This window comes from Delphinapterus leucas, chromosome X (assembly GCF_059928025.1).
Source record: "Delphinapterus leucas isolate spDelLeu-1000000601 "Yukka" chromosome X, BTC_Dleu_Yukka2, whole genome shotgun sequence".
Taxonomy (NCBI): domain Eukaryota; kingdom Metazoa; phylum Chordata; class Mammalia; order Artiodactyla; family Monodontidae; genus Delphinapterus; species Delphinapterus leucas.
In genome coordinates, this window is record NC_143150.1 from 68071605 (window position 1) to 68359962 (window position 288358).

The 288358-nt window shown below is 37.7% G+C and overlaps 1 protein-coding gene and 3 pseudogenes across 7 annotated transcripts; 3 read left to right on the plus strand and 1 right to left on the minus strand.

The window, feature by feature from the left end:
• Positions 1–16537: 16537 nt before the first annotated feature.
• ABCB7 (ATP binding cassette subfamily B member 7) lies at positions 16538–148253 on the plus strand. Of its 7 annotated transcripts, XM_089904350.1 has the most exons (17): positions 16539–16743; positions 58694–58849; positions 64132–64209; positions 66222–66308; positions 75194–75313; positions 106042–106174; positions 107040–107308; positions 107859–107947; positions 108040–108127; positions 109006–109180; positions 110086–110243; positions 110805–110968; positions 111127–111256; positions 129219–129390; positions 132104–132207; positions 140665–140772; positions 147494–148253. In XM_089904350.1, exons 1-17 carry the CDS (start codon positions 16576–16578, stop codon positions 147707–147709), a joined length of 2415 nt encoding a protein of 804 aa, XP_089760476.1. In that variant the 5' UTR covers positions 16539–16575; the 3' UTR covers positions 147710–148253. The 7 variants fall into 7 exon arrangements, with proteins under 7 accessions (XP_089760477.1, XP_089760480.1, XP_089760481.1 ...); XM_089904351.1 differs by lacking the exon at positions 75194–75313 and having other exon boundaries at positions 16538–16743; XM_022580873.3 differs by lacking the exon at positions 58694–58849 and having other exon boundaries at positions 16541–16743.
• A 986-nt stretch (positions 148254–149239) lies between these two features.
• Positions 149240–152994, plus strand: LOC111178290 (tropomyosin-like; annotated as a pseudogene).
• LOC111178289 (regulator of microtubule dynamics protein 1 pseudogene) lies at positions 150165–151397 on the plus strand (annotated as a pseudogene).
• A 58917-nt stretch (positions 152995–211911) lies between the features above and the next one.
• On the minus strand, positions 211912–212678 carry LOC111178221 (ferritin light chain pseudogene; annotated as a pseudogene).
• Positions 212679–288358: the final 75680 nt, after the last annotated feature.

The following is a 288358-nucleotide window of genomic DNA, read 5'->3' on the forward strand; positions in this document are numbered from 1 at the left end:
TATAATCTTACCTGTCCTACTTCTATAACTTCATCTGCTACTACATTCCTCTAACTATATTGTAATACATAGTGTATACCCTCACTTGTGTTGGTTCATTAACCCAAAATACTCTCACCTCCACCTTTGCTTCTACTGAAATTCTATCCTTCAAAACTCAGTTCAAATGCTTTTTATTGTGAGACATTTTCTCCGGTCCATGCCCCTTCTCAGTCAAAATTATTTTTTCCCTTTTTCACCAACATAATTTTCCTCGTGCTTCTATTTGGTGATTCTACTTTGCATTTGTTACTTGTTTACATTTCAATGTCCTTTGCTAGATTATGAGCTCCTTCAATTAAAGGCCAAAGACCCATTTTTGTGGCATTCAACTTTTCACCAATTCCAATGCTTTTATAATGCCACTGTGCTTTGTTATAGAAATGTTGAGTGAATTAAAGAACACATAATGTGCATTAAGGAAAAAAATGAGTATTTAGATTTCCCTGTTCTTTTCCTGTTGGAGCTGTATGCTGTCTCATAATATCAGATGTTTAGAAAACCACTATATGACACCGTCAGCCAACCTCCAAGAAGAGTGTATTGCATAATTGCTAGGTATCAAGGTCACACACACAAAAAAAGAGTCTGGTATGGAAGGTCAAGGGGAAAAAGTAAAGAATAGCAAGGCTAACTTTGTTGCTGTATTAGTAAACAGAAGGAGGTAGGGAGGAAATGTGTGAAATATAGAGAAGGGAGTTGAAAGACAGAGTTTTAAAAAGTCATATTAATTTTAATTATAGCACATCATGAGTACAAAAGAGAAAAAAAAAGATAAGAGCCTCATTCTGGGCAAAATGATTTTAAGGCTAAACTAGAGTGACTAACTATCCCACTTTGCCCAGGGCTGGCCTGGCTTTAGTATTGAAAGTCCCACAGCTTAGGCAACTGTTAGTTTTGTTCAAACCAGGAGGTTGATCACCTTAGCACATCTATCGTTTTAATATCATAGTTAATATCAACATGAGCCCTTTATTGATTTGTTAGACTTATGTAGTTCTTGATGGAAATGACATTTTATTTCAGCTGTGGTTTACGTATTGTTTCTTCTTGTCCTTTCAGTTAAGGACCTAATCTTTACAGACCCAAAGCCATTGTGCACCTGAAGATTTAGACAATTCCTCTTTCAATGCTAGTGGAAACAATCTGTTGCATAGTAATATTTGAAAACTATCTTTGAAATTATAATATTAAATGTATATGCAAAGTTGAGCATAGCATTTAAAAACTATGCAGAAGTCAATTTATCATATTTTTTAACTATTTAACTAAAATATTACTTGAACCCCTATGATAGGTGAAATAGAGAGACATATATGGTCCAGGCCATGAATCTATTAAAGAGCAATTATAAAGTTGAATGCTAAAAGCTCTTCATATAATTTTAGGAGATTCAGTGTGGGAGAAGTTTTTGTAAAACATATAACCAATAAAGAACTTACAGCAGAATACCTAAACATGCTTACAAATAAAAGAATACATTAAAATGAGCAGGGGTCTTGAACAAACATTTCACAAAGGAGGGCATCCCAATTGCTGATAAAAATGAAAAAACACTCAACTTCATTGTCACAGGGAAAATGAAAATTACATAAAGAAAATATAAATCAAATTTATAATGATATCACTACACATCAACAGAATGTCTAAAATGAAGATGTACAATATTAAGTATTAGTGAAGATACATGACTCAGCAATTCTGCTTCTCAGTATATTCACAGCAGAAATACAAGTAAATATACACCAAAGGACATACATAAGAATGTTTATAGCAGCATTACTCATAATGACCCCAAACTGGAAACAGTCCAAATACCCATCAACAAGAGAGTAGATGAACACATTGTGGCATATTCATAGAAGGGAATACTATGCACTAATAAAAATAAATTATACAGCTACATGCAACATAAATGTATCTTGCAAACAAAATGTTAAGTAAAAATACCAATTGCAGAAAATTACTATGTGATGCCATTAAATAAAATTGAAAACTACCTAAAGTAAGGATTTATTAGTTTTCTTTTGAGGGGAAGGGAAGGTTTGTGATTGGGGGCTTCTAGGAATTTGGCAATGTTCTATTTCTTCACCTGAGTGGTAGCTACTTCCACTTTTAAAGGTATTCACCTTTAAAAGAATTCACAGAACTAGTCATTTACCTTTTGTACATTTTTATTTAAATTATTATTTTTTATAAAAAAGAAAAAAATAGAACTGGAAAGAGGGCTATTTGGTGAGTAGAGAATCTGAGCAGAGGAATTTGAATGGCCTTAAGGAATACAAACATCAGGATATCATAATCTCCCCAAATAAGGCTTCCGTGTTGGTGTAGTGGTTAAGAATCCACCTGCCAATGCAAGAGACATGGGTATGGGCCCTGGTCCTGGAAGCTCCCACATCCGTGGAGCAACTAAGCCTGTGTGCCACAACTACTGAGCCTGTGCTCTGGAGCCCACGAGCCACAACTACTGAGGCTAAGTGCCACAACTACTGAAGCCCGCGTGCCTAGAGCCCATGCTCCACAGCAAGAGAAGCCACCACAATGAGAAGCCTGTGCACCACAATGAAGAGTAGTCCCCACTCACCGCAACTAGAGAAAGCCCGCATGCAGCAACGAAGACCCAACACAGCCAAAAATAAAATAAATAAATAAATAAATAATTTTAAAACATTAAAAAAAAGATATCATAATCTCCCCAAGTAAACAACCTAACTCTATGCCTTAAGGAATTAGAAAAAGAAGAACAAATGGAGCCCAAATTTAGCAGAAGGAAGGAAATAATAAAGAAGAGAGCAGAAATAATGAAATAGAGAACAGAAAAGCAGTAGAAAAGCTTAACTTAAACTAAGAGTTTTTCTTCGAAGAGATGAAAAAATTTACAAACCCTTAGCTATACTAACCAAGGAAAAAAGAGAGAGGACCCAAATCAACGAAATTATAAATGAAAAAGAAGACATTAGAACTGATACCACAGAAATCCAAGGGCTCATAAAAGGCTACTATGAACAATTGTATGCCAACAAACTGTACAATTTAGAAGAAATGGAAAAATTCTTTACAGCATACAATCTACCAAGACTGAAAAAGGAAGAAATAGAAAGTCAGAATAAACCAATTACTAGTAAGTAGGTTGAACCAGTAATCAAAACTCTCTCAATGAAGTAAAGCCCATGAACAGATGGCTTCACTGGTGAATTTTACCAAATATTTAAACAATTAATACCAATATTTCTCAAACTATTCCAGAAAAGTCAAAGAGGAAGGAACAATCCAGAACTCACTTTACAAGGCCAGCATTATCCTGATCCCAAAGCCAGAGAAGGACACTACTAGAAAAGAAAACTACAGACCAATATCCCTGATGAATATAGATGAAAAAGTTCTCAACAAAATTCAGCAGCACATTAAAAGGATCATTCATTATTATCAAGTGGGATTTATCTCTGGGATGCAAGGATGCAAAGATGCAAGGATGGTTCAACATACACAAATCAATCAATGTGATATATCACATTAATAACATGAAAGTAAAGAATCATATGATCACCTCAATAGGTTCAGCAAAACTATGTGACAAAATTCAACATCTGTTCATGATAAAAACACTTAACAAATTACACATAAAAGGAATGGATCGCAACATAATAAAGACCATATATGACAAGCCCACAGCTAACATCATACTCACTGGCAAAAGGTTGAAAACTTTCCTGCTAAGATCAGGAACAATTCAAGGATGCCCACTCTCACCACTCCTATTCAACATAACACTGGAACTCCTAGCTAGAGCAATCAGACAAGAAAAAGAAATAAAAAGCATAAGAATTGGAATGGAAGAAGAAAAATTGTTTCTATTTGCAGATGACATAATTTTATATATAGAAAATCCTAAAGACCCAAACAAAAAACTGTTAGAATTAATCAACAAATTCAATAAAGTTGCAGGATACAAAACTAACATACAAAAATCATCAGTGTTGAGCAGAAGCAAGAACAACAATCCTGCAGCCTGTGGAACAACAGTGACATTCAGAGAAAGATAGACAGGATGAAAATGTAGAAGGCTATGTACCAGATGAAGGAACAACATAAAACCCCAGAAAAAAAACTACATGAAGTGGAGACAGGCAACCTTCCAGAAAAAAAATTCAGAATAATGATAGTGAAGATGATCCAGGACCTCGGAAAAAGAATGGAGACAAAGATTGAGAAGATGCAAAAAGTGTTTAACAAAGACCTAGAAGAATTAAAGAACAAATAAACAGAGATGAACAATACAATAACTAAAATAAACCAGAAGGAATCAATAGCAGAATAATTGAGGCAGAAGAACGGATAAGTGACCTGGAAGACTGAATGGCGGAATTCACTGCTGCAGAACAGAATAAAGAAAAAAGAATGAAAAGAAATGAAGACAACCTAAGAGACCTCTGGGACGACATTAAATGCAACAACATTCTCATCAGAGGGGTCCCAGAAGGAGAAGAGAGAGAGAAAGGACCCGAGAAAATATTTGAAGAGATTATAGTCGAAAACTTCCCTAACATGGGAAAGGAAATAGCCACCCAAGTCCAGGGGTCGTGGGTTTGTGCCCCGGTCTGGGAGGATCCTGCGTGCCATGGAGCGGCTGGGCCCATGAGCCATGGCTGCTGGGCCTGTGCATCTGGAGCCTGTGCTCCACAGTGGGAGAGGCCACAGCGGTGAGAGGCCCGCATACCACAAAAAAAAAAAAAAATCTTCCAGCAAACAAAAGTCCAGGACCAGATGGCTTCACAGGTGAATTCTATCAAACCTTTAGAGAAGAGCTAACACCCATCATTCTCAAACTCTTCCAAAAATTTGCAGAGGAAGGAACACTCCCAAACTCATTCTATGAGGCCATCATCACCCTGATACCAAAACCAGACAAAGATACTACAAAAAAAGAAAATTACAGACTAATAAAGAAAAAAAATCATTAGTGTTTCTATACACTAGCAATGAATTTTCTGAAAAAGAAATGAAAGAGATTCAATTTACAATAGCATGAAAAACAATAAAATACTTAGGAATAAATTTAACCAAAGAGGTGAAAGATGTCTACTCTCAAAACTACAAGACATTAATGAAAGAAATCCAAGAAGACGTAAATAAATGGAAAAGTATACCAAGCTCAAGGATTAGAAGAATTAATATTGTTAAAATGTCAATACTACCAGAAGCCATCTGTAGATTCAATGCAATCCCTATCAAGTGTCCAGTGGCATTTTTTACAGAAATAGAAAAACTTTCCAAGAATTTATATGGAACCATAAAGGACCCCAGGTAGCCAAAGAAATGCTGAGAAAGAAGACCAAAGCAGGAGGCATCACACTTCTGATTTCAGGCTATCCTATGAAGCTATAGTAAATAAAACAGTATGGTAATGGCATAAAAACTAGACATATAGACCAATGGAACAGAACCAAGGACCCAAAACCTGAAGCCATGAAACTCCTAGAAGAAATCATAGGAAAAATTTCTCCTTGGCATGAGTCCATCCATGTTGCTACAAATGGCATTATTTCATTCATTTTTATGTTTGAGTAATATTCCATTGTACATATGTACCATATCTTCTTTATCCATTCCTCTGTCGATGGACATTTAGGTTGCTTCCATGTCTTGGCTATTGTAAATAGTGCTGCAATGAACACTGTGGTGCATGTATCTTTTCAAATTATGATTTTCTCCAGATATATACCTGGAGTGGGATTGCTGGATCATATGGCAGTTCAATTTTTTAGGTTTTTAAGGAACCTCCATAGTATTCTGCATAGTGGTTGTACCAATTTACATTCCTACCAGCAGTGTAAGAGGGAAGGAAACAACTTTAAAACTTTAGTTTTCCCCTTTAAATACGCAGGCTTCTTAGAATTTGCTTCTATAAATCACTACATTTTGTGATGGCTTCACATGCACAAGATTTGACTGTGTATTGACTTAGAATTTGTCAGTTGACAGCATTGACTTAGAATTTGAAAAAGGAAGAGCTATCTTTCATTTCTTAGCCAGTTGAGTCTGTTTCTCTATGCATTGCTCAGAAACATTACATGATATATACTTGACAATGGAAGTATTGATAATTAGAACAATTTTTTCTTTCTAAGTCATTATAGCAAATGGAATCTGTATTGAAAGTTCAACTGATTGGAACTGAGACCTTGGAAGGGGAGTAGGGAAACAGAAATAAGGTTAAGGTAGGGCCAGTTAAAGAAATACTATGAGTGTCATTTTGAATAATTTGAATTTAGTAGTGAGCAATACTGTGAGCTACTCATCAGGAAAATAAGGTTTAAAAAGTAAGATTAATCCATCAGTAATGTACAGGAACCATTAAATGGAGGGAAGTAATCATGGAAGGAATTTTTGAGACTAAGAAACTGTTTCTGAACCAAACTTGGATTTGCTTATCAGACATCAGCAAAGCCAATGTACTAACACCAGGTTGTGGTGAAGGAAAGTACAGCATTTATTGCAAGGTGCCCAATGTTGGGCCAAGCAAGGAAAATGGGCAGCTCATGCTCAGAAGACCCATGCTCAGAACTCCCCAATGGATTTCAGGGAAGGGTTTTTAAAGACAGTGTGAGGGAGAGGGTTATGGGGTGCATGATCAGCTCATGTACATCCTTCTGATTGTTTGGTGGTGAGTTAACAGGGTGGTGTTTTGGGAGTTAACATCATCAACCTTCCAATTCTATCCAGTCTGGGGTCTATGTACTTGTGGTCAGCATGCAGTTAACTTCTTCCACCTGGTGGGGGTTTTAGTGTCTGCAAAACAATTCAAGATTATGGCTCAGGATATTATCTACAGCCCTTGAGGAGGAACTAAAGGTCCTTGACTGTGCTTCATGGCTAAACTATTATTATTTTGTCTTGCTTGACTCTTCTCCTTTGTTTCTGCATTTTCTCACTTCTCTAATTAAATTTGCTCCTTGGAACTTGAGGAAAGCCTAGGAGGCTAAAGCTTTTCTTCAAACAAGAGGCAGGGGACACAGGGTGGGGGCTGGTGTTGGGAGCAGGCTCTGTCCCTGGGAATGCCCTGCAGAGTCCTGCTCAGTTTCAAAACCACTGATATTACCCTAACCTGAAATTAGAGGCAGCATGCAGGAAGAACTGGCATAATTTCATGATTTACTACACTGAGATGAGTAAGGTTGGGAATTGGGGAATGGGGGATAGTTTTTTCTCTTATTAAAATTTCCCCAGCCTCTAAATAGGACATCATGTTATCTTAAAACTTCTCATTAATATATACTTAATTATCTAGAGTTGCCATGCGTATTAATAGGCATAAAAATTATTGGTATTAGTTCTAATGGAAAGCAAGAATGAATCTACTGGGTATAATTAATGTACCAGACTACAAATGACCTGAGACTAGTGAAATGCATTCAGTACCTTAGTTTGAATTCCACAAACTGCTGAAATTCTGATTCCTCTTCCCAGTTCCCTTTGGCTTCATTGACCTTTACTATTATTTCCTTAATGAATTTCCTGAATTTGACTCACCATTTACTCAAAATAGATTTGTAAATTAGAGCACTTGGGTGCAAGTTCTGCAGCAGCTGTGTTTGGGCAAGTCAGCTCATCTATGAGCTCAAATTCTTCTTAGTTGTTGTGAAGGTAAAATAAACTCAGGTGGACATATTCTGTAAATATGTCCATTTAGTATTTTTCATTTTTAATCATAGCAGCAGAAGCTTATAATTTTATTATTTTTAAATAATCATAGATATATAAGTTGTTTAATTTTGTTATGGTAGCAGACGATAATAATATTATTATTTTTAAATAATCATGGGCAAGGCAAAAATTCAGATTCCTCAGGTAAGTTAAGACTTGGTAAGTTCTCTGTAATGATTTATGATACTTTCTTAAACCTTGTATTTGGTGTCACAAGTGACGAGACATTAGGATAATGATTTGAAAGTTCTCTTTTCATATGATCTTTCAAAATTTCTAAGAAAATCTCATTATGCTTGCCCTCCCTGCACCATTTTTATGAATATGCCTCATGTCCACTGGGAATGCAGTTGAAGTTTAGATGACTTTACAGTGTGATTTGTATCCTGTTTAAATGCTAAATTTAACATGTCTTTTATTGGTTATGGGCTCAGTTGATAATTTTTCACTTTGATCTCACTAATAATCTGTCTCCAGAATCACACTATAGAATGACTTATATTTTAGGAACTCTCCATGATATGAGGATACTTCCTTATTTTACATTATATTTATTATTTTAAAGCAGAAAACAACATTAGAAAACTTAAAAAAATTTGACTAATCAAAAAATTGACCAACTAGCCATTTCCACTTTTCAACTCTTCTCTATATGAATATACTACATCTACTATTTTTTAAAATTTAGCCTTTCCCTTTAGCATTATACTGCAAGCATTTTAACATGTCATTGACATGCCTGTCAACTTTACCCTCTGTGATTTCATCTGCTACTTCAAGCCAGAGAATTGTAATCTCTGGATTCATCTTAGTTTCAACCAAATAAAGTGTTGCCTCCAGTCCCTGTTCTCTTATCCTTTCCATGACGTTTGCTTTAAACATCATTTGTTGTAGATAGACCTCAAGGCAGATCTTACCTTTAAGCCTGCAGCCCTTATTTATCTCCTACATATAAAAGGATCAGAAGAGGGGCAATGTTATTTTAATTTGTGAGGATTCATGAGTAAATGTTAAAGAAATTGTGCCTATTTAGCTTTGAAACTGAATTAGCTTACTGGTACGGGTGAGAAGATTGAGGAATTTTAAATAAAAGACTTCAAGTAGATGAAAGGAGAGATAGTATTGAGCAACTGTTCTCCATTACTGTTAAGAGTAAAAGGAAATGTACATACCAGGGCAAGAAGGATTTAGCTCTGGAAATATAGAATTGAGACCCAGCTATAAGGATTATTATATTGAGTGCTATTATGAAGACAGACAGAAAAAAGAATTAACTTGATTTGCCTTGATTGCAGAGTTACAGACTACATAATAATGATTTTTAAAAATTGTATAGCACTTTGCAAATTACAAAACAATTCCCCATAATTATATCATTTGATCCTCACAGCAACCTTGTAAAGTAAGTGTTACATCCACTGAAGGATGAGAAAACTGGGTTTAAATTCCTGAATTTCAAAGAAGTTATCAAGTAGTACAACTTGATCTTTTATTAACAGATTTATTGAGATATAATTCAAATACCATCTAATTCACCTTTATCAGTAATATAATTCAATAGCTTTTAGTTTATTCATAGAGTTGTGCAACCATCACCACAATCAATTTTAGAACATTTTATCATCCCAGAACAAAAAACCCATACCCATTGGAAGCCACTCCAGCACTTACCCCTAAACCCCATAGACTTAGGCAACCACTAGTCTACATTCTGTCTCTGTAGATGTGCTTATTCTGGGAATGTCATATAAATAGAGCCATACAATATGTGGTGTTTTGAATTTTTTCAATTAGCATAATATTTTCAAGGTCTATCCATGTTGTAACATATCAATACTTCATTCCTTTGTATTGTCAAATAATATTCCATTGTGTGGATATATCACACTTTGTTTATCCAGTCACTAGTTGATGAGCAGTTGAGTTGTTTTCAGTTTTTGGCTATTATGAGTAATGTTGCTATGAACATTCATCTATATGTTTTTGTGCGGACATATGTATTCATTTACAACTTGATCTTGAACCTCAGCTTTTCATCATAGGCAAAGTTTAAAGATGGCCCCCAAGATTCTTGCCCCTAGTGTACATGTCCTGTATAACCCCTTCCCATTGAGTATGGGAAGAATTGGTGAATATGATGGGCTATCACTCTCTTGATTTGGTTATGTTATATGGCAAAGGTGAAGGAATTTGCAGATGTAGTTAAGGTCCCTAATCAGTTGACTTTAAGTTAATTAAAAGGGAGATTATTCAGACTGGGCCTCACATAATCAGGCAAGTCCTTTAAAAGGGGATTCAGGTCTTTCCTGAAAGAAAGAGTCAAAGTAAAATGGTGGCCAAATGGTACAAATTTCCAGTTATAAGATAAATTAGTCCTGGGGATGTAATATACAGCATGGTGACTATAGCTAACTATACAGTGTTGGATATTTATTTGAAAGTTACTAAAAGAGTAGATCTTTTTTTTTTTACATCCTTATTGGAGTATAATTGCTTTACAATGGTGTGTTAGTTTCTGCTTTATAACAAAGTGAATCAGTTATACATATACATATATCCCCATATCTCTTCCCTCTTGCATCTCCCTCCCTCCCACCCTCCCTATCTCACCCCTCTAGGTGGTCACAAAGCACCGAGCTGATCTCCCTGTGCTATGTGGCTGCTTCCCACTAGCTATCTATTTCACGTTTGGTAGTATATATATGTCCATGCCACTCTCTCGCTTTGTCCCAGCTTACCCTTCCACCTCCCCATGTCCTCAAGTCCATTCTCTAGTAGGTCTGTGTCTTTATTCCTGTCCTGCCCCTAGGTTCTTCATGACCATTTTTTTTCTTAGATTCCATACATATGGGTTAGCATATGGTATTTGTTTTTCTCTTTCTGACTTACTTCAGTCTGTATGACAGACTCTAGGTCCATCCACCTCACTACAAATAACTCAATTTCATTTCTTTTTATAGCTGAGTAATATTCCATTGTATATATGTGCCACATCTTCTGTATCCATTCACCTGTTGATGGACACTGATGTTGCTTCCATGTCCTGACTATTGTAAATAGAGCTGCAATGAACATTGTGGTACATGACTCTTTTTGAATTATGGTTTTCTCAGGGTATATGCCCAGTAGTGGGATTGCTGGGTAGTATGGTAGTTCTATTTTTAGTTTTAAAGGAACCTCCATACTGTTTGCCATAGTGGCTATATCAATTTACATTCCCACCAACAGTGCAGGAGGGTTCCATTTTCTCCACACCCTCTCCAGCATTTATTATTTGTAGTTTTTTTGATAATGGCCATTCTGACCAGTGTGAGATGATATCTCATTGTAGTATTGATTTGCAATTCTCTAATGATTAATGATGTTGAGCATTCTTTCATGTGTTTGTTGGCAATCACTGATAAACATAGATGTGAAAATCCTCAACAAAATACTGGCAAACAGAATCCAACAGCACATTAAAAGGATCATACACCATGATCAAGTGGGGTTTATTCCAGGAATGCAAGGATTCTTCAATATACGCAAATCTATCAATGTGATAAACCATATTAACAAATTGAAGGAGAAAAACCATATGATCATCTCAATAGATGTAGAGAAAGCTTTTGAGAAAATTCAACACCCATTGATGATAAAAACCCTCCAGAAAGTAGGCATAGAGGGAACTTACATCAACATAATAAAGGCCATATACAACAAACCCACAGCAAACATCGTTCTCAATGGTGAAAAACTGAAACCATTTCCACTAAGATCAGGAACAAGACAAGGTTCCCCACTTTCACCAGTATTATTCAACATAGTTTTGGAAGTTTTAGTCACAGCAATAAGAGAAGAAAAAGAAATAAAAGGAATCCAAATCAGAAAAGAAGTAAAGCTGTCACTGTTTGCAGATGACATGATACTATATATAGAGAATCCTAAAGATGCTACCAGAAAACTACTAGAGCTAATCAATGAATTTGGTAAAGTAGAAGGATACAAAATTAATGCACAGAAATCTCTGGCATTCCTATACACTAATGATGAAAAATCTGAAAGTGAAATTAAGAGAACACTCCCATTTACCACTGCAACAAAAAGAATAAAATATCTAGGAATAAATCTACCTAAGGAGACAAAAGACCTGTATGCAGAAAATTATAAGACACTGATGAAAGAAATTAAAGATGATACAAATAGATGGAGAGATATACCATGTTCTTGGATTGGAACAATCAACATTGTGAAAATGACTCTACTACCCAAAGCAATCTACAGATTCGATGCAATCCCTATCAAACTACCAATGGCATTTTTCACAGAACTAGAACAAAAAAATCTCACAATTTGTATGGAAACACGAAAGACCCCAAATAGCCAAAGCAATATTGAGAAAGGAAACGGAGCTGGAGGAATCAGGCTCCCTGACTTCAGACTATACTACAAAGCTACAGTAATCAAGACAGTATGGTACTGGCACAAAAACATAAATATAGATCAATGGAACAGGATAGAAAGCCCAGAGATAAACCCTCGCACATATGGTCATCTTATCTTTGATAAAGGAGGCAAGAATATACAGTGGAGAAAAGAGAGTAGATCTTAAAAGTTCTCATCACAGAAAAGAATTAGTAACTATGTTGGGTGATGGATGCTAAGTAAACTTAGTGTGGTAATCATTTTCAATATTTATGTATATAAGATCATTTTGTTGTACACCTAAAACTAATACAATGTTATACACCAATTTTATCTCAATTAAACATAAGCTAAAGAGATTCTCTTGCTGGCCCTGAAGAAGCAACCAAGTTCATTGCCCATCAAGGGGTCACCTGGAAAGAACCTGAGGATGCTTCTAGAAGCTGAGAGCAGTTCCCAGCCAACATCCAGCAATAAAACAATGAATTCTGTCTGACAACTGCAAGGAAGTGAGTTTTGCCAACAACCAGGGAGCTGGGAAGAGGTATCCCACACCTCAGGTGAGATTGCCGACCTGACTGACTCCTTGATTTTATCTTGGTAATGCTCTGAGCAGAAGATGCAGCTGATTTGTAGCAAGAATCCTGACCCACAGAAATTGTGAAATAATAAATGTATGTTGTTTTAAGCTGCCAAGTTTGTGCTAATTTGTTATGTAACAACAGGAAGTGAATACAATGTCATATAGACCCTTTTTTTATCATACCATCCAGTACTGCCTCCATGTACCTGTGTTCCCTTCCTTCTCCATGATTATTAATACTCTGTAATAATTATTGCAGTTGCCTAGATAATAATAGATCTTTCTAAAAATCCGATTTTGCTAGAAAGCCTCACTCAAAATAAGGAAAGCAATGATTTTCTGCTTAGTAAGAAATCACATAGTCATGGGTTTTTATAGCCAGAGGAATCTTAAAGATGTTACGTCAGTAGTCTGAAAAGAATCTTCATCAGGCTCAACCTAAAGATTGATGTCATACTCAAGCCTATTAACCCCTTTGTAACCTGCCTCATTAAAATAATTTCCCAGATAACCCTCTCTGATCTTTCTGTTCTCATTTTCTCACTCCACTCTGCTGGCCTTTGGATCATCTTGTTGAAAGCACCACTCTCTTTTAAGGGACAGTTTAAGGTGAAAACTGAAGTGAGCTCTGAAAGATTAAAAACATCATGCTGCATACAGCTTCATCATGGACCTACATGGCACACAGATGAGAAGACATATTTTCACAGTTCACTGGCTCCTTCACATCAGAGTAAAACCATGGATCTATGAAACAGCAAGCTAATTAGATTTTCAAGGAGCTTGAAATCATGGTATATCTAGCAACATTTCTAAGAGATCCACTTGATTACTTTCTGAGCAATGGTATGCATAGTTCTCAGAAAGAGAATGATTCTTATTGTGCCATCTGCATGGAGTCCCACAGTCACAGGAAAATTTCCACAATATCATTCTTTGCCAAGAAAAGCTTGGTTGCTGCTTTACAACACACAGGATTGCCCACAGTATTAGGGAGTGAAAACAGCTTTGCTATGCTCCTTAAACTCTATGGGCTTTGTTGAGAAATACATGAGGAGGCAGTACAGTTTAGGTTGACAGCACAGACTTTAGGGTCAGGGCTTAGGTTTGAGTTCTGGCTCTGCTGCTTAATAGGTAAGTACCCTTGGGCAAGTATAGATACAATTATTGCATAAACAAAGTGTTGTCATGTGATCTGTGTCTGCAATAGCTATTTATAGCGGCTTTTATGTGTGCTCCTCTGTCTCTCTAACTTATTTCCAACACTTATGTGTCAAGTTGCTGCAGGCCAATTTGGCCTGTTGCTTCAGTTCTCCCCCAGTACACAACTCTCATTATGCTTCATGTTGTATTTCTGGGTGCACTGGAAATTTTCTTTGGCTTATTTGGCTCATGTTCGACTCATTTTAGCTCATCATAGAGTAACTACTTTGTTATTCCAACGTTATTCACATTTCTTAATCAGAGGAGTTGACTTACAACGAGACTACTTTGGTAAAAATGCTTTGATTCCCGTCAAAGACCTCACAACTGCTGTTCCATGCCAGTAATGCCTGTAGGTGATTCTAATGAAACTTTCCAAAACTCCTGAGAAATCATCTGTAGGGTCAGATGTTTCAGAATTCTGAGATCTTGCCTTATTTAAAATCTTATAATTCTATATGGCTGGTACAGACTTTCAATTAAATCTTGTATTTGAGTGCGGGTAACATCTTTAGTGTAAAGAACAGTGGAATAGCAGCCAGAATACCATGGTTCTAGTTCTGACTCTGTCACCACATGGCCCTGATCTTCTTTATCTACTAGGAACAAGGAATACACCCAAAACGCTGTGATTAAGATCCAGCAAGATAATGTGTGTGAGTGTTTCCGAAAGTATAAAAATTTAAGATATTATTTTGTCACATTATATCTGACAGTCTCTCACAAAATATATATTGTATAGGTTCCTACATTAAAAAAAATTTTTTTGTCTGCCCTGCCCAGCATTTGGGATCTTAATTCCCCGACCAGGGATTGAACCCGTGCCCCCTGAAGTGGAAGCACGGAGCCCTAACCACTAGACTGCCAGGGAACTCCCAGGTGCCTACGTTAAAAACAAATTAGAGCATTACTGGACAATACTTTACCTGGGTAGAAAGATTCAGTGGCAATACTCAGCCCTAATAGAAATCATTGGTAGAGTCTAGGGTTTCTCTAGTGTAAAGTGTTGATAACGCAGAATAGATGCTGAGTAAATATTTACTGATGATGATATAGGTAGGCATTAATGAAAGAGGCCAGTATTGATTTGTCAACTAGACAATAATAAGCCAGAAACATCCAATCAATCACTAAGTTCTGTCAGTCCTATCTCCATAATATCTCTGGAATTGATCTACTGCCATTGCTACTGCCAGGCTCAGGCCTTTATTTTATGACTATGGCATTAAATTCATGACTCCAATCTGAACTCCCTCCAGTCCAACCTTACTACTTAAGCCAGAGTGGTTTAATGAACATACAGATCTGATCATGTTACTTTCCTGATTAAAACCATTCACTTGGTACAGAATCAAGCATTAACTTCTTAAAATGAAATACAAGCCCCTTCACCATCAGGCCTCTGCTCACCCAGGCTCATCTCTTCTCTGCCATACACTCCCTAGACTCCTGAACCTGGAAATGTTTTCTTTCGACTTCTTGCTGTTAAAAATGCCATTTCCTTCACATGGAATTCCCTTCAACTGGAAACTTTATTCTTCTGTAAATAATTCCTTTCAAGCATCCTCTTACCCTGGAAACCTGGGGTGTAATATGAATCCTGAAACAAAGTAAAGCTACCTGCATGGGCCATGCATATCCTTTGTCTTTATCAGACTTATCATTAGTCCATGGTGCCTCTACATAAGGAGTTAATAATTATTTGCCTGTCTTGTGTGAAAGTTTGAGAACGCAGCAATGAATAGAAAGTGCAAACGCATTACTGTCGCCAGGGCTTCAGGTTACATTTATACTTGGAAATGTAGTTTCCTAGATAACTGTAAACATATTTCAACATTATTTTGTTGGATGATAGTGGTGACAAAAGAATATAAACCTGTCTTTAAACATGGACTTCTCTGCATACATTTTCATTTTACCGTCCTTCAGCTAATCCAGCTGTTTTGCAATAATCAGATGTTGCAGAAACCAAAGGGAAGAGGTAGAGAGGCAAATTAGCAGAGTAAAGGTGTGTGTGTGTGTGTTTAAAACTCTTCCAAGAGCAAAAGACCAAGGAAAACTGCTCCAAAGTTTGTGCGAAAAAGAACAATCAGCCAAATGAAAGCACTTACAGCACAGCAAGTGACTCTCACAGGCAGTGAATCTCACAGATGAAGCCTTCTTCCCGGGGAAATCAATATCTGTAGTTTAATCTGCCCTAAGCGTTAGTACACAGGAGAGTGATAAGAATATTCAAAGGGAAAATGGAGAGAGTGGATTTTGGCACTGAGTTGGAGGCGGCAGAAGAGAGAAATGATTGACAAGATAGGGTTGCCAGATTTAGCAAATGCAATATTTGGGACATAATTATACTAAGAAATGATTCATTGTTTATCTGAAATTCAAATTTAACTGCGCATCCTGTGTTTTACCTGACAAATCTAGGAAAAGAGAGAAAGAATGTTACTTCGTTACTCCCTGCTGTGTAAAAAAAACACTCAAAGACCGGCCCTAGAAGAAAAAAAGCGGTTGCGCTAAAGCACCCGAATCTTCAGAGAGAAGTTGTTTCCGCTCTCCTCCAGGGAGGGGGGCGGGGTGAGTAGTTTGGACCGCCAGCGTCCCACAATCCTCTGCTCTCGGGTCCTCTTTCCTCGCTCAAGATGGCGCTGCTCGCGATACCTTCTTGGGGCTGGGCAGCTGCGGCGGCTGCTTTCGAAAAGCGTCGCCACGCCGTGATACAGATCCGGCCCCTAGTCTCTGTCTGGGGCCCAGGTCCGCAATGGAGGTCACGTCAGCTCGGCGGCTCGGGAACTGCTGGAATCTCCCAGGTGAGATGCTGTTCACTTGGAAGTGTAGGGTGAAGGACAAGGGGACCTATAGGGAAAAGGTTGCCCTTGTGTCTTCAGGTCAGAGCCAGTACAAAGAAGAAAGGTTGTCAGGGCTAACTTGGAGCAGCAGTAAGTGAAGGAAGTTAGGGTTGGAAATTTGAGGAAGGGGTGAAGAAAATCTTTGGGGTACAGTAAATGGGAACAGGACGGAAGGTTCCAGGCAGAGGGCACCTGGAGCGCTGGTGACTCTCGCAGGATTTACAGTTTTTTCTCTTAGTTTATAAGAGGCAGGGTAGACACCATTCCCATACTGTTTACTTTTCTAAATGCAAGGAGAACTGGGCTACTTTCCAAAGTTAGTAATGGAATTTGGAACCAGTTTGCCAATGGTTAAGATTTTACTCAGTCGGAAGTAGCAATTTGGAGGGCATTGGAAGATAACAAGCGGCAAATTGAGTTAGCACCAGTTAGCTTCCTTGCTGACAGGGCTCCTTGATAGGCCCAAACCGTAATTATCTATGTCTCCAAAACACAGACCGCCCTAAATTCATATGTAAACACGATTATCCTTTGATCTGAAAAACAGTGTTCTTTTGTGTACACAGGTCGCTTTGGAAGCCATAAGGCTACTTGTCTTTAATGAATGTAGCTATGGGTACAGTGCATCTTAATATTTGTGTTCATTATTATCTCTCACTTAAGAATAGTGTTTTATTGTTATTTGTATTCGTACTTCACTGTATCTTTTTATTGCCTATAATTGACAAAAAGCTTAATTGGCACCCCTTGTTCATCTGTATAGCTAAAGTGTTGTCAGCTTCATATGAGAAACAACCTCTCACATTTTGATTCTTTGTCAACAAATGTTTAATGTCTGCTATGTACGTAGTGCTATGCTAGGTAATGGAGTACCAAGAGAAACACAGTAATATCTTCAAGCTGGACAATTTAGTTAATGAGATTGGACCTATGCATTACAAGAATAACTAAAAAACAACGTAGTAGATTAAATATCAAATGAATAGTATGAATAATAAGGGCTGTAGGCATCCAGAGGAAATAGTGATAATTAAGAACTAGATTATAGAGAGGATCTCATGCTGGTGATAGAACTGGGGAGAACATTCCAAGCAGGGAGTATGACACTAGGCATGAGGAATGCTGAAGGAATTATATCCATATGTTCATTCAGTAATTATTGAACATCTTTACATCAGTGAACAGTACAAGATATACACCCTGTCCTTAAAGGGTTTAAAATCTAGTAGGGGTAATAGATAAGTAAACAGGCAGTTAATACAGTAGTGCAATGATGGGGAAGGTACAAAGTACTAGAAGAATATACATGAGAGGCATCAAGACTAATCTTGAGGTGGAGAAAATTGACTTGAGTAACTGATATCTAAACCAAGACCTGAAAAATTAGAAGTTAGCTAAAGAGGGAATAGCATATACAAAGGCCCACAGGTAAGAGAGAGCATGAAACTTTTGTAGAACTGCTTATAGTTTAGACTAGTGAGGATTTCATGATAGGAGATGGCAGATTAAGGTAGAGAAGCAAATCCAGATCCTTTTATTAAGGTTTTTTAAAAGCACTTTGTAGTTGAAATTTGTAACATGTGATCTCTTGGGAACCAGTCTTATTCTCTAGTCCTCTAATAAGCCAGATGAAGTTAAAATAAAATTTGAAGGAAATCCAAAAAAGAGGGGATATATGTATAGCTGATTCACTTTGCTGTACAGTAGAAACTAAAACAACATTGTAAAGCAACTATACTCCAGTAAAAATTAATTTAAAAAAAGATAAAATTTGTAGGACTTTCAGGCTCGAAGAATGAGGGGGAAGGAGACGTCATTAGGAGATTCAGAGGAGGTGATGACAATAAAAAGTTAGCTTTCTCTCTTTACATGAACACTATCCCCACAATTTCCTTCACTCTCTCCTATATATCCTGCCATTTCTTTGGTTACCATTTATGAAGTATGAAAAACAAGGAAAAGATGTTACCTTTGTTTTCTACTTCTTAAAGACATGCAACTCTTGCCTCTTTTTAAAAAATGTTGATTTAACAGGGAGATTAAGGAATGATTATAAGGCTTTTAAAGTAAAACCTGGTACAACCTGAGGCAAATTTTCAGATTAATTAGTCACTTGTGGTTAAGATTACAAAATAAATATTGAATGCATACTTTCAGGACAATCATTAGTATTTATAGCATATTTTAGAGCTGAAAGGAACCTTAGTGCAGTGTTATGAAATCACGTTAGTGGGTTGGATCAGCACTTTGTTTTAGATGAAATTTAGTAGAATAGGAAAGAAAATATCAATGCTTTATATGTATTAAGGGAAGTATTGTTTTACAAATACATATATATACATTACCATGTGTATGTGGTTACTGGAATGCATTGTGAAATGTGTTTTTCACACAGGATTTTGCCCTAGAGCTATGCTGTGCAATGTGGTAGTCACTAGCTTCCTGTGACTGTTTAAATTTACATTAAATTAAAAATTTAATTCCTCAGTTGCATTAGTCACATTTTAAGGGCTGAATAGCCATATAGATGTGGAACATTTCCATCATTGCAGAAATTTCTACTGAACACTACTACTTTAGAAAAGATCAAGGACTTCCCTGGTGGCACAGTGGTTAAGAATCCACCTGCCAATGCTGGGGACACGGATTCCATTCCTGGTCCAGGAAGACCCCACATGCCACGGAGCAACTAAGCCCGTGTGCCACAACTACTGAGCCTGCACTCTAGAGCCCGCGAGCCACAACTACTGAAGCCTGCATGCCACAACTACTGAAGCCCGCCCGCCTAGAGCCCATGCTCCGCAACAAGAGAAGCCACCGCAGTGAGAAGCTCGCACACTGCAACGAAGGGTAGGCCCCACTCGCCGCAACTAGAGAAAGCCCATGTGCAGAAAGAAAGATCCAAAGCAGCCAAATATAAAAAAATAATAATAATAAATTAAAAAAAATAAAGTACTCCACAAAGTATTTTTTTTAAAAAAAAGAAAAGATCATATCCAGCTCTTCTAATTTTGCAGATGAGGAGACTAGGTTCTAGTATAGATAAATGACAGCCATTAAGGCCTTTCATTTGTATTTGTTTATTGCCTTCTGTGTGTTAGATATTTATATAAGGGTAATTAAGACTGTGACAGACCCTAATCACACAGTGAATGTTTGTTGAATTCTAAAGATACTTATCTAATAATTACTAGACCACTATTCATAGAGGGAAACACCTAAAACAGTTTTTTCTTAAAATGGGAAGATTTCATGTGATAAGACATAAATTGTAATGATTATTATATAATTGCCTCTCTACTGCACTAATTAATATTGAAAGGACTTATGAATTTTGAATGATAGAATTTTGGATTTATTTCATTAATATTGATACAGTAGAAACTGAGGCATCATATACTTAATCCATAGTGCCTTTTTTATCTATGTTTAACAAGTCCTTGCCTCTTGATTCTGACACTGATCATATATTTTCATTTTCTTAAATTAATTTTTATTGGAGTATAGTTGATTTACAATGTTATGTTAGTTTCTGCTATGTTAGTTTCTGCTGTACAGCAAAGTGAGTCAGTTATACATATACATATACATATATCCACTCTTTTTTAGATTCTGTTCCCATATAGGTCATTACAGAGTATTGAGTAGAGTTCCCTGTGCTATACAGTAGGTTCTTATTAGTTACCTATTTTATATATAGTAGTGTGTATTGTTAATCCCAATCTCCTAATTGATCCCTTTCCCCCCCTTTCCCCTTTGGTAACCATAAGTTTGTTTTCTATGTCTGTGGGTCTATTTCTATTTTGTAAATAGGTTCATTTGTACCATTTTTTTAGATTCCACATATAAGCAATATCATATGATATTTGTCTTTCAGTGTCTGACTTACTTCACTCAGTATGACAATCTCTAGGTCCACCCATGTTGCTGCAAATGGCATTATTTTGTTCTTTTCTTTGGCTGAGTAATATTCCATTGTATATATGTACCACATCCTCTTTATCCATTTCTCCGTTGATGGACATTTAGGTTGCTTCCATGTCCTGGCTATTGTAAATAGTGCCACAGTGAACATTGGGGTGCATGGATCCTTTTGAATTATGGTTTTCTCCAGATATATTCCCAGGAGTGGGATTGCTGGATCATATGGTAATTCTATTTTTAGTTTTTTAAGAAACCTCCATACTGTTCTCCATAGTGGCTATACCAATTTACATTCCCACCAACAGTGTAGGAGGGTCTCCATTTCTCTACACCCTCTCCAGCATTTATTGTTTGCAGATTTTTTGACGATGGCCATTCTGACTGGGGTGAGGTGATGCTGTGTAGTTTTGATTTGCATTTCTCTAATAATTAGTGATGTTGAGCATCTTTTCATGTGCCTCTTGGCTATCTGTATGTCTTCTTTGGAGAAATGTCTATTTGGATCTTCCACCCATTTTTTGATTGGGTTGTTAGGTTTTTTGATATTGAGCTGTATGAGCTGTTTGTATATTTTGGAGATTAATCCTTTATCATTCACATTGTTGGCAAATGTTTTCTACCATTTTCTGGGTTGTCTTTTTGTCTTGTTTATGGTTTCCTTTGCTGTGCAAAAGCTTTTGTGTTTAATTAGGTCCCATTTGTTTTTGTTTTTATTTTCATTACTCTTGGAGGTGGATCACAAAAGATCTTGCTGCGATTTATGTCAGATAGTGTTCTGCCTATGTTTTCCTCTAAGAGTTTTATAGTATCTGGTCTTACATTTAGGTCTTTAATCCATTTTGAGTTTATTATTATTAATTTGAGTTTATTAAGAAAAATAGTTTTTCCTTTAAATGGGAGGATTTCATATGATAAGACCTAAATTGTAATGATTATTATACAATTGCCTCTCTACTACACTAATTAATATTAAAAGGACTTAATGAATTTTGAATGATAGAATTTTGGATTTATTTCATCAATATTTATATGGTAGAAACTGAGGCATCATATACTTGTTCCATAGTGCCTTTTTATATATGTTTAGCAAGTCCTCGACTCTTGATCGTGACACTGATCATATACTTTTTCATTTGTTTTTTTTTAAACATCTTTATTGAGATTAATTCACATATCATACAGTCACCCACTTAAAGTGTGGATTTAGTATATTCAATGGATTTTAGTATATTCAGTGGTATATACCACCATCACCATAGTCAATTTTACATTTTCATTACCTCAAAAAGAAACCTGCTACCCTTTTGGCTGTCACCCTCCTTCCCCCTCCTGCACCAGGCCTTTGCAACCACTAATCTATGTTCAGTCTCTGTAGATTTGTCCATTCTGGACATTTCACATAAATGGAATCATAAAATATTTGGTCTTGAAACTGGCTTCTTTCACTTAGCATTATGTTTTCAAGGTTCATGCATGTTATGGCATGCATTAAATACCTCATTCCTTTTTATGGCTGAATAATATTCGATGATATGGATGTAAAAGATTATCTTTATATGTTCATCAGTTGATAGACATTCAGTTATTTCCATCTTTTGGCTATTATGAATAATGCTGCTATAAACATTCATGTACAAGTTTTATATGAACATAAGTTTTCATTTCTCTTGGGTGTATACCTAAGAGTAGAATTGTTGTGTCATATGGTAATTCTGTTTAGTTCTTTAAGGAACTGCCAGACTGGTTTTCAGAGTGACTACAACATTTTACATTAGTATTAGAAGTGTACAGGGTTCCAGTTTCTCCATATCCTAGCTAATTGGTGTTATCTGACTTTTTTTAGTCTAGCCATCTTGGTGGGTGTGAAGTCATGTATCCTTGTGGTTTTGATTTGTATTTCCTTGATGACTAAAGATGTTGAGCATCTATCCATGTGCTTATTGCCCATTTGTATATATTCTTTGGAGAAATGTCAGTTCAGGTCCTTTGCCCAATTTTTAATTAGATTATTGGTCTTTTTATTTTTGAGATATGAGTCTTTATTCTAGATTCAAGTCCCTTATCAGATATATGATTTGCAAATATTTTCTCCCATTCTGTGGGTTGTCTTTTTCTTTCTTGATAGTGTCCTTTGAAGCACAAAAATTTTTCATTTTGTTGAAGTCAAATTTACTTATTTTTTTTCTTTTGTTGGTCATACTTTTGGTGTTATAGCTAAAAATCCATTGCCATATCTGAGGTCATGAAGATTTACCCTTATGTTTTCTTCTAAGAATTTTATAACTTAATTCTAGTGAGATATAGGAACATTACTTTTGCATAGTTCTAGTTCCTTACCCTGCTTTGTTGTTTTACTTTTATAGATATTACATCTATAAATGTTAAAATCCTAACAATACATTGTCATAATTATGACTTTATATAATTTTATGACTTTTAAAGAAGCTGAGAGAAGAAAGGAGGGTAAGTAAATATTTATGGCTTTTTTTATAATAACCTTCATATTTATCATTTCTGGTTCTCTTCATTTGTGCTCTTGTGTTTGAGTTACCATCTGGAGTCATTTCCTTATCCCAATATAGCTGTGCTCCCATCCATCTCCTTTGTGCTGTTATTGGCAAGTATACTGCATCTCTATAGGTTATAGGCTTAATCATACATTATATAAATATTATTTTATACAATTGCTTTTTTTTTTTTTTTTTTTGCGGTACACGGGCCTCTCACTGTTGTGGCCTCTCCCGTTGCGGATCACAGGCTCCGGACACGCAGGCTCAGCGGCCATGGCTCATGGGCCTAGCCGCTCCGCAGCATGTGGGATCTTCCCGGACCGGGGCACGAACCCGTGTCCCCTGCATCGGCAGGCAGACTCTCAACCACTGCGCCACCAGGGAAGCCCTATACAATTGCTTTTGAAATTGGTACAAAGAAGAAAGTAGAACAGTATGCATTTATACAGTCTTTTATAATAACACAATTACCTTTTCCTGTGCTCTTGTTTTTGTGTGTGTGTGGATTTGAATTACAGTCTGAGATTACTTGCTTTCAGGCTAAAGAACTTACATTAGTATTTCTTGTAAGGTAGTTCGGCTAGTAACAGATTCTCTCAATGTTTGTTTGTCTGGGAATGTCTTTATTTTGCCTTTATTTTTGAACAACAGCTTTCCTGGATATAGGATTCTTCCTTGGCAGTTTTTTCTTTGAGCCCTTTGAATATGGTATCCTGCTGCCTTACAGCCTATACTTGTTTCTGCTAAGGAATTAGCTGTTAGTTTTATTGAGGATCTCTTATTAGTGAGGAGTCTTTTTTCTCTTGTTACTTTCAAGATTTTCCCCTTGTTTTTGGCTTTCAGTATTTTTACTATAATGTGTCTGTGGATCTCTTTGCATGTTTCCTATTTGGAATTTGTTGAGCTTCCTGGATGGGTAAATTTTTGTTCTTTTTAATAAGCTTTGGAGGCTTTCAGCCATTATTTCATTGAGTAGGTTTTCTTCCCCTTTATCTCTCTCCTTTCTTTCTGGTACAGTCATTATACATATATAGGTGCACTTAATAATGTCCTACATTTCTCTGAGAATCTGTTTATTTTTTTTCACTGTTTTTAAATCTCTGTTCTTCATATTGCATGATTTCTATTGCTCATCATTTTTTTTTTTTTGTGGTACGCGGGCCTCTCACTGTTGTGGCCTCTACCGTTGCAGAGAACAGGCTCCGGACGCGCAGGTTCAGTGGCCATGGCTCACGGGCCCAGCTGCTCCTTGGCATGTGGGATCCTCCCGGACCGGGGCACAAACCCGTGTCCCCTGCATCAGCAGGCGGACTCTCAACCACTGCGCCACCAGGGAAGCCCTCTATTGCTCATCTATGAGTTCATTAATTCTTTGTTCTGTCAGTTCACATCTACTGTTGAGCACCTCTACTTAATTTTTCATTTCAGTTATTGTAATTTTCAACTCTAGGATTTCCATTTGGTTCTTTTTTTAATAATTCCTCTACATATCAATACATTCCTATTGATACTATACCTGTGATGTGACATTGTCATCACACCTTCCTTTATTTCTTTTTTTTTTGTTGAATTTTTTTTTCTTTGCTCTTTTGGTACGTGGGCCTCTCACTGTTGTGGCCTCTCCCGTTGCAGAGCACAGGCTCCGGACGTGCAGGCTCAGCGGCCATGGCTCATGAGCCTAGCCACTCTGTGGCATGTGGGATCTTCCCAGACTGGGGCATGAACCCGTGTCCCTTGCATCGGCTTGCAGACTCTCAACCACTGCGCCACCAGGGAAGCCCTTGTTGAATTTTTGAGTTTTATTTTTTTATACAGCAGGTTCTTATTAGTCATCCATTTTATGCACATCAGTGTATACATGTCAATCCCAATTTCCCAGTTCATCACACCACGACCCCTGCCCACCACTGCTTTCCCCTCTTGGTGTCCATATGTTTGTTTTCTACATCTGTGTCTCAATTTCTGCCCTGCAGACTGGTTCATCTGTACCATTTCTCTAGGTTCCACATATATGCATTAATATGCAATATTTGTTTTTCTTTTTCTGACTTACTTCACTCTGAATGAGAGTCTCTAGATTCATCCATGTCTCTACAAATGACCCAATTTCGTTCCTTTTTATGGCTGAGTAATATTCCATTGTATATATGTACCACATCTTCTTTATCCATTCGTCTGTCAATGGGCATTTAGGTTGCTTCCACGGCCTGGCTATTGTAAATAGTGCTGCAGTGAACATTGGGGTGCATGTGCATTTTTGAATTATGGTTTTCTCTGGGTATATGCCCAGTAGTGTGATTACTGGGTCATATGGTAATTCTATTTTTAGATTTTTAAGGAACCTCCATACTGTTCATCATAGTGGCTGTATCAATTTACATTGTCACCAGTAGTGCAAGAGGGTTCCCTTTTCTCCACACTCTCTCAAGCATTTGTTGTTTGTAATTTTCTGATGATGTCCATTCTAACTGGTGTGAGGTGATACCTCATTGTAGTTTAGATTTGCATTTCTCCAATAATTAGGGATGTTGAGCAGCTTTTCATGTGCTTCTTGGCCATCTGTATGTTCTCTTTGGAGAAATGTATATTTAGGTCTTCTGCCCATTTATTGATTGGGTTGTTTGTTTTTTTAATGTTGAGCTGCATGAGCTGTTTATACATTTTGGAGATTAATCCTTTGTCCGCTGATTTGTTTGCAAATGTTTTTTCCCATTCTGAGGGTTGTCTTTTCGTCTTGTTTGTAGTTTCCTTTGCTTTGCAAAAGCTTTTAAGGTTCATTAGGTCCCATGTGTTTATTTTTGTTTTTATTTCCATTACTCTAGGATGTGGATCAAAAAAGATCTTGCTGTGATTAATGTCAAAGAGTGTTCTTCCTATGTTTTCCTCTAAGAGTTTTATAGTGTCCAGTCTTACATTTAGGTCTCTAATCCATTTTGAGTGTATTTTTCTGTGTGGTATTAGGGAGTGTTCTAATTTCATTCTTTTGCATGTAGCTGTCCAGCTTTCCCAGCACCACTTATTGAAGAGAATGTCTTTTCTCCATTGTATATCCTTGCCTCCTTTGTCATAGTTTAGTTGACCATAGGTGCGTGGGTTTATCTCTGGGCTTTCTAGCGTGTTCCATTGATCTGTATTTCTGGTTTTGTGCCAGTACCATATTGTCTTGATTACTGTAGCTTTGTAGTATAGTCTGAAGTCAGGGAGTCTGATTCCTCCAGCTCCGTTTTTTTCCCTCAAAACTTCTTTGGCTGTTTGGTGTCTTTTGTGTCTCCATTACAAATTTTAAGATTTTTTGTTCTAGTTCTGTAAAAATGCCATTGGAAATTTGATAGGGATTGCATTGAATCTGTAGATTGCTTTGGGTATTATAGTCATTTTCACAGTATTGATTCTTCAAATCCAAGAACATGGTGTATCTTTCTGTCGTTATCATCTTTAATTTCTTTCATCAGTGTCTTATAGTTTTCTGCATACAGGTCTTTTGTCTCCCTAGGTAGGTTTATTCCTAGGTACTTTATTCTTTTGTTGCAATGGTAAATGGGAATGTTTCCTTAATTTCTCTTTCAGATTTTTCATCATTAGTGTATAGGAATGCAAGAGATTTCTGTGCATTAATTTTGTATCCTGCAACTTTACCAAATTCATTGATTAGCTCTAGTAGTTTTCTGGTGGCGTCTTTAGGATTCTCTATGTATAGTATCGTGTCATCTGCAAACAGTGACAGCTTTACTTTTTCTTTTCCAATTTGTATTCCTTTTATTTCTTTTTCTTCTCTGATTGACATGGCTAGGACTTTCAAAACTGTTTTGAATAATAGTGGAGAGAGTGGACATCCTTGTCTCGTTCCTGATGTTAGAGGAAATGCTTTCAGTTTTTCACCATTGAGAATGGTGTTTGCTGTGGGTTTGTCGTATATGGCCTTTATTATGTTGAGGTAGGTTCCCTTAATGCCCACTTTCTGGAGAGTTTTTATCATAAATGGGTGTTGAATTTTGTCAAAAGCTTTTTCTGCATCTATTGAGATGATCATATGATTTTTATTCTTCAGTTTTTTAATAGGGTGTATCACATTGATTGATTTGCATATACTGAATAATCCTTGCCTCCCTGGGATAAATCCCACTTGATCATGGTGTATGATCCTTTTAATATGTTGTTGGATTCTGTTTGCTACTATTTTGTTGAGGATTTTTGCATCTGTAATCATCTGTGATATTGGTCTGTAATTTTCGTTTTTTTTGGTATCTTTGGTTTTGGTATCAGGGTGATGGTGGCATCATAGAATGAGTTTGGGAGTGTTCTTTCCTCTGCAGTTTTTTGGAAGAGTTTGAGAAGGATGGATGTTAGCTCTTGTCTAAATGTTTGATAGAATTCACCTGTGAAGCCATCTGGTCCTGGAGTTTTGTTTGTTGGAAGATTTTTAATAACAGTTTCAATTTCATTACTTGTGATTGGTCTGTTCATATTTTCTGTTTCTTCCTGGTTCAGTCTGGAAGGTTATACCTTTCTAAGAATTTGTCCATTTCTTCCAGGTTGTCCATTTTATTGCCATAGAGTTGCTTGTAGTTGTCTCTTAGGATGCTTTGTATTTCTGTGGTGTCTCTTGTGACTTCTCCTTTTTCATTTCTAATTTTATTGATTTGAGTCCTCTCCCTCTTTTTCTTGATGAGTCTGGCTAATGGTTTATCAATTTTGTTTACCTTCTCAAAGAACCAGCTTTTAGTTTTATTGATCTTTGCTTTTGTTTTCTTTGTTTCTATTTCATTTGTTTCTGCTCTGATCTTTATGATTTCTTTCTTTCTGCTAACTTTGTGTTTTGTTTGTTCTTCTTTCTATAGTTCCTTTAGGTGTAAGGTTAGATTGTTTATTTGAGATTTTTCTTGTTTCTTGAGGTAGGCTTGTATAGTTATAAACTTCCCTGATGAAATTGCTTTTGCTGCATCCGATAGGTTTTGGTTCGTCGTGTTTTCATCATCATTTATCTCTAGGTATTTTTTGATTTCCTCTCTGTTTTCTTCAGTGATCTCTTGGTTATTTAGTAACGTTTGGCCTCCATGTGTTTGTGTTTTTTACTTTTTTTCCCCCTGTAATTGATTTCTAATCTCATAACGTTGTGGTCAGAAAACATGCTTGATGTGATTTCAATTTTCTTAAATTTACTGAGGCTTGATTTGTGACCCAAGATGTGATCTATCCTGGAGAATGTTCCGTGCACACTTGAAAAGAAAGTGTAGTCTTCTGTTTTTGGATGGAATGTCCTATAAGTATCAATTAAATTTATCTGGCCTGTTGTGTCATTTAAAGCTTGTATTTCCTTATTAATTTTCTGTTTGGATGATCTGTCCATTGGTGTATGTGAGGTGTTAAAGTCACCCACTATTATTGTGTTACTGTCAATTTCCTCTTTTATAGCTGTTAGCAGTTGCCTTATGTATTGAGGTGCTGCTATGTTGTGTGCATATATGTTTATAATTGTTATATCTTCTTGGATTGATCCCTTGATCATTATGTAGTGTCCTTCCTTGTCTCTTGTAACATTTTTTATTTTAAAGTCTCTTTTATCTGATATGAGTATTGCTACTCCAGCTTTCTTTTGATTTCCATTTGCCTGGAATATCTTTTTCCATCCCCTCACTTTCAGTCTGTATGTGTCCCTAGGTCTGAAGCATGTCTGTTGTAGACAGCATATATATGGGTCTTGTTTTTGTATCCATTCAGCAAGCCTGTGTCTTTTGGTTGGAGCATTTAATCCATTCACGTTTAAGGTAATTATTGATATATATGTTCCTTTTACAATTTTCTTAACTGTTTTGGGTTTGTTTTTGTAGGTCCTTTTCTTCTCTTGTGTTTCCCACTTAGAGAAGTCGCTTTAGCATTTGTTGTAGAGCTGGTTTGGTGGTGCTGAATTGTGTTATCTTTTGCTTGTCTGTAAAGCTTTTGATTTCTCCATGGAATCTGAATGAGATCCTTGCACGGTAGAGTAATCTTGGTTGTGAGTTCTTCCCTTTCATCACTTTAAGTATATCATGCCACTCCCTTCTGGCTTGTAGAGTTTCTGCTGAGAAATCAGCTGTTAACCTTATGGGAGTTCCCTTGTCCGTTATTTGTCATTTTTCCTTTGCTGTTTTCAATAATTTTTCTTGTCTTTAATTTTTGCCAGTTAATTACTATATGTCTCGGTGTGTTTCTCTTTGGGTTTATCCTGTTGGGACTCTGCACTTCCTGGACTTGGGTGGCTATTTCCTTTCCCATGTTAGGGAAGTTTTTGACTATAATCTCTTCAAATATTTTCTCAGGTCCGTTCTCTCTCTTCTCCTTCTGGGACCCGTATAATGCGAATGTTGTTGCATTTAATGTTGTCCCAGTGGTCTCTTAGGCTGTCTTCATTTCTTTTCATTCTTTTTTCTTTATTCTGTTCCACAGCAGTGAATTCCACCATTCTATCTTCCAGATCACTTATCTGTTCTTCTGCCTCAATTATTCTGCTATTGATTCCTTCTAGTGCATTTTTCATTTCTGTTATTGTATTGTTCATCTCTGTTTGTCTGTTCTTTAATTCTTCTAGATCTTTGTTAAACATTTCTTGCATCTTCTCGATCTTTGCTTCCATTCTTTTTCCGAGGTGCTGGATCATCCTCACTATCATTATTCTGAATTCTTTTTCTGGAAGGTTGCTTATCTCTACTTCATTTCGTTGCTTTTCTGGGGTTTTATCTTGTTCCTTTATCTGGTACATAGCCATCTGCCTTTTCATCTTGTCTATCTTTCTGTGAATGTGGTTTTTGTTCCACAGGCTGCAGGATTGTAGTTCTTCTTGCTTCTACTCTCTGCCCTCTGTTGGATGAGGTTATCTAAGAGGCTTGTGCAAGTTTCCTGATGGAAGGGACTGGTGGTGGATTGAGCTGGCTGTTGCACTGGTGGGCAGAGCTCAGTAAAACTTCAGTCTGCTTGACTGCTGATGGGTGGGGCTGGGTTCCCTCTCTGTTGGTTTTTTGGCCTGAGGCGACCCAGCACTGGAGCCTGCCCGGGCTCTTTGGTGGGGCCAGTGGCGGACTCTGGGAGGGCTCACGCCAAGGAATACTTCCCAGAACTTCTGCTGCCAGTGTCCTTGTCGTCACAGTGAGCCACAGCCACCCCCCACCTCTGCAGGAGACCCTCCAACACCAGCAGGTCGGTCTGGTTCAGTCTCCTGTGGGGTCACTGCTCCTTACCCTGGGTCCCAATGCACACACTACTTTGTGTGTGCCCTCCAAGAGTGGAGTTTGTTTCCCCCAGTCCTGTTAAAGTCCTGCAATCAAATCCTGCTAGCCTTCAAAGTCTTATTCTCTAGGAATTCCTCCTCCCGTTGCTGGACTCCCAGTTTGGGAAGCCTCATGTGCGGCTCAGAACGTTTACACCAGTGGGGTGACTTCTGTAGTTTAATGTTTTCCAGTTTGTGAGTCACCCACCCAGCAGTTATGCGATTTTATTTTATTGTGATTGTGCCCCTTCTACTGCCTCATTGTGTCTTCTCCTTTGTCTTTGGATGTGGGGTATCTGTTCTGGTGAGTTTCAGTGTCTTCCTGTCGATGATTGTTTCAGCAGTTAGTTGTGATTCTGGTGTTCTTGCAAGAGGGAGTGAGAGCACGTCCTTCTCTGCCATCTTGAACCAATCTTCTTTTATTTCTTTAACAGGGTTTCCTTTAGTCTTTGAACATATTTATAATGACAGCTTTGAAGGTTTTTTCTCTTCAGTCTGACATCTGGTTAAAACTGTAGGCAGTTTCTTTTGCCTGCTTTTTTCCTCAGTGTATAGGTTGTAGTTTCATGTTTCTTTGTGTATCTTGCAAGTTTTTGGAAACTGGACATTTTAGATAATGTAGTAACTCTTGGTACTGGTTCCCTCCCTCCCAGGGCTTATTAGTGTTATTTACTTGTTTGTATGTTTATTTAGGAACTGGCTGGATTTTAGTGCTGTCTCTCTCCACCCTCCCCTTGCTCCCCACTTCACAGTGTTAGTGCCTCTAATGTTGCCTCTTAAGCAACATAGCCTTACCAGCATAGCCTGGCATATGCCCACAGTCACCCTGAGAGGGCAGTTGTTTTGCTGAGGCTCTCTCTGTCTCTTTTCCAGTTATGCTCCAATTGTTGCTGGGAGATCAGCACTGTTTTTTCCAACAGTGCCCCGGGGCAGAAATTGTTTCACCGACTAAAGCCATCAGATTGGGGTTCCTTTGAAGGGAAGGTTGTTGAGGTCAGTGTTTGAGGTTTTTTCCGACCCTAGGCAGTCTCCTCCTGTACATTTCCCTCCTTGGTTTTCTGGTTCTCTGGGGCAAACCAGCTGAACTACAGTTCAGCCTCTATGTCCAGTGATTCCACTAGTCTCCTCCTACTTGCCTTTCACCTCAACCTCTACTATATTTGAGAGTAGCTTTGGGCTTAACTAATCCACGTCTAGTTGTATGAAGTCACTTCCTCTGGGAAGAGATTAGGAGCTATCCGCTTCAGGGCCTTCTCTCTCCAGGCAAAATCTCCCAGCCACAGCTCTGGAGCTGGGCGTAGGGGACAATGGCGGCTTCTCTCTGAGTGATATCCCCACTTTAGGAGTTGAGCACTAGATGGAGTTTGGGGAGCAGTAGCCTCAGGTGTTTTTGCCTTGCCTCTCTTGGTATGCAACTACCCTCTTATGAGTCAGGGCTAGGGTGACTGGGGCTTCAATATTCTTAGTGGCATCACACCCAAGGTAGAGCCTCTGTCCCTCTAGTGGGGGTGTGTGGAAGAAGGGAGACCCTACCCCTTGGCCATGTTAGCCCAGAACTTAGCTTCAGCAACAGGTTGTTGGGGGGGAAGGATGAGAAATGCTGATGTCCTGCCTTTCCCAGGAAGATAGTCTTTTGACTAGGAGCTCGGCGGGCAGAGGGAGCACTGTGCTCCTGGCTGCACCAAACTCAAGTGGAGTTTCCATATGGCTGAACTGGGAGTCGGGAGGCAGGGAGTGTGTCCTGGTTCAAACACCACAGACTCTTGCCATTCTTACTGAGCTCTAATAGATTTTCTTGAGTAAATGATATTTCATTTGCTATATGCCTCCAGGACCATTTCTAGGGACTTTAAATGGTAATACTTTATAAATTTCACCAGTTTTGTTGGAGAGTGAGTCTAAGGAGCTCCTTATGTTGTCATGTTAGAAGTGGAACTCTTTTCATTTGTTTTTGACAGGTTCATGTTCTTTGGCTTATCGCATGCAGCAAAGCGGTCTGTCCTTTCCCTTTGGTTTGTAGGAGATATTACCAGTGAGGTACTTACCTTGTATGTTCCATTTAGTAGTTCTTTTGGATAGGTACTGTTTTGTTTTCATTTGTTGGCTCTGACATCATGGACAAAGGATGGGAACTTTAATTTCTTCCAGTAGTGTGTAAGTTCCTTCTTCCTGCCCTCCCACTGGTGACTAGCTGCTGATAATTAACAAAGTAGATAAAAGTTAAGAGACTTCTGGCCTTCATAACTGAAGTGGGAATATAATAACACTAGGGAAATAATCCTCCTACTCTGCTTTTTAGAGATGCTAAAGTTTTAAAATTTAAGTTTCATAACATAAGATGCATGTCAAGAAATTACAGTGAATACTGAGAAGACACAAAATGTAATAAGAAAATGAAAAACAACAGGAAAAAATTAAGGATGTTTTCAAGTGGATTATTTTGCATGGAACTGAAGAGGGTGAGGTGATTCAGTTACGTTTAAAGTGTCTGAAGGATAATTATTTTTAAAAAAATTAAAAGTTGTCCTTCTAATAGCTCAGTGATACCTGACCGTACCTGGAATATTAGTTTATAATACAGAAATATAGACTTCAGTTGAAGGAAGAGGGATTTCATGTGCATGTTAGAAAAAATTTCTTAAATTAATAATCCTATTATTGGGATAACAAAACAACTTTTTAAATGATGTTCTAAGAGGCAGAATAAATAACCATTAATCGTAACTTAAATAGATACCTTCTTAAAGATAGAACTGACTTAAATTTATATTCTTCAGGATCACAACTCACTTTATTTTTTTTAACATTTTATTTATTTATTTATGTATTTATTTATTTTGGCTGTGCCAGGCCTTAGTTGCAGTGTGTAGGATCTTCATTGCGGCATGTGGACTCTTAGTTGCGGCATGCAAACTCTTTAGTTGTGGCATGCATGTGGGATGTAGTTCCCCGACCAGGGATCGAACCCGGGCCCCCTTCATTGGGAACGTGGAGTCTTACCACTGGACCACCAGGCAAGTCCCCACAGCTCACTTTAAAGAGTATAATCTAGCAGAAAGAAACCAACAATCAGAAGAGTTGGATTCTAGTTTTGGCTTTTGTGTTAGAAGACACTAGAACAAATCATTAGGCAATAATTTGCTATCATTAGAAGAATATAAGCTATTAGGAAGCAGTCAGCTTGGTTTTGAGAAGAATAAGACATACCAAAACAATTCAGTTCTTCATATAAGAGAGTGACAGTGTACTCAGAAGTACAGTTGATCTTGATTTCATTGAGGCTCAATTCCTGTCCCCTGTATCATTCTCTCTCAACAAGCCAGGAAGGAATGGTATTGCATATATTAAGGAGTCTTGAGGTAATAGTAAGTATAGCTTACTGGAGAAAATACAGACAATTTGAAGTATTTTGATTTCTAAATATTGAAGAGAATAAACAACTGGTGTACAAAGGACAACATATGGTGCAGTGGAATGAACGTTGGACCAGGACACCTGACCACTTGAGCTCTGTTTCTACTCTAATTATCTTGGACAGATCACTTGTTCCTTTGGACCTCAGTTTCTGTAAAATAAGATTCAGCTACTTGATCTTTAAGGTTTCTTCCACTTCTGTAGTTTCCTGACTTTGATCTGTTGGGACTAGCCCTTTGAATATATACTATTGGGTTGGCCAAAAAGTTCATTTGGGATTTTCCAGATGTTTCAAAAATGCTGAGCGAACATTTTGGCCAACCCAATACCTCTAGTTTGAGAGCCTAGTTTATTACTGGTAGCAGTTTTCCAGGAGCAACATAGGGTACATTTCAGTTCACATGAATTTTTAAAAAAGTATTTATTTATTTATTTGGCTACACCAGGTCCCAGTTGCAACATGCGGGATCTTCAGTTGTAGCATGCAGGATCTTTAGTTGTAGCATGCAGGCTCCTAGCTGCAGCATGCAGGATCCAGTTCGCTGACCAGGGATCGAACCCAGGCCCCCTGCATTGGGAGCACAGAGTCTCAACCACTGGACCACCAGTGAAGTCCCCACATGAATTTTTAATGGAGCGTATTTGTATTGTTGTCTTTTATACTACTTACTGATCTTAGTGTAGGAGTAGAAGAACTGAGATTGATGGTGAGTTTAGTATTTGCTAGTGTTGGGGAGATGGAATTAGAGTGGAGGGAATGTAAGCTAGATTCTAAAATCATCTAGGAAGGTAGAAAAGATTCTAAGGAGGTGGTGGAGAGTAGCGGCATTACTATAAAAATTTTTATAAATTAAAGATGAAGCTTACATGGGCTATAAATGATAAGGAATGGAAATAAAAAGGTCTTAGAAACTTTTTACGTCTAAAGGTCTTCTGCCACTTGCAGAAGTGGCACTGGGGATTGAGAAGAGGAATTCAGAGGACCCCTCATTCTGAAATGGTTGAATAAATAACATTCTTTAAACCATTGACATTGATTTGAGTTGGTTATTAAGATTAATAGGAGGGGGAGAAAAGTTCATAATAGTGGTTCTAAACTTTCATTTCATTTAGAACAATAGGCCCTTTGAGAATCTGTTAAAAGCTATGAACTTTCCCCCTAGAAAAACACATATGCTTCATTTTGCATGCAATATCAGGGGTATCAGAGAACCCCCGATAAATATTGCAGGCTGGTGGGATTTTAATGTAGTTTCTAAGTAGCCAGTGGCAGAGTAAAGGGCCCTTGTCACCGGGCAGTGGGGGTAATGGAATGGAAACCTGTTTTGCTCATATCAAACTTTTTATTAAATGCAAAATGCAGTAATACATCAATATTCAATGTTGTGATCTTAAAGTTGTTGTTTTTTCAAAGGAGTGTGTACTTTCCATGTTGTAAAATATACAGTAGAGGTGAAATTGCCTGTTCTGTGTGTGATTCTTATAGTTTTCCTTTTTTATTTTATTTATACATTTCTCTTTAATTGTATAAAATCACATCTAATAAACATGAGAAAAATACCCACAATCTCACCTCTTAAATAATTTTCCATTTTCCCCCTGAATTTCAGTTCTTATATGTACATAATTTTTATGTTGCTGAGATAATTTTAAATCCTGTTTCTTTTTACTTATAAGCATTCTTTTACTTAGTACACAGTCTTTACCAAAATTAGATCTTTTAATTATTTAATATTTTAGTAAATTTAATAGATATATATTTAGCTGCCTGCAAAAGGACATTTTTGTTGTTTTGATTTTTCCTTTCCGTTTTTAAAATCTCTCTCCCTAAAGTCCTCATTTGTACTCTTGACACTCTTGTAAAATTTGTCACTAGTGAGTAAATAAACTTTTCAGATCTTTTATTATGTTGTTTGATCTTTGCAGTAGCCCTGTGAGGTAGGTGAACATTTCATTGTAGTAGCAATGGCCTATTTTGTCCTTTTCAGTCCCTCAACTTCTGCACTAGTTTTAGGCCCTTGTAACTTTACGCATGACTTTTCTCACTGCCTCAGGCATTCACCCTTCCAACCCATCCCACACAAAACATCCAGATTATTCTTCCTAAAGCATAACTCTGATAAGTATGACTTTCCTGCTTGTGGACTTCAGTGGTCTCTACACCTTAGCCTGCTGTTCAAGACCCTAAAGGGTTTTCACTTAACTAGCTTGCTAGCCATATTATTAACTATTTCTCTATAAATACCCTGCCCCTTCAGCCACCCTGGATTGCTCCCTGTTCCTTGGGCATTGTGCTTTTTCGTTTTTGTTTCTTCATTTATACCATACACTCTGTCTGAAATGTCCTCTCTCTAACTCCTTTCTGTTTTTCAAATCTTAGCTTAAGGGCCAATCTATGTCACAGAACTATTCCTTATAAGCTTATAAGACACTGATTTCTTCCTCCTCTGAATTCCTATAATACCTTTTTCTACAAGTACAGTTATCATGTGTCTTGTGGAGGAGGTAAGATTTTATGCACCTAAAAGGCAGATACATTCCAGTCATCTTTTTTATCTTCCACATAGCTGGGCATAATATCTCACATGTAGCAGACACTCAGAAAATATTTATAAAATGAGTGATTAAACCCTATAATCAAATCAAAACAAAGTCTAACATAAGAGTAAATAATGTTTGCTTTGGTACTATACATTTGCAATAGAAGGCTCACTTTCTCCGTAAAGTGTATATTTCAGCAAAATCATAATCAGATTGTGGAATTATTAAACTTGAGGGTAACCTCTTAAGTTTGTCCATTGCATTTCTGTCACTCGGTGGTACTGTGGTGGGGTAGTGTCACTGAATGTCAGTTTTTGCTCAATAACCAAAGCATATATGCTTTTAAAATTTTTGAGTTACTTTATTAGTAGGCATCCTTTGCTTAAAATATGACTTATAAGATGGAGTTCTTTGAGGAATAAGATGTATAAAATTTTAGTCCTTGTAGCAATTTTAACTGCAGGCTGTGTTTTGGCTTATTTATTAGTTCTCTGATTAAGTTTTCTTTACCATATCCAGAGGTGAAAGAGATGTTAGAATGGAGAAACTATATCCTAAGAGTGTAGTTTCTCAGATACTGATGTTTTAGGAGAGTAGGCTTTTAAACTGTTAACTTATCATGCTTTTCAAAGCATACTAGAAAAGAGAAGTTGAGGCTTCTATTTTGGTTTACTTATCAGATTATTTTTACTGATCTTGAGTAACTTTTATTGACTTGTCATTGTAATATATTCATATTTTTAAGTGTGTGAATATTTGCCAAGTGTGAACTCTTTCTTCAACCGTTCTTAACTATGGTTACTTAACAGCTGTTTGTATGTGTGTGTGTGTATTAGTTTGCTAGGGCTGCCATAACAAAGTACCATAGACTGGGTGGCTTAAACAACAGAAATTTATTTTCTTACAGTTCTGGAGGCTAGAAGTCTGAGATAAGGTGTTGGCAGGGTTGATTTCTTCTGAGACCTCTCTCCTTGGCTTGCAGGTAGCTGTCTTCTCTGTCCTCACAAGGTCTTTTCTCTGTGCAAGTTTGTGTCTTAATCTCTTCTTATAAGTATACCAGTCATATTAGATAAGTCCCACCCTGATAACCTCACTTAACCGTAATAAACATCTTTAAAGGCCTTATCTCCATATACAGTCACATTTGAGACACTGGGGGTTAGGACTTCAACATGAATTTGGAGGAGACACAATTCAGTCCATGACAGTGTGTATGTATGTAAACACATAGAAAACTGGAAGCATATACTGCAAACACGCCTCTGGAGAGGGGATGGGTTGGGAGGCCAGAGGACAGTAAAAATGAACTTTCACTTGTCATTCTAGTTTGGCCATTGTTTGATATACTTGTTTTTATAATGACAGAATTTCATATTTAAGCTTTTCAGTTGGTGGTCTGATCTTTTTGAATAGGTTGTATTAATATGTTCATTTATTGAACTCTGGTTTGTTTTGTCTACTAGTAATGCATTTTAGCATTCTTGCATATGACTTAATGATTATTTTTTGTAACGTAAAACAGTCTTTAACATGTTTAAGAAGCTTTCCTGGAAGTATTCTGCAGCTTTTAGGTTTAGCCAGTTTTGGTTATCATTTTACTGGGGAATTGGGGGATTTTTTGAAGGTTGAGTCCCAGTATTTCCTCTTTATTTCAGTGGGTTTCTTCAGTTTCTATGTAACATAGGTACTCTGCATATTTGATGCTGCCTAATGAAGATCTATACTCATGTTTCTTTTTTCAAAATCAAGTTCTTGTATTTACAAAAAATTTACCAAAACAGTACATACCAGCTACTGAAAGATTAGAAAACACTGAAAAGGAGAAAAGAACAAAAAGCAGTTATGCTCTAAAACTTTTTGTCTAATAAGTAAGTATAACCTATTTATTTATTCATTGGTTTTCAACAGGATCATAAAAAATGAATAAATAAAGGCTTCCTATTGCTTAGAGCTATACTTTCAAGTACAGTAGACATTAGCCACATGTGGCTATTTAAATTTCAATTAAAATTAAATAAAATTTGAAACTTAGTAGCTTAGTCACACTAGACATATTTTAAGTGCTCAATAGCCACATGTGTCTAAGTGGCTATTGTATTTGACCACACAGATACAGAACATTTTCATAATCATAGAAAGTTCTACTGGACATGGCTGGCCTAGAATATAATTTTTAAGTAGGGATAATATTATCAAATTTGTTTTAGTAATATGATTCTGCCTGCAGTTTGAAGGATAGATTGGAAATAGGCAGGGATTGGAGATAGGGACATCAGTTAGGAGAATATTGAAGTAATATAGAAGAGAAGTGTGATAAGGGCCTGCACTTCCTGTCATGAGGAAGTGTTATCAGGATTTGTCACCATGCAGTCTAATATCATGAAAAGATTTTGAAAGGTTTTGAAGCAGGAGAGTATTACTTTGTTTTAGCTACTTTATCTTAATCTCAGTGTTTTTAGGCTATAAAATGGACATTTGAATAAGACCTATCTTCCACTATTCTGGGGAGGATCAAGACAATGACAGATATGAAAGCAGTTTGTGAATTGTAAAGTGCTTTAACTTTTGCCATTGCAATTTTGGTGTATGGTTCTGTAGTAAAACACCATTTTTGGTAATGGATTTTGTGGGATTTGCCGTGGAGCTCATGTGGTTAGGCTACTATCGTTGTTTCTGTTTTGAATACTTCTCAAGCAGTCCAGTTACATCCTAGCTAATCAGTGACAGAACTGACACTACACCCCAGGTCCTTTCACTCATCTCTTTGCCCTTCATCTTGCTAGCTCTACTTTTCACAACTCTGATGAATTTTACTTCTTATTTAGGATCTTCTGTGCAACTACAATCTATTGCTTTGATGAATAGCTAGAGGAAATCTATTTAAATAAACCTATTGTAAAATTATCTTTTAAATGGATTCTTTTATATTACTAGCTTAGAATATTATCATAGATACAAAAGTAGCAAAATCATACTATACTTGTCTTTCTAGAGTTTACCACTGCCTGTCACAACTTTACATTTACAAAAAGAACATGCCCCCATCTTCAGCCAGTCTTTTAACAAACATTTATCAGTTACCTGCCATTTGCCAGACATTGTACTAGGTACTGGGGCCACAACCATGAACAAGGCATAGCCTTTGCCCTCCAGGAAATCATGATTTAGAGGAGAAAACAGGTAACCAACTACTCAAAATAAGGTGTGGTAAGTGCTTTAGTAGATATGTGTGCAGGGTTTTTGAGGGGAACCACCCTCAGTCTAGAGAGGTCATGGAAAACTTTCCAAACAAAGAATTTATAGATGAGTATTGAAGGATGTGTAGGTAGACACTGGTCTGGTGGATGAATGAGAAAAGGGCATTTTAGGGCAGAAGATATTAAATAACATGTGTTCTTTGGAAAAGCTGTAGTTTGGAGGGTGGATTGAAAGTGGACAAGATTGGAGGTAGGGAGACATTTAGTTTGGATGGAACATCAGAGAGTTTAATGGTAATATTGGTAAGAAGGGATGACAATCTCAACTAAGACTATGACACTGATTATAGAGATATTTAGGAGGTAAAGTTGATAGGAGTTACTGAGTGGTTTGATAGAGGGTAAAGAAAAAATAAAGAGTGTAGTTCCTGGGTGTCTGGCTTAGGCAGCTGGGTGGATAGTGATGCTATTTAACTAAGATGGGGAGGAACAAATTTGAGGAGTTGGAGAAGTTGGAGAAAATGGTGAGTTCAGCTTGGGATATGTGGAGTTTAAGCTATCTATGAGACATCATGATGAAAATGTCTAATGAACAGTTGTATGTATGGGGTAAGGTACTCGAGAAAGAGATCTGGACTTGAGGTAAAGTTTGAGAATCATCGTGGAAGTAATTTTTTTTATAGTGACCATGGATACCTTCTGGAGACTATTTAGAATGAGAAAAAAATAGAGGGCTAAGGAAGACACTCCTGAGACTGCCAAAATTTAAATGAAAGAATAGTCCAAGAAGGAGAATATGTAGGGGCCAGAGAGGTTCAAGGAATAGGGATAGATAGATATCCTAGAAGCCAAGAGAGGAGAGGGTTTTAGAAAGGAAGGAATGGTTAATAATATTATGCGACAGAGAGGGTATGTAAGATGAATACGCAAGGTGTTATTGAATTTAGCAATTAGTTGCTCATTTAGTATTCCTGATAAAAAAACAGAGTGGTGATATGGTGGTAGAAGCCGTATTACAGTGTCTTAAGCAGTAAAACATTAAGCTGTGTCCTTTTCAGTGCATCATATCAGGGGGTACATAATGTTGATATGTCTTATTACTGGTGGTGTTAACCTCCATTGAATGGTTAAGGTGGTATCTACTGGGTTTCTCCAGTGAAAAATACTATTTTCTCCTTTGTAATTAAAAAACACCTTGAGGGAGATTCTTTGAGAATATGCAAATATCATATTTCTCCTTAAACTTTCACCAGCTAATATTAGCATATCTACAACAGTTATTACTGTGGTGTTTGCCTAAATACGTTTTTTTGTTTCCCTCATTTTGCATTTGTAATGGGACTTCTGTAAAGAAGAGCTGTTGCCTTCTCCCTCATTTATATTTTTACTTACTTATTTATATCAGGCTGAACTCATAGATGTTAATAAACTATATTCTATGGACTATCATCTAATACTCTCAATTTTTATTTTCTTCTTCTAGTTGTCCTAGCTCTGGGCTACTGGAAGCTCCTTTAGATTGGCTCTTGTGTCCTTTGGACATGCCCCCATCCTTTTTCAGTACTTCCTTTCTTTCTGGCACCACACAGCGTTCCAGGTTCCTCTTATATTTTCCCTGACCTCGCCTTGAAATCATCCCTTTCTACAAGGAACCCTGTGCCTTTTATTGGAAAATGGTATGTAGACATGAAGATCTAGATGCTAGATGACTGTACATTTTTAAAACATAATCAGTTCTAAGTTCTGGGGATTGCCAGTATCCACAAATAGATGTATTTACTGGCTTTGCTAAGAAAATTTAATAAGCTTTCATCTAGGAATGCTAATTTCACATAAGACCAGCGAGGCCATTTAATTGTGATTATTATTTTATTTGATAAACTGTATTTTCAGAAATGTGTGTCCAACTTTTCATTTGTTACTTCTGATTAAATGCCCTTGATATAATTCTGTAATAGATTACTTATTAAAAATTACTAGGTGAAATTTGTATAATATGAAAATAATAGTTTTAATATGAAAATAATAGTTTTAAAGTCAACAGTTCATTGGCATTTAATATATTCACAATGTAGTGCAGCCATCATTCCAAAGCATTTCCATTGCTCCAAAGTGAAACTCCTTATCTGTTAAGCAGTTTCTCCCCATTCCTACCTTCCCCCAGCCCCCATCAGTTTGCATCCTGTCTCTGTGGATTTATCTGTTCTAGATATTTCATATAAATGGGGTCATACAACACGTGACCTTTTGTGTCTGGCTTCTTTCACTTAGCATAATCTTTCCGAGGTTCATCTACATTGTAGAATATATCAGTACTTCATCCCTTTAATGGTTGGATATTATTTCTTTGTATTTGCATGTATATACCACAATATTTAATCCATTCATCTGTTGAAGACCTTTGGGTTGTTTCTGCCTATTGGCTATTGTGAATCTTGCTGTTAGAAACAAGCACGTACATGTAATATACTTGTTTGAGTACCTGTTTTCAATTTTTTTTTCTTTTTTTCCAGTTTTATTGAGATATGATTGACATATAACGTATTAATTTAAGGTGTACAACATAATTATTTGATATATGTGTATATTGTGAAATGATTACCACAATTAGTTAACATCCATCACCTCACATAGTTACAGTGTTTTGTGATGAGAACTTTCAAAATTACTCTCTAAGCAACTTTCAAATGTACACTTGACCCTTGAACAATGTGGGGGCTGGGGGTGCCAACTCTCTGCACAGTTCAAAATCTGCATATAACTTATAGTTGGCCTTCTCTATAGGCAGTTCCTCCATACCCACAGTTTGGCATCTGTGGATTCAACCAACTGCAGATTGTGTAGTACTGTAGTATTTACTGTTGAAAAAAATTCTCATATAAGTGGACCCTAACAATTCAAACCCTTGTTGTTCAAGTTAATACTGTAAAATACAGTATTATTATCTATAGTCACCATAGTGTAATTTTTGTTTCTTCCTGATCAGTCTTGGTAGATCTTATGTTTCTAGGAATTTATCCATTATTCTAGGTTGTCCAATTTGTTAGTCTCCTATGATCTTTTGTATTTCTGTGATATAAGTTGTAATGTCTCTTCTTTCATTTCTGATTTTATTTATTTGAGGCCTCTCTTTTTCTTGGCTAGTCTAGCTAAAGGTTTATCACTTCTGTTTTGTCTTTTCAAAGAACCAACTTTTGGTTTTGTTAATCTTTCCTGTTCTCTTGCTCTCTGTTTTTCCTCTAATCTGTATTATTTCCTTCCTTCTGCTAACTTTGGGCTTTGTTTTTATTTTTTTAGTTCCTTGAGGTGTAAAGTCAGGTTGTTTATTTCAAGTGTTTCTTTTTCCTCAATGTGTATTACTATAAACTTCCCTCTTAGAACTACTTTTGCTGCAGCCCATAAGTTCTAGTATGTTGTGTTTTCACTTTTGTCTCAAGGTATTTTTTAATTTCCCTTTTAATTTTTTTCTTTTGATCCATTGGTTGTTCAGGAATATTTTGTTTAATTTCCATGTATTTGTGAATTTTCCAGTTGTCCTCTTGTTATTATTTCTGGTTTCATACCATTGTGGTGTGAGAAGATACTTGGTATGATTTCAGTCTTCTTAAATCTGCTAACACTAATTTTGTGGCCTAACATATGATCTATCCTAGAAAATGTTCTCTGTGCACTTGAGAAGAATGTCTATTCTGCTGCTGTTAGATGGAGTGTTCTATTTATGTCTTTTAGGTCCATTGGGCCTATAGTGTTGTTCACATCTGCTATTTCCTTATTGATTCTCTGTCTGGATGATCTACCTGTTATCAGGAGTAGGTATTAAAGTCCCCAACTATTGTTGTATTACTGTTTTATTTCTCCTTTTAGTTCTGTTAGTATTTGCTCTATATATTGAGGTGGTCCTGTTTTCAATTCTTTTGATTATATATCTAGGAGTGGAATTACAGGATCATATGGTAATTCTGTGTTTAACTTTTTGAGGATGTGCAAGACTGTTTTCCACAGCAGTGTTTTGTATTCCTACTAGCAGTGTATGAAGGTTCCAGTTTCTTCATATCCCTTCTAACGTGTCTTATTTTCTGGTCTTTTTTTGGGGGGAGGGCATTTTTAATATAGCCATCCTAGTGAATGTGAAGTGGTACCATATTGTGGTTTTTATTTGCTTTTCCTTAATGGCTAATGAGATTGAGAAACTTTTCATTTGTTTGTTGGCCACTAGTATATCTATTGCCAAATCTGAGGTAATGAGGATTTCCCTCTATGTTTTCTTCTAAGAGTTTTATGGTTTTAGCTCTTCTTTTTATATACGATTTGAGGTAGGGGTCCAGGATCATTCTTTTGAATATGGATATCCAGTTGTTACTGTATCATTTGTTGAAGAGACTTTTTTCCCCCATGGAATGGACTTGGCACCCTTGTCAAAAATCAGCTGCCAGGCTTCCCTGGTGGCGCAGTGGTTGAGAGTCTGCCTGCCGATGCAGGGGACGTGGGTTCGTGCCCCGGTCCGGGAAGATCCCACATGCCGCAGAGTGGCTGGGCCCATGAGCCATGTCCGCTGAGCCTGCGCGTCCGGAGCCTGTGCTCCGCAACGGGAGAGGCCACAACAGTGAGAGGCCCGCGTACCGCAAAAAAAAAAAAAAAAAAAATCAGTTGCCGTCACTGTATGGGTTTATTTCTGGACTATGAATTCTATTCCATTAGTCTTTATGTCTATCCTTATGTCAGTACTGCACTTTCAATTATTGTAGCTTTGCAGGTGACATTGAAATCAGTAAGTATGTGTCCTCTAACTTCCCTCCTCCCCAACCACCTTTTTCTTTCCTAATTGCTCTGTTTGGAACTTCCAGTACAGTATTGATTAGCAGTAGTTAAAAGCTGTTGTCCATGTCTTAAGGGGAAGACGTTCAGTTTTTTACCACTGAATATTATGTTAGCTGTGGTTTTTACGTGGTTTATCATGTTGAAGAAGTTTCCTTCTATTCCCAGTTCTCTGAGGGTTTTTATCACAAAATGGTGTTGGGTTTGTCAAGTGCTTTTTCTGTATCAATTGAGATGATCAAGTGGGTTTTTTTCCCCTTTATTCTATTACTGTTGCGTATTATATTAACTGATTTTCTTATGTTGAACCGCTGTGGCTTTCCTGGGGTAAATCCCACCTGATCATGGTACATAATCCTTTTAACATACTTCTTGATTCAGTTTGCTAGTATTTTGTTGAGAGTATTTACATCTATGTTCATAAGGGATTTTGGTATTTAGTTTTCTTCTAATGTCTTTATCTTTGGTATCTGAGTAATGCTAGCCTTATAGAATGAGATAGGAAGTGTTCTTTCCCTTTCAATTTTTGGGGAAGAGTTTGAGAAGGATTTAAATTATTTCTTTTCAAAATGCTTGGTAGAAATCACCAGTGAAGCCATATAGTCTAGGACTTTGTTGGGAAGTTTTGTATTACTGATTCAATGTCTTTATTTGTTGTGGGTCTGTTCAGATTTTCTGTGTCTTCTTGAAATAACCTACGTTTGGTAATTTTTATTATAATAAGAATTTGTCCTTATTATCTAGGTCATCTAATTTATTGCCATACAATTGTTTATCCTTGTTATTTCTGTAAGGCCTGTAGCAATGTTTCTCCTTTCATTTCTGATTTTAGTTATTTGTGTCTTTCTTTGTCATTCTAACTAAAAGTTTGTCAATTTTGTTGGTGTTTTCAAAGAACCAACTTTTGCTTTTGTTGATTGCCGCTATTGTTCTTTTCTTCTCTATTTCATTTATCTCCACTCGAATTGTTATTATTTCCTTCTTTCTGGTATCTTTAAGTTTAGTGTACTGTTCCTGTTATAGTTACTTAAGATGTAAAGTTAGGTTATTTATTTGAGATCTTTGTTCATTTTTAATGTGGGTATTTAGTGCTGTAACTTTCTGAGCACTGTTTTCACTGCATCCTATACATTCTGTTTTTTTAGATTTGGTTCTTTTTATTGTAGTTAAACATATGTAACATAAAATTTACCACTGTAACCATATTGAAGTGTACAGTTCTGTTGCATTAAGTATATTCACATTGTCGTGCAGTGATTACCACCATCCATCTCCAGAACTTTTTCATCTTCCCCAACTGATACTCTGTACCCACTAACTACAAACTAATTTCCCTGTTAGTTTGTAGTTTGTAGAATAGAGAATATCCCTATTCCCCCGCTTTTCCTACCTCTGGCAACTACCATTCTACAGGCATACCTTGAAGATATTGCAGGTTTGGTTCCAGACCACCACAATAAAGCAAGTATCACAAAGCTAGTCACATGAATGTTTTGGTTTCTCAGTGCATATAAAAGTTATATTTACACTATACAGTAGTCTGTTAAGTGTGCAATAGCATTATGTGTAAAAAACATATATGCCTTAATTTAAAAAATACTTTATGGCTCAAAAATCCTAACCATCATCTGAGCCTTCAGTGAGTCATAATCTTTTTGCTGGTGGAGAGTTTGAAATATTGTGAGAATTACCAAAATGTGACACAGAGAAACGAAGTGAGCAAATGCTGTTGGAAAAATGGTGCTGATAGAGTTGCTCAATGCAGGATTGCCACAAACCTTCAGTTTGTTAAAAAACAAAGCAAAACAAAAACTCTTCTCTGAAGCTCAATAAAATGACGTGTCTGTGCTTTCTGTCTCTGAATTTGACTACTCTAGGTACCTCATATAAGTAGAATCATACAATACTTATATTGTCTTCTCGTGACTGGTATTTTTCACTTAGTATAATGTCTTTATGGTTTATCCATGTTGTAGCATGTGTCAGAATTTCCTTCCTTTTTAAGGCTGAATAACACTCCATTTTATGCATATACTACATTTTGTTTAACCATTCATCTGTTAGTGGACACTTGGGTTGCTTCCACCATTTGGCTATTGTGAATAATGCTGCTGTAAACATGGATGTACAAACGCCTGAGTCCCTGCTTTGAATTGTTTTAGTTATACACCCAAAAGTGGAACAGCTGGATTACATAGTAACCCTGTTCTTAGTTTTTTGAGGAACTGCCATAGCATTTTCTACAGTGACTGCACCATTTGACACTCTCACCAACAATGCACAAGGATTCCAATTTCTCATTATCCTTCCAACTCTGGTTATTTTCTGTTTTGTTTGTTTTTTGATGATAGCCACCCTAAGAGGTGTGAGGTGTTATCTCATTTTGATTTTCATTTACATTCCTCTCATATTTCATGATGTTGAGCGTCTATTCATATGCTTATTGCCCATTATATATCTTCTTTGAAGAAATGTCTGTTGAAATCTTTTACTTAGTTTTTGATTGAGTTGTTTGGTTTTGTTGTTGTTGCTAAGTTGTAGGAGTTCTTCATTCAGGATATTAATCCTTATCAGACATATGATTTACAAGTATTTTCTCAGTTTGCTGATTTTTTTCCTATTGTTTTTATTTTTATTTATTTATTTGGCCACACTGTGTGGCTGTGGTATCTTAGTTCCCCAACCAGGGATTGAACCCAGGTCCCTGGCAGTGAGAGCACCAAGTCCTAACCACTGGACCACCAGGGAATTCCCTCTATTGTTTTTATATTCTCTATTTGATTTATTTCTGCTCTAGTCTTTATTATTTCTTTCCTTCTGCTATTTTTGGGTTTAGTTTGTTCTTTGTCTACCCTTGAGGTGAAAGTAAGGTTGTTTATTTGAGATTGTGTAAGTTCAGGCTGCTCCAATAAAATACTGTAGATTGGTGGCTTATAAACAACAGATACTTATTTTTCACACTTCTGAAGGCTGGGAAGTCTAAGATCAAGGTGCCAGGAAATTCAGTGTCTGTTGAGGACCCACTTCCTGATTCATGGACAGCTGTCTTCTCACTGTATCCTTATATGGTGGATAGGCTGAGGGATTCCTCTGGGGTCTTTTTCATAAGGATACTAATTCTATTAATGAGCACCTGTATCTGAGCAATCACCATATCCGTGTTTATTTATCCCTTCATATTAACTTTCATACTTTAATATTTTAAGTTGGCACATACGATAGAAAAACTGAAGAGCAAGTGATTTTTTTTTAGAGCTGGTGTGGTTTTTAAGTGAGTATTCAGAGCACATACTATCTTAATATACTTAATTTCATTACGTGGTCTAAAAACATGTATTATTATGTAATGTAGTTGTCTTTTAATAAGTTTACTTTCAATTTTGATTTATTACTGTTTGAAATTGCGTAAGAACTTCGTGTGAGATTTTTCACTTTATAAAATTTCTGTGAATCAAAGATTTCACTCATAGTCATATGGGAAGGCCAGATATTGTATTCTATCCAAATTTCATTTAAGTAAACTTTATTTACTTTTGGATGACATTTCAAATGGCTGTTAGCTAATGTTTTAATTGCCAGCAAAGGCAGTTGCTTTTTTAAGTACATGAAGTGATTACACATGAATCATAGATTCATCGGATGTTAGCATTCAAATAGCCTTTAGGGGGTAATCTTCTCCATTTTGCGAATCTTACAAAGAGAAACTGAAGAATCATATGCCTGGTAGCATAAAGAGATAATGAATGAATCAGACTTAAAACCAAAATCTCTTAATTTCTAGAATAATGTTTGTCTCACTACATCTTATGTGTTTAACACTTGCTCACCTCTTTCAGGGATTCTGATGTAAGGACTCCTGAGAGAGGAAAATCAAGAGAGAGAAACACAGGGATAGATAAAGCTGTCATTTTCTCTTTTTTCCTGGGCTTCTCTGTCATCAGGACATTCAAAACCAGCTGAAGTATTTTTTTAATTGAAGTATAATTGGCATACAATATTATATTAGTTTCAGATCTACATCATAGTGATTTGATTTATATACATTTTGAAATGGTCATCATGATAAATCTAGTTATCGCTCACCATACAGTTGTTACACTATCATGGACTGTATTCCCTGTGCTGTGTATTACATCCCCGTAACTTATTTATTTTATAACTGGAAGTTTATACCTCTTAATAATCCTGTTCAAATATTTTGCCCACCACCCAACCCCACTTTCCCCTGGCAAACACCAGTTTGTTTTTATGAGTCTATGAGTATGTTTTTATTTTGTTCATTCACTTGTTTGTTTTTTAGATTTCAAATATAAGTGAAATCATATGGTAGTTGTCTATCTCTGACTTATTTCACTTAGCATAATTCTGTCTAAGTCCAATCCATGTTGTCACAAATGGCAAGATTTCATTCTTCTTTTGTGGCTGAATAATATTGCATTGTGTATATATATAAAACACATTTTCTTTATTCGTTCTTCTATTGATGGATACTTAGGTTGTTTCCATATCTTGGCTATTGAAAATAATACTGCAATTAACATAGGGGTACGTATATCTTTTCTAAGTAGTGTTTTCTTTGGATAAATACCCAGGAGTGGAATTGCTGGATCATATGATAGTTCTCTGGTCTTTCTATCCTGTTTCATTGATCTATATTTCTGTCTCTGTGCCAGTACCATACTGTGTTGATTACTGTAGCTTTGTAGTATAGTCTGAAGTCACAGAGCCTGATTCCTCCAGCTCCGTTTTTCTTTCTCAAGATTGCTTTGGCTATTCGGGATCTTTTGTGTTTCCATACAAATTGTGAAATTTTTTGCTCTAGTTTTGTGAAAAATGCCAGTGGCAGTTTCATAGGGATTGCATTGAATCTGTACATTGCCTTGCGTAGTAGAGTCATTTTCACAATGTTGATTCTTCCAATCCAAGAACATGGTATGGTATATCTCTCCATCTATTTGTATCATCTTAAATTTCTTTCATCAGTGTCTTATAATTTTCCGCATACAGGTCTTTTGTCTCCTCAGGTAGGTTTATCCCTAGATATTTTATTCTTTTTGTTGCAGTGGTAAATGGGAGTATTTTCTTAATTTCACTTTCAGATTTATCATCAATAGTGTATAGGAATGCAAGAGATTTCTGTGCATTAATTTTGTATCCTGCTACTTTACCAAATTCATTGATTAGCTCTAGTAGTTTTGTGGTAGCATCTTTAGGATTCTCTTTGTATAGTATCATGTCATCTGCAAACAGTGACAGATTTACTTCTTTTCCAATTTGGATTCCTTTTATTTCTTTTTCATCTCTGATTGCTGTGGCTAAAACTTCCAAAACTATGTTGAATAAGAGTGGTGAGAGTGGGCAACCTTGTCTTGTTCCTGATCTTAGTGGAAATGGTTTCTGTTTTTCACCATTGAGGACGATGTTGGCTGTGGGCTTGTCATATATGGCCTTTAATATGTTGAGGCAGTTTCCCTCTGTGCCTACTTTCTGGAGGGTTTTTATCATAAATGGGTGTTGACTTTTGTCGAAAGCTTTCTCTGCATCTATTGAGATGATCATATGGTTTTTCTCCTTCAGTTTGTTAATATGGTGTATCACGTTGATTGATTTGCGTATATTGAAGAATCCTTGCATTCCTGGGATAAACCCCACTTGATCATGGTGTATGATCCTTTTAATGTGCTGTTGGATTCTGTTTGCTAGTATTTCGCTGAGGATATTTGCATCTGTGTTCATCAGTGATATTGGCCTGTAGTTTTCTTTCTTTGTGACATCTTTGTCTGGTTTTGGTATCAGGGTAATGGTGGCCTCGTGGAATAAGTTTGGGAGTGATCCTCCCTCTGCTATAATTTGGAACAGAAGGATAGGTGTTAGCTCTTCTCTAAATGTTTGATAGAATTCGCCTGTGAAGCCATCTGGCCCTGGGCTTTTGTTTGTTGGAAGATTTTTAATCACAGTTTCAGTTTAGTGCTTGCGATTGGTCTATTCATATTTTCTATTTCTTCCTGGTTCAGTTTTGGAAGGTTGTGCATTTCTAAGAATTTGTCCATTTCTCCCAGGTTGTCCAATTTATTGACATATAGTTGCTTGTAGTAATCTCTCATGATCCTTTGTATTTGTGCAGTGTCAGTTGTTACTTCTCCTTTTACATTTCTAATTCTATTGGTTTGAGTCTTCTTCCTTTTTTTCTTGATGAGTCTGGCTAATGGTTTATCAATTTTGTTTATATTCTCAAAGAACCACAGATTTTAGTTTTATTGATCTTTGGTACCGTTTCCTTCATTTCTTTTGCATTTCTTTCTGATCTGATCTTTATGACATCTTTCCTTCTTCTAACTTTGGGATATTATTGTTCTTCTTTCTCTAATTGCTTCTGGTGTAAAGTTACATTGTTTATTTGAGATGTTTCTTGTTTCGTAAGGTAGGATTGTATTGCTATAAACTTCCCTCTTAGAACTGCTTTTGCTGCATCCCATAGGTTTTGGGTCATCGTGGTTTCATTGTCATTTGTTTCTAGGTGATTTTTGATTTCCTCTTTGATTTCTTCAGTGATCTTTTGGTTATTAAGTAGTGTGTTGTTTAGCCTCCATGTGCTTGTATTTCTTACAGATTTTTTCTTGTAATTGATATCTAGTCTCATAGTGTTGTGGTTGGAAAAGGTACTTGATACGATTTCAATTTTCTTAAATTTACCAAGGCTTGATTTGTGATCCAGGATATGATCTGTACTGTAGACTGTTCCATGAGCACTTGAGAAGAAAGTGTGTTCTGTTGTTTTTGGATGGAATGTCCTATAAATATCAGTTAAGTCCATCTTGTTTAATGTATCATTTAAAGCTTGTGTTTCCTTTTTGATTTTCATTTTGGATGATCTGTCCATTGGTGAAAGTGGGGTATTAAAGTCCCATACTATGATTGTGTTACTGTTGATTTCCCCTTTTATGGCTGTTCGTATTTGCCTTTTGTATTGAGGCGCTCCTGTGTTGGGTGCTAAATATTTACAATTGTTATATCTTCTTCTTGAATTGATCCCTTGATCATTGTATAGTGTTCTTCTTTGTTTCTTGTATTAGTCTTTGTTTTAAAGTCTATTTTGTCTGATATGAGAATTGCTACTTCACCTTTCTTTTGATTTCCATTTGCATGGGATATCTTTTTTCATCCCCTCACTTGCAGTCTGTATGTGTCACTAGGTCTGAAGTGGTCTCTTGTAGATAGCATATATATGGGTCTTGTTTTTGTATCCATTCAGCCAGTCTATGTGTTTTGGTTGGAGCATTTAATCCATTTACATTTGAGATAATTATCGCTATGTATGTTCCTATTCCCATTTTCTTAATTGTTTTGGGTTCTTTATTGTAGGTCTTTTCCTTGTCTTGTGTTTCCTGCTTAGAGAAGTTCCTTTAGCATTTGTTGTAAAGATGGTTTGGTGGTGCTGAATTCTCTTAGCAGTTGCTTGTCTGTAAAGGTTTAAATTTCTCTGTGAAATCTGAATGAGATCCTTGCTGGGTAGAGTCATCTTGGTTGTAGATTTTTCTCCTTCATCACTTTAAATATGTCCTGCCAGTCCCTTCTGGCTTGCAGAGTTTCTGCTGAAAGATCAACTGTTTACCTTATGGGGATTCCCTTGTGTGTTATTTGTTGTTTTTCCCTTACTGCTTTTAATGTTTGTTCTTTGTATTTAATTTTTGATTATTTGATTAATATGTGTCTTGGCGTGTTTCTCCTTGGATTTATCCTGTATGGGACTCTCTGTGCTTCCTGGATTTGATTAACAATTTCTTTTCCCATATTAAGGAAGTTTCAACTATAATCTCTTCAAATATTTTCTCAGTCCCTTTCTTTTTCTCTTCTTCTCCTGGGACCCCTGTAATTCGAATGTTGGTGCGTTTAATGTTGTCCCAGAGGTCTCTGAGACTGTCCTCAATTCTTTTCATTCTTTTTTCTTTATTCTGCTCTGCAGTAGTTATTTCCACTACTTTTTCTTTCAGGTCACTTATCCGTTCTTCTGCCTCAGTTATTCTGCTATTGATCCCTTCTAGATAATTTTAAATTTCATTTATTGTGTTGTTCATCATTGTTTGTTTGCTGTTTAGTTCTTCTAGGTCCTTGTTAAACGTTTCTAGTTTTTTCTCCATACTATTTCCAAGATTTTGGATCATATTTCCTATCATTATTCTGAATTGTTTTTCAGGTAGCCTGCCTATTTCCTCTTCATTTGTTAGGTCTGGTGGGTTTTTGCCTTTCTCCATCATCTGCTCTGTGTGTTTTTGTCTTCCCATTTTGCTTAACTTACTGTGTCTGGGGTCTCCTTTGCGCAGGCTGCAGGTTTGTAGTTCCCATTGTTTTTGGTGTCTGTCCTCAGTAGCTACGGCTGGTTCACTGTGTTGTGTAGGCTTCCTGGTGGAGGGGTCTACTGCCTGTGTTCTGGTGGATGAGGCTGGATCTTATCTTTCTGGTGGGCAGGTCCACGACAGGTGGTGTGTTTTGGGGTTTCTGTTGCCTTATTATGATTTTAGGCAGCCTCTGTGCTAATGGATGGGGTTGTGTTCCTGTCTTGCTAGTTGTTTGGCATAGGGTGTCCAGCATTGTAGCTTGCTGGTCGTTGAGTGGAGCTGGGTCTTGGCATTGAGATGGAGATCTCTGGGAGATTTTCACTGTTTGACATTATGTGGAGGTGGGCGGTGTCTTGTAGACCAGTGTCCTCATGTTGGCTCTCCCACCTCAGAGTCACAGCCCTGACGCCTGGCTGGAGCACCAAGAACTGGTCCTCCACACAACACAGAATAAAAGGGAAGAAAAAAAGAAAGAAAGAAAGAAGAAAATAAAATAAAATAAAGTAAAATAAAATAAAGTTATTAAAATAAAAAAGTAATTATTAAGAAAAAAAATTTTTAGGTAAAAAAAAAAGGACAGACAGAACCCTAGAACAAATGGTAAAAGCAAAGCTATACAGACAAAATGACACACAGAAGCATACACATACACACTCACAAAAAGAGAAAAAGGGAGAAATATATATATATCGTTGCTCCCAAAGTCCACCTCCTTAATTTGGGATGATTTGTTGTCTGTTCCAGTATTCAGCAGATGCAGGGTACATCAAGTTGATTGTGGAGTTTTAATCCGCTGCTCCTGATGCTGCTGGGAGAGATTTCCTTTTGTCTTCTATGTTCACACAGCTCCTGGGGTTCAGTTTTGGATTTGGACCCGCCTCTGTGTGTAGGTCGCCTGAGGGCGTCTGTTCTTCCCTCAGGCAGGATGGGGTTAAAGGAGCAGGTGATTCGTGGGCTCTGGCTCCCTCACGCCAGGGGGAGGGAGGGGTACGGATGCGGGGCGAGCCTGCAGCGGCAGAGGCCGGCAGGGCGTTGCACCAGCCTGAGGCGCACCGTGCGTTCTTCCGGGGAATTTGTCTTTGGATCCCAGGACCCTGGCAGGGGCGGACTGCACAGGCTCCCAGGAGGGGAGGTGTGGATAGTGACCTGTGCTTGCACACAGGCTTGTTGGTTTCTGCAGCAGCAGCCGTAGCGTCTCATGCCTGTCTCTGGGGTCCGCGCTGATAGCCGCGGCTCCCACCTGTCTCTGGAGCTCCTTTAAGCAGTGCTCTTAATCCCCTCTCCTCGTGCACCAGGAAACAAAGAGGCAAGAAAAAGTCTCTTGTCTCTTACGCAGCTCCAGATTTTTTCCTGGACTCCCTCTCGGCTAGCTGTGGCGCACTAGCCTCCTTCAGGGTGTGTTCACACAATCAACCCCAGTCCTCTCCCTGCGATCCGACCGAAGCCCGAGCCTCAGCTCCCAGCCCCCACCGCCCCGGTGGGTAAGCAGACAAGCCTTTCGGGCTGGTGAGTGCTGGTTGGCACTGATCCTCTGCAGGAATCTCTCTGCTTTGCCCTCCGTACCCCTGTTGCTCCCCTCTCCTCCATGGCTCCAAAGCCTTCCCCCCTCCGCCACCTGCAGTCTCTGCCCACGAAGGGGCTTCCTAGTGTGTGGAAACCTTTCCTCCTTCACAGCTCCCTCCCACTGGTGCAGATCCCATCCCTATTCTTTTGTCTCTGTGTTTTCTTTTTTCTTTTGCCCTACCCAGGTACTTGGGGTGTTTCTTGCCGTTTGGGAGGTCTGAGGTCTTCTGCCAGCATTCAATAGGTGTTCTGTAGGAGTTGTTCCACATGTAGATGTATTTCTGATGTATTTGTGGGGAGGAAGGTGATCTCTGCGTCTTACTCTTCTGCCAACTTGAAGCTCCTCCCTGATTCTTTTTGCTTTATGTTATTTGGGTTTTTTTGGATTCATTTAGAATATGTCCTTTTAGTTTGATATTCCTAAGTTTGACAGTGAATATGCCTAGATGGTAGTTTTTAATTTTTCCTTTTGGCACTCTGTGTACTCTTGTAATATGAGATCTTTCATCTTTAATCTTGGTGTATTTAACCTCTTATTTCTGTAAATATTTTTTTCTCAACATCTTTTTTCTTAGCATTATATTAAATAGATGTTAATATACTTTTGTGTTTATCTTTTGTTGCTTTAAAAATATAATGTTGCTACTCTTTTTAAAATCCTTATTCTACCATGTACCTCCTGCCCCAGACTCTTTCTTCCTAGACTTTTATTCTTTTTTTAATATCTTTATAGAAGTATAATTGCTTTACAATGGTGTGTTAGTTTCTACTGTATAACAAAGTAAATCAGCTATACATACACATTTAATCCCATTTCTCCTCCCTCTTGCATCTTCCTCCTACCCTCCCTATCCCACCCCTCTAGGTGGACACAAAGCACTGAGCTGATCTCCCTGTGCCACACGGCTGTTTCCCACTAGCCATCTGTTTTACATTTGGTAGTGTATATATGTCCATGCCACTGTCTCACTTCGTCCCAGCTTACCCTTCTCCCTCCCTGTGTCTGCAAGTCCATTCTCTACATCTGCGTCTTTATTCCTGTCCTGCCCCTAGGTTCTTCAGAACCTTTTTTTTTTTAGATTCCATATGTGTGTGTTAGCATACAGTATTTGTTTTTCTCTTTCTGACTTGCTTCACTCTGTATGACAGTCTCTAGATCCATCCACCTCACTGCTGATAACTCAATTTCATGTCTTCTTATGGCTGAGTAATATTCCATTGTATATATGTGCCACATCTTCTTTATCCATTTATCAGTCGATGGACACTTAGGTTGCTTCCATATCCTGGCTATTACAAATAGTGCTGCAATGAGCATTGTGGTACATGACTCTTTTTGAATTATGGTTTTCTCAGTGTATATGCCCAGTAGTGGGATTGCTGGGTCATATGGTAGTTCTATTTTTAGTTTCTTAAGGAAGCTTCATACTGTTAGACTTTTATTCTGTCTCCTGCTTGCCCTATTAGCTGTTGCTCCAGGCATGTGCAGGTAGTGTATATACTTTATATACTTTATGTAGTTTATATACTTCCAACAAACAACACTGAACACAGCTCCAGCCTGAAGAGAGTTCTGAAACGTGCAAAACAAGGTAAGCCCCTGAGCCAGGTGTTCAGGAAGCTGCCAGACCAGTCAGAAGACATAATCAAAATTCTTTGAGAACAAGGCTTACATTTACCCTTCTGGTAGCAGCCAGCCATACCAGGAATGAGAGATACCATCCATCCCCATAGCTACCTCTGATCTGGGGAATGGGATATGAGAGGTGAGTATGCACAAATGTCATAATGCTCTCTGCTGAAATTTAGCAATTTCTTTCCTCTTTATGTACTCCCTGGTTGTTATATGGTTTTTTTTTATTAGATTCCAGAGTTCTAAAAATTGTTTTTGTCAGTTTTTGACAACTTAATCATTGTTTTAGCGGAGGTACACTTTTTTACTCTGCTGCTTTTGGTGATGTCACTCTTTGTATTTAACATCACAATTGCATTGATACTTTTACCAAAAAATCCCAAACAACACCACATCTTCCTTGTTAATAACAGAAAAATTAACCTAGACATTTCAAGGTTATCAATCAGGAAGAGTAAAATCACTAGGTCCAGTGACATTGTTGGTATTATTAGTATTGATAATGTTAGAAATGTCCATCTCCATTCCACTATTTACTAGCTGTATGAACTTGAGCAAGGCAGCCTCTCTGAGCCTCAGTATCTAGTTTGTAAAATGGGAATAATAATAATAGTAGATATGTTGTAGGATTGTAGTGAGAATGAAATAAGATAATATAGTGTTGGGCAGAAGGCCAGCCAAATAATGATTGCTTAGTGAACGGTAACTGCTGTGGTTCTTACTAAAAATGATTATAGTATAGCTGCTTCTAATCCATGTTGCATCATAATGCAAAAATACCTTAGCAAACTAAGATCCAAATTAAAATATGAAAAGTGGATAAAATATTGATTCTAAACTACCCTGACCTTCAGTGAATCAGCTGTTCTGTTCTGGGCTAAGCATCTCCAGGGATGAGCTAAAATTGAATGGTATTTTTGGGTGGATGATGGTAGGAAGGCCGTCAAGATATATCTTACCTTTGCATTTGCCTTGCTGTGATATTTATGCCTGCATCTGTTAGCTTTAGACTATAAACTCCTAAAACTTGAGGAACACATTTAAATTTTTGTTGTGTGCACTATGTAAGTTAAAAACCTTTTTATATTGCAACAGTGTATCCAATTTAGGAAGGTTGATATGGCAGTTTATAGCAAGGTTTGTTTACTCTTGGAACATTCTTAGAGTGACTTTAAGGCTCTAGGTGCTTCTTTTGAAGGCATTTAGAAAAATATACTGCTCATAAAGTGCTTCTAAGAGAGCTGTCAAGTTTCTTCCCAGCATTATTTGAAAACAACTGTTCTAGTCATTGTATGAATTATGGTCACCTTATGAATTTCAAAGTGCAATTGAAAAGAAGAATGGATATTTTTAGAAAAAACCCTTGACAGGTTTTCAGGGCTCATATAGATAAATGAGAGGTAGCAAAATTAAGACATTTTTGTGTATATATTTTTGAAGGGGTGCGATATCTTTTGAAAAGGTTCCTTTTGTTTTCATTTGAGAAACTAAGTCAATTGTTTTGGACAATAATTGTGTTACCAGAAATATACATTTGTGTTCCATATCTTGTCTCTGTTCAATAAGACCATGAGGAGATAATGAAGTAGAGGTTAGCAGCCTTCTCAGGTTTGAGTGCCATTAGCAGTACTAAACTAACAAAAAAAAAGGCAGAAGAGAAAGAGAAATCTACGAACACATAAGAGAGCAAAGGTAGCAAAGAGATAAAGAGTAGTTACCCATGTTGAGGGGAGTGGCACATTGCTATCAGCCTGAAATGTGCGTATTTACCTACCTCTGCAGCAGAAATTAACTTTTAGCATGCTAGAAAGAGACTATGGATAAGCCAAAAGGAATTTAAAATGCACAAAACCAAGTACCTTCTTCAAAATACCTTTTCCATCTAGTGCTCAGCAGGAACTCATTAGGTATCATTTGTAAGCCCTGGAGTTGAGTTTATATCAGTACTTTCAGTATGTACCTGTGTTAATAAGCAAAAATTATGTCACATATTTCCTACCAAAGGACTGCCTGTTATTAGATTTTCTTGGAGTGCATATAAAGAAAGCTAAAGTATTTTGGATATGACTTGCATAGGTGAGCCTTGCAGAATGACCCAAGTAAATGAAAATCCTATCTTGTATGAGTTTAGGGTAATTTTCCAGGTAATTTGGTCATCAGTGGCAATCTGATACATCTGTAAAAGGCAACAAACATAAATGAGAGCTTTTACAGAAAAGTATAACTAAACAAAGTGGCAGGTCTGCTACTGATTCAAATGGTCCAGCTATGGAACTGAAAGTTAAGAAATGTGCTTGAGAGTTTTCTTCCGCCTCCATATTAGTAAACATAAAGACTGAAAGTTGAAACTGTAAAGTAGCAAAAATATAGGTCCAATTCTACTTTCTCAACTTCTTTCGCATTATCTCAGCATTCCAGCTGCAGTGTGAAATGTATGGTAATGTCTCCATTCTGTGCACAAACACAATAGGGCTAGGAATCTTAGAAGCACTGAGAGATTCATACCAATTTCCTAAAGTTCTAATAAACGAGCCCAGTGAAATAATTCACTATTAAATGTGTCTAAAATATGCCCTTGGTGAATTACTTTTAGTGTGATAAGGTTCTCTTTATGCGTTTTCCCTCCCCTAATTTCATGATTTAAAATGAATTGGTTCCGAAGGTTTTTGTGTTTTTTTTTTTTTTTTTTTTTTTTGCCGTACGCGGGCTTCTCACTGTTGTGGCCTCTCCCGTTGCAGAGCACAGGCTCCGGACGCACAGGCTCAGCGGCCATGGCTCACGGGCCCAGCCGCTCTGCGGCATGTGGGATCTTCCCGGACCAGGGCACGAACCCATGTCCCCTGCATCGGCAGGCGGACTCTCAACCACTGCGCCGCCAGGAAAACCCTCTGAAGGTTTTTGTTGTTGTTTTTCTTTTTTTTCTACGTCTTTATTGGAGTATAATTGCTTTACAATGGTGTGTTAGTTTCCGCTTTATAACACAGTGAATCAGTTATACATATACATATGTTCCCATATCTCTTCCCTCTTGCGTCTCCCTCCCTCCCATCCTCCCTATCCCACCCCTCTAGGTGGTCACAAAGCACCGAGCTGATCTCCCTGTGCTATGCGGCTGCTTCCCACTAGCTATCTATTTTACGTTTGGTAGTGTACATATGTCCATGCCACTCTCTCACTCTGTCACAGCCTACCCCTCCCCATATCCCCAAGTCCACTCTCCAGTAGGTCTGTGTCTTTATTCCCGTCCTACCCCTAGGTTCTTCATGACATTTTTTTTCTTAAATTCCATATATATGTGTTAGCATACGGTATTTGTCTTTCTCTTTCTGACTTCACTCTGTATGACAGACTCTAGGTCCATCCACCTCCTTTCTTTTTTAATACTTTTTAACATTGTCATTAGTTTTTATTGCCCTGAATTTGGCAAATGCCTTGTAACTCTTTGTTACTTTATTAGTAAACAGCATGGAATTTCACACCGCTTAGATGAAACATATGAAGCAGAGCACAGGTTTCATGATGACAAAAATGTGATGATAAATGAGTTTCTTATATGAATGGGGAACAAGGTCTAAACTTTCTTCACAGAAGTTGCCTAAACAAACATAAAAACTATGAAGAGTTTTTGCACAAACTGCTAAATAGGCCTTGCTGCTGGTGTTATGCCCTCAGAGATGTAAAAATTTGGTAGATAAAAGGAAAACTGGTTTAGGAGGAGGGGACTTCTGTGGATAATTTTTGTTCATGAGTTGATTTTCTGTGATGGTGGTGGTGGTGATTTTTTTGTGGAGGTGTTTTCTTTTGTTTTGCTATGGCGTTCTCAGAATCCTTAGAGGCTGCAGGGATTTTAGAAATCATCCAGAGCAGGAGGTGGCTGTAGGGAATTTTAGAAATCATCTAGAGCAGGAATCAGCAATCTATGGCCATTGAGCCAAATTCAGTATGCCACCTATGTTTGCAAGGCCTCTGTGCTAAGAATTTTTTTTACATTTGTTAATGGTTGGGAAAACAATCAAAAGAAGAATAATTTTTTTGTGACAGATGACAATATGGAATTCAAATTTCAGTGTCTGTAAAATAAGTTTTTTTTGTTTTGTTTTTTTTGTTTGTTTGTTTTTTGCGGTACGTGGGCCTCTCACTGTTGTGGCCTCTCCCGTTGCGGAGCACAGGCTCCGGACGCGCAGGCTCAGCGGCCATGGCTCACAGGCCTAGCCACTCCAGGGCATGTGGGATCTTCCCGGACCGGGGCACGAACCCGTGTCCCCTGCATCGGCAGGCGGACGCTCAACCACTGCGCCACCAGGGAAGCTCTGTAAATAAAGTTTTATTTGAGCACAGCCACACTCATTCATTTGTGTGGCACAAAAACAGCTGTGGCTGTTTTTGTGCCACAGTGACAGAGTTGAGTAGTTGTGACACAGATTATGTGCCTGCAAACTCTAAAATATTTGCTTTCTGGCCCTTTAGAGAAAAAAAATAGCCAATCCCTGTTCTGGAGGCATCAAATTTTTTAGCAATATAGTTCAACCTGATGGTTTTGTGGTTTAATGAATGAATACTTAGGTGATGCGAGCTGCCCAAGATCTTTAAGCTATTTGTTCATTTATTCATTCATTCAACACACATTTATTGAATATCTAACACAATGAAGGAAATCCTTTTATCCTTCAACTTACAGTTGAGAAATATAATTACAAAATCTAAGAAGTCAGTCTAACATTTTCTCTCCTCTCCCTCTCCCCCTCTTACCCCTGAGGTCCCCCCCACACCTCGCCCATTACTTCCTCTTCTTTTCTCCATACCCCTCCCCCTACAGCTAGTTTATAAGAAGTTGGGAAGAAAACCAAGTTTAAATAACATTTATTTCAGACTTTTAAACTTTTAAAGTAAGTTAAATGTAATTTTAAATTATAAGTTTCTCTTTAAAAATGTATCAAGAGCTTAATTTTAAATGTTTTAGGTTTATAATGATCAGATGATAACAATATTCATGCATGACTGTTTGATACTGTTAAGCATTACATGCAACATGGATGGATAATTGTAAACTTAGTTCTGATTCCAAAGCCTCAGGAATGCAGAATATATAATTGACTCCAAAATCCCTGATGGGTTGACAATTTATAAATTGCTCTTTAATCTCTGTTTATTATTAGGTAATTCTTCAAGTGTTATAAACACTGAACATAACTTGTATTATGAAAGCTAACTATTCTAAAAAAGGATGCAATCATATTTAATAATCACTAAAGAGTTATTTAATAGGATTATTTTTAGTAAAATTGAATTTTTACCTTAAAGGAAAAATGCAACTGTAATGGAATAGGTTTTGATTTTATTAGCCTCCGATGCTTGAATCTTAGTCTCATTTACGTGGAGGTAGTTCTGTCTGCTAGATTGATGGTTTTAGTGCTGATAAAATTTTTGTAAATAATAATTGAATGTTTACACAGAGCAAGATATTGTACCTATGCAGTTGTCTATCGAGGATTAATATTTTTATTAATTAGTGGACAGATAGTTCTGTTCTAGATAAGAGCATATACATTATTATGCCTGGATGCCACAGATGACTTTTAGGTTCTTCCAGAATTTCTTCTTTTTTTAGGTAAAATAAAATGACTCTCTTACGTTTGTTAGTGTAAGGTAGATAGCTAGTGGGAAGCAGCCGCATGGCACAGGGATATCGGCTCGGTGCTTTGTGACCGCCTGGAGGGGTGGGATAGGGAGGGTGGGAGGGAGGGAGACACAAGAGGGAAGAGATATGGGAACATATGTATATGTATAACTGATTCACTTTGTTATAAAGCAGAAATAAACACACCATTGTAAAGCAATTATACCCCAATAAAGATGTTAAAAAATAAAATAAATAAATAAATAAATAAAATGACTCTCCAGTGTTTTAACTTACATGCCTTTTCAAATGGACTGGCAGATTGTCATTTTCAGAATACTGCATTTGTATGGTATCTGAACAGTAGTCATGTCTGTTATTTTCAGTAATATATGTTTTATTTCTGTGTGCGTCTTTGGAGGGATGGTGTTATAAATAAATTCAGAGGCTAGATTTATTGAAGAAATAAACACAAGCTTCTCAATTAAGATTTTTAAAATCCAATTAATAACTGCAGCATTTTCATTTCATTCCATAAAAATCACAGAATTTTAGAGTTGAAAGGGACCTTAGAGAGCATCTAGGCCAACCCTCTAATTTTCAAATCAAGTTTCAAAGAATTAATCATCTTGTTTTCCATTGTTGCCCTCCTCCATTTAAGTTTTTGTTGTTGTTGTTGTTGTTTTTGCTATAAACCCCTTCCTTCAGAGTTTTAAAAAGTAGAGTTAATCCCTAACTTACAAATATATGGTGTTTCAGAAGTGTTTGTAAGTCTGTTGTTTAGAAGTCAGAACATTTTTTTTCCATAGAAACAATATTTTAATTAGTGGTGGGACTAGCCCTCAAAAGGAATTAACACATTATGTGACTGTTGTTTTTGTTTTTGCTTTTGCAATGAAAGATGTTTTAAATAATCAATGTTGATTTTCTCTGGGGAACAGGAAGGAGATGGCATTGTAGAGGAGCATGTCAGGGGCTTTCTTTTTATCTGTTATTTCTTAGGTGGGGTAGCGAATACATATTGTGTTCATTATATTGTTTCCTGAACTTTTTATATGCTTGATATAGTTCATAATTTTACAATGCTATCTTAGTAATAGAAGTTCAGTTTGAATGTGAACATTTAAAAATTATTTACCTTGAATCCTGATGCATAAGGGAAACATGGTTTGATTAGAGAAGGATAAAGAGATAGCTAGAAATTTTGAAGGGGTTTTATGGGTACTTTCAAGGGCTTAGATTTTTTGATAAATTACCTTTATTTTGACCAATATCATTTTAGAAAGTATGTTTTTGCTGTTAATTTAAGTGTGTCACCAACATTTATCTTTTACCTATTGGCCATATATAGGCAACGTTTCGAGAGAGAATAAAGCAGGTGGATAGTCATTGTGAGATAACTGGGTAAATTTTGAAAGGCAAAGAAGATTAAATTGCATATGCATGTGCAGACATATGCGAGATCTTGCTTGAAATATAGTTACTTGAACTGGGGGCTTATGAAAAATAGGAAAATGAGGGAGTAAAGCTTGTATGAGGTCTGAATAGGGTGAAAGGCAGTGAGGGAAACAATTGAGTTAAGCACCAGAAAGGTATCATTGACAGTAGAATGCTTATAGAGGTTTGAGGGTACATGGCATGTTGTAGGAGGTTGGGTTTGGCAAGACAGTGTGCAAATAGCTATTAGTATTTTTGAAATTTTTATAATTGAGGAATGCCTTATGTATTTACAAGTATACGTAAACAGAAACCGCTACCATTCATTACATTCTAGAAAACAACTGAGTTAATTTTCTCAGTAATTTGGTTAGCTTTTTTGTGTGTATGGAGGTTGTTTTTTGGTTGATTTAATTTTTGCTCTTTTGCAGTATACAACATTGACTTTTATATAATGACATTAATCCATTTGTACAACTCATGTATAGCTTAGCAAAAACCTAAGTATTACCTGCCTTTTGAGAGATTCTTGACCTAAGAAGCAAATTTTTCTTCACTAAATTGATGGTGCATTTTAGAAGGATGTGTGTCCATTCTACAGATGTCTATTTTTTATTCTGCTTTCTTTCAAATCCACTTCTGGAATATTACCAAGACAAAAAATTGGCCCAAGAATCCATCACCTGGTTATAAACCTTGGCAAAAGTGATCTTGTGACCAGTGTCTAAATTTAGCATTCACATTAAGACTAAAGAGGGAGCACACACAAGGTAGAACATAATAAAATACAGTAAAGAGAGGAGTGTTTGAAAAGTGCATAGAAGCCATTTAAGAAAGCAGTGGGGTTAAAAACTTCATAGGAGGCCTTCAAAAACAGAGAGAAACCTAGAGAGAAAGAGGGCAGAAAGAAAGTACAATTTGACACTTTTAATGGGTAATATAATTTACTTTATATCTGGACCACACATTTAATTTTTACCTTTTTAGGTATGTATTAGAAACATAACCATCTTTCTAATATTGGCTATGGTTTTACTTTTATGTATGTTTATGGACAATAAATCTATGAACATTAACTGTCCACTCTGAAACTTCTTCCCTCTTTTTTCTTCTCTTCTGCAGATCTCAGAGTCATTAAGACATACCACATGGCAGAGACTAGGAAAAGGCAATTCAAGACAGTTATTAGACGCTACAAGGGTAAGATGAAGCAGACACTTCTACATATAGCTAGGAAAAAGGTGTAAGCCCTTGGAGCATTTTCCAGTTTATACTACATATTTTATATTTTCCAAATAATTTCCCTTTTTGTTTTTTTTCTAAGTACTGGCAAGATGAATAAGAAGATATGTTTTTGCTACTGGAAATGGAGAAAGAAATCTTGATATTTTTCTACTCCTGAAGAAATCTGTCTGAATCTCTTGAGATCAATGCCAACTAGAGTAATGTTTTTAGAAAGCTTTTATAAATGTAATGGCAGCTTGTTTACGCTTAAATTTATCCTGGTAATTTGTATGTGATATATGGAGTGCTGTACATTTTTCAAGTGATTAAAGTTTCTTTACCTTAGAAGATGTTCAAATATCAGAATATCAAGGGACTGTAAGCTTATTAGAGCCTGTGGGGTAAAGTTATATGAGTTTACATGTTGATGAGGGTTATTTTTCATTGCTAATGTAAGTGAAAGACGCCTTTAAAAATTCTCAGTGCTTTAAAATGAGACAAATAAATCTCCAAGATAGAAAGACTAGAAAATTAGAAGACAGTCTAAGTCCTGAGTACTTCCTTTATTTTTTCTTTTTGATTAACAATTATTTGCCATTAAGGTACAAAGCATTGTTCTAATTTACGCAGAAGCTGTAGAAATGAATTAGATTTTCCATTATTTAAAATTTTAAGTTAAGGTGTTCCATCTTCTCATTGTTTATAACACCACTGTATATTTATATTTTAATCTTTTGCTGTTTTGAAGACCTCATTATCTTGTGTGTTATTTACTAGACCCCTTGATGTAACATTGCTCAGTCTTTTAGAGGGAAAAAAAGTCACAAAGTGACATTGTCACACTAAATATTACCTTTCGATGTTTTCCCTTTCAACATGCTTTAAGATTGTTGATCCAAAAATCAGTAACCCATTTATGGCAGTTATGTTTTTGGGTCTCAACTGGTGAGAACAAGAAGGCACTTTTGCTTTCTGTAATTCCATTTTCATAGCTTGGTCCAGAGCTGATAACACTTAGGATTCAGTATTGATACACGTTTGTGTTTGTAAAAAACTATGCCCTTGTTCATTAATTATGGATTATTATGGCTACTGAAGAAGCATTATTATATCCATGTAGTTAAGTAATTTTTTGAGGAAACACTTTAAAATTAGTAAGCCTAAATTTTAAGCCTAATCTTTGCTATCTTTTCAACTATTATATTTTCTCAAATGATTTACTTTTTATATTTTTCTAACCTGAGCAGTAATCTAGGGCCTTTAAAAAATTATAATAGGCAAGATATTTGAATATTTTCAAGACTAGTTGGGAAATTTATAGATAGCTTTGTTTTATAAGCTAATTCAACAAGCCCATGTACAAGACACTGTGGTATGGGCCATGGGAGATACAAGGATAAAAGAGACTGTCCCTAATCTTAAGAATTTACCATATAGTAGTAAAGACAAAACATGTATGCAGATTACTCTAGCATAAGATAGACTGTGAAGAAGTAAATTGTACTTTGTTTCTAAATATATATATTTGTAAGCCAGAATAATAAGAAAAAGAATCAGTTATGTAAGATCAACTATATTAAATTGTAAAGCAAAAATGTTATACACATGGAAAGCAGGTGGGATAGAATTAATTAACTGTATTATATACTTGCCAATGATAGAGTTACGGGCTACACAGTACCTTAGTAGCAAATGACGGTAAGAAAGCTGGTATAAGTCAAATAGAAGTATATTACAAGTTAAATCTTTTAAACATTAATTTCAAAAACTATTTAGAGAAAGTAACTTCTGTATGAGTAATTTGTTATATCTCAATATTCTTTGTATAAATGTATCTGTAAGTTTATTATGAAGGTGTTTTACTTAGCTATGCTAGGCTCAAAGGTGTGCCTCTGAATTTGTTGGGGGGGGACATACATTAGATCAGATTTTTAAAGATCTGAAATTCTTGAATAGCTAATGGATGGCTTGGTATCATCTTCAACTAGGTTCTTCAGGTATGGCCACTGATAGAAAAGAGGACATGTTGGCATGGTCACGCAGGAGGAGGACTCCACACAGACCCGAAAGAAGGGGTAAGAGACAACAAGTACCTGGAAATTCTTATAGCTGATTGGAAGATAGATATATTAAAGATTGTTATATTACAGAATATTTTGATTGACTCATGTAACTGCAGGTTTTCTAATACAAAACCATATGAATTGACCATGGTTATATAGATGAGATTTTCACAAGCTTAAGACAAAAAATATCGTGATTGACTAAAAAAGAAGAAAAGTTAGTTACCAACCTAAATATTTTAGTTCTTTATTTTAAATAGCATTGGTTGTGGTTATTTGTTATATAATCTAGCATTATATATAGATAAATTACATTTAGCTCTTACAAGTAATGTGTATGTGTTAAGGTTAATGTTTTCCCTTCTATACTCTTGGTTTAAAAAGATTCTAGAATGTCCCCTAGCTTCATGGTAAATCCTCCATTTACCTGATCCATTTATTTAATTATCCATATTCTTTATCATTATCATTATACAGACAAGCTAAACAGTAGGGCCACTGAAATCAAAAGATTTAATTGCACTACACTTTTTCTAAGTGAGTGAAACTGTCATTGGAATACTGTTATACAATTCTCCATCTGGTCCTCTTTCTCTAAGCTTGCCTTTATTATCTTCCTCTAACTTCACCCAACCAGTATATGCATGGTATCTCTAAGTAGAAATGATATTTTCAGGTTTATTGGCAAGTGAACAAATTTTATGTAAAAGTGCTCTCTAAATTGTAGAGAGATAAATAAATTTTATTTTATTGGTGCGAGGTGATTGGTAAGAAAACCTTTCCAGTGCTTTTCTCCCTGTTTCTTTAATCCCCCATGTAGCTTCTTTCACAGAACTCAAAACACATCACATTCATGTTTCTATCCCATTTTTACATATTAACATTTGTCCTGGTTGTCTTTAGAAACAACAAAGTATTATAAAATAGAATTTTTAAAAATTAATACAAATACTGAAATTTGTTTATCCATATATTATGGATATATGGATATGGCATAATATATCGTTAGCATGATATTTGTCAGCTTTCAAGATTGTCACGAAGGCCTCTTAAGGATAGTTTATAAGTAATGCTCTAAATAGACCAAAAATATGTTGACTAATACAGGAAAAGCAGTCTTAGACTCAAGCAATATAAACTTCAAGTTAGATTCTTTATTCTCCAGTAAAATAAAAACAAAGCAAAAATCATTGTAAATCTTTATATTTGATCTCTTCTTTATCGTTTGTTCCCTGCCATCTTTGTGTTACTTTAGCCTCATTAGCTAAAAAGAATCATAGGATAATAGAGCATGAAGGCTACACCAGAAAAGAGGCAATATGGAGTTGAAGTTAAAAGCCTGAGCTCTGGAGCCAGACTGCCTAGATTTGAATCTTGGCTCCATCATTTCCTACTGGAATGACCATGAGCAAGATACTTAATCTCTGTATGTATCAGTTTCTTCATCTTTAAAATGGGGCTGATAATCATAGCAAAGGGGATTTGAATGAGTTAACTCCTCACACCATGCAAAGCTCTTGAATAGTGCCTGTCACACAGTAGGCAGTAAATATTAGCTGCTGTTACTGTAATGTGAGATTGTTAAGTCCTATACTCTGCTGTTGTCCATTCATTTTAAAAGTATGTATTATTGAATACCTGCGTTGTGCGTAACTCTATGTTAAGTAAATGGAGATACAGTAATGAGCAAGACACAGTCCCTGCTGTTGAGAAACTTAACAGTTTAGATGGCAGAATATCTAAACTACCATGTAGAAGTTTTATCACTGACAAGTTATAGATTTTACCTTATAACCAACTGAAACTTTTACCACTTCACTTTCTATGCATTTCTACTTGTATGTTCTTAAGCATTAATAATGCTACTCAGAAGGTATTTAAATCATTTGTTTATCCAATGTGGCTATAGTAAAGGGGTTGTGAAAAAAGAGTGGCGGTTTCAATATTTGGAAGCTCCTGTTGTTAAAATAGATGAATTAAAGTCTTACTTGTTTTATAATAGAATCTTCAGATTTTTAAAGGATTTTGGAACTTTGCTCCTGCATTTAAACTTTATTATGTGCCTCTTTGGGAGAAGCATCTGTTATCCTGTGCTCATAATAAAAACACGAATAATGCAGAGCTTAATATAAGGACTGCTTCCTGGACTTTGCTTGACATGTTCTTTTTTTAATGTTAGAAACATATCCTTATTGATTAGATATATTGCCAGAAGCTAGTAGTATTGAAAGAGAGGTTAGCATTTACTAGAGCAATCAGAGGCTTTGATATAAATATTGATATAATCAAAGAAGTGAAACAGCAACTTAGCGTATTAAAAAATGGAGGATTGGAGAGAAAATGGAATAATAAGCCTCCAGGCTTGTTAAAATGAGTGGACACACAGACCAGTGGACAAGAATACCTGTGTGACATGGAGAGGCCATTTTTCAGCTCTGATTACATCCATCATCAAGCAGCCTTATGATCTTTATTTGATTTCTCAAATTGACTTCCCTTTGAGATAGAGAATTCACTTAGTGGCCAATGCAAATATCAGTCAACTTGGTAGTTTTTTAAATTATAAATTATTAAATTGACTGTTGGGTTCAAATCCATCTCATATATAGAATAAGCCATTTTTTTCCTAGGGCCTTTTCGCTGCCAGATAAGCTCTTCATTGCAGTTTCAGACCAACAGAGCTTAGAAAACAAACTTCGAGGTATAGAGAAAGCAACAATAATTGCAAAGCTTTTCCTGACAATTAATATATCTTTCCTCTCCCACCCATAAACTCATATGCTTATATACCCAATAATGTGGGAAAAGTTTTTCTCTTACTTTCTAGATTTTTCCATTAGATATCTACTCAGATTTCTTATCTTTTGACCTAGCTTTTATCAAGCCACTGTTATCCCTAACAGTATTGAAGTAGTGGTTAAAATTATTCCTTTAATTGCAGTTAGTTATCTTTAGCTTGGATTGAAGAGACAGTTCTTTGGATGGCTTGCATATCCTTGAAATTGTGGGCATTTCCAAAGTCTCTGCTAAATTAGTTCTTTAGAGAGAAAACATTCAGCCTATAGCCCACATTTATACAAAACAAATAGCATCCAAAATTTTTTGGTATATTTATTTTCTTCCTCTCCATAAGTTTTGCCCCCAAGTAGTTTCCTTCTAAACCAATCCCTTGATTCTGTGAGTTAGAACATTTCTTGCTAGTGAAATTTAGAATGTCTCTAAAACCAGAATTCTTATATAAATTCACCTTGCCAGAAAAGGTGATTCTGCTACCTTTATCAAAAATCTGTTTTTTTTCTTACTCTTTCATTTTCCTATCGAAGCCCAGTGGGCTCCACTCCCTTGAAATGAGTGGACTTTTGGTAGAAAAAATTGTTCTTGCTTCAGTGCTAAACAGCCTTTTCTGGTGAGAAATATGAAATCACTGACTTGAGAAGCAAAATGTATTCAGTTTATCAATATACAGTTATCTGTAATATCTGAGAATTCTACCAGGTGAGCTGCTCCAGGTGTGTTTTAATTTTTTACTTGTCCTTTTTGTGCCCTGTCCACATGGTTATTAGCTATAGGTATTCACTTAGAGTACTTATGACTATGAGCAACTGCATCTTTCCCTCAGGTCATGCTGTTAAATTGAGCAGTGCTGCATATAAGCAGTACAGTTTGTGGCTTTCCAGTTATACACTATTGGGTCAGGTACTTCCAGTGTTACTTTCATGTTTGTTTTTGGCCTACTGTGCTGTTTCAGCTCCCTGTGTACAAGTAGATATTCCTTTCATTATTTTTTCTTACCTGCCCAGCCTCATAAAGCTTATTAAGCTATATATTAATACCAAATAAATAAATATTTAAAAATCCATGAAAAGTTGTGATGACTTAATAAATCGAGCATTTAGGTGTTCCTCCTGGAACTTGTCCTCATGTGCTTAAGAATAGTTAATTCATTAATTGAATAAATATTTATTGAGCATTGTTTCTAGTATCAAGCAAGTTTCTTCTCTGGTACCTGCTGTTTTCTTTTTGTCCAGCTTGTTTTCACTTACTTTCATCTCTTCTTTGATAGCTCTCTGATGTCTCCAAACCTTTTCTTCCAAACTCATTTCTAGGGGGAAAAAAATTCAGTACAATTTTGTTATCATTCAAAGATCTTAGTGAGCCAATTTGAATTCCTTCTTTTGTTACTCTTGTGTTTTTATTATGAATCTAATTGCTTTCCTTTATTATGGCTAGCTAATTCCAGTATATAGTTGAGACCTTTCTAAAAACTTTTATTCCTCATACTAACGTAGTAGTAGTTTTACAGTGTAATGGGGCTTAAAATATCAGTTTCATGTTTTGAACTTGAGGCTATCTAGCTACAGCAAGAAGGCCACATTGTATATGATAGCAGAGGAGGAAAGTAGATTGACTCCTACTTTTACAGGCTTTTTAATATTTCTATAGTGTTCATTTTAGAGAACTTTTATTATCATGATGTAGTAATCACAGTTATGTTTTTAAAACAACTTCTAAATTTTATGTACTGTGAAAATTATAAAAGTTAAAGAATTTCATAAAATTTCATATTTTCTGTTTATGTGTAAGCAAGGCTTAAAGAAAAACTACTATAATATCAACCGTTGATTACTTCAGGGATTTTGACCCTTGAGAAAGAACTTTCTTTTCTTAAATCATTGGGTTTTTTTCCCCCTATACTATAATATAATTACTCCTTACATAGTGTGTTTTCAAATAATTCAATTTCTTGTCATCCTCCTTGATCATTTCCTACGTTTCTCACCTTTTCTTTAAGAATGTGATTTTAAAATGGTGTATATGCTATTTGTATTGCTCAGCCTGAAATGGAAAGATGAGTTGATGTGAAGATGATATCTGATTCAGCCTTAAGCTGCGACTGGTCTCTTTTCAGCTTTAGATAAGTCTTTTGTCTTTCAGGATTACCATTGGGTGTCCAGTATGAATTAACTGTGGTGATTTTGAAAGGGGGTATATTATCTTTCAGGATCTGTATTGAGGCCTTCAATTTTATTTTACTCTTGTGCAGCAAGAATAAGTTGGTTTAAAATACTTTAAAAATGTGCCTCAGCCTCTGAAATGCCTCTTGATTTGGCCTGATCTTTAAAAAAGACGTTATTTTTCAAACTTTGTAGTTTATCCAAACTATAACTGAAAGACATGTACTTTACAGCCTAATGGACTCATAATGCACGATTACACAACTTTAGAACCCATTTTGTTAAATGAGGTGGTGACATTTTATGCGCTCTTAAGCCAACTAGAATAATTTTTTTGCTCTTAGCCATAACTTCTCTGTGTCCTTATTGAAGAAATTTTGGGGTGTGTTGTAGAAGGTTTTTGACAAGAGAGAGTGTTTCTAAAGATATGTGGAAACAGGGCCTTTTTGCTATTATTCCCTCAAGAAAAATAAGACAGACGAAACTTGTGAAATGGGGAAGTAGTTGAAATGTCGCAGTTTGTGTTATAACACATCAAATTATATTTGTTTAGTATTAGTTCAATTGGAAAAGTGAATTTTAAAATTACAGCTTTATTCCCTTTTTAAAAATACCCTACCAGTTATGAGAGCTCATATGTGTGAGTGTATGTGTGTATAAAAGAAAGCATTAAGAGCTATACTTTCAGCATTTCATGTTTTTGCAATCCAGTGTATTTAAAGCAGCTCAAGAAGGTAGTCCTGTTTTCAGTACAATATGAACAGTTTTATTTCTGTTACTGTTTACTCAATAAACTGAATAAAAGAGACTAGAAAATAGTTTGCTGAGTCTTGGATGAAATAACTATAATATAAAGCTACCCTGTATAATATAATGTGTTGTCCTGGATTTCTTATATGTTGACAGTTTCCCCCCATTCTTTGCTGTGCAAATCTACTTGAAATTGTCTAACTTTCCCCCCAAAATGAATTAAATTTTCTTCTTATTATATGTGAACTACAGAAAACAAGAAAGCAAAAAGAATATAAAAAATCATCAATGATTCCATCTATTCACAGCTACTGATGTTAACACTTTGGGGGTATTGCTTTCCAGATCCATTTGTATGCATGTGTAAACTCATACACACAACATTTTTTTCCACAAAAAATGTTTTGTACTCTGCTTTTTTCACTTAACATGTTTCTGTGTCACTGCATATATTTCTGAGTGGCTATATTTTGCTGTATGCATTCACTGTAACTTGTTTACATGATTCTCCACTGTTGATCATTTAGCCTAAACCCAATTTTTCCCTTATTAAAACAGCATGGGAATGAACATCCTTATGGCTAAATTTTTCATCCCTTTATTCAATAAATATTCGTTATTCGTTGAGTACCTTTACTGTGTGTCAGCCATTGTGTTTAATATTGGGTTACAACAGTGAGCACAAAACACAAAGTTACTACTCATGTGGAATTTAAATTCTAGCAGGAGAGCAGTTGTTAATCAGATAATCACATTGTTGAATATGTAGTTTATAACTGAAATGGATTCTCTGAAAGAAAAGGAATACTGTTCTGTGAGAGAATATAGCCAAGGATCCTGACTGGGGTTAGGGAAGACCTCATTGAGGAAGTGCTGCTTGAGCTGGCAGTTAACTAATTGGAAGAAGTTGAGGGCAGGTTGGTGTTTCAGAGAGAGAGATTATTCCAGACAAAGTGAAAGGTATTGTGCAAAGGCCTTGTGGCAGGAGGGATTATAGTCTGTTTGAGGAGCTGAAAGAAAGGCGTGAACACTGAAAGCAGTAGTATAAGACATGACTAGAGAGGAAGCTAGAGGCCAGGGCAAGCAGAGCCTCATAAGCCATGGTATGGACTTTGATCTTTATCCTAGGAGTGATAGGATGCCACTGAAGGGTTTTTCTGTTTGTTTGTTTACTTCAATTTATATTTTTTATTAATTAAAATTTTATTAATTTTTTTAAAAGGTAACACATTCACATGGTTCAAAATTCAAAAGGAACAAAAGGATACAGAATTTTAAAAAAATCTTCCCCCTACCCTGTTCCCCCTCCCAGAGGCAAACATTATTACCAATTTCTTTGGTATCTTTCCAGAGATGATCTTTGAATATAAAAACAAATATTTAGGAGTGCCCATCTCTTAAAAATTTCACCAAAACAAAGTATTATCTTTGCTAATCTGATCAGATAAAAAATATATCAGAGTTGTTTTAATTTGCACTTTTTATTTGTATGAGTAAAGTTGAGCATCCTTTTATATTTAGGGCCGTGTGTGTGTGTGTGTATATATATATATATATATATATATATATATATATATATATATTTAGCAATGCTTTATTTTTGAATTTTATTTAATTTTTTTATACAACAGGTTCTTATTAGTTATCTATTTTATGTATATTATATGCATTGAAGGATTTTAAACTGAGTAATATCTGATTGCAGGCTGAACTAATCGGACCAGGAGCAGAGCGGATGCAAGGAGATCAGTTAGGAGATTGTTGCAGTGGTTTATGTGAGAAAGATGATAGCTTGGATTACGTTTGTGGTGGAAACAGAAAGAAGTAGACAAATTCAAGAGATTTTTAGGAAGTAAAATTGATTCAACTTGGAGAATATTCATATATTTTTTTAAAGCATTAAGTTCCCAGAAGTGGAATTCTCAACGCAAAGGGCAGAATTATTTTAAAAGCTTATGGCAGATATCACATTGCTTTCCAGAAAGATTATTTCAGTGCACTCTCCCATTAGCAGTGTATTAGAGTACCTATTTCCATATACCTTCACCAACAATGAGCATTAACTTTCTTCTTATTTTTTAATACCTTTTACAGAAATTGATTAGATACTTCAATTTTTAAAATACATTTATTTATTTATTTTTGGCTGCACTGGGTCTTCGTTGCTGCACGCGGGCTTTTCTCTAGTTGCAGTGAGCGGGGGCTACTCTTCGTTGTGATGCGTGGGCTTATTGCTGTGGCTTCTCTTGTTACAGAGCATGGGCTCTAGGCACATGGCTTCAGCAGTTGTGGCTTGAGGGCTCTAGAGTGCAGGCTCAGTAGTTGTGGCACACGGGCTTAGTTGCTCTGTGGCATCTGGGATCTTCCCGGACAGGGCTCGAACCCGTGTCTCCTGCATAGGCAGGCGGACTCTCAACCACTGCACCACCAGGGAAGCCCAGATACTTCAATTTTTAAAATGGGGATTATTTCACCAACTAAAATAATATAGTAGTTTGGGAATGTGTGTACATATTTTGGCTTTGGAAAGTGTAGGTTTCATTCTTAATATTCTGTTTCTAAAAGCTGAAACTAAAACAAAAAGATTTAATGGGAATGTTGCCTCGGGAACTTGGGAAAAAGAAAAATGTACGGTAGATTTAAGTCAGATTAAGTATGACTGGAAAGTTATGTTTTTGTTGAAATTTTTAATAACCCAGCTTCTGTTCTATATAGTCAATGCCAAGACTCATACTTTCCTAAACACTGTATTGTAACTGTGCTCTGTCATGAGGATGGACGTAGGGTTCCAAAATATCTTACATAAACATACTGATAAAGAGGCCAACGTATGTAAAGATTTTGACCACAAAGATGGAAATATGGAAATATTTCTTAAATTTTATGTAATATTTTGATAGCTTAATAGATAAGAAATAAATGTATAGGTAACTTCAAATAAATGTATGGATAACTTTTTGACAATATGAGGATGGCTATAGCTGAAAGTAAGAAATTTAGAGAAATAAGTAGCTTTTAAAAAACTATTGAAATAGTTTGAGTTTAAAAGATATTGACCTTAGATTCAGAATAAAAGTTATGTTTGTAATGTTTTCGTATTTTCCTCAAATATTTACATAATTCTACACTATTGAACTATATTTATTTTTGAAATGACATGTTACTCACTGCTTTTGTTCTCTCTTTCAACAGTTAAAAGATGTTGATACTCAGAAAATCATAAAAGCAATGCTCTCTTATGTGTGGCCCAGAGACAGGCCAGATCTACGAGCTAGGGTTGCCATTTCCTTGGGATTTTTGGGTGGAGCAAAGGTAAGAATAAGAGAAATTATGTATTGTTTGTTGCTATAACTAGGAAATACTATGACATTTTCTAGTAAAGAAACTTAGGCTGATATAAGTCACTTTGGGGAGTATTGTCAACATTTAGGGCCCTCGTTTATGTAACTCTTCTATTCAGTCAGCAGAAATTATATGATAATGCCTGATTTATCTATGTATCAGACTTATAACAGCCTCAACCTAATGGAATTCTTCCTGAAACCAGTGTAAGATACAGGATCGTGGGTTGTAACAAAGCATAAGGAACTTGTAAAAGAAGCTCCTCAGAGTCCTGCTGGCTTTTATTTAATACATATTTCTGGTAAGCTTAGTTTTCAGTTCCTAGTAAATTGAAAAGAGGATGAAGACATTTTAGTTACATTAATAGTAAACAGCAGTGTGACATGAAGGGAAAAATAAAACAGAAAAACTTAAAAAAACCCAAAAGCCAAAAAGCTGGGCATTTTGGTACATTCAGTATAGGGACCCTCTACATCTTAGCAGCCTCCTCAGTTCATCACTATACTGTAACACATTTTAATAAGGCAAAGTTATGATAATGATTCTGGGCTTTCAAGAAGAACTCCTTTCAATTTATTCAGATTTTAAAGTCAGTGAATTCTGTTATCTTTAGGTACAGTATATAGTCATAGTACATATTATAGTCTCAAGTCAGGCTTCCTGGGCTCTGCCTCTTACTAACCTTGTAACCTTGGGTAAATTGCTTACTGTCCATTCCTTGGTTTCCCAATTTGTAAAATAAGGTAAAATAGGGTTGTCATAAGAATTAAATAAATTAACATATAAAAGACTTAGAACAGTACCTGGCACATTGTAAAACATTATATACGTGTTAAAATAAAAATAGATTTGGATTTCCATCAGAAATATGGTACAAAAAAATGTCTGCTCAAAAGTATAAATGAGATTTGGCTATAATTTGGTTATCATTCTATGTATAAGGGTTAATACATTGTTTTAGAACCTAGTTCTTATCACTTACTTCTTCTCTGTGTCCTGTGTGTTCCCTTTTATTTATTCATTCTTTACCCTATCCTAAAAATATTTGCTGAGAACTTGTCATACAAGTATGGTTCTTGGCCCTGCAGGGTATTCAAATATGAGTAAAGCACATTTTTTCTCAAATTATAAGGATAAGACAAGTTTTACTTATTGTCATAATACAACATAGGCCACAAATGATTGAAAATAAGTACCATTCAAGTATTGGAGGGCTTCAAAGGAAAGAACCACCAATATGGGGAGTCAGGAAAGGTTTCACAGAGGAGGTGATGTCTGAGATAGGCCTGGATTGATGAGTAGGATTGTTACAGGTATAGGAATAACATGGACAAGATGAGAGAGATCATATAGTGTGAGTGGAGAAGTGAGTAGTCCAGTTTTGCTCTAATGAAGAGATAATGTTTCAGAGGAATTAGAAGTAATCTTGGAAAGATAAATAGAATTCCTACTGTGAAATACCTTAACTGTAAAACTGTAAAATTTATTTAATCATGTTGGAAGTAGGAACCTCTATTTTGAGTAGAAGAGTAATAAGGTTAGAGCTGTACTTTAGGGAATTAATTTGACTGTTGTATAAGATGAATTAGGGTGGTGAGAGACCTAAAGTAGGGATACCATTCATTCATTTTCATTTCATGCATTCATTCAGCAAACACTTACCAGCCAGTTAGGAGGCTAATGTAATAGCCTAGATGAGAAGTAATAGTAGTTTGTACTGGAGCGGATGATAAAGATGGTAATATGGAGAGAAGAGATGCCAGGGATATTGTGAATTAAGGAAGGTAGAATCAACAAGACTTAGCAATGGATGAGATATTAAAAGTAAAAAACAGAATAGGATTCAAAGATGATGCCAAGGATGAGAGAATGGTAATGCCTTTAACAGAAGTAGGTAGTAAGTCGGGAAGTCTTGTTTGGGAAGATGAAAATTTTGGTTTCGGGCATGTTAAGTTTGAGGTGCCAGTGGAACATCAAGTGGCTCATAATACAAAATGCAAGACAAGCTCAGGAAGGAGCCCAGGGCTAGAGATATTGAGGTGATAGTTGAAACAATGCAAATTAATGAGTTCATCAAAGAAAAGAACAAATAGACAACAACTGCAGACGTCACTTGTGATAAATGTGTTCCTGTAGGGAAGTAAATAATAGTGGAAAAAGGGAAGGCATGATTAGAGAGTAAAACCAAAATAATTCAGTCAGACTCCATCTATTTTCTTGTCTCCTTTCTCATCTATGGGCTCTGGTGAGTACTCTCCCAGCGAACTTCCCTGGGAGAGAATTTAAATGAAGATTCTGAGCAACAAACCAAGAATCCATACTTTATTCTCTTTGTCAAGCCGAAAAGAGAGAACTGTATTACAAATCTAATTTTGTTAGCTAATGTTGAAAAATTTTAACTCATATTCATTTTTAGAACAGTATTGGTTGCTGAATTGTCTTTTACCTACAAATTACTGAAGGATAAGGATTCTTCTGAGCTCCTGTGCAAGGCAGTATTAGCAAATTGCTCTTTATTCCTTCATGTGATTGTAAGTACCTTGCCGACAAGTTAAAGGCAGATTGTTTTCTGGACTTTATTTTGAATTGAAGAGAGCAGATTAGAAGATGACCAAGCTAGTCAAAGGGAGGAGTCCTAAGTACTGACATTTGTGTTAGAGTTTGTTTTTAGAGTGAATTTCAGTCCTTCAAAATGTAAATTTTTGTTGTTTGGTGACAGGTCGATATCAGGTATAAAATGCAGACCAAGTTAACATCCATAAGGACTGAAGTATTTTCAGAAGGCTAATATTTGATTCTTCCGTCAACAAACACTGAGCACCCATAGAATGGAAAGTGCTGTACTAATCTCATATAAACTGATTACAAGTAAACAAATTAATATAGAGAAATAAGTTTTCCAAATGTATGTTTGATTTCTTTTGGATCAGGAAAAGGAGGAAATTACCAGGTGTTATGATGCATGCTGGTACTTTCAGAGCATATATATTAAAAGTTTTCTTTCACTAGGTAGGAACTACACCACAGAGCAACTTTAGGAATGTAGAGCATAGTAGTAGCATTTAACCATTCCTAATATCATTTGTTCAGCTTCTATACTGTCCTCAGTTTAAAAATAATCACTCTACCAAATCTTTAAAACCTAGTCATTATTTATTTATTTATTTAACACCTTTATTGGAGTATAATTGCTTTACAGTGTTGTGTTAGTTACTGCTGTATGACAAAGTGCATCAGCTATATGTATACATATATCCCCATATCCCCTCCCTCTTGTGTCTCCCTCCCACCCTCCCTATCCCACCCCTCTAGATGGATACAAAGCAGCTAGCTGATCTTGCTTTGCTATGTGGCTGCTTCCTACTAACTAGCTGTTTTACATTTGGTAGTGTATATATGTCCATGCCACTCTCGCACTTCGACCCAGTTTACCCTTCCCCCTCCCCATGTCCTCAAGTCCATTCTCTACGTCTGCGTCTTCATTCCTGTCCTACGCCTAGGTTCTTCACAACGTTTTTTTTTCTTTAGATTCCATATATATGTGTTAGCATATGGTATTTGTTTTTCTCTTTCTGACTTACTTCACTCTGTATGACAGTCTCTAGGTCCATTCACCTCACTACAAATAACTCAATTTCGTTTCTTTTTATGGCTGAGTAATATTCCATTGTATATATGTGCCACTTCTTCTTTATCCATTCATCTGTCGATGGACACTTAGGTTGCTTCCATGTCCTGGCTATTGTAAATAGAGCTTCAATGAACATTGTGGTACATGACTCTTTTTGAATTATGGTTTTCTCAGGGTATATGCCCAGTAGTGGGATTGCTGGGTCGTATGGTAGTTCTATTGTCAGTTTCTTCAAGAACCTCCATACTGTTCTCCATAGGGGCTGTATCAATTTACATTCCCACCAGCAGTGCAGTAGGGTTCCCTTTTCTCCACACCCTCTCCAGCATTAATTGTTTGTAGATTTTTTGATGATGGCCGTTCTAACTGGTATGAGGTGATACCTCATTGTAGTTTTGATTTGCATTTCTCTAATGATTAACAATGTTGAACATCCTTTCATGTGTTTGTTGGCCATTTGTATATCTTCTTTGGAGAAATGTCAGTTTAGGTCTTCTACCCATTTTTGGATTGGGTTGTTTGTGTTTTTGATATTGAGCTGCATGAGCTGCTTGTATATTTTGGAGATTAATCCTCTGTCAGTTGCTTTGTTTGCAAATTTTTTCTGCCTTTCTGGGGGTTCTCTTTTCCTCTTGCTTATGGTTTCCATTGCTGTGCAAAAGCTTTTAGATTTGATTAGGTTTATTTTTGTTTTTATTTCCCTTTCTCTAGGAGATGGGTCAAAAAGGATCTTGCTGTGATTTATGTCATAGAGTGTTCTGCCTGTATTTTTCTCTAAGAGTTTGATAGTGTCTGGCCTTACATTTAGGTCGTTAATCCATTTTGAGTTTATTTTTGTGTATGGTGTTAGGGAGTGTTCTATTTTCATTCCTTTACACGTAGCTATGCAGTTTTCCCAGCACCACTTGTCAAAGAGGCTGTCTTTTCTCCATTGTATATTCTTGCCTCCTTTCTCAAAGATAAGGGGACCATATGTGCATGGGTTTATCTTTGGCCTTTCTATCCTGTTCCATTGATCTGTATTTCTGTTTTTGTTCCAGTACCATACTGCCTTGATTACTGTAGCTTTATAGTATAGTCTGAAGACAGGGAGCCTGATTCCTCCAGCTCCGTTTATCTTCCTCAAGATTGCTTTGGCTATTCAGGGTCCTTTGTGTTTCCATACAAATTGTGAAATTTTTTGTTCTAGGTCTGTAAAACCTGCCATTGGTAGTTTGATAGGTATTGCTTTGAATCTGTAGATTGCTTTGTGTAGTATATTCATTTCCACAGTGTTTCTTCTTCCAATCCAAGAACATGGTATATCTCTCCATCTATTTGTATCATCTTTAATTTCTTTCTCAGTGTCTTATAGTTTTCTGCATACAGGTCTTTTGTCTCCTTGGGTAGGTTTATTCCTACGTATTTTATTCTTTTTGTTGCACTGGTAAATGGGAGTGTTTCCTTAATTTCTCTTTCAGATTTTTCATCATTAGTGTATAGGAATTCAAGAGATTTCTGTGCATTAACTTTGTATCCTGCTACTTTACCAAATTCATTGATTAGCTCTAGTAGTTTTCTGGTAGCATCTTTAGCATTCTCTATGTACAGTATCATGTCATCTACAAACAGTGACAGTTTTACTACTTCTTTTCCGATTTGGATTCCTTTTATTTCTTTTTCTTGTCTGATTGCTGTGGCTAAGGCTTCCAAAGCTATGTTGAGTAATAGTGGTGAGAGTGGGCAACCTTGTCTCGTTCCTGATCTTAGTGGAAATGGTTTCAGTTTTTCACCATTGAGAACAATGCTAGCTGTGGGTTTGTCATATATGGCCCTTATTATGTTGAGATAAGTTCCCTCTATGCCTACTTTCTGGCACGTTTTTATCATAAACAGATGTTGAATTTTATCAAAAGCTTTTTCTGCATCTGTTGAGATTATCATACGGTTTTTATCCTTCAGTTTGTTAATATGGTTTATCACATTGACTAATTTGCATATATTGAAGAATCCTTGCATTCCTGGGATCAACCCCACTTGATCATGGTGTATGATCCTTTTAATGTGCTGTTGGATTCTGTTTCCTAGTATTTTGTTGAGGATTTTTGCATCTATGTTCGTCAGTGATATTGACCTGTAGTTTTCTTTTTCTTGTGACATCTTTGCTGCTTTTGGTATCAGGGTGATGGTGGCCTCATAGAATGAGTTTGGGAGTGTTTTTCCCTCTGCTATATTTTGGAAGGATTTGAGAAGAATAGATGTTAGCTCTTCTCTAAATGTTTGATAGAATTCACCTGTGAAGCCATCTGGTCCTGGGCTTTCTTTGTTGGAAGATTTTTAATCACAGTTTCAATTTCAGTGCTTGTAATTGGTCTGTTCATATTTTCTCTTTCTTCCTGGTTCAGTCTCGGAAGGTTGTGCTTTTCTAAGAATTTGTCCATTCCTTCCAGGTTGTCCATTTTATTGGTGTAGAGTTGCTTGTAGTAATCTCTCATGATCCTTTGTATTTCTGCAGTGTCAGTTGTTACTTCTCCTTTTTCATTTCTAATTCAAGTGATTTGAGTCTTCTCCCTTTTTTTCTTGATGAGTCTGGCTAATGGTTTATCAGTTTTGCTTATCTTCTCAAAGAACCAGCTTTTAGTTTTATTGATCTTTGCTATCGTTTCCTTCATTTCTTTTTCATTTATTTCTGATCTGATCTTTATGATTTCTTTCCTTCTGCTGACTTTGGGGTTTTTTTGTTCTTCTTTCTCTGATTGCTTTAGGTATAAGGTTAGGTTGTTTATTTGAGATGTTTCTTATTTCTTGAGGTAGGATTGTGTTGCTATAAACTTCCCTCTTAGAGCTGCTTTTGCTGCATCCCATAGGTTTTGTGTCATCATGTTTTCATTATCATTTGTTTCTAGGTATTTTTTGATTTCCTGTTTGATTTCTTCAGTGATCTCTTGGTTATTTAGTAGTGTATTGTTTAGCCTCCATGTGTTTGTATTTTTTACACACTTTTTCCTGTAATTGATATCTAGTTCCATATTGTTGTGGTCAGAAAGATGCTCAATACAATTTCAATTTTATTAAATTTACCAAGACTTGATTTGTGACCCAAGATATGATCTATCCTGGACAATGTTCCATGAGCACTTAAGAAGAAAGTGTATTCTGCTGTTTTTGGATGGAATGTCCTGTAAATATCAGTTAAGTCCATCTTGTTTAATGTATCATTTAAAGCTTGTGTTTCCTTATTGATTTTCATTTTGGATGGTCTGTCCATTGGTGAAAGTGAGGTGTTAAAGTCCCCTACTATGAATGTGTTACTGTCGATTTCCCCTTTTATGGCTGTTAACATTTGCCTTATGTATTGAGGTGCTCCTGTGTTGGGTGCATAGACATTTACAATTGTTATATCTTCTTCCTGGCTCAATCCCTTGATCGTTATGTAGTGTCCTTCTTTGTCTCTTGTAATAATCTTTATTTTAAAGTCCTATATTGTCTGATATGAGAATTGCTACTCCAGCTTTCTTTTGATTTTCATTTGCATGGAATATCTTTTCCCATCCCCTCCCTTTCAGTCTGTATGTGTCCCTAGGTCTGAAGTGGGTCTCTTGTACACAGCATATATACAGGAATTGTTTTTGTATCCATTCAACCAGTGTATATCTTTTGGTTGGAGCATTTAATCCATTTACTTCTAAGGTTGTTATCAATATGTATGTTTCTATTACCATTTTCTTAATTGTTCTGAGTTTGTTATTGAAGGTCTTTTCCTCCTGTTGTGTTTCCTGCCTAGAGAAGTTCTCTTAGCATTTGTTGTAAAGCTGGTTTGGTGGTGCTAAATTCTCTTAGCTTTTGCTTGTCTGTAAAGGTTTTAATTTCTCCATCGAATCTGAATGAGATCCTTGCTGGGTAGAGTAATCTTGGTTGTAGGTTTTTCCCTTTCATCACTTAAAATGTGTCCTGCCACTCCCTTCTTGCTTACAGAGTTTCTGCTGAAAAGTCAGCTGTTAACCTTATTGGAGGTTCCCTTGTGTTTGTTGCTTTTCCCTTGGTGCTTTTAATATTTTTTTCTTGTATTTAATTTTTGATAGTTGGATTAATATATGTGTCTTAGCATGTTTCTCCTTGATTTTTTCCTGTATGAGATTCTCTGTACTTCCTGGACTTCATTGACTATTTCCTTTCCCGTATTAGGGATGTTTTCAACTATAATCTCTTCAAATATTTTCTCAGTCCCTTTTTTTTCTCTTCTTCTTCTGGTACCCCTATAATTTGAATGTTGGTGCATTTGATCTTGTTCCAGAGGTCTCTGAGAGTGTCTTCAATTCGTTTCATTCTTTTTTCTTTATTCTGCTCTGCAGTAGTTATTTCCACTATTTTATCTTCCAGGTCACTTATCCATTCTTCTGCCTCAGTTTTTCTGCTATTGATTCCTTCTAGAGAATTTTTTATTTCATTTATTGTGATGTTCATCATTGTTTGTTTGCTCTTTAGTTCTTCTAGGACCTTGTTAAACGTTTCTTGTATTTTCTGCCTTGTATTTTCAGGATTTTGGATCATCTTTACTATCATTGCTCTGAAATCTTTTTCATGTAGACTGTCTATTTCCTCTTCTTTTGTCTGGTCTGGTGGATTTTTACCTTGCTCCTTCATCTGCTGTGTGTTTGTTAGTCTTCTCATTTTGCTTAACTTACTGTGTTTGGGGTCTCCTTTTCGCAGGCTGTAGATTTTCAGTTCCCGTTGTTTTTGGTGTCTGCCCCCAGTGGGTAAGTTTGGTTCAGTGGGTTGTGTAGGCTTCCTGCTGGAGGGGACTAGTGCCTGTGTTCTGGTGGATGCAGCTGGATCTTGTCTTCCTTGTGGGCAGGACTGCATCTGGTCGTGTGGTTTGGGGTGTCTGTGAATTTACTATGATTTTACACAGCCTCTCTCCTGATGGGTGGGTTTGTGTTCCTGTCTTGGTAGTTGTTTTGCATAGTGTGTCCAGCACTGGTCCTTGCTGGTCTTTGAGTGGAGCTGGGTGTTAGCATTGAGATGGAGATCTCTGGGAGATCTTTCACCATTTGGTAATTCGTGCAGCCGGGAAGTCTCTCATGGATCAGTGTCCTGAAGTCGGCTCTCCCACGTCAGAGGGTCAGGCCTGACACCTGGCTGGAGCACCAAGACCCTGTCAGCCACACGGCTGAGAAGAAAAGGGAAAGGAAGGAAGGGAGGGAGGGAGGCAGGGAGCGAGGGAGGAAGGAAGGAGGGAAACAATAGAGTTATTAAAATTTTTAAAAATTATTAAAAATAAAAAAGTGCTATAAAAACAGAAAGAAGAGAGAAACCAAACCAAAAAACAAATGCACCAATGTTAACAAGTGCTAAAAACTATAGAAAAAAAATGGACAGACAGAACTCTAGGACAGATTGTAAAAGCAAAGCTATTCAGACAAAATCACATAAAGAAGCATACACATGCACACTCACAAAAAGAGAAAAAGGAAAAATACATATATACGTTTAACAAAAAAGGGAAGAGAGCAAGCAAATCAATAAACAAATCTACCAATAATAATAAGCTCTAAATACTAAACTAAAATAAGCATAAAACCAGAAACAGATGCAGAAAGCAAACCCCAAGTCTACAGTTGCTCCGAAGTCCACCGTCTTAATTTTGGGATGATTCGTTGTCCGTTCAGGTGTTCCACAGATGCAGGGTACATCAAGTTGATTGTGGAGATTTAATCTGCTGCTTCTGAGGCTTCTCGGAGAAATTTCCATTTCTCTTCTTTGTTAGCACAGCTCCTGGGGCTACGCTTTGGAATTGGCCCTACTTCTGCATGTAGGTCACCTGAGGGCATCTGTTTCCCGCCCAGACAGGACGGGGTTAAAGTAGCAGCATATTTGGGGGCTGTGGCTCACTCATGATGGCGGGAGGGAGTGGTATGCAATGAGGGGTGAGTCTGCGGCAGCAGAGGCCAGTGTGATGTTGCACCAGCCTGAGGCGCGCCGTGCGTTCTCTGGGGAAGTTGTCCCTGGATCACCGGACCCTGGCAGTGGTGGGCTGCAGAAGCTCCCGGGAGGGGCGGTGTGGATAGTGACCTGTGCTGGCACACAGGCTTCTTGGTGGCTGCAGCAGCAGCCTTAGCGTTTCATGCCCGCCTCTGGTGTCTATGCTGGTATCCGCGGCTCGCACCCATCTCTGGAGCTCGTTTAGGCATTGCTCTGAATCCCCCCTCCTCATGCACCCTGAAACAATTGTCTCTTGCCTCTTAGGCAGGTCCAGACTTTTTCCCGGACTCCCTACTGGCTAGCTGTGGCATACTACCCCCGTTCAGGCTGTGTTCACGCAGCCAACCCCAGTCCTCTCCTTGGGATCTGACCTTGAACGCTGAAGCCTTAGCTCCCAGCCCCCGCCCACCCCGGCAGCTGAGCAGACAGGCCTCTCAGACTGGTGAGTGCTGGTCAGCACCCATCCTCTGTGCGGGAGTCTCTCTGCTTTGCCCTCCGCACCCCTGTTGCTGCGCTCTCCACCGTGGCTCCGAAGCTTCCCCCCTCCGCCACCTGCACTCTCCACCAGTGAAGGGACTTGCTAGTGTGTGGAAACCTTTCCTCCTTCTCAGCTCCCTCCTGCTGGTGCAGGTCCCATCCCTATTCTTTTGTCTCTGTTTTTTCTCTTTTCTTTTGCCCTACCCAGGTACCTGGGGGAGTTTCTTGCCTTTTGGGAAGTTTGAGGTCTTCTGCCAGCATTCAGTAGGTGTTTTGTAGGAGTTGTTCCACATGTAGATGTATTTTTGATGTATCTGTTGGGAGGAAGGTGTTCACGTCTTACTCCTTAGCCATCATGAATTGCGAGTCCCTTATTTATTTTTGAGTAGTACTGCAGGTGTGATTTATCATTTGTGTGCATTAGCTGCATTGTTAGCCCTTTCGTTCCTTGGCTTCCCATTTTTTTCCTCAACCTGATTACATGCTTTGGCATATAAGCACTTTGGACCAATCTATGCCCCTTTATACTCAGATCTTCCCTATCTCCTCCACACACTTCTTGGAATTTTAGGGCAGGGTTCAGGAACCTTTTCAGCTCTAATTGAATACCACCCAGCCATCTGAGCAGTGTGTGGTGGTTTCATAACAAGGCCTAAGGCATCCATGAAGGGTAAGGAAGACAGAAAGAGAGAAATGTTTAGTGAGTAGAAGGAAAAGGGAGGCTTTCATGGTTAACATATGGGACCACAGCATACCATCTGCTTGCTTATTTGCTTTTTAATGCTCTTTTGATTCTGAGATTCTTAATGCTGTCATTGCCTCCAACAAAGATTTTTAAGATAAACTGTATTATATAGAGATGTTTTGCAGCCCAGAGGAGGCCAAGAGGATGGATTGGTATTTCTTCTATCCAAGTTACAGCAATTCTCTTTTAGTACTGTAGAGTTCTGTATGAGGTATAGTTTAGTGGTTCTATTGCCACAAGAGACACAGAGATAGAGACAGAGAGAATACTCTTTGCCTTCATTCCTTAAATCCCTACAAATTTTATGCAGTACCTTTTCTTATCATCCACATCATAGGAGTATCACATCATCATTAATCTCTTCTAAGGATTTTAAAAATTTCAGTCTTTCTATTAGTATGTTACACTTAATATGTAATATAAGGATTTAAGGAAAATATAAAACACATTTATTGAAATCATCTGATTTATTGAAATCATCTGATTTATTGAAATCATCTGATTTCAATAAATGTTTTAATATTGTAAAAAGTTTACTCATATTCTCTAACCACTACCATCTTGGAAACCACTTAGTTGACAGAGAAATTGGGGTCACAAAAAATTAAATATCAAGTACAAAAAGATATTCTCACTAATCTGTTAGAAATGAAAATAAGCTATTTTAAAATTATAAAATAATTTCAGGGGAGAGTGTGATTTATAAAAATATTATCAATACCTCATTTCTTCAAGAATGCGTCTATTATATAGAGTAATGGATAATATATGTGTCAGTCCATCTGGGCTGCTATAACAAAATGCCATAAACTGGGTGGTTCATAGATCGCTGTCTTTTTTTGTAACCTCACATGATGTAAAGGGCAAGAAGGGTCTCTGCGCACTCTTCTAAGGGCACTAATCTCATTCATGAGGGTTCTGCCCTCATGACCTACTCACTTCCTAAAGGCCCTGCCTCCAAATACCATCATCCTGGGGGTTAGAATTCAACATATGAATTTGGTAGGGGGAAACAAACATTCAGACCATAGTAATATGTACTAAATAAACACTTGTTGACTGACTATTAGGTATAAGGTACTGTGCTTAGGCAGCTGGGAATACAAAAATGAATAAAATGTGGGCCTTGCCCTCCTGGAGTTGCTGTGTACTGAAGGAGAAGAATATACAAATAATGATAAAATATATACAACATAAACACCCAAAGGGAGTCACAAATGAAGCTATAGGGGAGTTCCAAGAATTAGGCATTTAGGGAAGGCTTCATGGAGGAGCTAGAGTTTTCCAGTAACTACTGTCTTCAAAAGATTAATGCACTTTTTGCTTAACTTTGATACTTTAAAATTTTCTGAAAAACATTTTTAAAAGTAAAACAATGCTAACAATGCTACCTGAAGCCTTTACTTAAGTTGAGAAGTGTGATTTATACCCTGGAGTATTTCTTTAATTAAAAGACTTTATATTTTAGAGAATTTTTAGGCTTACAGAAAAATTGAGCTGTAAGTATAGAGAGTTCCCTCCTTCCAAAAGCCCCCCCACTAAATTTCTTCTATTACTAACATCTTGCATTAGTGTAGTACATTTGTTACAATTGATGAACCAATTATAAAAAAATACATTATTCTTATTAACTAAGTTCATAGTGTACATTAGGATTCCATTCTTTGTGTTTTAGTTATATGGTTTTGGGGAAATGCATAATGTGAGATACCACCACTAAAGTATCATACAGAATAGTTTTACTGCCCTGAAAATCCGAGGCATTCCACCTATTTATCTCTCTCTCTATCCTCCTGCATCCCTGATAACCACTGATCATTTTGCTGTCTGTAGTTTTACCTTCTCCAGAATGTTATACAGTTGGAATTATATAGTATGTAGCCCTTTCAGACTGGTTTCTTTTACTTAGGAATATGCATTTCTGGGTCATTTGTGTCTTTCTTTTTATTTGATAGTTCATTTCTTTTTATTGCTGAAAAATATTTCACTGTATGGAGGTACCATAGTGTGTTTATCCATCTCTCTTTGAAAGATATCTTGGTTGCTTCTAAATTTTGGCAGTTATAAACAAAGCTGCAATAAACATTTGTGTACAGGATTTTGTGTGACATAAGTTTTCAGTTCATTTGGGTAGTTACCAAGGATTGCAATTGCTAGATTGTATAGTATGTTTAATTTTTAATTAAAACTATGTTTAATTTTGTGAGAAACTGCCATACTGTCTTCCAAAGTGGCTGTACCATTCTGCATTCCCACTAGCAATGAAGTTTCTGTTCTTCCATATCCTTGTCAACCATTTTAATAGGTGCATAATGGTATCTCATTTTTCTTCTGATTTGAAATTGCCTAGTGACACATGGCATTTTGCATCTTTTCATGTGCTTATTGGCATCTGTATATCCTTCTTGGTGAAATGTCTGTCAGGTCTTTTGCTGATTTTTTATTTGGGTTGTTGAATTTTAAGAGTTCTCTGCATATTTTGAATACCAGTTCTTTATCAGATAGATGTTTTACAGATATTTTTACTCGATCTGTGGCTTGTATTTTCCTTCTCTTTACAGTGTCTTTCACAGAACAGAAGTTATAAATTTTAATGAAGTCCAACTTATCAGTGTTCATGGATTGTGCCTTTAATGTTGTTATCTCATGTCACTGGCAAACCAAAGGTCACCTAGATTTTCCTTTATGTTATCTTCTAGAAGTTTTATAGTTTTTTGCTTTACATTTAGGTCTGTAATCAATTTGGAGTTAATTTTTGCAGAAGGTGTAAGTAAGGTCACTGTCTAGATTCTTTCTTCTTTTCTTTTCTTCCCTTCCTTCCTCCCTCCCTCCCTCTCCTCTCTCTCTCTCTTTCTTTCTCTCTCTCTCTTTCTCTCTCTCTCTCTCACATTCAGTTATTTCAGCACCATTTTTTGAAAAGACTATCCTTTCCCCACTGGGCTGCCTTTGCTCCTTTGTCAAAGATCAGTTAACTATATTTGTGTGTATTTGTCTATTTCTGGACTCTCTGTTCTATTCCATGGATCTATTTGTCCATTCTTTTCCCAATACCACAGTGTTTTGATTAACTTTATGGTAAGTCTTGATGTCAAATAGTATCAGCCCGTCAGCATTGTTTTTGTCTTCAATATTGTGTTGGATATTCTGGATCTTTTGTTTTTCTATATAAAATTTAGAATCACTTTGCCCCTATCTACCAAATTACTAGCTAGGATTTTGATTGGGACTGAATTGAATATATAGATCAAGTTTGACATCTTGACAATATTGAGTCATCCTATCCATGAACATGGACTATCTCTCTGTTCATTTAGTTCTTTGATTTCTTTTATCAAAGTTCTATAGTTTTCCTCATGTAGATCTTGTACATGTTTTGTTATATGTATACATAATTTTTTGGTACTGATTTCAATGGTGTTATATGTTTAATTTCAAATTGCATATTGTTCATTGGAGGTATATAGGAAAGTGATTGACTTTTGTATATTAGCTATGTACCTTGCAACCATGTAACATGCAACCTTGCTAGAGTTGCTTATTAGTTTCAGGAGGTTTTTTATTATTGATTCTTTTGGATTTTCTACATGGATAATCATATCATCTGCAAAGATGGTTTTATTTCTTCCTTCCCAACATGTATACCTTTTATTTCCTTTTCTTGTCTTATTGCATTAGCTAAGGACTTCCAGTACCATGTTGAACAGGAGCAGTAAGATAGGGCGTCCTTGCCTTGTTCCCAGTCTTAGGGGTAAAAGCATCTAATTTCTCATCATTAAGTATGTTGTTAGCTATAGGTTTTCTTGTAGATGTTTTAATCAAGTTGAGGGAGTTCCCCTCTATTCCTAGTTTGCTTACAGTTTTTTTTTTTATAATGAATAGATGTTGGATTTTTCAGGTGCTTTTTTTGCATCTATTGATAAAATATCCTATTTTTTCTTTAGCCTGTTGATGTGGTCAATTACATTAATTGGTTTTTCAATGTTGGACCAGCCATGCATACCTGGAATAAATCCCACTTTGTCATATTGTATAATTATTTTTATACATTATTAGATTCGATTTGCTAATATTTTGGTGAGAATTTTTGGTCTGTTCATGAGAGACAGTGGTCTATAGTTTTCCTTTCTTGTGGTGTCTTTATCTGGCTTTGGTACTAAGGTAATGCTGGGCTCATAGAATGAGTTAGGAAATGTTCCCTCTATCTCTGTTTTCTGTAAGAGATGGTCTTTACCAATTGTATAAGTACTTTATCCAGTTTTCTATTCTCCTTGTTTTGCCTTGCTAATCAGATCTCCCTTTAGTGCTCTTGTTCTTTCTTTCTCTCCTTCTGATCTTTTAGGGACCAGAGAGGTAATTAAACAAAGAAACAAAATTCCCTTTTACCTCTTCACATATATTAGACCCTTCTGAGCAGCACTAGTTACAGAGCCCTTAATAAAAGAGATTAATTATTGAGAACTTTAGATATTAAAAGTTCTGAAAGAATTGGGTTCCTCAGATGAGATAGATAATACTTTTATGACCAGGAAGGGAAAAGTCATTTTAAAATCCGGAATTTGAGACCCTCAGCAAACTGACCATGTTTTGGCATCATATAGATACAGCATACTTTTGACTGTTCTTTATGGTGATTTTACTTTTTCCTTAACTCTGTTCTTCAATCAGTGTCCCAAATTGTACATTTGCCTGTTAAAATTAAATGAATTCAATTTCCTAATGATATACCAGTTTCTGTGAAAATTAAAGAGTTTAGCAGATTATTTATATATGTGATTTAAACTTTTTCATCTGTGAAAGAAAAAGGTTTTGTGAGAATAAGTCCCTTTATTTCTTTTGTACTTAAATTAATGGGTACAATGCAGTTATAGATGAAACATACCATTTGTCATATGGTTATAATCTAGTAAAAATAACCAGTTTCTCAATTTAGAAAGGAAAGGGGGTATGAAACTTCATATTGAGTCACTTTTTATTGAAATACACTATCATCAAGCTTTATTTTTAGACATTTCCAGCCACTAGGGGAGGTAGATGGGATGAGACCTGTGATACTGGCTTTATTTTTAATATACATGCAATAAAATGTACTTTTTTGATATACAGTTCTATAATTTTTAACACATGTGTATATTTGTAAAATTACTGTCACAGTCAGGATGACACAGAAAAGTGCTATTGCCCCAGAAATCTCCTTTGCGTAACCCATTTGTAGATATACCCTCTCCAAGCCCCTAACTGCTAGGTATCATTCATTTGTCCTCTATCACTATAGCTTTGTCATTTTGAGAATACCATATAAATGGAGTCATATCATATATAAACTTTTGAGCTGGCTTCTCTAATTCAACATAATGCCTTTGTCATTCATCCAAGTCATTGACTCTATCAGTTATTCTTTTTTATTAATGAGCAGTATTCCATAGTATGGATGTACTAGAGTTTGTTTATCCATTTACGCACGTATGGACGTGTGGTTTCTTTCCACCCTTTGACAGTTATAACTAGAGTTGCTATAAACACACGAGTATAGGTTTTTGTGTGAATCTGAGTTTTCATTTCTCTAGGATAAATACCTAGGAGTGGAATTGCTGGGTCACAGTAAGTGTATTTTTAACTCTATAAGAAACTGCCAAATTATTTTCCAAAGTGGCTGTTTTTGTCTGCCACCACCAATATATGAGAGTTTCAGTTACTTCATTTCTTTTACTACACTTGGTATCATCAGGCATATAGTGGTATCTTGTGGTTTTAATATACTTTGCATGTGCTTTGTTGCCATCCATACATCCACTTTGGTGAAGTTTCTGTTCAAGTGTTTTGTCCATTTTTTATTTGGGCTGTTGTTTCTACTGTTGAGTTTAGTGAGTTATTTATATATTCTGTATGAGACCTTTCTCAGATATATAATTTGCAAATATTTTCTCCCAGTCTGTAGCTTGTTTTTCTTTATCTAATTTTTTTTGGGGTGGAGGCACTGCGTCAGGTCTTAGTTGCAGCACACAGGCTCTTCGTTGCAGCACGTGGGCTTCTTTCTAGTTGTGGTACATGGGCTCCAGAACACGTGGGCTCTGTAGTTTGTGGCACGCAGGCTCAATAGTTGTGGCATGTGGGCTTAGTTGCTCCGCGACATGTGGGATAGTAGTTCCCTGACCAGGGATCAAACCCACTTCCCCTGAATTGGAAGGCAAATTCTTAACCACTGGACCACCAGGGAAGTCCTTGTAGCTTGTTTTTTAATTCCCTTAATAGTGTCTTATATAGAATAAAAGTTTTAAATTTTGATATGTTTCAGTTCATTTTTTTTCTTTATGGATTATGCTTTATTATGTCTAAGAACTATTTGCCTAACTCAAGGTCATCAAGATTTTCTCCTATGTTTTCTTCTAAAAGTTATTTTTTTTACCTTTTACATTTAGATCCATGCTCCATTTTGTATTAATTCTTGTATCCAGTTTAAATGAAGGTTCATTGTTTTGTCCAGTTGTTCCTACATGAAGGCTCTCCTCTCCTCATTGAATTTTCTTTGTTTCCTATTGCTGCTGTAACAACTTATAAATTTAATAGCTTAGACAACACAAATTTATTATCTTATATTTCTGAAGGTCAGACGTCCAAAATTAGGTTTCACTGGATCAAAATAAAGGCATTTAGCAGGACTGTGCTGCCTCCAGAGGCTCTTGGGAGAGGATCAATTTCCTTGCCTTTTCCAGCTTTTTCTAGAAGTCACCTGCATTTTTGGCTCAAGGCCCCTTCCTCCATCTTAAAGCCAGCAGCATCTTCAATCTTATTAATTTTGACTTTGGGCTTCTGTAGTCATATCTTTTTTCTTTACTTTGACCCTCCTACTTCCCTCTTATAAGGACTCTTTTGATTATATTCAGCCCACCCAGATAATCCAGGATACTCTCCCCAGCTCACATTCTTCAGTTTAATCACATCTGCAAAGTCCATTTTGCCATGTAAAGTATCATCTTCACAGGTTCTGGATATTAGTACATGGAGATGTTTAGGGAGCCATGATTCTCAGATAGATAGATTAGTGGAATGTCATCCTTTTCTGGACTCTGCTGTGTTTCATTGATCTATTTGTCTCTCCATTCATCACCACCACACTGTCTTCATTATTGTAGCTTTATAGTAAGTCTTAAAGACAGGTAGTGTGATTCTTCCAATTTCTTTTTCCAAAATTGTTTGGCTATTCTAGTTTCTTTGCTTTTCCATAGAGTTTTAGAATAATCTTGTCTGTAGCTACAAAGAAGCCAGATGGGATTTTTAAATGGATTTTTATTAAATCTCTAGACCAGTTTGGGGAGAATCGGTGTCCCTATTATGTTGATTCTTGTAGTTGATGAACACAGTATATCTCTCCATTTATTTAGATCTTCTGTGATTTATTTCATATGCATTTGTAGCTTTCAGACACTGTACATCTTTGATTAGATCAGTGGTTCCCAATCGGGGGATTTTGCCCTTTAAGGGGACATTTGGCAGTAACTAGAGGCATTTTTATTGGTCACAATTGTGTGGGGCTGGGGAGTGCTACTAGCTTGTGGTCGGTAGAGGTTAGGGACACTACTAAACATCCTAAAGTACACAGAACAGCCCCTCCCATAAGAAAGAATTATCTAAACCAAAATGTCAGTAGTGCTGAAGGTTGAGAAACCCTGGGTTAGATTTAACTTAAGGATTTATTTTTGTGGGGAGGGATGTTGTAAATTTTTTTTAATTTTGGTTTCCAGTTGTTTATTGCTTGTATATTGATACATTAATAATTGTTCATTTGTATTGCTCATTATAATATATTGATAATTGTATTGATAATTATTGATATATTTGGAGTTTGGTATACCATTTTATTATCTGCTAGTTGCCTCTTTATTTTGTTGCATTGTTTCACTTTTCCTGCTATCTTTTGCATTATTTGAACAGGTTTTACTATCCCATTTTAATTTATCATGCCTTTTGGTCGATCTCTTTGTATAATTTTTTAGTAGTTGCTCTAGGAATTACAATATTCATACTTAACTTTTTACAGTCTACTTAGAATCAATAGTTTATCACTTCAAGTAGAATGTAAAAACCTTCCTGCCCTCTAAGTCCCTTTACCTTCCCTCTTTATGTTTACAAGTCATCTTACGTATTACATATACATACATTGAAAACCCCATCAGTCAGTGTTTTAAATTTTGCTTTTAACCATCAAACATATTTTAAAGAACTTAAGAGAAGAATATGCTACTATATTTGCATAGATATTTACTATTTCTGTTGCTTTTCCTTCATTGCTAATATTCCAGGATTCATTCTGCTTCTATTTCCCAAGTGTATGAAGAATTTCCTTTAGCAGTTCTTTTAGAGCAGGTCTGCTGGTGATTAATTCTTATTAGTTTTCTTTAATCTGAGAATGTCTTGATATTCCTTTCATTTCTGAAGGCTAATTTTGCTGGTTATAGGATTCTAGATTAACAGTTCTTTTCTTTTACCACTTGAAAAATGTTGTGCCACTTCCTGCTAGCTTCCCTGGAAATCTACTGTCTTCAAATTGTTTTTCCCTTATACTTAATATATTATTTGTATCTAGCTCTTTTAAGATTTTTTTCTTTGTCTTTAGCTTTCAGAAATTTAATCATGATGTGTCTTGGTGTGGATTTCTTTGAGTTTATCCCTATTTGGCGTTGCTCAGCTTCTTGAATTCTTGGGTTTGTCTTTGCCAAAATAGAGGATTTTTAAATTTCTTTGAATACTTTTTCAAGTTTCACACTTCCATTCTTCTGGCACTCTGAAGAGGAATACTGGATCTTTTGTTATGGTCCCATAGGTTCCTGAGTCTTGTTTACTGTTTTTTTTTTTAAGTCTGTTTTCTCTCTGTTGTTCATATTGAGTGCTTTCTATTGTTCTGTCTTCAAGTTTACTGATTCTTTCCTTTGTCCTCCCCATTCTGCCATGGATCCCATCCATTCAAGGTTTTTCTTTAACTTCAGCTATATTTTTCAGTTTCAGATTTTTCATTTGTTTCTTCTTTTATGTCCTCTATTTATTTGCTGAGACATCCTATTTTTGTTGATTTAAGCATGTTCATAAATGCTCCTTGAAGCACTTTTATGATAGCTACTCTGAAATTCTTGTCAGATAGTTCTAACGTTTGTGTCTATTTATTGTATTTTCTTATTCAAGTTGATATCTTAGTCATTCTTGGGATGATGAGTGATTTTTGATTGAAACCTGGACATTTGGGGTATTATGTTATGAGACTCTGGATCTTATTTAAATCTTCTGTTTAGCAGGCCTCTTGTGGCACTGCTCCAGTGGGGATGCCTCATTACTGCAAGTGCGGGTGAAAGTCCAGGTTCTTACCTTGGCCTCCATTTGTTCCTAGGGAAAGGGACTCCTTACAACTGCTAGGTGGGGTAGGAGTTCAGGCACCTCAGAAGATAAAAGACAAGCGATGGACTAGGAGAAAATATTTGCAAATCATATAACCAACAAAGGCCTATATCTAGAATATCTATAAAGAATTCCTAAAACTCAACAGCAAAAAACCAATCCAAATGTAAAATGTACAAAAGACACAAACAGGTATTTCATCAGAGAGCACATGAAAAGATGTTCAACATCATTTCTGTTATGGAAACACAAATTAAAACCACAATGAAATATCATTATACACCTATTATTAAAATAGTTTCAAAATTTTTAAAAATAGTGATGATACCAAATGTTGGTGAGGATGCAGAGGAACTGGATCATTCATACTTTACTGGTGGGACTATAAAGTGGTACGGCCACTCTGAAAGAGTATAGCAGTTTATTAAAAAGTTCAGTGTAGACTTACCATATGACTTAGCAGTTACACTCTTGGGCATTTATCCCAGAGAAATGAAAACTTATGACCACCTGTATGAAAATGTTCATAAAATCTTCATTTATAATAGCCCCAAACTAGAAACAACCAAAATATCCTTCAGGGATGAGTGGTTGAATAAATTCTGTTACATCTATGGAATACTACTGAGCAATAAAAAGAGTTGAGCTATTGATATATGCATCATCCTTGATGACGGAATATAAAGAGGTAGCACAAGGAAGTTCTTTTGTGGTGAGGGGATAGTTCTGTATCTTGATTGTGGTGATGGTTACATGGATCTGAACATGGGATAAAATTGCATGGAACCACAGAGATGACACATAAAACCACACACACACACTAATACACATTTAAAAATGATGAAAACTGAATGAGTTCTGTAGCCTAGTTAACAGTAATGTGCCAATGTACATTTTTGTTTTTGATATGGAACTACAGCTATATAAGATGTCATCATTAGGAGATGCTGGGTGAAGAGTTATGAGTCTCTGTACTACTGCTGCAACTTCCTGTCAGCTTATAATTATTTCAAAATAAAAAGTTTTTAAAAATTCACAGTTGTCTGAGGTGATTTAAGTCTAGTTTTGCTGAAAGCAGAATATTAGGGAAAACCAATATTTGCCACCCCCCATCCCCAAAATATCACAACATCAATGGAACCCACATGTATATACTAATAAAAACATCTGTATATCCTTTCCATTTCTTTGGTGTTTTTCCTTTTCTTTAAAAAATTACTTTTATGGGAAAACTGACAGTAATCAACAATTATCATTACAGGTAGTGCTGTGTTCCTAGTGCTATGCTAACTGCCCTTTTCCTGCCAGTGAAAACACAGGCAGATGACATTCACATTCTTTATATACTTACAAGGATGCTCCCAAATTTGACCAAATGCAAACACATTTTCAAAAAAAAAATTGCACAATTTTCCTGGTGATACATGAGTTTCAGTCAGACTCACTCTGTGGCAAAGATATAATGGGCTGTGTGTTGTGAGAATTGCGTGCTAGCTATAACTATCACTTTTTCTCCCACTCAAGAAAGTGTATTGGAATGCAAGTGAGGGGATTTGGCCTTATATGGAGAACCTGGAATCTCTTCAAAGTTATTTAAATTACTTATGCCATACTTTTCAACTGTAACTGGTTTAAGCATTGCATTTGAGAGTATCCATTTTAGGCTGCAAAAGTAATAAAATAATGTTGTCCCTGCCTTATTAAGCTGCTGATGTGGCTATGGTATACAGGAAAAAATTCTGAATTTCAGGACAGACCTGGATTTTAATCCTAGCTCTGCTGCTTACTGAACAAGTCATTAAACCTCACAGAACCTGAGTTTTCTCAATTATAGGGATAATACCCATTTCATAGACTTATTTCATTCAGCTCTTACCTTTGTGAAAGGTACCTAGCACCATATCTGACTCATATAGCTGTTCACAAAATGTTTGTTTGCTGCAAAAGGTTTCACTCATGAAGGTGTCTTCATGCACCTGAAGACAAAGTGAATGATAAATATATAATAAAAATTATAAATACTGTGGTTTAAACTATAAAAATGAGGGGTTGGAAAATGGAAAGTGCCAAAAGTGCTGCAGGTTTTAGAGAAGGCATCATGATGGGAATGAGATTCAAAGTGGGTTTTGAAGAACAGAGAAGTGGAGGGGTAAATTGGTAGGGAGACCATTTCAAGTAGAAGCGGAAGACTGAGGACATATGATCACATGGGAATCAAAACTGAGAAATTTATACTACTTGAAACCTGCTATTCTATTAGATTATATTTGGGAACTTATAAATCTTAAAGTTTCACGCAATTTTTTCCATAGTGTTACATTTTAAAAGTATTCCAACATTTGCTGTCTATTTTAATGATATTGAATATTAGAGTACCTGCTTGGTTGCTAAGACACTTGTATACCTTACTTTGAAATCTTGATTGGTAAGGTTTACATAGCTCCTGTCAGTTGTAGCTAAACTTAGGCTTGTTGATGATAAATTCTTTCTGTTTAATAAAGATGAATGATATAATAATGGAATATTAACGAGAGCTGGGATTTCAGTATTTTTTTAAGTCTTACAAAATTGTTTTCACATGATATTAATGTATATGAATTTAATTTCTTCAAAGAAAGCTTTGCCAGTCTTACCAACTTGCTATTCCTAAATGATGCTTGGTGTTTGTAATAGTATAACTTTGTAGAAAATGTGAAATGTGAGTGTTTGACTAACTTGTCTTGAATATATGAAAGCATTATACCCTTTCTTTCTTTCTTTCTTTCTTTCTTTTGGTGTATTCTCATGGAGAAATAGGTTGGTTTTTGAAAGCATAGTTTGATATTCATTGAGTTTTTTTTCTTAATGCTTTATTGGAGTATAATTGCTTTACAATGGTGTGTTAGTTTCTGCTTTATAACAAAGTGAATCAGTTATACTTATACATATATTCCCATATCTCTTCCCTCTGGCGTCTCGTTCCCTCCCACCCTCCCTGTCCCCCCCCCGCAGGTGGTCACAAACCACGGACCTGATTCCCCTGTGTTATGCGGCTGCTTCCCACTAGCTATTTTACATTTGGTAGTGTATATATGTCCATGCCACTCTCTCACTTTGTCACAGCTTACCCTTCCCCCTCCCCATATCCTCAAGTCCATTTCTAGTAGGCCTGTGTCTTTATTCCTGTCTTACCCCTCAGTAATTCATGACTTTTTTTTCCCTTAGATTCCATATATATGTTTTAGCATATGGTATTTGTTTTTCTCTTTCTGACTTACTTCACTCTGTATGACAGACTCTAGGTCCATCCACCTCACTGCAAATATCTCAATTTCGTTTCTTTTTATGGCTGAGTAATATTCCATTTGTATATATGTGCCACATCTTCCTTATCCATCATCTGATGATGGACACTTAGGTTGCTTCCATGTCCTGGCTATTGTAAATAGAGCTGCAATGAACATTTTGGTACATGCCACTTTTGGAATTATGGCTTTCTCAGGGTATATGCCTAGTAGTGGGATTGCTGGGTCGTATGGTAGTTCTATTTTTAGTTTTTTAAGGAACCTCCATACTGTTCTCCATAGTGGCTGTATCAATTTACATTCCCAGCAACAGTGCAAGAGTGTTCCCTTTTCTCCACACCCTCTCCAGCATTTATTGTTTGTAGATTTTTTGATGATGGCCATTCTGACCAGTGTGAGATGATATCTCATTGCAGTTTTGATTTGCATTTCTCTAATGATTAATGGTGTTGAGCATTCTTTGAGGTGATTTTTGGCAATCTGTATATCTTCTTTGGAGAAATATCTGTTTAGGTCATCTGCCCATTTTTGGATTGGGTTGTTTGTGTTTTTGATACTGAGCTGCATGAGCTGCTTGTAAATTTTGGAGATTAATCCTTTGTCAGTTGTTTCATTTGCAACTATTTTCTCCCGCTCTGAGGGTTGTGTTTTGCTCTTGTTTATGGTTTCCTTTGCTGTGCAAAAGCTTTGAAGTTTCATTAGGTCCCATTTGTTTATTTTTGTTTTTATTTCCATTTCTCTAGGAGGTGGGTCAAAAAGGATCTTGCTGTGGTTTATATCATAGAGTGTACTGCCTATGTTTTCCTCTAAGAGTTTGATAGTATCTGGCCTTATATTTAGGTCTTTAATCCATATTGAGTTTATTTTTGTGTATGATGTTAGGGAGTGTTCTAATTTCATACTTTTACATGTACCTGTCCAGCTTTCCAAGCATCACTTATTGAAGAGGCTGTCTTTTCTCAACTGTATATTCTTGCCTCCTTTATCAAAGATAAGGTGCCCATATGTGTGTGGGTTTATCTCTGGGTTTCTATCCTGTTCCATTGATCTATATTTCCGTTTTTGTGCCAGTACCATAGTGTCTGGATTACTGTAGCTTTGTAGTATAGTCTGAAGTCAGGGAGCCTGATTCCTCCAGCTCCATTTTTCGTTCTCAGGATTGCTTTAGCTATTCGGGGTCTTTTGTGTTTCCGTACAAATTGTGAAATTTTTTGTTCTAGTTCTGTGAAAAATGCCAGTGGTAGTTTGATAGGGATTGCATTGAATATGTAGATTGCTTTGGGTAGTAGAGTCATTTTCAGAATATTGATTCTTCGAATCCAACAGCATGGTATATCTCTCCATCTATTTGTATCATCTTTAATTTCTTTCATCAGTGTCTTATAATTTTCTGCATACAGGTCTTTTGTCTCCTGAGGTAGGTTTATTCCTAGATATTTTATTCTTTTTGTTGCAGTGGGAGTGTTTTCTTAATTTCACTTTCAGATTTTTCATCATTAGTGTATACGAATGCCAGAGATTTCTGTGCATGAATTTTGTATCCTTCTACTTTACCAAATTCATTGATTAGCTATAGTAGTTTTCTGGTAGCATCTTTAGGATTCTCTATGTATAGTATCATGTCATCTGCAAACAGTGACAGCTTTACTTCTTCTTTTCCGATTTGGATTCCTTTTATTTCTTATTCTTGTCTGATTGCTGTGGCTAAAACTTTCAAAACTATGTTAAATAATAGTGGTGCGAGTGGGCAACCTAGTCTTGTTCCTGATCTTAGTGGAAATGCTTTCAGTTTTTCACCATTGAGGCGGATGTTGGCTGTGGGTTTGTCATATCTGGCCTATATTAATGTTGGGGAAAGTTCCCTCTATGCCTACTTTCTGGAGGGTTTTTATCATAAATGGGTGTTGAATTTTGTCAAAAGCTTTCTCTGTATCTGTTGAGATGACTGTATGGTTTTTCTCCTTCAATTTGTTATTATGGTGTATCACGTTGACTGATTTGTGTACATTGAAAAATCCTTGCATTCCTGTAATAAACCCCACTTGATCATGGTGTATGATCCTTTTAATGTGCTTTTGGATTCTGTTTGGTAGTCTCTTGTTGAGGATTTTTGCATCTATGTTCATCAGTGATATTGGGCTGTAGTTTTCTTTCTTTGTGACATCTTTGTCTGGTTTTGGTATCAGGGTGATCGTGGCCTTGTAGAATGAGTATTGGAGTGTTCCTCCCTCTGCTGTATTTTGGAAGAGTTTGAAAAGGATAGGTGTTAGCTCTTCTCTAAATGTTTGATAGAATTCACCTGTGAAGCCATCTGGTCCTGGGCATTTGTTTGCTGGAAGATTTTTAATCACAGTTTCAATTTCAGTGCTTGTGATTGGTCTGTTCATATTTTCTGTTTCTTCCTGGTTCAGTCTCGGCAGGTTGTGCATTTCTAAGAATTTGTCCATTTCTTCCAGGTCCATTTTATTGGCATAGAGTTGCTTGTAGTAATCTCTCATGATCTTTTGTATTTCTGCAGTGTCAGTTGTTACTTCTTTTTCATTTCTAATTCTATTGATTTGAGTCTTCTCCCTTTTTTTCTTGATGACTCTGGCTAATGGTTTATCAATTTTGTGTATCTTCTCAAAGAACCATCTTTTAGTTTTATTGATCTTTGCTATCGTTTCCTTCATTTATTTTTCATTTATTTCTGATCTGATCTTTATGATTTCTTTGCTTCTGCTAACTTTGAGGTGGTTTTGTTCTTTTTTCTCTAATTGCTTTAGGTGCAAGGTTAGGTTGTTTATTTGAGATGTTTCGTTTTTCTTAAGGTAGGATGGTATTGCTCTAAACTTCCGTCTTAGAACTGCTTTTGCTGCACCCCATAAATTTTGGGTCGTCGTGGTTTCATTGTCATTTGTTTCTAGGTACTTTTTGATGTCCACTTTGATTACTTCAGTGATCTCTTGGTTATTAAGTAATGTATTGTTTAGCCTCCATGTGTTTGTATTTTTTACAGATCTTTTCCTGTAATTCATATCTAGTCTCATAATGCTGTGCTTGGAAAAGGTACTTGATACAATTTCAATTTTCTTAAATTTACCAAGGCTTGATTTGTGACCCAAGATATGATCTATCCTGGAGAATGTTCCATGAGCACTTCAGAAAAATGTGTATTCTATTGTTTTTGGATAGAATGTCTTATAAATATCAATTAAGTCCATATTGTTTAATGTATCATTTAATGCTTGTGTTTCCTTATATATTTTCATTTTGGATGATCTGTCCATTGGTGAAAGTGGGGTGTTAAAGTCCACTACTATGATTGCGTTATTGTCGATTTCCCCTTTTATGGCTGTTAGTATTTGCCTTATGTATTTAGGTGCTCCCATGTTGGGTGCATAAATATTTACAATTGTTATATCTTCTTCTTGGATCGATCCCTTGATCATTATGTAGTGTCCTTCTTTGTCTCTTGTAATAATCTTTATTTTAAAGTCTGTTTTGTCTGATATGAGAATTGCTACTCCAGCTTTCTTTTGATTTCCATTTGCATGGAATATCTTTCTCCATCCCCTCACTTTCAGTCTGTATGTGTCCCTAGGTCTGAAGTGGGTCTTTTTTAGACATCATATATATGGGTCTTGTTTCTGTATCCATTCAGCCAGCTTGTGTCTTTTGGTGGGAGCATTTAATCCATTTACATTTAAGCTAATTATCGATATGTATGTTCCTATTCCCATTTTCTTAATTGTTTTGGGTTTGTTATTGTAGGTCTTTTCCTTCTCTTGTGTTTCTTGCCTAGAGAAATTCCTTGAGCATTTGTTTTAAAGCTGGTTTGGTGGTGGTGAACTCTCTCAGCTTTTGCTTGCTGTAAAGGTTTTAATTTCTCCATCAAATCTGAATGAGATCCTTGCTGGGTAGAGTAATCCTGGTTGTAGGTTTTTCTCCTTCATCACTTTAAATATGTCCTGCCAGTCCCTTCTGGCTTGCAGAGTTTCTGCTGAAAGATCAGCTGTTAAGCTTATGGGGATTCCCTTGTGTGTTATTTGTTGTTTTTCCCTTGCTGCTTTTAATATGATTTCTTTGTATTTAATTTTTGTTAGTTTGATAAATATGTGTCTTGGTGTGTTTCTCCTTGTATTTATCCTGTATGGGGCTCTCTGTGCTTCCTGGACCTGATTAGCTATTTCCTTTCCCATATAGGGAAGTTTTCAACTATAATCTCTTCAAATATTTTCTCAGTCCCTTTCTTTTGCTCTTCTTCTGCTGGGACCACTGTAATTTGAATGTTGGTGCATTTAATGTTGTCCCAGAGGTCTCTCAGACTGTCCTCAGTTCTTTGCATTGTTTTTTCTTTATTCTGCCCTGCAGTAGTTATTTCCACTATTTTGTCTTCCAGGTCACTTATCTGTTCTTCTGCCTCAGTTATTCTGCTATTGATCCCTTCTAGAGTATTTTTAATTTCATTTATTGTGTTGTTCATCGGTGCTTGTTTCCTCTTTAGTTCTTCTACGTCCTTGTTAAATGTTTCTTGAATTTTCTGTATTCTATTTCCAAGATTTTGGATCATCTTTACTATCATTATTCTGAATTCTTTTTCAGGTAGACTGCCTATTTCCTCTTCATTTGTTATGTCTGGTGGGTTTTTACCTTGCTTCTGCATCTGCTGTGTGTTTTTCTGTCTTCTCATTTTGCTTATCTTACCGTGTTTGGGGTCTCCTTTTTGCAGGCTGCATGTTCATAGTTCCCATTGTTTTTGGTGTCTGTCGCCAGTGACTAAGGTTGGTTCAGTGCGTTGTGTAGGTTTCCTGGTGGAGAGGACTAGTGCCTGTGTTCTGGTGGATGAGGCTGGATCTTGTCTTTCTGGTCGGCACGTCCACATCTGTTGGTGTGTCTTGGGGTGTCTGTGCCCTTATTATGATTTTAGGCAGCCTCTCTGCTAATGGGTGGGGTTGTGTTCCTGTTTTGCATAGGGTGTCCAGCACTGTAGCTTGCTGGTCGTTGAGTGAAGATGGGTCTTGGTATTGAGATGGAGATCTCTGGGAGATTTTCGCCATTTGATATTACGTGGAGCTGGGAGGTCTCTTGTGGAGCAGTGTCCTGAAGTTGGCTCTCCCACCTTAGAGGCACAGCACTGACTCCTCGCTGGAGCACCAAGAGCCTTTCATCCACACGGCTCAGAATAAAAGGGAGAAAAAAATAGAAAGAGGATAAAATAAAATAAAGTAAGATGAAAGAAAATAATTAAAATAAAAAATAATTATTAGGGAAAATAAGATTTTTTAAGTAAAAAATAAAAAATAACGGGCGGACAAACCCTAAGACAAATGGTGAAAGCAAAGCTATGCAGACAAAATCTCACAGAGAAGCATACACATACACACTCACAAAAAGCGGAAAAGGGAAAAAAGGAATCTATCTTGCTCCCAAAGTCCACCTCCTCCTTTTGGGATGATTCATTGTCTATTCAGGTATTCCGCAGATGCAGGGTACATCAAGTTGATCGTGGAGGAATAATCCGCTGTTCCTGAGGTTGTTGGGAGGGATTTCCCTTTCTCTTCTTTGTTTGCACAGCTCCTGGGTTTCACCTTTGGATTTGGCCCCACCTCTGCGTGTAGGTCGCCTGAGGGCGTCTGTTCTTTGCTCAGACAGGACGGGGTTAAAGGAGCAGCTGATTCGGGGGCTCTGGCTCACTCAGGCCTAGGGGAGGGTGGGGTTTGGATGTGGGGTAAGCCTGCGGTGGCAGAGGCCGGCGTGACGTTGCACCCGCCTGAGGCGCACCGTGTGTTCTCCCAGGGAAGTTGTCCCTGGATCACGGGACCCTGGCAGTGGCGGGCTGCACAGGCTCCTGGGAGGGGTGGTGTGGAGAGTGACCTGTGCCTGCACACAGGCTTCTTGGTGGCGGCAGCAACAGCCTTAGCGTCTCATGCCCGTCTCTGGAGTCAGCCCTGAAAGCCGCAGCTTGCGCCAGTCTCTGGAGCTCCTTTAAGCAGTGCTCTTAATCCCCTCTCCTCGCGCACCAGGAAACAAAGAGGGCAGAAAAAGTCTCTTGCCTCTTGGGCAGGTCCAGGCTTTTCCCCCGGACTCCCTCCTGGCTAGCCGTGGTGCACTAACCCCTTCAGGCTGTGTTCACGCCACCAGTCCTCTCGCTGCGCTCTGAACAAAGCCCGAGCCTCAGCTCTCAGCCCCCGCCTGCCCCGGTGGGTGAGCAGACAAGCCTCTCGGGCTGGTGAGTTCTGGTCAGCACCGATCCTCTGTATGGGAATCTCTCCACTTTGCCCTCCGCACCCCTGTTGCTGCGCTCTCCACCATGGCTCCAAAGCTTCCCCCCTCCGCCACCTGCACTCTCCACCAGTGAAGGGACTTCCTAGTGTGTGGAAACCTTTCCTCCTTCTCAGCTCCCTCCTGCTGGTGCAGGTCCCATCCCTATTCTTTTGTCTCTGCTTTTTCTTTTTCCTTTTGCCCTACCCAGGTACATGGGGAGTTTCTTGCCTTTTGGGAGGTCTGAGGTCTTCTGCCAGTGTTCAGTGGGTGTTTTATAGGAGCAGTTCCACGTGTAGATGTATTTCTTATGTATCTGTGGGGAGGAAGGTGATCTCCACGTCTTAGTCTTCTGCCATCTTCCTCAACCTCCTGGGTTTTCTTTTATATGGTGTTGGAGCAAAGGGATTTTTTTCTGGGGCAAATAGATCTATCAGTGTTGGTTTTTTTTTTCCCCCTGAATGGTGAATCAGCTACAGATACTTGTAATTTATCTGCTTTTGAGATCCTTTTTTGCTGTATAATTTCAGTTTTACCATTATTTTGGTGAATAAATAATTTTACATATATTTATTGAATACCTGCTATATACAAAGCATTGTACTTATATACACAAATAACTACAGTATAAGGCAGTTTGCTGTAAGTGTTATGAGCTCTGTAGGATTTTAGATAATGGAGAAAGCATTTTTGAGTGGATGATCAGGGGCGATTTCATGGAGGCAGGAGCATTTGACTAATGCACGTAGCTTATAAATGAATATTAACATGGCAGTCAGTGTGAGTTAGGAGTCCTGAAATGACAGCTCTCCCACTGCCAAAGATTTTATCTTTATAAACTGGGAAAATCATTCCAGTACTAGTAAATGGTTAATATCTAAACATTCCCATAAATACTAATTTAAGGTAAATAGTTGTACTTTTATGAATACATAATTTGCATATGATTGATAATTGCTGCTTTTGTTTTTAGGCTATGAATATTGTGGTTCCCTTCATGTTTAAATATGCTGTAGACACCCTCAACCAGATGTCGGGAAACATGCTGAACCTGAGTGATGCACCAAATACAGTTGCAACCATGGCAACGGCAGTTCTCATTGGCTGTATGTTTGGTTCTTTAATCTGTCTACAGGTGTTGACTTTCTTCAAGAGGGTTTCATCATATTTGAGCATATGACCTTTTCACCACAAACACAACTTAGCATTTTAGATGTTTGTTTTATGTGAGATTTTTTGTTTGATGTGTGGTTTTTAAAAAATTCTTTGTATGATATACTTTCCAAAAATTCTGTAATAAAACTCTCATTTTCTAAGTTCTAGAAAACAATAACATGAAGTAAGACATTAAATTCATAACAACCGCTTCTAATAGTTAGGCTCCTTATAAGATATTTTTTAGTAAGGCTAGTTATTTTCTTGCTGTTGTTGTTAGCCGTTGAATAGGAAATTGCTACATAATGATATACCTGTATTAATGTGTTATTAAATTATATTCAATAGCCATGACACAAATCTACAATTTGTAAAGAATAGAATATAGTGCTTTGTGTCCCCATGCAGTAGAAAGGATACTTTATGAAACTCAGACCTGAGTTGGGGCATGCTTAGTCAAAGCACTTGGATTTTTCAGGATCTCGATTTTATCACTTGTTATTTGGGGGAATTGAATTAGATCACAAAACCTCAACAGATACTGTACATTTATCCATAATAAGGCCTTATGGGCTGCTGTTACTTGGAAAAATCTTTCAACATTTGGAATCTTATGGGGAAAAATAACAATGAAAAGTTTTCATGGTGGTGGAAAGATTGATACTCAGTGGGCTAGATGTTTTCTAGGTTTCTTTTAGTGTAAGTATTCTGTGATATATTCATTCATTGTACAAACATTTTCTGAGCCCTTGACGTTTTTATACTCCAACGATTCTAATATTTTTACCCCCCACTTTTTCTTGATTGTATTGCTAGATGGTGTATCAAGAGCTGGAGCTGCCTTTTTTAATGAAGTTCGAAATGCAGTATTTGGCAAGGTAGCACAAAATTCAATCCGAAGAATAGCCAAAAATGTCTTTCTCCATCTTCACAACCTGGATCTCGCTTTCCACCTGAACAGACAGACAGGAGCTTTGTCAAAGGCTATTGACAGAGGGACAAGGGGTATCAGTTTTGTCCTGAGTGCTTTAGTATTTAATCTTCTTCCCATCATGTTTGAGGTGACCCTTGTCAGTGGTGTTTTGGTAAGTAAAACATTTTTCATGACAAGCTTTTATCTTACATTCTTGTTAGTAGCTATTTAGTACTTGAAGCTTTTGTACTATTGCATGCTTATGATTTGAAAGCAAAATCCCATGGTGCCAGAAGGGTTATACAGTTTGTTTAATTATTTTTCCACAAGCTTCAAGGGACTGTGTCCAAAGTCTTTATCATGTTATTATTGTAAAGAGCTGTTCAGTTCTACACATAGGTCAGTCATTTAGCTAGTGGTTGCAGTTTTTTTGTTAACAGACATTATGGTATATGGCTTTGGACTGGTATGCTCAGATTATCTAGGTTTCTTTCTATTCACCATTTGTAGCATTTTAGGCAATTTCATATTTTATAATTAAAAGTATGCATATAACTTAAAGTTGATTTTCTAAGGTATTTGTTTCCTCACTCAGTTTTTCATATATACAACTTTATACCAACATATTTTTTAATTAAAACCTTTGCGATTTGCTAATGTATATTATAAACTATTTGGCAAGAGCAATGACTGTTTCTCATTTCTTCTTTTGCCTTCTCCAGTATTATAGATGTGGTGCCCAGTTTGCACTGGTGACCCTTGGGACACTTGGTGCATACACAGCATTCACAGTTGCTGTCACACGGTGGAGGTAAGGTATCCCCCAGAGGTTGGTCAAGGTTCAGAAATTAGTTATGCTTCTGTAGCAAACATTCTATGCCTATGCAAATCTTTGTCTTACAGAACTAGATTTAGAATAGAGATGAACAAAGCAGATAATGATGCAGGTAACGCTGCCATAGACTCGCTGCTGAATTATGAAACTGTGAAGGTAATATATTTAATTTTACTTTCCTCTTCCTTTCACACCACACTAAGGTTTGTTCTGCCATTTAATTGAATAGGTGCTGTAAGTTAGAGCTGCAGATTAGTATAGGATCTCTAGGTATGATGAAATAATAGTACTTTATTGTTTTTCTTTTGTTTAGAAATTGCCCTTTCTACCACATTTTTTGTGTGGCACCATCAGAATTTTACCTTCTGAATTAATTTATAAGTAGTGACAGTATGGTTAGCATCTTGATTCAGAATGCACACTAAGTTCTTGACTCTCTATCCCTCATACTGCCTAGCATAGTGCTTTTCACTAATTCATTTCATAATTCATTCATAATTCATTTCACTAATTCATTTATCTGTTCATTTTTCCATTTAACAAATATTACTGAATGCCTCTTGTGTGCAAAGCGCTATGCTAAGTCCTGTAATGGGGGAGGGTGGTAAAAACAATGATTACTGTTTGATCCTTGCCTTCCCAGAATTTGCTAAGCACTGGGAGAGTTAAAGTAAAGTATGCAAGTGGCTACATGAGAAAGGTGTAATGTGGTGGGGGGCAATGAGAATTGTCAATTCAGAGTCCCAGAGGATCAAGGCAAGGCTTTGTGAAGGAAGTGCCATTGACAGCTTTTTTAGATCTGGGTTTAAATTAACTAGGCATTCAGTAAATGTTTGGGGGATGAATTTTATGGACTTTTCAAATACTGTCCATTGTGGAAAACTGCAGGAGTACCATAGTCCAATATATGGAAAGTCAGTTTTTAAAATGGTGTATGCAGTACAAAATTGTATCCATGAAAAGGATTCTAATCACTTAAGAGATTAAATTCCAATTATAGTTGTATGTAGTTACTATTTTTATGTATTTTGTAGTATTTTAATAATGAAAATTATGAAGCACAAAGATATGATGGATTTTTGAAGACATATGAGACTGCTTCATTGAAAAGTACCTCTACTCTGGCTATGCTGAACTTTGGTCAAAGTGCTATTTTCAGTGTTGGTTTAACAGCCATAATGGTGCTCGCCAGTCAGGGAATTGTGGCAGGTAATGGATATGTGGTTTTCACGTTAGTCTATGTTTTACTTAACCTTTATAAAGATTAATGAAATAAATGTGTATATTAGACTCATAAAGCATATTCAATAAGGTGCTATAACATCCTTGGAGTACTTTCATTTTTGTATCAGAATATGTTTTCTTGATTACATGATGATGTTTTTTTTACTTCCCTTTGTTTAACACTACAAGTTTAGCACTGGTTCTCTCATTGATTGGGATTACTGTTTGTGGGGCTACAACCTGATTCTTTAAGGAGTAACTTTCTTTTTAGCATCTGATATTTCTAATTTCTCTTGTAGACCTGGAAAGAAATGTAATTAATTTAGTATTTAGTCCAAAGGACTAAAATGCAAGCAGTCATATAAAAATTACTAGTAACCTTTTAGTTTTTCTATTAGTTGTTCATTGCAAAACATTGCAAAAGTAAATAATATCTGTGCCTATTTTCTGTAACCTGCTTGCTTAGTTAGGATTTATTCGTTCACTGAGACCTTAATACATGGTTTATCAATTCCCAATCATGATATCCATTTGCTCCAATTTTTTAATTTATACTTTAAAAAACTTCTATTTTACATTACAAGGAACTTTCTTAGGAAGAAAGGAGAGATTTTCAGCCTTCCATTTCTTTCTTCACTTAAGCCATTCTCTTTTACTTATATATTATGTGTAGTGTATGGGTGGGCTTTTGCCATTCCAGTTAGCATATATCTAGTTCCCTATTTTCCTAAATCATGGATTAAAATGCTTTGGAATTTGAGTAGGCCTAAGAGTTGCTGATCATGTACATTTTGAACTGTATTCCACAGTAGTAAACTGTAAACTTTTCTATCTTAAACTGGAAAGTTCATAACATCTAAATTTTTTTTTTCTACCAACTGCATATTAAGGTACCCTTACTGTTGGAGATTTAGTAATGGTGAATGGACTGCTTTTTCAGCTTTCATTGCCCCTTAACTTTCTGGGAACTGTATACAGAGAAACTAGACAAGCACTTATAGATATGAACACCTTGTTTACTCTACTCAAGGTAGACACCCGAATTAAAGTAAGTAATCTATTTAGTACCTTTTTAAAAGCATATAAGCATCATCTCATTAATGGTATTATTCCGGGGGAATATTTTTACATTACCATATTAGCAAACTAATTTCTCTTTTGCAGGAATTGGGACTATCATGTGTATTAAAAGGCTGTTACAGCTTTTACTTCTGTGTTTAGAAACCTTACATTATTAGCAAAGAATATTATACCTAGAAGCTAAATTTTGTTAACTTCTATATTTGTACTTGCACCTGATTTACTTTTGCTAATAATGATATAAAATGTGATTGCCTCTCCTCACATTGTCAACCTCCTTTCTCCCCTGCCCACCATCCCTCTTTACCCCCAAAACAAATTTATCAGAAATCAAAGCATTCAGGATTTTTACCCTTAACAGTGAGGAGTGAAAAAACATTTTTAAAAGCATGCTTAGAAGTGGTGTAACTCCACTTATAAACCTCCTCCTTTCCCTTTATTTTCCTTTTTCTCTCTGTGAATTAGAAAATTGCATAGCTGTACTCTAGGAGGTGTGTAAAGTGGCTTTTTCTTTTCTCTTCCCTGCTAGGACAAAGCGATGGCATCTCCCCTTCAGATCACACCACAGACAGCTACGGTGGCCTTTGATAATGTGCATTTTGAATACATTGAGGGGCAGAAAGTCCTTAGTGGAATATCTTTTGAAGTTCCTGCAGGAAAGAAAGTGGCCATTGTAGGAGGTAGTGGGTCAGGGTAGGTAATTTAGTTCTTTATAAAATTCTGCATTGTTGATTGCTGACTCCCATTGTAATATTTTTTATGTGTCATAATAAAATGATGACTGTGGTTTAAAATAGGGGTTCCCTAATGCCAGTTGGAGCTGCATAACCTTTCATTGTCTCCTATTTCAGGAAAAGCACAATAGTGAGGCTGTTGTTTCGCTTCTATGAGCCTCAAAAGGGTAACATTTACCTTGCTGGTCAAAATATACAAGATGTGAGCCTGGAAAGCCTTCGGAGGGCAGTGGGAGTGGTACCTCAGGTATTTAAAAAAAGAAAAAACTTATTTGGGGGAAGGTATATTGGGTTGGTGGATCTTTTACTAGAATCATTTGAATCCAAAGAGTCAGTATATGCTAATTAAGTTGGAAGTGTTAGGCCCTACAGGCCATATTCTGTTACCAAAAAGACAAAAAAACATGAATTTAAAAATCTTCATGATGGGAAGATTTTTTTAAGCCTTAGGAAGATAGCATAACATAGAGGAAAGAGCCCAGACTGGAGTCAAATAGAACAGAATTGTAAGCCCAGCTCTAACCCATATACATTGTATGGCCTTGGGCCTCAGTTTCCTCATCTGTAAAATAAGGATACCATTTTCTTGTAGGACAGAATTATTATGGAGTAGAGATAATATGTGTAAAGTACCAAGTACAATGTCCATCACATAATTGTTCAGTAAATGAAAACTATTATTTTAATTTTGAGCAGTTTTTGGCAGAGTAAATTTATGAAAATTACAAAGCAGTCTGGCTGCCAACTTCAAGTTGGTATGCCTTGTTCCCACAGTACCAAGCACAGTGCCCGACCCATAGTGAGCATTTAACAAGTATTTGCTGAGTGACTTTAGGGGAAAACATAAGTTCAGAGTAAGATCTGAGAAGGTAGGAAGGAGGTAGCCTTACAGGATGTGAGTTTTTCTTATACTGAAAGCCAATAGAGAGACCTGGGAATTAGTTGCAGCCTAGAATCAGAACCAAATCCCTGGGAGAACTGTAAGAAAAGGATCAGACAGTTCCTTTTATGTAGCTTGTAAAAGGTCATCAAGTGATCTAACACATGCCACTCTGCCCTGTCCTCTCTTTCACTGAGAATCCCAAATTTAGTGTTCATGAGTCACTTAGGGAGATTATCGAAATTCCAACTCTCTTTCACACACCTTGGTTCTGGTTTAGGAGGGCAGTGGGGGCCCCAGAAACCTGCATTTTTGAATATGCCTTCTAGGTGATTTAGGTGATTCATAGACTATATGTTGAAAAACACTGACCTAAACCATATGTGAAGTGAACTGAATTCTGGGCTGTTCCTGCTTAGGGCTCAGTGTCCTCATCCATTCTCTTGGGCTGTATAATAATTACCCTCATCGTTTTGAAAAATAAAATGTTTTATTCACTAAGGAAAAATATACATGGTCAATAAATGAAAGAAAAGATACTCATCCTCATTAGAAGTCTTAGTAATTAAATCAACAATGGGATACCATTTATCACCTATTAAACTGCTGATGATTTTAAAACTTGTAGTATTTAGTTTGGGCAAGGCTGTGTGAAATGGCTAGCCTGTTTTGCTGGAGGAAGCATGCAACTTTCCTGATGAACAAATTGGCAGTATGTAGCAAGAGTCTGAAAAATATTTATATCCTTTATTACAGTAATTCTGCCTCTAGGAAGTTTTAGTAAGGAAATAAACAGGGAAGTGAACAGATTTTTCTATGCTAAACAGTTCATTATAGTGTTATTTATACCAGCACAAGTTGGAAACACTATAAAATCCAGTATTAAGTAGATGGTTAAATTATCATCATAGGATCAAATGTCATACAGTCATTTTTAAATATCATGTTTGTAAAGAGTATTGAGTGTCATAGATAAATGCTCAGATACAAAGTTTGTTGAAAAAGAAGTTTCCAAACAAAATGTAATATTTCAGTTTTATAATATTAAATGAATACATTGTAACAGAAAAAGTATTGGAGAAAATACAGCAACATGTTAATAGTAGTTATTGCTGGATGGCGGGATTATGGATTATTTACTTAATTTTTGTTTTACCTTATATTTTCTATTTCCCTTTTTTTAATATCTTTATTGGAGTATAATTGCTTTACAATGGTGTGTGTGTTTCTGCTGTATCAAAAAGTGAATCAGCTACACATATACATATATCACCATATTTCCTTCCTCTTGCGTCTCTCTTGCACCCTCCCTATCCCACCACTCTAGGTGGACACAAACCACCGAGCATATCTCCCTGTGCTATGTGGCTGCTTCCCACTAGCTATCTATTTTACGGTTGGTAGTGTGTATATGTCCATGCCACTGTCTCACTTCGTCCCAGCTTACGCTTCCCCCTCCCTGTGTCCTCAAGTCCATTCTCAATGTCTGCGTCTTTATTCCTGTCCTGCACCTAGGTTCTTCACAACCTTTTTTTTCTTTTAGAGTCCATATATATGTGTTAGCATATGGTATTTGTTTTTCTCTTTCTGACATACTTCACTCTGTATGAACACACTCTAGGTCCATTCAGCTCACTACAAATAACTCAATTTCGTTTCCTTTTATGGCTGAGTAATATTCCATTGTATATATGTGCCACATTTTCTTTGTCCATTCATCTGTCGATGGACACTTACGTTGTTTCCATCTCCTCGCTATTATAAATAGAGCTGCAATGAATATTGTGTTCCATGACTCTTTTTGAATTATGGTTTTCTCAGGGTATATGCCCAGTAGGGGGATTGCTGGCTCGTATGGTAGTTCTATTTTTAGTTTCTTAAGGAACCTCCTTACTGTTCTCCATAGTGGCTGTATCAATTTACATTCCCACCAACAGTGCAAGAAGGTTCCCTTTTCTCCACACCGTCTCCAGCATTAATTGTTTGTAGATTTTTTGATGATGGCCATTCTGACTGGTGTGAGGTGATACCTCATTGTAGTTCTGATTTGCATTTCTCTACTGATTAGTGATGTTGAGCATCCTTTCATATGTTTGTTGGCAATCTGTATATCTTCTTTGGAGAGATGTCTGTTTAGGTATTCTGCCCATTTTTGGGTTGGGTTGTTTATTTATTTTATTTTTTTGATATTGATGTGCATGAGCAGCTTGTATATTCTGGAGATTAATCCTTTGTCCCTTGATTCATTTGCTAATATTTCTCCCATTCTGAGGGTTTTCTTTTCATCTTGTTTATGGTTTCCTTTACTGTGCAAAAGCTTTTAAGTTTCATTAGGTCCCATTTGTTTATTTTTGTTTTTAATTCCCTTTCTCTAGGAAGGGGGTCAAAAAGGGTCGTGCTGTGATTTATGTCAAGAGTGTTCTGCCTATGTTTTCCTCTAAGAGTTTTATACTATCTGGTCTTACATTTAGGTCTTTATCCATTTTGAGTTTATCTTTGTGTGCGGTGTTAGGGAGTGTTCTAATTTCATTCTTTTACATGTAGCTGTCCAGTTTTCATAGCTCCACTTATTGACAAGACTGTCTTTTCTACATTGTATATTCTTGCCTCCTTTATCAAAGATAAGGTGACCATATGTGTGTGGGTTTATCTGTGGACTTTCTATCCTGTTCCATTGATCTATATTTCTGGTTTTGTGCCAGTACCATTCTGTCTTGATTATTGTAGCTTTGTAGTATAGTCTGAAGTCAGGGAACCTGGTTCATCCACCTACGTTTTTCTTCCTCAAGATTGCTTTGGCTATACGGGGTCTTTTGTGTTTCCATGCAAATTGTGAAATTTTTTGATCTAGTTTTGTGAAAAATGCCATTGGTAGATTGTTACGGATTGCACTGAATCTCTAGATTGCTTTTGGTAGTATAGTCATTTTCACAATAATGATTCTTCCAATCCAAGAACATGGTATATCTCTCCATCTGTTTGTATCATCTTTAATTTCTTTCATCAGGGTCTTACAGTTTCCTGCATACAGGTCTTTTGTCTCATTACATAGGTTTATTCCTAGGAATTTTATTTGTTTTGTTGCAATGGTAAATGGGAGTGCTTCCTTAATTTCTCTTTCAGATTTTTCATAATTAGTGTATAGGAATGCTAGAGATTTCTGTGCATTAATTTTGTATCCTGCTACTTTACCAAATTCGTTGATTAGCTCTAGTAGTTTTCTGCTAGCATCTTTAGGATTCTCTGTGTATAGTCTGCAAGTAGTGACAGTTTTACTTGTTTTCCGATTTGGATTCCTTTTCTTTCTTTTTCTTGTCTGATTGCTGTGCCTAAGACTTCCAGACATATGTTGAATAATAGTGGTGAGAATGGGGAACCCTGTCTTGTTTCTGATCTTAGTGGAAATGGTTTCTGTTTTTCACCATTGTGAACAATGTTATCTGTGGGTTTGTCATATATGGCCTTTCTTATGTTTAGGTACGTTCCTTCTCTGCCTGCTTTCTGGAGGATTTTTATCATAAATGGTTATTGAACTTTGTAGAAAGCTTTTTCTGCATCTATTGAGATGATGATATGGTTTTTCTCCTTCAATTTGTTAATATGGTATATCACGTTGATGGATTTGCGTATATTGAAGAATCCTTGCATTCCTGAGATAAATCCCACTTGATCATGGTGTATGATCCTTTTAATGTGCTGTTGGATTCTATTTGCTAGTATTTTGTTGAGGATTTTTGCATCTATGTTGATCAGTGATATTGTCCTGTAGTTTTCCTTTTTTGTGACATCTTTATCTGGTTTTGGTATCAGGGTATTCGCGGCCTCGTAGAATGAGTTTGGGAGTGTTCGTCCCTCTGCTGTATTTTGGAAAACTCTGAGAAGTATAGGTGTTAGCTCTTCTCTAAATGTTTGGTAGAATTCACCTGTGAAGCCATCTGGTCCTGGGCTTTTGTTTGTTAGAAGGTTTTTAATCACAGTTTCAACTTAGTGCTTGTGATTGGTCTGTGTATATTTTCTATTCCTTCCTGGCTCAGTTTCAGAAAGTTGTGTTTTTCTACGAATTTGTCCATTTCTTCCAGGTTGTCCATTTTATTGGCATATAGTTGATTGTATTAGTCTCTCATGATCCTTTGTGTTTCTGCAGTGTCAGTGGTTACTTCTCCTTTTTCATTTCTAATTCTATTGATTTGAGTCTTCTCCTTTTTTTCTTGATGAATCTGGCTAATGGCTTATCAATTTTGTTTATCTTCTGAAAGAACCAGTTTTTAGTTTTATTGATCTTTGCTATTGTTTCCTTCATTTCTTTTTCATTTATTTCTGATCTGATCTTTATGATTTCTTTCCTTCTGCTAACTTTGAGGGGTTTTTGTTCTTCTTTCTTTAATTGCTTTAGGTGTAAGGTTAGGTTGTTGATTTGAGATGTTTCTTGTTTCTGGAGGTAGGACTGTGTTGCTATAAACTTCCCTCTTAGAACTGCTTTTGCTGCATCCCAGAGGTTTTGGGTCGTCATGTCTCCATTGTCATTTGTTTCTAGGTAGTTTTTGATTTTGTCTTTGATTTCTTCAGTGATCACTTCGTTATTAAGTAGTGTATTGCTTAGCCTCCATGTGTTTGTATTTTTTACAGATCTTTTCCTGTAATTGATATCTAGTCTCATAGTGTTGTGGTCGGAAAAGATAGTTGATACAATTTCAATTTTCTTAAATTTACCAAGGCTTGATTTGTGACCCCAGATATGATCTATCCTGGAGAATGTTCCATGAGCACTTGAGAAGAAAGTGTATTGTGTTGTTTTTGGATGGAATATCCTACAAATATCAATTAAGTCCATTTGTTTAATGTGTCATTTAAACTTGTGTTTCCTTATTTATTTTCATTTTGGTCGATCTGTCCCTTAGTGGAAGTGTGGTGTTGAAGTCCACTACTATTATTGTGTTACTACTGATTTCCCCTTTTATGGCTGTTAGCATTTGCCTTATGTATTGAGGTGCTCCTATGTTGGGTGCATAGGTATTTGCAATTGTTATATCGTCTTCTTGGATTGATCCCTTGATCATTATGTAGTGTCCTTCTTTGTCTCTTGTAATAGTCTTTATTTTAAAGTCTATTTTGAGAAGACCTTCAGGATGGTGGAAGAGTAAGACGTGGAGATTACCTTACTCCCCACAGGTACATAAGAAATAAATCTACATGTGGAACAACTACTACAGAACACCTTCTGAATGCTGTCAGAAGACCTCACACCTCCCAAAAGGTAAGAAACTCCCCGAGCACCTGGGTAGGGCAAAAGGCAAAAGAAAAAACAGAGAGAAAAGAATACGGACGGGACCTGCACCAGTGGGAGAGAGTTGTGAAGGACTAAAAGCTTCCACACACTATAAAGCCCCTTCACTGGCGGAAATGGGGGTAGGCCGGGGGGGAGCTTCGGAGCCACGGAGGAGAGCATAGCCACAGGCATGGAGAGGGCAAAGCAGAGAGATTCCCACACAGAGGCTCAGTGCTGACCAGCACTCACCAGCCCAAGAGGTTTGTCTGCTCATCCACCAGGGCTGGTGGGGACTGGGATCTGAGGCTTGGGCTTCGGAGGTCAGATCTCAGGGAGAGGACAGGGGTTGGCTGTGTGAACACAGTCTGAAGGAGACTAGTTCACCACAGCTAGCTTGGACGGAGTCGGGCAATAGTCTGGAACTGCCAAAGAGGCAAAAAACTTTTCCTTGCCTTTTTGTTCTGCGGTACGTGAGGAGAAGGGATTAAGAGCACTGCCTAAATGAGCTCCAGAGATGGGTGCAAGCTGAGGCTCTCAGCATGGACCCCAGAGATGGGCATGGGATGCTAAGGCTGCTGCTGCAGTCACCGAGTAGCCTGTGTGCATGCACAGGTTACTGTCCATACCTCCCTTCCCGGGAACCTGTGCAGCCCGCCACTGCCAGAGTCCTGTGATCCAGGGACAACTTTCCCGGGAGAACACACGGCATGCCTCAGCCGGTTGCAATGTCATGCTGGCCTCTGCCGCTGCAGGCTCGCCCCACCTTCGGTACCGCTCTCTCCCCCCAGCCTGAGTGAGCCAGAGCCCCATAAACAGCTGCTACTTTGACCCCGTACTGTCTGAGTGAAGAACAGACGCCCTCAGGCGACCTACACATAAAGGCAGGGGCAAATCCAAAGCTGAACCCCAGTAGCTGTGTGAACAAAGAAGAGAAAGGGAAATTTCTCCCAGCAGCCTCAGGAGCAGTGGATTAACTCTCCACAGTCAACTTGACGTACCCTGCATCTGTGGAATACCTGAATAGACAACAAATCATTACAAATTGTGGTAGTGGACGTTGGGAGCAACGATATATATATTTTTTCATTTTTCTCTTTTTGTGAGTGTTTATGTGTATGCTTCTGTGTGTAATTTTGTCTCTATAACTGCTTTTACCATTTGTCCTAGCGTTCTGTCTGCCCGTTTTTTTTTTTTTAACTATAGTTTTTAATTTTTCTTATTATTGGTGGATTTGTTTTTTGTTTTGGTTGCTGTCTTGTGCCTTTCTTTGTTTCCTTTTTGAATTACTTTTTAATTTTTTGACTTATTTATTTATTTTTTTTTGCGGTACGCAGGCCTCTCACTGTTGTGGCCTCTCCCATTGTGGAGCACAGGCTCCAGACACGCAGGCTCAGCGGCCATGGCTCATGGGCCTAGCCGCTCCACAGCTTGTGGCATCTTCCCGCATCTTCCCGGACCGGGGCATGAACCCATGTCCACTGCATCGGCAGGCTGACTCTCAACCACTGCGCCACAAGGAAGGCCCCGAATTTTTTTATTTTTAATAACTATTTTTTATTTTAATAACTATTTTATTTTATTATTTCTTTTTCTTTCTTTCTTTCATTTTTTCTCCTTTTTATTCTGAGCTGTGTGGATGCCAGGATCTTGGTGCTCCAGTAAGGTGTCAGGCCTGTGCTTATGAGGTGGGAGAGCCGAGTTCAGGACATTGGTCCACCAGAGTCCTCCCAGCTCCACATAATATCAAACAACGAAAGCTCTCCCAGAGATCTCCATCTCAGTGCCAGTACCCAGCTACACTCAATGACCAGCAAGCTACATGCTGGATGCACTATGCCAAACAACTAGCAAGACAGGAACACAAGCCCACCCATTAACAGAGGTGCTGCGTAAAATCATAATAAGGTCACAGACACCCCAAAACACACCACCAGATGCAGACCTCCCCACCAGAAAGACAAAATCCAGCCTCATCCACCAGAACACAGGCACAAGTCCCCTCCACCAGGAAGCCTACACAACCCACTGAACCAACCTTAGCCACTAGGGGCAGATAGCAGAAAAACTGGGCACTACAGACTTGTAGCCTGCAAAAAGGAGACCCCAAACACAGTAAGTTAAGCAAAATGAGAAGACAAGCAAACGCACAGCAGATGGAGTGAGGTAAAAACCCACCAGACCTAACAAATGAAGAGGAAATAGGCAGTCTACCTGAAAAAGAATTCAGAGTAATGATAGTAAAGATGATCCAAAATCTTGGAAATAGAATGGAGGAAGTACCAGAACATTTAACAAGGACCTAGAAGAACTAAAGAGCAAACAACAATGATGAACAGCATAATAAATAAAATAAAAAATTCTCTAGAAGGAATCAATAGCAGGATAACTAAGGCAGAAGAACGGATAAGTGACCCGGAAGATAAAATAATGGAACTAACTACTGCAGAAGAAAATAAAGGTAAAGAATGAAAGGAATTGAGGACAGTCTCAGAGACCTCTTGGACAACATTAAATGCACTAACATTCGAATTATAGAGGTCCTAGAAGAAGAAGAGAAAAAGAAAGGGAGTGAGAAAATATTTGAAGAGATTATAGTTGAAAACTTCCATAATATGGGAAAGGAAATAGTTAATCAAGTCCAGGAAGTGCAGAGACTACCATACAGGATAAATCCAAGGAGAAACACCAAGACACATATTAATCAAGCTATCAAAAATTAAATACAAAGAAAAAAATATTAAAAGCAGCAAGGGATTAGCAATATATAACATACAAGGGAATCTTATATAGGTTAACAACTGATATTTCAGCAAAAGGTCTGCAAGCCAGAAGGGAGTGGCGGGACATATTTAAAGTGATGAAAGCGAAAAACCTACACCCAAGATTACTCTATCCAGGAAGAATCTCATTCAGATTCGACAGAGAAATTTAAACCTTTACAAGCAAGCAAAAGCTAAGAGAATTCAGGGCTTCCCTTGTGGCGCAGTGGTTGAGAGTCTCGTGCTGATGCAGGGGACACGGGTTCATGTCCCAGTCTGGGAAGATCCCACATGCCGCGGAGCAGCTAGTCCCGTGAGCCATGGCCGCTGAGCCTGCGCGTCCGGAGCCTGTGCTCCACAACGGGAGAGGCCACAACAGTGAGAGGTCCGTGTACCGCAAAAAAAAAAAAAAAAAAAGCTAAGAGAATTCACCACCACCAAACCAGCTTTACAACAAATGCTAAAGGAACTTCTCTAGGCAGGAAACACAAGAGAAGGAAAAGATCTACAATAACAAACCCGAAACACTTAAGAAAATGGTAATAGGAACATACATATCGATAATTACCTTAAATGTAAGTGGATTAAATGCTCGAACCAACACACATAGACTGGCTGAATGGATACCAAAACAAGACCCATACATATGCTGTATACAAAAGGCCCACTTCAGACATAGGGACACCTAACAGACTGAAAGTGAGGACATGGAAAAAGATGTTCCATGGAAAAGGAAATCAAAAAAAAATCTGGAGTAGCAATTCTCATATCAGACAAAAGAGGCTTTAAGATAAACACTATTACAAGAGACAAAGAAGGACCCTACATAATGATCAAGGGATCCATCCAAGAAGAAGATATAACAATTGTAAATATTTATGCACCCAACATAGGAGCACCTCAATACATAAGGCAAATGCTAACAGCCATAAAAGGGGAAATCAACAGTAACACACTCATAGTAGGGGACTTTAACACCACAGTTTCACCAATGGACAGATCATCCAAAATGAAAATATATAAGGAAACACAAGCTTTAAATGACACATTAAACAACATGGACTTAATTGATATTTATAGGACATTCCATCCATAAAAAACACAATACACTTTCTTCTCAAGTGCTCATGGAACATTCTCCAGGATAGATCATATATTGGGTGACAAATCAAGCCTTGGTAAATTTCAGATATTTGAAATAGTATCAAGTGTCTTTTCCAACCACAGTTCTGTGAGACTATATATCAATTACAGGAAAAAATCTATAAAACATACAAACACATGGAGGCTAAGCAACATACCACTTAATAACCAAGAGATCACTGAAGAGATCAAACAGGAAATCAAAAAATACCTAGAATCAAATGACAGTGAAAACACAGTGACCCAAAATCTGTGGGATACAGCAAAAGCACTTCTAAGAGAGAAGTTTATAGCAATGCAGTACTACCTTAAGAAACAAGAAACATCTGAAATAAACAACCTAACCTTACACGTAAAGCAATTAGAGAAAGAAAAGCAAAATAACCCAAAGGTAACAGAAGGAAGGAAATCATAAAGATCATATCAGAAATAAATGAAAAAGAAATGAAGAAAACAGTATCAAAGATCAATAAAACAGAAAGCTCTCTCTTTGAGAAGATAAACAAATTGATAAACCATTAACCAGACTGATCAAGAAAAAAAGGGGAAGACTCAAATCAATAGAATTAGACATGAAAAAGAAGTAACCACTGACACTGCAGAAACACAAAGGATCATGAGAGATTACTACAAGCAACTATATGCCAATAAAATGGACAATCTGCAAGAAATGGACAAATTCTTAGAAAAGCACAACCTTCCTATACTGAACCAGGAGGGAATAGAAAATAGACCAATCACAAGCACTGAAATTGAAGCTGTGATTTAAAAATCTTACAACAAACGAAAGTCCAGGACCAGATGGCTTCACAGGCGAATTGTATCAAACATTTAGAGAAGAGCTAACACCTATCCTCTAACTGTTCCAAAGTATAGCAGAGGGAGGAACACTCCGAAACCCATTCTATGAGGCCACCATCACCCTGATACCAAAACCAGACAAGGATGTCACAAAGAAAGAAAACTACAGGCCAATATCACTGATGAACATAAATGCAAAAATCCTCAGCAGAATACTAGGAACATAATCCAACAGCACATTAAAAGGATCACACACCATGATCAAGTGGGGTTTTTTCCAGGAATGCAAGGATTCTTCAATATACGCAAATCAATCAATGTGATACATCATATTAATAAAGTGAAGAATAAAAACCATATGATCATGTCAATAGATGCAGAAAAAGCTTTTGACAAAATTCAGCACCCATTTATGATAAAAACCCTCCAGAAAGTAGGCATAGGGGGAACTTTTCTCAACTTAATAAAGGCCATATATGACAAACCCACAGGCAACATCGTCCACAATGGTGAAAAACTGAAACCATTTCCACTAAGATCAGGAACAAGACAAGGTTGCCCGACCTCACCACTATTATTGAACATTTTTTTGGAAGTTTTAGCCACAGAAATCAGAGAAGAAAATGAAATACAAGGAATCCAAATCGGAAAAGAAGAAGTAAAGCTGTCACTGTTTGCAGATCACAAGATACTATGCAGAGAAGCCTAAAGATGCTACCAGAAAACTACTAGTCCTAATCAATGAATTTGGTAAAGTATCAGGATACAAAATTAATGCATTCCTATACACTAATGATGAAAAATCTGAAAGAGAAATTAAGGAAGCACTGCCATTTATCATTGCAACAAAAAGGATGAAATACCTAGGAATAAACCTACCTAATGAGACGAAAGATCTGTACGCAGAAAATTATAAGACCCTGATGAAAGAAATTAAAGATGATACAAACAGTTGGAGAGATATACCATGTTCTTGGATTGGAAGAATCAACATTGTGAACATGACTGTACTCCCCAAAACAATCTATGTATTCGAATGCAATCCTAGTCAAACTGCCACTGGCGTTTTTCACAGAACTAGAACAAAAAATTTCACAATTTTTATGGAAACACTAAAGACCCCGAATAGCCAAAACATTCTTGAAAAAGAACAAAAGAGCTGGAGGAATCAGGCTCCCAGACGTCAGACTATACTACAAAGCTACAGTAATCAAGACAGTATGGTACTCGCATAGAAACAGAAATATAAATCAATGGAACAGGATAGAAAGCCCAGAGATAAACCCACGCACATATGGTCACCTTATCTTTGATAAAGGAGGCAAGAATATGCAGTGGAGAAAAAGCCTCTTCAGTAAGTGGTGCTGGGAAAACTGGAGAGCTACATGTAAAAGAATGAAATTATAACACTCCCTAACACCGTACACAAAACTGAACTCAAAATGAATTAAAGACCTAGATGTGAGGCCAGACACTATAAAACTCTTAGAGGAAAACATAGGCAGAACACTCTATGACATAAATCACAGCAAGATCCTTTTTCACCCACCTCCTAGAGAAATGGACATAAAAACAAAAATAAACAAATGGGACCTAATGAAACTTCAAAGCTTTTGCACAGCAAAGGAAACCATAAATAAGACCAAAAGACAACCCTCAGAATGGGAGAAAATATTTGCAAATGAAGCAACTCACAAAGGATTAATCTCCAAAATTTACAAGTAGCTCATGCAGTTCAATATCAAAAAAACAAACAACCCAATCCAAAAATGGGCAGAAGACCTAAGTAGACATTGCACCATAGAAGATGCACAGATTGCCTACAGATATATGAAAGGGTGCTCAACATCACTAATCATTAGCGAAATGTAAATGAAAACTACAATGAGGTATCACCTCACACCAGTCAGAATGGCCATCATCAAAAAATCTACAAACAATTAATGCTGGAGAGGGTGTGGAGAAAAGGGAACCCTCTTGTGCTGTTGGTGGGAATGTAAATTGATACAGCCAGTATGGAGAACAGTATGGAGTTTCATTAAAAAACTAAAAATAGAATTACCATATGACCCAGCAATCCCATTACGGGCATATACCGTGAGAAAACCATAATTGCAAAAGAGTCATGTACCACAATGTTTATTAGTGCTCTATTTACAATAGGCAGGACCTGGAAGCAACCCAAGTGTCCATTGACAGATGAATGAATAAAGAAGATGTGGCACATATATACAATGGCATATTACTCAACCATGAAAAGAAATGAAATTGAGTTATTTTTAGTGAGGTGAATGGTCCTATAGCCTGCAACACAGTGAAGTAAGTTAGAAAGAGAAAAACAAATATCATATGCTAATACCCATATATGGAATCTTGAAAAAATGGGTGTGAAGAACATAGGGACAGGATGGGAATAAATACGCAGACCTACTAGAGAATGGACTTGAGGGCACGGGGATGGGGAAGGCTAAGCTCGGAGAAAGTGAGAGAGTGGCATGGATATATATACACTACCAAATTTAAAATTAATAGGTAGTGGAAAGCAGCCACACAGCACAGGGAGAGGGACTCGGTGCTCTGTGACCACCTAGAGGGGTGGGGTAGGGAGGGTGGGAGGGAGGGAGATGCAAAAGGGAAGAGATATGGGAATATATATATATATATATATATATATATATATATATATATACACATAGCTGTTTTACTTTGTTATAAAGAAGAAACTAACACCATTGTAAAGCAATTATACTCCAATAAAGATATTTTTAAAAAATTAAAATATAAAATCCATTTTGTCTGATACGACAGTTGCTACTCCAGCTTTCTTTTGATTTCCATTTACGTGGAATATCTTTTTCCATCCCCTCACTTTCAGTCTATGTGTCTGTATGTCTGAAGTGGTTCCCTTGTAGACAGCATATATACTGGTCTTGTTTTTGTATTTATTTAGTCAGTCTGTGTCTTTTGGTTGGTGCATCTAATCCATTTACATTTAAGGTAGTTATCGATATATATGTTCCTATTACCATTTTCTTAATTGTTTCGGGTTTGTTTTTGTAGGTCTTTTTCTTCTCTTGTGTTTCCTGCCTGGAGAAGTTCCTTTAGCATTTGTTTTAAAGCTGGTTTGGTGGTTCTGCATTCTCTTAGCTTTTGCTTCTGTGAATGTTGTAATTTCTCCTTCGAATCTGAATGAGATCCTTGCTGGGTAGAGTAATCTTGGTTGTAGGTTTTTCCCTTTCATGACTTTTAAATATGTCCCACCACTCCTTTCTGACTTGCAGAGTTTCTGCTGAAAGGTCAGCTACTAACCTTATGTGGATTCCCTTGTATGTTATTTGTTGCTTTTCCCTTGTTGCTTTTAATAGTTTTTCTTTGTATTTAATTTTTGATAGTGTGATTAATATGTGTCTTGGCGTGTTTCTCCTTGGATTTATGCTGTGTGGGACTCTGCAATTCCTGGACTTGATTGACTACTTCCTTTCCCATATTTCGGAAGTTTTCAACTGTAATCTTTTCAAATATTTTCTCAGTCCCTATTTTTTTCTCTTCTTCTTCTGGGATCCATATAATTCTAATGTTCGTGCATTCAATGTTGTCCCAGAGGTCTCTGAGACTGTCCTTAATTCTTTTCATTCTTTTTTCTTTATTCTGCTCTGTGATAGTTATTTCCACTATTTTATCTTCCAGGTCACTTATCTGTTCTTCTGCCTCAGTTATTCTGCTACTGATTCCTTCTGGAGAATTTTTTATTTCATTTATTGTGTTGTTCACCATTGTTTTTTGCTCTTTAGTTCTTTTAGGTACTTGTTAAACGTTCCTTGTATTTTCTCCATTCTATTTCCAAGTTTTTTGATTATCTTTACCATTATTACTCTGAATTATTTTTCAGATAGAGAGCCTATTTCCTATTCATTTGTTTGGCCTCTTGGGTTTTTACCTTGCTCCTTCATCTGCTGTGTATTTCTCTGTCTTCTCATTTCCTTAACTTACTGTGTTTGGCGTCTCCTTTTTGCAGGCTGCAGGTTTGTAGTTCCCGTTGTTTTTGTTGTCTGCCCCCATTGGTTGGTTCAGTGGGTTGTGTAGGCTTCCTGGTGGAAGGGACTGTTGCCTGTGTTCTGGTGGATGAGGCTGTATCTTTCTGGTGGGAAGGACGGCATCCAGTGGTGTGTTTTGGGGGTCTTTAAACTTATTTTGATTTTAGGAAGCCTCTGTGCTAATGGATGGGGTTGTGTTCCTGTCTTGCTAGTTGATTGGCCTAGGGTGTCCAGCACTGTAGCTTGCTGCTCGTTGAATGGAGCTGGGTCTTAGAGTTGAGATGGAGATCTCTGTGAGAGCTTTTGTGGTTTGATAGTACGTGGAGCTGGGAGGTCTCTGGTGGACCAATGTCCTGAACTTGGCTCCCCCACCTCAGAGGGTCAGGCCTGACACCCAGCTGGAGCATGAAGACCCTGTCAGCTACACAGCTCAGAAGAAAAGGGAGGGGAAAAAAAGAAACAAAAATAAAATAAAATAAACTTATTAAAATAAAAAATTTCATAAAGTATTAAAAATAAAGAAATAAAAAAGTAATAAAAAGAAAGAAAGAAGGGAGCAACGAAACCAAAAAACAAATCCACCAGTGATAACAAGTGCTAAAAACTATACTAAAAACAAAACAAAACAAGAAAAACGGACAGGCAGAACCCTAGAACAAATTGTAAAAGGCAAGCTGTCCAGACCAAATCACACAAAGAAGCATACACATACACAGCCATAAAAAGAGAAAAAGGAAAAAAAAAATATATATATATATATTTTAAAAAGGAAGACAGCAACCGAATCAATAAACTCTACCAATGATAGTAAGCTCTAAAAACTAAACTAAGATAAAGATAAAACCAGATAGAAATTAGATGCAGAAAGCAAACCCCAGTCTACAGTTGCGCTCAACGTTCACCACTTCAGTTTTGGGATGATTCATTATTTAGGTATTCCACAGATGCAGTGTACATCAAGTTGATTGTGGAGATTTAATCTGCTACTCCTGAGGCTGCTGGTAGAAATTTCCCTGTCTCTTCTTTGTTCGCACAGCTCCTGGCACTCATCTTTGGATTTGACCCTTCCTGTGCATGTAGGTCGCCTGAGGGCATCTGTTCCCCGCCCAGACAAGATGGGGTTAAAGTAGTAGCATGATAGGGGGTTCTGGCTCACTCAGGCTGGGGCGAGGGAGGGGTACGCCATGAGTGGTGATTCTGCAGCGGCAGAGGCCAGCGTGTCATTGCAACAGCCTGAGGCGTGCCGTGTGTTCTCCTGGGTAAATTGTCCCTGGATCTCGGGACCCTGGCAGTGGTGGGCTGCGCGAGCTCCTGGGAAGTGTGGATAGTGACCTGTGCTTGCACACAGGCTTCTTGGTGGCTGCAGCAGCAACCTTAGCATCTCATGCCCGTCTCTGGGGTCTGTGCTGATAGCCAAGGCTCGTGCCCATCTCTGGAGCTTGTTTAGGCGGTGCTCTGAATCCCCTCTCCTCACGCACCCTGAAACAATGGTCTCTTGCCTCTTAGGCAGTTCCAGACTTTTTCCCGGACTCCCTCCTGGCTAGCTATGGCACACTAGCCCCCTTCAGGCTGTGTTCACACAGCCAACCCCAGTCCTCTCCCTGGGATCTGACCTCCGAAGCCCAAGCCTCAGCTCCCAGCCCCCACCGCTCCGGTGGGTGAGCAGACAAGCCTCTCAGGCTGGTGAGTGCTGGTTGACACCGATCCTCTGTGCCGGAATCTCTCCGCTTTGCCCTCTGCATTCCAGTTGATGCGCTCTCCTCCATGGCTCCAAAGCTTCCCTCCCCCTCCCACCCCCTGTCTCTGCCAGTGAAGGGGTTTCCTAGTGTGTGGAAACATTTCCTCCTTCACCTTTCCCTCCCAGAGGTGCAGGTCCCATCCCTATTCTTTTGTCTCTGTTTTTTTCTTTTTCCCTACCCAGGTACGTGGGGAGTTTCTTGCCTTTTGGGAAGTGTGAGATCTTCTGCCTGCGTTCAGTACATGTTGTGTAGGAGTTGTTCCACATGTAGATGTATTTTTGATGTATTTGTGGGGCGAAGGTGATCTCCACATCTCATTCCTCTGCTGTCTTCTCAATGCCCCATATTTTGTATTGTCAACATTTCCAGTTAGCATTTGTTTGTTAACTTCTTTTCTAAATGTAAAATATTTTAAAATAAGTATTTTCTGAAGTTCTACTTAAAGTTTAAGTAGAACTTTAAACTCATTAGTTTTAACTACCATCTCAGTACAAGAAAATTTTATATTAGTAATAGTTATAAAAATTATTAAAGTGATTTGAAATAGTATCTGTAACTCTGGGTCTGATTATGATGTTAAAGAAGATCTTAATTAATTGAGGGTACTGGTTAATGTTAATGAATGGAATCATTTTATTTCATCTTACTGTTACCTTCCAACTGTTGGATACTGAAAGAAAAGTAGGAGGTGGATGCTCATTTTAAATAATTTAGCTTTAGTGTGCCATGTCAGAATAAGTTGAAATATCAAATGAATGCTTGCAGTGAACTTTCTCAAAAATCTATAGCGATAAATTCTTTGTTTTCTGTGTTTTAAGTCCAATTTAAAAGCTTCTGAGAAACATATAAAAACATATTCAGCTTCATTAGTAATTAGGGAAATACTAATTTAAACAAAAAGCACATTTTACCCTTAAAAGTAGCAACAACTAAAACTTATTAATATCCAGCGTTGTTGAGGATATGGAGACCTGGCACCCTGATACACTGTTGGTTGGTGTATATGCTGTTGGAGCGTTTTTGGAAGACAGTTGGGCAATTTCTATCAAAGGATAAACATATGCTTACCTTTTAACTCATCAGTGTGCTTCTAGGAATCCTTCTTACAGAAATGCATGGGTTTACATAAGTCACATATACAATGATATTTTATTTCAACATTGTTTATAGTAGCAAAAGTTTTAATATCCATCAGTAGAGGAATGGATAAGATAAATATGATATATTCTTAGTATCACACAACTGTTGAAAATAATGAGGTAGGTTTCTGTTACTGACATGAACAATCTCCAGGTTGTGTTAAGTGAAAAAAGCAACTTACAAACGAATATGTATAGCGTGGCCCCACTTCTGTTGGAAAAAAAAAAGTGTTTGTTTAGGCACATAAATGCGTCAGAAAAAGTCTAGGATAATAACACAACAAATTGTTCATGGTGATTAGCTCTGGGAAAGGAAATGGAGCAGGCATGAGGGGGTGATAAGAGGAGTTACAATGTTTTACTTTTTATGCCTTTATGTCTTTACTATTCTTTGAATTGTTAAATATGAACATGCATGTCTATGTGTGTATATATAAATCTGCTCCAGGATGCTGTCCTCTTCCATAATACCATTTACTACAACCTCTTATATGGAAACATCAATGCTTCACCAGAGGAAGTGTATGCAGTGGCAAAATTAGCTGGACTACATGATGCAATTCTTCGAATGCCACATGGATATGACACCCAAGTAGGGGAACGAGGACTCAAGCTTTCAGGTAATCAAAGATTTTAGACCTGGCCCCCACTTATATATTCCCTTCACACTTTAATTTGTCAGGGCCATTTACTAGAAAATGTAATGACAGAGTACAAACATAGTGCTCATCCAGTCTCTTTTGACAAATTCCCGTTTCCTGCCTGTCACTGTAAACAGTTCAGCTTGCTAGAAGTAACTGTTCTCAAATCATGCAAGTCTCTTTCTTTCACTTGAAGCTGCAAACACTGTAAGTGCTTAATAGTAAGTTACTGATACATGTTGAGATCAGTGTTAACTTATTATCCGTAATCTTAATATTAAAAGCCAAGGTCATTATTCACATGGGAAAGAAGTAAGAATAGGGACAAGAAATTTGATAGTAAATAGTGTATCTCCTCATAATTTCCTAGATCATTATGGGATGTTTTCAATACTTTAGACCCCTTATACTTATACTTCCTTAGAGCCAACTTCATTTTCATGTCTTTGTTGGTTCAGTGGCCAAGTAAATTTTAGGGCTTGCACATTTTAACTTAAGTGTTTAATTATGAGATGATTACTATGTTTAATAATGGATCATCCTAAAATGACTGAATTTTTTTGAGGATCCATAAAAATGTTTCTTTGCCCTAAATTATTTGAATTCTAAAAGTATAATGATATCTAATGCCTGAAAGTATTAATGTAACTCATAAACATACTGCATCCTTTACATTTACTCTTCATTCTAGTTTAGTTTGGGTACGAAATGTCTAGATTAGGGATGAGGGTAAGGAAAAAGAGAATGAAGAATACTCCACATGAATTTTAATGAATCCCTGTTCCTCTTCATTATAAGCTGGCTTCAGTTATTCACAACATTGATTAGGTACAAGCTGTGTGCAAGCAGCTGTGCTAAATGATTTGAGAGTTAAAAAGATGAAGCATCAAGGGACCTACTCTCAAGGAATTTACAGTCTATTAGAAAGTTTTGATCTAGGTTTAGAAAATACTAAGCAAAGATTATTTTCAGGTTTAGGTGGTTTGTAGTAGCTATTTAGTCATTACCTGATAGTATAAGATGCCTGCTTCATTCCAGTCCACCTTTATACTTTACCATTGCTCTTCATAGGACTTTGCAATTAACTAGCCCGCACCCCAGATTATTTATCTGTTGGGCTAATTCTAGAGATACCCAATTTGTCACGTAATAGACTAGCCCTCTCAAACATGACTTTGCTTCAGTTAGCTATGCTGCATCCCATTTTTCAATCATTTTGTTCCTCTCTGCATGCCTTTGGGGGTAAGAATGTTTAACAAAATTTTATTCTTATCTAATACCCATTGCCTTACAACCAGGCCTCTCAAAATGAGCAATATATTATTTAGCACCTATGCAAATAATTTTGGTAGAGAACAAACAAATGTTTCTTTTCCAAATTCTATTGAATAGAATTGAAACTGGGTTGGTTTCCACTTGAAATTTGGGAAACATGTGTAAACTAGTTCTTCCTCTGAGTATCTAGTTCTTTTAGGAGCTTTCTGCTGCTGAGTTGCTAGGTGGGTAAGCAGATTGTTCTGGCATACTGCCTGTCTTGACAGGAGAATTTTGAACTTACAAAATGAGGAAGAGTGTGGATCGTATGAATATAAACATATTCACTAATATTAGACATAAGGAGCCCCTCTTACAGGTTGAAGATAATAATTGAAGAACAGATAAAAGTGAAATAATACTTGTGTACCAGATAATCAACAGGTAGAGCTTGTTTTCTGAAGAGGTTACTGATGCTAAAAAGTACAGGTTTTTTCAGACATTGATAAATTAATGGATAATGAACAAGAAAAGAAGCCAAAAGGGACATATTCAGCAAAGCACCATCTTTTGTACTTCCAACCATAGTTTTATGTAAGATTGATGGCCTTAGACTTGCAGGAGTCCCAGTGGAGAAAGAAAGATTCCTTTCTTTTCTCTAGAATAAATTTAAGAGTAATTATGGGTTTGTACATTATGAAAGGAAGAGCATTGGACTGGGAATAGTCAGGGGTAATTAGTCGGTTCTAGCAGATTTTGCTAGAACTTGCCTGTGACTTTGAGCAAATTACTTAACCTTTCTGGGCTTCTGTTTCCTTTCTGTTTTAAAATTCTGCTGTGCTAGAGTCCTATAGCAAATAACTAAGGTGAAATAAGAGGTCCTAGTTTGTAGCCTTAACTTTGAAGAGTGCTGTGAAAATAATAGCTTTCTGTCAAAAAAAAAAAGTCTTTAAGAATACTGGCTGAATGGTACTTTTTTATGTTAAGAAATAAATTTAGATATTCATAGTTTCATGTCTTCAAGTTTTCAGGCTTCAGATATTGAATTTGGTTTTGGCTTTGTTGATTCTCTAATATTGAAATTTTTCTATCTGAGGTTGCTCTTCATTGGGAAGTAATATAAAGTATATATAAAGTAACATGTCATGAGCATATTTCTGGTGAGGGAGGTTAATTCTGGAATCAAAGTTGTCACCTCCCCTCCTTGTTCTTTTCGCCTGCCATGAAGTCAGAATTCAGAATCACATTTATGTTCCAGGGAATGTAGTTTGTCAAAGGATATTATATATGAACATAAACTCTTATAGCTGAGTAAAATGATCAGTAATCAGTAAAGATAAATGTTGAAGGTATTATTTGGTAGTTGTAATTAATGGAAATACTAGAAATATAAAATATGTATGTTATGCTCTCTTAAACTAAAAATTTTCTTTACTAGGAGGAGAAAAGCAAAGAGTAGCAATTGCAAGAGCCATTTTGAAGGACCCCCCAGTCATTCTCTATGATGAAGCTACTTCATCATTGGATTCAATTACTGAAGAGGTAAATGATCGTGAAAGCATAAAACTCTTTAATTCAAATTGCTTTTTTCCTTAGAAGTTTCAGTAAAATAGCTACATTCTTTCATATTTTGAATGAGCTTCAATAGAAGGTTCTGTAGAGCCAAATACCTAGCCCTTTTCCCCAATGTAGGAAGTGTTGATAGTAAGAATGCCAGGTTGCATTATATTATCACACTGTTAAGTCCATTTGCAAATATATCTCTTTTTGAAACTGTGTGTGACACGTTATGTTCTTGTTGTATTACCTTTTCATCTTGCAAAGCTGTGCGAATCAACTAACCTGCTGACAAAGGAAGGTTTTAGTCTTTCTGCTTTTTGCCACTTAACATTCATTAAAATAGGTCTTATAAATGATTGTGACACGGTACTCACCAGAAAGCCTTTCACTTATCATGGAGCAACTCACTAAGATGCAAATTAGGCACACACAGCCTGCGATTCTGGTATCAGTGTATATTCATTTCATAACAAGTATTGTGAAGCACCAAGATGTTGTGACACTGACGTCATGGTACTACCCAGCAACTACATTAAACATCATAACATCTTTGTATTAAATACCAAACTCTTAACAGCAATCATAATTTCATGAATGAATCCCCTCAATCTAAAACTGAAGATAGACTGATGTAATTTGTCAGTTGCCTCCGTTCACCTATGTTTTACTTGAATATATAGTAAAACCCTATTGTTGAAGGATAGGCCTCAGCTTTAGAGCATATATGACATATATTTGCATATGGAGTTAAGTTTCAGGGCACATTACTTGATCTGCCATATGTTTAAAACAGCTTAATTTCTAAGTCAGTTGTTTAGCATGAGGATTTGTTATATTTATTTAGAAAATTTTTATTTTATTTATTTTTCATGAAAAGGCATTTTACTTTAAATATAGCACTGTGTACATGTCAATCCCAAACTCCCAATCTATCCCTCCCCCCACCCTGCCCCCATGATAACCATAAGTTCATTCTCTAAGTCTGTGAGTCCATTTCTGTCTTGTAAACAAGTTCATTTGCATCATTTTTTTATATTCCACATATAAGCAATATCATATATTTGTCTTTTTCTGTCTGACTTAACTTCACTTAGTATGAAGTATAATCTCCAAGTCCATCCATGCTGCTGCAAATGGCATTATTTCAATCTTTTTAATGGCTGAGTAATATTGCATTGGATATATATACCACATCTTCTTTATCTATTCATCTGTTGATGGACACTTAGGTTGCTTTCATGTTTTGGCTATTGTAAACAGTACAGCAGTGAACAGTGAGGTGCATGTATCATTTCAAATTATGGTTTTCTCCAGATATATGCCCAAGAGTGGGATTGCTGAATCATAGGGTAGCTCTATTTTTAGTATTTTAAGGAACCTCCATACTGTTCTCCATAGTGGCCATACTATTTTACATTCCCACCAACAGTGTAAGAGGGTTCCCTTTTCTCCACACCCTATCTAGCATTTATTGTTTGCAGATTTTTTGATGATGGCCATTCTGACTGGTATGAGGTGATATCTCATTGTAGTTTTGATTTGCACTTCTCTAATAATTAGCGATGTTGAGCATCTTTTCATGGGCCTCCTGGCCATCTGTATGTCTTTGGAGAAATGTCTCTTTAGGTCCTCTGCCCATTTTTTGATTAAGTTGTTTGTTTTTTCAATATTGAGCTGCATGAGCTGTTTGTAAAGTTTGGAGACTAATACCTTGTTTGCAAATATTTTCTCCCAGTCTGTGGGTTGTCTTTTCAGTTTGTTTATGGTTTCCTTTGCTGTGCAAAAGCTTTTGAGTTTTATTAGGTCCTACTTGTTTATTTTTGTTTTTATTTCCATTACCCTGTGAGACAGATTGAAAAAGATATTGCTGTGATTTTTGTCAAAGGGTGTTCTGCCTATGTTTTCCTCTAAGCGTTTTGTAGTATCCGGTCTTACATTTAGGTCTTTAATCCATTTTGAGTTTATTTTTGTGCATGGTATTAAAGAATATTCTAATTTCAGTTTTTTACATGTAGCTGTCCAGTTTTCCTAGCACTATTTATTAAAGAGACTGTCTTTCCTCCATTTTATAGTCTTGCCTCCTTTGTGGTAGATTAATTGGCCATAGGTGCATGGGTTTATTTCTGGGCTTTCTATCCTTTTGATCTATATTTCTGTTTTTGTGCCAGTACCATACTGTTTTGATGAGTGTAGCTTTGTAGTATAGTCTGAAGTCAGGGTGCCTTGATTCCTCTAGCTCCATTTTTCTTTCTTAAGTTTGCTGTAGATATTTAGGGTCTTTTGTGGCACTGTACAAATTTTAAGATTTTTTTGTTGTAGTTCTGTGAAAATGCCATTGATAATTAGATAGGCATTGTATCAAAGCTGTAGATTACCTTGGGTAATATAGTCATTTTGACAATATTGATTCTTCCAATCCAAGAACATGGTAGATCGTTTTTTTAAAAAATATTTATTTATTTAGGCTGCACCAGGACTTAGTTGCAGCAAGTGGGACCTTCGTTACAGCATGTGGGATCTTTAGTTGTGGCATGCGGACTTCTTAGGTGCAGCATGCAGACTCTTAGTTATGGCATGCAGGATCTAGTTCCCGACCACGGATTGAGCCTAGGCCCCCTGCATTGGGAGCATGGAGTGTTACCCACTGGACCACCAGAGAAGTCCCAACATGGTAGATCTTTCCATCTGTGTCATCTTTGATGTCTTTCACTAGCATCTTATAGTTTTCAGAGTACAGGTCTTTTGCCTCCTTAGGTAGGTATATCCCTAGGTATTTTATTATTGTTGATGTGATGGTAAATGGAATTGTTTCTTTAATTTCTCTTTCTGATCTTTCATTGTTGGTGTATAGAAATGCAACAGATTTCTGTGTATTAATTTTGTATCCTGCAACTTTACCAAATTCATTGATGAGCTCTAGTTGTTTTCTGGTAGCATCTTTAGGATTTTCTACATATAGTATCATGTCATCTGCAAACACTGACAGTTTTACTTCTTCTTTTCCAATTTGGATTCCTTTTATTCCTTTTTCTTCTCTGATTGCTGTGGCTAGGACTTGCGAAACTATGTTGAATAAAAGTGGCGAGAGTGGGCATCCTTACCTTGTTCCAGATCTTAAAGGAAATGCTTTCAGCTTTTTGCCATTGAGTATGATGTTAGCTGTAGTTTTGTCATATATGGCCTTTATTATGTTGAGGTAGGTTCCCTCTGTGCCCACTTTCTGGAGAGTTTTTACCATAAATGGGTGCTAAGTTTTGTCAAAAACTTTTTCTGTGTCTATTGAGATGATCATTTGGTTTTTATTCTTCAATTTGTTGATGTGGTGTATCACACTGATTGATTTGCAGATATTGAAAAACCCTTGCATCCCTGGGATAAATCCCACTTGATCATGGTGTATGATACTTTTAATGTATTGTTGGATTCGGTTTGATAGTATTTTGTTGAGGATTTTTGCGTCTCTGTTCATTAGTGATATTGGCCTGTAATTTTCTTTTTTCGTGGTATGTCTGTCTGGTTTTTGTATAATGGTGATGGTGGCCACATAGAATGCATTTGGGAGTGTTCCTTCCTCTGCTGTTTTTTGGAATAGTTTCAGAAGAATTGTTGTTAACTCTTCTAAATGTTTGATAGCATTTGCCTGTGAAGACATCAGGTCCTGGACTTCTGTTTGTTGGGAGTTTTTTAATCACATTTTCAATTTCAGTACTTGTGATTCGTCTGTTTATAGTTTCTATTTCTTCCTTGTTCAGTCTTGGGAGATTGTACCTTTCTAAGAATTGTCCATTTCTTCCAAGTTGTACATTTTATTGGCATATAGTTGATTGTAGTAGTCTCTTATGGTCCTTTGGATTTCTGTGGTGTCCATTATAACTTCTCCTTTTTCATTTCTAATTTTATTGATTTCAGCCCTCTCCCTTTTTTTCATGATGAGCCTGGCTAAAGGTTTGTCAATTTTGTTTATCTTTTCAAAGAACCAGCTTTTAGTTTCATTGATCTTTTCTGTTGTTTCCTTCATTTCTATTTCATTTATTTTTGCTCTTATCTTTATGATTTCTTTCTTTTGCTAACTTTGGGTTTTGTTTGTTCTCCTTTCTCTAGTTGCTTTAGGTGTACATTTAGGTTGTTTATTTGTGATTTTTCTTGTTTCCTGAGGTAAGATTGTATTGTTATAAACTTCCTTCTTCGAACTGGTTTTACTGTGTCCCATAAGTTTGGGATCTTTGGACTTTTGTTTTCATTTGTTTCTAGGTATTTTTTGATTTCTTCAGTGATCCATTGGTTGTTTAGTAGCATATTTTTTAGCCTCCACATGTTTATATTTTTTACTTATTTTTCTTGTAGTTGATTTCTAATCTCATAGCGTGTAGTCAGAAAAGACACTTGATATGATTTCAGTTTTCTTAAATTTACCGAGGCTCACTTTGTGGCCCAGCTTGTGATCAATCCTGGAAAATGTTCCATGTGCACATGACAAAAACGTGTATTCTGCTGCTTTTGGATGGAATTCTCTATAAGTATCAATTAAGTCCATCTGGTCTAATGTGTCATTTAAGACCTGTGTCTCCTTGTTGATTTTCTGTCTGGATGATCTGTCCACTGATGAAAATGGTGTGTTAAAGTCCCCCATTATTGTGTTACTATCGATTTCTCCCTTCATGGCTGTTAGTATTTGCCTTATATATTGAGGTGCTCCTATGTTGGGTGCATATATATTTACAATTGTTATATCGTCTTCTTGGATTAATCCCTTGATCATTATGTAGTGTCCTTCCCTGTCTCTTGTAACAGTCTTCACTTTAAAGTCTACTTTGTCTGATATGAGTATTGCTACTACAGCGTTCTTTTGATTTCCATTTGTATGGAATACCTTTTTCCATCCCATCACTTTCAGTCTGTATGTGTCCCTAGATCTGAAATGGGTCTCTTATACACAGCATATATAGGGGTCTTGTTTTTGTATCCATTCAGCCAGTCTGTCTTTTGGTTGGAGCACTTAATCCATTTATGTTTAAGGTAATTATCGATATGTATGTTCTTATTACCCTTTTGTTAATTGTTTTGGATTTGTTTCTTTAGGTCTTTTTTCTCCCCTTCCTCTTTTGTTCTCTTGTTAATTGATGACTAACTTTAGTGTTGTATTTGGATTCCTTTTTCTTTTTTGTGTGTGTATCTATTGTATATTTGTGACTTGCAGTTACCATAAGGTTTTGATATGGTAGTCTGTATATAAGCAAGGTTGTTTTAAGTTGCTGGTCTTTTAATTTCAAATGCATTTTCAATACCCTGCATTTGTTCTCTCCTCACTAATTGCTGATTTTGATATCATATTTGTGTACAGATGATTTCCTTGCTTTACTCTATGTTTGCCTTTACCAGTGAGCTTTTCCATTCATAGTTTTCCTGTTTCTAGTTGTGGCCTTTTCTTTTCCACTTAGAGAACAATCTTCAGCATTTGTTTTAAGGCTGGTCTGGTAGTGCTGAATTCTCTTAGCCTTTACTTGTCTGTAAAGCTTTAGATTCTCCGTCAAATCTGAATGTGAGCCTTGCTGGGTAGACTATTCTTGTTTGTAGATTTTTCCCTTTCATTGCTTTAAATATATTGTACCACTCACTTCTGGCCTACAGAGTTTCTGTTGAGAAATCAGCTGATCACCTTATGGGATATGGGAGTTCCTGTGTATGTTTTTGTTGCTTTTCCCTTGTTGCTTTAATAATTTTTCTTTATCTTTAATTTTGTCAAGTTGAGTACTATTTTGTCTTGGTGTGTTCCTCCTTGGGTTTATCCTACCTGGGGGTCTGCACGTCCTGGGCTTGAGTGACTGTTTCCTTTCCCATGTTAGGGAAGTTTTCAGCTAGTATCTCTTCAAATACTTTCTCAGGTCCTTTCTCTCTTCTCCTTCTGGGACCCCTATAATATGAATGTTGGTGCTTTTAATGTTGTCCCAGAGGTCTCTAAGACTGTCTTCTTTTCATTCTTTTTTCTTTATTATTTTCCATGGCAGTGATTTCCAACAGTCTGTCTTCCAGGTCAGTTATCCATTCTTCTGCCTCAGTTATTATGCTATTGATTCCTTCTTGTGTATTTTTCATTTTCAGTTATTGTATTGTTCATCTCTGTTTGTTTGTTCTTTAGTTCTTCTAGGTCTTTGTTATACATTTCTTGCATTCTCAATCCTTGCCTCCATTCTTGTTCCAAGGTCTTGAATCATCTTCACTATCGTTATTCTGAATTCTTTTTCTGGTAGATTGCCTATCTCCACTTAATTTAGTTGTTCTTCTGGGGTTTTATCTTTTTCCTTCATCTGGGACATATTCCTCTGCCATCTCATTTTGTCTAATTTTCTGTGTTTTCAGTTTACATTCCGTAGGCTGCTGGATTGTAGTTCTTGCTTCTGCTGTCTGTCCTCTAGTGGATGAGGCTGTCTAAGGGGCTTGTGCATGCTTCCTGATGGGAGGGGCTGGTCCCTGCCTACTGGGTGGAGCTGGGTCTTGTTCCTCTGGTAGGCAGGGCTGTGCTCAGGAAGATTTTTAGCAGCTTGTCTGCTGATGGGTGAAGCTGTGTTCCCACCCTGTTGGTTGCATGGCCTGAGGTGTTCCAGCACTGGTGCCTACAGGCTGTAGGGTGGGGCTAATGGCAGCCTCCGGGAGGGCTCACACCAATGAGTACTCCACAGATCTCCTGCTGCCAGTGTCCTTATCCCCACAGTGAGCCACTGCCACCCCACACCTCTGCAGGAGACCCTCCATTACTAACACGTAGTTTGGGCCCCGTCTCTTATGAGGTCACTGCTTTTTTCCCCTGGGTTCTGGTGCACACACGATCTTGTGTCAGCCCTCCAAGAGTGGAGTTTCTGCTTTTCCCAGCCCTGTGGAATTCCTGTGATCAAACCCTGCTGGCCTTCAAAGCCAGATTCTCTGGGGCTCCTCCTCCTGTTGCTGGACCTCCAGGCTGGGAAGCCTGACGTGGGGCTCAGGACTTTCACTCCTGTAGGAGAACTTCTGTGGTGTAACTGTTTTCCAGCTTGTGGGTCAAGCACCCAGCAGGTATGGAATTTGATTTTATTGTGATTGTGCCCCTCCTACTGTCTTGTTATTTCTTCTTTGCCTTTGGATGTAGGGTATCTTTTTTGGTAGGTTTCAGTGTTTTTTTGTCAGTGGTTGTTTACCCGTTGATTGTGATTTTGATGTTTACATAAGAAGGGGTGAGGTCACGTCCTTCTACACCATCATGAGCTAATCTGAGGATTTGTTATTGATATATTTAAAGGGAACCTTAAGCTGCACCAGACTCCATTCATATGCATAGTAGGAATCTGCTTACAAGAACTTTGTACCTAAAAATGTGTTATCCACATTTATCACAATTTCAGAGTCCTAACAACAGTCATTATTTGAGTCACGTATCTTTATTAGCTCACAGAGCATAACCCATTAATTGCTAGCAGAGAACACTCCCCCTTGAGGGAATGAGTTACCGGAAGATTTGGTAAATTTTAATCAACCTTTTAAAAAGGTCCAGAACATCAGTAGGATGTGAGAGTTTAAGTTCTGGAGGGTAGGAAAGAGGAGTCCTCCCCAGACATCACAATTTTTCTTAGAATTGACCCTGTGCTTGATTTTCAGTCTGCCATAGTAAAATATAAGGTCTTCTTTTCCTGGGTAGCCATCTATTCATGATAATTTTATTTCTTTAATAAATACAGTGATTAGAGGTACCTTTAGGAAGCCATTGGGAATATCACCATCCCCCACACTGCTATTTCCATCTAGCTAGCTGTACTTAGACCCAGGTTTCCAAGTATAGGTGAATATGTATACAGCTGCCTTACATTTTACAGGCAGTAGACAAAAATGTATTTTCCAGAATGCCTTAAGAAGTCAGACTGCTTTTGAAAAAGAAGTTTCTCAAGTTAAACATGCATCATTGTCCTTGTCACCCTTTCCATCCTCTGTGTTTGAACTGAGGAAAAGCAACTGCTCCTGTACCCTTTGAGTTTCCTATCTTGATTTTTTTTGTACTTCTCCACATCCTATCACTTGAGTCCCTCCTCATTTTGTTTTTGCTCTCATTATCCAGATAAACATATCTGGCTATTATGCTCCTGATATCAGTGGATTCATCATTGTTATTGTTTGTTTTTATGTATAGAAAATATCTACCTTCTCCCAAACTTTATAATTTAAAGAAATATTGCCTATCTTAAAGCTAATTTTTTCCATAACAATATGTTCATATTCACCTTCCCTCTTTGATTTTATTCTCTTCTTAGTAGTTATTAGATTAGGTAAAATATTTGGTAGTGGTATAAAGTTTATATAATACCAAATTAACTAGCATTTTATATATTCTTTTCAGAAATACATGAGTATTTTAATATACATTTGCCTAATAGATCTTTTTTTCCCCTCCTACGGTTCTTGTTGTCAAACTTGCAGACTATTCTTGGTGCCATGAGGGATGCAGTCAAACACAGAACTTCTATTTTCATTGCACACAGATTGTCAACAGTTGTTGATGCAGATGAGATCATTGTCTTGGACCAGGTAAGAGGTTGAACTTTAAAGTTTAGTGTTTGAAGAACATTAGAAATTGTTACAAACACAAGCAACTTAAATATTGTTTCTAAAGAAAGTTGTAGAATTTTGTGTTATTTGAGTAAGACTGAATCCTGATAGGATTCCATTTTTACCTCCTTTTGATAGGAAATAATGCATGCCACTTCCAAAAATGAATAAACTGTATTAACTCACTCTATTAAAGTTTTAAAAGCAAAGTTAGATGAGGAAGGCATTAAATCCTAATATGGTAGAGGCAGTTTTAAAGGGTATGTATTTAAAATAGTTTTTCTTTATTCATTTTTGCTCTGTACAGAATCTTTGCTCATTGTCTTCACTGTATTTTATATTTTCATTTTTCTAATACCTGCACATACCCTTGATGTCTAAAAGAAAATTACCATAAAATAAAGTCATTTTCATGCATGGCCATTTTTATTTTATCTTTTTCCTCATGAGGAAAGTAAGAAAAAGGACAGCCTGCTTTATTTCTCTGAGGGAATTACTATAAGAGTATACTGTCTAAATGTTCTGAACAAATCAGAGTGCCACTATTGCGATTGGTAGATTTGAAAATTGTAATAGTTTTTCTTTTCTCCTCTCTGTAGGGATATCTTATTCCCACCCCCCTTTGTACTTGATTATTTCTAACAGTGTTTTCTATGCTTATTTCTCCATTCTAATACATAAGCCTTCAATTTTTTATCATTTTGAAAGCCTGAGTACTGGGAGTTAAGAGAGAAGAAGCATTCTCTTGTACTGTCTATATTGAGAGAGAATTTTTCATGCCACTAAAATTTCTTATGGGATATTCAGTTCTGTGATACATATGTTATTTCTTTTATGTGTTACCTGTGCACTTTCTACCCTAGGTCTTTTTGTTCATTTGTTCAAAAATGCTAACATTCACTAAAATATAAACTGATTTTCTTCAGTATGCTTGTTCCAGCGTGTCTTAAATGGGAAATTTTGTAAATATACTTTATTATCTCATTGATGTTCAGGTATCTGAAATAAAATCTGCTCTTTTGTGCTTTTTACTAAACTTTCCAATTGTATGCAGTCATGTATATAGAGCCTTTTCTTGTAAATATAAAATGTTAAAAGTACTTTAACAAGCATGTGCTTACCTACCTCATGCCAGGAGGTTCACAGTATCTATACAGTTATATCATAACATTGCCACTTGGGGTTTGGATTATAATTGGAACTAACTATTGATCATACCATTTGTATCTAAAATCTCTTTATGTTGAATTTGATGGTTCTATAATTGCTTGATTATGAAGATCAGAGATTTTCATTTTCTAGTGAAACTAATGTGACCTCATGTGTTCCGTCAGCAGTCTCTGGTAGTATTAAGTCTGCATAACAGAGTTCCCAAGGCCCTTCCTCTTGCAGCCTGGTGATTACCCGTTCCCAGCCTTGGCAAGAGACTGGAGGTTTACTTGTCAGGAAATAGAGTCAGAGAGGCTCTGGACACAAGAAAATTACCAAGAACATTAACAAAGACGGGCGAGATTAACTGGAAATCAAAACATACCGAAGAATAAGACCACAGACCCTCCTGTGCCACTGGCTCCAAGAACCTTGCCAACCAATTATTTATTTCTACTGTCACCACTTCCTCCCTCACCAGCAGATAATTAGAGGATTCTTCTCTAGAGAAACAAAAGTAGCCCCATGAAAAACATGTTCATATTTGGGGACCCCCACAAAATGACCAGATACCCATATGATCATCCTACAATGAAACCCAACAGCTGAGAAGTCCACTCCCATGCACATAGAGCTTCCAGTCAGCTTTTTTTAATACTGTATTTTTAAGTGTCAGTGGATAATAAAGGAAGGCCTCCAAAGCAAGCAGAAAAAAATTCAGTAGAAAATATAGACAATGCAGAGAGCATAAGAAAACTTAAAAATATAATTAATATCATCAGAGGTCATGGAAAATATAGCATTTTAAAATAAGGACAAATGCTGTTAAGGAAAAAAGTAAAGAAGACTTAATATTGCATGAGTTCCAGGATACAGTGTTAAGTGACAGTAAGAAAGCTGCAAAAGAGTATATAGTATGCTACCTTTTGCAAGGAGGATGTGGGGGAAACATATGTATATTTACTTGTTTCTGCAAAAAGAAACCCTGGGAGAATAAACTAGAAACTAAAGACATTGTTTACCTGCAGGATGGAGACAAAAAGGGGTAGAAGACAAAGGGGAGGGAGTAAGACTTTGCTGATTATACTTTTTTGTATTATTTTTACTTTTGAACCATGCTAATGTTTTTATATATTTAAAAATCAACAAGGATGGGCAGAAACAGGAATTGAATACAAACAGAAAGAAGTAAAACTAGGTACATAATGAATTAATAACATAACTATGTAGAAGAAAAATAGCATGCAGAATTAACCCAAATAACTTTTGAACACATTACTCTGATTATTTAGCCTTAGTGGAATATATTATAAGGATAAAAATAACTCAGACTTGAAAAAAAATAACTCAGACTTGAATTTAGTAAGTTTGTTTTTGGTAGTAGCATGAGAGTAGCTGTTTTGAAACTATTTTGTGTATCCTGTAAGACTGAGCATGTGAGTAAATATATTGATGTTGAGAAATAGAGGTCTTACTTGGGAGAAGAAATATACAGATATGGAATGGGAAAAAAAGAAGAGCCTTGTGATGTTATATTGGAACAGAATTGTCAATATCAGTTCATGATGAAAAAAAATGTTCCTAACTCTGTTCAGTGAAAAGGCCTAGAAACAATGAAATTCCAGTAGTAATGAGTGTAACTAGCACCTAGATCTTGGACACTAAATACTGTTCCTCACTAAAAGGAACCAAGACTCCTTGGAGAAATGACTGATTCCATATTTGGAGCAGGGAAATTAATGAAGGCATATCACAAGGGCACAGGAACCATTTTGAATGGGTTCCCACTGGCCAAGTGTGGGATGATTTGAATGTCAAAAATAAATAAATAATGATACTAATGAATTACAACACATTGAATAAAAAACTAATCTATAATTCCATAATTGTACTTAGAGAAAGCTCTTTTTTAAAAATGAAATCTTGCCATTTAGAGCAATGTTAATGGACCTGGAGGGTATTATGCTAAGTGAAATAAGTCAGAGAAAAACAAATACTGTACGATTTTACTTATATGTGAAATCTAGAAAACAGCAAATGAACAAACAAAACAGAAACAGACTCATAAATACAGAGAACATACTGGTGGTTGCCAGAGGCGGCAGGGGGGACGGATGAAATAGGTGAAGGGTACTAAGAAGTACAAACTAAGTCATGGGGATGTAATGTACACATAGGGAATATAGTGAATAATATTTTCATAACTTTGTATGGTGACAGATGGTAACTGGACTTAACTGAGGTAATCATTTCATAATATATAAGAATACTGAATCACTGTTGTACACCTGAAACTAATGTAATGTTGTACACCTGAAACTATCGTAATGTTGTATGTTAATTATAACTCGGAGAAAAAAATGCTAACACATTCAAGGAATGATAAGTTTATAGAATCATATTTTGCAACCACCATTGTAATAATGATTCACATAAGGATATCATTGTTTGCTAAAACCATATGGTGAAAAACTATTGGGGAATAGAATATTCACACAGTTTGAAAGCATAACCCATTGATTAATTATTGATTACAAAGAGAAAAAGTACCTTTAAAATAGAGAAATCTGATAGACACTACCTTAACCAGTTATCAAACTGAAATCATTAATTGTGGAGCAAAATGACATCATGTACCTCCTAATATGATACACTGAGGACATATCACCTATATTGTATTGCAACAAAAATGTTTAGCCTGGATCTAAGAATCAGGAACAACTAGACAAATACAACGTGAAGGGCATTCTTTAAAAAACAAGCCTGGGGCTTCCCTGGTGGCGCAGTGGTTGAGAGTCTGCCTGCCGATGCAGGGGACACGGGTTCATACCCCGGTCTGGGAAGATCCCACATGCCGCGGAGCGGCTAGGCCCATGAGCCATGGCCGCTGAGCCTGCACATCTGGAGCCTGTGCTCCGCAATGGGAGAGGCCACAACAGTGAGAGGCCCGCGTACTGCCAAAAAAAAAAACAAGCCTGGACATTTTAGAAATGTCATTGTTACACTCACACAGAGTAGGAAACTTATAAATTCAATGTGTTGATCCTGATTGGATCCTGGATGGAAAAAATATATATAAAGGATATTGGGATAATTGGTAAAATCTAAATATGAACTATATATTAGATAAATTTCTTGGGTGTGATATTGTTGTATTTTAGTCATGTAGGAGAATGTCCTTGTTTTCAGGAGATACATGCTAATGAAATATTTAGGGGAGAAATGTAATGATGTCCAATACTCATTCTTAAGTGATTTAGCAAAAAGTAGTGTAAATTTAGAGCTAGGATGAAGTGAGAGGAAGCAAATGTGGAAAAATGAACAGTTGCTAACCTAGGAGAAGCATATATAGGCATTCATTTTTACCATTCTTGCAACATTTCAAATTTAAAATGGGGATAGTAAATAAATGAACAACTAGAGAACGAGAGATTTTGAAAATGAAAATAGTCATTTCTGAAATAAAGTCAAGAAACTCTCTAAAGAGTAGAGCAAAAAAAGAGAAAATAGAGGAAAGATAAGAAACCAAGAGAATTAGTCTAAGAGGTCCAACATTTGACTAATGGTTGTTCTAGAAAGAGGGGATAGGAAAAAGGGAAGGAAATAACTAAAGAATAATACCCCCAAAATGTTCAGAACTGCAGAGCATGAGTTTCCAGATTGAAAGGGCCTACCAAGAACCCACCACAATAAACGGAGGAAAGAAAAATAAAAGTCAAATTATCATAAAATTTCAGAATTGAGCATAAAGAAAAGAACTTAAAAGCTGTGAGAGAAATATCTCTGGGCAGGGTGGGGACTGAATAATAGATTACCTAATATAGTTGATTATGAGAAAAATACTGTTCAGACAGGCTTAAAGTTTAGAGAGAATTACCAATAGTGACATAGAAAACTAAGCAAACGAATAAACAAGGCAGTTACTATGTCCAGGAAGAATAAAATATTATGAGAAAATATATATAAAATCCTAGTACTTCACTTGGCTCAACAGATAATACATAGTCATAATAAAGTACATACTGTGTATTAAATAACATTTATGACATAACCAATGTTATTAGGAGAGTGAAGAGTGAGGCACTGGGAATGTGAAATAGTTAAAAGTGCTGAATCTCATTAATATGTATATGTGTGTAAATGCCAGAAGAAATAGGTACAGATTTGGAGATGAGATATTCAAGGGTGGAGAAGGAGGAGACAAAAGACTGTACTTTCTGTTATAAACTTTGTAATTATTAGCTGACTTTTTAAGCTGTGTACATTTATGCTTTAATACAAATAAAAATAATTTAAAACATAATATATACATTTTTATAGCAGGATAAATTTTTTGTAATTTATTTCATTGGTTTTCTGCAAAAATAGTTCCATTATTTCTAATACTTTTTGATGCAGTTTTCATTGAGGATTTTTTTAATTGAAGTGTAGTTAATGTACAATATTGTGTCAGTGACTCAGTTTTTTTTTTCAGATTATATTCAATTATAGGTTATTACAGAAGATTGAATACAGTTCCCTGTGCTATACAGTAAATCCTTTTTGTTTATCCATTTTATATATAGTAGTTTGTATCTGTTAATCCCATACTCCTAATTTGTTCTTCCCTCCTCCCCATCCCCTTTGGTAACCATAAATGTGTTTTTTATGTCTGTGCAGTGAGATTTTTATTTTTTTTTACAGTGGTAAATAAAAAAATATAAAATACGTAACCATGGGGACTTCTGTGCCAGTGAAGTGGTCCACAGATACCAAAGTTGAGGACTACATTCAGGATCCAGAGTTCATATAGCTGAGCAAAATAGTTCCTAGACTGTCCAGCCAGCAATCAAGGAGAAGCCTTAAATTTAACCACTCAGAAGTGGGCACACACAAATTTCAGTTATTTTGCTTAAGGGTATATTTGTAAAGGTCCTCTCACCAGGAGTACCAGTAAAAGTGAAAAAATTACTTTTGTCTCCCAACATGTTTAGCAGTAGCTGTCCAGAGACAAATTAATTGTAGATAAGAGTTAGAAATCAATACCAATTCTATGCAATGTTAAGTTTAATAGCCAGTGTTAAGAAAAATAGTTACTGGAAGAAATAAACTTTTCACGGAGAAATATTTTTTATTTCAAAGTACACATAGGATTTTGGGATATTTTTTTAAAATCCTTTAAATCTCTGTATAAATAACAGTGCTTTTGATGTAAATTTAATTTAAATTTGATTTACTGATTACAGAAAATACCACCTTTAGAAAATCTTCACCTTCCTTTTCTGCTCTTCAAAATGAAAAATGAAACATTCAAATTTTATTTCCTTTAAGTGAAATGGTATATGATGTATGGAATTTCATAGCTTTTTGTTTGTTCACTGGACTGATAGCTCAACAGTAAAGAAGGCATTCCTACCTCAGTTTTTCCTATTTGTACTATAATGAAGAATTGGGAAAGGTATTTTAATGAATGCAAATCTTTCAAAATTCTTGCTTAGAAAGTATTATGTATTTTCAATTATTATGCTAGTTATATGACTTTCTCTACGTTTCTCTTGTTTTTGCTTATTAGGGTAAGGTGGCTGAACGTGGTACCCACCATGGTTTGCTTGGTAACCCAGGCAGTATCTATTCAGAAATGTGGCATACACAGAGCAGCCATGTGCAGAACCATGGTAATCCCAAATGGGATGCAAAGAAAGAAAATGTGTCCAAAGAGGAAGAAAGGATGAAACTACAAGAAGAAATTGTCAACAGTGTGAAAGGCTGTGGAAACTGTTCCTGCTAAGTCACATGAAACCTTTTCTTTTCTTTTCTTTTTTCTTTTCTTCTCTTTTCTTTTTTCTCCCTCCTTCCCTCCCTCCCTCCCTCCCTTCCTTCCTTCCTTTCTCTCCTCTTTCTTCCTTCCTCCCTTCTTCCTTTCTTTTTTTTCCTTGACTACACATTTGCACTAAAGCAGAATTGTTTTATTAAAAAAAATCATACATTCCCATTTTCTATAATCCTTCTTTTAGATAAGATTTATTTGGAAAGGGAATTGAGTTTTACATCTTTCATAATCTATTTAATGTGATATTTATATTTATCCCCAAATTATTTTCTTGTTACTGCCTTAGTTGTGGTCAAAGCATAATTTTTGTTACTATTTGACTTTACCCCATTTCCATCGTTGAGGCCTGATAGCCATTTGCTATCCATAACCAGATGAATCGGATTGGTTTCCAAATTTTTTATAGTTTTTCAGACCTCCTTTATGCTGACAATTTAGATGGAAAGTGTCTGTTTCTTAAAATTTTTTTAAAAATAAAGAGTGTAGGTTCATTGTTTCTCCTCCCCTGCCCCCATTGAAATACTTCAATGATAGTTAACTATACTTACATTTTAAAAATTATTTGCCACTATATACCTTTAAGAGGAAAAACCTTGACTCTCATGTTGGTATGTAGAATGTTCTTCATCGTTAACCAGCATTGTAACTGTCATCTAGCGATGGGAATTTTATTTTTCCACCAAATGAGGTGTTGCTTTTGTTTTGGACCAAAATTTATACATTTCTTTTTAAAGACTCATAAACCCTGATGTAATTTGAGAGTTACCATACTGGGAGTGATCTAAAAAGCTTAGGAAGTTAATTGCCTTTTCTATTTCCATCTTAAATGCACTGCTTTTGCTATCTGAAGTTATACAAAGAAACAACCAAATGGGATGTATGCACGCATGCATGTGTGTACATGTGTATAAAGCAACATCTACTTAAAAATTATTAATGACTTTTAGGCAAATAGGAGAGGATTTCACATATATTTAGATGATCAGGACTCTAATCTGTGTTGACACTTCAGAATTACTTTATTACTAGGTCTTCCCTTCCTTTTTCAGTAGTTTAATGAGTTCCTTTAAGCTTGAAATAACAAGGAGGAGCCCAAACAAGATAATCAAGAAATAATTAATAAAATGTTGGTATATATTCACTTAGAAAGCTCCTCTCCCTTTCCAACTTGAATTTGCTTTAATTTGTTGATAGTAATCGTTCAGCTTGAAAAACTTGTGTATCATGAACAGCCACATAACTATATAATGAGGCTTTATTTCTCAGAAAAGGTCTTAAAGTATTTATTTGTCTATGGTTTTATTGTCTTTTAAGTGATAATTTGGTATGGGTGAGATTAATTTTTTTTCTGATTTGTATTGTCACTAGTAGGTAGATATCTAAACTTATCTAAACTTATTGGGTCTGCTGTTTTGTTATATAAAGGTGATTTGATAAGTAGCTTGAAGCCAGTATTTTATGGTTAGTCTTTGAAAGCACAGTAAGTGGTGCAGGATCTTGCTTTTGGAATTGGAGTTAACGCTGAGATGCGTAATCAGCTTCAAAATGGGGGGTTTTGGACATTTCTTACTCTGAAGCCATAGACGTGATTGCTTTTCTGAGGAACAACAACAACAAAAAGTCCTTTGAATAACCCAGCTGCATTACTAGAAATGTGGTTAGATAGAAATTTTGTTTCTGTTAATTCCTTCTATACATTTCCAATGTTGCTGATGGAAAATATTTAGCTTAGTTGCATAATCAAACAGGTAAGATTGAAGTAATCATTAGTAATATTCATTTTGAATGAATAGTGGTATTCAAAGTAAGTGATTTTGTGATATGGGAAACGTATAGTCAAAGGATAGGACCTGGTGTAGGCAAAGGGTTGGGGGCTGGGGCGCAGCTTCTGCAGCTCTTGCTGGAGCTGAGACGAGCGCCCACCACTGCCCGCTGCCCACCACCCGCTGCATGCGCCTCCGCACCATGGCTGGCCGCAACTCCCTGGAGGCAGTGAAACACAAGAATCAGGCCCTGCAGCAGCAGGTGGACGAGGCGGAGCACCGCGCACAGGGCCTGCAGTGTGGGAGCTGGATGGCGAGCGTGAGTGGTGAGAGAAAGCTGAAGGTGATGTGGCAGCTCTCAGTTGACACATCCAGCTCATTGAAGAGGAGTTGGGCAGGGCTCGGGAACGACTGGCCACAGCCCTGTGCAAACTGGAGGAGGCAGAAAAGGTTGCAAATGAGAGCAAAAGAGGAATGAAGGTGATAGAAAACTGGGCAACGAAGATGAGAAGATGGAGGTTCAGGAGATGCAGCTCAAAGAGACCAAGGACATTGCTGAGGGGGCTGACCACAAATACGAGGAGGTAACTCGTAAGTTGGTCATCCTGGAGGGTGAGCTGGAGACGGTGGAGGAGCGTGCGAAGGTGTCTGAACTAAAATGTGGTGACCTGAAGCTGTGGAGAGGAAGAAGAGCGGGGCCGGAAGCCGGCAGACGCTGCTCTCTGTGGAAAGACTGGGGCACCTTTCACTCCGCCCCGCTTCTTAGCAGCCAAAGGGGTGAGGGGTCAGGCCTGCAAGCTGCAGATCATGGCACTAGATTTGCGACTCTGGTGCCTCCTTCCTTTGGGACATAGCACTGCCCTGGGACCTCGGCTTCCGACGGGTGCTGCTGGAAGCTGCGAGCAGTGCGTTCTTTGGCGACTCCGTGGCACTGAGGTGATGGGAAACCCAGGAGCTTTCAAAAGAAGTCTTTTATTCTCTGCCTTGTCTTATTTGAGTTTTGAAACTTATCAAGTCATTTCCCAGGCTGCTGTGGTTCATGCTGCAGCCAAAGTCTTCAGAGTTGAAGAAATCCTTGAACAGGCAGACTATATGAAAGTGGAGAAACAGAAAAACTTTACCAGTTGCTATCCCAGTACAAGGAAAGTGAAGAAGCAGAGTTACTCTGGCGTTTGGCATGGGCATCACGTGTTATAGCTCAACTCAGTGGAACCTCAGAAAAGGAGAAAAAGCTCTTGGTGTATGAAGCCCTAGAGTATGCAAAAAGGGCACTAGAGAAAAATGAATCAAGTTTTGCAGCTCATAAGTGGTATGCAATCTGTATTAGCAATGTTGGAGATTATGAAGGAATCAAGGCTAAAATTGCAAATGCCTACATGATCAAGGAGCATTTTGAGAAAGCAGTTGAACTCAACCCTAAAGATGCTACCTCAATTCACCTTATAGGTATTTGGTGTTACACATTTGCTGAAATGCCTTGGTATCAAAGAAGAATTGCTAAAATGCTGTTTGAAACTCCTCCTAGTTCCACCTATGAGGAGGCCTTAGGCTACTTTCACAGGGCAGAGCAAGTGGATCCAAACTTCTACAGCAAAAACTTGCTGCTTCTAGGAAAGACATATTTGAAGCTACACAACAAACAGCTTGCTGCTTTCTGGCTAACAAACGCCAAGGACTATCCAGCGCACACAGAGGAGGATAAACAGATACACACAGAAGCTGCTCAGTTGCTTACAGGTTTCAGTGACAAGAGCTGAGAATTTTTCAATGAAATATCTAAGAAGCAGTGCCTTTTCATCAAATTATAAAGATAATAAATACATTAACCATTTAAATAAATAAAATGTGGTAACCTGGAAGAAGAACTCAATGTCACTAACAACTTGAAGTTGCCAGAGGCTGCGTCTGAAAAGGAGTATGAACATGAAGAAGAAATTAAACTTCTATCTGACAAACTGAAAGAGGCTGAGACCCGTGCCGAATTTGCAGAGAGAACAGTTGCAAAACTGGAAAAGACAATTGATGAGCTGGAAGAAAAATTTGCCCAGGCCAAAGAAGAGAACGTGGGCTTACATCAGGCACTGGATCAGACACTAAATGAACTAAGCTGTATAGAACCAAAACAGAAGAGTTTTGTTCCAACAAAAACTCCAGAGCTCCGTGTCTTTCTCTTCTCTTGTAAGAAGTTTCTTTTGTTATTGTCTCTTTGCTTTGCTGGAAATGTCAAGCAAATTATGAATACATGACTAAATATTTTGTATCAGAGAAGCTTTGAGCACCAGTTAAATCTCTTCCTTCCTTTTTTCAAATAGCATCAGGTTTTTCAGCTCTATTTTTATCCTTAAATTGCATTTATTCCTGAGGTAGGCAGGGTATTTCATATTTAGCATACTCTCAAGACTGAGGGCATTTGGCTCCTGGTAGAATAGACAACCCCACACTTAAAATACAGATTCCGATGTCTAGTCATGGGTCAGTTTAAAAGGTTGAAGAATATCCACCATTGGTCACACTATAGGAGACCAGGGACCATCACATTAAAATGGGTGGGGATTTTCCATCCAGAGCAAAAAAGGGGGGTGGGGTTACTATGGGAAGTCATAAACCACACAGAGGTTAACCTAATCATCCTGGCTCTTTCCCACACTCCACCATGCAGAACAAACATCCTCTGAGCAGTCAGCATGAGAATGCTTGGAAAAGAGTCATAATAATTACCCAAATGTTTTCTGGATAGATCCTTGATATGCTCTTCTCTATGCTTCTTTCACTCTAAAGTTGTTCTCTGAGGAGCTGATGTCTTATTCCAAGATGTCTTATTCCAATAATGACCCATGCTTATCTGCTCTGATATGAGGCCATCCACTCAGCAGGAATGAATGTTGTAGAATTCAGTCCTATTCAGAGAAGCCATATCAAAAAGACTGCTAGCCATCAATAGTTGAGTAAGACTTTCTGTAAACAAATATTGGACAGAATAGCCCTGACAGCAAAGTAAGGGTGAAAAAGTAATTGGCCTAACTTCACCTCCTCTATCCTCCAGGGACTGGCAAACTGGAGATTTACTTATCTGGAATTTTAATTCCTTCTTCAGGACCAAGTTAATAAAAGACCAGGAAACTCCTGATTAAACTGGATATGGAGTATTTTGTAGACAGGGCTGCACAGTTTGGCTTTGTTAGATTTCTGCTTTCTCAGTTAACATCTCAGAGCTGGAATATTCCACATTCCCCAGCAGTGTGGGGGCCAACTCAAGTTTACAATTCTGACTAAAAATCACCCTGCTTCTAGTTTATCCAAAACCTCTGCCCCTCACTCCTATTTATTAAGCATCACACTACCCAGGAGATACACTAGCAAATTGTGTAATTGAATAAAACCCACACTTTTCATTTAGATTCTTGCAACTGTATCATATGTAATAGTATCACTTTTCTACATTTTGGTCAAATAAATTTTTACATAAACTAAAAAAAAAAAGATAGGAATGTTTTTAGGGTGGAGAAATTTCCCCACTAAGAAATTTGAAGCTGTTTTCATATGATTGGAGGTGGTCTCTGGTGGTCTCTACACCATTGGGTCATTGTGGTTATTAACCAGTATTTTCAACTAATAAAAAATTACCTGAAAAACTCAGTTATTATAGGGGCCACAACTAAGTCAAATATTTTTCTCTTAACTCCATCTTTGAAAGGTGGTTCTATACAGTGACATAATAGACAAAAGCTTCCTAAAATGATTCATTCAGAGGAAATGCCAAGAAAGGGGACATTTATTATAATGTACTAATTTTACATTACAGTATTACATACACAAAAGTACAAATTTCTAAATCAGTGTTGCAACATAATGTTTTCTTAATGTCTTGGGATAGATAAGCTACAATTTTGGAATATGACCTCTGAAAATGGAGCAAGGGATAGGGTTTTGTTTCTTAATATCCCTTTGTTTTTAAGATTGAAAATTTTACTTTCTTCCCAAGGGAATCCCAGTTTACAAAAATTAAATTGAAACCAAGGTAATTTGGGATCGTGAAAACTGGGCCACATGCCTTCCTGCAGGTTTTTAACATAGAAATATCTTGGTGAGCAGATGGGCTCATTTGGAAATTTTTGAACAGCTCAAGTCTGAGGGTCACTTGTGAGAATCAGAAAGAGGCCTTAGCATTTGGATAAACTCAAAATATGCATTTACTTCTCCTGTGCAAGGATTTGCACCTTTTCTATACCTTTAGTTAAATATTTTGCCTTTTCCCTTAGATGCTGACAAAGCTCAGTTTGTGAAGATGGCTAGTTTAAAAATATGTTTTGCTTTTAAAGGCAAGATATTTAAAGATTATATGTTTCCTTATTTCTGGATCACTTTGTGCACACTGCCATCTTGCTCCTATCCTTCCTTATTGCTGGATGTCTCAGGGAGTAGCAACATTTGCCAATGTATATTCATAATTCTCTTACCTTGTAGGTTTATCATAGGATATTCTGTTGTGGATTAGTAGTTGAAAGCATTTAAATATGTTTGCAATGGCAGCTTTCTTAAATTATAGAAAGGTCCCTTCTCTCCCTGCATTGAGTATATAGATTTTGAATGTAAACTGTATAATAAATGACAATATAAAGTCAAATAAGCTGGTTAAAACTGATTAGTTAAGACAAAATGACTCTGAGGGAGGTTCTTTACCAGATTTATTGTTACAACAATCTGTGCAGATAATCAGTACTAAATAAATAATATGTCTTTGTGACTAGAAATGGGTTTCCCATTGAAGCAACTCTTCTGCAATGCATAGGGAGAATTAGTATTTTGCCATTCACATACTCCAAATAAGTACAGATAATTTAATAGACACTCTGGGAGTACGGCCTTATAGCCTTATGCAAAAGGTGAAAGCTTGAAATTGTCTCAGAGGAAGTAATTGTTTGCACTGCTCATAATATGGGTAAAATGGTAGCAAACTGTAGTGCTTTCACTTAGCATTAAGATGTCATAGTTTTAATGACCAATCAGTGAAAGGCAACTTTTTGTTGCCCCCAGTTTCTCAGTTCTGATGATTAGGATGGAAACCTTTAAGGTGGAAAAATGTCTTGACTGCAAACCACACATTAAACTAGTATCTTGATTAGCTAGGTAGAGTTGGAAATGAAGTACATGCTCTAATTAGAAATAGGTTGGAACATTTTGGGTTAAAAAAAAGGCAGTGGATTGTTTACATACTTCCTGTTCTCACACAGCTACAGTAGAATATTTTTCACTGGTGACTTCCTGTTCCATTTCTGTTTCATAAAGTCATTGGACTTTAGAGTTGGAAGGAATGTAGAGGTCCTCTAATACAATTTCTTCAATTCTATAAATGAGGAAACTGTACTTCAGGAGAAGTCACTGAGCTTACGGTTAGCCAAGTTGGGATGAAAATTTTGGGTCCTGACACCCAATCCATTTCTCTTTTTGCTGGGGATGAAAATTTTGGGTCCTGACACCCAATCCATTTCTCTTTTTGCTGAACATTTCCACTCAGAAGTTATGTTCAAAAATATATTGACACATCAAAAAAAATCTACAAACAAATACTGGAGAGAGTGTGGAGAAAAGGGAACCCTCTTGCACTGTTGGTGGGAATATAAATTGATACAGCCACTATGGAGAACAGTATGGAGGTTCCTTAAAAAACTGACAATAGAACTACCATACGACCCAGCAATCCCACTACTGGGCATATACCTGGAGAAAACCATAATTCAAAAAGAGTCATGTACCAAAATGTTCATTGCAGCTCTATTTACAATAGCCAGGACATGGAAGCAACGTAAGTGTCCGTCGACAGATGAATGGACAAAGAAGATGTGGCACATATACACAATGGAATATTACTCGGCCATGAAAAGAAACGAAATTGAGTTATTTGTAGTGAGGTGGATGGACCTAGAGTCTGTTATACAGAGCGAAGTAAGAAAGAGAAAAACATACTGTATGCTAACACATATATACGGAATCTTAAAAAAGAATGGTTGTGAAGAACCTAGGGGCAGGACACGGATGTAGAAAATGGACTTGAGGACACAGGGAGGGGGAAGGGCAAGCTGGGACGAAGTGAGAGAGTGGCATGAACTTACATATACTACCAAATGTAAAATAGCTAGCGGGAAGCAGCTGCATAGCATGGAGATCAACTCAGTGCTTTGTGACCACCTAGAGGGGTGGGATAGGGAGGGTAGGAGGGAGATGCGAGAGTGAGGAGATATGGGGATATATGTATATATATAGCTGATTCACTTTGTTATACAGCAGAAGCTAACACACCACTATAAAGCAATTATATTCCAATAAAGATGTTAAACATATATATAGAGAGAGAGAGACAGGTGAGACATCCAGAATGATAAAGTAAGGGGTTCAGTAGACCCTCTCTAACAAAACAACAACTTAACTGGTAAAAGTTATTTTTAAAAAAATCATTTCAAGTATCTAGAAATTGTTCAAATGGCATAAAGCAAATGGAGAAACATTCATTTGAGAGATTAAGTCTCTGTAAGGACAGCAGGAGTCTGTGGCATTTGAGGAATTACCCACATACTCTCCACCTCACCATGTCTTTGTTACAGACGCTCTACCCTTAGTGCTCTATTCTCTTCAGGTGTGGTGAAGATGTTAGGGAAAGGTAGGGCTCCCTCTCTCCCCAGCTCCTCTGGGGCTACAGTTTCACCCTGGCAAGGTAGCTGCCTACATTTCCCATCTCCCCAACACTGTGTTGTAAAAACCATTCCAAGTAGGCACAACCAAGAGTACTGGAGATCCCTTCCACCAGCCAGCCCCACTCTTAGGGTGGAAGCACTACTCCATGCACAAGCTGAGTATACTGGGGCCCTGATTTTTTCCACCTCAGCTAACTCAAAGGTTAGAGGTTTCACTCAGAGAAAAACCAAGAGTACCAGGGACTGCTACCATGCCCTGGTGCCCACTCAGAGTGGTGGTTTCACTCTGGGTCCCCCTGCCCCTAGCTCTGGTTCAGTGATGCAGAGGTTTTTTCCAAAGGGAAAGGCACTCAGGACATAAAGTTCCACAGGTCTGCCTCAGAACACTGACTTCATTGAAACAGAGCATGGAGAACTCCATCCCTAAAGGAATTGTTAAAAACAATGGAGATCTTGGAGAGCAATTTGGAGGAGCTGTTGCAAGCAAAGCAGCAGAGGAGCCAGAAGTTTAATAGAAACCAGAGGGAGCCCAGAGGAGTCCTCCTGCGAGTACAGTCAACTCGGGATTGAGAAGACTGTGCATGTGCTGGGCTGCACCCACTCAGGACAATCAGAGAAGAACGTGGGACAGACTCAAAAGCATTTCCCAATACATGCAGACCCATCAACACAAGGCAAAAGCTTGATTGGCACAAGGAACTTGACCAAATACTGACTGAACAAAAAGTTGCTCTGACCCTAGGAGCACAGGCTTAAAAATAAAATCACATTCATTCCTGGCAATCTGGAAGACTGTATGTCCAAGGCTGTGCCCTCTCAGAACAGAGAAGGTACCCCCAAGCTATACTAGTCCCTGGCTGAACATGGGTCAAAAGTAAACTTTCTGAACTATGATAGCATCCTCCAAGCACACACATATGCAGTGGTAAAGGGTAAAAATCTTACTGACCAGTAATTGCTTTATGCCAAGCCAGTGGCAACCCTTAGGTAGCTAAACTAAAAGATAGAGAAAGGTGATATCAGACTGCATACTGCAGGGGAAATAAACAACCAAGCAAGTAAGAATCCCCCAGAGGAAGAGGATCATTATCCAGAGATGATATAAGATACTACATAAAATGTCCAGTTTATAACATTTATAAAACATGCAAAGAAACAAAGTTACCCAGATGCACAGGGGTTGGGGGGAGCAGGCAATAAACATTGCCTTAGAAAGGCCCCAGATGATGGATGTATCAGAAAAAGATTTGTCAATAAAGAAATAGAATTAAAAAAATAAAAAGAACCAAATGGAAATTCTGAAGTTGAGACATACAATAAATGAGAAATTTACTAGAGGAGCTCAATAGTATAGTTGAGCTGACTGAAGAATCAGTGAACTTGAAGATAAATCAATAGAGATTATGCAATCTGAAGACCAAAGAGAAAAAGTAATGAAGAAAAATAACTTCAGAGAAATGTGGAACACCATGAAGCATACCAATGGGAATATGCATAATGGGAGTACTAGAGGAGAGGAAAGGAGCAGAAAAGCGATATTAAAGAGATGGATGGAAATGTCTAAATTTGATGGAAAACATTAATCTACACATCAAAGAAGCCCAACAAACACCAAGTAGGATTAATGCAGAGATCCCACACTCAGACACATGATAGTCAAATATTGAAAGCTAAAGATGAGAAAACTCATAAGAGCAGCAAAAGAAAAATGACATCACATACAAGGAAACTCCAACGTGATTAACAGGTTAAGTTTCATTAGAAACAGTGAAAGCCAGAAGACAGAAGGATTACATGTTCAAATTGCTGAAAGTAAAAAATTATCAACCAAGAATATTATATTCAAAACTATCATTCAAAAATAAAGGTGGAATAAAGATGCTACCAGATAAATAAAAAGAAAGTCCATTGCTAGTAGACCTATATTACAAGAAACAAAGGGAAGTATTCAGGCAAAAAGCAAGTGACACCAGGCAGTAATTCAAATCCACATGAAAAAACAAAGCACCAATAAAGGCACTCATATAGGTACTTACAAAAGAGAGTATAGGTGCATGTTTTTCCTTTCTTAAGAGACTTAAAAACTTCTTTTGACTTAGAAAGCAACCACATGAAATAATATGTGTATCATTCTTCTGTTGGGGGTGGAAACAAAGCTGTCTTGGAGTAAGGAAATGATAGCAAATGATACCGAGAATCTACAAGAACAAATGAAGAGAGCCAGAAATGATATATAATATGGTCAATATGACAACTATGAATATACACCTGCACTCCTCTTAGCTGTCTTAAAAGATATAAGATCATATAAAGTAATAATTATAGCTATATATTTAGTTTGTAACATATATAGATGTAATATATATAATAATAGTACAAAAAGGTTGGTATGGAAAGGAGCTATATAGGAGTAAAGTTTCTATATTTCACTGGAATTAATCACTGTAAATGAAGTAAATTCTGGTAAGTTAGAATGTATATTGTAAGCCCTAGAACTACCACCAGGAAAATAACTCTTAAAAATACACTTAAAATATTAAAGGGATCAAAATATTACACTGAAACATATCCACTTAATACAAAAGAAGATAACTGAGGAACAGAAAAAAAGACATGAGGCATATAGAAGAAAGTTAAAATGGAAGACGTATACCCAGCCATATCAATAACATTAAATATGAATTAATTAAATCAAAAGGCAGAGATTGCAGATTGAATTTAAAAAATCAAGATCCAACTTGATCCAACAGATATGCTGTCTATGGGAAAAGCACTCCATAGTCAAAGATACAAGTAAGTTGAAAGTAAAAGGATAGAACTATATATATATATATATATATATATATATATATATATATACCATGCAAGCACCAACCATAAAATTGTTGGAGTAACTATACTAATATCAGATGAAATTCACCTTAAAACAAATAAATGTTACTAAAGATAAAAAGGGACATTTCACAATGATTAAAGATTCAATCTGTCAGGAAGATATAACAATTTAAAACATACATGCACCTAAGAACCTATCAAAATAGATGAAACAAAAACTTGACAGAATTAAAGGGATAGACAATTCAACAATGATAGTGTGAGATTTCAAGGCCCCACTTAATAATGGATAGAACAATCAGGCAGAAGATCAACAAGGGAATAGAACGGAAATACACAATTTGCTCAAGTGTGCTGGAACATTCTTCATAGACCATATGCTGGGCCATAAAACAAGCTTCAATAAGTTTAAAAAGATTGAAATCATACAAAGAATGTTCTCTGACCACAATATATTAGAAATCAGTAATAAAGGAGAAAAACTTGGGGACTTCAGAAGGAAATTATACACTTTAAATATGGGTCAAAACTTACAAGGGAAATTAGAAAATACTTTGAGATGAATGAAAATGGAAGCACAACAAAAACATATGGGATGAAGGTAAAATTGTCATTGGAGAGCAGTTTATAGCTGTAAATATCTATATTTAAAAAGAAGGAACATCTCAAAACAATAACCTAAACTTCTGCCTTAATCTAGAAAAAGAAGACAAAACTGAACCCAAAGCAGGCAGAAGAAAAGAAATAACAAAGATTAGGGCATAAATTAGTGAAGTAGAGAATATAAAGTTAATAGGGAAAATTAACAAAATCACAAGTTGGTTCTTTGGAAAGATCAACATTTTTAACTCTTAACTAGCCTCACCAGTAACAAAATAGTGAAGACCCAAATTAGTAAAAGAATGAAAGAGGATATCATTACTGATCTTACAGAAATAAAAAGACTGTAAAAGACTGAACAGTTGTGTGCCAACAAAGCAGATAACCTAGAGGAAATGGACAAATTCTTAGAACGATACAACCTACCAAAACTGACTTAAGAAGAAATAGCCAAGCCGAATAGGTCTATAAGAAGTAAAGAAGGGGGACCTTGAAGATGGTGGAAGAGTAAGACGCGGAGATCGCCTTCCTCCCCACGGATACACCAGAAATACATCTACACGTGGAACAACTCCTACAGAACACCTACTGAAGGCTGGCAGAAGACCTCAGACCTCCCAAAAGGCAAGAAACTCCCCACGTACCTGGGTAGGGCAAAAGAAAAAAAGAAAAAACAGAGACAAAAGAATAAGGACGGAACCTGCACCAACGGGAGGGAGCTGTGAAGGAGGAAAAGTTTCCACACACTAGGAAGCCCCTCCGCGGGCGGAGACTGCGGGAGGCGGAGGGGGGAGCTTCGGGACCGCGGAGTAGTGCACAGCGACGGGTGCGGAGGACAAAGCGGGGAGATTCCCGCACAGAGGATCAGTGCCGACCGGCACTCACCAGCCCGAGAGGCTTGTCTGCTCACCCGCCGGGGCGGGCGGGGCTGCGAGCTGAGGCTCGGGTTTCGGTTTTGGACGGAGCGCAGGGAGAGGACTGGGGTTGGCGGCTTGAACATAGCCTGACGGGGTTAGTGCACCACGACTAGCCGGGAGGGAGTTCGGGGAAAAGCCTGCACCTGCCGAAGAGGCAAGAGACTTTTTCTTCCCTCTTTGTTTCCTGGTGCGCGAAGAGAGGGGTTTAAGAGCGCTGCTTAAAGGAACTCCAGAGACGGGCGCGAGCCGCAGCTAAAAGCGCGAACCCCAGAGACGGGCGCGAGCCGCGGCTAAAAACGCGGACCCCAGAGACGGGCGGGAGACGCTAAGGCTGCTACTGCCGCCACCAAGGGGCCTGTGTGCGAGCACAGGTCACTCTCCACACCCCTCTTCCGCGGAGCCTGTGCAGCCCGCCACTGCCAGGTTACCGGGAACCAGGGACAACTTCCCCGGGAGAACGCACGGCGGGCCTCAGGCTGGTGCAACGTCACGCCAGCCTCTGCCGCAACGTCACGCCGCCTCTGACGCCGCAGGCCCGCCCCGCACGCAGTGCCCCTCCTTCCCCCCCCCACCCCCGGCCTGAGTGAGCCAGAGCCCCCGAATCAGCGGCTCCTTTAACCCTGTCCTGTCTGAGCAAAAAACAGACGCCCTCCAGCGACCTACACGCAGAGGCAGGGCCAAATCCAAAGCTGAGCTCCTGTGAGCTGTGAGAACAAAGAAGAGAAAGGGAAATCTCTCCCAGCAGCCTCAGAAGCAGCGGATTAAAGCTCCACAATCAACTTGATATACCCTGCATCTGTGGAATACCTGAATAGACAAGGAATGATCCCAAATTGAAGAGGTGGAATTTAGGAGCGAGATCTATGATTTTTTTCCCTTTTCCTCTTTTTGTGAATGTGTACGTGTATGCTTCTGTGTGAGATCTTGTCTGTATACTCTTGCTTCCACCATTTGTCCTAGGGCTCTATCCGTCCATGGTTTTTTAAAAAAAAATTTTTTCTCAATAATTAATTGTAATAACTTTATTATACTTTACCTTTGTTCTTTCTTTCTTTCTTTCCTTCCTTCCTTCCCTCCTTTAGACAACGAATCACCCCAAATTGAGGAGGTGGTCTCTGAGAGCAAGATTTATGATTTTTCCCCCTTTACCTCTTTTTGTGAAAGTGTATCTGTATGCTTCTGTGTAAGATTTTCTCTGTATAGCTTTGCTTCCAACATTTATCCTAAGGTTCTATCCGTCCCTTTTTTTTTTTCTAAATATTTTTTAATTCAATAACTATATTATACTTTATCTTATTTTTACTGTATCTTCTTTCTTTCTGTCTTTTTTCCTTCTTTCCCTCCTTCCTTCCTTCCTTCCTCCCTCCCTCCCTCCCTCCTTTCTTTCCTTCTTTGCTTCTTTCTTCCTTCCTTCCTTTCCTCCTTTCCTTCTTTCTTTCCTCATACTTTTACTAATTCTCTCTACTTTTTCTCCCTTTTATTCTGAGCCGTGTGGATGAAAGGCTCTTGGTGCTCCAGCCAGGAGTCAGGGCTCTGCCTCTGAGGTAGGAGAGCCAACTTCAGGACACTGGTCAACAAGAGACCTCCCAGCTCCACATAATATTAAATGGCGGAAATCTCCCAGAGACCTCCATCTTAACACCAGCACCCAGCTTCACTCAACGACCAGCAAGCCACAGTGCTAGACAACCTATGCCAAACAACTAGCAAAACAGGAACACAACCCCACCCATTAGCAGAGAGGCTGCCTAAAATCATAATAAGGCCACAGACACCCCAAAACACACCACCAGACGTGAACCTGCCCACTAGAGAGACAAGATCCAGCCTCATCCACCACAACACAGGCACTAGTCCCCTCCACCAGGAAGCCTACACAACCCACTGAAACAACCTTAGCCACTGGAGACAGACATCAAAAACAACGGGAACTACGAACGTGCAGCCTGCAAAAAGGAGACCCCAAACACAGTAAGATAAGCAAAATGAGAAGACAGAAAAACACACAGCAGATGAAGGAGCAAGATAAAAATGCACCAGACGTAACAAATGAAGAGGAAATAGGCAGTCTACCTGAAAAAGAATTCAGAATAATGATAGTAAGGATGATCCGAAATCTTGGAAGTAGAATGGACAAAATGCAAGAAACAGTTAACAAGGACCTAGAAGAAATAAAGATGAAACAAGCAATGATGAACAACGCAATAAATGAAATTAAAAGTACTCTAGATGGGATCAATAGCAGAATAACTGAGGCAGAAGAACGGATAAGTGACCTGGAAGATAAAATAGTGGAAATAACTACTGCAGAGCAGAATAAAGAAAAAAGAATGAAAAGAACTGAGGACAGTCTCAGAGACCTCTGGGACAACATTAAACGCACCAACATTCGAATTATAGGGGTTCCAGAAGAAGAAGAGAAAAAGAAAGGGACTGAGAAAATATTTGAAGAGATTATAGTTGAAGAAAACTTCCCTAATATGGGAAAGGAAATAGTTAATCAAGTCCAGGAAGCACAGAGAGTCCCATACAGGATAAATACAAGGAGAAATACGCCAAGACACATATTAATCAAACTGTCAAAAATTAAATACAAAGAAAGCATATTAAAAGCAGCAAGGGAAAAACAACAAATAACACACAAGGGAATCCCCATAAGGTTAACAGCTGATCTCTCAGCAGAAACCCTACAAGCCAGAAGGGAGTGGCAGGACATACTGAAAGTGATGAAGGAGAAAAACCTGCAACCAAGACTACTCTACCCTGCAAGGATCTCATTCAGATTTGATGGAGAAATTAAAACCTTTACAGACAAGCAAAAGCTGAGAGAGTTCAGCACCGCCAAACCAGCTTTACAACAAATGCTAAAGGAACTTCTCTAGACAAGGAACACAAGAGAAGGAAAAGACCTATAATAACGAACCCAAAACAATATAGAAAATGGGAATAGGAACATACATATCGATAATTACCTTAAATGTAAATGGACTAAATGCTCCCACCTAAAGACACAGATTGGCTGAATGGATACAAAAACAAGACCCTTATATATGCTGTCTACAAGAGACCCACTTCAGACCTAGAGACACATACAGACTGAAAGTAAGGGGATGGAAAAAGATATTCCATGCAAATGGAAACCAAAAGAAACCTGGGGTAGCAATTCTCATATCAGACAAAATAGACTTTAAAATAAGGACTATTACAAGAGACAAAGAAGGACACTACATAATGATCAAGGGATCGATCCAAGAAGAAGATATAAGAATTGTAAATATTTATGCACCCAACATAGGAGCACCTCAATACATAAGGCAAATACTAACAGCCATAAAAGGGGAAATCGACAGTAACACATTCATAGTAGGGGACTTTAACACCCCACTTTCACCCATGGACAGATCATCCAAAATGAAAATAAATAAGGAAACACAAGCTTTAAATGATACATTAAACAAGATGGACTTAATTGATATTTATAGGACACTCTATCCAAAAACAACAGAATACACATTTTTCTCAAGTGCTCATGGAACATTCTCCAGGATAGATCATATCTTGGGTCACAAATCAAGCCTTGGTAAATTTAAGAAAATTGAAATTGTATCAAGTATCTTTTCTGACCACAACGCCATGAGACTAGATATCAATTACAGGAAAAGATCTGTAAAAAATACAAACACATGGAGGCTAAACAATACACTACTTAATAATGAAGTGATCACTGAAGAAATCAAAGAGGAAATAAAAAAATACCTAGAAACAAATGACAATGGAGACACAACGACCCAAAACCTATGGGATGCAGCAAAAGCAGTTCTAAGGGGGAAGTTTATAGCAATACAAGCCCACCTTAAGAAGCAGGAAACATCTCGAATAAACAACCTAACCTTGCACCTCAAGCAATTAGAGAAGAACAAAAAAAACCCCAAAGCTAGCAGAAGGAAAGAAATCATAAAAATCAGATCAGAAATAAATGAAAAAGAAATGAAGGAAACGATAGCAAAGATCAATAAAACTAAAAGCTGGTTCTTTGAGAAGATAAACAAAATAGATAAACCACTAGCCAGACTCATCAAGAAAAAAAGAGAGAAGACTCAAATCAATAGAATTAGAAATGAAAAAGGAGAAGTAACAACTGACACTGCAGAAATAAAAAAAATCATGAGAGATTACTACAACTAACTCTATGCCAATAAGATGGACAATCTGGAAGAAATGGACAAATTCTTAGAAATGCACAACCTGCCAAGACTGAATCAGGAAGAAATAGAAAATATGAACAGACCAATCACAAGCACTGAAATTGAAACTGTGATTAAAAATCTTCCAACAAACAAAAGCCCAGGACCAGATGGCTTCACAGGTGAATTCTATCAAACGTTTAGAGAAGAGCTAACACCTATCCTTCTCAAATTCTTCAAAAATATAGCAGAGGGAGGAACACTCCCAAATTCCTTCTACGAGGCCACCATCACCTTGATACCAAAACCAGACAAGGATGTCACAAAGAAAGAAAACTACAGGCCAATATCACTGATGAACATAGATGCAAAAATCCTCAACAAAATACTAGCAAACAGAATCCAACAGCACATTAAAAGGATCATACACCATGATCAAGTGGGGTTTATTCCAGGAATGCAAGGATTCTTCAATATACGCAAATCTATCAATGTGATAAACCATATTAACAAGTTGAAGGAGAAAAACCATATGATCATCTCAATAGATGCAGAGAAAGCTTTTGACAAAACTCAACACCCATTTATGATAAAAACCCTGCAGAAAGTAGGCATAGAGGGAACTTTCCTCAACATAATAAAGGCCATATATGACAAGCCCACAGCAAACATCATCCTCAATGGTGAAAAACTGAAAGCATTTCCACTAAGATCAGGAACAAGACAAGGTTGCCCACTCTCACCACTCTTATTCAACATAGTTTTGGAAGTTTTAGCCACACCAATCAGAGAAGAAAAGGAAATAAAAGGAATCCAAATCGGAAAAGAAGAAGTAAAGCTGTCACTGTTTGCAGATGACATGATACTATACATAGAGAATCCTAAAGATGCTACCAGAAAACTACTAGAGCTAATCAATGAATTTGGTAAAGTAGAAGGATACAAAATTCATGCACAGAAATCTCTGGCATTCCTATATACTAATGATGAAAAATCTGAAAGTGAAATCAAGAAAACACTCCCATTTAGCATTGCAACAAAAAGAATAAAATACCTAGGAATAAACCTACCTAAGGAGACGAAAGACCTGTATGCAGAAAATTATAAGACACTGATGAAAGAAATTAAAGATGATACAAATAGATGGAGAGATATACCATGTTCTTGGATGGGAAGAATCAACATTGTGAAAATGACTCTACTACCCAAAGCAATCTACAGATTCAATGCAATCTCTATCAAACTACCACTGGCATTTTTCACAGAACTAGAACAAAAAATTTCGCAATTTGTATGGAAACACAAAAGACCCCGAATAGCCAAAGCAATCTTGAGAACAAAACACGGAGCTGGAGGAATCAGGCTCCCTGACTTCAGACTATACTACAAAGCTACAGTAATCAAGACAGTATGGTACTGGCACAAAAACAGAAAGATAGATCAATGGAACAGGATAGAAAGCCCAGAGATAAACCCACGCGCATATGGACACCTTATCTTTGATAAAGGTGGCAGGAATGTACAGTGGAGAAAGGACAGCCTCTTCAATAAATGGTGCTGGGAAAACTGGACAGGTGTATGTAAAAGTATGAGATTAGATCACTCCCTAACACCATACACAATAATAAGCTCAAAATGGATTAAAGACCTAAATGTAAGGCCAGAAACTATCAAACTCTTAGAGGAAAACATAGGCAGAACACTCTATGACATAAATCACAGCAAGATCCTTTCTGACCCACCTCCTAGAGTAATGGAAATAAAAACAAAAATGAACAAATGGGGCCTAATGAAACTTCAAAGCTTTTGCACAGCAACGGAAACCATAAGCAAGACCAAAAGACAACCCTCAGAATGGGAGAAAATATTTGCAAATGAAGCAAATGACAAAGGATTAATCTCCAAAATTTACAAGCAGCTCATGCAGCTCAATAACAAAAAAACAAACAACCCAATCCAAAAATGGGCAGAAGACCTAAATAGACATTTCTCCAAAGAAGATATACAGAATGCCAACAAACATAAACATGAAAGAATGCTCAACATCATTAATCATTAGAGAAATGCAAATCAAAACTACAATGAGATATCATCTCACACCAGTCAGAATGGCCATCATCAAAAAATCTAGAAACAATAAATGCTGGAGAGGGTGTGGAGAAAAGGGAACACTCTTGCACTACTGGTGGGAATGTGAATTGGTTCAGCCACTATGGAGAACAGTATGGAGGGTCCTTAAAAAACTAGAAATAGAATTACCATATGACCCAGCAATCCCACTACTGGGCATATACCCTGAGAAAACCAAAATTCAAAAAGAGTCATGTACCAAAATGTTCATTGCAGCTCTATTTACAATAGCCCGGAGATGGAAACAACCTAAGCGCCCATCATCAGATGAATGGATAAAGAAGATGTGGCACATATATACAATGGAATATTACTCAGCCTTAAAAAGAAATGAAATTGAGCTATTTGTAATGAGATGGATAGACCTAGAGTCTGTCATACAGAGTGAAGTAAGTCAGAAAGAAACAGACAAATACCGTATGCTAACACATATATATGGAATTTAAGGGGAAAAAAATGTCATGAAGAACCTAGGGGTAAGACAGGAATAAAGACGCAGACCTACTGGAGAACGGACTTGAGGATATGGGGAGGGGGAAGGGTGAGCTTTGACAGGGTGAGAGAGAGTCATGGACATATACACACTAACAAACGTAGTAAGGTAGATAGCTAGGGGGAAGCAGCCGCAAGGCACAGGGATATTAGCTCGGTGCTTTGTGACAGCCTGGAGGGGTGGGATAGGGAGAGTGGGAGGGAGGGAGACGCAAGAGGGAAGACATATGGGAACATATGTATATGTATAACTGATTCAGTTTGTTATAAAGCAGAAACTAACACACCATTGTAAAGCAATTATACCCGAATAAAGATGTTTAAAAAAAAATTTAAAAAAAGAAGTAAAGAAATTAAATTACTAATCCAAAAGTACCCAAAAAGAAAAGCCCAGGCCTAGATTACTTCATCACTGAATTCTACCAGAGATTTAAAGAAGGATTAATACCAATACCTCACAAACATTTCCAAAAAAAATAGAAGAGGAGGGAATTCTTCCGAAGTCATTCTGTGAGACCTGTATCATCCTGATACCAAAATAAAAGACATCACATGAAAACTGCAGAACAATATCCCTTATGTGTATAGATAACAGAAGTCTTCAACAAAATACTAGTAAACAATCCAGCAACTTTTTAAAAGGATTGTAGAGCATAGCCAAGTGGGAGTTATCCCAGGAATACAAGATTAATAAAACATCCAAAAATCAATGTAATACATTATTGTAATAGAATAAAGGACAAAACCCATATGATCATTTCATTAGATGTAGAAAAAGCATTTGACAAAATCCAACACCCTTTCATGATAAAAATGCTTAATAAACTAGGCATACAAGGAAACTTCCTCAACCTGATAAAGGCCATCTATGAAAAACTCACAGTTAACATCATACTTAATAGTGAAAGACTGAATGCTGTCCTCCTAACATCAGGAATGAGACAAGAATGTTTGGTCTTACAACTTCTATTCATTATTGTACTGGAGGTTCTAGCCAGGGCAAATAGGCAATAAAAACAAAGTTGGAGGACTCTCAACTTCAAACTGTAAAACTTACCCCAAAGCTACAGTAATCAAGATGTGTACAGTACTGATATAAGAATAGAAATATAAATCAGTGGAGTAGAATTGAGAGTCCAGAAATAAACCATTACATTTATGGCCAATTGATTTCTGACAAAGGGTGCCAAGATGATTCAATGGGGAATGAACATTCTCTTCAACAAATGCAAAACAATATTACACCATATATAAAAATTAAGTCAAAGTAGATCATAAACCTAAATGTAAGAGCTAAAACTATAAAACTCTTAGAAGAAAACATAGTAAATCTTCATGACCTTTGGTTAGGCAATGGTTTCTTAGATGAGACATCAAAAGCACAAGCAGCATAAGAGAAAATAGATAAATTGAACATCATCAAATCAACAGTGCAACAACTTTTGTGCTTCAAATGATGCCATCGAAAAAGATAAAAGACACTTAGAATGGGACAAACTATTTACAAATCATATATCTGATAAGAGACTATCCAGAATATAGAAAGAATATATAAATGTAATTACAACTCGATAATTAAAAAAATCTAATAACCCAATTAAAAAATGGGCTGAAGATCTGAATAGAAATTTTCCAAAGAAAATATACAAATGTCCAATAAGCACATGAAAAGGTAGCCATTAGGGAAATTCATATCAAAACCACAGAGATACAACTTCACACTGACTATAATCAAAAAGACAGAAAATAATAATGTTGGAAAGGATGTGGAGAAGTTGGAACCCTCATACATTGCTGGTAGGAATGTAAAATGGTGCAGCTACTATGGAAAACAGTCTGACAGTTCCTCAAAAACTTAAACATAGAGATACTATATGACCCAGAAGTTCCACTCCTAGATATAATGCCCGAGAAGTGAAAACATATGTCCACACAAAAACTCATACATGAGCATTCATAGTAATGTCATTCCTAATAACCAAAAAATATAAACAACTCAAATGTACATCAACTGATGAATGGTAAATAAAATCTTTTCTATCCATACCATGGAATATTTGACAATAAAAAAGAACAAACAACAAATCCATGTTACATATGGATGCTTCCATTCTAGAACATGCAAATCTATAGAGATAGAAGGTAGATTAGTAGTTGCCTAGAGATAGGATTGTGTTGTGGGGGGATGGGAAGTTACTGCTAATGGATACAGGATAAGTGTATTGACTATAGCCTGTATTTTGTGATTCATGATACAAGATGTGTTTTGTACATATGCTGACACTGTAGTATGTTGTTGCTAGTATTTTACTTCTGTATTCTAAGTGATGCCATTGAAGTAAGAAATCGGTATCCTCAAACAGTTTTTCTTCTGGTTTCAATTATAGGAGTCTTAAACTGCTATTTCCAAAGGTTCATTCACCTCACTTGAAACATTTTTAATGATTATATAAAAAGAAAAAACAACAACAAAAATCCTCTATAGATGCTGCCTTTAACTGTAGTCATGAAGCATGAAGAACAAACCCTTCTTCCACTAGTAATATTAGATGCCAGATTGTCTATAAAGAAAAGCCACTGCATAAATTAGATGCTGTAAGTTTATAAATAGGATGCAATTATAAGTTAATAATTTCATTATTAATAATTTCATAGTTGTATAGATTATCAGAATTGGAAGAAATCTCAGATGGTTTAGTCCAGGATTCAGCAAACTTCCTGTAAAGGGAGTATCTAAATACTCTACAGTCCTGAAAATTTCTGATTTTTCCCACGTTTGGCTCCCTTAATTTAGTTTGTAGGTTTTCTGGCTATTCATGTTCCCTCCTTCTGCTTATTTTTCTTTTAATGCAACACCTATCACTCATTTATACCACAATAAATAACTGGCACTGAAACAATGAACTATTAGCTAACTTCATGGTGGTCAGGAATTCTCAGAAATACATGAAATTCATAAAAAATTGTTAAGTCCCATTTCAATTTCCTATCCACCAACCAGATTCTTTAACATATGAAAATCGGTTACTTACCCTTTCTTTTATCTCACTTTAGCCCACTGATAATGGGGGAATGGCAAGATGACCAAAGTTCTAAAATACAAATGAAGAGGAAAGTTTAGGCGTTGATAATCTGAGAATCAAATTTTCAGCTATGGAATAATTAGGAATTAATTAAGTGAACCCTTGGTTGAGACAGTTGTTCTCCCAGCTGACTTTCCCTCCTGATTAAAACTCTGGTGTTAAGGCTTTCTTAAGCAGAGCACACAAAATAGAATGAAGAAAAGAAAATAGCTTTCTAGACTTGTTGCTGTGTGTCCTTTTCAAAAATAATAGTTCAGGATTTTGCTTTCCCTGAGGTCCTGCCATTTCTATCTGTGTTTAGGAAAAAGGAAAAATGAAGAGTAATATAATCAAGTGAAGCCTTCATAGTAATTTCAAATGGTTGTGCCCTCTGTAAAGTCTCAGAGGTATTAACACTCCTCTTCATATTTTAAGATCACGTGAAATCTATTAATGTATCATTTAACCGCTAGCTCAATACAGCTTGTTTGTGTGGTCTCTGCATCCATTTGTGTAGCCATTCTAATTTAATATTTGAAATTATAGTTAATGTTCTAAGATGGATGATTAACACGACCAGCTCTAACACAAGTATGGTAGAGAATTTCAATGAACTCTTCCTGATTAACAATAAAATGTTTTCAGGCCCTGGTAAATAGGGTTTGTGTGAAAGATTTCATAGTAATATCACTCACTTAATAAATACCATGGCAGAAAAATGTGAAAATGCAAGGACAGACACAAGGAGAACACAGCCAAGTGATGACAGAGTCAAAGATTGGGGTGATGGCATCCTCAAGCCAAGGAATGCCTGGGCCTACCAGAAACTGGAAGAGGCAAGAAGGTTTTGGAAGGACCCTGACCCTGATAACACCTTGGTTTTGGATGTCAAGCCTCCAGAACTATGATGAATTGGAGGTCTCAAGTCATTGAGCAACAAGCCTAGTGTCAGCCAACTGACAACAAGCAGAGCTAGGGTCTGCTCCACATCTCAGCTAACCAATGGATCTTCAGTTATGTTGGAGTCAGGAGTGGTTCTCTACTCCTTCAACCCTGTATACAGGTTGAAGAACCTAGGCCTAATGGGTGATAATTTCCAAGGATGGGGTCAAGGTATGAGCAGAAACCACTGGGGGGTTCTATTTTCAGTCCATTCAGAGAGCATCATACTACAAAGCTAATTAGGGTGCATAATGACTACAGTAAGAGACCATCAATTAAAATGGGCAATTTAATGTCTTGTGTTTTATTACATTTAATTCTTTAATCCAGCCACTAGTCTATACAGTTTTGCTGTCCTAAGACAGTAAAGCTAAAAACAAAACAAAACAAATACCCAGGCTTTCCAGATATTAGTTTAAATTTAAGATTTACTCTTAGTTAGTTAAATCTAAGAATTACAAGGATTCATCATACTACATATTTGTGGAAGATTTGAAATTTATAATAAGATTTATATTTGTCAATTAGCCTAGTTAATCCTAATTGGCCACTTCTATGTTCAGATTTGAATATGGGTTTGCTAACCAAGCCCATGGGTTTTGTTTCTAAGAGTCAGGGTGAGACTTCTGAGCACTCATTTGCTAATCAGGAGCTAAAGAAGCAAAATTAAATTATGAAAGAATTTAATAGAAAAGTACACTATATTTGCTTTCATTAACTTCCTGAGTCAGGAATAACTGATATACATATATAATCAATTATTTCATTCAATAAATATTTTTGAACACTACACAAATTACATCCTGAAGTACTAAAACTGATATGGAATAGATCCTCAAAGATTACATCCCCATTCTTTTCCTTTCTATCTATGCCTTATTTGTAGATTGGCAGCAATGTATTTACTTTCAAGAGAATTTTGTCCTTTGGAAAAACTGGATGCACAGCTCACCACTGATTAGAAACAATTAACTTATTTCTATTTAAAAACCATTAGGGACTTCCCTGGTGGCACAACTGTTAAGAATCTGCCTGCCAGTGTAGGGGACACGGGTTCGATCCCTGGTCCAGGAAGATCCCACATGCCATGGAGCAACTAAGCCCGTGCACCACAAATACTGAGCCTGCAATCTAGAGCACACGAGCCACAACTACTGAGCCCATGCACCACAACTACTGAAGCTTGCGCATGTAGAGCCTGTGCTCCACAACAAGAAAAGCCACCACAATGAGAAGCCCACACACTGCAACGAAGAGTAGCCCCCACTCGCCACAACTAGAGAAAGCCCACGTGCAGCAACGAAGACCCAATGCAGCCATAAAAAACAAATAAAAAACCATTAGATAGAAGCAACCTAAATGTCCATCAACAGACGAATGGATAAAGAAGATGTGGTACATATATACAATGGAATATTACTCAGCCATAAAAAGGAATGAAATTGGGTCATTTGTAGAGATGTGGATGGACCTGGAGACTGTCATACAGAGTGAAGTAAGTCAGAAAGAGAAAAACAAATATCATATATTAACACATATTTGTGGAAGCTAGAAAAATGGTACAGATGAACTGGTTTGCAAGGCAGAAATAGAGACACAGATGTAGAGAACAAATGTATGGACACCAAGTGGGGAAAGGGTGGGTGGGATGAATTTGGAGATTGGGATTGACATATATACACTAATATGTATAAAATAGACAACTAATAAGAACCTGCTGTATAGCACAGGGAACTCCACGTCACTGTACAGTAGAAAATAACACAACATTGTAAAACAACTATATCCCAATTTAAAAAAGAGAGAGAAAAGCCATTAGACTAACACAAGAAACCTGAAGAAGAGCAATGCAGATCCCAATATATCAACAAAGTATAGTAAGACCTATTAATCAAAGGAAGTGACAATATAATGCTTACCCATAAAGCAGTAATGTACTTGTAAAAAAAAAAAAAGAAAAGGAAAAAAGCTTACTGACCATATACTTCCTTATTCAAAGAAAAGGAACCAGGCTCATAAAGGTCAACGTGTGGCAGTGTGATTGTGTCCAAATATCAATGAATGGTAAATGTGAAAGCATAAGGATGAGTTCCATTAAAAGTAAGAAAAGAGCAGGAAATAAAATCAGTACTCAAAATTACAGTTTCTTGCAACAGTGTCATTCAATTAATCACACTTGGAGACTTTGTTATTTTTTGTATGTAATGGGAGTTTTCACTCATATAAACTAGTAATAAGATTAAACTCTAGAATGATGTTTCAAAGGAGGTAGTAGAATCTCTGTCCCTAGAGATTTTAAAGAATTGGACTGACATCTGTCTTATCTAATTAAGTACTTTAGGAAATTTAACTCTACAGCAGAGAATTTTATGAGTTGACTTCTTGAATTTACTTTCAATATTAAAAATGTAATTTTGAAAATATATGCTAAAGTCCATTAAAGCTTAACAAATAAGTTTTGTTGTTGTTTTTGTTTTTGAGTGAAGGAAGATCTATTCCTGGGAAAGGAAATATCATTGCTTCTTCTGAAGGCAAACCTCTCCTTAGGATATTAGAAGTATACTATCATTCATCAGAAAGAACTTTGTTCATTTTTTATAAATGGCACAAAAAACCAGCTTGTAACAAAAGACATCCTGCTAACTCACTTATATGAATGTCTGTGTGTGGGAATGCTTGAACTCCAGGTTTTCTTTTTTATTCCTGCCAGAAGAAAGGTTCTTTGACTTTAAAGACTGCTTTTGCTAGTGTTTACACACTAGATATTGTCTTTGTTAGTTATAATGCACTGCTATTAGTAATAGAAAATTTTATAATGATGTTAATAAAAATTTTATGCATTTAAGGTGTACATGTTGTTTTGATATACGTATATACATCGTGAAACGATGACTATAGTCAAGCTAATTAACATATCCATCTCCTCACATAGTCACTTTTGTGTGTGTATGTGTGGTGAGAGCACCTGAAATCTACTCCCAAGGCAAATTTCCAGTATACAATATGGTACTATTAACTATAGTCACCATCCTGTAATTAGATATCTACAGTATATTTATCCTACATAACTGCAACTTTGTACCCTGTAGCCAACATCTACACATTTCCCCTACCTCCCCACCCCTGGTAACTACTGTTCTACTTTCTTCTTTTATGTTCTACGTATAAGTGAGATCATACAGTATTTTTATTTCTGTGTCTGGCTTATTTCAATTATAATGTCTTCCAGATCCATCTATCATGTTGCAAATGGCGGAATCTTTTTTTTTAAGACTGCATAATACTCTGTGTTTGTGTTTGTGTGTGTGTGTGTGTGTACACACACACACACACACATATATATATATATATATACTTCACAATTTCTTTATCCATTCATCAGTTGACATACATTTACATTTCCATAACTTGGCTATTAGGAATAATGCTGCAGTGAACACTGGGAGTACAGATATCTCTTTGAGGTACTGATTTCATTTCCTTTGGATGTATATTCAGAAGGGAATTGCTGGATCCTATGGTAGTTCTGTTTTTGATTTTATGAGGAAACTCCACACTGTTTTCCATAGTGTCTGCACCAATTTACATTCCCACCAACAGTGTACAAGAGTTCCCTTTTTAGCCATCTTAAAAAGTATGAGGTGATATCTCATTGTGGTTTTGATTCACATTTTCCTGATCATTAGTGATGTTGAGCACCTTTTCATATATCTGTTGGCCATTTGTATGTCTTTGGAAAAGTGACTTTTTAGGTCCCTTTCCCTTTTTAAAATCAGGTTCTTTGGGTTTGTTTGTTTTGTGTGTGTATGTGTGTTTTAACTATTGAGTTATATGAGTTCCTTGTATATTTTGGATATTAACCTCTTATCAAATATATGGGCTTGCAAACACTTTCTCCTAATATGTAGGTTGCTTTTTCATTTTGTTGATTGTTTCCTTTGCTGTGCAGAAGCTTATTAGTTTGATGTAATCCCACTTGCTTATTTTTGCTTTTGTTGCCTAAGCTTTTGGTGTCATATCCAAAAAATGATTGCCAAGACCAATGTGAAAGAGATTTTTCCTTATGTTATCCTTTAAGAGTTTTATGATTTCAGGTCTTACATTTAAGTATTTAATACATTTTGCATTTATTATAGTGTAAGATATGGGTTCAATTTCATTCTTTTGCATGTGGCTATCCAGTTTTCCCAGCACTATTTATTAAAGGGACTGTTTTTCCCCATGGTGTACTCTTAGCCTCCTTGTTGAAAATTAGTTGATCATATATGCTTGTGTTTATTTCTGGGCTCTCTATTCTGTTCCATTGGTTTATGTGTCTGTTTCTATGCCAGTAACATACTATTTTGATTATTATAGATTTGTAATATAATTTGAAATCAGGAAAAGCCTCCAGCTTTATTCTTCTTTCTCGATTGCTTTGGCTATTTGAGGTCTTCTGTGGACCCATACAAATTTTAGGATTGTTTTATTTCTGTGAAAAATGCTATTAGAATATTGTTAGGGATTACATTGAATCTGTAGATTTCTTTGGGTGGTGTGGACATTTTAACAATATTAATTCTTCCAGTGCCTGAAAACGGGATACCTTTACATTTATTTGTGCCTTCTTCAGTTTTGTCACAAGTGTTTTTGTTTCCAGTGTACAGATCTTTCACCTCCTTGGTTAAATTTATTCCTAAGTATTTTATTCTTTTTGATGTTATTGTAGATGGGATTTTCTTCATTTCCTTTTAAGAAAGATCACTGTTGGGGTAAAGAAACCCAAATGATTTTTATATTTTGACTTTGTATCCTGCAACTTTACTGAATTGGTTTCTTAGTTTTAAGAGTTTTTAATGGAGTCTTTAGGGTTTTTCTACATATAGGATTATGTCATCTGCAAACAGATAATTTTCCTTCTTCTTTTCCAATTTTGATGCCTTTTATTTCTTTTTCTTGTCTGCTTGCTCTTGCTAGTACTTCCAGTACTATGATGAATAGAAATGGAGAGAGTGGGCATCTTCGCGTTCTGTTTTCCCCATTGATTATGATGTTAGCTGTGGGGTTTTCATAAATGGCCTTTATTGTATTGAGGTTAGTTCCTTCCGTACATATTTTGTTGTGAGCTTTTATCATGAATGAATGTTGAACTTTGTCAAATGCTTTTTCTGTATCTATTGAGATGATCATGTAGCTTTTAGCTTTGATTCTGTTAATGTGGTGTATCACGTCGATTGATTTGCATATGTTAAACCAACCTTACATCTCAGGGTTAAATCCCACTTGGTCATGATGTATAATCTTTTTCTTAAAAAATATTTATGTATGTATGTATGTATTGGCTGAGCCAGTTCTTAGTTGACCAGGGATCAAACCTGGGCCCTCTGCATTGGGAGCACGAATCTGAGCCACTGGACCACCAGGGAAGTCCCCATGATGTACAATCTTTTTGGTGCATTGTTGAATTTAGTTTGTTGGTATTTTATTGAGAATTTTGCATCTATGATCATCAGAAATATTGGCTTGTATTTTTCTCGTGGTGTCTTTTTCTGGCTCTGGTATCAGGGTGATGCTGGCCTCATATAATGAGTTTGGAAGTATTCCCTTTACTATTTTTTGGAATAGTTTAAGAAGAATTGGTATTAATTCTTCTCGGAATGTTTGTTAGAATTCAGCTGTGAAGCCATCTGGTCCTGGATTTCTCTTTGTTCAGAGGTTTTTGATTACTGCTTCAATCTCCTTATTTATTATTGCTCAGTTTATGCTTTCTATTTCTTCTTGATTCAGTCTTGGTAATTTGTATATTTCTAGAAGTTTGTCCATTTCTTCTAGGTTATCCAATTTGTTGTTCATAATAGTACCTTATGATCCTTTTTATTCCTGAGATATCTATGGTAATGCCTCCTCTTTCATGTCTGATTTTGTTTATTTGAGCCTTCTCTGTTTTTTCTTAGTCTAGCTAAGGGTTTGTTGATTTTGTTTATTCTTTCAAAAAAATCAACTCTTGGGACTTTCCTGGTGGTCCAGTGGTAAAGAATCCACCTTACAATGCAGGGGACGTGGGTTCGATCCCTGGTCAGGGAACTAAGATCCCACATGCTGCAGGGCAACTAAGCCCACGTGCCACAACTACTAAGCTCGTGTGCCTCAACTACAGAGCCTGTGTGCCACAAACTACAGAGCCCATGCGCTCTGGAGCCTGCGTGCCACAACTAGGGAATGAAGAGCCTGTGCGCCACAACAAAAAGATCCCACATCGCCTCAATGAAGACCCTGCATGCCACAACTAAGACCCAATACAGCCAAAAATAATAAATAAAATAAATAAATCTTTTTAAAAATCAACTCAACTTATTGATATTTTTCTATTGTTTTCCATTCTCTATTTGACTTATTCTGCTCTGATCTTTATTTCCTTCCATCTCAACTTCGATTTAGTTCTGCTTTTTCTGGTTCCTTGAGGTGTAAAGTTAGGTTGCTTATTTGATATCTTTCTTCTTTTTTAATGTAGGCATTTATCACCACAAAGTTCCCTCTTTGTAGTGCTTTTGCTGCATCCCATACATTTTGGTATGCTGTATTTTCATTTTTGTTTGTCTCAAGATCTTTTTTAACCTTTTATTTCCTACATGACCCAGTGGTTATTCAAGAGTATGTTATTTAGTTTCCAAATATTCATGAATTTTTCCATTTCTTGCTGTTATTAATTTCTAGTTTCATTCCATTGTGGTTGGAAAAGATACTAGGTATGACCACAATATTCTTAAATTTATTAAGACTTGTTTTGTGACATAACATGTGATCTATCCTGGAGATGTTCCATGTGCACTTGAAAAGAATGTGTATTCTTCTGCCGTTGGGTGGAAAGTTCTGTATATGTCTGTTAGGTTCATTTGGTCTCTAGTGTTGCTTAGGTCAACTATTTATTTTCTGTCTGGCTATTTTATTCATTATTGAAAGTGGGTTATTGAAGTCTCCAATTATAATTGCATTGCTGTCAATTTCTCCTTTCAGTTCTGTCAATGTTTGCCTTATATACTTAGGTGCTCTGATGTTGGGAGCATATATATGTAACTTTGTAATATTTTCCTTTTGAATTGACCCTTTTATCATTATGTATTGATCCTTGTTTCTAGAGAGAGTTTTTGACTTAAAATCTACTTTGTCTGATGCAATTATAGATGCTCCTGCTCTTTTTTGGTTACCATTTGCTAAGAATATTGTTTTCCTTCTCTTTACTTTCAGCCTATGTGTGTTCTTAAATCTAAAGTGAGTTCCTTGTAGATAACATCTTGGTTTTCTATCCATTCAGCCACTTTGTATCTTTTTATTAGGGATTTTAGTCAATTTATATTTAAAGTCATTATTGATAGGGAAGGATTTACTATTATCATTTTGTTAAAAGTTTTCTGTTTGTCTTGTAGGTTTTTTATCCCTCTTTTTCTCTTTGCTGCCTTCCTTTGGGTTTTGTTGGTTTTGTTGTTGTTGTTTTTGTATTGATAGGTTTTGATTCTTTTCTCTTTTTCTTTGTGTAACTTCTATAGTTATTTTATTTTTGATTACCAAGGGGCAGTAGTAGAAATTTTAATTGTTCATGACACTTAAGGACATTTTTCTATAATTATTTTCCTGTTCCAGAAACTGATTTGTCAGGGGAAAAGGAGGGAAGTATTGGAAACTCTGTTGCTTGGGGAGAAGATGTACAGGCTAGCTTTTCTCTGACTGCTCTGTTCTCAATACTTTACTTTTAACTGGGGAAGTCATATCACCAAATTTCAAGTGAATCATAAGCATGATCTAATGGGAAATAAGTGTAAACCTGGGGAGGCTGAAGAATAATAATTCTGCTAATCATTCATCTTCCTATCTGAGAATTGTAAGCAATTTCAGAAGGTTGCCCAGTCTAATTTTCTTTCATCTTGCCAGTAAGAAAACATATAGAAATTGATTAATTGAGTGGCTCCATGTCATATTGGGAAGTGGAAAATCTAGACCAGAGATCCTCAGAATGTGGTCTGGGGGTTCCTAAGATTCTTCAGAGTCTCATTATTTGCCTTTTTCATTTTCATTCTCTTGTAAGTATAGTGTTTTCCAGAGGCTACATGATATACAATGACATCATTGTTCTGACAGTTAATGTGTATGTTCTTGTGTTTTCTAGAATTTTCTAAGGTAGTAGTTTTAGGGTACAAACATGGCTATGTTCATTTACATACAAATAACTCAGTTTGTTCTCAATACTTATACTGTTTTTTTTACTGGCTATCTATGGCTATACCTTCAGTAATCTCTGTAATCTCCTTATTATCCACCAACTAGTGATTTTTAAATTCTAGAATTTCCCTAATGCCTATGTGGAAACACAAGAAGTAAGTACACTTTATTTTTCTTGTTTTGCAGTTAAAATTTTTTTTAATTTTCAAAAACTTCTGAATTTTTACATTTTACCTAAACCTTATTATACAATTTAATAATATTTATACTACTATAAAGTCATATTTATATTTTTCTTATTCTTAGAGTTAGATCATTGGCTTATAAAAGGGAGACTAGGAAAATAACTTTCTCAACACATAACTGCTCCAACCATTTCTAGAGATGCTGAAAATCACTTTTAGCTTGAAGCTGACATCACAATAGAGTTACAGAATTTTTTGACTCAAGGAAGGGAAGACTATACTCCAAAGAAACTAGGCAAAACTGTAAATTAAATATGATGAAAACTATTTCTCTCGGCTTTATAGATGTTAGTAATTTACCCTATTGTGTCTCGTGTGACAGAACATTTTCAGGTAGTATTATGGTACCAGTTAAATTGCAACAACATTTTGAGTTCAATTACTCAATGATTATGGAAAACAGAATTCAATATTTTAAACATAGATGGATAAGCTCTTTAAATCCAAAAATTGCTTGTTACAGCTTTAAAACAAAATAAAGCCACCAAAGCAATTTATGGGTAAATTATCATGAATTGGCTAGAAAAGCACACACAGTAACTAAGAGACTAAGCCTTGTACAGTTGACATTGCTTAATGAATGCCTACCAAATGAAAAGTCAGTAAAAGAAATAGTGGTACAGACACTTTACAATGATACAGTAACTCATCTAATTAAATATTTAGCTGCAAATATGAAGAGTGACTTATTATTTCATCCTCAGAATTATACTTCTGCCTTACAAATGGCTGAATCTAAATGTGGCTGAGGGCTTCCCTGGTGGCGCAGTGGTTGAGAGTCTGCCTGCCGATACAGGGGACACGGGTTCATGCCCTGGTCTGGGAAGATCCCACATGCCACGGAGCGGCTGGGCCCGTGCGCCATGGCCGCTGAGCCTGCACGTCCGGAGCCTGTGCTCTGCAACGGGAGAGGCCACAACAGTGAGAGGCCCGCGTACTGCAAAATTAAATAAATAAATAAATGCGCTGAAATTGATGAGAATGCATGGAACCACATACAAGTATTGATAATATGCAAAGTGCTGAATAACTTTTTTGAATCTCATGGTTTATCCTGAAACAACCATGTTGACATTTGCACTGATGGTGCAACAGCATTAGTAGGTAAAACTGCCAGTCCCTTAGCATGAATCAAGACAGTGGCACCAAACTATACCTAGTCATTGTATTCTTCACCATCATGTACTTAAATAAATGTGCTAGTTTCATTTAAGAATATCCTTAATAAAGTCATAAAAGTTAGTTTATTAACTCAACCCTTGAGCACAATTTTTAAAAATATTCTATAGGATGAAATGGCAAGTATACACAAAGCACTTTCACTGTATATTGAAGCATGATGGTTGTCTCAAAGAAAAGCACTTGTACATTTGTTTGAGTTGAGAGCCAAATTAGCCACTTTTTTTCATGGAACACCACTTTCACTTGAAAGAGGGACTTATAGAACTATGGCTCTTCAGATTTGAGTATTTGACAGATGTTTTCTCAAAAATTAATGAAGTGAGCAAGGAAAGAAATGAACCATATTTATTACCAATGATAAAATTTGAGTTTTTAGGAAAAAAATTAGAATTTAAAAAACTTGTATCCACCACTGTAAGCCTGACAGCTTCCCAGTACTTAGTGAATTTTCTGAAGAGATATGTGGTGATATTAACATATGTGATATTCTGGATGTTTTTGAATGGAAGGCATCAACATTTGGAATACCTGCATAATTCAGTGCACTGGTATTTTCCATATGAGTGATGTTACAAAATCATGCATAGGTAAAAGATACATTCAAAGGGTAAGATAGACCAATGGATATCAGTGTAACTGAGTCTAAAAAATTCATCGATATGGTTTCAGATTCTACACTGTGCCAACTTTAAGAAACCACCACTTGTCAAGTTTTGTTGTAGAATCAAAAAAGAATATCCACAGTTATCTGAAAAAGCTGTTAAAATACTCCCCGCTTTCCAACTATATATCTGAGTAAGGCCGAATTTTCTTTAAAACAACATATCACAGTAGATTGAATACAGAGCAGATATGAGAATATAGTTATCTTCTGTTAAGCCAGACATTAAAGAAATTTGCAAAACTGTAAAACAGTGCCACCTTTCTCACTAATTTGTTGTAAAATATATTATTCACTAAAATGTTATATTATTTCTGTCATATAATAGGTTTATCATTTTAAAATAATAAACAGATATATTACATGTTTTATCAGATTTAATTTCCAATGCAGTAAATATTGATAGATATAGCCCATATGGACAAAAGCTATTTGGGGTCCTCAATACTTTTTAAGAGCTCTAAAGCAGTACCGAGACCAAAGCATTTGAGAAGTAGTCTACATATAGGATTTGGATTCATGACTTGAAGCTCCAAGCATTATTGGAAATGTGGCCTCTTGGGACCTCCCTTGTGGTCCAGTGGTTAAGAATCCGCCTTCCAATCTAGGGGACGCAGGTTCAATTCCTGATCGGGGAACTAAGATCCCACATGCTGTGAGGCAACTAAGCCCATGGGCCACAACTACTGAGTTCGTGAGCCTCAACTACAGAGCCCACGTGCTCTGGAGCCCATGTTCTGCAACTACAGAGCCCTGCACTCTGGATCCCATGCACCACAACTAGAGAGAAGCCCACGTGCCACAACAAAGAGCCCATGCGCCGCAATGAAAGATCCTGCATGCTGCAACGAAGATCCCACAACTAAGACCCGACACGGCCAAAAATGAAATTAAATTAAAAAAAATAAAAGAAATGTGGCCTCTTGTCAAACAAGGAAATTGGTTTCTAGACAGAGAGGGAGTCATGGTCTCAACTTTGACTTGGAGTGAGCTATATGAATTCCATGCAAATTAAGTAAGTTAACCCTTGAGAATAAATGTGGGAAAAAAGCAAATTGTGGTATGTGCTATCTTTGGACAAAGCATATACTCTTAACATTTTTTTACAGTGTTTTGCCATTAGCAAAGCATTTTCACACTCATCTCTTTTCTTCAAGATTAAGTGTTTTTAGAGATCAAGTCCCAGACTTTCATTTTTATAGATGGAAAAATTCAGGCCCAAGAAGAGAGGTGATTTACCTCAAGTCACACAATATTGTTCACCATTGTATCCCCAATAACTAGCACAATGTAGACACTCAATATGTATTTGCTGTATGCATATCTAAATGAGTGAATAAATGAATGAATGACAGAGCTTGTAGAGACCAGGACTCCTCATTATGAGTCCTGTCTTTTCTTACTTTTGCATGGGCTTCTCTGCAAAACAAGAGTAAATGTGTTTCTGTTACAGAAGGACAGACTTAGATTATTCACAGTAAAGAACTTTTTGGCAATTTAAGACTCTTCCTGGCACATAAATACAATGGATTACTAGTCAGCCATAAAAAGCAACGAAATTGAGTTACTTGTAGTGAGGTGGATGGACCTAGAGTCTGTCATACAGAGTGAAGTAAGTCAGAAAGAGAAAAACAATTACTGTATGCTAACACATATATGGAATCTAAAAAAAAGAAATGTTCTGATGAACCTAGGGGCAGGACAGGGATAAAGACACAGATGTAGAGAATGGACTTGAGGACACAGGGAGGGGGAAGGGTATGCTGGGACGAAGTGAGAGAGTAGTATTGACATATATACACTACCAAATGTACAATAGATAGCTAGTGGGAAGCAGCTGCATAGCACAGGGAGATCAGCTCAGTGCTTTGTGACCACCTAGAGGGGTGGATAGGGAGGGTGGGAGGGAGACACAAGAGGGAGGGGATATGGGGATATATGTATATGTATAGCTGATTCACTTTGTTATACAGCAGAAACTAACACAACATTGTAAAGCAATTATACTCCAATAAAGATGTTTTAAAAAATGGTTCTGAAGAACCTAGGAGCAGAACAGGAATAAAGACCCAGGCGTAGAGAATGGACTTGAGGACACGGGGAGGGGGAAGGGTAAGCTAGGACGAAGTGAGAAAGTGGCATGGACATATATACACTACCAAATATAAAATAGATAGCTAGTGGGAAGCAGCTGCATTGCATGGGGAGATCAGCTCGGTGCTTTGTGTCTGCCTAGAGGGGTGGGATAGGGAGGGTGGGAAGGAGACACAAGAGGGAGGAGATATGGGGGTATATGTATATGTATAGCTGATTCACTTTGTTATAAAGCAGAAACTAACACACCATTGTAAAGCAATTATACTCCAATAAAGATGTTAAAAAAAAAGACTCTTCCTAGTCTTTTATCTCAATCAAGATATGGAGTATACCCCCACGACTTTTAAGAACAGGAGAATTTGTACTTTATCCTCTTCAAAACCCTATTGGGCTTTCTTATTTGGAATTATAGATTTTCAAGTAGAGCTAACATTGTTGAGTTCAGTTTTATTCCCACCTGTGTTACAGATCCCTTTTCATCAGAAATAACATTTCAAGTATACTTATATATGTATGTATGTACCTATATATATATGTATTTGTGTATATACATATACATGTATAGCGTGTGTATACATTTATGTGTACATTCAAACACAAACACAAATTGTAACCATCCACACACCACATTCAAGAACTTACAACCTAAAGAAAGAAGGAATATTTGGTAATCCAGATCTAGGTTTCCAATTTCTCTTTGCTTTCAGGCATCCTGGCTCAGCTATTACAAGAAGGTGAAATTCTAATTTATGTCATGCCTAGCACATAATAGGAGCTCAATGTGTTGTTTGACTGACAAATCTTATAGAAACATGACTTAAAAAGGCATCTGGGTAGTGGTAATTCCCCATATCAAAATAGGCTCCAGTTTTTAAGGGAGAGTAGCTGCTAAGCTCAGTTTTTGCTCTGCCTTTTGGTGAATTTACAGGGAATATCACACACCTCAGAGTTTTAAAAGTCCCTGTTAATGGTGGGATTTATTAGGAATTCAGTCTACAGACCCTGCCAAGTCTGCCTAGATTTAAGAATACATCTCCAATAAATTCCAGTGAAATGTCTTTAAAATATTTCCAGGGACTAAGATTTAGAATGAGCGAAAATGTCATAAACAAATTATAGTTGACAGTACCTAATGGAGAGGATTTTACTTCACTATTTTTTTAAGTATCATCTTGGGAAGGAGTGGAGTTTAAATGAGGGGAGATTAGAGTGACAATTAGGAAACCTACATTCCAGTAGTTGCTCTGCTATTTATCGTTGAGGAATCTTGGAGAGATGACTCCACTGCATACTCTGGATAATGTCTGTCTCCCTGTACCTCACAGGAATGGTAGAGGAGAGTGAGAATGTATGTGAAAACACATGGAACTCCTTAATATAAAAAGTTGAATGCCACAGCTAGACTTAAGAATAAAGTTGTCTTTTATTTTCCAATCCAAAATGCCCATTTCCACTCCACATATTTTGAGAGCTGTTAAAGTGTAATGTTTAAGGCATGTTACAAGCCATGGACCCTGACAAAAAAAAAATCAGGTGGGCCAATATAAAAACAAATATGGTTTTTTTTCTCACCTCTACTAAGCACTAGCCACCCTTCCAGTTAGTTACTCAGGCATGTGCACACTGTGATTTTTTGTCTTATCTATGCCACACTAGACTGTACCTCCTGGAGAGCAGAGACCATTTTGTCTACCTTTGTAACTCCCACAGCATCTAGTAAGGCCCTCACTTATTGCTCAGTAAGTGTGTGTTAAACGTAATAGATTCTGTTTAACTGGTTATAGAGCGTCTCACCTTTTAATTCTTGTTAAGAGCCTTTTAAGTGGCCTCCTTACCTCTACTGAACAAATTAAGGCCCTGAATTATTTTCCCATTCCTATATTTCTTTCCAACCTATTCTCCCCATTACTCTGTGAAGTTAAGAGGTCATCAGACGTTTATTATCAAAAATTTACTAATAAATTATTCTAAAATTATATTTAAGCTTTTAGGAAAAATTCTCTGTGCAAATGAAAGATAAAAAGTTCAAGGGAGGGGCTTTCCTGGTGGCACAGTGGTTGAGAGTCCACCTGCCGATGCAGGGGATATGGGTTCATGCCCCGGTCCAGGAAGATCCCACATGCTGCGGAGCGGCTGGGCCCGTGAGCCATGGCCGCTGAGCCTGCGTGTCCGGAGCCTGTGCTCCACAACAGGAGAGGCCACAACAGTGAGAGGCCCGCGTACCGCAAAAAAAAAAAAAAAAAAAAAGTTCAAGGGAAACCTAAGAAATGCCTAACTTACACTAGTGTGAAGCTTGAGTTATTTTAAGCTCTAGGATCTACTGTTCCTCCGTCGATTGCCCGAAGACCTGCTTGGAACATATCCGGAACTCCCCAAGCAACGTTTCATATCAGATGCATGAATGATTCACAAAGCAACTTCTTCCTTTATTCTTTATTTTGTCTAAAGTCAGACATCGCATCCTAGTCTCCTAGTGATGTCTTCAGAATCCCTCCAGAAAGAGTATTTTGCCAAATAACATTGATTTACCATTGCTTATTTATTCAAACAACAGAATTTGCTTGTAGAGTAGCTCCAGTTTGTCTTTCTTTGTTCTCATTGCACTTCCCTAGATTAGGCTTATTATCTCAAACATCCAACCCATTTATTACTTTCAAATGGAGGTTGTAGCACCCTAAGTGGTCTGTACCTCTACTTTCATCTCCCCTCCAGTTCATTCCTTCCCATCCCCAAGCTATCAAAATTACATTTCTAAAACCCATGTCTATACTTGGGCTCACTTCTTAATAAAATCCTAATTCCTCAGACTGACATTCAAGACCCTCCACATGTTTTACTTTTACCTTTTGGCCCTTGTTTATTACTTCTTCACTAAGCACTCTTGTAACTTGCCTCTCAAAGGTTTATTCATTCCTCAAAGAAGGTCCAGGTAAAATTATGCATCCTTCAAAAAACTTACGTTTCTATCCATAATTGAAATTTATCTTTCTTGATTCCATACTTCCTTCACACTTTGGACTTGTGGACATAAGTATTTGTGTCCTTTACTGTAAGCTTCTTTTGAAATTTCCTCATTTACGATTGCTCCACAGCACCACCCAGCACAATACTTTGCACCTAATATAGATAGTATCATTCAGCTTCTGGATTCTTACACTTAGTGTAATGTTTTTGAAGGTCATCTATGGGCTAGTATGTACCAATTGTTTGCTCCTTTATATTACTGAATAGTATTCTATTATATGGATATACCCATATTTTCTTCATCCATGTACAAGTTGATAAAATATTTTGATTATTTGCAGTTTTTTTGGCTATTATGACTGCTATTTCTCTGAAGATTTCCTGGGATAAATCCTACTTGATCTTTTTTTTTCTTGGAAGTTAAAACATTTTATTTTTATTTATTTTAGATTTTTTTATTGAGGTAACATTGGTTTATAACATTATATGAGTTTCATGTGTACAGTTGATATATAAACCTCTGAATATGCTGCTGGATTCAGTTTTCAGTATTTTGTTGGGGATTTTTGCATTCACAAGGGAATTGGTGTACATAGTTTTCTCTTCTTGTGATGTCTTTATCTGGCTTTGGTACCAGAGTAATTCTGGCCTCATAGAATGAGTTAGGAAGTATTCTGTCATGTTCTATTTTTTGGAAGAGATTGAGAATACGTGATGTTAATCCTTCTTTAAATGTTTGGTAGATTTCACCAGTGAAACTATCTCTCCCTGGGTTTTCCTTTGTTAGGAAATTTTTGATTATCAATCCAGTCTGTTCACTTGTATATAAGTCTGTTCTGATATTCTATTTCTTCTTGAGTCTATTTTGGTCTAGTTTATGTATTACTAGGATTCTGTCCATTTCATCTAGGTTATTGTAATTTGTTGTCATACAATTATGCATAGTATTCTCATAATCTTTTCTTTTAATTTCAGTAAGATACACAGCAATATTCCCCTTTCATTCCTGATTACAGTAATTTGAGTCTTCTCTCTTTTTACCTTAGTCTATCTAAAGTTTTGTCAGTATTTTGGATCTTTTTTAAATGACCAATTTTTGGTTTTGTTTATTTTCTCTATTGTTTTTCTATTCTCTGTTTCATTTTTCTCTAATCTTTATTATTGCCTTCCTTTTGCTAGCTTTCGGTTTAATTTCCTCTTCTTTTTCTAGTTCTTTAAGGTGTAAATTTAACTTATTACTTTGGGATCTTCTCTCTTTTTTTTTTTTTAATACATGGGCTGTTTTGTTTTGTTTTGTTTTGGTTGTGCCTCGCAGCTTGTGCAATCTCAGTTCCCTGACCAAGGATTCAACCCTGGTCCTCAGCAGTGAAAGCCCAGAATCCCAACAACTAGGCCACCAGTACTCCCTAGGATCTTCTTTTTTTGTTTGTCTGTTTGTTTTTGTTTTGCGGTACGCGGGACTCTCACTGTTGTGGCTCTCCCATTGCGGAGCACAGGCTCCGGACACGCAGGCTCAGCGGCCATGGCTCACGGGCCCAGCCGCTCCGCGGCATGTGGGATCTTCCCGGACTGGGGCACGAACCCGTGTCCCTTGCATCGGCAGGTAGACTCTCAACCACTGAGCCACCAGGGAAGCCCGGATCTTCTTTTTTAAAGTAGGGATTTGCAGCAATAGGTTTCCCTCTGAGCACTGCTTTTTCAGCATCCCATAAGTTTGGCTATGTTGTGCATTTTTTTCTTTTTTTTTTTTTTTACAGATTGCAAACGATATAATACTCTTTATGTGCTTTTGTTTTCATTCACTGAAATATATTTTCCACTTTCCCTTGTAATTTACTCTTTAACCCATTGACTAAGAATGTGTTGTTTAATATCCACATATCTGTGAATTTTCCAGTTTTATTTCTGTACTGATTTTTAGTTTAATTCCATTGTTGTTGGAGCACATACTTTGTATGATTTAAGTCTTTTGAAATTTATTCAGACTTATTTTGTAAGTCTGGTCTATCCAGGGGAATATTCATGTGCACTTGGGAATAATGTGTATTCTGCTGTTGCATGGAATATTCTGTATGTTTCTGTGTCTGTTAGGTCTAGTTGGTTTATAGTGTTGCTTAAGTCCTCTATTTACTTATTATCTTATGTCTAGTTGTTCTATCCATTATTGAAAGTGGATTATTGAAGTCTTCAAATACTGTATAAATGTCTATTTCTCCCTTCAATTTTGTCAATTTTTGCTTCATATATTTGAGGTCTCTCTTGTTAGATACATGTATGTTTATAATTGTTGTACCTTCTTTATTGACTTATCCTTTAATCAGCATATAATGTCCTTCCTTGTCTCTTGTAGCAATTTTTCATTTAAAGTCTTATTTTTTCTGACATTTGTATGGCCACCCCAACCCTCTTTTGGTTACTGTTTACATAAGATATCTTTTTCCATTTTTCACTTTCAACCTATTTGTGTCTTTGGATTTAAGTGAGTTTCTTTTTTTTTTTTTTACATCTTTATTGGAGTATAATTGCTTTACAATGGTGTGTTAGTTTCTGCTTTATAACAAAGTGAATCAGTTATACATATACATATGTTCCCATATCTCTTCCCTCTTGGATCTCCCTCCCTCCCACCCTCCTATCCCACCCCTTTAAGTGGTCACAAAGCACCAAGCTGATCTCCCTGTGCTATGTGGCTGCTTCCCACTAGCTATCTATTTTACGTTTGGTAGTGTATATATGTCCATGCCACTCTCTCGCTTTGTCACAGCTTACCCATCCCCCTCCCCATATCCTCAAGTCCATTCTCTAGTAGGTCTGTGTCTTTATTCCTGTCTTACCCCTAGTTTCTTATAGGTAGCATATAGTTAGTTGGCTCACGTTTCTTCCTTTTAACTGCACAGTTTAATTTATTTACCTTTAAAGTAGCTACTGAAAAGGAAGGACTTACTTCAGCCATTTTGCTCTTTGTTTTCTGTGTCTTACACCTTTTATTATTCTTCAATTTCAACATTGTCTTCTTTTGTATTTAATTGATTTTTTGTATTGTAACATTTAGATTCCCTTCTCTTTTCCTTTTATGTATTTTAAAGTTATTTTCTTAATTATTACACTGAAAATTACAATTTATATCTTAAATTTATAGCAATCTAGTTTTAATTAATACCAACTTTGCTTCAGTCCTATACAAAATTCTCCTCCTATACAGCTTCTTTCCTCACCATTTATGTTGTTATTGTCACAAATTACATTTTTATACGTTGTGTGTGCCCATTAACATAGATTTATAATTATTGCTTTATACATTTTCCCTTTTAATCATATAAAGGGAAAAATTCAGTTTAATTTTAATGTTCATAACACACAAATCTTGGGTAGCATGTCTGTATTCTAAATAGCACCTTGCACATTCAAGTCGCTGCTAAGTATCACAGTGTCCTTGTCTAGAATAGAGAGCTGTCAGATCTAAGTTCTTAGCACATTTCATATTGGTCTGAATAACTTGTTTAGATCTTCCAAAGCACTGCAGTTGTTTCTGACCTCTTTCGTGTTAAGCACACATAGAAAAATTCTAATATTTGCACGGCTTCCTGAGATATGTGAACAAGGCAGCTCATAGCTTGAGTCCACTAAGCTTAGGGGCTCATTCACCTCAGGTTCAGACTCATCTTCCCAAAGACTGAAGGAATCAATATTTGGTTTTACATATTACCTGTTCACGGCATATCAATTGAGAAGTTATGCTATACGTCATTCAGCCTTCATTCTGGATGGAGAATTAGCCATTCAAGGGAAATTAAAAAGAAAAAGCAGTGTGTCCTGTTGTAGGAGGGATTATAAAACATCCCTCAAGATTTCCCTCTCCCTGGTGTGCATGTCCTGCATAATCCCCAGGACTGTGAAAATGATGCATTTTATGCCTATGATTAGGTTATGTATGTCCTATGGCGCACTTGATCTTAAATAGGGAGATTATGTAGTGGACCTGTCCTAATCACATGAGCACTTTTAAAAGTAGAGAGTTTTCTCCAAGGAAGAAGTCAGAGAGTGAACTCCAGCTGGCCTGGAATAAAGCAAACATCCATGTTGTGAAATGCCAATGGAGAGGGGCAGCTTGTAGTAGCTAAGAGCATTCCCCAGTCAACAGGTAGCAGGAAAATAGGGAATTCTGTCCTGCAGCTGCAAGGAAATGAATTCTTCAACAACCTGAATGAGCTCGGAAACAAATTCTTTGCTAGTCTCCAGCCAAGAGGATAATTTCAGCCTTGTGAGACTGAGCAGAGAGCACCGCTACACCATGTGTGGACTTCTATAGAACTGTGAGGTAACAAATGAATTTTTTTAAGCAGCTAAGTTTGTGGTAATTTGTTACACAGCCATAGAAAACTCATATAGTCCTTTTCCTTGATGAGTTCAGGTTTATAGAGAAGACCCTCTTAGAGACAAATGTGTGAGAACATACCCTATAACTCTGAGTGGTGCTATGGTTACTTTCTGGGATTCTGTAGCAAGAGATCTTAAGGCTTTATGCTACTACTACAAGCATACCTCGGAGATATTGTAGGTTCCATTCCAGACCATAGCAATAAAGTGATTATCACAATAAAGTGAGTCACACGAATTTTTTTGTTTCCCAGGGCATATAAAAGTTATGTTTACACTATACTGTAGCCTATTAAGCGTGCAAAGCATTGTGTCTAAAAAACAATGTACATACCTTAGTTTTAAAAATACTTAATTGCTAAAAGAATGCTAACCATCATCTGACAACGCAGGGTTGGAAAACCTTCAATTTGTAAAAACTGCAATATCTGCAAAGCAGTAAAGCAAAGTGCAATAACATGAGGTATGCTTGTATATTACTGTTTCAGGGTCTCACCTGAAGGATGAGAATATTAGGTGTATTAGTCACCAATCAGTTGTGGATAAAATGTTAGATGGGAAACTATGAGTGGATAGTGATAAAGGCTTAGGGATATGGGTACTTGGTGGAAGAAAGGAAAATAAGGAATAGGTAACAGGAAATACATTGACTCCTGCCATATGGAGATTTGGAGAGTGAGTAAACAGTCAAGGTACCTGGGAAGTTGTAAGAGCCACTGCCTAGGGGCTGAAGCACAAGTAGCTAAGGAGACAGAATAAAGCATGGGATATGGCTTAAGAGCCTTGTAAGCAAGTTAACTAGTATGGAATTAGAAACAAGTTGTTTTGAAGCTTGATTTTGTGTGTGTGTGTCTTGTACTTTATTTTCCTTGTGTTCTTCCTTCATTTTTTTTGTCTTTTAAAAATTTCAGCCTTTTACAGCTGTGCTAAGAGAAGCCAAGCAAAGAGGAAATTGTTCACACTTGTGCCAGAGATTTAATGAGAAAATAGTGCTCCTCTGGAGGCCAGGCATGGCAGTTTGATCTGGAAGAGAGGTTTCAGGAGAGTATTTCCTGACAGAGGCTGCTTCAGAGAGGTTAAAATTTAGTTAAAACTGAACACTCCTGCTGTGACTGACTATAAAAAGGTAGCACAAGGGAACTCTTTCTGGTGATGGAACAGTTTTGTATCCTGATGGTAGTGGTAGTTTACATGTGATAAGATTTCATTTAAAAATACCCAAAGAAATGAATGCATGTAAACTTGATGAAATCTGAATAAGGTATGTATGTAATTTATAGTATTGTGCCAATGTCACTTTTCCTGGTTTTCATAATTTACTATGGCTATATAAGATGTTATCACTGGGGAAAGCTGGGTGAAGAGTACACGGGAACTCTCTACTATTTTTGCAATTTCTTATGAGTCAACTTATTTCAAAATTTAAAATGTTTAATTGGAAAAAAAAGAACACTCTTAGATTTCTGGCACCAGCCAGAAACTGCTTCCTGAAATTGCTAGCCTGATCCAGACAATGAATCAATTGAAAAGTGTTTTTACAAAGTTGTAACAACCATGAGACACTCACTAAACCCCAGCCCTGTGACAGAATCACAAAGCACCTGGACATAAGAGGCTCTGCCTCAGGCTGCTCTGTCAATATCAGGGCTGCGAATGCATTCTAAAGAAATACTAACCATGTCTGTCAATCCTCTAACTCTCTCTTCACCTTCCATCCCTAAACCAGCCAACTCTCCTATGGGAATTAATACACAGAAGTGAGGAGCAGAGTGTGTTAAGCAAAGGCCAACAACACTGTTACCGAGCTGATCGCAAGCAAAGCCCTCAGGCCTCTGACTTACTGTCCTGCTGGTACATGTTATACACCACATGGCTTTGCTTATTGTCATCTCTCTTGTATCTCTATGTGACTTGATAATATGATGCACTATCTCAAAAGCTAGTGTTTGGCATAGAAACATTGAGAGAACCAAGTAGCAGAAGGCTTTGTATGCACTAAGCAGCTGTTCATTAGGGCTACCTCCCTCCACTGAGAGAATGCAGGCACCTGACACGTTAGCTTCCTGTTTTACCAGCCAAGCACACCAGCTTTTGCAGACGTCTATATTTTCTTCCTCCCTATCTCCCTTTGTGTCTTTAAAAAATATATATCCTTTCTCTTCTTTAAAATCCAGGCTTGAAGAGCCCCCCAAACTACGCCATGCACCCCTGGTTTAAAGCAAAGGGAAAAGAAAATGCATTTTAAAGGAAGACAAGGGTGATATAATATATAAGAACACTTTGCCTAGGCTAGTATTGGTTTAAGGTAGTTTTTTAAAAAAACAACAACAACAAAAAAAAACAGCTTGAGTTCTAAACTTAACCAGATGGAAATGTGTGCCTGCTGAGAGTTGGACCTAATTCAAAAAAGATTGTTAGCCAATAGACAATCCAATTTAGACCAGCATGTGCCAAAAATGGTCAATCAAGTTGTCGAAGTGTGACTCCCCCATAGCAGATGTCACTGTCTCTCTGAAGGCTTTTGAGTGTCATCCTTTAACATAGAGGTGGGCTTTATACGTGCACACATAGACATAAATAAAACCTTGGTCTGTAGCCACGCTTTATTTTATTGCACTGTGGCCCCATCACCCTATCAGCAAATAGCATAAGCCCTCTCTCTCTCTTAGGGCTTTTAAATGAATATAGATTTTGCAAATCAAACAAAAGCTATGAACATACACAATTAATCCCAAGCAACTATCTTTACTTTTCTCATTTTTATGTTCTTCTATTGTATAAGCAACAGAAATCTGAGACCACAATTGTCCACATTCTCATCACCTAATAAAAGTCAATCTTTTTATTTGTCCATGTTACTTTCTATTCCTTGTCCTTCTGCTTATTCAATTTTGACATTTTCAATTTTCTTTAATATGGATCAGGAATGAAAATTTGCCCTCCTAAAAACAGGTACACACTAGAAGGGCTCTGCTTTCCCAAACCTGGACAATAAATGGATATCCAAAATACAATTATGACCTTTACAGTACTTAATGGTTCAAAAGCCCCATTCATATCCATTGCTTCATTACATCCTTATGACAAGCTTGAAAGGCAGACAGGACTCTAGGAAACTGAAAAAAGTAGAGGTTCTCTTGTCATCCCTTCTCCCTGGTTAAACCAGAATACAAGCCCTTCCTAGGCAGAAGGCCAGTGTGAAGAGCTTCAGAAGCATAGAGGAGGCTGAGGTCATTTCTAAGTGACCTGAATGACATTTGAATGGGGTATTGAAGGATGGGTAACATTTAGACGTGTAGAGATGCCAAAGGAGGGAATCGAAGTTAACAGCCATAGCAACAAGTTAGGAAAGCATGTGACATATTCAGCAAACTGTTTGCAGGAGTGCAAGATACATGAAGATGAATCATAGGAAACAAGGCTGGATAGATAGGCTGCAGCCAAATCATAGAAGGTCTTGAATGCCATATTTAAAAGTTTAAATTGTTTTCAGTAGGTAGTATGGTTTTTTGAAGGAAAAATATGCCAAAGATTTCTTGCATTATTAGGGTTCTGTTATTTTCTAATCAGGTGATCTTGGGCATATTAACCTCTTTGTGCTTCAATTTCCCCATCTGTAAAATGGGTATAATAACAATTCCTATTTCAGAGGATTATTGTAAAGATTAAGTGAGATAATGCATGTAAAGCACTTAGGACAGTGCCTGGCACATAGTAAGCAGTCTGTAAATGCTAGTTATTATTATTATCATGTAACAGTTCCATCATCAGGCTCTGTTTCCTCAACTGTAAAATGAGGAAGTTGGACTATTTAATTTCTAAAGCCCCTTCACATCTTCAACACTACTTATAATCTTCATCTTCTTGCTCCCTCTTGTACTATGCTATACAAAAGCCCCACCTCTGAGATGGTGGGAATTTTGGCTTTTTATAAAGAGAAAGATTAGAAAAAGTGATCACCAAGCCCTAAAATATTTCATCCAGATGAGTAAACTGCAAGTGTTTAACTGCGAAGCTGCAAGCTTTCTTTAGGATAATCACACCCAACTGTGATAAAAAAAAAAGTCAGTTTGGATGAGCAGTCCCAATAATTGTTAGATGCTCTGGGCTGGAGAAGACCAGCTTGCTCTCAAAATCAAAACAACTCCCCAACCCACATGCACACAATTGTGTGGATTATGAAGTACTTTCTCATTTCAGCCTCACACCAACTCTGTGAGATTATTATTACTAACATTTTTACAGATAAGGAAATTAAGGCACAGAGAGGGAAATGACTCTTCCAAGTCATACAGCTGGTTAGTGGTAGAACCAGTACTCAAACTCAGGTTTCTAATATTGTTACCACCACAGATCACCACGTCTGCTACATCAATGAGCAATCTAGAAACCTGTTAACTTGCTCAATTTAATTCAAAGAGGCAGACTGAGCCTACCAGAGAAATGGCACCCCATTTGGCTCTCTGTAGAAATACCAATAACAATATTAACAACATAACTTTGTGACAAAGCAGTTGGAACCATTACAAAAAAGTGAGATCTCTTGCTTATGTGAGAACTTTCTCCTCTTCCCCACTTGCTTGGAAAACTGAAGGTGGAACTAAGCTCTGTTTTTGTTGAGAACAAGTAGATGGAAGCAGATTCTGGATCTTCAGTTAAGAAACATGGATTAATGTTTTAAATGAATAAAGAATACTGCTATGGAGAACAGTATGGAGGTTCCTTAAAAAACTAAAAATAGAGCTACCATACAAGCCAGCAATCCCACTACTGGGCATATACCCTGAGAAAACTATAATTCAAGAAGAGTCATGTACCAAAATGTTCATTGCAGCTCTATTTACAATAGCCAGGACATGGAAGCAACCTAAGTGTCCAGCAACAGATGAATTGATAAAGAAGATGTGGCACATATATACAATGGAATATTACTCAGCCATAAAAAGAAATGAAACTGAGTTATCTGTAGTGAGGTGGATGGACCTAGAGTCTGTCATACAGAGTGAAGTGAGTCAGAAAGAGAAAAACAAATACCGTATGCTAACACATATATATGGAATCTAAAAAACAAAAAGAAATGGTCATGAATAACCTAGGGGCAAGACAGGAATAAAGACGCAGAGCTACTAGAGAATGGACTTGAGGATATGGGGAGGGGGAAGGGTAAGATGGGACAAAGTGAGAGAGTGGCATGGACATATATACACTACCAAATGTAAAATAGATAGCTAGTGGGAAGCAGCTGCATAGCACAGGGAGATCGACTCGGTGCTTTGTGACCACCTAGAGGGGTGGGATAGGGAGGGTGGGAGGGAGGGAGATTCAAGAGGGAAGAGATATGGGGATATATGTATATGTATAACTGATTCACTTTGTTATAAAGCAGAAACTAACACACCATTGTAAAGCGGTTATACTCCAATAAAGATGTTAAAAAAATAATGCTATGTCAAGAGATAATGTTTCAAGGTATTAGTAGAAATTGACCACACTTTGTGCTAATCTATTTGCACTCAGCACATTGGGCCTTGCTTTAAAATTATGTTTTCTAATTACAGGCCAATATTTTTAATGAATATAGATGCAAAAATTCTCAACAAAATATTAGCAAACCAAATCAAACAACACATAAAAAAGCTCATACTCCATGACCAAGTGGGATTCATCCCAAGTTCACAAGGATGGTTCAACATACACAAATCAATCAATGTGATACACCACATCAACAAAAGGAAACACAAAAAACACATGATTATCTCAGTAGATGCAGAAAAAGCATCTGACAAAATTCAACATCCATTCATGATAAAAACTCTTACTAAAGTGGGTATAAAGGAACATATCTCAACACAATAAAAGCTATTTATGACAAACCCACAGCCAAAATAATACTCAACGGTGAAAAGCTGAAAGACTTCCCACTAAAATCTGGAACAAGACAAGGATGCCCATTCTCACCATTTCTCTTTAACTTAGTCTTGGATTCTTAGCCACAGCAATCAGACAGGAAAAAGAAATAAAAGGTATACAAGTTGGAAGGGAAGAGGTAAAATTGTCATTATATGCATATGACATGATACTATATATAGAAAACCCTAAAGATTCCACACAAAAACTATTAGAACTGATAACTGAATTCAGCAAGGTAGCAGGATACAAGATTAACATACAGAAATCGGTTGCGCTTCTTTACACTAATAATGAAATATCAGAAAGGGAATGTAAAAAAAGCAATACCTTTTAAAATTGCACCATAACCTAAAATAGTTAGGAATAAACCTGACCAAGGAGGTGAAAGACTTATATGCTGAGAACTATAAAACATTAATAAAGGGAATTAAAGATGATTCAAAGAAATAGAAAGATATCCCATGCTCTTGGATTGGAAGAATTAATATTATTAAAATAGCCATATTACCCAAAGCAATATACAGATTTAAATTGATCCCTATCAAATTATCCATAACATTTTTCAGAGAACTAGAAAAAATAATCCTAAAATTCATATGGAACTATAAAAGACTGAAAATTGCAACAGCAATCCTGAGGGGCAAAAAACAAAGCAGGAGGCATAACCCTCCGAGACTTCAGACAATACTACAAAGTTACAGTAGTCAAAACAGTGTAGTATTGGCACAGAAACAGACATACGGATCAATGGAACAGAATAGAGAGCCCAGAAATAAACCCACGCACCTACGGTCAATTAATCTTCGACAAAGGAAGCAAGAATATAAAATGGGAAAAAGTCTCTTCAGCAAGTGATGCTGGGAAAGTTGAACAGCTACATGTAAATCAATGAAGTTAGAACACACCCTTACACGATGCACAAAAGTAAACTCAAAATGGCTTAAAGACTTAAATATAAGACAAGTCACCATAAAACTCCTAGAAGAGAACATAGCCAAACATTCTCTGACATAAATCATACCAATGTTTTCTTAGGTCAGTCTCCAAAGGGAATAGAAATAAAAACAAAAATAAACAAATGGGGCCTAATCAAACTTACAAGCTTTTGCAAAGCAAAGGAAACCATAAACATAATGAAAGGGCAACCTATGGAACGAGAAAAAATATTTGCAAATAATGTGACCAACAAGGGCTTATTTTCCAAAATATACAAACAGCTCATACAACTCAACAACGAAAAAAAACTAATCGAAAAATGGGCAGAAGACCTAAATAAACATTTTTACAAAGAAGGCATACAGATGGCCAATAGGCACATGAAAAGATATTCAACATCACTAATTATTAGAGAAATGTAAATCAAAAGTACAATGAGGTATCACCTCACACCAGTCAGAATGGCCATCATTAAAAAGTCTACAAATAATCAATTCTGGAGAAGGTGTGGAGAAAAGGGAACCCTCCTACACTGTTGGTGGGCATTAAGTTGGTGCAGCCACTATGGAGAACAATATGGAGGTTCCTCAGAAAACTAGAAGTAGAATTACCATATGATCCAGCAATCCCACTCCTGGGCATATACCTGAACAAACCTATAATTCAAAAGATACATACGCCCCTATGTTCATTGCAGTACTATTCACAGTAGCCAAGACATGGAAACCTAAATGTCCATCGTCAGATGAATGGATAAAGAACATATAGTACATATATAAACAATGGAATACTACTCAGCCATAAGAAAGAACGAAATAATGCCATTTGCAGCAACATGGATGCAGCCAGAGATTTTCATATTAAGTGAAGTAAGTCAGAAAGAGAAAAGCAAATACCATATGATATCACTTATATGTGGAATCTAAAATATGACACAAATGAACCTATCTATGAAGCAGAAACAGACTCACAGACTTGTGGTTGCCAAGGGTGGAGGGGAGGGATGGATTTGGAGTTTGGAGTTAGTAGATGCAAACTATTACATATAGAATGGATGGACAACAAGGTCCTACTGTATAGCACAGGGAACTATATTCAACATCCTGGGATAAACCATAATGGAAAAGAATATTAAAAAGAATATATATATTCTTATATATATATGTATATATATATATATATATATATATATATATATAACTGAGTCACTTTGCTGTACAGGAGAAATTAACACAACATTGTAAATCAACTATACTTCAATTTAAAACAAAGTTTTTTTTTTCTTACTGTACCCACTGAACTGTAAGCTCCTCAAGAGCAAAGAGGGCATCTTCCTCAGCATCTTCCTCATCTGGGTCCTCTATAGTAGGAATTTGCCTTGAACTTTGCACTAAATTAGAGACACTAGATAATAACTACTTGTTCAGCGAATCTATCAGCTCTTTTATTGGCTACAACTTAAGCCAATGATTCTCATCTTGTTTCCTATTTTGTGAAGGGAAATGAAAGGCCATGTTGTTCCCTCCCATAGCGAGAAATCATTAAGTGAAATTAAGTTTGTAAATCAAAGTGAAGAGCTAAAATCTCTAGCAACCCTCACTGGCTCACGTTTGTGATCTTTAAAAGTTCCTGCCCTTTTTGTTTCTCTCTTTATGTAAGAACAGTAAAACAAAGTTTTATGGAACGGCAAAAAATAAAACAAAACAACGAAGATGTTTTTAATTAAGAAAGCCCTACATAGTGGGGCAGCTCTAGCAGCTCTAGATGCCAATGATCATTTGTGGGCTGCACCCTAATAATAACAACCATTATTGATCAGTTATTATTGGAAGAAAGTTATCTCACCTAATACTTATTAGAACCCATTTTATATCTGGTGAAACTTTACTTCAGTTAGTTTAAGGAGATAACATAAGATCACAAGGAATCTGAATCCCCAAGACTGATACTAGAGCCAGTGATCTTGACTATGTTATATTCTTCTCAAAGCCTTGCTCTAGGTTTTCTACATCTGGAGGAAAGCCATCATGTGGGAAAATTGACCCTAAAAGAAATCATGAGATAAACAATGATCTTTAAAGATAAATGTATCCTGATTGTATCAAAAAAGATTGTAACTTTAAATTATAAGCAGTTCAAAATATTAATTAAATAAAAATAGACCAGTAGTTTGTTATTTTAAAAGGATATTTACTAGAGGTAGTTAGTTTCTGATCTTATGTTCATTTTTCTAATGTAAAGCACTATTTATACTTTTTGATTTGTACTCAGAATTGTTACTAACACTTTATCAGAAAATGACCTTCCCCCCCACTTAACTGTCATTTTAAAAGACTTATTGCATTCTTGAGTGTGTGCTTTTAAAATTATCATTTGGTCCCAATTTTTCCTATTATAGAAGCCCATCTCTGGTTTTGTAATGAAAGACATTGAAAATGTGATTTGATTAACAAATGTGCTTTGTAATAAGGCAGATTTTATTTAAAGTAAATATATTTAAATCACAGGTTAGTAAGACTTGATTTCATAGAACCATAAAATACTGGCATTGGAAGGGAAATTAGAGGTCATTCAAACCAGCCCTCTGTCTGACTCATGAATCAGATTATTAACTACAACATCCCTGACATTTTTCTTGGAAAAGTGCTTTCTTGTTGTTTGCTATAGCCTTAATGCAGATTCTTCAACTCAGCAGTAGATGTAGGCTTCACTTTAAAAGATACACACTAATACAGTTTAAAGCAACGACTCATTTTTTTTACTCTTTTCAGATTGATTTTGCATCTACATAAGGAAACTAAATAATGAATTTTTTAATTTGCCAAGGCCAATTGAAGTAGATACTTGTAAGGTAACTAGGAGACAAGTCATTTACTATTCAACAAGTTAATCACGAATATTGGTGAGTTATTTTTTGCCAGGCTGTATTAAAAAAGAGAATTAAGGTGTTTTATTTTAACAACAACAACCAACTTATTTTGGTTTTTTTCCTTTGCTAAAACACATATAATTATTTTAACAAGACGTGAATATAAACTCTCAAATTGTTTACTTAGTGATGTGTGTGTGTGTGCGCACGTGTAATTAACCATAATTTTAAACAAAAATCAAGGCCTTTTCCATCCAGGAAACTGAAAGTATTTTGTGTAAAGAACACAATTTTCATCTTCAACATCCTATTTTTTTGTACACATGAAATACTAGTATTCTTTTAAAATATTTTTCAAAATTCTTCTTAAAATGAATTTGTCTAATGGGAAAAAATAATCCCTTTTTATCTGTATAATAAGCTTTCTGGTATTAAAAACCTAGATCTATCACTGTGAGCATCTGAATCCAGGTATTTATAAGGTTTCTATCCATTTGCCAGTGTAACTTTGCTGAAAGTCTCAATAATAAGACTATATTGTTGAAGGATTGATCGTTGGCAAATATTTTCTGAGTCCCTGCTTTGTACCAAGTGCTGTGCTAGAGGCTGGGGATGTAAACTTGATTCCAAGCTAGACTCAGTTCCTACCACTGAATTTAGTGGGGGAGTCAGAGATGTTAAAAAAGCAGTTATAGGGCTTCCCTGGTGGCGCAGTGGTTGAGAGTCCGCCTGCCGATGCAGGGGACACGGGTTCATGCCCCGGTCCGGGAAGATCTCACATGCCGCGAAGCGGCTGGGCCCGTGAGCCATGGCTGCTGAGACTGCGCGTCCGGAGCCTGTGCTCCACAACGGGAGAGGCCACAACAGTGAGAGGCCTGCGTACCGCAAAAAAAAAAAAAGCAATTATAATGCAATGTGCTTATAACAGAGGATTGTACACAGCATAGAGCACAAACTAGCTACCTCTGCCTTGGGAAGTCAGGAAAGTCTTCACAAAAGAACTGACTTGTGAATTGGACTGATAGATAAATAGGAGTTCACCATGCAGAGTATGGGAAGGAGATGGAATAAGATGTGCAAAGGCATGGGGTATGAATAAGCATGACATGTTAGGAAAACTTTAAGAAGGTTTGTATGACTGGAGGGTACACATGTGGGAATTAAGTGGTAGGAGATAAGGCTGAAAGGATAGATAAGATATAGGTTGTGAAAAGCCTTGTATGCTAAAGATGTAAGGATGCTTTTCCTGTCAGCATTGAAATGCCATTAATGGTTTTTAAACAAGGGAATGATAGGATGAGTTTTATATTTTTTAAAAAGATCATGCCAGTTGTGATATGGAAAATTAAGTAAGGTCAACAAGAGCAAAGTAGCAAAACTGATGAGGTTTCTATAATAGCCCAGAATGAAGGGTTGACCTAGAGCAGTGGCATTAGGAGCAAAAGGAAGGGGGGCATATTCAACAGAGATTTCTGAGGTAGAATAGATTTGGATGAGGGAGAAGAGGAAGACAAGGATGACTCTGAGATTTCTAGGGGACAGGGTGGAATAGTAGGGAAGGTAATAAGTTCATTTTGAAGTACCTGTAAGATAGCTAGGTAGAGAGGGCATGTTGGCATATTTATGTAGTTCAGAAATATATCCCAGATGGTGTTATCGCAGGATGCTTGCTAGACATTTGTGTCAGATTCTGTCTTTCAGTTCTGGCCAGGACCAACTATTGAAAATTCTCTCAGAGAGAGACAGAGCCACATGCTCTAGTATGAAGGTATTTGTAAACTTTTGAGACCTATTGATCAGCTGAGAAAACTTTTCTAAAATGTTTTACTCTATGTAATTAGAAAATATAATTTCTATTCCACATGAGTCTCAGAATACAAATACATTGGTTACCCAGTTCCTATTGGTTAAGTGCCTACTTTCCAGGCCAGGCCCTGAGCTAGATGCTGGGGATAACAGGATGAGTAAGATGTAAGCCCAGCCCTCCAAATGCTCAGGGCCTAGTAAGAAATATGTAGAGGCTTTTCTGGGATTTCCTCAAACTTTGAAGTCATCTCCCTGTTCTCCTAAGTTTAACTGAGATTTAGGGAGAAAGTGGGTAAGCTTTGAAAAGAAGAGACGATTGTCCTTCTAACTTAAGGTCATGCCAAGATAAAATTCTCACAGAGAGAGACTTCAGCTTCATCAGCTATTGCTTTACAATTTTACCACAAGAAGTGGGCTGTTGGTTTGGACTTAGAAATGTTTGTGTCATATAGATTTTGCCTCCATTTTGGGAGAACAGAGTTCTGCTTACAATGGCTAAAACACGAAGGTCATTAAGGCAGTTAATTTTTACCACACTGATTATATTTTTCCTCACATGTGTACTTTATTTTTTCTTTCTGTGTGAGTAACGGAAGCCCTCAAACCAAAGGCCTTTAAGAATGTGCCTTCTGAAACAGGGACTTAGGTTGTTGTGCTTGCTCTTATACCAGGTAGTGTCTATTCTTTTCCTTTCTTTTTTAAAAAAATAGTGTTTATTATCTCATATTTCTTTTTTCTTTTCTTGCATTTTTAAATTTCATCTCATTAGATGCAGAAAAAGCATTTGACAAAATCTAATACCCTTTCATTAAAAAAAAAACTCAATAAACTAAAAATAGGAGGGAACTTCTTCAACATGATAAAAGCCATATATGAAAAACCCACAGCTAACATCATACTCAATGGTGAAAGACTGAAAGTTTTCCCCTAAGATCAGGAACAAGAAAAGGTTGTCCCCTCTCACCATTTCTATTCAATATTGTAATGGAAGTTCTAGCCAGAGCAATTAGACAAGCAAAAGAAATAAAAAGCATCCAAATTGCAAAAGAAGAAGTAACACTATTCCTATTCATAAATGATATGACCTTATACCTCAGAAACCTTCAAAAGGCCACAGAGAACTATTAGAGCTAATAAATTAAGCAAAGTTATAGGATATAGCAGGGGTCTCCAACCCCAAGGCCATGGACCAGTCCTCAGCCTGTTAGGAACCGGGCGGCACAGCAGGAGGTGAGCAGTGGGTGAGCAAGTGAAGCTTCATCTGCCACTCCCCATTGCTCCCCATCACTTGCATTGCCACCTGAACCATCCCCTTCCCCCACCCCCATCTGTGGAAAAACTGTCTTCCACGAAACTGGTCCCTGGTGCCAAAAAGTTTGGGGAACCACTGGGATATAAAATCAATGCACAGAAATCATTAGTATTTCCATACAGTAGCAATGAACAATCCAAAAATGAAATTAGGAAAACAATTCCATTCATAAAAGCATCAAAAATAATAAAATACTTAGGAATAAACTTAACAAAAAAGTACAAAACTTATATTCTAAAACTACAAAATATTGTTTTAATAAATTAAACATACATAATTGAAAAGACATCCCGTGTTCATGGACTGAGAAATTTAATATTGCTAAGATGGAAATACTCCTCAAATTGCTCTACAGGTCCCTATAGAATAGGTAAATCTATAGAGACAGAAAATAGATGAGTGATTGCCTAGGCTCAGGGGGAGATTGGGGGAAATGGAAAATTACTGCTAATGGGTACAGAATTTCTTGTTTCTTTTGGGGGCAACAGTCATGTTCTAAAACTAATTGTACAACTCTATGAATATACTAAAACCACTGAATTGTACATTTTAAAATAGTGAATTGTTTGGTATGTGAATTATATCTCAATAAAGCTGTTATTTTTAATAAAAAAACATAACAAGTTGAAAGCATGGGGAGAGAGAGATGTGAATGTTGCTGAAAATTGCTGGCATGACTGGGACAGCCAAGGCTAGGTGGCCCCTGCTGATTACCAAAGGAGAGAGAATATCCCAGAGTTGGCAAAATAAATTCTACAAAGTAAATTACTGGACAGGGGTTAGAATATTGTAACCTAATTACGTTTAAGTGTTGCCAGGAAATGTGCTCACAATCACAGTCCTCTCAGCTGAAACTTGTCTTCCACCATTTTCTTCTTCCCTGTGGCACTTAACTGCAGGTCTCTTGTATTCCAGAGCTTCTGCAGCCACTGCTGCCATCACTGCCACCACTGTCGATGTCTGCCAAAGATGGTGCTACCACCGGGAGCTGATGTTAAGGACCTTATTTTCTGCGCCATGGGTCTTCTTTTAGCCAGGATATGCCTCCATTTTTAAGTTTCATTTAATAAGAAAGTTCCCAAAGCAGGGCTGCCTCGTGTTTTTTAAATCTGCCCTATTTTTGGCAAAAGTGCTGTCACTGTTCTTCCTCCTGTCACACACTTTTTAAAACTCAGGCTGGAGTGTCCCAAGACCTGGGCCAAAGAACAAACTAAGTGGTAGACACTGCAACTGGTGCTCTATTCAGTTTTACCTTTCTTTCTCATGCTATCCATCCAACCCTGTCAGCCTCCATTCTTTTTTCCATAGGATGAATTCTTTCCCAGAAGTCTCAATCCCTCATCCAAATAGATCACTAAAGAGACTACCCCACCACTCCTCTAGATATGTCTGAATCCTATGCTAAACAGTATGTGCTTAAGCTGAGTACCCCTGCTCTATCCCATAACTGACACAATTTTCATTCAGTCATTCATACCTTATTTACTAAGCACCTCCTATGTGTCAGGCCCTATTCTAGACACTGAGGATACAGAGGTGAACACAATGCAATCCTTGCCCTCATGGAGATTCTGTCTTGAGGGGGACAGACAACAAATAAGATATTATATAATTTGTTATTTAATTGCAATTGTGCTCTGTAGGAAAAGTATAGGCTGTGGTAACAAGATTTGATAGGAGGATCCAACCAACATTAAGGCAGCAGGAAATCTTTCTTGAGGAAATGATACTTCTGCTGCATTCTAGAGGCTGTGGAAGAGTTAATCAGGTGAAGGGGGTTGAGGCAGAGAGATGAGATTTTCAGACAGAGGGAGCAATAGTCATCATTCGTTCATTCATTCATCCCTTCCTTTGTTCAACAAATAGTTATCGCAGACTCACAGACATAGAGAACAGGCTTGTGGTTGCCAACGGGGACAGGGTGGGAGAGGGATAGATTGGGAGTTTGGGGTTAGAAGATGCAAACTATTATATAGAGAGTGGATAAACAACAAGGTCCTACTGTATAGTACAGGGAACTATATTCAATATTATGTGATAAACCATAATGGAAGAGAATATAAAACAGAATGTATACATATGTATAACTGAATCACTTTGTTGTACAGCAGAAACTAACACAACATTGTAAATCAACTGTATGTCAATAAAAAATAAATAAGTAAAGGTAACCATCACGCACACAAAATAGTTATTGAACACCTACTATGTATCAGGCAAGATGTTCCAGGTGCTGGGATACAATAGTGAAAAAACAAAGAAAACCCATGTTATGTTGCTTACATTCTAAAGAGAGAGGGGCCCAAAATAAACAACTTAAAAATGTAAAACAATTGGTATGTTAGATGGTAAGTGCTATGGAGTTCAAAAAACAACAAAGCATGATAGGGAGTGCTCATGATAGGTATTGGGAAGGGGGGTAGAGTGCAGCTTGCAAAGATCTAAGGTAGGGATGCCCCTACTACTTTCCAGAAGCTGAAAGTAGGTAAGAATGGCTGTGAGGCCAAGAGTGGATGCTTGTACTGCTCTCACTACTAGTACTATCTTCTATTTATATAGCACTTTGTTTTCATGTACATCATTTCACACACTGCCCAGTCTTGCCCAGTCCTTGCCAACACAGCATAGTTGACCCTTCTTCACCAAAAGCTTTGATTCAGTGTTTTGTGGGGACCGTTTCTATGGGAACACGCCTTCAACTTTATAATGGAAGTCAAGAGAGAATTAGAATTTTCTTTACAGAAATGTGTTTTTAGCCAACTTTGCTGAGTTACAAGCGTGTTTGTGGAAAATAATATTTTAGAGCTTTAAATTCTAGCTGATTAGGTCAGACAAAAGTGAAAGCATGTTGGCAGGATGACCAAATGTGCAAAGGAAGAGAATTCTGATTTCCGGAGGAAGGCAATATTCAATGACTTCTGCAAAGCAGGGAAGCGGTGGATCTAGCTTTCATAGAAGGTGATATGTAGCTGAATGTTTAGAAGTCATGTCTTCTCTAACAAGTAGTCAAGTCAAAGCCCATCAGCATGTCTGTAGAGAATGAGTCTATATCACATTTCCAGAATGAGTTCCTGGCACACCTGACACACTGCATGGCATTCAAAGCAAAGCACTGAGAAATAGTGTAGGTATTAGGGTTTAAAGTAGAGGAGAAGACGGAGACATTAAAGCTACTGAGCAAACACCTTTTAGTCTGGGCTTTGTCATTTACTACGTATATGAGTCTGAACAAGCCTGAGCCTCAGTTTTCTTACCTGTAAAATGAGGATGGAATACACCTTTCACAGGATATTGTGAGAAATAAATGAGATGGTGAGTGTGGAAAGTATTTTAGGATAACAATAGGTACTATTTTTGAGATTTTAATATCTACCAGAAACAATTTTAAGCATTTGACATAAATTAACTCATTTAATCCTAACAACAACCCTAGGAAATTGATACTATTATTATTCCTCCCACTTTACAAATGGGGAAACTAGGGCTCTGAGTTGTTAGGTAATTTACTCAAGGTCACACAATAAACCAGGATTAAAACTCCAGAGACCATGCTCCTAACTCTTATACTACACTGCCTAGGTAGCAATTCAAAGGGTGATGGAGTTAATGTCTCAGAAGGAGGATATGAAATCTAGCTAGTAAATGGCAGAAATAGAATCCAAACCTTGGTCTGTCTCCAAAGTCTGCGTTTTTTCACTATGCAGCTTCCTGAAAGCACATAATAATAGTAGCTGTCATTTGCTGACTGTCTATTTACCAAGCACTTTTTGTATAGTCCCACTAATCTTCGTAAGGTAGATAACCCTACAAGGTAGATATTATCCTTATCTGAAAGATGAGGAAAATGAGCCTCAGAGAGTTGTTCTTTGCCCAAAGTCACACAGTTCAGGGTTTGAATACATATCTGCTTCACACCAGAGCCTATGTCAACTGTACCTTGCTACTATCCTTGCAAAGTGTAAAGGGCACAGGTGTTCATTGTTAAAGTCAGAGTGCATGACTAGAACTCAATTGATATTATTTTACATGAGGATGGTACCAATTAGCTAATGCCTACAACATCCACCATCTGATTTAAGGTGGCACATCTGCTTATTTCTGGTATCCCCCTCCCTCCTAGTTCTTTCTCTCCTCTCCAGCATCTTTCCCTCCTTGTCTCCCTTCTCTTTCCTTCCCTACTGTCGTTTTTTTCTCTTCCTGTTTCCATTCTAACCTCCTCTCCCTCTCTATGGCCACCTAAGTTCAGGTAGGGAGACATGAGGGCATTTTCTGTGGGATGGGTTATCTTCAGGGTCACACCAATCCTGGAACTGAACCTCTTGTAGAGACAGTGGTCCTGGTCAGGGTGACCTCATATTAAATGAGGAGCCTGGCGATTAGCCCAACCTCATCTGGTTTTTGATAAACATGTTGACTGACTGAGCTAGGCTCAAGAGGGAACCAACTTCTTTGGAGATATGGGGCCATGGCTGTTATAAAAGTATACATAAAATCTTCAGCTCATTCACTTATTTAGACATTTTATTCTTCAAATGTAAGTGCCTAGCACTGTCTGAAGAATGGAGAGACAAAGAGAAGGAAGCAAGGCTCCTGCCTTCAAGGAGATAGGAATTCTCAGTTCAGTGTGAGAGTGGACACATGCCCAAATATTTGTAATACACTAAGATAAGTACTTTAATAGAGATTTATACTATATTAGGTACTGTAAGAGCTCAGAGGAGATAGCCACTCATTCTTTTAGGGAAGGTACGAAGAGTCAGGGAGGCCTTTGGTAAGGAGGTGGCATTCAACTAGGCCTTGACAGGTGAGCAACAGATCACCAAAGGAGGGAAGGCCGTACCAGGCAGAACAAAGTACTCTTGCAAAGGCATAGAGGCATGAAAGAACACACAGCTTCTGGTAATAGCAAGTAGTTCAGTATTTCTGGTAAATGTTCAACTGTATCACTTACCAACTATGTGACTGGGCCAAGTCACTTGCCCCTCTTGGCTCGGTTGCTCTTCTGTTAAATGGTAAGTATAATGCTAATGATCATTTTCTTCACTAAGATTGTATGAGAAGCAAATGAAATGGTTAATATGGAATTCTGGCATCATGAGGAGGTGTGAATTTAGCCATTCTTTTCAACCTTTAAAGGCTATGTGATAGTAGATGTGAAATAAATTTATAAATTGTAAAGCACCATACAAGTGTGCATTGGTATTATTATAAATCTCATGGGCCAAAACTGCAGCACCACAGGAAAGCTCAAGAGTTTAGTTTTCTTTTTCTGACTTACTTCACTCTGTATGACAGACTCTAGGTCCATCCACCTCACTACAAATAATTTTGTTTCTTTTTATGGCTGAGTAATATTCCATGTATATATGTGCCACGTCTTCTTTATCCATTCATCTGTCGATGGACACTTAGGTTGGTTCCATGTCCTGGCTATTGTAAATAGTGCTGCAATGGGATAGGGAGGGTGGGAGGGAGATGCAAGAGGGAGGAGATATGGGGATATATGTATACGTATAGATGATTCACTTTGTTATACAGCAGAAACTAACACAACATTGAAAAGCAATTATACTCCAATAAAGATGTTAAAAAAATGGTTCTGATGAACCTAGGGGCAGGAAAAGAATAAAGATGCAGATGTAGAGAATGGACTTGAGGACACGGGGAGGGGGAAGGGTAAGATGAGATGAAGTGAGAGAGTGGCATTGACACATATCCACTACCAAATGTAAAATAGATAGCTAGTGGGAAGCAGCTGCATAGCACAGGGAGATCAGCTCAGTGCTTTGTGACCACCTAGAGGGGTGGGATAGGGAGGGTGGGAGGGAGGGAGATCCAAGAGGGAAGAGATATGGGAACATATGTATATGTACAGCTGATTCACTTTGTTATACAGTAGAAACTAACACACCATTGTAAAGCAACTATACTCCAATAAAGATGTTTAAAAAAAGAGTTTAGTTTTCAATCACAGTGTTCAGCCACCTGACTCCAAGCCCTCCTCCAGTCAGTTTGTTGCTGGGACTCCCCACTCCATCCCCTCACCCCCATGGCTACTTTTTATTAGTTTATGTGGGGGGATATGTGAGCAGTACTATTTCCCTGTACCCAACCTCCATCCTATTCTTACCTTCTTAGCTTTTTGCCCCTGGGCCCCAAAGGGAAACATATCCTTCCACTTTCCCCTCCTTACTCCACTCTCTGCTACTTCATTCCAGGAGTTTCAGGCAGCCTTTAACTCTACTGCTTTATTAAAGCATCTTAATTGCAGCATCTGGGACCCAGGATTGTAAGTTCCAAAGTCCTACTCACAGTGTCTCCCAGAGTGGGGGTGGGGGTGTATGTCCAGGGGACACCATGCAAACAAACTTCCTGGTGGTCTGCCTTAACCTCCTGGGATTTGTTGTAGAATAAAGAGTTGGGTTACTCTTGTTTTTTAAAGGGTTGGTAGTTAGATAGAATTTGGTAATTAGGCATGTTTTATTCTGATCCATGAAATGGGCAGTATATATGTGCCCTGGGTAATTAATATTGTTTCACGGGAAGCCCAAAGAGAATGAAAGTTTCTGGAAAAAATGGTAGGCTTTCTTGGATGAGTCCATGCTTCTAAGTTCTACTGAGGTAATGGACTCTTTAACTTATCTTTGGCAGTAGTCCTTCAGTCACACCTACCTGCAGATGGTTATATCTGACCCCATAAATGTCATATGTATATGTTTCCTTTCTGGATAGACACAAAGCTCATAACGGGCAATATCTATACCTTGTGGGTTTATGTATCTCCATACCAGGCCTAGCCTAGCATTTGGCACATAGGGGGTCAATTAACTGAATGAATGAATGATAGATAGATGGGTAGATAGATAGATACTTGAATAATAATTTACTTGAATAGTAAATACTTGAATAAATCAGTAAATGCTAAGGGAGAAAGTATAGGTTGAATTGGTAATTCTCAAGAAATCCTTGCTGTTTGGATTATAATACTACAAGGAGTAACAACTGCCTCCTTGTGAAAGGGGAGATAATACTTTCCCAGAGGCAGGCACTTATTCTAAATCATAACTCTGATAGTTAGGTAGCACATTGTTGTCCCAAGCCTGCCTTCCACAGCTTCTTCCCTCTATGCCAGAAGTAGAAAGTAAATCAACCATTTTAAAATGTCAACAATAACCAACTGAATACCTACTGTATGTCAGTCACTGGGATAAGTAATGAATTACACAAAGATGAATAAGACATAGTCCCTGGCATTAAAGAATTTTCCCTCTGGTAAGAGAGACAGAACTGTATTCATAAATCTCTAATATAGATGGGAGAATATGCTGTGTAATGTCAAAAGAAGGGGATATTAATTTGGTCTTAGAGGATGTAATGGGTTGAATGGTGACGCCCCCCAAAAATGATACACCCAAGTCCTAACCCCCTGATACCTGCAGATGTGAATTTATGTTTATGTGGATAAAGGGTGTTTGTAGATTTAATTAAGTGACATATCTCAAGATGGGACCATCCTGGATTGACCGGATAGGACCTAAATCCAGTGACAGGTGTCCATATAAGAAGATGAGTAATACAGAGATACAGGCAAGAAGGTCATATGAAGATGGAGGCAGAGATTGTGGTTATGCTGCCACAAGTGAAGGAACACCAGGAGCACCAGAAATTGGAAGAAGCGAGGGAAGATCCCCCTCTAGAGCTTTAGAGGGAGCATGGCCCTGCCGACACCTTGATTTTGGATTTCTGGCCTCCACTGTGAAATAATGAGTTTCTATTAAACCACCAAGTTTGTGGTAAAGTGTTGCAGGAGTCCTAGAAAAGTAATACAGGGGGATTAAAGAAAGGCATTAGAAAGGACATGACACTTCAAGGACCTTAAAGGAAGAGAAGGATTTTTTTCTTCTTTAGCTGCTGCAAAAAGCTTTATTGTTTCCATTTGGTCCAAGGCTTGGGAGAGGGCTCCAGGGTGGTTAAAAACTGCCTGGTGGCTGCAGAGACGGGCTTCAGGCAGAAGCCCTGACACCAAAGGGGCTCCTCAAAGGCCACTGGGCTCCAGAGGCTCCTAGTCATACTTGACGGTAAGCCTTTCGAAGAGATACTCGCCCAGCCCAGCCTGGGGACCAGCCAGCCTGCAGAAGTTGGTCAGGTGGTCACCTATCTTCTTGATGAGTTTCACCTCCTCATCTGGCAAGTGGCTCTCCAGGAAGTTGCAGAAATGTGGGTTTGCGCGGGCAGAACCCAGGGCATGCAGATCCAAATGGGCCTGGTTCAGGTTCTTCTTCATGTTAATGGCGGCTTCCATAGCATCCTGGGTTTTACCCCACTCATCCTGAGATGGCTTCTGCACGTTCTGGAAGACGGCACGGCCACTGTGCTGGTTTTGCCTTTTCAAGAGACACTCGGCACCCTCACGCCTCTCTTTGGTCAATTCGCGGGAAAAGTGGCCCACGCCCTCCAGAGCCACATCGTCGAGGTCAAAATAGAAGCCCAGAGAGAGGTAGGTGTAGGAGGCCTGCAGACGCATGTTGACCAGGTGGTTGTCGGTGGCCTACACCTCGGTGGAATAATTCTGATGAATCTGGGAGCTCATGGTTGATCGGTAATAAGGAGTTAAGCTCAAAAAATGGTGTTGGCTGGTCCCGGTGACCAAGGATAGCTGAGTGGCTGACTCTGAAGGTTGCGACTGGAAAAAGGGTTGGAGGGTGGTCAGAGGCTGGAGCAAAGGGCATCCCTGGGTCTGTTCCATCCAAACACTGTTGAAGCAAGAGACAGATCAAGGGGACCACCGAGCGCACTGCCGAAGAGAATTTTGATGTGCAGAAGAGCACAAAGAGAATTCCAAGCTGAGGGAACAGCATAAGGAAAGACATGGACATATTAAATGGAGAATGTCCTGTGGTTGGAGTGCCAGCTATGTAGAACTGGAAAGATACTGGAACTATTTCATTATTATTAGCCTAGAGATTTTGACATTTTGTTATTCAGACTTTAGGAAGCCATTGAAGATTCTGAAGGTTTGAAGTAACGAGAGAGAATACCCTGTTATTTAACAAAGCTGAGGACACTCGTTGACTGCTCTGTGTGTGTTGACTCCACATTTCCTAGATGCCAATGGATTGGTTTGTATGTAGCCAAAGAGGGTGCTCAGGGAGCATTTGTGTTACATGGATGGGAACATCTCTTTTCTTGCCTTGTTCTGCACTTGCTCTTTTGAAACACATCCTCCATTCTGGGCAGGATCTAATTAGGACCACATATTTTGCTGCATAATTCCCAGTGCAATGTCCTTGGGGATTTGACATGATTGCCTATATGGATGGAGCTGGAGAGGTTAGTTCAGGGAAGGCCAGGCCTCAAATTCAACCAGAGCTTCTGTTTCCTTCCTAAGGTAATCTTTTCTCACTCTCCTTTTACCTGTATTATTTGTTCCATGATCTGAGACAGTCATTATTCACCACATTACACTATCACCATCACCATCATCACCACCATTATCAACATCAGCAGTAGGAGCAGCAGTTATGAACAGAGTAAAAGGAAGATACAACAGGAAATACTAGCGTGGATAGAAGGAAACTCATGACTTCATCAATGACTTAGGAAAGCTTTCCTGCAGAAAGGGAGATTTCAGGAACTTCTGGAATACATGCACAAGCAGACATATTTATTTTATGCTTGTATATGCCAAGCCTTTTGCCAGGTGTTTTCATACACCTTAACTCATGAACTTCTCTCTGTGAGGTAGAGATTATAATTGTTAGCCCCTTTTTACAAATGAAGAGATTGTGGCTTTGAGAAGACTCTGTAAGCCATCTAGGATTACACTAGTAAGGGGCAGAACCCGAGGTCATTTGATTCAAGTCCAGTGCTTTTCTACTACAACACAGCTCAGCTTGCTTCCCTTTGCCTGGGTTGGTGGCGGTCAGGGAATGAGGTACACTCTGGGGTACCGGATTTTATATTAAGAGGAATCCTTTAAGGTCCTTTCCTTAAAGGAGAACAGGGAACCATGTCCAAGAAGCCTTGAACCAGATGTTTCTAAGGCTAGTTGAGCTCAGTCTGACTGGGTCTCTACTCTAAGGCTACTGTTCAAACCACAAGACTACATTGCAGTTTTCAACAGTGTACATTTGGCACTACTAATACCTCCCACACTAAATAAGGCCTGTGAGTCCGTGCCTGAGAGGGAGATCACACTGTGCAGGGCAGTCTGATGGTGCCCAACCCAAGGAAGCTCAAAACCCACATCACACATTCCATACATTATCCGCAGAACACAGAATGCCCAGCCGCATGATGGAGAGCTGCATTTCACTGTGGGATCTGGTTAAAGATGCCTGCTGATCTCTGTCCATGGTCCTGCTCTAAGTCTGGACACACTCACCACCCACCAACACCCCTACTACCACCTTGCTTAGGCCCTCCTCAGTGCTGCTAGGCCACAAACATTTGACCTGTGCCTTCATCTGGGGCTTCTTCAATGGCCCTTGGCAACTGAAGATGAAAATGGTTTTCTCCAGACCTCAGTTCCCTAACTTTGAGTCATGCAGCCTGTCCCAGCATGTTTCAAAGGCTCATCCTGAGAAAGTGCTCAGTGGGAGAAGCTGTCCTTGCCTAGGCTGGCTTTGAACACAGCAGCTGAGCATGCTGAGAAAATGGGGGCAGGACACCCCAGACACACTTAATTGGAACCAGCACTTAACTCATTTGGCTTTGATTTGTGGGCCCAGATGTTACAACTCAGCTCTACCTTCAAAGAACAATGAACTCAAGCAAAGGGTTTTGCTTGTTTATTTGTTTTAAGGCTTCAGGGAAGGGAATGTCCACAGTGGGGCATTGTTTTTTAATAAATTGTCATGAACAAATGACATGATGTATGTGAACGTCCATCATAAATCACAAATGTTCATCATTGCTATCATCTAAACACTAAGGTTCAGTGCCTCTTCTAGCTACCTAGTATGTGACCATGACCTTTATTTTCCACGTTTATAAAGTAGAGAGTGAGAATTCAAGGATAAAATGTCCTAGAGTTCCAAAGCCTTCCCAGTCTGGCCCCATTCAACCCATCCAAATTTGGCTTCCTCCTTGGAGCAAGCCCTGGCTCCAGCCATGATGTTCATGTCACTGATTCTCAAATACATTGCTCACCATTCCTCTTCAGCACTTCCTCAGCTCATGCTCTTCTCACTGCCTAGCAAGTCCTACTTCTCCCCCAGGGACACCCCTACCTGGCACATGCCCTGGGGAACCCCAAACTCCTTTGGCCTCCTGACCAAAAAGGCCCTGACTTATTCTCACCTCTCACTCAGCCCTCATTCTGCACTGCCTGAGAGTATTGCTCTCCTGTGTTTCCATCCCTAGGCTAATAGACTTTAGGCTTCTTTGAGGTAAAGACTATGTCTTTAGTTGTCTCTGTTTTCTCCTCCTGAGACCTAATACAGGGTCCCAACCAAACACTAGCTGAATAACTCATAAATGAAGATTCCCTTGCTCCTCCTAGGGTTGCTGAAAGAAAAAAAGTGACATGTGTGTCTATTGTCAGGAGGGAGAGAGCTATAGTTTTCTAATGCTATTTACGACAAAGGAGGGAAGTATTGAGGCAATTTGTCAGTTCCATTATATTTAATGGGAGCCCTCAATGTGCTGGGTGCTGCCCCTCAAATATTTAATGGGAGCCCTCAGTGTTCTGGGTACTGCCCTTCAAACACGAGGAACAGCTAATGCTGGTTTCAATTCACTGCCCTCTCAAATCTGGCCCCCCCCCGAGTTCCTTTGGTCCATTCTTTGGAATTTGCAAGGGAAAGGTGCCATAAAGTCCCAGCCAGAGGCCATTATTATGATGGTTATATAGTCTCTGGGCACAATGGTGGTACATTATATGAAAAATAATATGGTAGTTTCCTCCCTTGTATATGCATGTGATACTGCGATAATGTTATTCTGTCATTCACCTTATTTTATCCCTGTGGGCTAAGGTAGAAAACAAATATGAGCTGAAAAACATCCTATGTCTGTCCTCAGCATAATGGAGAGAAACTTTCTGGGTCCAACAACAGGAAAGAAGCACCTCTTATGTCCCCAGAGTTTCCAGACACTATAGTTCCCTTCACTGGGAACAGGCTGAATTGTGGGACTGTTAGGGAGTATGGCAGGCTAAAAAATCGCAATACCCATGGCACTTGCTTGGCATCTGAAAGGCTGTGACCATTTTGGAACACCAGTTCCAGAGGCTAAGAATCATCCAGGCATGCAACATGGAAATAATGGAGGAGTTAAATATTTTCCCAAAGAGAAATTCCAGTAAACTCTTTTTAATCTTGCTATCAAGCTCTATTAGCCAGTGAATAAAGAGATTATTCTCTCCATTTCTGCCATAGAGAAACTGAAAGTCAGAGAGGTTCAGTGCTTTGTTGAACATCATACAGTTTGTCAACAGCAAAATTAAAGTCAAAACCAAAGATTCTGGGTCCTAGTCTCATACTCCTTCATTATTCCACTTTGCCCCAATGGACATGCTACAATTGACTGCTAAATAGCAGGGGCTAGTTGTTCCCAAATGGCACCTTCTTGTATTGAAGTCTTATGGTGACTCTCTCCTTTAGATCTACCTTATAGGGAAAACACTATGTAAGAGATCCTTTGTTACATTTTTAGTCGATAAAACCCCAGGGAAAGGGGCAATGTGAGCTAAGACAAGACAGCTAAGACAGCTGCCTTGACCTGAGTTCCACTTCAGACAAGGCAAAGAATGTAGTGAAAATCTGATCAATGCCTTATATTCAGTGCCTCTGTTGTGCTAGGCACTGTGCTCAGACATGGGTACCAAAGTTATAAGTACCTGCTTTCAAGTGAAATCAGTATCTTGAAGATATCCATGTTCATTTCAGCATTATTAACAACAGCCAAGATACGGAAACAACCTAAATGTCTGTCGATGGATGACTGGATAAAGAAAGTATTACACACACACACACACACTCACACACACACCTACACATTCACAATGGAATATTATTCAACCTTACAAAAGAAGGAAATCCTGCCACTTGTGACAACATGGATAAACCTGGAGGACATTATCCTAAGTGAAATTAGCCAGAAACTGAAAGACAAATACTGCATAATCTCACTTACATGTGGAATCTAAAAAAGTTGAACTCAAAAATGGAATAGAGCGGTGTTTGGTAGGGGCTGGGTGTGGGGGAAATGGGGAGCTATTAGTCAAAGGGTATATAGATTCAGTTATACAGGATGAGTAAGTTCTTAAAATCTAAGGTACAGCATGGTAACTATAGTTAATAATACTGTATTTTATAGTTGAACTTTGCCAAGAGATTTGATCTTAAGTGTTCTCACCACACCAAAAAGAAAACAAAATCATAACTATGTGAGGTGATGGATGTGTTAATTATCTTGATTGTAGTAATCATTTCAAAATGTATACATATATCAAAATATCACATTGTCCACCTAAATATATACAAGTTTTATTTGTAAAGTTTAAAAGTACCTGCTCTCCCCTCTATAGGTGAACAGTCTAGAAAGGGAAGAAGACACATAAGCAGACAGCGTCAGTATCATATGCTGAGTATAGTGATTAAGGTAAACATGGGTGCTGTGGGAGCATAGGGGAGGACACTCAGGCTAGCCTACAGGTAGGAATGGAGCCTCAGAAGTTTTCTTGGAGTAACTACAACTAACAATAGTGCCTGGCATATTGAAAGCACTCAATAAAAGTTATTTATTATTACTATGACAATAGACATTATTGCTGCCCTCAGGGAGCTCGTAGTCTAGTAAGAGAGAATATATCAATACATAACTATAATTTCATGCTAAATGGTCTGCTTGAGAAGAGAGAAATGGATAATAGCCCATATTCAATGAACGCCACCTATGTGCCAAGTCCTGTTCTAAGGACATTATGTATATTCCTCCATTTAGTTCCCACAACTACCCTATGTTTAATTCCATTTCCCTTAAGTATAGGTGAGGCAACTGAGGCACAGAGAAGTAAAGTAACTTGCCTAAAGCCAAGTTAGTTACAACTAATGAATGGCATTAAGTAGTCACATACGAGAAAGGAAAAAAAAGCAGCCCCTTACATCTGAAACCTGGCCTGGCACTCACAGATAGGACACAAACCTGTTGTTCTCCTGCTGGACATAAACAATCTCACAAAATACCCACAGCAGACAATGTTACTCTGAGAACATCAAAAAGTGAGACAAAGCAAAGCTGCTTCATAATTTAGTCTAAGCACAGACAAAAACAAGGTCACTGTGCCACCCACAAAAGCTTAATTCTCACTTTAGTCTTCCTTCCTTATAGATAGGATTTATTAAGGTGCTCAGTCATAGAATTGCCCTTCCTTTCTGATAGCATTCAATATAGAATGAACCCCTACTTTCTTAGACTCTCCCCCAAATTACCCAGCCAAAGCTCAAATCCTGTAATAAGTCCTTTCTACCACCCTTTTACTAAGACACCTCATAGTTTCCTATTGTATAGTCTCCTAGTTCTGTCATAACAAAATACCACAGACTGAGTGGCTTCAAAATATTTCTCACAATTCTATGGAGGCTAGAAGTCCAAGATCAAGGTGTTGGCACATTTGGTTTCTCCTGAGACTTCTCTCTTTGTCTTGCAGATGCCTGCCTTCTTGCTGTGTCCTCACATGGTCTTTTCTCTGTACTCATGTGCCCCTAGTGTCTCTTTGTGTGTCAAAATTTTCTCCCTTTATAAGGGCACCACTCATATTGGATTTGGGCTCACCCTAGACACCTCATTTTAACTTAGTCACCTCCTTAAAGACCCAACTCCAAATACATTCTGAGGTATTGGGTGGTTAGGGCTTCAATATATGAATTTGGGAGAGGTCACAGTTCAGCAGTTACCCTTATTTTTCTTCACATTTATCCCAGTGACTGAAAGATGCAAATGTATTTGCACAGGGCCTGACACATGCAAGATAAAGAAGATATTGCTTTTATTCTCAAGATATGTATATCTAACTTGTTTATGGCTCAATTTTCTCACCTGTAAAACAGGAATAATAAAATTGTGTTTGTTGTGAGGCTTAAATAAAATAATTCATGTAAATTGCTTAGCATAGTATCTGGCACATAGTAGGGACTCAAAAATATCAATTACTTGAAGATGAGCTATTATTTATAGATGAGTTTCACAGATATAAATGAGAAGGAGAAATACAAACATATGCAGGCTGAACAATATACTGCTTAATAACCAAGAGATCACTGAAGAAATCAAAGAGAAAATTTAAAAATACCTAGAAACAAATGACAGTGAAAACATGATGACCCAAAACCTACGGGATGCAGCAAAAGCAGTTGTAAGAGGGAAGGTTATAGCAATAAAATGCTGCCTTAAGAAACAAGAAAAGTCTCAAATAAACAACCTAACCTTACACCTAAAGTAATTAGAGAAAGAAGAACAAGAAAACCCCAAAGTTAGCAGAAGGAAAGAAATCATAAAGATCAGATCAGAAATAAATGAAAAAGAAATGAAGGAAACAGTACCAAGGATCAATAAAACTAAAAGCTGGTTCTTTGAGAAGATAATATTGATAAACCATTAGCCAGACTCATCAAGAAAAAAAGGGAGAAAACTCAAATTAATAGAATGAGAAATGAAAGAGGAGAAGTAACAACTGACACTGCAGAAATACAAAGGATCATGAGAGATTACTACAAGCAACTATATGCCAATAAAATGGACAATCTGCAAGAAATGGACAAATTCTTAGAAAAGCACAACCTTCCTATACTGAACCAGGAGGGAATAGAAAATAGACCAATCACAAGCACTGAAATTGAAGCTGTGATTAAAAATCTTCCAACAAACAAAAGCCCAGGACCAGATGGCTTCACAGGCGAATTCTATCAAACATTTAGAGAAGAGCTAACATCTAACCTTCTCAAACTCTTCCAAAATGTAGCAGAGGGAGGAACGCTTTCAATCTCATTCTATGAGGCCCTGTCACCCTGATACGAAAACCAGACAAAGATATAACAAAAAAAAGGAAACTACAAGCCAATAACTCTGATGAACATAGATGCAAAAATCCTCAACAAAAAACTAGCAAACAGAATCCAAAAGCACATTAAAAGGGTCATACACCATTGGGCTTCCATGGTGGCGCAGTGGTTGAGAGTCTGCCTGCCAATGCAGGGGAAACGGGTTCTTGCCCCGGTCCAGGAAGATCCCACATGCCGCGGAGTGGCTGGGCCCGTGAGCCATGGCCGCTGAGCCTGTGCATCCGGAGCCTGGGCTCCACAACGGAAGAGACCACAACAGTGAGAGGCCCGCGTACCGCGGGAAAAAAAAAAAAAGGGTCATACACCTTGATCAAGTGGGGTTTATCCCAGGAATGCAAGGATTCTTCAATATATGCAAATCAATCAACGTGATACACCATATTAACAAAGTGAAGGAGAAAACCCATATGATCATCTCAATAGATGCAGAGAAAGCTTTTGACAAAATTCAACACCCATTTATGATAAAAACCCTGCAGAAAGTAGGCATAGAGGGAACTTTCCTCAACATAATAAAGGCCATATATGACAAACCCACAGCCAACATCGTCCTCAATGGTGAAAATCTGAAAGCATTTCCATTAAGATCAGGAACAAGACAAGGTTACCCACTCTCACCACTCTTATTCAACACAGTTTTGGAAGTTTTAGCGACAGCAATCAGAGAAGAAAAGGAAATAAAAGGAATCCAAATCAGAAAAGAAGTAAAACTGTCACTGTTTGCAGATGACATGATATTATACATAGAGAATCCTAAAGATGCTACCAGAAAACTACCAGAGCTAATCAATGAATTTGGTAAAGTAGCAGGATACAAAATTAATGCACAGAAATCTCTTGCATTCCTATGCACCAATGACGAAAAGTCTGAAAGAGAAATTACGAAAACACTCCCATTTACCATTGCAACAAAAAGAATAAAATACCTAGGAATAAACTTACCTAAGGAGACAAAAGACCTATATGCAGAAAACCATAAGACACTGATGAAAGAAATTAAAGATGATACAAACCGATGGACAGATATACCATGTTATTGGACTGGAAGAATCAACATTGTGAAAATGACTCTACTATCCAAAGCAATCTACAGATTCAATGCAATCCCTATCAAACTACTAATGGCATTTTTCACAGAACTAGAACAAAAAATTTCACATTTTGTATGGAAACACAAAAGATCCTGAATAGCCAAAGTAATCTTGAGGAAGAAAAATGGACCTGGAGGAATCAGGCCTTCAGGCTATACTACAAAGCTACAGTAATCAAGACAGTACGGTACTGGCACAAAAACGGAACTATAGATCAATGGGACAGGATAGAAAGTCCAGAGATAAAGCCATGCACATATGGTCACCTTATTTTTGATAAAAGAGGCAAGAATATACAATGGAGAAAAGACAGCCTCTTCAATAAGTGGTGCTGTGAAAACTGGACAGCTACATGTAAAAGAATGAAATTAGAACACTCCCTAACATCATACACAAAAATAAACTCAAAATGGATTAAAGACCTAAATGTAAGGCCAGACATTATAAAACTCTTAGAGGAAAACATACGCAGAACACCCTATGACATACATCACAACAAGATCCTTTTTGACCCACCTCCTAGAGAAATGGACATAAAAACAAAAATAAACAAGTGGGACCTGATTAAAATTAAAAGCTTTTGCACAGCAAAGGAAACCATAAACAAGATGAAAAGACAACCCTCAGAATAGGAGAAAATATTTGCAAAGGAAGCAACTGACAAAGAATTAATCTGCAAAATTTACAAGCAGCTCATGCAGTTCAATATCAGAAAAACAAACAGCCCAACCCCAAAATGGGCAGAAGACCTAAATAGATATTTCTCCAAAGAAGATATACAGATTGCCAATAAACACATGAAGAATGCTCAACATCATTAACCATTAGAGAAATGCAAATCAAAACTACAATGAGGTATCACCTCACACCAGTCAGAATGGCCATCATCAAAATATCTACAAACAATAAATGCTGGAGAGGGTGTGGAGAAAAGGGAACCCTCTTGCACTGTTGGTGGGAATATAAGTTGAAACAGCCATTATGGAGGTTCCTTAAAAAATTAAAAATAGAACTACCACATGACCCAGAAATCCCACTACTGGGCACATACCCTGAGAAAACTATAATTCAAAAAGAGTCATGTACCACCACAATGTTCATTGCAGCTCTATTTACAATAGCCAGGACATGGAAGCAACCTAAGTGTCCATCGACAGATGAATGGATAAAGAAGATGTGGCACATATATACAATGGAATATTACTCATCCATAAAAAGAAACGAAATTGAGTTATTTGTAGTGAGGTGGATGGACCTAGAGTCTGTCATACAGAGTAAAGTGAGTCAGAAAGAGAAAAAGAAATACCGTATGCGAACACATACATATCGAATCTTAAAAAAAAAAGGTTATGAAGAACCTAGGGGCAGGACAGGAATAAAGACGCAGACCTACTAGAGAATGGACTTGAGGATATGGGGAGGGGGAAGGGTAAGCTGGGATGAAGTGAGAGACTGGCATGGACTTATATACACTAGCAAATGTAAAATAGATAGCTAGTGGGTAGCAGCCGCATAGCACAGGGAGATCAGCTCGGTGCTTTGTGACCACCTAGCGGGGTGGGATAGGGAGGGTGGGAGGGGGACACAAGAGGGAGGAGATATGGGGATATATGTATATGTATAACTGATTCACTTTTTTATAAACAGAAACTAACACACCATTGTAAAGCAATTATACTCCAAAAAAGATGTAAAAAAAAATGAGGAGAAAGGACTAGAGCGTTCCAAGCAGGTGGAGTGGCAAAACAGAAGGCATGGAGATGAGGAATTGTAAAAGGGCCCCGTTTACCGCTCAGTGATGAAAGACCCAAGGAGAGTGCCTCAAACTTGAAAAGGCAACCCAGACCTTGTTGGCACTGAGATATCTAGAAGTATGATATTTCATACTTTGCCAGGGAAAGGGAAACAGACCCCTCCCAACCTGTGCTATTTCTGGGGAAGGGTTATGTGACAGGCCATAGAGGTTCTGTTGAGGGTGACTGTGAGAGTTGCACATAACAGGTCTCAAAGCCTGAGCTTTGGCAGCAAAATGAGGCTGCAGCTGTGGCAGCAGATACATTTGAAATTGGGCCCTGCCAGACTGGAGAAGCTGTGCTGTGGTAATGGCTTGCTGGAACAAGTGCACACAAAGTAGCTTAGTTTTACCCCTTCTGTTCTAGCACTAGCCTTTCCATCTTTTGCCCTGGCTCCTAGTGGTGGTGACTCAGGGGATTAGGCCCCAACATTACACCCAGAGCTCCAGGAGTGCTGAATGGTCCCTTCTAAGTTGCTCTCAAATCCCTTGCTGTTTCCTGTTGGTTCCCAGGAATTCTGAAGGAAAATGACCACCTAAGGGATTTCTCTATGACAGCAGTCAGGCACATCCCATATCCTTCCAGGCACATTCACGTTTCCTTCTTCTCTCCTTCTTTATTCCAAAAAACCCATCACCCTTCTCCAGTTCTCTGGGGAATGTCCCTTCATCCAACCCTTCCAATACAACCCACCCTACTGGGGGCCTAGACTCTGAAGTTAAGGGTAGGTAGAGGTTGAATGGTTAGACGCTTGGTGGAAGAAGCCATTGCAATATTCTTCCCCAAACTTCAGAGCGCCCTCTCGGTACACATAACTACCCTAAAAGGCGTGGGAGAGTGATGTCCAGCTGCGTGTCTGCTGGGGGTGGAACGCATCACTGGCGCGGTGGACTGGGCTGGCTGCAAGAATGCGGGGTGGGGGGTGGGGGTGGGGAAGGGGGTGCGCGCCCTTTATGACAGGTGGCCGCGCAGTGCGCGCTCCCGGGCGCCTGAGGGGAGGGAGGGACAGACGGACAAAGTGGGAGGGGGCACATGGGAAGGGACCGTAGAGAGGGTAAAGAGAGCACGGGAGGAAAAAAAGAGGGCTGTGGTGGGGAAGGGAGGTAGAGCGGGGATCGCGTCCAGCAAGAACAGCCCTGTTGGAGGAAACAATGGCAGGGGCAATAGCGATGGTGGCAGCCGAGGCAGTCCCACTCTGGGCACCTTTCTGAATGGGCAGAGGCAGATCGGGAAGAAGAGGAGACCAGGCAGCGCCCGCAGAGGCTCTGAGAAAAGCGGCGCGGGAGGAGAAGGGGGAGGAGGAGGAGGTGGAGAAAGGCCGGTGGGGGGGAGGAGTGGGCAAGAGACAGGGGGAGAACCCGGGAAGGAAAACCAGTAGCATCAGCAGCAGCAGCAGCAGCAGCAGCAGCAGCAGCAGCAGCCGCCACCGCCACAGCAGTAGCAGTAGCAGCAGTAGCAACATTTAGCAATAGCTTTAACAGCGATAGCGACAGTAGCAGCCGCCCTCCTTCTCTCTCCTTCCCGCGGACGGCCACAGCGACCGCACTGAGCAAGGCTCCAGCGCCGCGCGCGCAGCCCGCTAGTGAGATAGCTCCGGCCCGAGCAAGCGGAGGTGCACGCTGAGAGCCGACTCCAGGAGCAGCCGGCGGCCACTGAGGCGCTGAGTTTCAGGGCCAGAACCTGATAGCTCTGAAGCCATCTAGCATCGCCGCAGCGGCGGCGCCTGAGGGAGACAGTCGCGTCCACCTGGCGGGCCCGGCGCATGGAGCTGAGGCAGAGGCGGCGGCGGCGGCGGCAGCAGTAGCAGCAGCGGCGGCGGGGGCAGCTCGAGCAGCTGCGGCGACGGCGGCAGCCCAGCCTTGACTGCGGCTGCTCTAGCCCCAGCGCCCGCTGCTTGAGCCCGCCGGCAGCGTGCACCTCGGGAGTCGGCCCGGGAGGTGAGTATGAGCGCTGCCATCCAGCCCCCTGGCCTTCTCGCCGGCTTCTCTGTTGATGCAGGGTGGCGGCGGCAGGGGGTGGAACGAATTGGGGGAAGCCGAGCGAGAAGAGGAAGGGAAAACAGAAGGGAGGACGTCTGTGTGAGAATGGCGTGCGTATGTCTGTATACGAGGGAGTGAGGCCGCGAGGGCGAGAGATCCCGGCTAGCCCTGACAGGCACTGCAATCTAGGAAAGGCCTCTGCTTGCGCCGGCGTGTGTGGGGTGGGGGTTGGGGGGAGGGGAAACGAGCGGGCTGGAGCCGCCGGGCTCAGAGCCGGGCGGCTGGGGCCAGCTTAGTGCCGCTTCCCTTTGGGCCGGCTTTCAGGAGATCCTGTCTGGGGAACGGGCACTAACACTGCACGCTCCAGCGGGAGCGGGCAAACGCACGCGGCGGCGGCGACCGGGCGTCAGGGCCAAAGCGGCAAAGGTGCGAAGCGCGGTCGCCGGCGGCTCCCATGCGCGCTGGGCTGCCCTGGCGACCACAGAGCGCCCCTGAGCACGCGCCACCCGACCAAGGCCGCGGGCAGGTCTAAGTTGGGGGCCTACCGAGCCTCACCCGGCTTGTCACCTTTGGATAATTGGCCCGCGGCCCCTTCCCGCTCTCGGTGGCAGTCGAATCGACGCTTTCCTGCGTGGCTTCTGGCGCTTCGCTCTGCCGCGCCCCGCAGCACACGTCCGCTCCGCTCTCGCACACCCGGTGGGGCGGGGAGGCCGGGAGGCCGCGAGCCCGCTCGGGGAGCGGGGCCAGGCTCCGGGAAAGTGTGGAAAACGCGCCGCTGAGTTGGCGCCGTTCTGCTGAGGAATCCAGTGGTTTCAGCATGACTGCTTCTGTCTGTCTGATCCGTGAGGGACCGAATAACCCGCTCAAGGTTTTCTGTCTTTTTTAGAAGTTAAAAAAAAAAATTGGCATACCCATTTCGACACCAGCACATTTGATTTTCTTTGAGCTTCTGCATTTTGGAATAAGTGGGTTTCGTATTTTGCTTCTGGGTTTTGGCTCCCAGCATATTGTTGAATTCTGTGCACAGCAATATACTTAGCTCTGTGGCCTTTTCCTAACATTCCATTTTCTACACTGTTATCTGAAAAGACATGATTTGTGTGTAGGGCTGCCAGGGCTGTTTTAAAAAAGCATCTAAAGCACTTTAACCTGGGATTTGAATATCTCCTTGGTTGTTTTTGGTGGAGGAGCAGGGTGTGCTGATAGTTGCTGAGATATTTTGCTTGGTGAGCAAAGGTACTCCATGGTTTTTTGTGAACTATAGAGATCATTTGGGTTTCGGGGAATGAATCTCCCTTACATCTTTTACACATAGGGTAACATGACCAAACGTTTTATTTACAGCCATGACGTTCTCATGGCTGAGGAGAATTTACACTTATTTAAAACATATTTTTAGAAGGGAACAAAAAAGGCCTAAGTAACTGTCATTTTACATATTAACTGGGAAACCGGCTAATCAAATAAAACTGGCTGAGTGTCTGAAACTCTATCCCAGTGAAATATGTGGCTGTGAATATAATTAACCATCTGTCTAGTGAGCAATTTAAATTTGGGCTGGTACATTTTTATTACAGTGTCTAATTTCTGGAAGACTTGGACATTTTACCCAACAGTAACAACAAAAACGTAGTCACTTACTAGGTCAAAGATTCACTTGTGTGATGGTGGGATTTCCCTTCCTCTTTCCCACACCTCATCTCTACTAGTCCCCATACTCCCTGACCTGGGAGGTCAAAACAAACCTCTTGCTTTTGCAAATGGCATATTTACAATAGAGGAACTCAAACTAGGCATGGCAGCTAGTAATTAGACATTTTTGTTTCTTGGAAATACCTTCCAATATTTTACCTCCCACAGAACCTAGATAAATTGCATGCATTTGAGTTGAAAAAATATAATTCTTTGTGCACATGTGTTCAGATGGAGTAGGGTGATTCAACAAAATTTGTCTTGAAATTTCATTCTGTTTACTTTCTCTTATTCTAATTATCCACAGCTCTCCCCTAGCTGTCCCAACTGCCCTTCCACACCCCACAGACACACACTCACATACAAAAAAAAATATCCTTTTGTCCTTATAGCCAGTTTTTTAGGTTAACAATATTCACATCTGTGATTTTAACAGTATGATGAGAAACTGCTTTTTTTGGGGGGGAGTCAACAGTGTAAGATAGCATAACATGAAAGGACATCGTACATATTGTTAAAATGTTCCCTATGATGTGATTTTAACCAAAAATTTATTATGAGGGAAAAAAGAAATAGATTTTGGGTAAAAAGAAATAGATTTTGGGTGGAGATGAAATGGCCCTGGGAAGATTAGATTTCAGAGACCTCCACCAAATAGCTGTTGTTAACAACACAATGTAACATAACATAACATAATTAAAATGAACCACGGATTGATTGTGCAGTGAGCTAAAGAAAGTCATTTAAAGGAAAATGCTTTTAAAACAAATATTTGGCTAAATAAAAGCTCTGATAAATGGGTAACAATTATGTAAGCACATGGTAGAATTTGACATATGTCAAGTCTGTTAAATAAATCAACCTGTTCAGTGAATAAATATTCGATGCATCAATGCATTTTAAAACACGCACACACACACAAGCAAACCTATTACACCCTGTTGCCAAAGTCAAACAAGTGCAGAACACTGCCGCTTTCTCTCTGTTTTACCCAATCTGTCTCTCTTCCCTTTTCCTTTTTTTCCACAATTGTCTGATTACCTGTAAACTACCCAGTGAGCAGAGAGAGCTAAAGATGTGGTGGTGTTGCCTGTGTTTAGGAGGTGGGAAAAGAGAGATGAGAAAAGTGATAAGGGCCGGATTTTAAACACATATGCTCATGGCTTTCTGACACAATCAACGGTGGAAATCCCAGTCTCACAGAAGTATTTGCTTAGGAGACGGACTAGCCTAACCAAAGAATCATTGATTGCAGTTTCTGTGCTCCTAAGTCCAGGTCTAGTGAATACTTTCTTTTTCTCCAAACCCTTTGCTAGGGAACGTGTTCCTTTTGGTCTCATTTTATGTAGATAAGCACTATGGCTTGATGTCTTTCCCTCTCTTGTTCTCTGGTGGAAAAAGGACTGATGTCTTCAGGACCAACTACTATGCACATAATCTTAATTTTTCTAAAAGGAACTTCAATAAGTCATCTTCTCCATCTTCAGTAAGATGATTTTGACATAAGCAATTATCTACTATTTTCTCAAACACCCCAAAGTCCCATTTAAAAGTTATACCTCTCTCCCTCAGTAGCCCATTTTAAGTATTACACAGCTAGCCTGAGCAAGAAGTTGCTCCTAATGTTTAACCTGAGGAGGTGTAGAGGTTAGAGACCAAGATTATACTGTGGGCCTGACTACTAGAGTAGTGCCAAGCTATCTTCCATTGACAACAGGCATAGAGATTCATTTTGTTTGGGGGAAGTTAAAGCATTTCCTCTAAGTTAAAGCATCCTAGTAAGTAGGATGGTCATATGTTGTGGTTTATACCTGTTGTCCCAGCATACTTATTTTACTCTCGACTGTCCCATTTTGGACAAAAAAATTCTATGGTCACCCTAACTATAAGTCACCTTTAAATCAAAGTGTGCTTCTTGATTTGGGGAGATGGTTATATTTGTAAAACTTGCATGAGCTTTGAAGGTGTCATAGTCCCTAATCAGCTCAGTCTGTCTGTTTCCTAGCTAAGAAGTCTTTCTGGAGGTAGAATCCCAGAAATGATTCAGGCTTTGGGCTTGACGGAATTGGATTATTGGGCCTAAAGACATCCCTCCAAAATGCATTTGTGCACACACACACACACACACACACACACACACAGAGAGAGAGAGAGGTGTTGTCTGCATGCTGGAGAGTGGCTGATCTTACTTTCATGAAAGACTGGTAATAGGTTATAAGCTTAAAACATATCAGGAGGCATTTAGGTTTAGAAAGATCATCCTGACCATAGTAGTTCTAAGACAAAAGAGGGTGGTACCAATTGAGGTGTGAATTCTTCTCTTCTTATTTTTATTTTATGTATTTATTTATTTGCCATTCCATGTGGCATGCAGCATCCTAGTTCCCCGACTAGGGATCGAACCCAGGCCCCCTACAGCAGAAGCACAGAGTCCTAACCACTGGACCTCCAGGGAATTCCCTGAATTCTTCCTTTCTTAAATTTTTTTTATTGGAGTATAGTTGATTTACAATATTGTGTTAGTTTCTTTTTAGAACACGTTTTGAGAAGTACACAGGTAAATCTCTGTCCAGAATAGTTTGCATGTGGTCTTGTCAAATATACAAATAAAATTTTAATATACATATTTATATTACATATACAGTAAGTCCCCTACATACGAAACTTCAAGTTGCGAACTTTCACAGATGTGAACATGCGTTCGCATGTCCAATCACGTAAGTTAGTTCACGTGTCTGGTGTACATTGTCACGTGCATGCATCTTCTACAAGTGGTCGTGCTTTTGTGTACTTTACTGTACAGTACTGTATAGAGTACAGTAGTACAGTATCTTTATTTCAAGCCCAGGATGTCCAGAAGCAAGCGTAAAAGCAGCGGTGATGTAGCTGGTACTGCTAAGAAGTGGCAGGCGATAACGATGGAAACAAAAGTGAAAATAATTGAGAGAGACAAAAGGAAGAAGTAACTGAAGAACCGAAGAGATTCATGAAGCAGGAAATGGCAAGGGGATTTTCTTTATTTGAGGAGGCACTGTTAGTTTTGAGGCACAGGACCCAAACCTAGAATGGTACACGAAGGTTGCAGCAGCCTTTCAGAATGCAATCCAGTGCTACCGTGTCACCTACGACAAGAAAAAAAGAGCTACTACCCAGATATCACTGGATCGTTTTTTCAAGAGGGTATATAGAATTGAATCCAACAAGGAACCAGAACATGTGCCATCAACGTCAGGCCTGAGTGAAATTGCAGCTTGCCCTCCATCTGCTATTGCTGATGATCCTTCAGCTCTACCATCTCCCACCTCCTCTCCCTCCTCCAGTCAGTAACTCTTCTTGCCTGTTCACTCGATGCCAGCCCCTGTATGCCAGCTGTTGTGCTGTACTACTGTACTTTGCAAGGTACTGTACTCTAAGATTAAAAATGTTTTCTTTTTTGGTTTGTTTTTTATGTATTATTTGTGTGAAAAGTATTATAAACCTATTACAGTACAGTACTATATAGCCGATTGTGTACCTAGGCTAACTTTGTTGTACTTACGAACATATTGGACTTATGAACGTGCTCTCAGAATGGAACTCGCTTGTATGTACGGGACTTACTGTATTATGTATATTTCCATTTGCCTTTTGTGGAATGGACAACACTACTTTTTAAACTGCCTTCCAGTCTTAAGTGTCTGTGATTGGCTTTCATTGATCTAGGGTTAGAGTCAAAAGAGACTATGGCCCGCAGGCCAAATCTGGCCTGCTATGGAAAAGGAAATAATGTAGACATGAAGAAAATGTGAAGCCATTTAGAGTTGCTTTTACAAATGTTTTCAAGCTTCCTCTTCATAACTGAGCTTTACTTAGGCCAGTGTTAAAATGAGTCTACATTTCCTGAACACATGTCTGTCAGCTGATATCTAGGGTTTGGGAGATTGTCCAGAACCTGGCGGGGTGGCAGGGGGATGACCCCAAAAGTGAAATCCACATGTGGATTTTGTTTGTTTGAGTCAAAATGTCAATAGTGATCTTTTCTTTCCTTCCTATTGCAGTAACTTAAATTTTGTGGTGCTAATAAATTCTTCCTGTCTTCCTTTCCAATATTTGCCATGTCATTCCAGGCATCCATGTGATTTATTAACCCAGAGACCAGGTCTCAGCAACTTGCTTGAACAGAGACCTGCTGTCTCTTTAGTTACTAAATAACTGGAACACATTCTGAAGAAGAGCTTTACTGAGTAGGGGAGTAGAAAAAGTAGGCCATCACTGTCTAGCTCGGTGGTTCCTAACCTTTTTTTTTTTGGCATGAACCCCTTTGAAAATATGATGAATGCCAAGGATTCTCTCTTCAGAAACGTGCTCATTTAAATATATGACACTTTCATACACTTTCAGAAAGTCCAACCATGCATTGTGAGTTAAAAACCTCTGCACTAGCCTTTGCCCAGTTGTTACAGTAATTCCTGTCACATGGCTGTCATGGTCAAGGTAACTTGAAATGGAAGGCATGAAAATGACTCTTTCAAAAAAGGCTGTTATTAGTATACTTGTGGTTCACAGCTACTGTTATAAGCATTTTTCTGATTAACCTTCACAGGCATTTTTTATTATGAAAAAGAGTCACTTACACTCATTTTGACATTACTATTCTCACCAAAAACAAGTCAAGTCTAGTTTCTCCAAATCCTTGACTTGTCAACTTTCAGATTCTTAAAAATGTCTGTTCAGCACTCACCCTCCACAGGTTCATTATTAATATATAAAATACATTACATAAAAGCTCACTCATGCTTACCTGCCCCCATCTCTCTCTCTTCTTCATCTCTCGCTCTATCTCTATATATTCCTCTTAGGAAACTCTTGTTAGCACTGATTGTTAAGTACAGTGATGGAGCCAGAGAGGGAGGTGGTGTCCAGATATCTTCATAAGGACGACCCTTGGGACTCATGGGCCTTTTGCAGTATTAGCCATCCTGGAGATCTAACATCATATATTAAAGGGAAAGCTCCTTAACCTCTGCAAACATGAATATATGTCACATCTGTGCTGTGCAGTTGTGATGGTAGGAATATGTGGTATTCCTATCCATGAATAAATGTTTCTTGCCTGTCTCTTTGCTTCTTTTCTTAGCAGTTTGGGGTATGGCAGAGTATGAGGGCTAATGGAATTCTAAATCTGGATGGATCTATTAATGATCATTTCTAATTCAATTCAGCAAACATTTATTGAGCATCTACTATGTGCTAAGCACTGGGATACTGGGGAAGAGAAAAGAATAAAACAGATTCTCCTGTCTTATAGAAAATTAGTTTTGTTTCTGGCTGGGTCTTTTTACCATCTTTATTAATTTACCTTACCCTTTTTCTAATTTAATGCATTTTTCTATTATTTCTACACTCTCCCTGTTAGAAAATAAGTATAAATGTCCTCTTCTAATACAGCAGTAAATTCCCTACCAAACAGTTACCTCTAGCTAAGTTGAGACAAGATTTCCAGCCTCCATGGCACAAATGTTTCTGTTCTTATTGCTGCATTGGCTTAGCAGGCCCCATTTAATAGGGAGTAACATGTTTCTTTTCCCTGCAATTCTGAGGCAAGATTTCTATCATTGATATCATTGGTGATGTGGAATTGCAGATAGCATTAGCCATGATGTGTTGACCATTGACTTAAGATTTTAGTCCTTAGTTATTGACTTCTGACTAATGAATTGAATGTACTCTGCAAAAAGCCAGTTGTCCATCTTTGAGTGGGTTAGTTTTTAACTCCTAGTTGGTGATTATATTAGTTTTCTATAGCTGCTGTAACAAATTACCAAAAACTTAGTGGTTTAAAACAACATAAATTTATTATCTTACAATTCTAGAGGTCAGGAATCTGAAATAGGCCTCACTGGGCTAAAATCTAGGTGTGAACAGGGCTGAATTCCTTTCTGGAGGCTGTAAGGGAAACTCCATTTTCTTGTCTTCCAGCTTCTAGATTCTGCCCACATTTCTTGGTTCACGGATCCCCCTACATTCTCAAAGTTAGCAATGGTGGATCGATTCCTTACGTTGCATCACTTCAATCTTGCTTCCATCGTCACATCTCCTTCTCTGACTCTCACTCTTCTGCCTCCCTCTTCCACTTTTAAAGACCTCGGTAATTACATTGGGTCTACTTGGATGGATAGTACAGGATTATCTCCCTATCTCAAGGTTAGTTGATTTGCAAACTTAACTCCATCTGCAACGTTAATTCCCCTTCTGCCATATAACCTAACATATTCACAGATTGTAGTAGTGACCCTACTTTGGAGGGTCATTACTCTGGCTACCACAGTGACTTGATTTTTTTTCTTTCCATTTTGAAATAATTATAGATTCACAGGAACTTTCAAAGACAGAGAGGTCCTGTGTACTTTTTACCCAATTCCCCCAATAGTTATATCTTACATGACTATAGTATAAGACCAAAACCATGAACTTGATATTAGAACGATGGGTTTGTTTAGTTCTGTGTCATTTTATCACATGTGTAGATTTGTGTACCACAACCACAATCAAGATAAAGTACTATTCCATCACCAGAAAAGATCTGTCTTGTGCTATCTCTTTATTGTTTTTTATAGTCACACTCACCCCCCTCACCTCCACTATTCCTAACCCCTGGCAATCACTAATCTTTTTAAAATATAAATCTATAGTTTTGTCACTTCAAAAAATGTTAATATAAATGGAGTCATAGAGTATGTGACCTTTTCAGGTTTGCTTTTTTCACTCAGCATAATGCCCTTGAGATCTATCCAAGTTGTCTTCTGTATAAACAGTACATGCCTTTATAATGTTGAACAGTATTCCATGGTATGCATGTATCACAGTTTGTTTAACCATACGTGTTAGGGACATTTTGGTTGTCTCCAGTTTTGGGCTATTACAAAGAAAGCTGTACAGTTTTTTGTGTGAACATGTTTTCATTTCTCTGGGGAAAATGCCTAGGGGTGTGATAACTGGGTCATATGGTAAGTATATGTTTAGTTTTGGTTTTATTTTTTTGCGATACGCGGGCCTCTCGCTGTTGTGGCCTCTCCCGTTGCGGAGCACAGGCTCCGGAAGCACAGGCTCAGCGGCCATGGCTCATGGGCCTAGACACTCCGTGGCATGTGGGATCTTCCCAGACTGGGGCACAGACCCATGTCCCCTGCATCGGCAGGTGGACTCTCAACCACTGTGCCACCAGGGAAGCCCGTATATGTTTATTTTTTTAAGAAACTGCAAAACTGTTTTCCAGAGTTCCTGTACACAACTTATCACAGTCTACTAGTATCAACATTTTACCTGTTTAAATAAATCTTACCTCTCTTTAAGTCCTTTTCTCCTCCCTCATTTAAAATATTATAGTCCTAGATATTTTCTCACTATATATTTAGAACTATATCAGACAGTGTTATAATTTTTGCTTCAACTGTCAAACATAATTGAGAGAACTCAACAGGAGAAGCAAAGTCAATTGTATTTACTCTTACTCTCTGTTGTTCTTCCTTCCTTCTTGAGGTTTCAAGATTCCTTCTTCTATATTTTTCTTTCTGTTTAGAGAACTTCCTTTAGTCATTCTTTTAGTGCAGGTTTGTTAGCAGTGAATTCTCTTGGTTTTTCTTCATCTGAGAATTTCTTGATTTTTCCCTGCATTCCTGAAGGATATTTTCACTGCATATAGGATTCTGAGTTGACAGTTCTTTTCTTGCAACTCTTGAAAAAGGTTGTGCCACTCCCTTCTGGTCTCCATGGCTTCTGAAATCTGCTGTCATTTGAATTGTTTTTTCCCCTGTTAGTAAGACATCATTTCTCACTGCTTTCAAGTTCTTTTAAAAAAAATGTCTGTAGTTTTCAAAAGTTTGACTCTGATGTGCCTTGGCATAGATTTCTTTGGTTCATCCAGTTTGGAATACTCTTAGCTTCCTGAATATGTAGGTTTATGTCTTTTGCTAAGTTTGGGAAGTTTTCAGCCGTTATTTCTTTGAATACTTTTTCTGTCCTGCCTTCTTTATCCTATTGTTCCAGGCCTCTTATAATGACAGGAAAGTTAGATATTTCTTTATAGTCCCACAGAGACCCTGAGACCCTGTTCATTTTTTTTTCAATCTAATTTTCTTTGTTATTCATATTGGATAATTTCTATCATTTTATCTTCAAGATAGCTGATTCTTCCCTCAGTCCTCTTCATTCTGTTGTAGAGCACATATATTGAGATTTCTAAAAGAATTTTAGTTATTGTATTTTTCATTTCTAAAATTTCCACTTGGTCCTTCCATATATCTTGTATTTCTTTGCTGAGACTTTCTATTTTTCATTTGTTTTAAGAGTGTTTGTAATTGATTATTGAAGCATTTTTATCATGGCTGCTTTAAAATCTTTGCCAGATAATTCTAACATCTCTGTCATCTTGGCTTTGACAGCTATTTGCTTGCGTTTTTCATTTAGCTTCAAATATTTCTGGTTCTTGGTATGATGAGTGATTTTTAACAGAAACCTGGACATTTTTGTAGTACATTATGAGACTCTGGATCTTATTTAAACCTTCTGTTTTAGCTAACTTTTTCTGATACTGCTTCAGCAGGGGAAGGGAGTGTGCTTGCTGCCTTTGTTATTGCCAGGTGGAAGTGGAAGTTCAGGTTCCCCACTCAGCCTCTGTTGACACTTGGAGGGCAGGGCTTCTCATTACTTCCAGGTGGGGGTTGGAATTCAGTCACATTTCAAGTGCTTAATACCCATATGTGGTTAGTGGCTACCATATTGGACAACACATACATAGAACACTGTCATAGGAAGACAAGGGGTGGGGAAGGGAGGGGAAGGGAGCTTGGTCCGATAAGAATTGAGGTTTGGGGTTAGATACTGTGGCACAGGTAGAATACGACAAAGACCTAGTTATTGGATTTGAGGTCTGTGGCTGTGGTTTGTTTCCAAAGCCTGAGGTGCTATGAATACTACAGAGATATGGGTACAGGGAACTTAAGTGGACATTATTGACCCAGTAGAGTTGATAGAAACTATAGCATAGTATTAACCAAGTTTCTTCCTCTCAATCTTTGTAAGAGAGGTGGGGTGACATGTTGCAGATTCCTATACCATTCCATTTGGTTAAAGGGAAATTCTCCCCTATTGGGAAGAAGTTTGTTTATTCATAGCAACAAACTCCACCTCCATGACTGAAGTAACCATTGACTGATGAAATATTAACAGAAAAGAGTAGGTTATGAAAAGGGTATTCATTTGATTTGTAGAATCTAGGGTTTATTTGGCATGTTGGTGGCCCCTGTGTTCTGATACTTGAGGCTTCCAGCATGCTCAGCCAGTTGGGAGCATTTGTGAAAGAGCTCTGTCCTTCACAGAGCTCCGTGTTGACTTGGCACTTTTTTTGTCCAAGGCCTAGAGAGTCAGTAGACCCTGTTACACAGCTTCTTTGTGCACTGGCATAACTGTTGCCTTCTCAAATCTCTCTTTGCTTAGACTTGTAGAAGTGTCCTTAATGTAGAGTCAGTGTTCACAGTTTCCCCTAGGGGTAGTTCAGTAACATTTTCCCTTATTGGATCTCTATATTTGGAAATACATCTTTTGAGTGTTTGCTTTTATGGACTGCCTATGTACTTTATCTCTCAGCAAGGGAAGAGGTGTACCCATTGTCTATTGAATATATGTTATATGTATGGTATATAAGTCACATTGCCTTTTCCCATAGCAAATCCTATATTTGTAAAGCTGTGGCCTTGACATGTTAAGATGTTTCAGAAATGACACAGTAAAACTATTTGGCTAAATAAGTGAAAGAAAGGGAATTGTGCAGTGCTACAATGAGTTTTTCATATTTATGTGGCTTGACTTAAAGCTACACAAAAATGCATACTCATCTGAGGGAGAAGCAGTTTGGAGGTTAGGCTGTAAAGAGAGAGATAGGCATACTTTATAACCCAAGGTCAAGGTATAGGTTGTAAATCCAGGACCGTGGCTCACCTAGATCCTTCCATATGTGTATTTGTGGGGAAGAGGTTTGTTACTCTTTGTTCCTGGTTTGTTACTCAGAGATATGGAGATAATATAGTGGGAGCAACCAAAATCCCGATTTGTTACTTTGTCTCTCAAGAAGGCTGCAAATACACCACTTAATTTTGAAGACAATGATCACTAGTTAAGCAGAGGGGCCAAAGGACCAGGATACTGTTACACAGATCTGGAAAGAGAACCTGGAATCAGCCTTCCTTGCCATTGATCTCACCCTTTTCCTATAAGTCACTGTTTTTGCCCTATTTTAACAATGCTTTGGTAGCTACACATACCTATATTTAGCACCTGAATAAATGGAAAGACCCATTTGTTTAGATAAGGTGGTAATGTCATGATATTTCTGACCCCAATGACTCATGATTCATCAAGGACAAGTCACTTCTAGCCAACCACTGAGAGATGATGGAAAGCAGGTAGGTGGACTAATCTCTCCTTTTTGATTCTTACCTCTACCATTTTACCCTCAGGTATGACTTTGATATCTTACAGCACTGAGCACCATTGGTTAATGGAGGCCTAAAATGGATGCAGCTAATGCCCTGAATGGGGTTCCTTTATTTTCTGAAATTTCAGTTTATTAGCAGAGGACTTTTGTTTGTTGGAAGATGTTTAATCACAGTTTTGATTTCATTACTTGTGATCAGTCTGTCCATATTTTCTATTTCTTCCTGGTTCAGTCTTAGAAGGTTGTACCTTTCTAAGAATTTGTCCATTTCTTTCAGGTTGTCCATTTTATTGGCATATCATTGCTTGTAGTAGTCTCTTGGGATGATTTGTATTTCTGTGGTGTCAGTTGTACTTCTTCTTTTTCATTTCTAATTTTATTGATTTGAGTCCTCTCCCTTTTTTTCTTGATGAGTCTAGCTAAAGGTTTATCAATTTTATCTTCTCAAAGAATCAGCTTTCAGTTTTATAGATCTTTACTGTTTCTTTTTTTCATTTCTGTTTCATTGATTTCTGCTCGGATCTTTATGATTTCTTTCCTTCTACTAATTTTGGGTTTTGTTTGTTCTTCTTTCTCTAGTTGCTTCAGGTATAAGTTTACGTTGTTTATTTGAGATTTTTCTTGTCTCTTGGGGTAGGATTGTATTGCTATAAACTTCCCTCTTAGAACTGCTTTTGCTGCATCCCATAGGTTTTAGGTCATCATGTTTTCATTGTCATTTGTTTCTAAGTATTTATTAAATTTCCTCTTTGATTTCTTCAGTGATCTCTTGGTTATTTAGTAGCATATTGTTTAGCCTCCATGTGTTTGTGTTTTTTACAGTTTTTTTTCCTGTAATTGATTTCGAATCTCATAGCACTGTGGTCAGAAAAGATGCTTAATATGATTTCAATTTTCTTAAATTTACTGTGGCTTGATTTGTGACCCAAGATGTGATCTATCCTGGAGAATGTTCCATGTACACTTGAGAAGATAGTATATTCTGCTGCTTTGGGATGGAATGTCCTATAAATATCAATTAAGTCTATCTGGTCTAATATGTCATTTAAGACTTGTGTCTACAAATTCAGTGCAATCCCTATCAAATTACCAATGGCATTTTTCACAGAACTAGAACAAAAAATTTTACAATTTGCATGGAAACAAAAAAGACCTTGAATAGCAAAAGCAATCTTGAGAAAAAGAAAACAGAGCTGGAGGAAACAGGCTCACTGAGTTCAGACTATACTACAGGGCTATAGTAATCAAGACAGTATGGTACTGGCACAAAAACAGAAATATAGGTCAATGGAACAGGATAGAAAGCCCAGAGATAAATCCATGCACATATGGTCACCTAATCTATGACAGAGGAGACCAGAATATACAATGGAGCAAAGACAGCCTCTTCAACAAGAGATGCTGGGCAAACTGGACAGCTACATGTAAAAAAATGAAATTAGAACACTCCCTAACACCATACACAAAAATAAACTCAAAATGGATTATTTAAATCCATTATCTAAAATCCAACATCTAAATGTAAGGCCAGACACTATAAAACTCTTAGAGGAAAACATAGGGAGAACACTCTTTGACATAAATTGCAGCAAGATCTTTTTTAACCCACCTCCTAGAGTAATGAGAATAAAAACAAAAATAAACAAATGGGACCTAATGAAACTTAAAAGCTTTTGCACAGCAAAAGAAACCATAAACAAGACGAAAATACAACCCTCAGAATGGGAGAAAATATTTGCAAACAAAGCAACTGACAAAGGACTAATCTCCAAAATATACAAGCAGCTCATGCAGCTCAATGTCAAAAAAACAATCCAAAAATGGGCAGAAGACCTAAATAGACATTTCTCCAAGCCAACAAACACATGAAAAAATGCTCAACATCACTAATTATTAGAGAAGTGAAAATCACCACTACAATGAGATATCACCTGACACTAGTCAGAATGGCCATCAACACAAAATCTGTAAACAATAAATGCTGGAGAGGGTGTGGAGAAAAGGGAACCCTCTTGCACTGTTGATGGGAATGTAAAATGGTATGGTCACTGTGGAGAACAGTATGGAGGTTCCTTAAAAAAACTGAAAATAGAACTACCATGTGACCTAGCAATCCCACTACTGGGCATATACACTGAGAAAACCATAATTCAAAAAGACACATGCACCACAGAGTTCATAACAGCACTATTTACAATAGCCAGGACATGGAAACAACGTAAATGTCCATCAACAGAGGAATGGATAAAGAAGATGTGGTACATATATACAATGGATTACTACTCAGCCATAAAAAGAAACGAAATTGGGTCATTTGTGGAGACATGGATGGACCTAGAGACTGTCATACAGAGTGAAGTAAGTCAGAAAGAGAAAAACAAATATCGTATATTAATGCATATATATGTGGAATCTGAAAAAATTGGTATAGATGATCTTATTTACAAAGCAGAAATAGAGACACAGACTTAGAGAAGAAATGTATGGATACCAAGGGGGAAAGTGGAGGGTGGGATGAATTGGGAGATTGGGATTGACATCTATGTATAAAATAGATAACTAGTGAGAACGTACTGTTTAGCACAGGGAATTCTACTCAGTACTCTGTGGTGACCTAAATGGGAAGGAAATCCAAAAAAGAGGGGATATATGTATATATATAGCTGATTCACTTTGCTGCACAGTAGAAACTAACACAACATTGTAAAGCAACTATACTCCAATAATAATCTAAAAAAAAAACAAGAATTCAGAGGCCTGCCTCAGACAGCTGAGCCACATACTAGACAAGAACACCCTCAAATTACTCTTTTAAATGAAAAGCCATCTGGGCATAATATACACTGAAAGGAAACGTGTGATCCTAGGTATGCTCTTTATTTTGCCCTCTGTCCTTTTGGTCTTCCTCAGCCTTTCTCTGGTCTGCATTGCTCTGACTCCACTCCCAAGATTCCTCTAGAAGGCCCTTAGTAATGAGCTTCTCCCTTCTCCATGTGTTTTACTTATGGCACTGAAATCCTGGGTGTCACACAATGTAAGGCAGCATTGGCTACAGTGAGCTCAGAGGAGGATGCTAGGGCTACCAGCTGTTTCTAGACCCTCAGATAGAAGGAGTGCTTAGGCAGCTGGGATAGCCTGAGGTGGGAGAGGCAGCAGTGGATGATAGGGCAGAGAGCTGCTATCTGGGCTTGTTGTGGAGATGGCCAGCTGAGAGAGACAGCTGTGTGTTCAGTGGTCCTGAGGAAGTAAAAACTAAGATTGGTATGTCTTCTTTAGGAGACAGTTATGTTAAGGGACCATAGGCACTAAAGCTGCCAAAAATAATACACCCTCTCTTCTAGAGGATTCAAAGGGCTCCTATGTTTTATTTCATTTGACCTCACAAACAACCTCATGGACTTAGGAAAGGTAAATATTGAAGACCACATAGGATAAATTGCTTCTCCTCCCTGGGCCTCAGAGTTTTCAAACTGTGAAATGAGGGCTTGGTCTAGAGCTAATCTCCTAGATCTTTTTCCACAGCGACAATTTCCACAATGGTAACTTTTTCCAGATGGGGAAGTTGAGTCTCAGATACTTTAAAGTGAATTTCCCAAAGCCACACTGTAAATCAGGGACAGAGTGATAACTACAGGCCAAGCCCCGATTCCTTCCCTTAGATTGCCCTATCAGTGGTCTCTTTGAATAGTGAGGTAAGGGGGTCTTTCACTTCCGAACACATGAAGCCTGTGCTCATCCATTCCGTTTAACACTCTCCCTTGCCTTCACAGCCCACCCCCACTCACTTATCAGCAGAGCCTTTAACCTTCCACTTGATGTTGCCCGGGATCCATATCTCCTTTGACTATAGCTGCTTTCCTGGCATATTGTGTGGCTGGATGCAAGGTCATTGCTACCCTTAGAGAGCTAAGTGTGGAGCCAGCACTTTAGTTACCTCAGCCAAGGGAGGCTATGGCTCCTGGGTGTGGCAGAGGGTCAGGGTAGGAAGAGCCATTCAAAAATATATTGTGAGGTGCCCACAAAAAGCAAGGACGGCTGCCGGAAAAGGGCTGACAGAAGGGGCCATGGGGGAAATCAAGAGACAGTGAGTTGATAAAAGCAAATGGATTCAATTATCAATCAGAACGCAGCAAAGAGCCGAGATGACTGAGCTTTCTTCAGAGTTGGAGGATAAAGTGGCATTTCTGACTGTGATGAGGATTTAGCTTGGGGAAGGGCAGTAGGGGAAAAATGAAAAGCTTTTATCTTCAGCAGGTTCAGCTTTTGTAGTAAGACATTTAGATTAAGAAATGTTGTGTGCTGAGTAGTGTGAGGGAATAAATTCAGAGAGCCATATTCCCCATATGATTCCTGGAAACCAGTAGGAGTTTGGCTCAAGAAGGGATGGCAGAAGGTGATTTGTGGTGTTGTAACAGCCACCTTGGAAGCCAAGATGGAAAATTTGTCCCTGAAAGGCTAGGTAGCTGAGGAGACTCACTGAAAGTTTCTGTCCGGAGAAAATCAATGAAACAGAGTAGGGTTTTAAATACATATGGTGGGGGATGGGGGATTGAACACCCAAAAGCACCCATCTTGCAATGGGTTCATTCATTAAATCTTTGGCTTATAGAGTTTGTTAGCTTTGGGCCAAAAGTTCCTGAGGCTCCAAGAGCCTCTCTGTATCTCATCCTGGTGACCCTCACTTTCATTTTTCTTTGTCTTGTTACTTTTTTCTCTTTTCCATTTCCCTAGTTTTGAGATTAAATTCACTTACCATTTATCAAAATAATCCATGAACATTTCACAGATTGTGAAAAATATGGAAAAGAAATAATCAAATTTTGCTTTTGAAAATGACTTACATTTTATTTTCAGTGATTAGAAAAATACTGAAGAACATTTAGAATCAGTAATATAACAAACACACCTAGATCTTTACTCAGAATTGACAAACTTAACATTTATTTTATTGTGGTAAGAACATTTAACATATCTACCACTTAACAAATTTTAAGTTTACAGTACAGTATTGTTAACTATAGGCACTATGTTGTACAGCAGATCTCTAGAATTTATTCATGTTGCATAACAACTGTTACCATTTTTTTTACATCTGTATTGGGGTACAATTGCTTTACAATGGTGTGTTAATTTCTGCTTTATAACAAAGTGAATCAGTTATGCATATACATATGTTCCCATATCTCTTCCCTCTTGCGTCTCCCTCCCTCCCACCCTCGCTATCCCACCCCTCTAGGTGGTCACAAAGCACCGAGCTGATCTCCCTGTGCTATGCGGCTGGTTCCAACTAGCTATCTATTTCACGTTTGGTAGTGTGTATATGTCCATGCCACTCTCTCGCTTTGTCACAGCTTACCCTTCCCCCTCCCCATATCCTCAAGTCCATTCTCTAGTACGTCTGTGTCTTTATTCCTGTCTTACCCCTAGGTGACATTTTTTTCTTAAATTCCATATATATGTGTTAGCATACAGTATTTGTCTCTCTCTTTCTGACTTACTTCACTCTGTATGACAGACTCTAGGTCCATCCACCTCATTACAAATAGCTCAATTTCGTTTTTTTTATGGCTGAGTAATAATCCATTGTATATATGTGCCATATCTTCCTTATCCATTCATCCGATGATGGACACTTAGGTTGTTTCCATCTCCTGGCTATTGTAAATAGAGCTGCGATGAACATTTTGGTACATGACTCTTTCTGAATTATGGTTTTCTCAGGGTATATGCCCAGTAGTGGGATTGCTGGGTCATATGGTAGTTCTATTTGTAGTTTTTGAAGGAACCTCCATATTGTTCTCCATAGTGGCTATACCAATTCACATTCCCACCAGCAGTGCAAGGTGTTCCCTTTTCTCCACACCCTCTCCAGCATTTATGATTTGTAGAATTTTTGATGATGGCCATTCTGACCGGTGTGAGATGATATCTCATTGTAGTTTTGATTTGCATTTCTCTAATGATTAATGATGTTGAGAATTCTTTCATGTGTTTGTTGGCAGTCTGTATATCTTCTTTGGAGAAATGTCTATTTAGGTCTTTTGCCCATTTTTGGATTGCGTTGTTTGGTTTTTTTTGTTATTGAGCTGCATGAGCTGCTTACAAATTTTGGAGATTAATCCTTTGTCAGTTGCTTCATTAATCCTTTGACGTTGCTTCATTGCAATAGTCAGTTGCAACTATTTTCTCCCATTTGAGGGTTGTCTTTTGGTCTTGTTTATGGTTTCCTTTGCTGTGCAAAAGCCTTGAAGTTTCATTAGGCCCCATTTGTTTATTTTCGTTTTTATTTCCGTTTCTCTAGGAGGTGGGTCAAAAAGGATCTTGCTGTGACTTATGTCATAGAGTGTTCTGCCTATGTTTTCCTCTAAGAGTTTGATAGTTTCTGGCTTTACATTTAGGTCTTTAATCCATTTTGAGCTTTTTTTTGTGTATGGTGTTAGGGAGTGTTCTAATCTCACACTTCTACATGTACCTGTCCAGTTTTCCCAGCACCATTTATTGAAGAGGCTGTCCTTTCTCCACTGTACATTCCTGCCTCCTTTATCAAAGATAAGGTGACCATATGTGCATGGGTTTATCTCTGGGCTTTCTATCCTGTTCCATTGATCTATATTTCTGTTTTTGTGCCAGTACCATACTGTCTTGATTATTGTAGCTTTGTAGTATAGTCTGAAGTCAGGGAGCCTGATTCCTCCAGCTCCGTTTTTCGTTCTCAAGATTGCTTTGGCTATTCGGGGTGTTTTGTGTTTCCATACAAATTGTGAAATTTTTTGTTCTAGTTCTGTGAAAAATGCCAGTGGTAGTTTGATAGGGATTGCATTGAATCTGTAGATTGCTTTGGGTAGTAGAGTCATTTTCACAATGTTGATTCTTCCCATCCAAGAACATGGTATATGTCTCCATCTATTTGTATCATTAATTTCTTTCATCAGTGTCTTATAATTTTCTGCATACAGGTCTTTTGTCTCCTGAGGTAGGTTTATTCCTAGATATTTTATTCTTTTTGTTGCAATGGTAAATGGTAGAGTTTTCTTGATTTCACTTTCAGATTTTTCATCATTAGTGTATAGGAATGCCAGAGATTTCTGTGCATTAATTTTGTGTCCTGCTACTTTACCAAATTCATTGATTAGCTCTGGTAGTTTTCTGGTAGCATCTTTAGGATTCTCTACGTATAGTATCATGTCATCTGCAAACAGTGACAGTTTTACTTCTTCTTTTCCGATTTGAATTCCTTTTATTTCCTTTTCTTCTCTGATTGCTGTCACTAAAACTTCCAAAACTATGTTGAATAAGAGTGGTGAGAGTGGGCAACCTTGTCTTGTTCCTGATCTTAATGGAAATGCTTTCAGTTTTTCACCATTGAGGACGATGTTGGCTGTGGGTTTGTCATATATGGCCTTTATTATGTTGAGGAAAGTTCCCTCTATGCCTACTTTCTGCAGGGTTTTTATCATAAATGGGTGTTGAATTGTGTCGAAAGCTTTCTCTGCATCTATTGAGATGATCATATGGTTTTTCTCTTTCAATTTGTTAATATGGTGTATCACGTTGATTGATTTGCGTATATTGCAGAATCCTTGCATTCCTGGGATAAACCCCACTTGATCATGGTGTATGATCCTTTTAATGTGCTGGTGGATTCTGTTTGCTAGTATTTTGTTCAGGAATTTTGCATCTGTGTTCATCAGTGATATTGGCCTGTAGTTTTCTTTCTTTGTGACGTCCTTGTCTGGTTTTGGTATCAGGGTGATGGTGGCCTCGTAGAATGAGTTTGGGAGTGTTCCCCCCTGTGCTATATTTTGGAAGAGTTTGAGAAGGATAGGTGTTAGCTCTTCTCTAAATGTTTGATAGAATTCGCCTGTGAAGCCATCTGGTCCTGGGCTTTTGTTTGTTGGAGGATTTTTAGTCACAGTTTCAATTTCAGTGCTTGTGATTGGTCTGTTCATATTTTCTATTTCTTCCTGATTCAGTCTTGGCAGGTTGTGCATTTCTAAGAATTTGTCCTTTTCTTCCAGGTTGTCCATTTTATTGGCATAGAGTTGCTTGCATTAATCTCTCATGATCTTTTGTATTTGTGCAGTGTCAGTTGTTACTTCTCCTTTTTCATTTCTAATTCTATTGATTTGAGTCTTCTCCCTTTTTTTCTTGATGAGTCTGGCTAATGGTTTATCAATTTTGTTTATCTTCTCAAAGAACCAGCTTTAATTTTATTGATCTTTGCTATTGTTTCCTTCATTTATTTTTCATTTATTTCTGATCTGGTCTTATGATTTCTTTCCTTCTGCTAATTTTGAGGGGTTTTTGTTCCTCTTTCTCTCATTGTTTTAGGTGTAAGGTTAGGTTCTTTATTTGAGATGTTTCTTGTTTCTTAGGGTAGGATTGTATTGCTATAAACTTCCCTCTTAGAACTGCTTTTGCTGCATCCCAAAGGTTTTGGGTCGTCGTGTCTCCATTGTCATTTGTTTCTAGGTAGTTTTTGATTTTGTCTTTGATTTCTTCAGTGATCACTTCGTTATTAAGTAGTGTATTGCTTAGCCTCCATGTGTTTGTATTTTTTACAGATCTTTTCCTGTAATTGATATCTAGTCTCACAGTGTTGTGGTCGGAAAAGATAGTTGATACAATTTCAATTTTCTTAAATTTACCAAGGCTTAATTTGTGACCCAAGATATGATCTATTCTGGAGAATGTTCCATGAGCACTTGAGAAAAATGTGTATACTGTTGTTTTTGGATGGAATGTCCTATAAATATTAATTAAGTCCATCTTGTTTAATGTATCATTTAAAGCTTGTGTTTCCTTATTTATTTTCATTTTGGATGATCTGTCCATTGGTGAAAGTGGGGTGTTAAAGTCCCCTGCTATGAATGTGTTATTGTCGATTTCCCCTTTTATGGCTGTTAGTATTTGCCTTATGTATTGAGGTGCTCCTATGTTGGGTGCATAAATATTTACAATTGTTATATCTTCTTCTTGGATCGATCCCTTGATCATTATGTGTTGTCCTTTTTGTCTATTCTAATAGTCTTTATTTTAAAGTCTATTTTGTCTGATATGAGAATTGCTACTCCAGCTTTCCTTTGGTTTCCATTTGTATGGAATATCTTTTTCCATCCCCTCACTTTCAGTCTGTATGTGTCTCTAGGTCTGATGTGGGTCTCTTGTAGACAGCATATATATGGGTCTTGTTTTTGTATCCATTCAGCCAGTCTGTGACTTTTGGTGGGAGCATTTAATCCATTTACATTTAAGGTATTTATCAATATGTATGTTCCTATTCCCATTTTCTTAATTGTTTTGGGTTTGTTATTGTAGGTCTTTTCCTTCTCTCGTGTTTCTGGCCTAGAGAAGTTCCTTTAGCATTTGTTTTAAAGCTGGTTTTGTGGTGCTGCACTCTCAGCTTTTTCTTGTCTGTAGAGGTTTTAATTTCTCCATCAAATCTGAATGAGATCCTTGCTGGATAGAGTAATCTTGGTTGTAGGTTTTTCTCCTTCATCACTTTAAATATGTCCTGCCAATCCCTTCTGGCTTGCAGAGTTTCTGCTGAAAAATCAGCTGTTAACCTTATGGGGATTCCCTTGTGTGTTGTTGTTTTTCCCTTGCTGCTTTTAATATGCTTTCTTTGTATTTAATTTTTGACAGTTTGATTAATATGTGTCTTGGCGTATTTCTCCTTGTATTTATCCTGTATGGGACTCTCTGTGCTTCCTGGACTTGATTAACTATTTCCTTTCCCATATTAGGGAAGTTTTCAACTATAATCTCTTCAAATATTTTCTCAGTCCCTCTGTTTTTCTCTTCTTCTGGAACCCGTATCTGTTACCATTTTTAACATAAAGTTTGCTTTAGGTTTTTTCCAGTGAGGAGAAATAATACACTAGTGACAAGTTAAATTCTGTTCCCTATTCCTCTCCAGTCATTCACAGAGGCACAGATGAATTTGGTATGTGTTCATCCATATAATTTATATATCCATAAGCAATATATAGTATTGTCATGTTTGTTTTTCTTAATTTACATAAATAATATCCTAATGTATGTGTCATTCTGTAGCTAATTTTCTTTTCCTTTATTCAACATCTTGTTTAGGGTTGTATTCCATTTTCCTTTTTACATTTCCTTTGCCCACTCTAACTGTACTGTAGAGCAGTGGTCCCCAACCATTTTGGCACCAGGGGCCAGTTACGTGGAAGACAGTTTTTCCACAGATGGGAGGAGGGGGGATGGTTCAGGTGGTAACACAAGGAGCAATAGGGAGTGGCAGATGAAGCTTCGCTCCCTCACTGGCTGCTCACCTCCTGCTGTGCAGCCAGTCTCCTAACAGGCCACGGTCTGGTTCCAGTATGGGTCTGCGGCCCAAGGGTTGGGGACCCCTGCTGTAGAGCCAATTACATGTACCTTACTTTTTCATGATATTTTTCATGATAAAATAATATCTAATCACATTATAAGAAAATTGGAGAATCCAACCAATTGATAGCTCTTAGGACCAGAGAGCAATTTGCAAAGGCTTTAGGCAGCTCAGCCAGCCCAGTGATTTTGGCTATAAAACATTGAAGAGCAAAATTGGAAGGGTCTCTAGGGACACCATCTTGTCAGTCTCCTACCCCATTTTGTGAAGGAGTAACAGAGGCCCAGAGAAGGAAAATTAGTTACAAGGGCACACCTCCATTTAATATTGTACTTGAGACCCCTGGCTCCCTATCCTGTACGTGAAAACTTTCCATGGCAAAAATAGAGAGAAAAAAGAAACCTAAAACTGAAATTGTTTGTTATAAAGACAATCCATTTTAATAAATTGTGGTAAAAACAGAAGAGTATAAAAATGAAGAAATCAAGGACTGCCCAATTTAATATTTTTATCTTCTAAACTTTTTTTACTGTACGTTTTTAATATTTCTATGGTTGCACCTTCCCTTGCTTTTTTCCCCACTTAACATTGTAATGTCATAATGTACAGTTTTCAAAAGACAGATTTGTACATTGAAATCTTGCCAATGAACAATTTTTAAGGCACACTTTTGCTATGTAGCCATTAAAATAGCATAGGCAGGGACTTATGTAGAGAAAGAAACAAGGACCATGCTATATCCCCCAGCAAGTTTGTTCCTGTCCTTTGACCAGATCTTGTTCTTCTAAACAACAACAACAAAACCTCGACTGACATTTTCAGGGTTGCTGCTCCTGAATTATTCATATATAACAGTTAGATTATGGTCTGAAATGGCTTGATACCCTGACACACCCCTCCACCTCCAAACCAAGGGTAAGAGGTGCCTCTGAGGCCCATGGGGAGCCAATTCTGGGGCTTCCAAGCTCAGAGAAGCCACCCCAAGGAAGAGACAGTGGTTTGTTTTCTCGTTCTGTGGGGTGAGATCAGGTTCTCAGTTTTTCAAAGCTCGAGCACAAACAGGATAACAGTGTTTAAAACTTCCTCAGTATTTATGTGAGAGGGGCATCCATTCCTGACAAAGCCACACCACTTCTACGCACACACATATATAGTTGGAACTGTTGAGTACAATTTTGGTTACTCATTGTCGTATATGCAAAACTACATTCAACTATCAAAACCTGCTGGGAGAGAGGTGATGGTTTATCATTCTAGACAGTTCAATGTGTTTGAAACAATGAAGCACCAAGAGATTAAGCTACTCACTCAAGGTTACACAGCAAAAAAAGCAGGATGCTGAGATTAAAAAATAAAATAAAGTGAAATGAAAGCATCGTTATTCCTGGTCTTGGGTCTTGGAAAGCCAGACCTTAGCCCACTGAAGCTCACCACGCTTCTGCTTTAATCAGTTTAATTCATTGCTAACTTGCCCTTGATGCCTTTGATTCTCTTTAGATGGGCCAAATGTCAAATCACAGTAGTTGTTCAGAAGCACCTGACAGTTTCAATTTTTCAGTTCCAGGCTCTGTTCTTTCACGCAGGGCTGGAAAGCCAGGACTCACACTAGTGGCTAACTGCATTTCTGCCTCAAGCTCTCTCAGGGCTAGTGTGTGTGTGTGTGTGTGTGTGTGTGTGTGTGTGTGTGTGTGTGTGTGTGTGTGTCTGTGTGTTGACGAGTGAGTGTATGCCTGCAAATTAGTGAGGACTGCAAGATTGGAAATGTTCAAGATTTTAAATTGAAATAATTAAACAAATTCCTCTAAAAAGAACACTCTCCCCAGCCAAAAGATTTTATTTTTAAAGATACTTACTTCTGCAGTTGATTGAGGTTTAGAAATAGGCAGGATGAGACTCAGCAAACGTGTGTTTTGCTGGGACATAGGGTGCTCTTGTTTCCAGGTCATAGAAGACAGCGTTGGAACAAGTCCCAGCTGTGTTTACCCCCAGATTCAAGTTTCAATTCAAGGGAGCTTCTTTCCACACCCCTTTCCCCTCCCCCCAGCAAAAGCTGCAGAGCTAAAGCTGCCTTTATAACAGGGAGTGGCTTTAGGCACTGAGGAGCATTTCCCCTCAAACTGGGTGGACAACTTCTCTGTGGGAGTCTGAACCTGCCACACCTATCAAAGGCTTTGGGAAATGAGAAGTGGCACTTGCTGCATCTACAGTGCAGTGAACTTGCCTGTATGCTGACCAGCTTGGCTGTGGGAAATCTTGCTTTTTTCTTGTCTATCCAAAGGCCCCCACTTAACCAATCAGGTCTCAATGCATGGGTGTAGCAGGTATTGGGGGGGCTGCAGAAATTTCACAGCTGTCCTCAGACCCTAGGAGGGTGGCAGACCAAGAAGTCCATTATTCATCTATTTCCAGGGTCTCAGGTAAGTGAAGATTGCAGTCCTTACTGGGAAAGACAAGAGAGGCAAGTAGATGTGGGCGCCTGGAAGAGTTGTAAGGGACCTCAGCCACAGATAAGTGAGATCAGTGCTTCCCAATATTTTCATGCCCTCCCAAACCCTTCCTTTACCTTTTTTCATAAGGCCTAATGCGTCAAAGAGATTCTTTTTTCTCCTGAAAAAGCTACATTTATTAAATAATAGCTTCTCTGTGTTCGTACACAACACACACGTGTGTGTCAAAATTTCTAATCAGCATGGACAACCAATATTATTGTGCTTGGTTGCTGTAATTCCAGGCAAAAGCAAAGAAACTTGGCATTTAGATAATTGGGGCAGCTGCATGGATAGTTAAGTGCTCTGTTTTCTTTAAAGTTCTGAAATATTGAAAATGACTTGAGGATCCCAGTGATTACCTTTGTGATGTTAAGATGACCAAGGACCTCAGGTTGGGAACCACTGATTTAATTACCCCACCCCCGCCTGCCATTTTTGAGTTAGCAAGTAAGTCTTTGGCCAAATAGAAAGTTAATCGTTGAGCTGGAATTAAAACTGACCCAATTGGAGGCCAGTTTGTATCCTTATACTTGGCTTCCCTTATGACTCTTCTGGCCTGTAACTTTGACTCATCTGTGATCATAAGATCTGTATTAGGATTCTCCAGAGAGACAGAATCAATAGTCTGTCTGGCCTAAGAACCAGGAGAGCCAACTGTGTAAATTCCAGTCCTAGGGCTGGAGAAGACTATGTCCCAACTCAACAGTCAGGCAGAGAGAGACCTTAATATACATTAAGGGCACATAGGGTGGTTTGGAACTGCCTTGGTATTTGAGACAGGCCCTCAACTTCTGGGACGGGTATTAAAGGGGCGCTCTCAGTGCATTTATCTGAAGCTCAAAGTCATTCATAGATATGATATACTTAAAGAATACCTACTAAGTATAGGATACTATAGCTGGGACAAGGGAGGTGGTTGGAGTAATAATGGAGTCATAGGTGAGTAAAATACCCCCTGTTTCAGGGAAACTCTTTTATTAGGGAAGAGAGATGGGCACAGGACTATTTCTAAGGCTAGGCATAAGATAGTCGTGCCTCTGGGGGGTTGTAAATTGCATTTGTAATATTTTCTTCAGCAGGATTCCCTGGCCCTGAAAGGTGTATAGTGGAACCAGGTAAACCAACAACTGCACTATTCCTAACTGCCTTCTAACAGAAGACAAATGTTGTAAGTTGTGCCTCACTGGTGCTTTGTGAAGCAAATCACAACAAAATTTAGAAGCACTACCACCCTGGCTATCTGTATGCTTACTCATTAAGCATCTTGGCCACAAGTGTTTTTTGCCTCTTAGAAATAACTAGGAAGTCATCTAAATATTGAATAATTTTTATCTGGTACATTAATCATTTTTTCTAGATTACCTTGCCTAGATATATCCATGGACAAGCGACTACCTCCAAAGGCAGCCTATGTCAGATGCTCATTCTTTTTATTTCATTTTATTATTTTTAATTGTGGCAAAATACACATAAAAAATTTGCCATCTTTAACCATTCTTAAATATACAGTTCTATGGAGTTAAGTACATTCACATTGTTATGCAACCATCACCACCATCCATCTCTAGACCTCTTTTCATCTTGCAAAACTGAAACTCTGTACTCATTAAACAGTAACTCCCCATTTCCACCTTCTCCCCAGACCATGGCAACCACTATTCTACTTTTGTCTCTATGAATTAGGCTATTCAACGTTCCTCATATAAGTGGAATCATACAGTATTCACTTGTCCTTTTGTAACTGGCTTATTTCACTTAGCATGAAGTCCTGAAGGTTCATCCATGTTGTAGCATGTGTCAGAATTTACTTCCTTTTAAAGGTTGAATAATATTCCATTGTATGTTTATATCACATTTTGTTTATCTGTTCATCTGTCAGTGGACATTTGACTTGATTTCACCTTTTGGCTATTTTGAATAATGCCGCTATGAACAAATATTGCTTTGAGACCCTGCTTTCAATTCTCTTGGGTATATACCCAGAAATGGAATTGCTAGATCATATGGTAATTCTATTTTTAATTTTTTGAGGAACTGCAATACTATTTTCCATAGCAGCTGCATCATTTTACATTCCCACAAACAGTACGTAAGAGTTCCAAATTATCTACATCCTTGATAACATTTGTTATTTTCTGTTTTTTAACAATAGCCATCCTAATGTTTGTGAGGTGGTTTTAATTGCATTTTTCTAATGATTAGTAATGTCGAGCATCTTTTCATGTGCTTATTGGCTAAATTGTAGGAGTTTTTTTATATATTTTACCTATTAATCCTTTTTTAGATACATGATTTGCAAATATTTTCTCCCATTCCATGAATTTTCTTTTCACTTTGTTGGTAGTTTCTTTTGATCCACAAAAGTTTTTAATTTTGATATAGCTCAATTTATCTATTTTTTCTTTTCTTGCCTGCTTTTGGTATCATATCCAAGAAATCATTGTGAAATCCAACATTATGAAGCTTCCCCCTATGTTTTCTTCTAAGTGTTTTATAGTTTTAGCTCTTACATGTAGGTCTATGATCCATTTTGAATTAATTTTTGTATATGGTGTAAGGTAAGGGTGCAACTTCATTCTTTTGCATGTAGATATCCAGTTTTCCCAACACTGTTGAAAAGACTGCCCTTTCCCCATTGAATGGTCTTGGCACCCTTCTTGAGAATTTTTTGGCCATATAGTGAAAGTTTATTTCTTGGCTCTCTATTCTATTCCATTGGTCTATATGTCTGTCCTTATCCCAGTACCAATTTTTTTTTTAATTACTGTAGCTTTGTAGTAAGTTTTGAAATCAGTAAATGTGATGCCACCAACTTTGTTATTCTTTTCAATATTGTTTTGGCTATTTGAGATTCCGTATGAATTCTAGGATGAATTTTTCTGTTCCTGCAAAAAATGTCATTGTTTTTTATATAGATTGAATTGAATCTATAGATTGTTTGGGGTGGTTTTGACATCTTACCAATATTAAGTCTTATAATCCATGAACATGAATATCTTTCTGTTTATTAGTGTCTTTAGTTTCCTTAAGCAACATTTTGTACTTTTCAGTGTACAAGTCTTTCACCTCCTTGTTAAGCTTATTCCTAAATATTTTATTCTTTTTGATGCTAGTGTAAATGGGATAATTTTCTTAATTTCCTTTTTGGCTTGTTCATTGTTAGTGTATAGAAACACAACTGAGTTTTGCATGTTGGTTTTGTATCTTGAAACTTTGCTGAATTCATTTATTAGTTCTAGCAGTTTTTTGTGGAACCTTTAGGGTTTTCTATATATATGATCATGTCATCTGCGTACAAAGATAAATTTATTTCTTCCTTTCCAAGTTGGATGCCTTTTATTTCTTTTCAGAAAGCCTATTCTTAAGTTGAGATGAAATATGTTTTCTTGTAGCTTTCCCTGTTTTTTTTTTTAAAGAAACTTCATTTCAGAACAGGTTTAGATCTACAGAATTATTGTGATGATAGCAGAGAGAGTTCCTATATACCCCACACCCAGTTTCCCCTATTATTATATCTTCCATTACAATGGCACATTTGTCACAATTAACAAACCAATGTTAATACATTATTATTAACTGAAGTCTATATTCGTATTTCCTTAGTATCCCCATAATGTCCTTTTTCTGTTCCAGTATCCCATCCAGGATACCACATTACATTTAGTCATCATGTCTCCTTTGCTCCTCTTGACTGTGACAATTTCTCAGACTTTCCCTTGACAGTTTTGAGGATTAGTGGTCAGGTATTCTGTAGAATGTCCCTCAGTTGGGATTTGTCTGATGTTTTTGTCATTATTAGATTGAGATAACGTGTTTTAAGGAGGAAGACCACAGAGATAAAGTATTCTCATCACATCATATCATGGGTACATACTATCAACATACTATCAACATGATTTATCACTACTGATGCTGACCATGATCACCTGGCTGAGGAAGTACTTGTCAGGCTTCTCCAGAGTAAAGTTACTTTTTTCTCATTTCCATAATGTACTCTTTAGAAGGAATTACTTTGGGCAGTCTGCACTTTAAGACTGGGGCTTTATGCATCACTTCCTTGAGGATGGACTATCTACATAAATTCTTTGGAATTTTTGTGCACTGGAGATGTGTCTATTCTCTCTCATTTATTTATTCAGTCATTTATATCAGTATTGGCTCGTGGGTATTTATTTTAAACTTAGGGTTATAGTCCAATATTACTTTATTTTGTTTCTCAAATTGTTCCAGCTTTGGCCATTGGGAGCTTTTTCAGTTGACTCCTGTGTCCTTTGACAATACCTCCATCACTGTGGGTTAATTTTTTTCCTTTTAAGCCTGGTTGATTTTTGTTTTGCCATGAAAAAAACTTAATCTTTCTTGTGATAGGCTTTCAGATTTCTGAAAACAGCCATCATTACCTCCTCTAGTCTGCTCCAGACTAAACATTTCCCACCTGTTCCTTCAGACATTCCTCATGTGACAGATTTATTGACTCCTCTCTCTCCTAGTTTCTTTCTTCTGGAAACATTCCATTTTGTCAGTTACTTGAACTACCTTCTCCCACTCTTCTTACTCTTCACAACTTTGCATTATAAAATTAGAGAGAGGGCAGTCCCTGGAGGTCCACTGGTTAGGACTTGGCGCTTTCACTGCCATGGCCCTGGGTTGAATCCCTGGTCAGGGAACTAAAATCCCACAAGCCATGCAGAGTGGCCAAAAAAAAAAAAAAGATTTGTATAATAAAAAAAAATTAAGAGAAATCAAAAGTAGTTCCACTTCTGGAATCTATTTGTGATAGTACCTAGTACACAGGCTTTATCACTGAATGAATACATGACCCTGTATCAGAATGAAGACCCTAGGGGGAAATATAATGCTTCTGCTTTGTGCAGAGCTTAATATTTTTCAAAGCCATTTAGAAACTTGTTTCTTTGACCCTTCTAATCCCTTTGTGAAGCAGGTAGGGCATGTAGCGATATGCCCAGAAAACAAAGTCTCAGAGAGGGTGCCTTGTCCAAAGTTGCCATATGAGTTAGACCCAGTTCTCTTGACTCTTACTCCAGTAACCTTTACATTTTGTTTAAACTTTGACTGTGTAGGCTAACATTTGTTTGTGAGACCTTCATCCTTAATCAGAATTGTCTACACATTTGCATATGGACTGAACTTAACCTCCTGATATAAAATGAAATATGAAAGCTAAGTCTGAAATGCAAATGTTTATGAAAAGTTTTAAAAATAAAAATTGTTTTTGTATGCTAGTAGATATCAATTGGGTGGTCAAGCCAGAACCTAGAAAGCATATGGTTAGCTTTGGGAATAGAAGTGTGAACAGAACAAAAATGAGGGTTTTCTAATTGTCCTTGCTTGCTGAAGATATTAGGCAGCTAGCTTTGTCTCTTTTTCAGCACCTATCAAATTCTGATGGAAAGGTGCTGAGGTGCAGCTAATCCTGAACAGTGTATAATCCCCAAATAATTTATACAGCAATATTTTGTCACACATGCACACCCTAGTGCCCAGCCCCTGTTCTTCTATGTCGGAGGTTTCAGAGACTGTACTGGGAGACTTGGCTAAAGGCACCAATTTTTATTCCTGGGATGTCTCTGTTCATTCACAATCAAGGCAAGAAGATAGTAAGTCTTGTCATGTGGGCTAGAACTGAGATGTGGTGAAAAAAGAAAGCTAGAAAACTTTTCTCTCTTTCTACCTGACCACTCCCTCAATCTCAAAACCAGTTTGTACAAACCAGAAATTGTGTTGTATACAGAATATTTCAGATCACAACTCTCCAGAATGAATGGTTGCTATACCCAAAAAGCCTGCTGCCTTCAAGGAGTCATCAGTTGAAAAAAACGTGCTAGCTGTCTGCGGTGCCACCTACTGGCCAGAGTGGGCTGAAGGAAGTAATGTAATATTTGGAAGGAAGTGGTCTGAGGTTTGGCTGGCAAATGGGACAGGCTGAGTTTCAGGGCTGAGGGAGGGGGAGTACCCAGAGAAGGAGGAGGGCAGCAAAGGGATTGAGAGCTATATTTTTCAACTCTGGTGATAAAGGGCGGAGGCAGGGAGTACGTGGGTGTAGACATAAATCCCTACTCCAAGAGTAAAGCTTGGTGAGGATGATCTCTTAGCTTTAATATTTTATGGATCTCTGAGATGGAGGGATGATAGAGGAACCTGGGAAGCATGACTAAGTAGTTGTTCTGCTATAGGAAAAGGGGGGATGGGGCTGGCTTTAATTATTTGAAGCTATGAACTTTACTTCTTTGCTACCTGAAAGAGATTCTGAGGTAAATTGAGTGAGGATTATGAATTCTGCTGATATTATTCTTTTTACTTAAGGAAAAACTAAGTCCTTTGGAAACTTGAACTTTTAAATTCTCCTTTAACCCCCAAAGTATTAGTCAATGTAAATGCAATCAATATGCTCCTTCCCTGCATAGGGGTATCTAAGTTAATGGCAGAGCCAGGTAATGACTCCAGGTCCAAATGGCCATGACTAACCCTGGTGGTTGGGCAGCTTTGAATAAATGTAGGAGATAAGAATTTCTGCAAAGGGTCTGATGAGCCCAAGTTAAGACTGAGGAAAAGCTTCCACACCATCCATAGATGTTATCTGATTGATTGTGTGTACATGGGTGCTGGATATTTTTTAAATCTTCCAACTTACCTGAACCCAGTCTTGCCATCTCTATCTTGAGTGCCATATCTCCTCATTCTCTCCTCTCTTCTCTCTCCCATGTTTGTTGAATGCACAAGATTAAGTATAATAATGTTGCACATAGAATGAAATGCCTTGTTTATCTGTGACTTTAAGGCCACGTGTAAGATAATCTATGTTAGTCTTAGCTCCCTCATTAGATGAACTCTTTTAAGTCTTTAAAAAAACGTGCGGGCGAGAAACAAGAAAACTTTTAGATTATTATTCTTCCATTTATTCTGCAGCCTGAGGACTTAGAGCTAGGTGGTAAAGATAGATAATAAACTTAAAAAAAAGCCAAGTCCCTTTTCTTCCTTGTGCCTTAGCTTCTTGAATGATAAAATGAGACATATTCAGTTTTCTATTGTCTAAAGTCATCTGCTTTGTGGATTATTCGGACTCTTGTTTCTTCATCCTTCAGCTGTTCAGTGTCACTTCTACCAAAACATACATATATATGGGATTTTTTTTTCTGATTTTGCCAGAAGAGCAGTGCCAGGCTTAGGCATGTAGGGGAAAACAGAAAAATGTGGGGGCAAAAATCAGTCCACTTTCTAATACTTCCTTCATACTTAAATCAGCATCTTTACTTTAAAAAATAACTGTCTAGTTCTTCCTCCTTGCTCACCCCTTCTCCCATGCGTATATATCTTCTCCCTTTCCCTCTCCCTCTCCACCTCTCCCTCCTCGGAAAATCTGGTGGAGAGACTAGTCTGACGCCTCAAAAATACTCTAATTCTAAAAAAGAAACTAAACTCTGCCTCTGACATTCCATTCCCCCTATGATTTTAATTAGGTATAAATTCTCCTATGCTTGCTTTGAAACATGCCTCAGGATCTTAGGGAGATGGCAGGCAGATGGGGTATTAATGCAGGGTGATGTTTCTCACCTCACGGTGCCCATGCAACATTTATTGTCATTAAAATAGTGTCATTCAAATGAGGTGGCTGATGTTGGAAAATGAATGCAAAGTTGATCATTGTTCTATGGATTCGAGCTTTGATGAAGAAGCTGAATTAGAGGCAGCACTTCAACTCTGCTTATGCAATATTATCAATATCTGTATCCTCAATAGTGAAACCCTGGAGACTCTGACAGGAGGACAAAGCTTCTAAGGTATATTAAGGTGGTGGGAATAAAAATACTTGCCTCTCCTATTTTATCAGACTGTGGGGAGAATGAGGAATATACTATGTGTACTGTAGCCTGAGTGCCTAGAAACAAAAATGTAGATGCTTTATTAGCCCTGTGTAAGATCTTTGGTTAACTCCCCAGAGCCCTGTAGAATCCTGGAAGCCTTATAACTAATTTCTCTTTTCCCTTCTCAGGTTTTTGTTTTCCCCTGGTGCCCAAATTAAAAAAAAATTGATTCCTTTCTATTTTGTGTTTAGCTTTTGTCCCTCTGCATTGAGGCTTTGAATTCAGAAAACCTCTTTGGTATGGCTGCCCACTGATGGTTAGGCTTAAACATTAAACAACCTTACAGAGCTAATTAGGTTTTATGGCCTACGGCCCAGTCAACTAATTTTGCTTCATAGAATTTCTGAGTGAAAAAAATAACATATTTAGGACTTGGTAAAACTTCCCTCAAAATAGCTTCTTGTACATGCAAGTATTGCTGACCCTGGAGAAATGTCTTGTATTAGCCCAGCTTGCAAACATGCAGTTTTCTGTGCCATATTCTTTACGACTTCACTCCAGGTTGAGCTGTGAAAAGGTGAGGGGAACAAGAGCCATTTTGGAAAAGTAGAATAAACTGAATTCAAATGTCTAAAGAACACAACTTGATTAATTCAAAGCGGAAGCCATGGACTCCCCAGTCTTATGCTCCACAGCAATAATTTCTCCTTGGCCAGAGGCCTAAACATCTTTGTCCAAATCTCATACTCTTTCCTGGACAGATTCATCGAGTCAAACCTCTAGTTGCTTGGGGTTTTTTCTGCATCATCCCATATTTAAGTTAAGCTTTAAAATGAGAGCTATTAAATAGTAAAACAAACAAACACACAACAATAACAGAACATTATGTCCTGGCCCTCAGAGGTCAATTTAATGCGATTAGTGGCATAAAACTTCACAAAGGCTTTTGCTGGAGGATTACCAGAAACAGCATCATTCAATATGTTACCACGCGCTGCCATTCTTTCACTTTGGCATTATTTATTGATGTAGCAGAAGCACAATACTTGTACCTATTAAACCTTTTAGTTTCCTTTCAGCTTTTCCTGAGTAAAAGTGGAACAGCACCATTATTGTTAAACCCTTCTCAAGGCCAAAAATTCTCCTGAATATTGTTTACATCACTGGTTACAAAGGCGAGTACTGAGGCGGACCTGCTTTGCCTGCTTTGATTCATATCAAGGGTAACACTGTGTGTGTGTGTGTGTGTGTGTGTGTGTGTGTGTGTGTTCACGAAGGAGTGGGTAGTGAATGGAACAAGAGTTTTAAGGAAGGAGGAGGAGGGTGCTGGAAGGAAAAAAAGACTTTCAATGAATTGAAACTGCATAATGAAAAGATTCTGAAATTTAATTACAAAAATGGCTGTGTTTTTTCTCTCACCTCCTCCTCTCTCTCCTTTCTTCCTCCCCACCCTGCCGAAAAGCACTGAAGTAAAGTGAGACTGTCAGATTGAAGCCACACACCCACTCTAGGTCTGTTTTGAGAAAGGGAGTTTTTTTTCTCCCCTTATTTACTTGGTGGCTCTGGCAGAATGGATACTGCAAGATGCAGTTACGACAGTGTGGAGACTTGCCACTGTTTGGCTTGTTCCCCTCCCCTGTGCTGCTCTCCGGTCTGGCAAGCAGGGTCAAAGCTTAAAAGGCTTGCTGTGGCCAAGTTTCTCACCATCTCTTGTGGTTTCACAGTTCGTCACTGAGTATTCAGTCACTGTCCCTCTGCCATATGGCCTGAAAGAGTTGGAGATTTAGTTTCCAAGTTTGGAAATCCTCAGGTGTTGCAATGGAGGGTGGGTTTGTCCTTGTGGCTGCAGGTCCTGTTGAGAATTTTTGGAAAAGGAATAAAATTCCTTTCTAACCAAGTAATCAAGAATGTGTTTGTGAACATGTATGTAATTCAAATGATGCATTTTGGGGCACAGCTACATTGTTTAATATTGGGGTTTCCCTTTTTAATTTTTGTCTAGGACTCTATTTAGAGTGCCTGTACCTGACTCCCTTAATGTTTTCTTCAGGCTAGTTGTCAATTTCCAACTGCTCTAAAATGTAGCGTCTGGATTTTCTTGGTCTCTCCTGGCTTCTATTCTTCTACAGTTTGTGTTCTCTCCTCAAAATAAAATTGCACCTAATTAATAAGGGTAGATGGGTATTCAGTTTTAATACTGTCCATGAAACCCTGTCTCCTACACCCACTCTGTTAGGAATATCTTCCTCACATGCAACACATACCTCTCCTGTAGTTGGTTGAGAGAGACATGTAGGTCTAGGATTAAAGACCTAGGATAGGATCAGAGTCATCATGCATGCAACCAAGTTGGGGACAAGGATCTATGGGACAAGAACTGGAATGTGTAGTGTAGTGAGCTGTGGAGCGGAGGAAGAAACTAAGTACAAGTTTGGTGGAAGGAGAGAGAAATTAAGTCAGGAAGCACCTGCAGCAGGCAGACAGTGAGAAGGAAACTAAAGCAGACTCAGGAGAAGTGTGTCTTTGGTTATGGCTGTTCATTGAACACCCCTTGTTGCTGCCTCTGTTCTTATTAAGTTACCCTTCAGCTATCTCTGAGATGTATGCAACGTAGATCTTTCAACTCATTCCTTTAATGAATTTTATCACTTTCATGGTCTTTTTTAGCTCTCTTTTTCATGGCCTTTGGGAGCCCAGAACTAGATGTGCTACCTCAGGAAGAATTTTATCAGTGCTCTGGGAAGATGGATTTACCATCCTGGCTTGTATTTTTATACACGCAATCACAGGTACACTCAGCAACCACCTTACTGACTTATTTTCTTTATAGTCCATTCTGATCCTGAAATCCTTTGAGTGTTACATTTCTCAATCTGATCTTAACAGGGAGATAGATAGATAGATAGATAGGGTTCTCAGGTCAAATATGTTTAGGAAATAATGGATTAAACAAAATAAAACAATTTCTTTACTACATGTCTTCCCAGAGTCTTTCTGTTCATGTATATTGTGACTCTAAGATGCAACTTCTCCCAAACTCATTTGCTGAAAATACCTATTAGCATTTTGAGAAATGCTTGTGTTCCAAGGCACACAGTTTGAGAAAGACTATTTTTGAAATTTAGAGGACGTGAAGCTTTTAAGTCAAATGATGTTTCCTTTATAATTTTGCTTCCCAGGCCCATTTGGTCTTTGCCACTTCTGTGCCCTAACAAAAGGAAACATTTTACCATCTGATGTTAGTACCTGGCATCCTTCCATCTCACTGTTGTTTTCATTTTCAAAGCCTAACAAGTTGTTTTCCCATCCCATTCCATTCTTTTCTGCCTTTCCACTTTGGCCCTGGGAATTAAAATATCCCATCCTTCCCCTCACAGCTTATTTCTTCCTCTCAGTTTTGCAGACCTGGACATTAACGGAAATAATAAAACACCTTATAATTGTATAGTGCTTTCTATTTTCAAGGTACTTCCACATTCATGTTCTCATTTTATCCTCTCCACACCTCAGTAGGTAAGCAAAGCATGGATTATTATCCCATCATGACCATACAGCTAACTAAGGATAGAGACAGTAAGGTTTCTTAGATGAATAAATTCCACTACAGTTAACCTACCATCAGTTCTCTAGTCTAATTCCTTTCTTGCTATTTTTGGAAATGGAAAATATATATATTCACATATATATGAATTTGCTTGGCAAATATGAAAATTTGCTGAGACAGCAAATGTGAAAAATTGTTTGGCAGGAAATCACATGTGGAGGGGCCCAACTGGGTCACTTGGTACTTGAACACTATGTGGAAAACTATGCCAGAAGGAAGCCAAGACAATCCTAGATTAGGCCGTCATAGGGAAGACTCATTACTAGGTGGCAGGGATACTTTCCTTTTGTTGAGAGGGACTTCTGGTTATGAAAATCTCTGACTTCCTCCCTGACTCTGTACTAAAAGGATTGACTAGTTAATCTTGCATCTATTTTTGTAATGTGGCAATTTGTGCACTGGTTAGAGTCATTCTGGGCAAACCCTTTTGGTCTAAGTCAGTGTCTTCAAGGGGAAAGGGGAAAAATTTTCCCTTTGGGACATTTAGCAATGTCTGAAGACATTTTTGGCCACAGCTAGGTGGAGGGGTTGCTGCTGGCATCTAATGGGTACAGGGCAGGGATGCTTCTAAACTTTCTGCAGTTGATGGGAGAGGCTTGCCACTGCCACCACCCTCCGGCCCACGACAAAGAATTATATGACCCACGATGTTAGTAGTGGCCAGGTCGAAAAACTCTGATCTAGGTGAAGAGCCTGAGTCCCATAGAAGTTGTTTTGATTTGGTCTCTGCTTTTCCTCCCTTACTTGCTCTGTGTATGCGTGTGTGTGTGTGTGCATGTGCACTCATCTGTGTACGTGTGTGTATGTTGGGGGTTATCCATGTAAGTAAATATAGGAAAGGCTTTCAGAGCACCTGAATACTATCACTGTACTGTGAAGAAATGAGTGCGAATCATGGTGAACTTAAGGGGACACTCACTCGAGATATTGGGTTCCTCTGGGATTGTAGGTACAGTGCGCACACCTGAGGACACAGAATCATCTGCCAACACTTGCCTGGACATGTCTCTTTGTCTATCTGTCTCACTTTTGACTCTAGCAATTCCCAGACTTCATATGCCTCAATTCCTACTTGTAGAGCAGGCATGAGGGGCTGCTATCAGTTTTAGGATACGAACCTGGCCGGAAAAGCCTAGAAGCTGTCTGAAGAGGTGCTGCTGGGATTTGAGGATGGATTGGGTTCTTTCTCTTAGGTTGAGATGAGAGGAAAAGTGAGAGATGGCACTTGTGATGGTTGCCTAGGCTTTTCTCCAACAGTCTTATGCATAAAAAGATACTGTGATGAGCCCAAGCAGTTGATGAACTGCAGTTGTGAGCATGCAGGATCCAAGGAGAGAGCAGCGCACATGGGAGGAAGGGGTGCAGCCATTTGGTGTGCAGAAGGGATGCCTGAGCGGCTGGGTATGTGTTTGTTGTTTTGTATGTGGGCTTCAATTCAAAGCCCTTTCATTTGCTTGATAAATAATTTCCTATCTGCTCCTAATTTCCATTGACTAATGGTGATTAACCTTTTCAATTTTGACATTATTGATAATAAATGAAGCTCATTCTTTTAGGCTTTACTATAGTGCTGGGTTTTGAGTAGAAACAAAGACTGAGATAAGAATTCCTTCCTTGCAGCCCTGAAGGGATTACAAACTCTTGTAAAACCTCTACCTACAGTGCACAAAAGCCTCTACCTAGCCTCTACCTACAGGGGTGGGGCTCTGGGAATGACCAAATATTGTAACCAAGGCCAAGTGTTGGTGAAGTCCTGGAAACCTGGCCCTTTTCAGTTTCCCTCCTTCCCTCTTCTCTTAGACCATCCTCATTATGTCAGATGAAATTCATAGGTGGCACAATGCTGAGTTCTGAGTTCTGCTGGTGGAAGCGGGAGTTTAGTCTGTGGCCTTCCTTGGGAAGTTATGTTTGATTTCCATTCCTCCTCCTTTGCTGTCCCCTCTGAATTTGTGTCGGGTTTCTGCATTGGGAGGGTGTAAGGTAAGGTGATGCGGAAATGAGATAGTTCTCTAATTGTAGTCTGCCTTGCGTAAAAACTCCGTCATTTGAAATAGATGCACTTAAGTTCCTGAAGGTCAGGAGTTGTAGTTGAGCCTTCATCCATTAGCATATATGATACAGTTCAATGATGAGTACTTATGAATTTATACACATATACATAATGTTGGAGATATTTTGTTAGTATGATAATTAGAGAATGCATTGGATTATCAATATAAGATCATTTCTCCATTATCCACGACAAAAGAGAAAAGGAGTGGTACAAGTAATCCCAAGTATCAGGTAATTTTAAAAGTCTTTTCTGTTGAGTTTTAAAGTATATTATTATGATTTTTTTTAAATGAGCTTCACCTACATGTGTCAGGAGAATATGGGAAGTCAGAGTGGATTAAAAAGAAAATAAAATATCAAATAATCCACAGGGAAATAACTATGAGCAACAAATAGTTCAATTATGTAGTCTACAGATATTATGACCAGTGTTCAGCAATGGCTCAATATCAGACCACAATTCTAAATGTCAGTGCGTTCTTGAAATGGGAGTGCTCTTTACTATGTATTCTTTGCATGGCTTTCCTGAAATTTACTTCCCTGCTGTTTTCACATACTAAATATTGCAACCCTGATTTTTAAGTGAGAAACAATTGTCTAAAATTCTAACTTTTTTCCCCTTGATTTTCTCTTTACTTTCTTCTCCATAGCCTCTTTCCTCCTATTTTTATACCACCATCTAAAAATAATTCTTGATGCACTTATCATAGGTATATAACATGTCTAGGTGTAGAGCTCTTTGAGTCTTCCCTACTTGGAATTTGTGAGCTTTTTGGATGTGTTGATTAATGTTTCTCATCAAATTTGGAAAGATTTTGGCCATTATTTCTTCAAATATTCCTTCTGCCCGCTTTGCACTCTCCTCTCTTCTGGGGCTCCCATCATGTGTATGCTGGTGTCCCTCAGGTCTGTAAGGCTCTGTTCATTTTTCTTCATTCTTTTTTCTTTCTTTTTTCTTAGAATTGTTAATAAAAATTAACGTATCTTCAAGTCCATTGATTCTTCTGCCTGCTCAAATGTGCAATTTTGCTCTTCTAGTGAATTTTGCACTTCAGTTTTAGTTTTCAATTCCAGAATTTCTATTTGGTTCATGTCATAGTTTCTGTGTCTTTATTGATATTCTCCATTTAGTGAGATATTGTTCTCATACTTTGCTTTAGTTCTTTAGATATTACTTCCTTTAGTTCATGAAAATATTTATAATAGCCAACTTAAAGTCTAATAAATTCAACATTTGGGCTTCCTCAGGAACAGTTTCTATTGATTGCTTTGCTTTTTATCCTGTGTGTGGGCAATACATTCTTGGCTTTTGCATATCTGGTAATGTTTTTGGTTGTTGTTGCTGAAACTGGATGTTTCAAATGATACAGTGTGGCATATCTGGAAATCAGATCCTTTCCTACCTCCTCAGGGTTTGTTGTTGATGCTGATTTTCTGAACTAATCTGTAGAGTCTGTATTCTTTGTCCTTTCCCCCATTTTTCGCTTTGGTAACCACAAGTTTGTTTTCTATGTCTGTGGGTCTGTTTCTGTTTTGTAAATAGGTTCATTTTTATCCTTTTTTTTTAGATTCCACATACAAGTGATATCATATGATATTTGTCTTTCTATGTCTGTCTTACATCACTTAGTATGATAATCTCTAGGTCCAACCATGTTGCTGCAAATGGCATTATTTCATTCTTTTTTATGGCTGAGTAATATTCCATTGTGTGTGTGTGCGCGTGTGTGCGTGTGTGTGTGTGTGTGTGTATCCCCCACATCTTCTTTATCCATTCATCTGTAGATGGACATTTTGGTTGCTTCCAGGTCATGGCTATTGTAAATAGTGCTGCAATGAAAACTGGGGTGCATGTATCTTTCTGAATTATAGTTCCCTCTGGATATATGCCCAGGAATGGGATTTTGGGATCATATGGTAACTCTATTTTTAGTTTTTTAAAGAATACCTCCTGTCTTTGAGAAGATAAATAAAACTGATAAACCATTAGCCAGACTCATCAACAAAAAAAGGGAGAACACTCAAATTAACAGAATTAGAAATGAAAAAGGAGAATTAACAACTGACACTGCAGAAATACAAAGGATCATGAGAGATTACTACAAGCAACTATATGCCAATAAAATGGACAACCTGGAAGAAATGGACAAATTCTTAGAAAAGCACAACATTCCAAGACTGAACCAGGAAGAAATAGAAAATATGAACAGACCAATCACAAGCACTGAAATTGAAACTGTGACTAAAAATCTTCCAGCAAACAAAAGCCCAGGACCAGATGGCTTCACAGGTGAATTCTATCAAACATATAGAGAAGAACTAACACCCATCCTTCTCAAGCTCTTCCAAAATATAGCAGAGGGAGGAACACTTCCAAACTCATTCTACGAGGCTGCCATCACCCTGATACCAAAACCAGACAAATATGTCACAAAGAAAGAACACTACAGGCCAATATCACTGATGAACATAGATGCAAAAATCCTCAACAAAATACTGCTAACAGAATCCAACAGCACATCAAATGGATCATACACCATGATCAAGTGTGGTTTGTCCCAGGAATGCAAGAATTCTTCAATGTACGCAAATCAGTCAATGTAATACACCATATTAACAAATTGAAGGAGAAAAACCATATGATCATCTCAATAGATGCAGAGAAAGCTTTCGACAAAATTCAATACCCATTTATGATAAAAACCCTGCAGAAAGTAGGCATAGAGGGAACTTTCCTCAACATAATAAAGGCCATATATGACAAACCCACAGCCAGCATCGTCCTCAATGGTGAAAAACTGAGACCATTTCCACTAAGATCAGGAGCAAGACAAGGTTGCCCACTCTCACCATTATTATTCAACATAGTTTTGGAAGTTTTAGCCACAGCAGTCAGAGAAGAAAAAGAAATAAAAGGAATCCAAATCGGAAAAGAAGAAATAAAGCTGTCACTGTTTGCAGAAGACATGATATTATACATAGAGAATCCTAAAGATGCTACCAGAAAACTACCAGAGCTAATCAATCAATTTGGTAAAGAAGTAGGATACAAAATTAATGCATAGAAATCTCTTGCATTCCTATACACTAATGATGAAAAATCTGAAAGTGAAATTAAGAAAACACTCCCATTTACCAATGCAACAAAAAGAATAAAATATCTGGAAATAAACCTATCTAAGGAGACAAAAGACCTGTATGCAGAAAATTATAAGACACTGATGAAAGAAATTAAAGATGATACAAATAGATGGAGAGATATACCATGTTCTTGGATTGGAAGAATCAATGTTGTGAAAATGACTATACTACCCAAAACAATCTACAGATTGAATGCAATCCCTATCAAACTACCACTGGCATTTTTCACAGACCTAGAACAAAAAATTTCACAATTTGTATGGAAACACAAAAGACCCTGAATAGACCCAACAATTTTGAGAAAGAAGAACAGAGCTGGAGGAATCAGGCTTGCTTGACTTCAGAGTATACTACAAAGCTACAGTAATCAAGACAGTATGGTAGTGGCACAAAAACAGAAATATAGATCAATGGAACAGTATATAAAGCCCAGAGATAAACCCACGCACATATGGTCACCTTATCTTTGATAAAGGAGGCAAGAATATACAGTGGAGAAAAGACAGCCTCTTCAATAAGTGGTGCTGGGAAAACTGGACAGCTACATGTAAAAGAATGAAATTAGAACAGTCCCTAACACCATACACAAAAATAAGCTCAAAATGGATTAAAGACCTAAATGAAAAGCCAGAAACTATCAAACTCTTAGAGGAAAACATAGGCAGAACACTCTATGACATAAATCACAGCAAGATCCTTTTTGACCCACGTCTGAGAGAAATGGAAATAAAAACAAAAATAAACAAATGGAACCTAATGAAATTTTAAAACTTTGGCACTGCAAAGGAAACCATAAACAAGACGAAAAGACAACCTTCAGAGTGGGAGAAAATATTTTCAAATGAAGCAACTGACAAAGGATTAATCTCCAAAATTTACAAGCAGCTCAATATCAAAAAAACAAACAACCCAATCCAGAAATGGGCAGAAGACCTAAATAGACATTTCTCCAAAGAAGATATACAGAATGCCAACAAACATAAACATGAAAGAATGCTCAACATCATTAATCATTAGAGAAATGCAAATCAAAACTGCAATGAGATATCATATCTCATACCAGTCAGAATGGCCATCATCAAAAAATCTACAAGCAATTAATGCTGGAGAGGGTGTGGAAAAAAGGGAACCCTCTTTCACTGTTGGTGGGAATGTAAATTGATACAGCCACTATGGAGAACAGTATGGAGGTTCCTTAAAAAACTAAAAATTGAACTACCATACGGCCCAGCAATCCCACTACTGGGCATATACCCCAAATAAACCATAATTCAAAAAGAGTTATGTACCAAAATGTCCATTGCAGCTCTATTTACAATAGCCAGGACATGGAAGCAACCTAAGTGTCCATCAACAGTTGAATGGATAAAGAAGATTTGGCACATATATACAATGGAATATTACTCGGCCAGAAAAAGAAACGAAATTAAGTTATTTGTAGTGAGGTAGGTAGACCTAGAGTCTGTCATACAGAGTGAAGTAAGTCAGAAAGAGAAAAACAAATACCACATGCTAACACATATATATGGAATCTAAAAGAAAAAAAAGGTTGTGAAGAACCTAGGTGCAGGACAGGAATAAAGACACAGACCTACTAGAAAATGGACTTGAGGATATGGGGAGGGGGAAGTGTAAGCTGTGACAAAGTGAGAGAGTGGCATGGACATATATACACTACCAAACATAAAACAGATAGCTAGTGGGAAGCAGCCGCATAGCACAGGGAGATCAGCTCGGTGCTTTGTGACCACCTAGAGGGGTGGGATAGGGAGGGTGGGAGGGAGATGCAAGAGGGAAGAGATATGGGGACATATGTATAACTGATTCACTTTTTATAAAGCAGAAAGTAGCACACCACTGTAAAGCAATTATACTCCAATAAAGATGTTAAAAAAAAAAAGGATGCCTCTTGAATTGCTGCAAGCCTTGGTTAATTTCCAGAATTCCAAAAATCTTAATTTCTGACAGTGTTTGCCCGTGGTCTCATAGGTTGGATGAAGGAGCAGATTTTCTGAGATCTTTACTCTATCATTCCTGCTGATTGTCACTCTGAATTCCTAGATATATAATTTGACTTTTTTGTTTTTGGTGGAGAATTGGGATAGTCCTTTTAGTCGGACCATTTTTTTTTATTTAGAAATAATTTCAGGTTTATAGAAATTTTGCATAAAGTAATACAAAGAATACCTGTATACCCTTTACCCAGATTCACCTATTGTTAATATTTTGCCTCACTTGATTTATCACTTTTTCTTGTGTGTGTGTGTATGTGTGTGTGTTTGTGTGTATGTTTATAATCTTTCCATTTCAGAATACCTTGCATATATCATGGCTCCTTAACCTAACTACTTTAGTGTATATTTCCAAAGAATAAGAAAATTATCTTAAATCATCACAGTACAGTTATCATATCCAGTAAATTTAACATTGAGATGACACTTTATCTTCTGTATTCCTATTTTGTCAATTGACCCAATAATATCCATTACTTTTTTTTTCCAATTCAGGATCCATTCTAGGTTCGTGTACTATATTCAGTTGTGATGTCTCTTTAGTCTCCTAAATGGATCCCCCTATTTGCTTGCAAGTTCACAAGACAGATGAGCCATAGTAATTTTTCTAGGAATAATATTTCAAAAGATTGACTTAAATAATGGCCTAGGAAACTCTCCATTTCTCCTTCCTTCTCAAACCTCTCACCCCAGGTCCAAAAGAGTTGTCAGGTTAGCAAAAAGGGAGAGTTATGTAGCCCTCTGGATTCAGGTATTTTCTGAGAATCTTCCTAGGCAATGGCATTCTCCTGCTTCTCTCTGTTAGTTTACTGTCTCAAACCTATCTCCTTTCTCTTCTGACTGCTATCCCTTTGGTACGAAACACATGACAGATATGATTTGCTTGGGTTTAATTTGTCACAGCATATCTGAGTGCGGAGCTTCACAAAATAGCTGGGGACCACAGTGAGCTTTCCTTCCAGGAGACCTTGTTAATTAAATTTTGTTTAAAGAAGCCCAGGTGGACTAGCAAAGATCTTTCTTTTTTCCAAGCCAAAATGTAGCAGGCATTTCCCAAAGAGACCTCATCTATGCACGTCTTTGTGAAAATCAATTAGTGTTATGAATGTCTGACAGCTTTCCTAAAAAAACTAAAATTTGTCATGATGGGAAAGTCTACGAGAGAAATCTCTCTGCCTTCATTTTTTGCCCCTCAATTATCTTCTGGAATATTCTACTCCCCAAATATTAATTTGAAGTGGTTATTTTCTAGTGGACAACACATCAGACCCTTTGCCGGTGATGCATAACCTAGCCCTCCCAATATTTTTTCCACCCTTCGTTGTCTTACCTGCCTCCCCCCAGTATACACACACGTTTATGGCCTGAAGCTTATGACTGCCTTGGGTCTGGAGACTTCCATAATCTGCTTACTCATGTTACCATAGCCTGCCTGTCCCTTCCTAAATTATCTTAACCAGTAAAAATCTTGTTTAAATTAGTCCACTTTTTATTTGTGTAAAAATGCCTTTTAAAATTAATTTTTAATCATTATCTAATTTTAGTTGATTCAATACAAATTTGCTATCTAACAGAATTCTGTAACTTTAACTTAGTATTTCTCAGGACTGTATCCATTATGCTTTAGAGATCTCAGTGGTTACGTGCTTCAGTTTGAAACCTTCCATTTTTATAACACTTCTAAATGGTTAAATGTCAGGTATCCTGCTTTTGGATGACTTGTTCTTCATTGACTATGTTCTTGCCTTTTTGTGCCTCTTCCCCTCCCCGTCCCCCGCCCATACTATTCTATCCATCTGTGGACTACTCATCTTTCACCTCTTAATATTGAAATCTTTACCATTCTTATCCTAGTTAACCAAATTATACACTCTGAGAAGATGGAGACCTTGTCTTGTTCATTTTTAAACCTTACATGGCGCTAAGTGATGGTGCCTTGATACAGTAGGTGCTAAATGTTGAATGCCTCAATATTGAATAACCGAATTGTATTGAAAACCTGAACTATGCTTCAGTGAAGCTTTCCTTGGTAATGCAGACAATGCTGTTCTTGTTTGTCTAAATGTCTATAGTCCTTTTACCTCTCAAGGTGTACTGTATCACAAGCTGTTTTGAACTATATGTATACATATATATACTTAAATTTTTTTTCCTGAGACCCTAAATCCATAAGGGTTAAAAGTCTTCTGGAATGAGTCTTCATTAAAATTATGAAACTTTAATGGCAAAATATCAATGAAATGGATAGGACTTTTTTTATTAGTTGATATATCTATGGATCAATATTAATTATTGGCAGAGTATGACAGGTTTAGCATCAGTTTTCTTCATTTTTTTAAGATATAAGTGATCATAATTTTGCTCATGTAATGGAATGGGAATAGAACTTTTGTTTATCAATATTACCCAATTCTTTGAACTCCTTTCAAGTTATTTGCCACAAATTACAATGATCTATTATCAAAATTATTTTAATGATTTATAAGCTGAACATCCTTCTTTAATTTTGTTTAAAGAATTAGATGCTATCTGCCTTGCCAGTTACACAGTTGATAGAATAATTGACTTTTTCAACACCCACACTGATATTTGGAATTATTCCTTTATTTAGTGCCCTGGAGGTTTTTATACCCTGGGACTTTGCATGAATTACGATTCAGAAGAGGTGAGAAGTATACGTTTCTTTAATAAAGATGGGGAAGGGCCCGTAATTAAAGGAGACTTCTTTTTCAGATTCTTTCTAAGGCAGTTCAGTTTTAGGAAAGAATACAGATGCAAGTTAAATATCTTCCAGTGGATTCCCTTGAAACTTGCTTCCTTATTCACTGAAAAATCTTCCTGATACAGGCCACAGTTTTAAGACCACTGCCCTATAGCATTTAGCACATTCCTGTGTTTTCTGAATACTCCAAAAGGAGTAAATCAGTGCCTATATTAATTAGAACTGTGGAATGGAAGTGTTACTACTAGAATCCTTGGGTTGGTGTGTCATCATCATCAAGGTGGGTCGAAGATACCCCACCTTAATCCCAAACGGATGAGAATATCACCTGTTTTTAAAGATATCTCTGGAGCAAAGATGCCCTGCCTTCTTCCTATTTTCCATACTTATGCCTAGCATCTTTCATTCTCAAGTTAATATCTCGTTAAAAGTCTGTAGTTTTATAGGCTTATATTTTTTTGCTTTAAAATAGTTACATTGTAAGTTGTACTATCTTTTTAGGTAGATGTGGTTGAAAAAATGAAATTTGTGCCCATTTGCCTATTCAACTAATATCCCTATTGTCTTTGTAAGCATATTAACAACTACTACCATTTTTAAATGTTCAGTTTTTTTTTAACGAAGACTTCCTTATTAGTTTTCTTTTTGCTATTTTGAACTTTTTATGAGATGTTGATGTGTCTTTATTTTTTAAGGATTGGTTATTGTAGTGGGTTAAATAGTAGCCCTCAAGAAGATCATTTACATCCTAATCCCCAGAATGTGTGAATGTTACCTTATTTGAAAATAAGAGTCTTATTGGATTTGTCCATTTTTTTAATCTGCCTCTACTGAGGTGGTCTTATGGTTTTTCTTCTTTAGTCTGTTAACATTGTGATTTATATTGATTGATTTTAAGTACTGAACCAGCTTCACATTTGTCAGGATTTATTATCCTTTTTGTATGTTACTAGATTTACTTTTCTAATATTAAGTTGAGGATTTTTCCATCTATATTCATTAGGGATATTAGTTGGTCATTTTTTTTTCTTGTAATATCCTTGGCTAGTTTGCTACCAAGGTAATACTGGTCTCATAAAATGAGTTGGGAAATAGTCTTTTCTATTTTCTGGAAGAATCATTTACAATTGGCATTATTTCTTAATTATTTCATAGAGTTCAACTGGGTCTCTAGTTTTCTTTGTGGGAAGGTTTTAGACTAAAAATTCAATTTATTTAATAATACAAGTCTAAAAAGAGAAAAAAAAGAGTCTTTGTAGGCGTAATTAAGAATCTCAAAATGAGGTGATCACCCTGGATTATCTCGGTGGGCCCAGATGCTATCAACATGTGCCCTTTTATAAGAAAGAAGCAAGGGAAGATAACACAGGCACACAGAGGAAAAGAGACATGTGGAGGGGAAGGTAATGTGAAGATGAGCAGAGAAAGATGCAGCCACAAGCCAAGGAATGGCATCAGCCACCAGAAGCTGCAAGGAATGGACTCTCCTCTGGAGCCTCCAGAGGAAAGTGTGCCCTGCTGACACCTTGATTTTAGACTTCTGGCCTCTTGAACTGTGAGGGAATAAATTGCTGTTGTTTGACTTCCCTGGTGGCGCAGTGGTTAAGAATCTGCCTGGTGGGCTTTCCTGGTGGCGCAGTGGTTGACAGTCGTCCTGGCGATGCAGAGGACACGGGTTCGTGCCCCGGTCTGGGAAGATCCCACATGCCGTGGAGCGGCTGGGCCTGTGAGCCATGGCCGCTGAGCCTGCGCATCCGGAGCCTGTGCTCCACAACGGGAGAGGCCACAACAGTGAGAGGCCCGCGTACCGCAAAAAAAAAAAAAGAATCCGCCTGGTAAGGCAGGGGACACGGGTTCAAGCCCTGGTCCAGGTAGATCCCACATGCCACAGAGCAACTAAGCCTGTGCACCACAACTACTGAGCCTGTGCTCTAGAGCCCGCAAGCCACAACTCCTGAGCCCGCACACCACAACTACTGAAGCCCACGCACCTAGAGCCCATGCTCCACAATGAGAGAAGCCACTGCAATGAGAAGCCTGTGTGCACCGCAACAGAGAGTAGCCCCCGCTCGCCACAACCAGAGGAAGCCTGCACGCAGAAACAAAGACCCAATGCAGCCAAAAATTAATTAATTAATTAAAAATAAATAAATAAATTGCTGTTGTTTTATGCCACCACGTTTGTGGTATTTGTTATAGTAGCTATAGAAAACTAATACAATTATTAATGTGCTTCAAGTCCATGGTATTTTGAGGACATGGGCCCAATATGAAGCATCTGGCTTCTTTGTCAGCTGGCTTGAATTTGGTATTTTTATCATGGAGGAGTAGGTCATTTGTTTTAATTACCCTCCCAGCCAGTAGTTTTGCTAAAGGTAATTATCATTTTTTAAAAATAAATAAGGACACATTTTTTTGACCACAGGAGAAAAATAAGACACAGGGAATAATCATAACCTTTGAATGTTATTCAGAAGAAAAGGCTTTTGTCTATAGGAATGCAGAATAAAATTGGTAAATAAGCAGTCCAGTTATCAGTGATTAAAGGAAAAGAAATGATTCAGCCTTAGAACTGAGCAATTCAGTTGGAGAAATGGGGAGGAATCAGTTAAGCCTCTGAGTTTCCTGACCATTCAGTTCACTAAAGAGCCATTTAATGCATGAGATGAATATATATGCTCAGCAAGTGTCTTACACATAATATGTACTGAAATTTTAATTTTATATCATGTTATTCTTATTACTATTGTTACTATTACTAATTAACTCATAACCTTGAGTTGACATGGATACCTTTTAAGATCTATGAAGGGGGTGTTAACAGACTGCGTACACTGCCACCTTGAAAGTGTCCTTGCCAACAGGCACTTATAATTGAGGTGGAGAGACAAGGTATATGGGCTGTGATTATAAAGTAATTGATATTTTCTTTTAAAAAAAACCAACAGTTACGTACGCAAATGCATATTTCCCCCTTCCAAATTGGTCACTTTAGGAAACATATTATTCTCACAAAACTGCCATTGCTTAAGAGTGTTTTGGGCACTCCTCCCTGGAGATTGTCTCCAGAGCCTGCAGCATGTTGCTTAGAATCTACTCTAAGATGACAGGTCTTTATCCTTTGAGAGTGGAGCGGCTTCATCATTTGGAGCCAAGTTCAAGTTTTCTAGGGTGGCTTCTCTGAAGTAGAAATACATATGTGCTCATGCACTTGGATTTGCTTTCTAAAGACAAATTTGTTGCATAACTTCATGGGCATACCCCATATAATATCAGCATTGAAATGAGACATTTTGAATCTTCTAGTCCCATACCCTCACCCCTCAGCCCCTCTCACGGGATTCTTACCTCCAACAGTTCTGATGAAAAGAGCTGATTATTCTGTAAAACATACTGTTCCATTGTTACCCAGTTATATTGTTAGAGAATCCTTCTATAGTTAAATGAGACAAGATGTGGGCAGGTGCCCAATTTAGTATATGGAGCATAGTGAGTCCACGATAAATGTTTATAACTTGCTTGTGTAACCCTTCAAACTCTACCTTCTGGAGCAACAAAGATTAATTGTTTTTAACTGTATGCCATAGTTTATTTGTGTACAGTTGTGTGGGTTTATAGATTACAACAAAGATTAATTTTTAATTCTTCTTCTATATGACAAAACTTAAATTATTTAAAAATATGTCTACTCCATGTGCCCCTGAAATATCTCTCTTCCAGGCCAAGCACCCTCAGGTCCTTCTGTCATCCTAACATAGAATTTCTAGACAGGATACTCTCAAAACAGGTAATAATACTACATAGTATATGATAAGGGAGAAATGAGTGGTACAGAGAGCTAGTAAAATAGTCCATAAGTGGAATATCCATAGGCTAAAATGGTCTTGAGAAGGTTTTGTGATGGAGGTGGAACTCACACTGGGCCTTAAAATTCAAGTAGAATTTGGATGGACTGAAAACAGAATGGAGTATGTCCCTTAAGTGAGGTGAGGGGTCTTTTGACTAAGTCCTATACAGTGATGGGTATGCTTATTATTTGTTCTATCTGCCCGGGTAATGGGGTTTGTTTTAAGGTGTGAAGGGAAGATAGTGGTAGATAAAATTGAAGATGGTTTCCAACAGACAAATGGTTAAAGAAGATGTAGTATATAGATAATGGAATGTTACTTGGCCATAAAAAAGAATGAAATTCTGCCATTTGTAGCAACGTTGATGGACCTAGAGAATATTATGCTTAGTGAAATAAGACAGAAAAAGACAAATACTGTATGTTGTCACTTATATGTAGAATCTAAAAAATGATACAAATGAATGTATATGCAAAACAGAAACAGATTCACAGGTATAGAAAACAAACTAGTGGTTACCAAAGGGGGGAGGGGCAAATTAGGGGTATGGGATTAACAGATACAAACTACTATGTATAAAATAAATAAGCAACAAGGATATATTGTATAGCGCAGGGAATTATAGCCATTATCTTGTAATAACTTTTAATGGAATATGATCTGTAAAAATACTGAATCAGTATGCTATACACATGAAACTAAATATAATATTGTAAATCAACTATTCTTCCATAAAAAACAAGAAAAATTTGAATATGGTTTCACCCTATAAAGCTGGGCCCTTTAGCTAGCAGCTGAAGCAATTGAGAGTGGCTGGGAGGAGAATCAATGGTTTTGGCAAAGTAGAGCCTCTAGCTTTGGGAAAGAAGATGCTAATTACAATGGGTGCTGATTGTTTCTATTTGAAAATTCTCATAGCAGGTTTTCTGAAAACACTTACATTAAGTAAGCATTAGGTGGGTAACTAAATCACTGCCAGTAAGGAATCTTTCTACAAATTGTGGGGAAAGATTCAGTTGCATAATGAAATGAGCTTGGTGTCTCTTCTTCTGTTATACTGTTCTTAGGAGCTGCTAATTGGAAATGCTTTGAGAAAGAAGGTCATAATTAGGGTTTAGGGGATTTGGTGTATAGTTTTTTTCCCCTTTAAATTGTTATTCTTTATTTTTAAGGCAAATTATGACTCACTTTTAGGAAGAAACTCAGTTTTTGTCAGTGGTCAAATACATTGTCTACTTGAATTCTTGAATTACATCACAAGTGAGTTTGTATGATGTTGGAATAGCACTATGTATACTGGAAACAGTAGAACATGATTCATTTGTTAGCTGACTGGCCATATAGGCCCATATGCTTAGCATCTTCACTTTTCCTTTCTCTTTTGCTCACTATCTCCTTCATTCCCCCACCCTTCCAATATATCTTGAGCTCTTGATCTATATTTGTTGTATACTAACATGCTTGAATCTCTTGATTGGGGTTTCTAGCCCTTGCCCCAAAGAAGAGCATGGAATGTGAATTATTTGAACAGTGTCTCAATTGAGAATTTGCCTTTTTTTGGGGGGGGGGGAACAGCACTTTTATTTTTGTCTACTTTTGATCCATGTGTATCTTCACAGGAGATTGTCCATTTCCTGAAGGGGAGAAACAAGGCATAGCATATTAGTGGTGAGCAAGGGGTGTGGCCTCTATTTTATACCATAGGGAAAATTATGATTTGATCATCCTTATTTATCATGGCTTCTACTTCTCTCTGTAATTCCTCCCCGTCAGCGCTAATTACCTAGTCATGCACATAGTAGATACTCAATTAAATAAAATCTAATTCAGGGATCCTGTTTCCTGTAGCCAGGGAGCACTTAATCACTTGATAGTTAACAATAGTTAATAATAGATTACCATTAATTATCTTTACAAATAGCTGCCCTGGTAGGGTTTATTTAGTTAGTTTATTTATTTAGCTACCCCAATTGCTATATCTGCCAATCTCTAACCAATCAGGGCAGCGCTGGCCCATTTAAAACATTCATGTCCAACTGGTTTTGCTGAAAAAATGGTGCAGGATGTATTACTAGACACAATTAAGGTGATATCCTAGTCTCTTGTGTTTGTATTCCTTCTTACCTCACCTTATACATAGGAGGCATTCTGAAAATGCTTGTTGAATTATTGAGTTGAATCATAGATCTAATAACTATCAAATCATTAGTAGCACCTCTTCCAAAATGTTTTGGAGCTTCTATATAGTTACAGCCAAAGTATAGAGAAGGCATTTTGGTTTAGATGAGTAACCAAGGCTCGTTAGCTGACTTAAAGAGAAATCAGGCAAGTCATCTGTGAATGAGAAGTCTCCTCAGTCTCTCCTCTCTAGCCCCCCACCCCCGTATTAGGTGTTCATGAGGCGCGCCAGGGGAGTTGAGGAAGTTTACTGCAAGCAACTATTCTTTATTCTCTTGAGGTAAGTGTTGTGGGCGAAGGTATTGAAAACCCCAAACAGAAGCTCTTAGTTTTGAGAGCCTTCATTAATAATGATGATTTAAAATCCCAGGTAGAGCAATGAAAAACGCTACAGAGTTATAGTTAGAAGGCTTCCTCAGTGATACCGCCCAAAGAAGAGTGTGGAGCTGGGGTAGTTCTCTCAGATCTCTAGGAGAGGACCCGAAGGGTCATTCTTGACTGGCATCGAATACCTACTATATGAAAAGCTCTGTGGGGAATGCAAGCTGAACAGGATCCCAGCTCCTTGCCACCACCTGGTTTTTAGTCTAATTAGGTTAAGAGAAATAAAGAACAATGGGAGGCAAATTATGTCAACTGTTCTAAATGGCACAAGGTGCTGAGAAGAGATAAGACTGATCTATAATAACTCAGTGAGTGAGATTATCACATGGTAGGGAATACATGTTTATTTTTCCTGAATAGTTATTTTTAATGGCAACTGGACTTAGCTCATAGTGACAATAGCTGCACTCCTTCAAGAAAAGGAGGATAATTATTTATATCCTAAGTAAGGATTGAGCAGGTTACTAGAATTTTATCATAAAACTATACAGAAGAATTAAAAATTTAGGTTTATACTTGTACATATTTGCAGGTTTTTATTTAAATTTTTGCCATCCATGTTCTCTTTATATCATAATGATATATGAGGATGATACTAAATGATGTATGAAAACCCTGTTTGCTTTATACCCAGATGTGGTAGGTTGCAGTTTGTTGGGGAGAACTCTTCAGTTTCAGCATGACTGAGAGCTTAAGGCAGAGCCTTAAAAACCCAACAGTTAAAAGAAAAGTAAGGATCCTGGAGCAGAGCAAAAGTTGTGTACACTGTCTGGAGCTTTCAGAGTACACCCATGCATTGTTGCCATGTGTTGTTAATAGCACCTATCCAAGGAACAGCCCATTGGCAAACTGGCTGATAGGCGTGACCATTTCAGATATAGAGAAATCTTCATTGGGAGCATAATAAAATGTTAATCAAAAGATACTATTACATGTTTTCAAAACTTGCTTTGAAAAACAAATTTAAGGTAAAATTACTCCACTTTGATTCTGTTGTTTTAAATGAATTTTATATTTAACTTAATATCTAGTATCATAAGATTTTCCTTTGTAAAAAAATTTAAAATGCTTTTAAATAAAAAATTCGGTGTTCTGTTAGCTTTTGCTTTCCCCATGTTCAATCTGGTTAGTCATCACACAGATTGTAGGGACCATGTTCAACCATATACAGGTTTTAGCACATTGTACATACACATGCACCTACATCAAAACGTCAGGGTTTTCTGGGTTCCATTTTTTATTATTTTTTATTAAAATTTATACTTACTCAGATTCCAGTTTATTCTGGACCGAAACTAGTTTTTCTTTCAGGTCCAAGGCTTGTAAGTTATTTGCTATTTGGGACCTGTTTTGATTACTTCTTCTATCTACAGTGGTTACCACTCTCTTCTTTTTCACCAGTCATTCGGAAAACACACACACATATACTTACACATACATATTTATAGACTATAACTGTGTGCTTTGCTATTTAAATAAGGAATCACTGTGGCTTTCTCATGAGCTCAGGGTTTATTTTTTTCTTTCAATGTCTCATTTATTTCTTCCTCTTATAAAAACCTGAGTGTATGGTTACATGTAATCATTGCCCCCATCATTGCCCCCATGGATGACCACTCTGATAACCTGACCCTTTCATTTTCAGACCTGCACTGATACTCTTGTTTTGCTTTCTTCACAGTAGTCTGCACAGTCCTTCCCTGGTGTTTGCATTTTTACCTTTGTAGATAGAAAAGTACTTTTGAAAAAAATGCAGAAATGGTAGAAAGAGGGGCAGGAAAAGACAGTAAAGAAATTCTTCTTCTGTTTATTACCTTTCTTTTGGATTGGCTGAACTGTGGAATGTGACAAAAGCAAGAAACAGAATAATTATATAGTCTGTTTGTGTTAGGAGGTAATTAATATGTATTTCCCTCTTAAGTAGCCAAAATGAGAATCTGGTCAGTGTAAGGGACATTAAAAAAGACAGTCCTTGTGTTTGCTGGCATATAGGACTATTGGAATGTGTAGAAGATTGGGGGAAATTAATTTCTGTCCTGTCTAGACCTATCATGTGTTACCTTTCCTAGGTAACTGTGCAAGGTCGATTCTCAGTATGTGCAGGTGTTGTAAATCATAAGCTGTTTTAGTTTTAGATGCGTAAGAGAAAATATAGCCCCTAATGGGTATTGTTGGCTGTTGACTCCATAGCACAGATGAGGAAAGAGGAGATTAGATGGGGGAAAATTTCAGGGGCTGTGGTAAAGATGAGATTTTCTGCTTCTTTGTAAGGCTAGGATGACAAAAACCTTAAAGTAACACTGCTTTCCTACAGTGGTTCGTTGCCCTAAGTGACTTAAGCTTAATTTATCATTTCACAGTTGCCTGGTAGGCAAGAGAACCACTAAACGCAGAAGCAATCATAAGCCATTTTATCTGTGAGATAGAAGGTATTACTATTATTTAAAGTCTGCTATTATTTTATTATTATTATTATTATTTTTTTTTTTTTTGCGGTACGCGGGCCTCTCACTGTTGTGGTCTCTCCCGTTGCGGAGCACAGGCTCCGGACGCGCAGGCTCAGCGGCCATGGCTCACGGGCCCAGCCGCTCCGCGGCATGTGGGATCTTCCCGGACCGGGGCACGAACCCGTGTCCCCTGCATCAGCAGGCGGACTCTCAACCACTGCGCCACCAGGGAAGCCCGAAAGTCTGCTATTTTTAAGAAGAAATCAGATTATCAAGAAACAAGAGACTGACTTGAAATTGCACAGCAAGTTGGTAGCATTCATTTTATGATAATACTAATCTAGACTTCCATTTCCTTTCCTACTCTTTTGTTATACATTTTTTTTGGCTGTGCCATGCTGCTTGCAGGATCTTTGTTCCCCGACCATGGATTGAACCCCGGCAGTAGCTCCCTGCAGTAGAAGCGTGGAGTCCTAACCACTGGACCACCAGGGAATTCCCTTCTTTCTTACTCTTGCAAGCCTATAGTGAGTTGGTTAGTTATATGGTCAATTGTATGGTAATCAGCATGACTGTTTTAACTTCTACTGGATACCTGTAACACAGCAACAGAATGGGTGTCTTTGAAATGATGTAGTACTTGGAACTTTGCATGGTGCATACTGTATTCCTACAACAACTCTGTCACCTCTTTCAGCATAGTACCTCAAATACCTTCCACTGCAGTTTAAGCCACATTTTCTTTTTCTATCCTCATTGGAGATTATTAGCTAGTCATATGCCTCCTCCTCCTTTTATCTCATCCAGAACAGGTTTAAAACCTTTCCTATTAAGAATGATTTTTCTTTCTACAAACCCACCCACCTTCTTTCTCTACTCTACAACCTTCTCTTTTACAAGCTGAAAGATCCAAGTAACTTAAACCTGTCTCCAACCCCTGTTTTCATCATTGTCTTTGTGGTTTTCTTTCTCTAATCTTATCTCCTCACTAAAGATGTGGTATGGGACATACTGTTTTCTCCACTACATAATTAATAAACTATATGCACCAATTGTATGGGATATCTCTTTGTTTTTTTTTTACATCTGTATTGGAGTATAATTGCTTTACAATGGTGTGTTAGTTTCTGCTGTATAACAAAGTGAATCAGCTATACATAGACATATATCCCCATATCTCCCCCCTCTTGCGTCTCCCTCCCACCCTCCCTATCCCACCCCTCTAAGTGGACACAAAGCACCCAGCTGATCTCCCTGTGCTATGCAGCTGCTTCCCACTAGCTATCTATTTTACATTTGGTAGTGTATATATGTCCATGCCACTCTCTCACTTCGTCCCAGCTTACCCTTCCGTCTCCCTGTGTCCTCAAGTCCATCCTCTACGTCTGCGTCTTTATTCCTGTCATGCCCCTAGGTTCTTCAGAACCTTTTTTTTTTTTTAGATTCCATATATATGTGTTAGCATATGGTATTTATTTTTCTCTTTCTGACTTACTTCACTCTGTATGACAGTCTCTAGGTCCATCCACCTCACTACAAATAACTCAATTTCGTTTCTTTTTGAGGGCTGAGTAATATTCCATTGTATATATGTGCCACATCTTTATGGGATATCTCTTTGTTTTAATCTGTCTTTTGTGTTGTCTACCTGTGAAGGTAACAAGACAAAATGTCTTGGGGATGACTTTCTTTCCCCTGGGAGTGGAGTTGGGTGGAGAGGGACCTGTTCTAATTTATTTCCAGCCTGTATCCAGTGGTGTATTGGAGTTGGCTTGCATCAGCTCATGACAACCAGTTGTGCACATCGCTTCCCAACTGCAAGCTTATGTTCAGTGACAAGTTCATGTACAGTGATTGGCAGCTTGAAATTAGCCATGGTTGGAGTATTTATCCCGTAGAAATTAGCAAGGGCAACAAATCAGGCCTCCTCACCCCTCAAGCTGGTAGTTAAACATTTACCAGCATATGACTACCTGTTTCATAATAATTCTTGATCAAAAAATTTATCTAAGTACGTGTCTAGTATGCCTCTAGTACTTTGTGAACATGGTCAAAAAGTAGTTACTAGAAGCCACATATTGATATCTGTATATCTGTCTATCTATTTGCAGATTTGAGTCTGGAAGATATAAAACCAGACCTACGAAATCAGGCAAGTAAGAATTATAATGTAAGTGGGAAGGATCATCTACAACTCTGACACTTCATCTTTAAAACTATGTTAGTAGTTTTAGTGCACCTAGGATAGCTGCTGTTTAATTGAGCAGGTAGGTATTAGATACTGAGAATGAGTTAGATGTTTATAAGAGCCTTTTTTAAGGTAAATGAGCCATTTGAGGTGCTCCATATTTGGATACAAAAGGTAACACTGGAAAGAATGAACCTGATTCTATTTTGACAGCATTTGTCTTCAAACCTCAGATTATGTATGACAGGCAACATGTCCAGAACACTTTCTTATTCTGATGTTTGTATTATTGTGTCTCTGACATTCCTATAAATGAGAGCTCCTCTGCAAACAATATCAAGTTGCTACAGTATTCTCCAGAGCAAATCACATATTATTTCTTCCAGTTTTATTGAGATATAATTGACATTTAATGTTGTATAAGTTTGAGATATACAATGTGATGATTTGATACACATATATATTGCAAAATGATTCACAATAAGGTTAATTAACACATCCATCACCTCATGTAATTACCATTTCTTTTATGTGATAACATTTAAGATCTACTCTCTTACCAACTTTCAAGTGTATAATACAGTTTCATTACCTATAGGCACCATGCTGTACATTTGATTCTGGAACTTATTCATCTTATAACATTAAGTTTGTACCTTTGACCAACATCTCCCCATTTTCCTCACCCCAAAGCCCCTGACAACCATCATTCTACTCTCTATTCTATGAGTTCGACTTTTTCAGGTTCCAAATATAAATGCCTCATAAAACCTACCCAAGGACAAACTCACCTGATTTTTAAAATTTAAAACAAATAATTTAAATGTTCTTCACTTTTATATGATGGCCAATTAAAGAATAAAGAAGAAAGGGGAAGGAAAGAAAGAAGACAATGTTGGATAAGGAATGAGGGAGGTGTATGAAGAGACGGTAGAAAAAGGTTCTTCTTAAAAGAAGCAGTTGTTTTCTACTAAAGCACAGAGATTAAAGTTACCATTTCTACTGTGTAACATCACCTAGAACTAAAGAAATTAGAGCTATTATTATTAGGAAAGTGGAGTTGCAGAAAAGGTTAAAGGAATCGGGTTGTTTACCCTAAAAAAGAAAAGACTGGGAAGAGGTGGCATGATTTCTGTCTTTATCTCAAAGGCTTAAAAGACAGAGGAATTAGATGTCTGTTATATGGCAGAAGCTATAGGGAAAGAAAGTTTGTCTCAACATAGGTGAGCATGGAATGTGATGACTACTTTCAGGAGGTAGTGAGCATACTCTTCAGATGGGGCTTTGATTTAGGTGACTTTTAAGGTCTACCTGACCCAGTGGTATGTGGACTGTTAAAGGAATCTGGTGTATTTTCTTTCACTATTCATAAAAGATGGTGTGGGAAGCTTTTGTTGTCTTGCCTTAATCTTCTGGAATGTGGACCATGATGTTGTATGAACTGTATGATGACTAGTGTAATGTGGGGCTTCTTCAGTAGGAACTGGTAGTTTAAGACCGGCCACAGCATTGATGTTACGGTCATCTTCCATTCTTGTGAGTCCATTTGTAATGGCTAAAGACTAAGAATAAAAATAGCAAATTCATGTATTGAATTTCTGTTTAGCTTTCTATTCCCAACACTAATTATTTGTTTCACTGAAGGCTTTTGCCTAGATTAGAAACCTAACTAAATAAAATATCTCTGAATATCTCAAGTTCTTTTATTTCACAGCAGTGAATTAAATATGCTTTCATATTCTAATGGTACAAATGAAGACAGAATAGGGTGAGTAAGGATAATTTAGGTGGAGAAATCAGCTTTCAAATTGGGCTCTAAAGTGTATTAAAATGCGTTGTGTAAGAAGTCTATACAAAAATACATTTTAATATGTTAATGCTCACAGATTTCATTATATTATCATTTAAGTTGTTGGGAGAGCTTAATAGGTCACAGCTGATGCTATGCTACCTCATACTCATTTTCTTACCAAGTCCTCAACTGCTGAAGAAAAGGAGTTACTTGTGATACCGATATTTTACTGTCATCCCTTCATATAAAAGTAAGAAATTTCAGGGTTAGGGATAACTCATTCAGGAATCTATGTTTACTGATGAGGTTTTAAAGAAAGTCATACCAAGTGGAGGGGGATGCACTTAAGCAGGAGGGTTATTAAAAACCATTAAAATGTTAATCTAGCTTTTAAAAGCAATGCTTTTATCTCTAAGTATAAAGAGGGTGTTTGCTTATTCATTATCTATTCATTCTAAATAGAATAAATCAATTGGGAGTTAAAAAAGTAGGAACTCATCTTTTCCAATCTGTAAAGGAAGTGGCTGAATAAATTAGCTACAAAAGCCAATATTTTAGTTTCTTTTCATATTAACGGGGCTTGAATTTAAAACAAAAAAACCTTACCTTAGATTTGTAAGATTCAAAGATATGTTCACTTAATTTAGCATGTAGATAATTTTGCTCTAAATAAAAATAGCATAAATGCTCATTGTTTGGTGAGAAACAATCAACAAAACGAAAAGGCAACCTACGGAATGGGAAAAAATATTTGCAAATCATATATCTGTTAAGGGGTTAATCCCCCAAATATATAATGAACTGATGCAACTCAATAGCAATATATATATATATATATATATATATATATATATATCTCCAATTTTAAAATGGGCAAAAGAACTGAATAGACATTTTTCCAGAAATGTGCAAATGACAATATGCCTGACATAACTAGTCATCAGGGAAATGCAAATCAAAACCACAGTGAGATGCCACCTCACACCTGTTAGAATGGCTGTCATCAAGAAGACAAGAAGTAATAATTGTTGGTGAGGCTGCAGAGATAAAGAAACTGGTGTGCATTGTTGGTGGGAAAATAAATTGGTTCAACCACTATGAAAAGCAGTATGGAGGTTCCTCAGAAAATTAAAATTAGAACTACCTTTTGATCCAGAAATCCCGCTTCTGGATATATATCCAAAGGAAATAAAATCAGAGTCTTGAAGAGATATCTATCTGCATTCCCATGGTCATTGCTGCATTATTCACAATAGCCAAGATATGGAAACAACCTAAGTGTCTGCTAACACTGATGGATAAAGAAGATGTGATATATATATATATATTATATATATATACATATTTATAACATATATATAATATATATATACATATAATTCAGCAATGAGAAAGAAGGAAATCCTCGCATTTGGAACAATGTGGGTGGACTTGAGGGCATTATGCTAAGTGAAATAAATCAGAAAAAGACAAATACTATATGATCTCACTTATATGTGGAATCTTAAAAAGATAAACTCATAAAACAGAGTAGAATGGTGGTTTCCAGGGGCTAGGCCAGGTGGGGGCAGGAATGGGAAGATGTTGGTCAAAGGGTAAACAATTCCAGTTATAAGATGAATAAGTTCTGGAGATCTAATGTACAGCATGGTGACTGTCGTCAGTGATACTGTATCATACACTTGAATTTTGCTAGGAGAGTAGATCTTAAATGTTCTCACCACAAAAAGAAATGGTAGTTATGTGAGGTTATGGAGGTGTTAACTGATGCTACTTTGGTAATCATTTTGCAATATATAAGTGCATCAAATCAACATGTTGAACACCTTAAACTTACACAATGTTATATGTCAATTATGTCTCAATAAATCTGGGGGGAGATTTTTAAATAAATAAATTTTTTAAAGTAATAAAAAGGTCATTGTGAGCTAAGGTAGTTGAAGAAAACTTTTTGAAAAAGGTAGGACTTGAACAAGATGGTGAAGGAAAACTGGAACTCAAGGAAAAGAATGGAATTCTCTGTATTGTTAATGAATAGTGTTAAGGTGCAGAGACAGAAATGGAAATATTGTCATATGAGGGAGGCAGTAATTGCAGCAGTTTGTTTAGGGGGCAAGAATTTCATATTAGGGAGTAGTGGTTGAGGATGTTGAAACACACTAGGTTCAGATCGTAAAGCTCCTTAATACCAAGATAAAGCCACTGTGAGCAGTAGGGAACCACTGATGGTTTCTGAGTGGGGAGACGAGGACATGTGCAAAGGGATATTTTTCAAGAGAGTGTTTTGCTAGCAGCGTAGAAAATGTTTTAGAGGCAGAGAGAGCAGCTAGAAAGCTCTTGCCTTAACCCAACTGTGAGGCAAAAAAGGCCTAGTATGGGGCACTATTAGCACTGCGAAAACATGCAATAGAGATTAGATTTGGTGACCCTGATAGATTTTAGGGCATGGGAATGGCTCCCAGTCACTCAGATTTGAAACCCTGAAATGATCATGCTTTTGACACCAATAAGATAGTGACCTTAATTCCATATATTTCCAAGTGATCATGAAAGGATTTATTTCAGTTAGCTTTGATACATAAAATTAAAAATTCATCATTCAGTTTCATGATGAAGCTGAAAACTAATCTTAAAATGTAAAATATAAATCACTCCTTTAATTGTATACGTACATATCTTCTAAAAGTAAATCCTGCATCTAAGTTGTAAAGAATATGTATTAAGGTTAAATCAAACAAGTACGCATTCTTTTTTCTTTTTCCCTCCAAGTGCTTTATTTAATTTAATTTTTTATGCAACATGTTCTTATTAGTTATCAATTTTATACATATTAGTGTATATGTCAATCCCAATTTCCCAATTCATCACACCACCACCGCCCCCACCACCACTTTCCCCACTTGGTGTCCATATGTTTGTTCTCTACATCTGTGTCTCCATTTCTGCCCTGCAAACCAGTTCATCTGTACCATTTTTCTAGGTTTTACATATATGTGTTAATATATGATATTTGCTTTTCTCTTTCTGACTTCATTCTGTGTGACAGTCTCTAGATTCATCTGCGTCTCTACAAATGACCCAATTTCATTCCTTTTTATGGCAGAGTAATATATGTACCACATCTTCTTTATCCATTTGTCTGTTGATGGGCATTTAGGTTGCTTACATGACCTGGCTATTGTAAATAGTGCTGCAGTGAACACTGGGTGCATGTGTCTTTTTGAATTATGGTTTTCTCTGGGTATATGCCCAGTAGTGGGATTGCTGGATCATATGGTAATTCTATTTTTCGTTTTTTAAGTTACCTCCATACTGTTCTCCATAGAGGCTGTGTCAATTTACATTCCCACCAACAGTGCAAGAGGGTTCCCTTTTCTCCACACCCTCTCCAGCCTTTGTTGTTTGTAGATTTTCTGATGATGCCCATTCTAACTGGTGTGAGGTGATACCTCACTGTAGTTTAGATTTGCATTTCTCTAATAATTAGTGATGTTGAGCAGCTTTTCATGTGCTTCTTGTTCATCTGTAGGTCTTCTTTGGAGAAATGTTTATTTAGGTCTTCTACCCATTTTTGGAATGGGTTGTTTGTTTTTTTGATATTGAGCTGTATGAGGGGCTTGTATAATTTGGAGATTACTCTTTTGTCTGTTGTTTCGTTTGGAAATATTTTCTCCCATTCTGAGGGTTGGCATTTCGTCTTGTTTGTAGTTTCCTTTTCTTTGCAAAAGCTTTTAAGTTTCATTAGGTCCCATTTGTTTATTTTTGTTTTTATTTCCATTACTCTAGGAGGTGGATCAAAAAGGATCTTGCTGTGATTTATGTCAAAGAGTGTTCTTCCTATGTTTTCCTTTAAGAGTTTTATCGTGTCCAGTCTTACATTTAGGCCTCTAAACCATTTTGAGTTTATTTTTGTGTACAGTGTTAGGGAGTGTTCTAATTTCATTCTTTTACATGTAGCTCTCCAGTTTTCCCAGCACCACTTATTGAAGAGACTGTCTTTTCTCCATTGTATATCTTTGCCTTCTTTGTCATAGATTAGTTGACCATAGGTGCGTGGGTTTATCTCTGGGCTTTCTATCCTGTTCCATTGATCTATATTTCTGTTTTTGTTCCAGTACCATATTGTCTTGATTACTGTAGCTTTATAGTATAGTCTGAAGTCAGGGAGTCTGAATCCTCCAGCTCCATTTTTTTCCCTCAAGACTCCTTTGGCTATTCGGGGTCTTTTGTTTCTCCATACATATTTTAAGATGTTTTGTTCTAGTTCTGAAAAAATGCCATTGGTAATTTGATAGGGATTGCATTGAAGCTGTAGTT

Bases quoted from the DNA above. Each gene is read 5' to 3' on its own strand.
- ABCB7 (XM_089904350.1), top strand. From the start codon at position 16,576: ATGGCGCTGCTCGCGATACCTTCTTGGGGCTGGGCAGCTGCGGCGGCT. The intron at 66,309-75,193 runs GTAAGAGACAAC...CTCTTTCAACAG, and splicing joins ACACAGACCCGAAAGAAGGG to TTAAAAGATGTTGATACTCA. The intron at 107,309-107,858 runs GTAAGTAAAACA...TGCCTTCTCCAG, and splicing joins CCCTTGTCAGTGGTGTTTTG to TATTATAGATGTGGTGCCCA.